Source organism: Bos grunniens, chromosome 18 (genome assembly GCF_055505025.1).
Source record: "Bos grunniens cultivar Pamir isolate PY7600 chromosome 18, Bosgru_T2T1.0, whole genome shotgun sequence".
Taxonomy (NCBI): Eukaryota; Metazoa; Chordata; class Mammalia; order Artiodactyla; family Bovidae; genus Bos; species Bos grunniens.
In genome coordinates, this window is record NC_141182.1 from 51139161 (window position 1) to 51410240 (window position 271080).

General features: G+C 54.6%; 9 protein-coding genes and 2 long non-coding RNA genes across 37 annotated transcripts; 7 read left to right on the forward strand and 4 right to left on the reverse strand.

Annotated features, from left to right (window-relative positions):
* Nucleotides 1-796: 796 nt before the first annotated feature.
* ERF (ETS2 repressor factor) lies at nucleotides 797-8395 on the forward strand. Its single transcript, XM_086352750.1, has 4 exons — nucleotides 797-950; nucleotides 5375-5609; nucleotides 5992-6107; nucleotides 6230-8395. The coding sequence occupies exons 1-4, from the start codon at nucleotides 929-931 to the stop codon at nucleotides 7513-7515; spliced, it is 1659 nt and encodes a 552-aa protein (XP_086208876.1). The 5' UTR covers nucleotides 797-928; the 3' UTR covers nucleotides 7516-8395.
* A 3929-nt stretch (nucleotides 8396-12324) lies between these two features.
* GSK3A (glycogen synthase kinase 3 alpha) lies at nucleotides 12325-21663 on the forward strand. The gene is made up of 11 exons (XM_086352751.1): nucleotides 12325-12736; nucleotides 14471-14658; nucleotides 15959-16042; nucleotides 16206-16316; nucleotides 17911-18041; nucleotides 18136-18242; nucleotides 19174-19271; nucleotides 19350-19445; nucleotides 19804-19990; nucleotides 20303-20395; nucleotides 20981-21663. The coding sequence occupies exons 1-11, from the start codon at nucleotides 12454-12456 to the stop codon at nucleotides 21052-21054; spliced, it is 1452 nt and encodes a 483-aa protein (XP_086208877.1). The 5' UTR covers nucleotides 12325-12453; the 3' UTR covers nucleotides 21055-21663.
* Nucleotides 21664-23725: 2062 nt separating this feature from the next.
* On the reverse strand, nucleotides 23726-28728 carry ZNF526 (zinc finger protein 526). Of its 2 annotated transcripts, XM_086352747.1 has the most exons (3): nucleotides 28650-28728; nucleotides 26491-26591; nucleotides 23726-26401 (listed from the first exon to the last, which is right to left on the reverse strand). In XM_086352747.1, exon 3 carries the CDS (start codon nucleotides 26382-26384, stop codon nucleotides 24351-24353), a length of 2034 nt encoding a protein of 677 aa, XP_086208873.1. In that variant the 5' UTR covers nucleotides 26385-26401; nucleotides 26491-26591; nucleotides 28650-28728; the 3' UTR covers nucleotides 23726-24350. The 2 variants fall into 2 exon arrangements, with proteins under 2 accessions (XP_086208873.1, XP_086208874.1); XM_086352748.1 differs by lacking the exon at nucleotides 26491-26591 and having other exon boundaries at nucleotides 28637-28727.
* Nucleotides 28729-30601: 1873 nt separating this feature from the next.
* On the forward strand, nucleotides 30602-45792 carry DEDD2 (death effector domain containing 2). 5 transcript variants are annotated; one of them, XR_015146118.1, is made up of 6 exons: nucleotides 30602-30686; nucleotides 31295-31661; nucleotides 33462-33581; nucleotides 36678-36818; nucleotides 42235-42317; nucleotides 44594-45792. XR_015146118.1 is itself a non-coding variant. In XM_086352752.1 (5 exons), exons 2-5 carry the CDS (start codon nucleotides 31334-31336, stop codon nucleotides 44983-44985), a joined length of 981 nt encoding a protein of 326 aa, XP_086208878.1. In that variant the 5' UTR covers nucleotides 30602-30686; nucleotides 31295-31333; the 3' UTR covers nucleotides 44986-45792. The 5 variants fall into 5 exon arrangements, 4 of the variants coding, with proteins under 4 accessions (XP_086208878.1, XP_086208879.1, XP_086208880.1 ...); XM_086352752.1 differs by lacking the exon at nucleotides 42235-42317; XM_086352753.1 differs by lacking the exon at nucleotides 44594-45792 and having other exon boundaries at nucleotides 42235-43359.
* A 21644-nt stretch (nucleotides 45793-67436) lies between these two features.
* POU2F2 (POU class 2 homeobox 2) lies at nucleotides 67437-143563 on the forward strand. 14 transcript variants are annotated; one of them, XM_086352767.1, is made up of 17 exons: nucleotides 67437-67570; nucleotides 86239-86299; nucleotides 121192-121257; nucleotides 121374-121408; nucleotides 121543-121599; nucleotides 124494-124610; nucleotides 124860-125138; nucleotides 136100-136205; nucleotides 136298-136389; nucleotides 138300-138461; nucleotides 138742-138883; nucleotides 138966-139114; nucleotides 139191-139367; nucleotides 139690-139756; nucleotides 141061-141262; nucleotides 141396-141469; nucleotides 141715-143563. In XM_086352767.1, the coding sequence occupies exons 3-17, from the start codon at nucleotides 121200-121202 to the stop codon at nucleotides 142047-142049; spliced, it is 2052 nt and encodes a 683-aa protein (XP_086208893.1). In that variant the 5' UTR covers nucleotides 67437-67570; nucleotides 86239-86299; nucleotides 121192-121199; the 3' UTR covers nucleotides 142050-143563. The 14 variants fall into 14 exon arrangements, with proteins under 14 accessions (XP_086208893.1, XP_086208895.1, XP_086208898.1 ...); XM_086352769.1 differs by having other exon boundaries at nucleotides 138348-138461; XM_086352781.1 differs by lacking the exons at nucleotides 67437-67570; nucleotides 86239-86299 and adding exons at nucleotides 112427-112519; nucleotides 140243-140371 and having other exon boundaries at nucleotides 141715-143548.
* On the reverse strand, nucleotides 136725-139294 carry LOC147353929 (uncharacterized). Its single transcript, XR_015146120.1, has 2 exons — nucleotides 139205-139294; nucleotides 136725-136873 (listed from the first exon to the last, which is right to left on the reverse strand). It is a non-coding gene; the product is annotated as an uncharacterized LOC147353929 (long non-coding RNA).
* On the reverse strand, nucleotides 143564-144302 carry LOC147353930 (uncharacterized). Its single transcript, XR_015146119.1, has 2 exons — nucleotides 144068-144302; nucleotides 143564-143882 (listed from the first exon to the last, which is right to left on the reverse strand). It is a non-coding gene; the product is annotated as an uncharacterized LOC147353930 (long non-coding RNA).
* A 6395-nt stretch (nucleotides 144303-150697) lies between these two features.
* On the reverse strand, nucleotides 150698-156290 carry ZNF574 (zinc finger protein 574). 2 transcript variants are annotated; one of them, XM_086352764.1, is made up of 2 exons: nucleotides 156114-156290; nucleotides 150698-153666 (listed from the first exon to the last, which is right to left on the reverse strand). In XM_086352764.1, exons 1-2 carry the CDS (start codon nucleotides 156217-156219, stop codon nucleotides 150956-150958), a joined length of 2817 nt encoding a protein of 938 aa, XP_086208890.1. In that variant the 5' UTR covers nucleotides 156220-156290; the 3' UTR covers nucleotides 150698-150955. The 2 variants fall into 2 exon arrangements, with proteins under 2 accessions (XP_086208890.1, XP_086208891.1); XM_086352765.1 differs by having other exon boundaries at nucleotides 156009-156151.
* Nucleotides 156291-156435: 145 nt separating this feature from the next.
* On the forward strand, nucleotides 156436-225151 carry GRIK5 (glutamate ionotropic receptor kainate type subunit 5). 7 transcript variants are annotated; one of them, XM_086352756.1, is made up of 20 exons: nucleotides 156436-156508; nucleotides 166235-166363; nucleotides 166673-166837; nucleotides 169366-169463; nucleotides 169560-169725; nucleotides 172417-172595; nucleotides 174377-174430; nucleotides 174510-174671; nucleotides 176390-176542; nucleotides 176836-176940; nucleotides 177069-177176; nucleotides 187604-187807; nucleotides 203871-203987; nucleotides 204154-204263; nucleotides 204652-204825; nucleotides 215812-215977; nucleotides 216517-216742; nucleotides 219391-219519; nucleotides 219623-219744; nucleotides 224170-225151. In XM_086352756.1, the coding sequence occupies exons 1-20, from the start codon at nucleotides 156451-156453 to the stop codon at nucleotides 224584-224586; spliced, it is 3042 nt and encodes a 1013-aa protein (XP_086208882.1). In that variant the 5' UTR covers nucleotides 156436-156450; the 3' UTR covers nucleotides 224587-225151. The 7 variants fall into 7 exon arrangements, with proteins under 7 accessions (XP_086208882.1, XP_086208883.1, XP_086208885.1 ...); XM_086352757.1 differs by having other exon boundaries at nucleotides 203874-203987; XM_086352759.1 differs by lacking the exon at nucleotides 156436-156508 and adding an exon at nucleotides 162376-162742.
* Nucleotides 225152-229285: 4134 nt separating this feature from the next.
* ATP1A3 (ATPase Na+/K+ transporting subunit alpha 3) lies at nucleotides 229286-249345 on the forward strand. Of its 2 annotated transcripts, none has more exons than XM_086352782.1 (23): nucleotides 229286-229450; nucleotides 233409-233537; nucleotides 233647-233706; nucleotides 233846-234049; nucleotides 235479-235592; nucleotides 235706-235840; nucleotides 236191-236308; nucleotides 236438-236706; nucleotides 238130-238328; nucleotides 238407-238516; nucleotides 238603-238737; nucleotides 240838-241030; nucleotides 241291-241466; nucleotides 241554-241690; nucleotides 242321-242471; nucleotides 242592-242760; nucleotides 245482-245636; nucleotides 245716-245839; nucleotides 246918-247063; nucleotides 247619-247749; nucleotides 248184-248285; nucleotides 248528-248619; nucleotides 248959-249345. In XM_086352782.1, the coding sequence occupies exons 1-23, from the start codon at nucleotides 229445-229447 to the stop codon at nucleotides 248985-248987; spliced, it is 3084 nt and encodes a 1027-aa protein (XP_086208908.1). In that variant the 5' UTR covers nucleotides 229286-229444; the 3' UTR covers nucleotides 248988-249345. The 2 variants fall into 2 exon arrangements, with proteins under 2 accessions (XP_086208908.1, XP_086208910.1); XM_086352784.1 differs by having other exon boundaries at nucleotides 229290-229450; nucleotides 233448-233537.
* Nucleotides 249346-253371: 4026 nt separating this feature from the next.
* On the forward strand, nucleotides 253372-256185 carry RABAC1 (Rab acceptor 1). The gene is made up of 5 exons (XM_086352785.1): nucleotides 253372-253449; nucleotides 253721-253933; nucleotides 254252-254349; nucleotides 255758-255859; nucleotides 255942-256185. Exons 1-5 carry the CDS (start codon nucleotides 253394-253396, stop codon nucleotides 256028-256030), a joined length of 558 nt encoding a protein of 185 aa, XP_086208911.1. The 5' UTR covers nucleotides 253372-253393; the 3' UTR covers nucleotides 256031-256185.
* Nucleotides 256186-271080: the final 14895 nt, after the last annotated feature.

A 271080-nucleotide genomic window follows, 5' to 3' on the forward strand; every position in this document is an offset into this window, starting at 1 on the left:
CTCTCTGGTCACTTCCTCCCCAGATGGGACTGGGGCTATCTGGAAGGCCAAGACCCTATCCCTGGAGGAGCGGAGGAGGCAGCCGCCTCCCCATTTCCGACGCAGGGAAATGCTTCCCACCCATTCCACCCCACCCCTGGACAGCTGCCCCTAGTCAGGCTCAGGGTTGGGGGGGGGGGCGGCGCATGGTAAGGCCAGCCTGGGAAATGTTGTGGTCTGGATCATCCTCCGACCCGACCCCCACCCCGCGCCCCCCGCTCCTGCAGAGAAAGTTCTGCCTCTTCCGAAAAGGTCCATACTCCTCACAGAAGTTTCTGACACTCATCATAAGGTATCCCTCAAACCCTCTTACAGGCTTCCAAAGAAAATGTGGACCCCGCAGTGGGCAGGAGAGGAGGAGGAGGGGCGGCAAGTCGCGGATCCTGAGGACTTAAAGTTATCTTCAGACTTGAAGCCTCAGAGAAAGGTCATGACCCCCAGGACCCCATCCTATCCCAGCCCCTCCTTCTCTCCTCCCCCGTCGCGCGGCCCCTTTAAGCCTAGTGCCGGCCGGTCCTCAGTGGCAGCGCGCCGGCGAGTGTGTGTGTGTGTGTGTGTGTGTGTGTGTGTGTGTGTGTGTGTGTGCGCGCGCGCGCGCGTGTGTGTATGTATGTGTGCCTGTGTGTGTCTGTGTGAGTGCGCGGGGAGGGGGCGGGCACAGTGTCTCCATGGCGACGCGGCGGTGACGTCGCCGGCCGGGGGGCGTGGGCGTCCCGGCCCCGGAGTGCGATATTAACCCGGGAGGCGGCGGCGGGGAGGGGAGAGGCTCTGAGAGGCGAGGCCGGGTGAATCGGCGAGGGCGGCCCGACGTGCTCGGGACGGGACGGGGCAGCGCGGGCGCCGGGAGCTGCGGCCCGGAGTCGGGGCGCCTCGCCCCGGGCCCCCCAGCATGAAGACCCCGGCGGACACAGGTGGGGGCGGGGGCAGCACGTGTGGGGGAGACTTGTTGCCCCGGGAAACCAGGCGGAGAAACTTTGGGGGGGCTGAAGGGTTCTGGGGGAGCCCGAGTGTTCCCCAGTTGCGGGGGACCCCCCAAGCACTCGAGACCTGTTGCTTCTTGTGGTGCGAGCGGGGGTGTGCACCGAGCCCCCAATTCCTGGTTCTGGGCGCAGTGGTTGGGTGCTGCGAGTCTTGGTTCTTTCCTTGCCTGGACCCCAAAACCTGGGCTCTCCCTGACACCCGGGATCACGGGGGTGGCTGGGTTCCTCCCAGCCGCTCTGTCACGTTGCACTCTGGGGGCCGGGACGTGTGCGGGGTGTGTGTGGGGGGGGCGCTGTCCACAGGGCCCGCTATTCCCGGTTCCGCGCTGCACGGTCCGGCCCGTGACCTTCACCGCGATGCGTGCCCCGCACCGGCTTAGAGGGGGATACGGGATGGCCTCTAGGAGGAGGGCGTGAGTGGGGAGCCCGGGAGTCGGGGTCCGGGCTGCGCCGCCCCTCCCCCGCCCGTCTCCGCCGGCTCCTCGCTCCCCCGCCCGCGCCGAGTCGCAAAGTTCCAAAGCGCAGCCCGAACGTTCGAAAAAGGAACTTTTTGTTTCCGACCTTAGAACGCGCGGCTTTAAGGTCGCTCCGGAGAGACCTGGGAACCCTCCTCCCTCGCCGCCGGGGACCTGGGGTTGAGGAGGGTGGGGAAGGTGGGGGAGACGCGGAGGCTCCCCCCCTCGTTCCCCCTCCCTCATCCAGCTCTTCTCTTTCAACCGGCCGTCTCTTCCCTCCGCCCCCCTCTTCCCCGCCAACTTGCTCCTCCTTAAGGGACCAAGGTTCCCCTCCCCCCCCTCGGTCGGCGGGCGGGGGGCAGCAGGATTAACCCCCCCTCCCACTCGGACTTTCCCCCTTCCCCTCCCCCGCCGCCCCCGGGCTCTCACAGGCTGGACTTTGCGCCCGGGCGCGCTGGGGGAGGGGTCCCAGCCGCCCCCTGCCCGTCTACCCCGTCGGAATCCGGCCCGGGGCGGGGACGGGGGAGGGGGAAGGGGGCCGGGCGCCGCTGTTCAAACTTGTTTCCTTCCCCCGGCGGCGGCCGCGGCTACGGCTCCTGTGTGCGGGTGTGTGCCCCGACCGGCCCACCCACCCCGCCCCCTCTCGCTGGGCGGGTGGGGGCGGCTCTTAAAGGGCTCCGAGCCGGGCTCCGTCGCCTGGGGATTGGGGGCCGAGGAGGGGGCTGGGTGTGGGCAGGGGCTCGGAGTGCTGTAGGGTCAGTCACGTGCGTCCCACATACTCTCTGGCTCCTAAAGGCTCCAGGGCCGCTGGGCCTCGGGGGCAGCCGGAGACTCCCCTCGCCGGAGGAGGGGGCCGAGGGACCCAGACAACCCCGCCTCGTCTTCGCTCCCTGCTATGGGCCTTCTCCTGGTGGGACCGGCTGGGCCGCTCCCCCATCCCAGTCTTGGGGCCGCGCCGTGTGTGGGTTCTCTGGCTGGGGGAAGGGGCGGGAGCCTTTTCTGGCCTCCCGATGGGTCCATGGGTCCATGGGTCCATCTGCCTCCTGGCTGGCCGCTGCGCGCCCCTCCATCCGATCCTCTATCCCGGCCCCACTCTCCTCTGCCGCGGCTGTTTCCCACTTCCTGTTTTCTTCCCGGCCCTGGCGCCACCGAGGGCTGCCTGGAGTGGGGGAGGTGGTGGGGCCCCCCAGGAGGCCGGCGTGTTCTTCCTCTACCACTGCCCCTCCCTTCCGACCCCCATAGTCCTTTTGAAATAAGTTTGGGCAGTTAAGGTGAATTTGAGGGGTGCCCGAGAATTCTGCACCCCCCCCTCCGCCCCAGGTTTCCATAGTCTGTCTGGGAGATTCCCTACCCCGCCTGTGTGGGATCCAGGTGTGTCTTCTGGGACCCCGCCATCCCAGCCCTTCCTGTCTGCTGCCTCTTCTCCACCCTGTCTGGCAATGTCCTCAGTTCTTCTCTCTGTCAGCTGCTCTGTCTCTGCCTCACTGTCCCCCCGCGCCCCCCCCCCCCCCCGTGCTCCAGAGGTCCAGCATCCCCAGGCTTTCTTGGTGTAGGCCGGGTGGTTCCCTGTTTTAAGCACGTGGACTCATACACAACACACACTCACACATGCTCCCCTTGCCCGTGCCTGGCTCCTGGCTCCAAAGCCTGGGGAACAGAGCCCCATTGAGACACCCTGACGTCACCCCCCATCTTCCTTCTCCCCCCAAAGCTGGGAACAGGCCCTCATGTATGCTGTGTCCGATGAGGAAAGCTGGCTTTGGGGTTGGCCTGGGAATGGGGAGGGTCCCTGCCATGAGTGGGAGCCAGGGTCCTGGCCCCGGAGCAAGGTTGTTCAGGGAGGGGGCTTAACTAAGGGGGCCTGGGTCAGCCCCCGAAATGCAGCTTGAGGCCTTTCCAGAGCCCCCCACCTCCATTCTGAGTTCCCTTTGTGTTGCATGTAGTCTCTCTCACTCCTTCTCTTCTGCAAAGTTTATTTTTAGCCTCCTGCTCCCCCGCTCCCAGGACTGTCGCTGCACACACGTTGCCTGGTTACCGGGACAAGGAGGCTGGGGCGGGTGGGCTGGGAAGGGTGGCTTTAATTTTGGGGGGAGGGTGAAAATCAGTACACCCTCCCAACCCTAGACTGATGTCTCAGGGGCTTCGGCCCCCACCCCGAGTCCAAGAGCCAAATTGGGGCTTGTTGGTGGGGGCGGGGTCTTGAAGCTTGGTGCCATGAAGGGAGACAGGAGTTTTTTGGAGAAGGTTGGCGGGTACATGAAGCGGGCGGTCTCTTGCGTTCCCAAGAGCCTCCGGGCCCTGAACAAGACTGTTGGACCTGGTTTTCTAGCAGGGTGAGGATCAAAGGGTGAACACCTGGATTCCCAAGAGAGGGATGGGGCTGTGGATGTTGGGGTCCGTGGAAGGTGTTGTCAGGGGCTGTCACTTGTGAATGGAGCAGGAACTGCTGGTACAGGACCCTGGGTCTGTGACCAGCTGAGGTCATATGGTCATATCCCTGGAGCCCTGAGGGACTGACTGAAGCTGGGATTTCTGAATGGGGCAGGGACCAGGTGGGGAATGCTGGCCATCCCAGTCTGCCCAAGGCCAGGGGTCAGGGATTAGAGTCAGCTCTGATTTAGAGGGAGTGGTCCCTTTGGGACCAGGAGCTGCTGATCCCCGGCATCCCCATGGGGAAGGCTCCCTGTTGGATTCCAGACTTGGGGCTTTCAGGGAGGTTCCATGTTGCCTCAGGTTGGGTTGGTACCTGCTTCAGCTTGAGCCAGGGCCATGGGAAGAAGGCTGACCCTTGCAGCCTGACTGGGACTTGGGACCCGCCCATCCTTAACTGTCCACCTTGGCCTTCTCCCTCTAGTGGCACCAGGGCTCCTGTCCTGCCTCCCCCCCCTTCTTCTCTTCCTCCCTTTTCCCTCCTCCCACCCCTCCATTACCGGCTGCCTTGTGCTGAATTATTGATGGTCCCTGATTACCCGGGGGTTTGGGAAATGACAACAACCGCAGCCCCCCCAACTCCCCTCCTCAGGCTGCCCACCCCCTCTAGGGACCAACCAGCCCACCACCAACCTCTACCCAAGGTTAATGCTGGGGGCGGGTAGGTAGGTGGGCAGGGAAGAAGCTGAAGATGAGAAGGCAGAAGGGGGAACGGGTTGCAGCGAGCGATGCCTGTTCAGTGTTGAGGCCCTCCAGCCAGGTTGGGTCCATGTGCCCGGGTCTGGGTAGGGCAGTGTAGCACAGAGGGTCCCTGGCTTGATGGGGGGGGGCGCTCTCTCAGACAGTCTGGGTTTCACTCTCCAGGGAAGACAGAAGCCTCTGTGTGTGCAAGCGCTGACCTCATCGTCAACCAGCCACCCCACCCCTCCTGGTCCTTTTAAGAAAAAAAAAAAAAAACCTTCTCTTGGGGGCCTAGGGTGGGAGTAAGGGCTCCGGTAGGTCTTGGGAGGGAGACAGTGTATGTTCCTAGGAGGGGAACAGAGGAGGTTGGGGGGGTAGGGGCGTGGTAATGACTAACCCTGAATGGGAGTGAGGGTGGGCTGGGGGTGGCTAGCCCCAACCCGTCTGGCCACGTGTGCCCCTTCCTGCCCCTCCCCCACTGGCAGCCCTGCCCGCCGGCCTGGCTTGGTGCCTGGCCCCCTGGCACTGGCCCCGGGACCCGCCGCCGTCGGTTTCCTGTTTCTCCCGGTGTCGCTGGAGCAGGCTCCGGCTTCCCCTCCCCCCAGCTCCTGTCTAGCCCCCCTCACACACACAGACACACTGTCTCCCTCTAACAGGTCTTGGCTTGGCAGAGGGGAGACGGGTTTCCCCATGGTAAGGGCGGGGCCAGGAGGTGGACCCTGGGATGGGCCCCAGGGCCCTGGACTTGGCGCCCTGACCCAGGGCAGCTCCCCTGCGTCCCGTCTCCAGGCTTTGCCTTCCCGGATTGGGCCTACAAGCCGGAGTCGTCCCCCGGCTCCAGGCAGATCCAGCTGTGGCACTTTATCCTGGAGCTGCTGCGGAAAGAGGAATACCAGGGTGTCATCGCCTGGCAGGGGGACTACGGGGAGTTCGTCATCAAGGACCCCGACGAGGTGGCTCGGCTCTGGGGAGTCCGCAAGTGCAAGCCCCAGATGAACTATGACAAGCTGAGCCGGGCTCTGCGGTGAGGAGGGCAGAGGCCCCGGGGCAGACTTGGACAGCCCCCCACACACACCGGTTGGGAGCCCCCTGGCCCGTGGGGGTAGACATTGGGTTTGACTTCTGGCTGTGCCACATGATGGCTGTGTGACCTCAGGCCAAGTTCTCACCCCTCTGAGCCCACGTGTCACACTGAGGCGAGAACGTGGTCATGGATGTGGCCTGTAGTCTGGCCCCAGAACTAAGGGGAGAACTGGTCCCCCACCCTCTGGACCTTGATTCCTCTCGTGTGGCCCACGTTTCTCAGTCACTCTTTGCGAGCAGCACTAATATGGGTCAAGGTTTGGGTTCTAGATTCGGGTCCCCTGTGACTGACCCTCTGGTGAAAGGTGTTTGTGCACCCCCAGCTATTACTACAACAAACGCATTCTGCACAAGACCAAGGGGAAACGGTTCACCTACAAGTTCAACTTCAACAAACTGGTGCTGGTTAATTACCCTTTCATCGATGTGGGCTTGGCTGGTGAGTACCAGGGCTGGTGGGTACGGCCTCAGAGGGAGAGCAGGGTCTACCTGAATGTCCAGGCGAGGCGGAGTGGTGGTGGGGGCGGGGGGCTTGACATCACGTCTTCCCTCTCCCTTCAGGGGGTGCGGTGCCCCAGAGCGCCCCGCCAGTGCCGACAGGTGGCAGCCACTTCCGCTTTCCTCCCTCGACACCCTCCGAGGTGCTGTCTCCCACCGAGGACCCCCGCTCACCGCCGGCCTGCTCTTCTTCATCGTCATCCCTCTTCTCGGCCGTGGTGGCCCGGCGCCTGGGCCGGGGCTCGGTCAGTGACTGTAGCGATGGCACGTCAGAGCTCGAAGAGCCCCTGGGAGAGGACCCCCGGGCCCGACCGCCTGGCCCCCCGGAGCTGGGTGCCTTCCGTGGGCCCCCGCTGGCCCGCCTGCCCCATGACCCTGGTGTCTTCCGTGTTTACCCCCGGCCCCGGGGTGGCCCTGAGCCCCTTAGCCCTTTCCCCGTGTCTCCTCTAGCTGGGCCTGGCTCCCTGCTGCCCCCGCAGCTCTCCCCGGCTCTGCCCATGACCCCGACCCACCTGGCCTACACCCCGTCCCCCACGCTGAGCCCCATGTACCCCGGTGGTGGCGGGGGCCCCAGCGGCTCGGGGGGAGGCTCCCACTTCTCCTTCAGCCCCGAGGACATGAAACGGTACCTGCAGGCCCACACCCAAAGCGTCTACAACTACCACCTCAGCCCCCGCGCCTTCCTGCACTACCCCGGGCTGGTGGTGCCACAGCCCCAGCGCCCCGACAAGTGCCCGCTGCCGCCCATGGCCCCCGAGACCCCACCGGTCCCCTCCTCGGCCTCGTCCTCCTCTTCCTCCTCTCCATTCAAGTTTAAGCTCCAGCCGCCCCCCCTGGGACGCCGGCAGCGGGCTGCTGGGGAGAAGGCCCTGGCGGGCGCTGACAAGGGCAGTGGCCTGGCCCTCAGTGGTGCAGGCGGGCTGGCCGAGGGTGCCGGGGCGCTGGCCCCGCCACCGCCACCGCCGCCACCACAGATCAAGGTGGAACCGATCTCCGAAGGCGAGTCGGAGGAGGTGGAGGTGACTGACATCAGCGACGAGGACGAAGAAGACGGGGAGGTGTTCAAGACGCCTCGTGTGCCTCCTGCACCCCCAAAGCCTGACCCAGGCGAGGCGCCCGGGGTCGCCCAGTGCATGCCTCTCAAGCTGCGCTTTAAACGCCGCTGGAGTGAAGACTGTCGCCTCGAAGGGGGTGGGGGCCCTGCTGGGGGCCTTGAGGATGAGGGTGAGGACAAGAAGGTGCGTGGGGAGGGGCCTGGGGAGGCTGGGGGGCCCCTCACCCCAAGGCGGGTGAGTTCTGACCTCCAGCACGCTACAGCCCAGCTCTCTCTGGAGCATCGAGATTCCTGAGGGCTGTGGGCAGGGGACCCCCATTCCCCCCACCCCCCATGCCTCTTTTGCTGCCTTAACCCCCCCCCAATTCCCTGGAGGCGAGGGCAGCTTTTTAGTCTCGCTTCGCCTCCTCCTCTTTCCCGTCCCCCATGTTTTGTATAAAACTTTTAATTTTTTTTTTTTTTAATGGTGAGGGTGGGTGGGTGCCCAGGGGTGGGGCCATCCCCTGTCCCTGTGGGTTTCTAAGCTCCAGGCAAAGTGGTGGGGGTGGGAGGGAGGGGGGAGTTAAGGGGGCCACCTCCATTCTGGGGAATTTATATTTGAACTGAGGCTCCGGCCTCAAAGCCCAGGAACTTTTTTTATTACAATCGTTTAGGAAGTAAAGCCTGTCTCCCTCCCTGTTCTCTGCCTCCTGTACCGCTTTCTCTGTCCGTCCCCGGCTGTCCTCAGCCCCAACTCTGCCTTCCCCGCCCCTCCAGGGGCCGTGAGTGCCTGGGTTTCTCATAGCCCCACAGGGTTGCAGCAGAGGGAGGGACATTTTATGATGAACCAAAAATTCCGTGTTGAGGGGGGTGTTGGGGGCGGAGGAGGGTGAGGGGTGCCGCCCATAGGCCACAAATCTCTACAAGTGCCTGCTATCCCTCTCCTGGTCCCCACCCCAGTGCCAGTCCAACCCCTTCACCCCCCAGCTGCTCCTAGGACTTGCCCCATAGGCAGGCGGGTGGGGAAGGGGGTGCCCTGAAACCAAACTGGAAGCCCCCTCTGCCTCCCAGCTGGGGCCCCTGGGGTGGGGGTCTGTGGTCAAGCCTTATTCTGTATTGGGGATGGAGGGTGGGTGGGGAGGGAAGTCGGGGGCTGCTGGAGAATGTATTCAAAACAATAAAAACTTTGGACCTTTGGATGCAGTGATTGAGTGTTGCATGCAGCCACCTCAGGGCCACATCCTTGGCTCTGAGTGGATCCATGGCCAGAGGGCCTAACCCCATCTCAATGGGTCAAGTCCAGTCCTGGAAAATGAACTCCTGGCCTCGGGGGGCACTAAACCTCTGGGCCTGGTGGTGAAGGTCTTGGGCATTCTCTGGCCCTCTGACTGCCCTCTCTCGTGGGGATCCACTCTTCCTGGGAGCACTTTTCGGCTCTTCAGTGCCAGGCCATGGCCCTTGTTCTGTCTGCAATGCCTCTCTTTGTGAATTACTGTTCAACCCTCCAGGCTCTGGTGAAGGCCTGGCGCTCCTTCTGCACTACCTTTGGTGTCCTCACACGTCAGCTCTTAGAGGTGCTTATGAGTTAATCTGGGAGTCCTTTGGTGACAGGCTTGCAGTGTCTTGCAATGTAGATCTTTCAAGGCACTTTAGTGATCCTCCCATCAACCCATGGGAGCACTCCACTAGTAAATTAAGAAGAGACTGGCTTAATCGAAGTTGCAGTTCACCTACTGTGTGCCAGGTACTTAGGAGCTGGAGTTCTTTATCTCCAAGGTGGGAGCTGGCAGCTCACTTAAATGACTTGCCTAAGGCCTTAAGCCCAGCTGGGACTTTAATGAAGTCTGTCTCTGAAATACATGTTCTTTCAACAAATCAATTCTCCTAAAGTCAGGATGGTTGGATCTAGACCAGGATCTCAAGTTCCTAAGATCTGATAGGAGAGGTCATAAAGCCGGAAGCCCAAGTTGGAGAGCTTGAATCAGAGATGAATCAGGAGGAGGTATCCAAGCTGGAGGTGCTTTTAGACAGCACAACCCATCCAGTGCAGGTGAGGTGCCTGAGGCCCAGAGAGGGAAAATTTTCCAAAGGCCACACAGCTGCTAAGAAAATTGAGGGCTCTGGGCCTGCATGGCTTCACCATGAAACCCCACCCTGTGCAACTCTGGGGGAAGGAACTGGAAACTCCTACCCACTCTCATTTCATCTTCATTTCCAGCCAGCCCCGGGTGGGTGGTCCCTCATGATGCCCGTTGGCAGTGAAGAAGATCCAGGGCTGGGGTACTGTGAGGCTCCTGTGGAGGCCTGCAGGCAACTGCTCCCTCTCCTGGGTGATGTAAGTCATTCCCTTGGGGTGGGGGCCACTGGGCTATTTCTGGAAGTAGGGATGAGGCATGTCTCCTGGCAACATAGATGCAGCTAAGTTGGTGGTGGTGTGATGGAGAGAGGGGGATGTCATTACTGAGGTAGGAGGGAGGACCCTGACTAGTAGTCTCAGCACCTGATTCTAGTGCCTTCAAAGCACCTCTAAACCGGATCTAACATGGAGTCAAAGGCGCTCAGCTCCAGAACCCCTCTCCAGGTCAGACCACAGCCCAGCCAGATTTCTTGCCCCAAATTCTGGCTAAGTGGGACGTCACAGGTGGCCTCTGGTCTTGAAAACTCCAGCAGCTCCTCTCATCTTTAAAGTGGCCCATCTAAATCTATTCCGTTTCTGCAAGGTCATACCCTTGCTCCCTTCCACATCCTCCAAGATCTCTGATACCAAGTAAAAGCTCAAGACACTTCCATCAATTAATTCATATCGTCAGAGACTCTCTCCTTACCTATAATCCCCAGCACTCCCTCAGTCCCCGGAAATTCCTTTCTTAGGCTTCTCAACCATCGCTCACTTCTTCAGGTCCCTCAAAGATACCATCAGTTTCTCACAGTCTCCCACAGACCTTTTACAGACACCTCAAGTCCTTTCTGACTCCACTCCTCTCCAGGAAGACCATTTTACCTCTGAGCACCTCTGAGCACCTCTAGACACCCAGAGGTCCCTCGTAGCCACTTACAAACCGCTCTAGCACCCCTCAACAAACGTTCTCATCTCGTACAGACATTCGGATAAGATTCCTTCAGACTGACTCCCTCAGGCTCCCAAGGACCCCAATATCCTCTGGCGGTTGCACACGTGCGGCCCAAGCCACACGTCCCACGGGTTCTGGCCGTTAAGTAACCGCCGCTATTCCGCCCTGTTCTCCTGCCCTTGTAAGCCTTCTTGGTCCAGGTTAGGATTCCCCAGGATTTGGGGCTTGAGTCAGATTTTTGCTTTTGGACTCCGAGCCGCCGTCAGAGGGCAGCAGGAACTGTTTGACTGAGGAACTACTACAACTCCCAGAAGCACCCGCTCTGGACTGTGCAGTGATGTAGCCGCATTCATTGCGAAGAGAGCGTTAGTGTGACTGTGCTTTGCCTTCTGGTTAATGTAGTACGAAAGGCTTCAGAGTTACTATCCGTCCTGCCCCAGGAGTTTGTGTCCGCTGGGAATTGCACTCAACTACAGCGTGGACGAGACTTTTTTCAAAGGGCAAGGCAATTAGAGTGATCACAGGATCTGATTAAAGTGAAGCCTAGAACTCCATTTCCCGTCATTCCACGAGACAGGAGAGGAGGGTGACTTCATTTCAGTTACAAATACTTCCGGAACACATAGACACATTCACATGAACTCTTATTTCCCAGCACACACTCGCACGAGCTCTGTACACACACACATACACACACACACACACACACACACACACACACACACACTCAAACGAACTCCGTTTCCCAGCGCGCTTTGGACTACCGTCCTTCCGGGTATTAATCGCTAAGTGGGGGCAACATAATGCGAGCACAAAACGCGAGGCTACGCCTAGCAGCTGGCTTCCTTCTTTTGGGCCTTCCAGGATCCTGTAATTTAGGAAGCCTGAGGATTCAAAGAGCTTAATGGGATCTTCAAAATAAATTGTGTTTTCATTTCTTTCAACCTTCAGTTCAGCCTCCAGGTGCAACGTACATTGTTAGGAAAAGCTAGACAGTATCCGAAGACTGTATTGTCTTGAAAATCCACCGGAAACTTTGTTTCCTAAATCGTTGGCGGAGAGGGTTTTCCTTCCGGATTTGTGGAAACTTGGGAGTGTTTGCACTCCATTTTCCAGTAGTCCCTAATCGACTTCGGCTCTTTCTTGGGACCTGGCGTCAGGAGAGGAGGCGTTGAAACTTTTTGCAGTCTATCTTAGGCGACTGTCTTTCCCTTTTCGCTCACGCTCTTTCCGGCAAACCTCAGCTGTTTTCTCACAAAGGGTCGGGATCCGGTCTGGACTATTCCCCAGCACGCTTCAGGATTACGGTAGACCCCGCCCCCTCAGTCAAAGGTAAGGCCGCCTTGAACTCCATTTCCCAGAAGACACAAGGCTCGCTGTAGCAACTACCCTGAAGCCTCGGTGTTGACTACATTTCCCAGCAGGGATTGCGGCCTAGCGAACGAGGGTGGAGGAATGCCCTGCCTCTCCATTTCCTAGCCTGTCTCCGGAACTGCAAAATCCACTTGGGGCTTAGGAATCACATGGGACTCCATTTCCCGGCGTGCTTTGGAAGTAGCTTTATACCTGCAATGCGGTGAGGGCGTGGCGACGACTACATTTCCCGGCTTGCCTCACAGCCCGATAGCGGCGGGTCCACCGGCTCCGACTCAATTTCCCAGAGTGCACTTGGCGCCAGTCGGCATACAACCAATAAATTAAGTGAGCGACTGGACTTCGTTTCCCGGAGTGCATCGGGCCTATACAGCTCACAGAGTTGCCTGAGACTACATTTCTGAGGCACACCTAGGGACGCGCGATTGCCGCAATGGAGTGAGTGTGCGACTCTGACTCTGCTTCAGAAAGTGCTTCAGAGTCCGTTTGGGGCAGTTGTCCAACTTATTGCCCGGGACTCTTTCCCGAGGTGCAGCGCGACTCATCATCGCCGCAGCCCTGAGGTCTTTGTGGACTCCATTTCCCGGCGTGCCACGCGGCTCTCTGTGAGGGCCTTGAGCGGCGACGGCGTCGCGTAGGGCCGGCGGACTGCATCTCCCAGCGTGCCCCGCGGCGGGCGCTGGGCCGGAGCCGGAGCCCGAGCGGCGCGGCCTGGAAGAGGCCGGAGCCCGGGGGAGGCGGCGGCGGCGGCAGCGGCGGGGGCAGCCCGGGCAGCCCGAGCCCCGCGGCCTGGGCCTGCGCTCGGCGCCATGAGCGGTGGCGCGCCTTCGGGGGGCGGCCCTGGGGGCTCGGGCCGGGCGCGGACCAGCTCGTTCGCGGAGCCAGGCGGCGGAGGAGGCGGCGGCGGCGGCGGCCCGGGGGGTTCGGCCTCTGGTCCAGGCGGCAGCGGCGGCGGGAAGACGTCAGTCGGAGCCATGGGCGGGGGCGTGGGGGCCTCAAGCTCCGGGGGTGGCCCCGGCGGCAGCGGCGGAGGAGGCAGCGGCGGCCCCGGCGCGGGCACCAGCTTCCCGCCGCCCGGAGTGAAGCTGGGCCGTGAGTACTAGCGGCGCCGGTGGCGGGTGGAGATCGGATCCCTGAAGCCACTCAGACGTCGATCAGGTTCTTCTTTATGCTCAGGGAGGAGCTCGAGGTCACTGTGCCTTCCCAAACTGGGATCTGAGATCTACGCCCTCCCGGAGAGAGGGATTCGGGGGGGTTACCATCACTTGGAGTTTAGAATTCGAATTAGTAATCCTCCAAAAGACAGGGTCACAGGTTCCTGTTCTTCCAGTCCCGAAGTCTTGGGTCCGTGAGCCTTAAAAACAGGAATCTGATGTTGCCATCCATTCGAGAACGGATCAGGGGTCATTGTCGCTTGCAAATGGGGCTCAAGGGTTATTGTTTCTCAAGAGAAAACGAATAAGATCACCACCACCCAGAGAAGGGATCTGAATTGCTCCCCTTTAGAGCATGGGGATTTGGAGTGAGTATCACTTAGAAGCAGGGATTTGGGGTTGCTGTGGCCCCAGAGAACAGAACAGGGCCAGGGCTTTCCAAATCTGATACCCAGTCATCTTCCCTTTTAAAACACTATCTGTCCATAATGTGTAGAATTGTACACCGAATGGTGGAAATTCATGATTGCTGCTTCTCTTGAGGACAGATTGGAAGTCAGCATACCTTTCAGACCAAGTTCATAGTCACTAATATTCAAGCAAAGATGTCTGTCTTGAAGGGTTTCCTTTCACAGAAAACGGAATGGGGGCAGGGGCGGTTACCAGTCCCTCCCCTAGAATAAGGATGTGAAGTTATACCCCTCTCATTATTCTGATGTATGATGTCATTGACAGTGGATAAATAGCTATATAGGATCCTCTCCCTCCCTCTCCCCTCTGAATGGATCTGATTCATCACTGACTTATTTTCTTTGGGGAACCTTTCACCAGTTACTCCAAGAAGAGGGATCCCTGTCCTCCAAGAATGCCAACTTTTGCTGCCATTCGCAGAATGCTTTGGGAATTTCCTTTAAAGGACTGAGGCCAGGATAAACCCTTGATGATAGAGATCAGGTTCACCATTCTCACTATTAAGTGTTCGTCCATTAGGGACCAGTTACGTACAGGATGGGGTCTGGGGCTCCGAACCTCACGGGTGAGGTCAGGCCAGTGCCTTTTTCTAGCCCCAGAGTATTTGGGTAAGAGCTAATTGTCTCAAAAGTGAGAGTTAGGGCGCCGGCACTCCCTACAGGAGGAGTCATTCTTTTCTGTCACCAGAAACCAGTGGTGAACTTAGGGAGGACTTAGAGATCACTGTCCCCCAAGCTGTGGGAAAGGTTAGGGCTTTACTGACATAGAAGTACCTCAGGATTCCTGCTCTCAAGTGGAAGAGGTTAGGTCAGGCTCTCCCTAGTGAGTAGGGAGCAGAAGGCAGTTAGCTCTCGTCATGGATGGATTCAACATCTGGGAGTGGTGGTGCCTCCTCACATCAGGAGGGACCAATAATTTGCTGCTCACCAGAAGTGGAAATTAGAGGTTACCAACCCTGGTACAGCAAGAGGTTTTATGTGCTAGTATTCTCCCCTATGGAGGAGTCAGGATTTGGGGTTCCCTGAAGGGAAGAGGGGAAAAGGCAGCATCTAGGAGCCACCTTTGAAGATGGGGGAGGGACAAAGACCGTCCCCCGCCCCATGAGCTTCCTGTAGAGACTCCCTGCCCTCTCACAGCCCCAGGATGGGGTGGTGGCCCGAGGGGAAAGGTCAGTAGATTGTGTGTTCCCTTTGCTCCCCAGGTGACAGTGGGAAGGTGACCACAGTGGTAGCCACTCTAGGCCAAGGCCCGGAGCGCTCCCAGGAGGTGGCTTACACAGACATCAAAGTGATTGGAAGTGGCTCATTTGGGGTCGTGTACCAGGCACGGCTGGCAGACACCAGGGAATTGGTGGCCATCAAGAAGGTTCTCCAGGACAAGAGGTTCAAGGTAGCTTGCGGGGAACGGGGATCAGGAGGTTTGACTGCACACGACTGGTGGGGGAACTCCAGCGAGAGTGCTGGACTTGGGTTTGTACAGGGGGTCTGAGCATGGGCCAGAGGAGAAGAGAGTGAGCTGTGTGGGGATGTGCATTCCAGGAGAACCCAGAGCTAACTTTTATTGGGCTCTTGTTCTTCGTAAGTGCTTTTGTAGGCGAGTTTAACTTAACGCAAAGATTCTCTGAGGGTAGGTACTGTTGTTACTCCCATTCTAAGTAAGCAGAAGCTGGAAACTGACACTCAGATAAGAGAATTGCACAAGGTCAAGTCTAGAATCTGATTCCCAAGCACTTCACCTTAACCACTGAGTTACTCTGCTACCCAGAAGAGAAAGGAAGCTGGTGGGGCTGATGATTCTGTCTGCGAAGGTCAGGCTTTGCCCCCAGGGTCTGGCACTTGCTGGGAGAAATCCTGCCCGTGCTATAGATGCCTGGGTGTGGGGCCCGGTCACCCCTGAGGAAGGGGTCCTTTACCTCATTCATATATAGTGCCCTGTGAGCTGGTAGAGGCCCTTTGGATCCTGTATAGTCGGGAGGTAGGAGAAATTGAGCCTGGGCTGAAGAAACCAGGTCAGAGTTTAGGTCTCGGGCAGTGAGGACTTCAGGGGCAGGTCTTCCTCCAGGGTGCCGGTCAGAATTTGATTATAGGTGAGTCCCGAAAGTGAGAGGAATCTGAGGATAGGGGCCTCTGAGGCCCCAGGGGGGAACAGAGGAGAGGGAAGAGTGCTAAGATAGGTCTTCTGGGAAGAGGTTGAGGCTGGATCTCTACTGGGAAGGTGAGGATGAGAAGCCTGGAGTCCAGGACTCAGGATCCAAGTGCCCAGATGCCTCCCGTGAAAGCAGTGGAGCGGCCTGGGGACTAGGGGCATCTGGATGACCTCTCCCTGTCTAGTGTTGCTCGTGCCAGGCAGGGAGGTGGGCCTCATGTGGCCACACCATGTGATTTTCAAGAGAAGCTGAAGAACTTAGATTTACATGTGAAGTCATTTGCTTTGTAAACCTGAGCAAAAAATCAAACATTGTTAAGAAGTAGGCTGCAGGAAGCACATGTAAGTGGTCTGAGTTTAGTTGTGAGGGGAGCTAGGGGTGAGGAATTAGGGGCTGCTTCATATGGGGCCTTGGAGCTAACCAGCGGAGTGGCTGCTTGGCCCTGCTGGCAGGAATTGGAGTAGAGCTGTGGCGAGGGGTGCTCTGGAGGGGAGGCAGGGAGAGTGGTTTGTCTTCTGAGGCTGTCTTCCCTTGCCCCCCAAGAACCGAGAGCTGCAGATTATGCGTAAGCTGGACCACTGCAATATCGTGAGGCTGAGATACTTTTTCTACTCCAGTGGGGAGAAGGTGAGACCTGGGTATGGGGATTCCTCCTCTGCGTGGGCTCCACCCGTCTGCTGCCTTTCTCATGGCTGCGCGTCCCTTCCCCCGTTATTCCCCACACACCTTCCTCCCCCTCTTCCTTGCTCATTTCTCATGACGCCTCACACCTCTCCTTTGCTCTCTGCAGAAAGACGAGCTTTACCTAAACCTGGTGCTGGAATATGTGCCCGAGACAGTGTACCGGGTGGCCCGCCATTTTACCAAGGCCAAGTTGAGCATCCCTATCATCTATGTCAAGGTAGGCAGGCTGGCGGGCTGCGGGGGTCCTGGCCCACCAAGTCAGGTGCTCCAGACAGACTCTCCCATCATTTCCAAGTTTACATTGGTCTCTAGAGGCCTCACATACCTTGCCCTTGTCCCTACATCCCCAGAGATGGAGCTCCCCAAAGGCAGCGCAGCCCAAGCTGAGGCCTGATGCAATCCGGGAGGCAGGCTGACCAGGGCTGGGGAGGCTGCACATTACCGGCTCGTGTCCACACCAGGAGCCCACCCACCAAGTGGTGTTGGTGCGGTCAGCTCAGAATCGAGGTGGGGACTTAGAATGCAGAGGCACAGTGAGGTCAGAGTCCTGGCCCGTGGAGCCCTGGCAGAGGGGGATGGGAAGGAGGCAGGGTTGGAGGAAACTTAGTGTCCATGGAACCAGGGACTCAGGCATCTTCATTCATGGCCTGCGGAGGCTCATTCTCCTGGTGCTGTGCCCTGTGTGTTACTGTCCCTAAGGACGTATTTGAGTGAGTGACTGAGTGAGTGGGCGGGCTTCGCGATGCTGTGGAGAACGGGACCCGAGCAGCCAGCTGCATGGCGGGAGGAGGGTGGGCTCACGTTTGCGGAGGTTGCATGGGCCGTTTTTCCTCCCGCTGGCTTTAAGCATCCCAGGCCTAGGGTGGTGCTGTGGGACCGCACCTTCTGGGGGGGGCGGGTGGTGGTGGTCTGGTTTGTGGACTGTGTCCCGGACCCAGCACTGAGCAGCTGTAGAGGTCCCACTGACTGAGACGCAGACTGCTCCTGAAGAGCTCTCAGTTTAGCAGGGTAGACAGGCATCATCACAGAGAACTCTAAAACTGCCAACAGTGGCCGACCCGGAAGCAGCACAGGGATTCTGCAAACAGGAGGCCCCTGGCCCTGCCTGCTTTGGGAGTGAGAAGGATTGAGGAAGGCTTCTGGGAGAAGACTGGGCACAGGACAAGAAGGTGGCATCTCTGGCCACAGGCACTGGGAACAGAGGAGGTGCTGCCCAGGAGGCAGGCCTGAGCAGTTACACATGCCGGGCTATGGACGAAGCCCTGGGGCTGCAGCAGCGATGGAAACACAGAGATCCCTGCTCTTAGCACTTAACATCCTAGTCAGTAGGAAAGAGAATAGCAGAAAAATCCAGGTGGAGAGGGGCTGGCGTGAGGGTGGTTTTGACTGCTGTGTGAAGGAGGCTGAGCCCTTCCTACAGCCAGTGGTTTTCTTGGTGAGGCTCCCCAGCCTGCTTTAAAACAAGGCCTTCCTGATGTGTCTGTCTTGTCCATCAGGCTTCTGCCAAAGTGTGTGTTTGAAGCAGTGGTTTCCAAAGTGTGGACCGGCACCAGCACTAGGGGGCTGGTTGCAGAGCCTCATCCTGATCTACCAAATCAGAACCTCTGGGAGTGGGCCCTGCAGTCCTTGTTTTACCATGGCCTCCACGTGATTCTGGTGCTCACCAAAGCTTGAGAACCAAGGGGCAGCGGAAGTGTTTTCAAGACAGGGAGAGTGGGCCTGGAAGGGCTCTGCAGGCCGAGATGGTGGAGCAGGGGTGTGCTCTGCGGGGAGAACTGGGCTGGAGTTCTGCTGTCCCCTGCCCACCCCAGGTGTACATGTACCAGCTCTTCCGGAGCTTGGCCTACATCCACTCCCAGGGTGTGTGTCACCGCGACATCAAGCCCCAGAACCTGCTGGTGGACCCCGACACTGCTGTCCTCAAGCTCTGCGATTTTGGCAGGTGGGCCTCACCTGGGGTGGGCTGGGTGGCTGAAGGGGCGAGGAGGGATCCCGACCCTTGGCCCGTGTTGACTCCTGCCCATATCTTCCCACAGTGCAAAACAGTTGGTCCGCGGGGAGCCCAATGTCTCCTACATCTGTTCTCGCTACTACCGGGCCCCAGAGCTGATCTTCGGAGCCACCGATTACACCTCATCCATCGGTCAGACTTGGGGGGGTAGCAGTTGTGGCAGTTTTTGAGGTCCTTCTGTGTGTCTGCCAGGCTCGGTGATAAAGCGTAACACCTGTTCTTTAGCCGGTCCTCACAAATTCAGGAAGGTGATGCTGTCATAGGTGTATTTTACAGTCTAAAGCTTAGAGTGGTGAGGTCACCTGCCCACAGTCAGGTGGGACTGGGCAGGGCTGGGCTTTGAAAGCAGACCTGACTCCAGAGTCCATAGAGCCCTGGAACCTCCCAGGAAGTCCTTTCTCCTCAGTCAGCAGGAGGGGCTGACAGTGACCTTGGGGGAATCCGGAGGTGAAAGGCTTTGCCACCATGAGGGTGTGACCTGTTCACAGGGCCTCGATGTCCTTCCCTATTGCTGGGGGTGAGAGTGCCAACTTCCAGGCATGAGGAGAGGGTGTGAAAGTGTTCGGAAGAGAAAGTTCATCAGCTTTGCGAGGAAACATCATGGTCCCTAGGTGTGAACTTGTGCTGTGGGGGTCAAGGTACAGGACTGGAAGGGGTGACTAACCAGGCCACAGCTATTTCCGAGAGCGAGAGAGAGGCCAGAAGTGAGTAAGGCAGCTCATTTAATGCTTTCCCTCCAGGCCTCCCTGAGGCCCGGAGAACATAGGTGTCTGTTCTGGGCCTGTTGATGTGTCCTCTGAGGCTGCAGAGAAAAGGCTTACTGGGATCAGAGTGGAGAGAAGCGATGGAAGCCTCTAGATTGGAGAGTACGGCATAGTCAGGCAGACTTGGAGGTTCAGAGTCAGGCTCTTGTGTTCCTATGCTGTGTGACCTTGTGCAAGGCCCTTTCTCTCTGAGCCAAGAAAATGGGGCTCTTGGCATTTCTCAGGGTGATCATGAAGGACAGAAATGCTTGCCTGGGGATGGGCATGGTAGCTCTGACCCTCCCCCCGTTCCTCTTCAGATGTGTGGTCGGCTGGCTGCGTACTGGCTGAGCTCCTCTTGGGCCAGCCCATCTTCCCTGGGGACAGTGGGGTGGACCAGCTGGTGGAGATCATCAAGGTGAGGGCAGGGCCAGGGCGGGCAGGGACTGGGCTCAGGGCCAAGGACCTTGGCTCAGACCCCTTCCTTTCCCTACAGGTGCTGGGAACACCGAGCCGGGAACAGATTCGCGAGATGAACCCCAACTACACGGAGTTCAAGTTCCCCCAGATTAAAGCTCATCCCTGGACAAAGGTGGGGGAGGGCTCAGGGTTCAGGCAGCGTGGCTGAGGTCCCCACCGGAGGCCAACTGGTCTGGGGACCTGGCTATAGTCACGGCTCAGTAGTGGGTCAGTTAACTTTGATCACATGGCAAAGTTTAAAGCTGAGGACCCCCAGTAAATCCCAGAGGCTTGCTTTCTGATGGGGAAATGGGCTCACAGCACAGCAGGGCCCAAACAGTCATGGGACCCGAGCGGGTTGCTCATCTGATACAAACTCACCTCCCCTCAAGAGGCTGTGCATCATTTTCCTCATCTGGAAAGCGGGGTTGTGGGGGCGAGCAGGAGCACACCAGTACCCAGGGCCTCAGCCATCTCTTCTGCACCCCCAGGTGTTCAAATCGCGAACGCCGCCCGAGGCCATTGCGCTCTGCTCCAGCCTGCTGGAGTACACCCCCTCCTCGAGGCTCTCGCCGCTGGAAGCCTGCGCCCACAGCTTCTTCGATGAACTGCGATGTCCTGGAACCCAGCTCCCCAACAACCGCCCACTCCCCCCGCTCTTCAATTTCAGTCCTGGCGGTGAGAGCCCAGCCTGGGATCTGGGGTGCTGGAGGGGCAGCCAGAGACGGCAAAGAGCTTGGTGTGGAAGACCGGAGTAGAGAGCTAAGTGTGGGCTGCAAGACAGTCCTGGGGCTCAGAAAATACACCCCTGATGCAGGGAGACCCCAACCCACCTCATCTGCACTCTGCGATCTCCCGTGTTAGGCTCCTTCCAGTTTTATTTAAAGCGTTCAGTGGCTACACATGTCTTTATCTGGTGCCCCTTTCTAACCGGGACTGGGTTGCCAGGTGCCCTGTCCCCTGACTAGACATGTCCATTCCTGTCTCTAGAACTCACCATCCAACCATCTCTCAATGCCATCCTCATCCCTCCTCACTTGAGGTCCCCGGCGGGCACTGCCTCCCTCACCCCGTCCTCACAAGGTAAGTTGGGGGCCATCTCCTGTGCAATAAAGCTGCATTTCTCAGTGTATGGGGGGGAGGGTTTGTTCTCACAGCCCCTGAGTTTACTGCAGATATGCAGAAATTGTTGACAGAAAGCCATGTTTCCCATGTGAATGGGCACCTTTGTAAGGCATTATTGCCTGTATTTTGTGTTCAGATGCAAACTGGAAGATGAAAGACATACATCTGGTCTGCACAAACAAATAGTTAAATTTGTTCCTCCCATTTAAAAATGAGAGCTATTTTATGTGCAAATCCAGATTTCCTGTTTCTCTTGGGGAAGAAAATCAGACTGGGCAGCAGTGGGCCTGCCTCTGCTCAGGGTGGTCCTGCCAGCTGGAGCTGAGGTCCAGCTGCCCCCTGTGCTAAGGGGCTTCGCTCCCTTGTGAGTCACTTGGTGACCAACTTGGCCCTTTGGCGTCTGAGTTTGAAACCCTCGACCTAAAGTGACAGCTTTCGGTTTCTAATGTAGCATCTCACACCAGCTTCCTGCCTTGGGGTGGCAGGGTGGCGGTGGGGGGCCAACAGGCCCAAGTTAACCATTTGCTCTTCCCCGCCCCTCAGCTTTAAGTGAGGCTCAGACCAGCTCGGACTGGCAGTCGACCGATAACACAGCCACCCTCACCAACTCTTCCTGAGGGCGCCACCAACTACCCTTCCATCTTGGAGCCCTGTGTGGGGCTGGGAAGGGGGGCCATAGCCCACCAAGTTCCTGCCCTGACTGGGCCCCTAGACTAGAGGGCAGAGGTAAACGAGTCCCCACCCCACCCCCTAGTCCCTCCCTCACCAGCCTCACCCCTGTGGTAGGCTTTTTAAGAGGATTTTAACTGGTTGTGGGGAGGGAAGAGAAGGAAGGACAGGGGATGGGGGGCATGAGGACCTTCCACCCCCTCAGCCCCCCACCCTCCCCCCAGGTCTCCACCTCCTCCAACCCCCTCACCTACTGTGTCCCTTGTAAATAGAACCAGACCAGCCCCTCTTCTCCTCTTCCCTCCCCTCGCCCCCGGGTGTAAATAGATTGTTATAATTTTTTTCTTAAAGAAAATGTCGATTCGCACCGTCCAACCTGGCCCCTTCCCCTCCTACAGCTGTGTCCCTGCTCCTGTCCTCTGCCCCTAAGGCCTCCTCCCTCCTCTCCCCACCCTGGAGGGCAGGGGCAGTGGGGGAGCTCCTGATGTCTTAGTTTTCACAGTAAGGTTTGCCTGTGTACAGACCTCCGTTCAATAAATTATTGGCATGAAAACCTGCTTCCTGTCTAGACACCTGTTTTCACAGAGGTGAGGGGGGGGCTTGCGAGGGGGCGGGGCGCTGGGACAGAGTGGGCTGCATCTCAGGCAGGGGAGCAGGTGCAGTGAACCCAGGCTGGCCCAGGCCTCCTGTGCCTCAGCTCTGTGCACGTGGTGAGCCGCGTCTGGCTTATCCACCACAGCACACATCATCTGCTTCTACTTAGGGAGGGAAGCACCGTCATTCCCAGGTGACTGGTGAAAGAGCTGGCCATCAGATAAGTCAGGGCCACAGAATGTAAGTGGCAGAGTCAAAGTTTGAATGAAGGGCTCCCTATATCATAGCCTGAGCTACCTGCCGCTTAAGGGGGACACAGGGTGATGAGGGGGGTCACTTGGGCCAAAACAACCTTGATACAGACTCTTGGTGGCCATGGATGGGGGCAGAGGAGCCGTTTCCAAACCCTAGCAGAGAGCCCCAAGCCTTCATTGCTGTCTTAAACAGGACCCTACTGTGCCCACCTCTAGGGATGGTGGGAAGTGACACCTTTGGGAAGGTTGTTGCAGAGGGCCTGATTTTTCTCCTTGCTTTGTAAACATGCTGGGGCCAGATGGTGGGGCTGTGGCAGAGTGAAATGGCATCTCCTCCACATGGTGCCAATGGTAGCAAAGGCAAGAGGCCCTAGAGAGGAGCAACTGAACTATCCAGTACTGGACTCCGTTTGTGAAATGGGAGAGTTCCGAACACACCCCTGAGGGTGTTCAGGGACTGTTCCTATGGTATCTGCGCTCTGCTATCTCGTGAGGTGAGCACCAGGGGCATCTGTATACTGACGGCCCAGAGCAAACCCTGCCCCTCCCTGCTCAGCACCATCAGCTGTCACCTTGTTCACAGGATGAACACCGAGAGCAGGTGGACTGGATGAGGGAAGGAAGGGTCTGGACAAGGGGCTGAACTTGGGTTCCTGGGGGCCCCTGCCTGCTGCTCACACCAGTGGGCCATGAGGTTCCCAAGGGTGTCCCTACACCCTCCGCCCACCTCCCTGGCCTCTGTCCAGGTCTGGCCCCATCCTCTCCTTCCCGGCCCATCTTCAGCTTCCTCCTTGCCCCACCCTGATGGATGCCAAAGAGCCCTAACCCCAGAGAGAACCCTCACCCCATCCCACCCCCTGCACTTCCCTAACTTCTAAGGCTGGTTTTCAAGGCCTTCCCAGGTCTAGACTTCCCCCAACCCCCACCTATCACCCCTCCTTCGCCCGGCCTCCCTCCCGGACACCTCAGCCACAGCCTGTCCTGCCGCACCTGTCCAAGCACCTCGGTCTAGAGGCCCGAGAGGAGCCTGCCCCAAGTGATCTGCTTTCTTCTGGACAGCAGAGCACTATCAGCCCCACATAACCTCGGAAAACGTTGGGGATTCCTTCCTGCTCCCAAGACCTTTTTATCTTTTGCGGCCCCTTAAGTCCAGTCACTTTCCCTGCAGTTACACTGACTCCTCTGAGCCGCCGCCCCCTGTACTGGTTTCAGGTCACAGGCACTCAACAGCACTGGTTACAGATGTGGGCTGAAAGCACCACCTGGATTCAAATCCCGGCTGACGCCTCTGCCCAGCTCTGAGACCTTGGATGAGTCTGTCCCTATTTCCTTGGGATAACATTGGGATGGCCTCACAGGCCTGCTGGGATCACATACACGCACAGTGCTAACTGCAGCGCCTACCCATGGCTGGGCAGCGGAATGCCTGCTGTCACTGTCATCAGTAACTGGACAACCTCCAAGTGCACCGAGAACTCAACGCCTCACGGTGGTGTCTGCCTGTAGTATTTCCTTCCTCTTCTACAAGCAGATGTTTGCCTTTTCAAGGACTATCTCCTCTAGAAGTCTCTGACCCCCGATCTACCATGGAGGTTTGTTTCCTGCTCCGGGCTCCTACTGTCCCTACACCTCCCCACTGCTGCCCTGGGGACCCTGGGGCTGAAGTGTGCCTGCCCCGCCTCAGGCACCGCAGACGCCTGACTCGTCTTTGGGCCCCAGCACACAGAGGGTGGGTCTTACGACACCCAGGCTCAATAAATCAACAAGACACTCAGGGAACAAGGCCATCTGTACTTGGGTGTGTTCCTCCAACCCCTGTGTATGGCTCTTGGGGCACAACCCCTGTCTTGACTCATGTCTGGGTCTCCAGTATCACCCATCTGCAGCTGAATACCCATCTTTCAGCTGGAAGTGAGATGAAAGAAGCCCAGAGAAGTCAAGTACCTTCTTCCACCAGGCAGAGCCAAATGCAGGGATCCCAGAGTCCAGGGAAGGCAAGGGTAGGGGCGGGCGGTGGAGAACAAGCAGAGGACCTGAAGAGGAATGTGACAGTGCCCAGCAGAGACCTGGCAGATGGTCGGGGCTCAGGAAAGGTTACCTGACATTCCTAGGCACCAGGGTGACACGGAGCGAAGAGTCTTGGAGAACCCCATTTTGCAACGCAGTAGGGTGGCTTAGGACACATTGTATGGTGTCTCAGAGCTTCAGTGTCCCCTCAGGCAGAGAAAGGTGACACCTGATGGGGCCGTTCTGAAAAGTCAGTAGGGAAGAGGCCAGGATGGATGCTGGCACCCAGTGGGCACCAAAGTGGCTTGTCAGGGGGTGATCCCCTTCTCCCCAGAGGTGCCCATACTTGTTTTGCAACCAAATTTTTTTATTGTTGATCTTTAACTGTGTCACATGAAGGCTGTGTCCAACTGCAACAGCCCACTTGCTTCAGAGGCCCCCAGGGCTGCCTGGCACAGCTGCAGCGTGTCTGCAAGGGCCAGTGGCTGGGACGTCTCAATGATGGCAATGGTCTCCCCGAGCTCGGTGCACATGATCGTCTGCTGAGGCTCGGGGGGTGGGGGCGGGGCAGGAGGGGGCGACCGGGGAGGCTGCAGTGTCAGGGTCCGTGCTTGGGCGTGGACCCGCTGATGCAGTCGCAGGCCCGCCATGGCACGGAACCAGCGGCCACAGGTCCCGCAGTAGTAGGGGCTCTTGTTGTAGAGTCCAGTGATGGGAAGGCGAGGCGCGCGGGCAAATGCCACTGGCCGCAGGTGCAGTCTCCGGTGCTGCTGCAGGTTAGAGCTCTGTGTGAAGCGCTTACCACAGTCCAGGCACTGGTAGGGACGCACGCCTGTATGGGTCAGCTGGTGGCGGCTGAGGTTGGCCAGAGAAGCGAAAGTCTTGCCACAGGCATGGCACTGGAAGGGCCTCTCGCCCGTGTGTGTCCGGAGATGGTTGCGCACGTGGACCAGCTTCTTGAAGCCCTTGCCACAGACGCCGCAACGGTGCCGCCGCTCAGGGGGCCCGTGGACGGCGCGCCGGTGCCGGGAGAGCCGGGAGGCCGAGGCAAAGGATTTGGGGCACTGAGGGCAAGGCAGCTGGGCAGGTGGGGTGGGAGGGGCTGGGGGGGGAGGTGTGGGCTCGGCTGGAGCCAGGGAGGCCACCGCAGATGCTACCGTGGGTGGTGCTGCTGAGGGGGGTGCCCCACTCTTGCCTGCGTGCGTGCGCCGGTGGTAGAGAAACTTGGTCATGTTGCTGAATGTTTTGCCACAGCGGCAGCGATGCAGTGGGTTGGCAGTATGGGCCCGCCGATGGGCCACCAAAGTGAGCTCCGTGCCAAAGCCACGGCCGCAGTCCACACAGAGGTAGCGGGCTTCACCTCGGTGCAGCCGCAGGTGCTGCTCCAGGGAGGCTGCTTTCTTGAAGACCTTGGAGCAGGTCGTACACTCATGGGTGCCACCCACGTGCGCCCGCCCATGAGCCAGAAGCCGGTTTGCAGAGCTGAAGCTTCGCTGGCACTGGCTGCAGTAGAAGGGGTGAGCCGCTGAGGCTGGGCCGTGGGATGCCCGCCGGTGTCGCCGGCGTGTCCCTGCTGAGGTACAGTGTGGGGGACCATCCCCACTGCCCTGGGCCTGGCCAGCTGCAGACTTGTCACCTCCCTTTGCATCGTCACCAACCTCGGCTGCTGCCTCTTCCTCTTCCTCTGTCTCTTCATTGTCGTCTTCATCATCTTCCTCCTCCTCCTCTAGCCCATTGTGCTCTTCTTTCTCTAGGGAGTCAAAGTGGGTGCCTTGATGCTCCAAGAACTCCTCGGGGGTGGTACAGAGGGTAGAACACTCGGGGCACTCGTAGGGCTCCATCTTGACTTCAAGTGGAGCAGGGGGTGGAGGTGGTGGTGTGACGGGAGGCAGAGGCGGCGGCACCGGAGGTTTAGCTGCTGCAGTGGAAAGGTGCTGGGCCTTGCGGTGAGCCACCCACAGCTCAGGTGAGGGAAACAGCTCCTGGCAGTCTCCACACTGGTACTGGATCTGGCTTGCAGACTCCCGCAGGTGGGCATCTTGGTGAGCAAGGAGCTCCCTGGGGGAGAGGATGAGCTGGCTGCACTCGCTGCACTGGAAAGGCCCTTCCTCAGTGCCTGGCACCAGCTCCGGCTCCAGGCCAGTGTCCTGGGTGGTCAGTGCCTCCTCCTCTGTGACAGTGGGCACGTGCTGCTCCTGGTGTGAGAGGACTTCTTCCAGCGTGTTGTAGAGGTTGCCACATTCAGAGCACATGAACTGGAAGAAGAGGGAGGAGGCAACGGCCTCCCCAGGTGTCATCTCAGTCAGCTCCGTTGACAGCTCCATCTTCTCCCCTAATATCGGTGCTGACATCTCCATTACCCTTGGTGACATTTGTGTCGGCATCTCAGCTACCTCAGCCACTTCAGCCACCACCTCTGCCATTGCGCGGAAGGTGGTGCCTGGAGAAAGGAGGGGGGCCTAATGAGACACCAGGAACTCAGGGGAGGGGGGATGTCTCAGGAGTTCCCTTGCCCACGTCATCACTCACCAGTCTCTACCAATCAGCAAGTCTGGATCCAATGTTTATACCTCAGTCTTCAGTGAGCCCATGACTCTGTAGTTGAACTGCACCCCATGGCGCCCAGGCATCTGCAAGAGGGAGACAGCCCTCCTCAGTCTGGCCTCTGAGGCCACCCTCCTTACCCAGAGAGCTGGTCACACCCTTTCCAAGAACATAATGTATCTTTAGGGGCCTGCTGGCTTTTGCCTGTGCATGTCCTCTCTTCGCAGCATCTTTCCTCCATCTATGTGTACACAAAGGGATGCAGCAAAGTTTAAGAGCACAGGCTCTGGAACCACACTGCCCTCGGCTTGAATCTGAGCTCCACCACTTACTTTGTCTCTCTGAGACTGTCTTCTCACCTGTGAAATGGGCTACAAGTACTAATGACCACAAAGTCCCTGGTACTTGATCAAGGTTAGATAGAATCATTACTTGTAATTCTCCAGAAATGTTTTCCTGTTCTAAGTCTTTGATGCTGCTATTCTTTCTGGCAAGAAAGTTTTCTCTTCTTGTCTAACAAACTCCCACCCAGCATTTCCTTTTGTGAAGTCTTTTTAAATAACATATCTATATCCACAGGGTGGTGGCCACTCCCTCTTCCTTGGGGTTCTTTTTTTTTTTTTTGGCTGCATCTCTCAGCATGTGGGATCTGCCCTAACCAGGGGTTGAACCTGTGCCCCCTACACTTATAACTACTGCAACACCAGGGAAGTCCCTCCTTGGGGTTCTTATAGTATTCTGTGCCACCTCCATCATAGCAAATATCATGAACTTGAGATAAACTCATCAGACTGAGAAGGCTGGCAAGGCAGATGTGATGCATTGTAGGGGCTGCTGTCATCAACAAAACCACTGATCAAGTGCAGGGATTTTAACTTTTGAACTTCCCTCTATGTGCCCCCTATCTCCCTCTATTGGTGTAGGCTCAACCCAACCCAGGCCCCTTCACACAATGGGGTACAGAGTCCTTCAGACTGCCCCCACGCACGCCTCAGTAGTAATTTTCCAAATATAATCCCCACCATCTCCATTTCTTCTTCAACTCATCTGTTAGTGCCAGAGTTCAGCTTTCAGGTGTGCACACAAAAGTTTCTGCACCTTTTAGCATGTGGGATCTGCCCCCGACCAGGGGTCGAACCTGCCCCCTCCACTAGAAGCACGGAGTTATAACCTGTATTGCCAGGGAAGTCCCTCCTTGGGGGTTTTTATGGTATCCTGTGCCACCTCCATTATCATAAATATCATAAACTTGGGACAGAGTTAAAAATGTTAAGCTCCCAGAGGTCTCATCACAATAGGCACTGAGTATATTTGCTGAATGAATAATGCTCCTTTCAGGAAGTGAGGCTCTGAGAATTTAAGGGTCTCTGTGCACATTCCACTTTTCCCACCAGACCAGCCCTCCTATTAAACTATGAATTCCCACAATAACAAGGCCCATCACTGGGCCCTGCTATCAGCTGGTGTCCAATATATCCTCCTTGCGTAAATGATTCATTAAAAGCCCAAGAGCTAACTTTTTGACTCCTTCCCTAATTTTGAGTTGCCCGGGGCCCTGGCACACAAAAGCCATTCAACAACGGATCTTCCCGGAAACCAGGGGCCTGAGAGTTCAACTTTTCATTGTTTACAGCTCTGGTGCCAAAAGAGAATTCCCCTTTAGCGAGGCCCAGCGCCTGGTGCAAGGCTTTTACACAGGAGGCACCCAGTAAATGTGTAAAAAGACCCGAAGTGTGGACTTTCCTAGTCAACATTTCCCATTTCCCAATCTTGGATTGTGAACTACTGAGGAGAAAGATGGGTTTATTTAGGGAATCAACAAAAGTCCTTCAAAAAAGAGCCCCCCAGGGGTCTGGAAGTTCAACTTTTCTGAGACACAACCCTTTTCTCTGACCAAACTTATCAACGCCGCAGCCTGAGAGAGCCCTGCAAACAGCGGGGGGCCTGCACGCCACAGGCGCTCAGTCAACACTACAGGGCACCGAGGAAGGAGCGCTCTTTCCACTCCGCGCCGCTCCCGCCCTAGCGCAGGCCCCAAAGCTCCTCGACCCTCGGTGTCCCCTTCGTTCTCCCTCCGCCCTCTCCGTATGCCCAGCGTTCTCTTCCCCGGCCCGCCCCGGGGCGCCCTCACCCGTCTCTCTCACCTCCTGCAGCCCCCGCCGCTCTTGACACAGACCCTCAGTTCCAGGCGTGCGGGACCCCTCACTATTCACACCTCCCATTGGGCGGCTCCCTTACCCCTGACAGCCAATCAGAGCCGAAAGCGGAGGGCACGCGCCCTTGCGCCTGCGCGTGGACGCTCAGGCGGGGCTCGGCGAGTTTCTCCACGCACGCAACTGTGCCCTGTGGGCGGGGCTCCGGGCTCGGAGAAGCGCCTGCGCAGTTCTCCTGGGTAGCTCTACCGCCAAGTCTGAAAGTTGAGTGGAAAGAAATGGCATCACGGGAAAGCAAGGGACCCTGGAGTGGACTGGGTGGCAAGAGACCTTAACAGAAGTGTAATTTTATAGCTGAAGAGACCGAACATGTCTGAGAGCACAACTTTGGAGTCAAACACACTTGGGGTATTTCCCATCTGTGGGCCTCACTTTTACTCCTGAATAAAATGGGCTTGAATCAAATCTACCTCAAAGGCTGTTGAGGGGGTTGGATGAAATCAATCAGGTAGAAGCACTCAACACAGGGCCTGATATAATGCGGATGCTCACTATAACCCATCTAACCTGGACATAGTCCTTCCCTGTTTGTAAAATTGCTTTCCCTTCCCTCCCACTCTTCGGTGAATTTAATGATATTCACTTATTGGACGCCTACTGTGTGTCTGGCCCAGGACTGGGTTTCGAGAGGTGACAATTGCCATAAGAGAAGGGATTCCCTGGTGACTCAGAGGGTAAAGAGTCTGCCTGCAATGCGGGAGACCTGAGTTAGATCCCTGGGGTGGGAAGATCCCCTGGAGAAGAAAATGGAACCCCCCCCCCAAAAAAAAAAAAAAAAAAGAAAGAAAATGGCAACCCACTCCAGTGTTCTTGCCTGGAAAATCCCATTGATGGAGAAGCCTGGCGGGTTACAGTCCGTAGGGTGGCAAAGAACCATAAAAGAGAGGGGAAGGAACTCTTCCGAGGTTACTGCTATAGCCAGTGCGAGGCAGGACCCAGGAGTCCCAAGGGGATGGGAACCGGTCCCAGAACCTGTCCCAAGACACTTGAGGGCCCTCACCTTGAGTCACCCAAGTGGGGAAGGGGCAGGATGGCCAAAACGTCCAGGGCTCTGCCGCAGGGTTGGTGGGGGTGGGGGGTGGTAGTACTTAGACATGCAGCCTTGACACCAACTCTCTTGATATAGACCTGCTTTTGTCAGAGTGAAATTGGTAGGTGCAGATTAGAGGCGTATTGAGAGTTCCCTGTGACCTTGGAGGTCAGAGATTTTAAAGGGTTTGGGGGGCAGGGCGTTAGAGTTCCTGGAGGGGATTCTGACTGTAACGGGGGAGTCATGACGGACACCATCCTGAAGTGCACAATCAAGATGTAGGGGCCTATTGCAATCAAGAAGGAGGTACTGGCTCCTTAAATGAGACGGAGAGTCCTAGCCTTGAGTGAGGAAGGAATTTATAGGGTGGGATGAGGTGGGATTCCAGTCAGGATCACGAGATGGCACAGATGGGGTATAGGTTGCCAGTAGAAGTAAGGGGCAGTCTAATGGAGGGAAGTCCAAGTCCTGATCATAAGGAGTCTTGGCACTACCCAGAGCCAGGACGATCGTGATTATGGTCCTTTGCCACGGGCAGGTGAAAACAGTGGTAACGTGGGCTTCTAGGTCGTGATTAGGAGGGGGTTGTAGTCCATGACATGAGTAGTTTCAGCAGGTCGGGATGTGGGGCAACAAGGACACTGTAGCTCGAGTCGACCCTGCAAAAGGGTACCACCAACTCCAGCCCAGTTGCGGCGCCACTTTCGCTCTGCGCAGGCGCAGCACAGGCCTGCCAGACACTACGGTTGGGGGCGGACCCAGGGGAGGGGCCTGGAAGCTCTGCGCTTGCGCTTAAGGGGCGTGGCGGTCGCACCTGCGCGAGTTGGGCGAAGGAGGAGGGGCGAGGTGACGCAGGCGTAATAATAGAGAAGGTGCCAGAAAGATCCAAAACAAGTGGCTGCGGCCGTCGCCTGGGAGTCGTGAGACGCCGGAATTCGGTAAGGCTATAGAGAGGCCTACAAGCGACTAGTGGCGGGTAGACGGGACCACCTGGGTGCTGGGGAGAGGGAGGTACCGCCCTTCCAGGGCAAGAGGGTCGGATTCGGACAGCGCCACCTGTGTGGGGCGAAGGGCGGCTTTGGTCGGTCTCATTGTAGGGGACAGAGGGTCACTTTCGGGCGGTACCACTTAGGCTGACCTGTATGGCCGATCGGACAGTACCTCTGGACGGAGCCAAGGAGCATGTCCGGACAGTATTGCTCACAAAGGGCGATTGGCGGGGTGCCCCGCGTCGGGCCCCCAGGCTTGTTCGGACCGAGTCACTTGCTGTGTTGGGAGGCTTGTTCGGAACATACCACCTAGGGAGGGGCCCTCGGGTCTGGCCAGTCCGAGTGGTAGGAGGATGAGCGGGGTCTGGAGTCTGGACCTGTTACTAGGGGACCTCGGGCGATACCATTCTCTTGTGGCAGAGAGGGGAGGCTCCAAGGGCTGGGACTGAGGGTGGCCCTGCCCGGCTGGACGCGGCTGGGGACACGCACTGGCAGGGGTTGAGGTCTGGGTCCCCGCGTCGCTGACCGCTGCCTCCTGCTCGCTGTGTGGGTTCTAGGCCCTGGTTCTGAGCTTGTTCTGCCCCGCTCCCCCGGGTATGGCGCTGACCGGGTCGACCCCGGCCCCGAGCTGGGAGGAGGATGAGTGTCTGGACTACTACGGGATGCTATCGCTTCACCGTATGTTCGAGGTGGTGGGCGGGCAGCTGACCGAGTGCGAGCTGGAGCTGCTAGCCTTCCTGCTGGACGAGGTCCCGGGTGCCCCCGGCGGCCTGGCCCGCGCCCGCAGTGGCCTGGAGCTGCTGCTGGAGCTGGAGCGCCGCGGGCAGTGCGACGAGAGCAACCTGAGGCTGCTGGGGCAACTCCTGCGCCTACTGTCCCGCCACGACTTGCTGCCGCACCTGGCGCGCAAGCGGCGTCGGCCAGGTATGGTGGAATGGGAGGGCGACCGACTTCCGCTGGGGAGAGGGCCTTGCTTTCGGGGGCCTCCCCAGTGCCTGATACGAAGAGAGCCATATCAGACAGTATGTGTCTCATCGCACTTTTCCTCCTCCCAGGGTATCAATGAGAAACACGAGAGGGAGGAGGCATGGCTTTGGGAGGGGTGAGCTTGTGAAATTTGGCCACGTCAGTAGTGATGTTTGTGGCCACTGTTTACGGAGGGCTTACTTCATGCCGGGCATAGCAGTAAGTCCTTCTTCATGTGTACTATCACCTTATGACTCCCCACCCCCACCCCAGTAATCCTAAGTGGAAGTCCCGTCAGTGTCCCCACTGTACAGGGAAAGCACAGTAGGTTCAGAGAAGTTAAGCAGCTTGCCCACATATAACAGTTGAATCCTGTGTGTCTCTGGGAAATAGGGAACAGGAGGTACAGCTTGATGAGACTGACAAAATGTTTGATCCCTGAGGTTTTCATTTAGTGGGGGTATCATACTATAGAGGGCTTCCCTAGTGGCTCTGTGATAAAGTATCCGCCTGCCAATGCAGGAGACACGGGTTCAATCCCTGGGTCAGGAATATCCTCTGAAGAAGGAAATGGCAACCCACTCCAGTATTCTTGCCTGGGGAATCCCATGGACAGAGAAGCCTGGAGGGCCACAGTCCATGGGGTCGCACAAGAGTTGGAGGTGAGCAGCTACTAAACGATATCAGACTATGAGACAGATGAATGACTTATTATTACTGTTATTTTAGTCTATGAAGATAATTTTATTTGAATGATTTACTTTTAGATGTGGTTATGGAAAGACTGAAGCAGAAGAGTGGAGCAGAGAGAGTAGGAACTGTGGAGTGTTTCAGAGTGAAACGCCGCCCCCTTAAGTTTTTATAACCAGTTAAGTCCTTTCCGAGAAGGTGACGTTTGAACTGAGGCTGCTGTACTGCCCGAGTGTCTAGATCTCAAGAGGAAAACATTCTAGGAATAGGGAAAGACAGACTGTCTAGTCCTGAGGTGGGACTGAGTTTGGCACTATCTGAGGCCAATGTGGCAGGAGCAGAGATGGAAATAAGGGCAGAGAGTAGTTGAGAAGCCGTGTAACACAGGAGCTTGCAGATAACACAGCTGGAATTCAGATCCTGCTAGTTTGTCTCCAGAGTTAATGCCCTTAACCCTTGTAAGGGAAGGACTCCTAGAGCAGTCCCGAGCAGGTGAGGAGCCCCTTGTGTGCTGAGGCTGTGAGCTGTTGAGCCCTTGGCTGGGTTACTGGAGGTGCTGTGGCTAGTTTGGGGAGGGCGTTTGTGAACTTCCCTGTCTAGGGTTTGGATAACCAGGAGAAGGGTAACCTTAAGGCAGAACTGACAGCATTTTGGGAAAAATGTGTCTGGAGGTCAGGCTCTGGAAGAGAAGATTTGGGGAGCTTGCAGGGGCCTGCCTACTCCTTAGGGCCTCAGGGAGACCCAGGGGTGGTTGGGAGCGCGTAGGCAGCGTTGCCTGAATCCTGACCATAACTCAGCTTACAGAATAGCTCTGACAGTTGGTGCTGCTATAGACATGGATTGGGTGGCCCCAGGAGGTGATGAGTCTGCTATCCTGGGAGGCACGGAGCAGTTACTGGGCTGGAGGTGTTTGAGGAGGAGTGACTGTCTGGGCTTTGACCTCTGGGGAACTCAGGCACCCTGTGGGGCAGGCTTTCATCTTTGGGGGGAGGGGTGAGAATTGGAGGCTGGGCCTGGGAGAGGCTGGAGGTTTCAAATACTTTTTTCCATCCCCTGCCCCATCCCTAGTGTCTCCAGAGCGCTACAGCTATGGCTTGTCCAGTTCTTCACGGAGGATGGAGGGCAGCTGCCGTCGCCGTCGCCAGTCAAGCAGTTCTTCAAATGCTGAGCAGGGTCAGTGGGAGACAGGTGCGTGTCCCTCACTGGCCCTTCTGAACCCTCATGAACCTACCTTATCCTGACCCATCAAGAAAGGAGCCTGAGGGGTGATTTTGCCTGTTTCTCTTTTAAATGTATATATTCATTTTATTTTTGGCTGTGCTTGGTCTTCATTGCTGTACTCGGGCCTTCTCTAGTTGTGGCAAGTGCAGACTGCTCTAATTGGGGTGTGCAGGCTTCTCACTGCAGTGGTTTCTTGTTGCAGAGCATGGACTCTAGGGTGCACGGGCTTCAGTAGTTGCGCAGATGGTCTCCGTAGTTGCAGCTTGTGGGCTCTAGAGCACAGTCTCAATAGTTGTGGTGCATGGGCTCAGTTGCCTCAAGGCCCATGGGATCGTCCCAGATCAGGGGTCGAAGCAGTGTCCCCTGCATTGTCAGGTGGATTGCTTGCCACCGGACCAACAGGGAAGTCCCAATTCTGTCTCATTTTCCTTTGTGTTTGTGTGTGGGTTTGTGTGTTTATTGCTGCAAAGACCTGGGTCCAAAAGTAACCTGTGCAGTTGTCTCTTACGGTTTTTTGTCGTTTAAATGGCATCACCTTGTAGGTGTTATCCTTCACATGGCTGTATTTATTGGATGTGTTCCTGAGATTTATTCACATTGGGTTTCTAACTGGTTTTGTTACATTGCCATGGCAGTGAATTTATCTATTCTCCTCCCCTCTCCCAAGTTTTTAATCATTCAAATGTAATTTCAAATACACAGAGAAGTTGAAAGATTAGTACAGTGAACTTGTTCATATCTTTCACCTTGATTCAGTAATTTTAATGTTTTGCCAGTTTTGTTTTGTGTGTGTGTGTGTATGTAACTCTGTGGTTTTTTATTGAACTCTTTGAAAGTAAATTATAGGCATCAGGACACTTTACCCCTAAATTAGCAGGCATCTCCTGAGAATCAGGAGATTGTCTGATACCACTTCAAGACCATTATCATACCTGAGAAAGGGCATGAGCACTAATCCTCTGGTATCCTAATGAGCCTGTCTCAGATCTTCTCCATACTGTCTGGACTTTCAGGATCCACTGACAGATGTGTTGTTGTGCACTCAGTTGTTAGTCACCTTAATCTCTACTATAGAACCCCCACCCCCTGCCACCGGGTAGCTTTTTCTTTATTTCCTCATGACATTGACCAGGCCACTTGTTTTTTAGTGTCCTGATTGTTTCTGGATGTGTCTGATAATTTCCTGAGAGTATCTTTTAACTTATACCTCTGTCCTCTGTATTTTGGGAATGGTGTTTAGAGAGTTGGTTAGATTCAGGTTATGTGGATTTGGCCAGGATGTTCCTTGGTTGATGCCGTCAGCTTCACGTTGGAGCACGTGAGGAGACCTGGTTTTCCTTTTGTGAGCGAGCAAGTTTGTTTACCTGGTTATCTGGTATATTTGCCCTTAGTACAGAGGTATTTTTCCCTTCGTGGTTAGTAGATAATCTGTGGGATGACATTTTTACCCATCCTGTTCCCCAGCAGCATCCCCAGTGGGTTTAGCAGCCGTTGGAAATCTTTGCCTGAACCAGTTGTTGTACTGGTGTTCTCACGGTGATGATTTTCTGATTCTCTCCTGTGTCTGTTATCTGGCATTTTCTCAAAAGGAGTTTTAACTTTTCTCTTTGCTTCCATCCATCCCTCCCTCTCTTTTTCAAGTGAGGAGTGTCACCATGGACTCATATATACTTGTGTGTTTAAAGTGTTAGAATCAGTTATTCTTCCTGATGTTCAAATTGGCTAGCTCCTGTGTCTTTTTGGTGTTTCTGCTTCGTTCTTTGAGTGCTTCTTGGTTTGTAGGTAGGACTGCAGGATGTCCTGGGTTCCCTTGTATTTTCCTTCCCCAGCCCTGGAATCAGCTGTTTCCAGAAGCCTGGTTTCTCTTAGAGGCAGTGGTATTTAGAGACCAAGATTCAGGGGCTGAGTAGGTGCATTGTTTCTAGGCTCTTACAGTGAACCAAACTAGAAACTGTGCCTTTAAATACAAATTCATGTTAGTATTTTCAGTTCAAAATTAACATTACAAGGACCTTTTTTTTTTAGTTTGTTTTCCTGACTGCACTGAGCTGGCTTGTGGGGATTTTAGTTCCCTGACTAGGAATTGAACCTGCATCATTGGCAGTGAAATCACAGAGTCCTAACCACTGGACTGCCAGGGAAGTCCTTACAAGGACATTTTTATCTTAGTCTGAAAGTCTTGGTAACATTAAGACATGGACTTATTTGCTTCATTTTACAACAATAATAAAACAATTTCAAACTTAAAAAGTGCTAACCATGTCTATTGAATGAAACATAAGATTTTTTTGTGTGATTTTTGTTTTCAGAGTATATCCTACTAAGAGTTTATGGTCACAATGTTCTTCCTAGTTACTTAAAATCCTTTTCTCCTGTTGTGTGTTACTTATTCTATATATGTGTAGATTCATTTGTTTCTGTTTAATTTTATGCTCTATTTTGCCTCCTTATTTTTTTGAGTATGTCATAAAACAGTTACAGGATTCCAAAGTCAAATCTAAAATATGCAGAAAATATGTTCTTAGAAGTATCATTTCTTTTGTTGTCTCTTTCCCTCCCAGTAGATAATCAATTTCATTTCCCCTATAGACTTATAGTGTTTCATCTTGCAGAAATAGCAAAAAATGTATACATCTTGTTTCCTCTCTTTTTTTATATAGAATGTAGCAAACTGTAGCTACTTGCTTTCTTTCACTCAGCAATCTATTTGGAAACTCCCCTGTGCACTTTTTGTCAGACATTTACATTGTTTTCAGGTTTGCATGGTTAGAAACTATAAACAGAGCTCCAGGCTCCCGCAGCTGTTGTCCTGCCTGTTTCCTGGTGTGAGTAGTCAGGGTTTCTCTAGAGTCACACCTGAGGGTGGAACTGCCAGGTGGGGTGTGCTCACCTGTCCTACATGATGCTTACTTGTCTGTACTCTCCATCTTCTGGCCCAGGAAGCAGAGGGGCTCACCCAGGGTCCCCCAGCCCAGAGTCCAGACTTGAGCGCTTCCTTGGGCTCCCATCTTGATGCTCCACCTGTCATCTGGTCCTCAGCCTACCTCATCTTTCTCTCCTCAGGTTCTCCCCCAACTAAGCGACAGCGGCGGAGTCGGGGCCGTCCCAGTGGTGGTGCCAGACGGCGGCGGAGGGGGGCTACCACCACTCCCCAGCAGCAGCAGGAGCCAGCCCGGCCCACCTCAGAAGGCAAAGTGACCTGTGGTAGGTGTTGGTGTGTGCCTCGGGGAGTGCATGTACAGTGTAGAACTGGAGGCGGGTGAAGCACCCCCCTGTCTGACACCCAGGGGGTGGGCAGCGGCTCGGGCACCTGTTCAGCACAGCAGAATTCTTGCCCTTTCTGTAGCCATCTTGGTGGTCTACCTCCCACCCATAGTTGAAGGATTATGTTGTGTGTAGCCTTCTCCAGGAGGCCTTTCCTGACAATCCCTTACCTTCATTTTCATTTTTTATTGGAAGAGCCAAGCAGAGCCTGAGAGGTTGGGCTTGGCAGGCCTCAGGGCAGATGGGAGTTAGATTTTATACTAGAAGTCAAGTCTTTCCAAGGGAGTTTTTCTTTTAGTGTGGCAGTAAGGTGAACTCTGATTCCATCTAGAAAATCAGTGAATGAGTTAGAATTTGCACAGTGTTTAGAACACTGCTGGACAGGCACATGCTCTGCCAGGTACCTGGGAAATACAGGCAACAAAGGGGAAGCAGGGACCTGAGTGGAGTGGCTTCAAGTCTAACACGGATGGGGCTGAGGTCTGGCCTGGGGTAGTGGCATTGGAGAGGCGAGAAGGAGGTGAACCTATGGAAATAAACCATAGAGCTGACTGGACCTGCAGACTTGTTGGGTTGGGTGGGGTAGGGGACTCCGCTGTGCAGACTCATGAAGACCTTCCCATGAGAAGTTCTCACTGGTTGTGAGGAGAGGACTCACTCTCTCACACTTCCACACGCTGCTCTGGTACCCCTTCTGAGTGGGACAAGGCTCGGTCACAGGGTATCAGCTAGTGAGAGGCTCAGGCTGGACTGGGTGGGGATGGGATCACAAGTGGGAAGATTGAGGGGGAGTGGCAGCACTCTGCATTCCCCAGGAGACCTCAGCCTCCAGTGGGGGCGGGAGGCCTTCCTCCTCACCTGCAGAGCCTCCACCCCTCAGGAGCGCATGCTCTGCCTCCTCTCGGTGCCCAGTTCGGCCCCCCAGGCCCTGGGCACCAAAGCCACCCCGTAGCCGAGGCTGCAGATACCTGTCCTGGGTGCTGTCAGGAGGAGCAGACCAGCAGAACCAGCCGTGACCCCAGAGGGCCCCCACGTGAGGGGGTGGCTGCTTGGTTGTGACTCTTCCCTAGTCAGGTGGTAATTAGGGCCACCCCGTGGCTGGGGGGCCCGGAGAGCCTCTGCCTCCCTGGGGAGCAGGCCAAGCTGAGGCCAGGGAGCGGTCTTGCTGGTGGAGGCTTCAGCGTCTTGACTGAGGGTGGGGAGGTGGTTAACCTGGGTGTGACCGGTTCCTGATGTAGGGGATGAGTGAGCAGGTCTGACTGCTGACTCACCAGGCAGGGTGGGGCCGGCGTGAGGCTCTCCCCTGTAGGGCCCAGGTTTTCTCCCCTGAAAATGGAGATGGCTTAGTCTTGGGGTTGGAAGGAGGCCCTCCAGACCTGAGGAAGGGGGGCCCCCCTCCTCACCTGTGCCACCCGTGGGGTTGGAGCCTCCAGTCAACGGCACTCCGCTGAGGGATAGAACCAAAGTGAACTCCTGAGGGCCCCAGAGTGTGAGGAATGGGCCCTGGGGGATCCTGGACTCAGCCACGGGACCTCTGAGTTTCCTCATCCCTCGTCCACTGTGCTCTGTGCTGAGCGTGCTACTCCAGACCTTGAGTCCTCAAGATGGCCCCTGAGGTAGAGATACCGTCCACCATCATGTGGAGCGGACAGGCTGGGCAAAAGCCTGGGTTTGTTCATTTGGTTGTCACACGCGTTTATAGAGCACTGACTATGTGCTCACATCCCATAGACGGGACGGGAGGCCCTGCCCTCACGGGGCTTGTATTCTGGTGGGAGGAGAAAGCTAAGAGAAGGAAGAGAGAGACTGACGATGTCAGCTGTGGAGAGAAACCAGCAGGGACAGGGCATAGAGAATGATGGGAAATGCAGTTCTAGATGGATTTTCAGGGTAGGGTGGTCTAGGAATGCCTCTCAGAAGACAGGGAGAGAGGCAGGTGGGTGTGGATGGCCGAGGAAGGGTGTTTCAGGTTGAAGAGACAGCGGGAGCTGAGACCTGAGCAGGGACATGTCAGTGGTGGAGCGGAAGCTGGCGAGCCTGGAGCAGGGGGAGTGCGGGGGCGGTAAGGAGGCCAGGGCAGGAGAGTGACCAGGGGCCTGTCCTGCAGAGCCAGTGAGCCTCAGGCCAGGCCTTTGCGTCTTTTAAATGATGGGAAGCAATCGGAGGGCTTGAATGACAGGCTGAGCTTTGCTTCCACTTCCCCCTGCCCCCAGTCTGTTTGCCCATCCCCTCATCTGTTTCTGGATAAGAAACAGAAGCAGACAGACTAGCATTAAGAACCTCGACCCTGGGCTCCCCAGCACCCAGCCTCTGCCACTGTCAGGCCATGGTTTCATTAGCCACGTTGTTTTGGAGTCAGTTCCAGGTGTCCTGTAGTTTCAGGGGTAGGTTTTTCACTGTGTATCTCGAGAAGATATGAATTGAGTTCCCTGGTGGTCCAGTGGTTAGGACTCAGACTTGGCGCTTTCCCTGCAGTGGCCCAGGTTCAATCCCTGGTCAGGAAACTAAGATCCTGCAACCTGCACAGCTCAGCATCTGCCCCCTGCCTTCCCCCCGGCCAAAAAAAAACTCACAAAGGAAAACCCAGTAACTTCTTACTCTTAAATGTCTTCTCAGTGCCTAAATGTTTAATTATTCTAAATATTGGTGCTCTTGAGTCTCTCCTAATCTATCGGATCCACCCTGCCCACGCACCACCACCACCCCCCACCCCCACCCCCTGTCTTGTTCCTCCCCCACCCGCCTTGCATTGTATTTGTTGAAGGTAGTTGTGTGGTTGTGTTTCCCAAAGATTGGATTTTGCCAACTACATTCTGCGATAGGATTGACTGACCATGTACCTCTGTTGTCTGTTTTTCCTAAAAATTGATAGTTGGGCCTGGAGAGGCCTGATCAGATTCTGGTTTGATTTTTTTTTTTTTTTTTAAATTTTGGCTGTGCTGTGCGGCTTGCAGGATCTTAGTTCCCTGACCAGGGATCAAACCCCCCGCCCTCAGTAGTGAACGCGTGGAGCCCTAACCACTGGACCGCCAGGAAAGTCTCTTTTTTTTTCCCAAGTTCACTTCAGTGGCCTGTGTCCCCACAGTTCCTCCCTGTCCATTAGTTCAGGAAAGTTGAAGGACTTCTGCCTATGCCTTGGGGAAGAACCTGGAGCCGGGGTAGGGCGGGCTGTTGTCCAGAGGAGGTGCTGGCATTGGGGGACAGAGTCTGTCCCGGCTGCTCTCCCCTGGGTACCCATCCTGTTGGTCCCCAGCTTTTCCTGTTACTAACTCCTGGAGGGGGGACCTGAGTGAGAGTCGTCTCTGGGCTCCAGCTATATGCAGCACACGGTCTGGCACGCACGGTGGCTTACCTGCTCTCCCGGGGCCTGTGTCCCTCAAATGTTCCCCGATTCCCCACTGGAAAGCCCCTCCCATTCCCTTCTGGGGCCCATTTTGCCCCTGAAGAGAGACTGATGCGGTGTGGGGTAGGGGAGCCAAGCGGGTGCTGGTGCCCAGTTGAGTGCAGGAGGCAGGAGCAGCTCTCTTCTCTAAGAAAACCTGGCCCCGCCCTCCACCCTGGGGGCAGGCAGCGTTTCCTACCTGTGGAGAGGGACCGCAGGCAAAAGCTCCATGTTCCTGGCCCGAGGAAACTATTCAGCTACCCTCTGGCCTTCCCCCAGTGCTCCCTGGCTCTGTTCCTGACCCCCCTGCTTCTTGGTGTCCTGAGGCCACTTCCTTCCTGCTGCTTGCAGAGGGCTCATTACCTGCCAGGCACTGACCTCAGTCTGCCCTTTACCTGCATCCAGCCTTGTCATCCTCACAGTGGCCCCATGAGAACAGGTGCTGGGGTGAGGTGGTTTTATGGAGGAGGCCACCAAGGTGCGGAGATGTGCGGTCAGCTCGGAAGACCCCAGACTTCCCGCCTCCCCAGCCTACCAGGGCGCAGTCAGCCCGGCCCCTCCAGGTGTCCCCTTGTACCCTTTTCCAGCGTGATCCGCCCGTTCTGTCCCCCGGCCTATGAATGCCCCAAGTTCATGCTCTGCCTCTGGGCTTTCACAAACACTGATCTCTCTTCTGGGAAAGCCGCTGTTCTCTTTTCACTGCTTGTTTGCCTCGACCTCCTTGTCCTCCTTCACGTTGCATTTCCAATGTCATTTCCTGGAGAGGTGGTCTCTGATCATTCTGATCTAAATTACAACTCGCACTCTATACTTTTCTCTCCTGACCCTTGGAATGTCTTTTAATTATAGACTTCTGTGTATGGTTGTGTGAGAGGCAGCACACAGTTTAGGGATAGTTGAGAGCTTGGGCTCTGGAGGCAAGCATCTAGGTTGGAATTCCAGCTCTGCCATTTCCTGCCTGTGTGGCCTGGGGCAGGTGACTCACCCTCTCTGCCTGAGTTTCCTCGTCTACAAAAGGGGACAGCAGCACAGCCTCATAAGGTTGCAGGCATCATCAAAAGGGTCAGCAGGTGTGAATGAGTACTTGGTGCAGTAAGTACTGAGTGTCACGTGTGTGCGGTGGGCTTCCCAGGTGGCACAGTGGTAAAGAATCCGCCAGGCAGTGCAGGAGATGCAAGAGATGCGGGTTTGATCCCTGGGTTGGGAAGATCCCTTGGAGTAGAAATGGCAATCTGCTGCAGTATTCTTGCCTGGAAAATTTCATGGACCGAGGAGGCTGGCGGGCTACAGTCCATGGGGTCGTGAAGAGTCAGACATGACTGACCAAAGCACAGCACGCAGAGTGTGACCCGCACAGAGTGCTCCTTGGTTGCGGCTCACAGGTCTTACAGTCCCACTTGTGTCTCCCCAGCGCTCCTGGCACTTAGTAAATGTCTGTTAAATGGAAGAATGAATGGGATGTGCGGGTCCCCCCTGGTCCAGTCCTCCTTCCACCCCAACCGTGCCCGTTGGGCTCTGTGTGAACAGATAGGCTTTCCCACATGTCTAGTAGCCAGCTGTGCTGAGGAGAAATGCCAGCTGGGGGGCGGTTCACCTGGGCGGCTGCAGGCCCCAGGCTGCCGGTGAGCCAGGCCTTGGTGGGTGACGGGCATTCTGGGCAGAGGAGATGGCCAGCTCATTCTGTGAGTAAGGCTTGTGCTGGGAGCACTTCCCTTGTGACTGGAGGGCAGGGTATGGAGGATGGAGCTGGGATTGCAGGAGGAGACAAGGGAGGACATTGGCTCGGGCCCAGGTGAGCAGGCACAGGGCTTAGGCAGGGGCCATGGGGGTAGAGGGGAGTGTCGAAATCACAGTTCCTGTTTTTGGGGTGCCTTCTGTGCCTAGGCTCTGGGTCGAATGCTTCATGCGTTGCCTTATTTGATCCTCATGACCCCGTCGTGCAGCAGGGACCTCTTGTTTGTTTATGTTTTTCAGATGGGGAAACAGGCTCAGAGAGGTGAGGTCACATGCCCAAGGCCCCACAGCTAGAGAGTGGCAGAGCCGGGACTCGCCTCAAGGTCTGTCATTCTCCGCCACCTGGCTCTGTGCCTCTGCTGCTGAGCACCCCCGTGTGGCCTTGGACAGGTGCTGCTCCGCCCACCCCACCCCGCCCCCTGGTCCCCTGCTTCCCAGCTCATGCCTGTTGAGGGCCTGGTCAGATACTCAGAGGCGTCAAGGATGTGGGCCCAGAGATCTTGTCTGATCCTAGGATGGAGGGAGCCAGGCCTGAGTGTCGTGGGAAGTCTTGGGGGTCCAGGCTGGACAGGTTTTCCTAGGCCTCGAGCAGAGAGGGTGAGTTTCCCCTCGAGGCAGAAAGAGGAAGCATTTGGGGTTTGGGGTGGGAGGAGGAAGTGGGTGGTGCTGAGAAGTTGCCTGGGGAAGCGGGGACCTGCCTGCTGCTTTCTGCTCTGCGGCTGACACAGTCTTTGAAAGGTGAAAGGAGTCAGGGGCCTGACACTCCCCTCCCAGAGCTTCAGCAGCCTCATCTGTCAAAGAGGGTGAACGTGCCCCTGCATCCGTGCTGCTGGTGCCTGCCGTTCTGTAGCACCCACTGATGGATGGTCGTCTGAACAACCCTCTCCAGGAGGGACTGTCCTCTGGTTTAGGCAAGACCCTGGGCTCAAGAGAGGTGGTGACTCATTCCAGGTCACATAGCTAGTGCCTGAAGGCTCTTGGGGCGGGATCAGCTCCACTGACCTGAAGCTGCTGTCTGGGCCTGGGAGGGTCCCTGCCCTCTGACCCTCGCACTGTCACGCGCTGCCATTCCCTGCCCGTGGGACCTTGGGCAGGTCACTTCTCCTTGCTTTCATTTGTTGTTCAGTCGCTAAGTCATGTCTGACTCTTTGCGACCCCATGAACTGCAGCAGGCCAGGCTTCCCTGTTCTCACCATTTCCTGGAGTTTACTCAAACTCATGTCCGTGAAGTAAGTGATGCTATCCAACCATCTCATCCTCTGTTATCCCCTTTTCCTCATCTGGCTTCATTTCCTTATCTGTAAATTGGGGGGATACTAGGGCCTGCCTCACAGGGTCCTTTGAAGATTAAATGAGTTCATATGACTCTGCTGCTTGTCATTTCCAGCTTACACCTGATCATCAGGGCAGCCTGTGTTGTGAGTAGGTATCAGTAGTCAGCAGTCAGATTCACAGGTGGGAGTTCAGTCATTCCACTGAACTGAGGGGAAGTGATACGCCTGAGGTCACATTTATAGGGATGGCCTTGGAAGTCCCACGTCCCACCCCCTGCCCAGAGCTGCCACCTCATTTGGGTGGATGTGGGCAGGGTTATAAGTGACAGACACACCTCAGACTGGCTTAAGCAGAAAGGAAATTGATCAGAGCTGAAAATCCAGGTGCTCCATGTACACATGATGAACTCAGGAGTCTTTTCCTGTCTGTCCCTGGCCTTGTATAGGTTTCCTTCTCCCCGCCCCTGGCAGAATAGCCCCCAGCAGGCCTGGGCTCAGAGCCCACCTTCTGGGCAGCCTTTGTGGAACTGAGAGCGCCTGCTTCTGTAGAGCCAGCCCAGTTTGGCCTTGAGTCTCCTGGGCCTGGTGACTGCCTGGTGGGTGGGGGGCTGGGGATATGGTTGGCCCCACATGAATCTCACTGTTTGGGGGCAGAAGAGGGGGACGGCTGGTTACCTAAAAGCCAGTCCATTCATTCATGCGTTGGTTCTGTCACAAATGTGTATTGAGTACCTACTACGTGCCACGGGGCTACCTATACAAGCGAACAAGAAACAAAATTCCCTTCAGGGAGCTCACATTGGGGGCAGATAGGTGATTAGCTTGACAGTGAATGAAAGCTCGGGGTGGGTTAGAAGATGCTAAGTGCCGGGGGAGGAAATGGAGCAGAAATGGAATGGGGTCTGGGAAGTGCAGAGGCCTGGGGGCGGTGGTAGATTGGATGGTCAGAGTAGGATCACTGGGAAGGCGGCGTTTGAACCTGAAGGAAATGAGAGAGTAAGTCCTGCAGACAGTGGGGAGAGACCATCCCTAGCTGGAGGACAGGAGGGCCAGAGCCAGGTGGAATCTGCGGGGTGTTGGGGGGAGGAGCACGGAGGTGGCGAGGCTGGAGTGGGGCACGTGAGGGGAAGCGCAGGGCCACCAGGTCAGGAGGTAGCAGGTCAGACCACAAGAGCAAAGCTGAGTGAGGGTGTCACCCACACTTGGGTGTGGTTACCAGGAGGAGGAAGGATGTGGGGCCGGGGCAGTGCAACTCACGCTGAGGCGCAGTGGGGAGGGGAGGGCGGGTGGCGGTCCCTCCCTGACCAGTCCCTCCTCCTCCACAGACATCCGGCTCAGGGTGCGAGCAGAGTACTGTGAGCACGGGCCAGCCTTGGAGCAGGGCGTGGCCTCGCGGCGGCCCCAGGCACTGGCACGGCAGTTGGACGTGTTTGGGCAGGCCACCGCGGTGCTACGCTCCCGGGACCTGGGCTCCGTGGTGTGCGACATCAAGTTCTCCGAGCTCTCCTACCTGGACGCCTTCTGGGGTGACTACCTGAGCGGTGCCCTGCTGCAGGCCCTGCGGGGCGTGTTCCTGACTGAGGCGCTGCGCGAGGCAGTGGGCCGGGAGGCCGTCCGCCTGCTGGTCAGCGTGGACGAGGCCGACTATGAGGCTGGCCGGCGCCGCCTGCTGCTGATGGAGGAGGAGGGGGGCCGGCGCTCGCCCGAGGCCTCCTGATCCTGGATGCGGCAGGACTGACCCCACCTCCTCGCCTCTGGGCCGCCTCCTCCCTGGAGGACGTCGACCATCTCTGCCCCTAGAGGACTGTCACTCCAGCGGCGCCGAGGACTGCGACAGACACCAGGCCCCTCGCCAGACCCTCCCACAGGATGTGGGCTCTGAGGCCTAAACCACTTCCAGCCGAGTTTCCTTCCCAGCCTCCCCTACCCCCCACTCCACCCTGAGGTGTGTTCCTTCAGCTTCAGGAGGCCAGGGGCTCAGGCATGCAGATCTGAAAGGAAGGGAGGCATAACCCCTCTCACCAAAGGCCCCTTGCACATTTTCTCCCAACCCTGGGCTGTGTGTGTGCACCCACACTACCCTCTCTGAAACCACCCCGGGGCGCCTGCCCTGGCCTGCTCCACTTACTTCTTTGGCCTTCGGGCTTCTCTCTCAGGATCTCTGATTATACAGTCCCTTAGCCCTGAGCTTCAGTCACACCAGTGGGCACTGGAGCTGGGGTACACCTGGGGCCTGCTCACCTTGCCCACACATCTCTACAGCTAGCTGGGGCTCCACCCACGAACCTGGCCTCCACTTTCTCCTGCTTCCTGAAGCTGGACACAGACTTGCACACAGATCTATGCCCAGGGTGTCAGGTGTGTGTCGCAGCCACATCAGACCAAATGTGTTATTTCCTAGGAGGCCAGGGCAAGGATCCAGCTTCCTTCTCAGAAAAGGGGGAGGCAAAGGCTTGGGGCTATTGGCCAAGGCCTTGTACCAATGGCACCAATAAAACTGCCCTGGCTGGGGCACAGGTGGGCAGCAGGGCTGTATTCTTTCTTCATGGGCTGGAGGAAGGAGCTGGCGAGAGCCAGGGCCAGGCATCAGTTCCAGAGTTCCTGGCCTGGTGTCGGGCTGGAGGGTGGGCAGGATGCTGGACGATCATGTGCTGGCTGCTGCCCCAGGCTTGCCCTCCTCCGCTTGGCTTCAGTTTCATCTATCGAAGGAGGAGATACTGCCTTGGAATCACAAAGGCTCTCCCAGGCTTACTCACACATGCTTTGCTCCTGTGTATTCTGGGGAGTGCTGGCATTTTTAACCCTCAGTGAGGTGGGCCAGCTTCTTATCTCCCAAGGCCAACAGAGTTCCAAGGGTTTGGAAACCAAAGGGCTCAGCAGCCAGTTCTCTGCCTAGAAAGCATCTCCAAGTGGCTCTCCACCCCTCACAACTTCTAGGCAGTTATCTTAAAACCTGGATCTCTGTTCCTCCTCCTGAGGGCAAGCATTTCTTCCTGGTATCCTGTGGCTACAGCTGAAGTTGTAGTTTCTTACTCTTTACCCACTCCTTGTTTAAGACTGTAGGAACTCAAGTTTCTTACACAATATCCAGGGTTTTACTTCCTGAGGGAGAAGGGGCCCAGGGCTGGGGATGGGGTGGGCAAGCGTTCCCAACTGCTGGCTTTTCTTGGGGGAAAGGATGTGCTTCCCATACCTGAGAGTCCCTTGGACTGCGGGGAGATCAAGTCCTAAAGGAAATCGGTCCTGAATATTTATTGGAAGGACTGATGCTGAAGCTCCAATACTTTGGCCACCTGATGCAAAGAACTGACTCATTAGAAAAGATCCTAATGCTGGGAAAGGTTCAAGGCAGGAGGAGAAGGGGATGGCAGAGGATGAGATGGTTGGATGGCATCACCAACTGGATGGACAGGAGTCTGAGCAAGCTCTGGGAGTTAGTGAAGGACAGGGAAGCCTGGCGTGCTGCAGTCCATGGGTGGGAAAGAGTTGGACACGACTGAAGAGACTGAACTGAACTGAAAACCTGCACATGGGAACCTGTCCTGGACTCCTTACCTGTGTTGATAGACAGGGATACAGTGGCAAGTCCAGGAGTTGAATCTTGCCCGGGAGTCAAGACCTGGTCCATCCCAGACTGTCTCCATTTATCTTCTCTGGGCTCCTAAATAAGATTTGTTTAATACTTTGCCACTCTGTGTAAGGTAGGGATTTTACCATTTTTGACAGGAAATGGGTTCAGAGAGTGAAAGTGACTTGCCTGAGGAGTAGGGAAGTACTGAGATGGAAAACAGCTCTCGCCGTTGCAGGCAGGTTGGGGAGGCAAGTTGGGGCTTCCATGAGCTTTCTCCTTCCCTCAGCTAGAGGGCTCGGCTGGGGTGGGAATAGGCTTTGTTTTCACGACCTTTCAAGATTTGGAACCCCTGCGGTAGTCGGGTGGGAGCTGCTGTTTGTCCTCGCCTCCCCCGCATTTCACCTCTCCCTCAGGCTCCCACCCTGAATTTAGGAATGGTGGGCCCCGCCCATTTACTGTACAAGATTCAGGCCCTGGCCCTGCCCCAACCTCCACACCTATGCCCACTTCAGTTCCCTGTTAAAGCTCAGCCCCGCCCCATTCCTTAGGCCTTCCCTACAGGCCCCGCCCCATTATTTAGGCCCCGCCCGCTCCACTTTTTTCAGGGGGGCCGTTGGGAGGGAAGTGTGTATTTTGTGGCACGTGCACACCGGAAGTAAGTGATCCTGACCTCGAGGCCAAGCGAGCCTGAGGCCTCCGGAGCCTGCACAGGCGCAGTGCATGCCGGGAATCCATGGTGGCGGGAACCTCGAGGCAGTGTCTCGCGCTTCCAGAATGTCCCGGAGCGTTGGCCTGGGCTTGCTGGAACCCGCGTCTGGTGTTTCCCAGAGTCCTGAGGCTGAGAAGTGGATAAAACTCAGGTTCTGAGAACAACCGGAGAGTTCAGAGAGCTTCGGAACTCTAGAAGGATTCTTTGGAGCAGGACGTAGACAGGCTGCAGCCAAGAGAAATAGGGGCCTGTGGGAGCTCAGAGGAAGGCGGACCATGATTTCACAGAGGAGATGAACCGGGAGCTGGCTCTTGAAGGACGAGTAGGAGTTCAGTAGACTGACAGAGAAGGGCCATTTCAGGCAGAGCGCGTTCCTCGAGGAGGCCTTGGGAACGTTCCTGAATGGGATGTGACAAGACAGAGTCAAAGGTAAGTTGCAATGCAGTCAGCCCCGCCCTCTCTCGGTCAGCAGTCATCTGCTACCACAGTAACGGCCGACACCCAGGGGCCCCCGACAGTGACCCCAACGGTGTGAGGTGGTTGGGGAGGCAGGCTTGGTGTGCCTGGAGCTGGGCCTCACATGTTCCCCTACTCCTAAGGGGGCCCCGGCCTGGGGCTGGCTGACCCCTGCTGGGGACACTGAGAGGACTCTAGCCTCAGGGTGCTGGTTCTGGACCGCTCCTTTTCTGGTGGGGGAGCCAGACAGGACGCCGTGGGTCACAGCCCAGAGTGGCCAGTGACTGAGATGACCCCCAGGAAGGCTTCATGGATTAGAAAGCTCCCTTTTCATTTGATGAAAAGTTACCAGGACTTCCCTAGTGGTCCGGTAGCTAAGATTTCAGGTTCCCAATGCAGGGGGCCCAAATTCCATCCCTGGTCAGGGAACTAGATCCCACATACCACAACTAAAGATCCCACATGCTACAACTAAAATCCAGTGCAGTCAAATAAATAAAATATTTTTTAAAAAATTACTGCCACCAGCACCAAGATACTTTTTAATTGTGAAATATAACATTCATAAAAGTGCATAAAAATAAATGTACAGTTGAAAAGCTGTTGTAAAACACCTGCCCCATGAGAAGACATCCATTAGTAGCACCCTAGTAGTCCCCACCCCCTTTCTGTCATGTGCTCCCTCCTGATCACATCCCTCCTGGTTCCCTAGCTAGAAATACTATCCTGGCTCTTAGAGTAATAATTCCCTGCTTTTCTTTTAAGTTTTTAGCTTTGTGTCACTCAATGAAATAGTTAATTTTCTCTTTTTTAACTTGATATAAATAGAATTGAACAATATGTGTCCTGTTGCCTTTGGTTTCTTTTGTTCAGTGTTGTGCTTGTGAGATTCTTCCACGTTTTGTTTATTTGTAGTTGACCCATCTTTATTGCTGCGTAGTATTCATCGTGAGCTTCGCAGGTGGCTCAGTGGTAAAGAATCTGCCTACCAATTCAGGGTTTGATCCCTGGGTCAGGAAGATCCCCTGGAGGAGGAAATGGCAACCCACTCCAGTATTCTTGCCTGGGAAATCCCGTGGACAGAGGAGCTGGGCGGACTATAGTCCATGGGGTCAAAAAGAGTTGGACCCAACTTAGTGACTAAATAGCTGCAGCAGTATTCACTGGATGATTATCCCACAGGTAGTTCATGCATTGCACTGGGGGTGAACATTGGGTTTTTAGCAGTTGGAGCTGTAATAAATAATGCTGCTGTGAACATCTGTACACTTTTTTTTGATGGACAAATGCTTACATTTCTGTTGGGATGTACTTAGAAGAATTGGAGAATTCCTGGGTATGGACAAGGGTTTTGGTTGACACTGCCTGATTAGTTTCCTATGACTGCTGTAACAAATTGTCACAAGCCTAGTGGACTAACTCAACGTAACTGTGTTCTCTCACTGTTAGGCAAGAGGTCTAACAGTCAAGGTGTTGGCAGGCCCGTATTCCCTCTGGAGTGTCTAGGTGAGAATTTGTTCCATGCTTCCTCCAGCTTCTGGTGGTTTGCAGCTGCTGGTGGTTTCCAGCATCCCTAGGTTTGTGGCTGCGTTACTGCAATTTCTGCTTCTGTAGTTACACTGCCTCCTGTTCTGTCAGTGTTAATCTCCCTTTGCCTCTCTTTTATAAGGCTACATGTGATTGCATTTAGGGCTCATGAGAATAATCCAGAATACCAGAATAGTCTTATTTCAAAATCTTTAATCACATCAACAAAGTCCTTTTTGCCACGTAAAATAACATTCACAGGCTCCAGGGATTAAGCCATGGACATTTTTTTTCTTTTTAAAATTTATTTTTATTTTGTGGCCCTGCTGAGAGACATGCAGGATCTTAGTTCCCTGACCAGGGTTCGAACCTGTTTCGCCTGCAGTGAAAGGGCAGAGTCCTGGGACTTTCCTGGTGGCCCAGTAGTTAAGAACCCACCTGCCAACACAGGGGACATGGGTTCAATCTTTGGTCTGGGAAAATTCTACATGTCTCACGGCAACTAAGCCTGTGTGCCATAGCTGCTTATCCCACACTCTTTGCCCAAGAACCGCGACTGCTGAAGCCCGGAAGCCTAGAGTCTGTGTTCCACAACAAGAGAAGCCACCGCACCGGAACTAGAGAGCAGCCCCCACTCGCTGCAACCAGAGAAAGCCCATGCACAGCAACGAAGACCCAACACAGCCAAAAAAAAAAGGGGGGCAGATTCCTAACCACTAAACCACAAAGGAATTCCCTTGAGGGATGTTTTTTGGCCTGCTACACTAAAAAACTTCTTTTCTAATGTGTTTATAGCAATTTACTATCCCACCAGCACAGAGTTAAAATTCTCTTTGCTTCACGTCCTTGCCAATACCTGGTGCTATCAGATAGTTTTTAAGTTTTTAAATTTTTAATTGGAGAATAATTGCTTTAAAATATTGTATCTGGAGAAGGAAATGGCACCCCACTCTAGTACTCTTGCCTGGAAAATCCCATGGACGGAGGAACCTGGTAGGCTACAGTCCATGGGGTTGAGAAGAGTCGGACACGACTGAGTGACTTCACTTTCACTTTTCACTTTCATGCATTGGAGAGGGAAATGGCAACCCACTCCAGTGCTCTTGCCTGGAGAATCCCAGGGACAGGGGAGCCTGGTGCGCTGCCGTCTGTGGGGTCACGCAGAGTCGGACACGACTGAAGCGACTTAGCTGCAGCAGCAGCAGCAGCACTGTATTGTATATACAGTATATCAACATGAATCAGTCGTAGGTATACATATGTCCCTTCCCTCTTGAACCTCCCTCCCACCCATCAGACACTTTTAATTTTGCTAATCTGATAGACATGTGGCAGTATATCATTGTGGTTATCTTTCTCCTCCCTGATAATTAATTTCTGCTTATTCTTGAATGAGGAATAGTAGATATTTGGGTGCATAGAATGGGCTATTATAGACAGGTGGAATAGCGTGTATGAAGGTCTCAGTAGTCATTTGCTTAAATTGAGTAAGAGGTTGCTTTTTTTTTAAGCATTAAGTTATTAAAAGCAAAAAAGTATGCAGAGAGATAAATGGAAAAAAATCAAAGATAAATAAGATGGTCCAGTATGAGGCTCTGGCTGGGCTGGTCAGAGAGAGGAACCAGGAAGGGGTCTGGCCAGCTGGCAGAAAACAGAGGGATCAAGGGAGTGAAGCTCTCTCTAAGAATTGATGCTATAGGTGTGATGACAGCAGAGGCCTGCCAGACTTGGAAGGCAGGTGCTGGGATCAGAGCCCAGGGTACAGGATTTTGAACATGGAAGACAATACTGTGGTTCAAACCAGGGATTTTTGAATTTATTTTTTAATTGAAGTGTAGTTGATTTACAGTTTCGTGTTAATTTCTGCTATATGCAAATGATTGTTATACATACATATACATTCTTTTTTTTATATTCTTTTCCATTATAGTGTAACATAGGATATTGAATAGAGTTCGCTGTGCTATACAGTAGGACCTTGTTGCTTATCTATTCTATACATAATAGTTTTCGTCTGCTAATCTCAAACTCCCAGTCCTCCCCATATGTCTTTGAGTCTTTTTCTGTAAAACCAGGGGCTTTTAATTTGGGATCCAGAGAGTCCTGTGTTACTATCGTGGCTCTGTCCCTTTATTAAATGTCACCCATGACTTTTCTCCTTCCCTCATCCCCCAAGTCATTCAACAGTCATTTACCAACATGTACTTCTCTTGTAGGGCAATGCCAAAGAATGTTCACACTACCGTACAATTGTGCTCATTTCACATGCTAGTAAGGTTATACTCAAAATCCTTCAAGCTAGGCTTCAACAGTGCATGAACTGAGAACTTCCAGATGTGTGAGCTGGCTTAGAAAAGGCAGAGGAAACATATCAAATTGTCAGCATTCGTTGGATCAAAGGGAAAGCAAGGGAATTCCAGAAAAACATCTACTTCTGCCTCATTGACTCTGCTAAAGCCTTTGTGTGGATCATAACAAACTGTGAAAAATTCTTAAAGAGATGGGAATACCAAACCACATTACCTGCCTCATGGGAAACTTGTATGCAGGTCAAGAAGCAACGGTTAGAACCTTATATGGAAAAACTGGTTCAAAACTGGGAAAGGAGTAAGACAAGGCTGTATATCGTTACCCTGCTTATTTAACTTCTATGCAGAGTACATCATGCGAAATGCCAGGCTGGATGAATCACAGGCTGGAATCAAGACTGCCAGGAAAAATATCAACAACTTCAGATATGCAGATGATATGACTCTAATGGCAGAAAGCGAAGAGGAACTAAAGAGTCTCTTGATGAAGGTGAAAGAGGACAGTGAAAAAACTGGCTTAAAACGAAGTCTTCAAAAAACTAAGATCATGGTATCGGGTCCCAAAACTTCATGGCAAATAGAAAGGGGAAAAGTGGAAACAGGGACAGGTTTTATTTTCTTGGGCTCCAAAATCACTGTGAATGGTGACTGCAGCCATGAAATTAAAAGATGCTTACCCATTGGAAGGAAAGCTGTGACAAACCTAGACAGCATATTAAAAATCAGACATCACTTTGCCAACAAAGGTACATATATTCAAAACTATGGTTTTTCCAGTAGTCATGTATGGATGTGAAAGTTGGATCATAAAGAAGGCTGAATGCAGAAGAATCGATGCCTTCGAACTGTGGTGTTGGAGAAGACTCTTGATAGTCCCTTGGACTACAAGGAGATCAAACTAGTCAATCCTAAAGGAAATCAACCATGAATATTCATTGGAAAGACTGAACGTTGAAGCTGAAGCGCCGATGCTACCTTATGTGAAGAGCCAATTCACTGTAAAAGACCTTGATGCTAGGAAAGATTGAGTGCAAAAGGAGAAGGAGGTGGCAGAGGATAAGATGGTTAGATAGCATCATTTACTCGATGTACATGAATGTGAGCAAGCTCTTGGAGATAGTGAAGGACAGGAAAGCCTAGCATGCTGCAGTTCATGGGGTCGCAAAGAGTTGGACACGACTGAGCAAATGAACAACAGCAACTTCTGTTGTAGCTACTACAGGATGGGTTAGATCCTGTCCCATTCTTGACATGCTCTGGCTTTGTGGGGAATGTGATCACTGTGGGCATTTCCTTGTCTTTTTAATGATTTAAAAAATATTTATTTATTTATTTGGTTGCATCAAGTCTTAGTTGGGTCTTGCAAGGTCTTTTGTGGAGGGGCACAGACTGTGATTGTGGCAGGCAGACGTCCATGGTCTCCAAGCCCGGGTTATGGAGCACAGGGACTCAGTGGTTGGATTATGCAGGCTTAGTTGCCCCATGACATGTGGGGTCTTAGTTCCCTGACCAGGGATCGAGCCCACGTCCCCTGCATTGCAAGAGGAATTCTTAACCACTGAGCCACCAGGGAAGTCCTGAGGGCATCTGAAAGGGACATTCAAGGGGCCATGGGAACTCAGATGAGGCAGACACTGACTCTAATCTGGCTTCACAGAACCCAGGCTTCCTTGAGCCTTATGTCCTCGGGTTCTACCACCCTCTGTTCCACCTCCTCATTGACATCTGTGGACTCCTCGGTTCCTTCTCCTTCCTGAAGACTCTAGCACATCGTCACAGACCTCCTTTCCACGCCAGCTCCTGCCATTCTGCTGGGATCCTTAACCTCTGTGTGATGACCCATCCTTCTAATTATCTGGTCTCTTGGTCTTTCCCACCTCATCCTCAGTGACCTTCTTCCCACGCCAGCCACCACTGCCATGACCACACCTTGGCCTTAGTCATTACCCGGAAGTACAGGGCACATAGTGAGCGTTTACCATGCACTTACACCACATGCCAGGCCCTGTGCCAAATGGTTTACATGTTTACTCCTCACAAAAACCTGTAGTGTTGGTATTTTAAAGATGAGGATACACACTCAGAAAGGTGAAGTCACTTCCCTGGGTGACACATTTAGTAAAGGGCTGAGCCAAGATTGTATTAATAACACAGAACTCTCTGGGTCCCAAATTAAAAATCCCTGGGTCTTAACCACAACCCTGTTCTGTCTTCCATGTTCAAAATCCAGTACTCTGGGCTCTGATCCCAACACCTGCCTTCCAGGTCTGGCAGGCCTCCACTGCCATCACACCTGTAGCACCAACTCACAGAGAGAGCTCCACTGCCTTGATCCCTCTGTTTCCTGCCAGTTGGCCAGATACCTCCTGGCTCCTCACCCTTCTCTGCTCAGCCAGGATCTCACGTTGGACCATCTGATCTCTCTGGCTAGCTCTCTAGCTGTCAGGGTCCCAGCGGGAAACAGAGGGCTCCTACAGCTGGGATTTTGAAGATAATTTAACGAAGGGACTTTTGCAGAGAGTGTGGGTCAGGTTGAGAGAACCAGCAAGGGAGGTGAAGGCAGTAGGATGTTGGGGCCCCTCCGTGGTCTGCAGGGGTGAGGAAGGGAAAGGGTGTTACTGGAGCATGGTGAGACCATGGAGCATACCTGAGCGGTGTGGAGGGTACGGTACTGATCCAGAGCTGGGAGCAGGAGATGAAAAATCCAGAACAATGCTTCCCCACCCCCTCACCCCACTCTCTAATGTCCTGCTGGTGCTGTCCCTGAAGGACCCAGTTAGAAGTCAGGGGGCAAGGGAGCCCGGATAATGCTGTCCATATGGGCTGAGAAGGGCGGAGGTGGGCCTGGAGGGGGCAAGGGGAAATGGCCAGCACGCTCTTGACTCCTGTGCGCCCTAGCCTCTGCCTCATCATCAGCACACCCCTACCCTTGCTTCGAGATTGGCTCAGAGGAGAATGCTGGCACGTCCAGTGGTTAAGAACCTGCCTTCTGATGCAGAGGACACTGGTTCAATCCCTTGTCTGAGAAGATTCCACATGCTGTGCAGCAATAAGCCCATGCGCCACCACCACTGAGCCCACGCTCTGGAGCTCATGCACCGCAGCTGGAGAGTAGCGCCTGCTCTGTATAACTAGAGAAAGCTCGGGCGCAGCAACAAAGACTCTGTGCAGCCAAAAAAACACAAATGGTGAGAAATGATACATACAGGTGCCACTCCGACTTCTTGGTCAGCCCTCTCTCTCTGTCACCACTCTCCCATGAGCATCCCCCAGCGCTCCCCTTTCAGTCTCAACACATAAAAGTAAGGCTAATCAGTCATGCATTTCCTTCAGCTTCCTATATACACCCACAGGAATTCACACCCAGATTTACTTCACTGCTCCATGCTCTGTGCGAGTGCAGCCTCTCCACCCATGCATCACCTGTCATCATAACTCCCAGAATATCACTCCATCGTTCTTCCCTTCTCAGCTTCAACAGTCCTTCCTTCCCTCTCCTCCTTCTTAGCTATAAATATGTGCAAATTTTTACCATTAAAAAAAAAAACGAACTGAAAACCTCTCCCTCCCTTTACTTTGTGCTCCCTCTAGTGCCTGTCCTTTGTGTTTCTCTTCATCCCACCCAGAATTATTCTTCTTTTTAAAAATATTTATTTGGCTGCACTGTGTCTTAGTTGCAGTATGAGGGAATCTTAGTTTCAGCATGTGAACTCTTAGTTGCGGCAGGTGGGATCTAGTTCCCTGACCAGGGATTGAACCTGGGCCCCCTGCAATGGGCGCCTTAACCACTGGACCACCAGGGAAGTCCCCCGCTAAATTTCTTAGAAGAACAAATGTGAGTTAGCGTTCTTTGGCTACAAACAATAGAGACTGACTTGCTAATTTAAGCAAACAAGGAATTTATTAGAAGGAAATGAAGGTGACACACACAGTGGAGGAAAGATGGAAAAAACAGGCTTTGGAAAAGGCTGGAACCAGGGCAGGGGCAGGAATCAAGAAAGGAGGAAAGAATAGCTGTATGATTCAGCTCCAGCCAGGTTCAGGCATCCTGTCACGTCAGCTCACAATTCAAATTCCAGGGAGAGCTTCTGATTGGTGTAGTTTGAGTCATGTGGCCCTCCCTTTGGCCTGTGGAGGGGCTGGGCACCCTGACGGACACAGCCTCATGAAATCCTATCCCGTAGGCCATGGGTGGTTGCTCAGAGAAAAATCAGGGAGCTGTTGTAGCCGATGGGGAAATGGACGCTGGGCGGGCAGAATTAACAGACGTCCACTGCTCGCCGGCCCCAGCTTTCACCTCCCATTTGAGTCTCCACTCACGGAAACCATTTGCACCGAGCGTGTTAATGACCTTCTCTTGCCAAACCCAAGGACATTTTTCAGTTTTTGTCTGCAGTTTTTAATTCCATTGACCAGTGCCCCTCTTTTGAAAATTTTTCCTCCCTTGGCTTCAGCATAAGAAATCAACCCAAAACTTAGCTTCTCAAAATAACAAACATTTGAGGACTTCCCTGGTGGTCCAGTGGTTAGGAATCTGCCTTGCAATGCAGGGGATGTGGGTGTGATCCTTGGTTGGGGATCCACATGTCGAGTGGTAGCTACTGAGCCCACATGCTCTAGAGCCGGTGCTCTGTAACAAGATAAGCCTGTGCACCACAACTGGAGAAGCCCGGGGCACTGCAAGGAAGGCCCAGCACAGCCCCACCCCCCAAAAAAAACCCTAACATTGACTGTCTCATAGTTTGAGCAGGTCAGAAATCCATGAACAACCTAGCTGAGGGGTTGTTGTCTCTTCTGAAGGCTTGGGTTGTGTGAGTGTGGATGGATAGCGTGGCCTAGGAGAGAAGGGGAAAAATAAAGACATGCACACATGCCAGGAAGCTGTGCACGTTAAGTCGCTTCAGTCATGTCCAACTCTTTGCAGGCCCTTGGACTGTAGCTTGCCAGGCTCTTCTGTCCATGGGATTCTCCAGGCAAGAGTACTGAAGTGGGTTGCCATGCTCTTCTCCAGGGGATCTTCCTGACCCAGAGATCAAACCTGCATTTCTTATGTCTTCTGCATTGGCAGGTGGGTTCTTTATCATTAGCTCCACGTGGGAAGCCCACAAGGCAGCTGTGGTCCTCTTTTCTTTTTTTTGGCTTGCAGGCTTTTAGTTCCCCAACCAGGGATTGAACCCCGGGCCCTCAGCAGTGAGAACAGGGAGTTCCTCACCAGGGATTTCCCAGTGTGATCTTTTTTAATAGCCTAATCTTGGAAGTGACACCCCATCACTTTTGCCATATTCTGTTTATTAGAAGTGAATCACGGGACTTCTCTGGTGGTCCAGTGGTTAAGACTCTGCACTCCCAATGCAAGGGGCCCAGGTCTAATTCCTGGTCAGGGAACTAGGTCCCACATAACACAAGTAAGAGTTCATATGCTGCAACTAAAGATCCTGCATCCCGCAACAAAGATCGAAGACCCTGCGTGCCACAACTAAGACCCAGAACAGCCATATAAACAAAGAAAAATAAATATTAAAGGAAAAGAAGTGGGTCATTAGGTCCAGCTCACACTCACAGGGAAGGGATCCCAGAAGTGCACGAACACCAGGAGGTGGGGGTCACGGGGCCTCTTAGGGGCTGCCTACCGTAGTTTCCCTGGTGCCTCAGATGGTAGAGAATCCACCTGTAGTGTGCGAGATGCAGGTTCGATCCCTGGGTCGGGAAGATCTCTGGAGAAGGGAATGGCTACCCACTCAGTATTCTTGCCTGGAGAATTCCATCCACAGAGAAGTCAGGCAGGCTACAGTCCAGGGGTGGGGGATGCAAAGAGACGGACACAACTTTCACTTTTCAGCATAGCTTCCATGATGTAGTGATTCTCCTTCCTTCCCAACAGCTTTTCTAGTCCAGGTAGGGGTTCCTCTTACTCTGCCCACCTTTGAAATATGGCTCTTCCCCTGGGCTCCTTCCTTGGTCCATAGCTCTCAGTCTACATATTCTTCCTGAGAGGCATCATCCATCCTCGTGAATTCAGCTATCACCTGTCTGCTGCTGATGCCCAAATCTTCAGTGCCGACCTGTCTCTGTGATACTGCACATAAATATATCCTAATGTTGGCTGCAAAGCCAACACAGACTCATATCCCATGAGCACCTCAGACATAAGAAGTTCCATAAAGAACTTCATTGGATAAGTTCTGTGCCACCTTTCATTTTCTCCCCAGTCAGCAGATGGGACCTCCACACACTCAGGCATCCAGCTGAAGAGTGAGGCCCTGACACCATCTCTCCCTCACACTCATATCAAACACGAAGCCTGGCTGATTTGGTTCACCTCAAGGTTTTTCCAGCCCACGCCCTCTTCTGTGTCCTTGGTACCATTGTCGTAATACCAGCTTTTAGCACCTCTAGCCTGGGCTATTGCAACAACTTCCAGATTTTTCAGGCTTCTTCCTCCTTATGCTTGCGCCCTCTCAAAAACGCAAAGCTGCCTTGAAACAAACTCCATGGCCTCCGAGATCAAAAGATGCGTAATGCCCGGGCCTCCTCCAGCCTTTCCAGAAGCATCTTTCCTTCACAGCTTGTGCTTTAGTGATAGCCCTGACTGCCCGCACCCAGCCTGCTCTGCTTCAAGTGTCTTTTTGTTGTTGTTGTTGTTCATACCGTCTCTCTGAGTTTCATGCCACCTCCAACTCAGGAGAATGAGTTCCCCTTGAAAACTGAGGAGAATTTGAGCTCTTTAAAAAAATATATTTATTTATTTGTCTGAGCTGGGTTTTAGTTGCAATGTGTGAACTCTTACTTGCATTACATGGGATCTGGTTCCCTGACCAGGGATCAAACCTGGGTCCCCTGCTTTGGAATCACGGAGTCTTAGCCACTGGACCACCAGGGAATTCCGAAGAATTTGAGTTCTTGAGGGCAGGAATTATATTCTCTCCTGCTTTGCATCCCTAGCAGCTTCCATGGAAGTCACACATATAGGTCACTCAGTTTGTGTATTGAGTGGAAGAATGTATAAACTGGAGATGGACAGTAGCATAGGATATGGGAGCTGGCTCTTCAGGTCTAATAGGTTAGCCAGTGGGCAGAAGAGTGGGAAGGACATCCTTTTTTAAAAAAAAATTGTTTATTTGACTGTCCCAGGTCATTTTTTTGTGTGTGTGTGTGTGTGTAATAAAGTTTTATTAAAGTATAAAGGAGATAGAGAAAGCTTCTGACATAGGCATCAGAAGGGGGCCCAGGTCATTTTTAATAGATTTTTTAAAATTACTTAGCTAATAAGTTGGTTTTGGCTGTGCTGGGTCTTCGTTGCTGCCTACAGTTTTTCTCTGGTTGCGGTGAGCGGGGGCTGCTCTCTGCTGCTCTCGAGTTGTGGTGCTCGGGCCTCTCACTGCAGGGGCTTCTGTTGAGGAGCACGGGCTCTAGAGCGCAGGCTCAGCAGTTGTGGTGCATGGGCTCAGTACTTGTGGCACTTGGGCTTAGTTGCTCCGAAGCATGTGGGAACTTAGTTCCACCGGGGATTGAACCTGTGTCCCTTGCACTGCAAGGTGGATTCTTAACTACTGGACTACCAGGGAATTTCTGGGAAGGGTATTCTAATTATAGGGAACTGCATGTACCAAGGCCAAGAGGTGAGAGGAGTCAGATTCAAGGAAGTGATGGTGGTCTGGTGTGGTTGATAGGATACGTGGTAGGAACTGGAGGGGACCAAAGCCAGATATTGCAAAGGTCGTGGAAAGCTGGCTAAGGGGTCTGGCTTTTGTTCTGTTTGCAACGGGGAGCCCTGGAAGAGTCTGACTCAGGGAGCGGTTTCATCAGAGCCATGTTGTAGAAAGATCACCCCAGGGGTCAGACTGGACACTGGGAGACCAAGTGGGAAGCGGTGCACCGGCCTGAGCAGGAGGTGTGGAGGCCTGAGCCAGGACACTAGGGGCAGGGGAGAGCAGAGGAGATGGACTTGAGAAATATCAGGTTGAAGTCTATGAAACTGCTCATTTGTAAGGAAAAGCTGATGAATGATTGGTAATTTTCGTATGGTTCATCGGGTTTTTTTTCTTTTTTAATTTATTTTTAATTGGAGGATAATTGCTTTACAATGTTGTGTTGGTTTCTTCTGTACAACAAGGTAAATCAGCCATAAGTATACATATGTCCCCTCCCTCTTGAGCCTCTCTCAACACCCATCTTTTTTTTTTAAGTTATTTTTTTCAGTTGGTTTTTACATTGTATTTATTTTATATTGGAGTCTAGTTGATTAACAATGTTGTGTTAGTTTCAGGTGTACAGGGAAGTGATTCAGTTATACATATCCGTGTATCTATTCTTTTTCAAATTCTTTCCCCATTTAGGTTATTGGAGACCATTAAGCAGTGTTCCCTGTGCTATACAGTAGGTCCCTGTTGGTTATCTGTTTTAAATATGGCTGTGTGTACATGTCAGTCCCAAACTCCCAATCTATCCCTCCCCTGCCCCCTCAGTTTATCTTAATATTAAGGAGGTAAGTGAACTGAATTGGATTTTGAGCCCAATTTGGATGTAAGCATGAGGAGGAGGCTGTCAGGCTTGAGGGACATTTTTCTTGAGTTGGTTGCCAGATCGAATGGAGCTGCTAACATGGGGAGAGGGAATCCAGGTGTGTGTGTGTGTGTGAGCATGTGTGTGGGGGGCATGATGGGGAAGAGGCATTTCAGTTTGGACTTGTTGATTTTGAGGTGCCTTTGGGACCCCCCATGAGGTGGCTGGATATCTGGCCTGAAGCTTAGGAGAGAGCAATAAGCTGGGGACAAATTTGGGGTTACCAGCAGAGAGAAGACAGTTTCTGGGAGAAGAGCCCAGACAGCAGGAAAACCAAAGGAGTGAACTTTCTTAGATGTGAAGAGGAGGATTTTTAAAAGATAGTTGTGTGCTGCAGAGAAGGAAAGTCCCGAAGGATTGAAAAGCGCCTGTTGGATTTAGCAAGGAGGAGGCCATTTGGAGGGGGGACACTAATGGGCGTGGCCTGGCCTGGGCTCTGGAGTGGCAGACTAGGGCCTGGCCTGGGCACTGTCCCTTCATCCTCAGTAATGCATGACTGTAGCCACCAGGGGGCAGTGGCCACACAGAATCCAGGTCGGAGGGATCCACTGGGACCTGCAAGCTTGCAGAGATGTGAGCTGTGGGCACAGACGGTGGGGGGTGTTGCTGGCCCACTGTGAGGGCTGTTGCCTGGTGGGGAGGGACGTTCCCACGTGAAGGGAGCAGGGAAGAAGTTCCAGAAGGGCAGGGGAAGGAACTGTTTTTTGTGGGGTGGCCATGGGCAGATTACTAATTCCCAGTTCTGTCTTGCATGCAATGGGTCTCTGGGGGTGCTAGTGGGGTTTATTCAACCTGGCACACCAGGGGTCACGGGATTTGCATTTTGGACTCTAATTTTCTCTGCCCTCATTACTTGATAGTCCTACTTTGCATTCTGTGTTTGAGACACAGTGAACTTTTCTCAGCTCACACCTGCTTTCATGTGAAAGTCCTGCTTCCGTGGAAATGTCTTACCCCCACCTCCATCCTTAAGGTCTTATCTCAGGCGTCACCTCTTTCTGGAAGCCCCCTTCACGGCCCCTTCTTCGACTTCTTGGTTCCTCCAGAGCACAGTTTTCACTATCTTCAGCCTTAATATTCTGCATAATATTTGTTTATTTATGCATTTTTGGTCAGTTTTATTGCAGTATAGTTTTTTTTTTTTGCCACAGTGCATGGCATGTGGAACTTCTCTGACCAGGGGTTGAACCCATGTCCCCTGCAATGGAAGCACAGAATTTTAACCACTGGACTGCCTGGGAAGTCTTATTGCAGTATAAATGCAATAAAGTGTTAGTCGCTCAGGTGTGTCCAACTCTTTGCAGCCCCATCGACTGGACTAGAGCCTATCAGATTCCTCTGTCCATGGAATTCTCCAGGCAAGAATACTGGGGTGGGCTGCCATTCCCTTTTCCAGGGAATCTTCCCTACCCAGGGATCAAACCCTGGTCTCCTGCATTTCAGGCAGATTCTTTACCGTCTGAGCCACCAGGGAAGCCCCAAGAATATGGGAGTGGGTGGCAATAACTTTTACCAATTTCAAGTTTACAGTGTGATGGGTCTTCACACACATAGGGCAGAGCCATGTAACTACCACCACAGTCAGGGTGCCAAACCTTCTCATGACCCCCAAGGTCCCCTCCTGTCCCTTTGCTACAGTCTCTCCTCCCAGTCCAAGCCCCTTTCCACCACGGAGCTGCTTTCCTGTCACTACAGTTTCGCTCTGTATAGAATTTTGTGTAAATGGAATCCTACCGCACGTAGTCTTCCATGACAAGCCTTGTTCACGTTGCTTTTCGGGTTCATCTGTGCTGCTGTGTGTCTCAGTAGCCACGTATTTCATTGTCTGTTTTTTATTGTCTGCCCCAGACCCGGGTCTCTATGAGCGTCATGTTGGTGCCTTCATGCTGCCCTCCAGCTGCTCCTCCACTTGCCTTGGCCATTTCAAGCCAGCAGGCTCTCTCTCCTTGCCGCTTTCTAAGCTTCTTCCCCCTGCCCGGTTCCTGGTTCCCCACACCTGCCTGCTGGTTGGGACGCCTCTGTACCACTGAGCCGGGGCCTCCTTGCGTCCGCCAGCCCCTCCTCCCATCATCTCCGGGACCTGCCTGCTGCAGCTGCCTCCCCACCTCAGGCTGGCTCTGGATACCTTTCTCTGTGCCCCAGGAGCCCTTCTCTCTGAGCTCCTCTGAGCTGCCCCATCCTGGAACACTGTGTTATTTAATTTCTCTTTCCTCCTGTCTTCTGCTGCCTGCCATCCCCTTTGTGCCCCAGTCAAACATTTTCCCATGGGAGGACCTTGGGGGAATCTCTAAATTTTGTACAGGCCAGAAAAACCTCTGTCTCTCTGGTTTCCTTCCTTCTCCTCCTTCCCTCCACCTCACATTTCCTTTCTCCTCTCGCCAGTCTGTGTCCCTCTTCTTGATGCCCTCAGCCTGCTCACTTTTCTCTGGTCTCCATTCACCCCACTCACCTCCTTTCTGCTCTGGCCTCCCCTCCATTCTCAGGCATCATCACCTGCTGTCCTTGTGTTCCCCTTTCCTCGTCCACTGTCTCCCGTCTCCTTCTGTCCTCAGGGCCTCCTTCCTTCCTTCCCTAGGGCCCATTCCACTTCCACTTCTCTTTTCCCTCCCTTCTTTTTTTGGCTATGTTGTGCAGCATGGGGGATCTTAGTTCCCCAGCCAGGAATTGAACCCATGCCCCTGCAGTGGAAGCATGGAGTCCTAACCACTAGACCGCTAGGGAAGCCCCCCACTGTCTGCTTCTTCTTGTACAACTTCCCTCCTCCTTCTCCCAGCTTTCTTCCCTTCTCCTGTGCTCCCATTTTCCATAAATTACCCCCTTTATCCTCAGGGGTATAAGGGAGATCCAAGACTTGTGACCCAGACACAAAGATACACACACACGCACACACACACAGGTGGCCGCATATGCATGAATAGATAGGTTGCATTAGTGAGCATGTGCCATACATTCAGATATGCAGACACAATGACAAGTGCCAACAGCTTACAACGTAGTGCGTTTAGTATACACCAGGTACTGTTATTTTTACACGTTTTTGTATATGAATGAGCAGGCCAAGGAGGGGTGAGAGCTAAGCATCCAAGTTGACTTACACAGGAAGGGCCACGTGCATGCACACCTGTACCCGGACATGGCCCTCACTCAGACCCACATGCACACACTCCTCAGGGGAATCCGGAACTTCTGGAACTGGGGCTGTTTCAGAAGCAGAGAGAGCACACACACACATTTTCCCAGCGTCATGTGCCATGTCCTGCATACATCTTTGCATGTGCCTCATGGCTGCCTCAACCCACCCGGAGTTATGACTCAGGACGGGGGGAGCCCTTGACAGCATTTAGGACCACCTGCACTCAAGGCTCTCCTCCTGGCTGAGGCGTGTCAGCTTCTGCTTAGGGTGGATATTCTGGATAATTAGGGGTTATGACTCAACTCACCATTCAGCACCCTGTCCAGTGAGCACCTAAAGGGTCTCCCACGTAACAAATCAATGTTTTTTTGGATCCTTAACCCTGGTCCTTGTGTCTTTAGTGTATATTCATCAGTTGTTTGTCTAGGGGATCTTCCCAACCCAGGGATAGAACCCAGATCTCCCGCCTTGCAGGCAGATTCTTCACCATCTGAGCCACCAGGGAAGCCCGTATCCATCACACACATAATTATCGCAGACTTGGTCATTCTTGGGAGGGATGAGCCCCCAGCACGTGCATCCTTTTAGGATGCTGGGGGCAAGGCAGAGCACAGCCCATCCTTGTCCTTGGCCCCACCCTGGCCCGGAACCTCCCTTCTAGCAGTCACGCTCTGTCTGTTACGCACACACCCGGGTCAGTTGGGTACGTTCATTGCAGGGTCCGTGTTCCTTCTTGCTCCTTCCAGGGTGGGCAGTTCCTGTGTTGTCACTGTCGTTGTTGTTGAGTTGCTCAGTTGTGTCCGACTCTTTTGCAACTCCATGGACTGTAGCCCTCCAGGTTCCTCCTCTGTCCATGGGATTTCCCAGGCAAGAATACTGGAGAAGGTTGCCGTTTCCTCCTCCAGGGGATCTTCCCAACCTAGGGCTGGAACCTGCATCTCCTGCATTGATCGGCAGGTGGATTCTTTAACACTGAGCCACCTGGGAAGCCCATGTAGCCATTACACACACCCTTTTTGGGTGTTTCCTTCTTACCAGTGGGACCCACGTACCTTGGTGTGCAAATAGAGTGGGGTTTCTTATAGTACCTTGTGATATACTTATGCTCTGGGGCTCCAGGCCCTGCTTGTGGGCGTCTGCCATGTTCACACTAGGGAGGCCTGCTTTACAGGCCGGGGCCATCAGTGCTCCTGCGTTCATCTGTGCTGTGCATAGCTGCGGGCTCGGACCAGCTGCTTGGTAGGTGGTTCCTTGTCCTTGTGTTCATGCCTTGTAGGTCTTGTGTGCCTAGTCTGTGTGCGGGTGCGGCCCGCAGTTTCCTGTATCTGTGTCCTGAACAGGTAGTGTGGGGCCTAGGGGCCTGTGCTGTGTAGTGGGTATTAAGTTTCTTGTGCAGGGGCTGCGAGAGTCCCTGTACCTACTTGGTATGCACAGGGGTGGCTGGGTGGGTGTTTCTTGCATTTATTTGTGTTGTACACACAGAGTGGGTCCCAGGAGACTGCTGCACACGGGGCAGGGGATTGGGGGGGCAATAGGTAGTTCCGTGCCTGTTAAGCGCGCTGCGCAGTCCCGTGTACTTACTTTGTACGCCCGCGGGGTAGGTGTTTCCTGTATTTAATTCTCCTACTCACTTGCAGTGTAGGTCCCGGGAGCCCTCTCGGTACACGTGGGCAGTTGGTGATTCTCATGTTTTTCTCACGCACCCAACGCGAGGGTCCTGTGTGCCCATTCGGTCCGCGCGGGACAGCCGGACGGGTAACAAAGCGTCGGGCGGCAGCTGAGCCCAGACCGCGCGGCGCGCGCCCGCGCCCACCTCCCCCAAACGCCTCCCGGCCTGGGTGCCGCTCGCAGCCCCGTCCTCCTCTCCACGCCGCAGCGCCCCCACCGGCCGGGGCCGGCAGACACGCGTCCTCCTCAGACTCTGCGCACGCTGGCGCAGGGCCCAGGGTGCCCTCCTCCTCAACCTCCCCAGCCTTACTGTGTCCCGCACAGCGGAGGTGTTCCGTGACCAGGCCCTGCCCTCCTTGCTCCCCTCCCCTCCCTGCAGCTCTCCCCCCACCTGCTCTCTCCCCTTGCTGCTCCCCTAGCCCCTCTTTTCACGCTCCTGGCCTCTGTTCTCACCCCAGCCTGCACCTTCCCGCTTTCCCTCGGCTCTGTCTCTTTGTCCCCACCCCCCCACCTTTTCCAGTTCCCATTCTCTATTTCGGACTCTCCATTTATCTCTTGGTGTCCCTGTCGTGGATCTCCCTATGGATCTCTGTCCACCAGGGAGCTTGTTCCAGTATCTGTTCCCATCCACCATCTCTCTCTGTCTCTTTAGATGTCACCTTTTCCATCTCTCGCAGTCTCTGTGTATGTCTCTGTCTGCATCTCTGTGTTTCTCTGCATCACCACTTTGACTCTCTCAATCTGTCTTTGCTTTCCGTCTCTCACTGCCTGTATTTCTTCTTGTTCCTTTTTCTGTCTTGGTCTCTGTGTCTCCTTTTGCACGTTTCTGTCTTTCTGTCTCTTAGGTTCCCTCTCAGAATCCTTGTTTTGTTTCTCTGTGTTTCTGTCTGCATCTCACTAGTCCCCTGCCCCTGTCTCTCTGCCCGCCTCTCTCTGTCTCTCTCCCCGTCTCTGTTTCTTTTGGTCTCTGTCAGTGTCTTTCTGGTATTGCCTCTCTCTGGCTCTTTCTTCATGTCTCTGACTCTGGATGTCTCTCTTATCTCTGTGTCCATCTCTCCATGCCTGTCTCTTTCTGTGTGTCTTCCTATCTCTGTATCTCTCCAACTCTGTCTTGCCTCTTCCTCTTTCTCTGAGTGTGGCTCTTCTATCTCTGATTCTTGCATGTCTCTCTCTCTTATCTGTGTCTCTGTCTCTGTATGACTATTCATATCTGCTGTCTGTGCGTCTGCTTCTTTGTGGCTGTTTTTCTGGCTCTTCATCTCGCTTTGTCTCTGCCTGGATCTCTTCTTATCTCTGTCTCTGAGTGTCTCTGTCCTTAGTGCCTCTCTCTGCTTTCATGTTCCCATCTGCTCTCCCCACTTCTGTCTCCACCCCTCCCCCCATGCCTATGTCTCCATGTTTCTCGTGTCTCTGACATCTCTCTGCCTCTGTTCGTCTCTCCCTGCCTCCATATCCCCTGTACTCCCATCCTCTCCCTTTCCTTCCTGTGTACTGTGTCTCTGGTGTCTCTTTGAGTCTCTGGCTCTTAGGGCCTCTCCCTGCCTTTTGAGTCCCGCTCTGCTTCCCACCCCTCTCTGTCTCTGTGTATATGTTTCTGTGTGTCTCTGTATATCTCTGTGTCTCTCTGACTCTATGACTGTCTCTGGGCATCTCTTTGTCTCTATGAGTCTTTCCCTGTCTCTATGAGCACAGTCCTCTGTGCTCCCTGCCTTATTCCCTCTCCCTACCCTCCCCCCTTCTCTGTCTCTGGATGTCTCTGTGTCTCAGGGTGTCTCTGTGGATCTCTGAGCCTCAGGGTGTCTTCCTGCTCTTGCATCCACCTCTCTTTCCCTGCCCCCCATTTCCCCTCTGTCTCTTTCTGTGTCTCTGTGTCTCTCTGTATGTCTCTGTAGATCTCTGTGGGCTTCTTGTCTCTGTGTCCCCCTCGACTCCCCACCCCACTCTCCTCTCTCTGTTACTGCATCTCTGTTTCAGCCTGTCTCTGCGTGTCTCTGTCTCTGCGTGTCTCTGTGTCTCTGAGTCTCGGGCCTCTCCCTGCCTCCGTGTCCCCTGCGCTCCCCGCCCTCTCCCTCTCCCTCTCTCCCCCCTCGCTCTCTCGCTCGCGCTCTCTCTCTGAGCATCCTTGGGCCCGGGGTTGCCATGGGGACAAGGTGGGAGCCGGGGATGGCGCGCGCCTGGGCTCGCGCCGGCAGCTCAGGCGAGGAGCAGCGGCCAGAGCAGCGCCAGCAGCAGGCAGCGAGCGGGCGCGGGAGCGGGAGCGGGAGCGGGGGTAGCGTTGGCGGCGGCGGCTCCTCCTCGGCCATCCCCTCGGAGCCGTGCAGCTGACGCGCATGGCGAAGACAGCGGCGCCTACCGATGGGAGCAGCGGTAAGGCAAGGCGGCGCGGCGCAGCCGGGCGGGCGGGCGGCGGGCAGCCTCCTCCTCTCCCCAGCTCGCCTGCGCGCCGCCCGCCCGCCCTCCCTTCCTCCCTCTCCCCTCGCAGCCCCTGCCTGCCCGCCCGCGCCGCGCTCGCCCTTCCATTTAAAAATCTTTAAAACTTTGCATATTAATATCTGCGCTTTGCATAATCTGACCCGCGCTTTATTGATTGCAAGAAGCTTAATGCAGCCGGCTCGGCCTATTGCAGAGAGCTCTCCGGGCGGGAGCCGGGCGGGCGCCGCTCGCTCCGCACCGCGCTCCGGCTGCCCGCCGCCGCTGCGGCCCCGGCCCTCTCGCCTCCCTCCCGGCGCCCGGCGTCGGGGCTTTGCCCCCTGGCTGGGTATCTTTATTATTTGGGGGCGAGGTGTGTGTGTGTGGTGGGGGTCGGCTTACTGTCTGTGGCAGCGAGGGAACCGAAGGAGAGATGTGCGTGGTGGGGGGGTGGGGAGGGATGGGAAGAAATGGGGACGAAGAGGTGAAGAGGGAGAGAAAAAAGGGGAGAAGGGGCAAGAAGGAAGGGGAAAGGAGAGGCGTGGAAGAGGCGGCCGTAGAGAGAGGAGAGAGCAGTCGGCTGAGGACGGAGCTGAAAGGACGGAGGAGCCGAGCGGAGACAGAGAAGAGAAAGGAGGGAGGCAGAGGAGCGCAGACTAGAGAAAGAGCGACCTGCCCGGAGCCGGTGGAGGGGACCGGGCGGTGAGCGCTTTCATCGCTGCCGTCCCCAGGCCAAAAAATAAAGAAAAAGAGGAGAAAAAATAACACCAATAAAAAGACGAAAATAAAACACACCGCGGCTGGGGCCATCATATACAAAAAGGAGAGAGCGCAGAGAGGAGAGACAAGGCGGCATGGGTGCCCGGCAGGCTTCGGCGCTTTGGAGAGGCTCCCCGGGCTGGGCGGGATCCCCATTTTGGACCCTGCATCTGGGGAAGGGGCGACTGTGGAGAAAATGAGACGAGAGGGGTCATGGATGGTGGCGGTGCCGCCTGTTGTTTTTTCCCTTTGCTAGGGGTGTGGGGGCCGCCGTAGTGTGATGGTGGTGAGGATGTCGGTTGGTGATGCTGTCGGAAGCTCGGAAGCAAGCAGGGCGCGTGGGGAGGGGGGGGCGAGGTAAGAGGGCACGGGGAAGCAGGGAGGGTTGGGGTGGGAATGAGGGCGAGAGAAAGAAACGGGGTGCCTCGGATTGCGGAAAGGGTGGGAGCTGAGATGGGGAGCAGCTGGGATGGGATTCTGAGAGGTGGGCGGTGGAGCTCCAGGGCCCGGGAGCGACGCCGGGGAGCCGGGTGCGCCCCTCAGCTCTCTGGGCAAAGTCTGTAACTTGGGGAGCCCCTTGGCTGTCTCCTCCTGCTCCTCAGCTCCCTGCTCTTTTCTTCCTCTTGTGTCCTTCCTCGGGCTTCTTTTTCTCCATCTCCTTTGCTGGTTTCTCTTTCTCCTGTTTTCCAGTTTCTCTGTCTCTTCCTTCTCTCCATAAAAACTACCCCCCACCCCCTCAGGTTTTCTTTTTTTTTTTTTTTTAGGTTTTCTTTTTTTTCTTTCAGCTTCCTTTTTTCCACCCCTCCTTTTCTTTTTCTGTCTTTCCCATTTCCCCCTTTCTCCTTTTCTCTCATTCCCCCTCCCTGCCACTCATTTCCCCTGTTGCCCTGTCCCTTCTGCCCCCTCCCTCAGTTTCATTTATTCTTCACTTTTGTATCATTTGTCCTGAACAGCATGCCAGGGAGAGGGTTTCCGTGCAGAGACAGGACTCCCCCAAGTTCCCAGCAGAGCATAACCCCTATTCCACATCCCTGTTTGTTCCTGCCCTCCTTTTTCCCAGCTGGGGGCCTGGATCTGCCCTGGGGAGGGGGGCTATAGCGCCACCCTCCTGTTTTCCCTGGCCTCATGGAGAAGTCCCGGAGGGTGCTCACTGGGGCCACGGGAGGGGGAGGGGAGGACTGTAAGTGAGGGCTCAGGGCTCTGGACTCAGCCCCACTGAGAGAGAAGGGTGTGGACGAAGGAGAGAATGACACGAATCGCTAGTGGGAAGTGGAAAGGGGAGGCAGTCGGGGTGGGGGGTCCATCTGAGAGGGTCCTCAGAGCTCCTGCACCCCAGGTAAAAGATCGGAAGAGAAAGCCTCTGGCCTGCCAACCACTCCCCGCTTTCTCCCTCCATCCTGGGGCCTGTGGAGTTGGGGAGTAGGTCTTGGATTTCAAAAAAAAAACCCAATGAGATGCTTAACTCAGTAGGTTTTAGTCTCTTACCATTCTGCCAGGCGAATTTGCCCCCTCCCTCAGGGCAGAAAGGGAGAGCGTGGCGTCAGTGGGTGGTGGTGGGGCTGGTGTGTACAGTCAGACCATGGTGGCTGTGTGCGTGTGTACATGGCCTGCGTGCATTGCAAGAGGCGTGCTGGACAGACTGACTGTGTGCAGAGCTTGGGAGCCTTGGCAGAGTGAAGAACCAAAGGGATAGAATCGTGACACGTGTGTCCAGCGGGGGGCCGGGTACAGGGGCTTCCCATTGTGGACGAGGCGTGTGCAGGAAGGAGTCGGCGCGAGTATTTATCCTGTGAGGTCCTTCCCTTGTCTCGATGTTCATGGAGCCCTGGCTGCGTGTGTACTCGGGAGGCACTCTCTGGCTCTGTGCGAGGCGGCCGTCGGCGTGTGTGCATGTCTGTGTGCCAAGTCCAGCATCAGCGATGGGTGCGTCCATCTGGACGTGCAGCGTGGTTGGCATAGAGACTCTGCATGCAGGTACTAGGTCTGACTGTGGTGTGTGCCCCGAGAGTACACGTGAAATAAAGTCCCATATGTGAAAGTATCATGTCGACACAACTGTTTGTACTGTTGTGGTGGTTATTCTCCTTAGGTGTCTCTGGGTCTCTGTGGCCTGGGTCAGAGGGAGGCTGGGTTTGTGAAGCCGAGCCCGGGTGCAGCGATGAGAAATGTGCGCAGAGGTTGCGGGCGTAGGGGTGAGCTTAACAGCATGCTTGCACAGCAACCTTGAAGCTGGGTTCAAGAAAACAAAACAAGAAAAGATCCCCCCTCCCTGAAGTCTGCCAGCCCACAGAAACCTTCCCTGGCTCCTCCGTGGTAACAAAGCATCGTCCCATGTCAGGGGGTGGCAGGCTGGCCAGGAGGGAAGCGAATCAAGGCCGCGGGCAGCGTCTCCAGTTGCTGGTAATGTGATTCCGCGTCTACTTCCTGATTCCTGGGTGTTGGTGGACAGAGGCCCACCCATGTCCATTGGGAAGGTCCAGATCCCCAGTCCTGTAGGCTGCTGGCCCACCCTCTGGCTGGCTGCCATCCTTGGGGGTCTTAGTCGCCCTCACTTCTGTCAGTCTTTGCAGGGAAAATGGAGGGTGTCTGTTTCAGGGATCACGATATGAAAAGAACGCAGCCACAGTGTGTGTGTGTGTGAATGTGTGTGTGTGCGTGTGCGCCCACACCCATGCTGAGTGTGTGAGGGAGGTTAGCTTGTACCTCCTTAACAGCATGCTAGCCAGATTTTTTTTTCCAGCGGATCCATCAGTGCTCACCCTAGGACACCTGCATTCTGGTTCACACACTCTTGCTCCTTGCATGCAGGGGCCACAGACCAGAGGCCCTTCCCCCACCAATGAGACAGCTACACCAAGGGCCCCAAGCTCAGCACCCCTTGGGTAGAGCCTGTCACTGCCCTGGTGGTATTCCTAGTGTGTAGGAACATGACCCTGGAGGGGGAGACAGATGGGCATGGCAGAGGCTACTTGGACTTCTATGCAGACCGGGAAGCAGTTTCCCCATCTAGCACATTCTCATTAATTTCCAGTATTTTTTTCAGGATCGAAATGGTTGAGAATCCTGGGTGTAGAGAATTGTTGGGAGGAGAGAGTAGGTGTGGGGGTCTCCTCAGACTGGGGTCTGTTCTTCTAAATATATAGCACTCATTGTTATTCCCATAGGCCCAGCACCTCTTGATCTGATTATAATAATAATAATATTGGCGATGATGACTCCCCTTCCATCCGCCTAGCTCTTAGGGCAGCCCTGATGGTGCCCCTTTCACTGATGAGGGTTTGAGGTCCATACGGTTCTCTCAGCCTATGAGTAACCAAGCAGCGCCAGGACTGAGGTCTTTGGCTCCTGGTCCCGAGCCTGGCCTGTCTCTGGAGGTTTGTCTGTCCATGTCCCCGTAGCTGTTCCAGCACCATTTGTTTTCTCTGGCTTCCCCCTTCCCCCTTCCTCCCTGCCCCCTGAGATGTCTGTCCGCAAGCCCGTCTCCCAGGGCCTGTCAGGTGGATGGATGCCTTATAGGGCTCAGCACGGGCTTGGAGGACCTGGGCTTCGCATTGTGTCCTGAAGAGAAAGCCAGCAAATGAGAGAGGTCGAGAGCCCACTCTGGCTGACAATTTGGTGCTGGGCCTCTTCAAAGGCAGGATTACTGATGAGCTTCCATCCCCTCCGCAACCTGTGCTGGTGAGCCCGGTGCTGCGTGGCCAACCGGGAAGCCGGCGGTGGGCTTGGGAGGCAGGACCCCCTTCCCTCACTCCCCACAGCCCCACCTTCTTTAGCTCCTCAGGACAGGCAGTTTCCCCACGTCCCAGGCCCCTGAATTCAATAGGCATTTATTGAGTGGTGTGTCACCCCCCGAATGAGGTACAGTTAGTTTCCTGAGGAAGTCAGGCGATGGTAGCATGATCACTCCTTACCTGAAAACGATTATCACGGGCTCTGAAGTGAAACCAGGCTTACAGAAGATTCCGGGGGGTGCCCGGAGCACAAAGGGAGCTTCTGGGTCCTGGGGAATCTGGAGGAGGGAGGTTCGGGTTTAAACGGGGAAGTGGGTCTTAAAGGGTCCTCAGGCGCTGAGGAAGGGGGCAGGAAGACGGGCGAGGGAGCGGGAAGAAGCGGCCTAGCTGGGGGTGCGGCCCTCAGAGCAGAGACGCACTTGGTGCCCTGGGCCCGTCCGTGGAGGTTCTGAGAAGTTTGGACTTGGTCTCTCTGCGGCCCTGGGGAGCTGGCACACCCATGTGCGTCTCGTGACAGTGTGCCTTGGACAACATGGACTAGTGTGTGAGTGTGAGTGAGTGCCCATGCACACACACACAGAGCCCTTCACCCTGGCGTCCATTCGGACACACTGTCCTTCAAAGAAACCGGAAGGCGGGACTTTAGTCGTCATCCCCAGGACCCTATACTGTTGAGGGCCGTGGCCCGCAAACATGAGTGTCAGCGCAGGCCGGGGACCCTCCCCCACTGGGGTGCAGACTCATGTGGCATTCACAGACTTAATCCGCCGCAGTGAGGCCAGGGAGGCAGCATCTGTCACTTTCACAAACACAGGCAACAGAGTCTGGGAGAGACACACTCCACTTGCTCACAACCGTCTGAAAAGCAGATGCCTGTACCGCGCCGACCCCCACGGCCAAGACAGAAACAGCCCTCATGGCCCCCCCGCCCCAAGGCCAGACCTGTACACCTAGTGCCCCCTGCATTCAAGCACACACACATGCGCACACACACGCACACACGTGTGAAGCATGTCCCAACATCCTAATTCCGCACAGGCACTATCACACTCAGATGCTCCTTGACTTTAAGCACAGCTGCTGACACTCTAACCCCTTATTCACACGTGTGCATGTGCACACACACACACACACACACACACACTCATGCACATATAGTCCTTTTGACTTAAAGCACAGCTGTAGCCACCCCACCAGCCATACACACATGCCTCCGAGCAGACTCACACACACACATGCTCAAACACACAGGCTCGAGACCCACCAGAACCACTGTGGGCAGCGGCCATTGAAGAATGACCGCCTGAGCGTTGTGCCGAGGGGAGGGGTCACTCTGAGGCCTGGGCTGGGGGCACACGACAGGGAGCCTCGGAATCCCTTGGGGAAGGGGTCAGGCAGACCCTGAAAGGGCTCTGTGGGTCTGGACGGTTCTGCCAGGTAAGGGAGACTCGACAAACACAGGCCAGAGGCGGGAGCCGAGTAATGGCCGAGGCCGCTGATGGCCGAGAGGGCTGGTCAGCAAGGAGGGAGGCTCGACAATTGATATGACTCAGGGCTGGACAAATGGTGGCGCATCTGGCTGGGGCTGGCTGGGGGGCCAGGGACCAGAGACTGGGGGGGCCCTTCTCGCCTCAGTGGGGAGAGGGCCGGAGCTGGCTGGATTGCAGCAGGGTGCGTTTCCCAGCCCGGCTTGGCCAGCATCCTGCCTGGTGTGGGTGTCTTGGGGTCTTTGTATGTGTGAATGTGCGCGTGTGCATTTGTGTGTGTGTATACGTCAGTGTGCACCTGCCTTCGTAGAACTTTGTGTCCTGGGGACTCTCGTGTGCATCTTTGTGTGTACTTACATCTGTGTATATATAAACACGCCCACCCACAAAGTGGATGGGGCCCTTCTTATTGCGCCCCGTGCACCTTTGTGCTCACGTGTGCATATGTGTTTTGAGTGTGTAAGAACGTTTCTTTTTGTGAGGTGCTATGCACTCTGGTGGGCTTGCGTTTTGTGGGGTTTTTTGGTGTTGTGTGAAGGTTGGGGCGAGGGAGAAGGGTGTCCTTGGACTCCGGCTGTCCAGCACCTGGTGGCCCGCAAGGCCGTCTTTGTGTGTCCATCAGAGCCTGTCGGGGCGTCAGCGGGTGTGGGCTTGTGTGCCTGCCTGCACCAGAGTCCGAATACTCGTGCGTCCACGACAGCAGCTCCCTCTGCGCATGGCTGCGGGTGGGGTGGGCCGGGCTGGACGAGGGGGACAGCCCCCTGAATCTGTGTCTCATCCCTCCGGAGCGGGTCACACGACCCCGCCGGGGCCTGGCTGGGACCCAGAGGCTCCGCGCGGTGCAGACCACCCCTCCTCCTCCCCGCCGTGACCTTTGAGCACAGCATCCCCAAATACATATTTATCAGAGGGGCTGTGGGGACCAGCCCCGCCCCCACCACTCCCCTCAGGGCCCAGCCTGCCTGGCTGCGGAGAAATTAACCTTGTGACACAGGAGCTCGCGGATACCCCGGCCCCCTCCCTTCCCGCCCGGTACATATGAGCACGGGTGGGTATGAGAGACAAGGCAGAGAAGAGAATAGGTCCTCGTCCAGGCCGGAAAGGCAGCCAGCCACAGCCGGGGGAAGGGAGATGCACAGGTGTACACATGTCCATGTCAGTCTTCACATACACACACACACACACTCAAAACTACAGAGTATAGTTGGAGACTTTGAGATTTTGAAACACATCTACATGCAGACACATGCAGTGGTTCTAAAATAGACACTCGCACAGATTCTCAAGTCCACGATAGATTCATGCGCCCGTGGGTCTCAAGACCCAGGTACAGATACCCTCAGTCAGAGATTCTCTTAGGAAATGCACAACTACTAATGCCTCCGGATTCACGCAGACATTTCTGTCCACGTCTCTGGACACATTGGAATGGACACACCAGGTACAGAAACAAGGATAGGCACACACTCACAAACAGGTGTGATAGTCCAGACAGCCACACGGGCACATGGGGACCGAGACATCACAGGGCAAGACAAATACTGAAACGCCAGGGTGCTCCTCGTGTGGAGAGTTTTTTCCAGCAGCAAAGGTACAAACACAGTAACTATGGCCGCACCCCAGTCCACACGCCCATGGGAGCACACAGGCCACATTCAGACATCCCGGGGGGAAGCCACATGCAGCGACCAGAAGGGACGTGGCCTGTTACTGCACACACACAGCCCCCCTGTAGACTTGTCCCCTTCCAGCAAAATGCACATAGGTAGATGCTCAGGTCTGAAAACATTCATGGGATGAATTTGTTCATCACATGGGAACTGGGCCCGACGTGAGCCAGGTCCGTCTTAGAAGTTGGAAAACTGACTTAAAAGACAGACCTGGGCTGTGTTCTTGGAGAGCTCTCGGGGCCGACAGGGTGACCACTGATTGGACCTCCGTGTGTAGTTAGTTATAAACAGAGATAACGTCTTGGAAGGAGAGGAACACGGGGCTGGGGAAGGGGATGTGAGAGAACCCGGTTTAGACTGGTGGGTCAGCTGTTCCACCTCTGCGGAAGTGACATTTAAGCTGAGCATCAGACGAAACACATCGATTCTAAATGCACGCTCACAACCCTCTCCAAACTATCTGAGGCGGCACAGGCATGGATCATGCAGGACCCAGAGGCCCCAGCCCACTCCTCCGTGCCTTAGTGACCCTCTAGAAAACTCCTCTGGTGGGAAATGGGGTCCCCCTGGCTGGGGTCCAGATGTCCAGGCTGACAGAGGTGCGCAGCGTGTACCAGAGCCGTGCTGCATGGGAGGGTCCAGGGGCTTCACTGAGGCAGTGACGTGGAGAATGGTGGGCAGGGTCTGGAGGAAAAGGGGAGGCGGAGAGCTGTTCAGGCATGGCACTTCCAAGGGCCTCCCCCGGCGGCCCAATGGTTAAGACTGCATCCCTGGTGGCTCAGATGATAAAGAATCTGCCTGCAGTGCAGAAGACCCGGATTCGATCCCTAGGTCGGGAGCATCCCCTGGAGAAGTGAACAGCTATCCGCTCCAGTATTCTTGCCTGGAAAATTCCATGGACTGAGGGGCCTCGTGGGCTACGGTCCATGGGGTTGCAAAGTCAGGCATGACTGAGCGACTAACACTAACACTTTCCACTGCAGGGGGCACAGGTTTGATCCCTGGTTGGGGAACTAAGATCTGACGTACTGCATGGCGCAGCCAAAAAAACAAATAAGTAAAAATAAAGAAACAGAGGCATTCTCTGTGCACAGGCATGGAGGTGTGAGCAAGTGTGAACATCACTGGACCCGCGGGTGTGTAGGGGCAAGAAACAAGGCTTGACACCACTGGGAAGGGCTAGGAGGCTAGGATTTATTCTGGGCGCACCGCACACACAGAAGGGACTTGACAGGATGTGAGCTGGGTACTAAGTCAGGGATCTCAGAGTCTGCTGCGGAGGAGGGACGGGAGGAGGACGGGGAGGCCCTGGAGGGAGTGAACTCCTGCCCTGCCAGTCCATGCTGGGAACCCCAGACAAGGCCTGGCCAGGGGAGGGGGCTGATGCATTTGCCTTCCCCTTGCTCCAGCCCCTTCTGTCTCCCACTGGACAGAGTTGAACAAGCTACACCTTGCTCCCACAGGGAGATGTGCTGAGTGGTAGAAGTCAGGGGTTACAGTTCCTCTTAGTAACCATTGACACCCTGCTGTTTTCTGAGGCCTCCTGTGGCTGGGCCTGAGCTGGGTGCCAAGGGGCGTGGATGAGCCAGTCCCTCCCGTGACCCACCCATTCCAGTGTTCTTGCCTGGAGAATCCCAGGGACGGAGGAGCCTGGTAGGCCGCCGTCTATGGGGTCGCACAGAGTTGGACTCAACTGAAGCGACTTAGCAGCAGCAGCAGCTCTCGTGACCCAGAGGAGTCCCCAGGTAGGGGAGGTCAACCCTTGAAGGCCTTATCTGGGACTAGGGGTTCACTGAAGGCAGACGCTTGTTCTTAGAGCTTGTTCTTAGAGAATGAATGGGTCACACATGGTTTGCAGGGAAGTGATGAAGATGGAGCTTGGTTTTTGAAGGTGAGACCAACTTTCAGAGAGGCCAAGTGACTTACCCAGGGTCACACAGCATTTTGACCACCATTATCTTCTGCTGTATAGAATCTCCCACAGTGAGGGAAAGCCTGTCATTCCCCCATCGCACTTCGAGCATCCTCTTTAGCCTGGAAGCCCTGCAGGAACAGGAACCCACCTGCTTGTTCAGTGTCCACTCCTTTCCTCCTGCCTCCAGAGGCTCAGGCCACTCTGGCCTTCCTCAAACTCATCGACCTTGTTCCTACCTCAGGGCCTTTGCATCTGCTGTTTCTTTTGCCAGGAAAGCTCTTGTCTCCAACACTTCATTCAGGCTACTACTCAAAACCCACCTTCTCTGACTGGTCTTTCCTGACTTCACAGTCTAAAGTGACATCATCTTGTAACCCACCCTTTCACCTGCTTTATTGTCTTTCCTAGCTCCGAAGTATATATTCTCATCTGTTGTGTCCCTTTCTCCACTGAGAGGTCAACACTGTGAGGGCGGGGACTTTGTCTTGTTCTTGGCTGTATCCCTGCCGCTTGGAACGATGCTCAGCACACTCAGTGCTCAGAGGACGTTTGTCAGGTGAATAGGAGCTGGGCCCTTGCCATCCTATTGCCCAGCATAATGGTGGAGCTGGATGTTGGAGGTGCTGAGCAAGGGTGGAGCGATCTCACCTTCTGGGGGAGAGGCGGGGGCACACCTACCAGTGTAGGGGCATCGGCAAGCCAGGCCACCTCCTCCTGCCTGAGCCTCGATGCAGCCGGACTCCAGACTCATCATCCGGGGCCCATCCACTGCACTCCATCTTCCTGACAGTGCTCCCCTCACCCTAGCCAGTGCATCCTTGCCACCCCGCCCCGCCCCCCGGCATCGCACCTCTGCTTCCCCCCTACTGTTTCCCTTCCCCCACTCCCAGGCCCTGACTCCTCCCCCGACAGCCCGCCACAGGAAAAGGCAGACCCCAGACTGTGGGGTCGCACACACCCCGCTTTGACTCCCAACCGCGACCGTGGGCAAATCACATCACTCCTTTTAAATCTCAACTTTCCTCGTCGGCAAAATAAGGTTTTTGTGGGGATCAAGAGTGATCTGGTGTGTGATGATGATGCTAATAATAGCTACTATTTATCGAGGACCCTGCCAGGTGTTAGGCATTGTGCTCGGTGCTTTGAACATTTCTTTTTTCATTTAAAAAAAAAAAAAAAACAGAGGGGAAAAAAAATGGAGCCCGGCTTGTCCCCAGAGTGTCAGGCTTGGTGCATGCGACTGTGAAACACAAAGATGGACACAGCCCATGTGCACAGAGCTTACTATCCCTCTGTGTGTGAACACACATCCCTGAAGTACACACTGGCCTCACGCTCCTGCTCAGCCCCTTTCAGCCGAAGCCTCAAGGGACAGTTGGGAGGCCTCTGAGGCAAGCAGCTCTCACAGATGAGAGAGCAGCCGGGCCACCCCCAATTCCTCTTCACTGTCTCAGCGGGAACTTCCATTGTTCACGTCCGGATCGCAAGGCTTGGCACAGGGTCTAACCTAGAACTGGCCTCAGGAGATGTTTACTGAATGAATGAATGAACAAAGGAATGTCTTTTTTTGGCCACGCCAGTTAGTATGTGGGAATCTCAGTTCCCTGACGGGATCGAACTCGCGCCCCCTGCAGTGGAAGCACAGAGTGTTAGCCACTGGACCGCCAGGGAAGTCGCCAGAGGAATATACTGAGCCAGGTGTCTTCACTGCATTTGTTCACCCCAAGTCAGGGTACCAGAACAGACCTTCCTTCTTCCTGCTTCCCACTGCATTCCTGCCCTCACCCTGCACAATCTACTCATACACATCACTTGTGGTGATAATCGTAATATCATTTCCACCATTCATTTGCTCCTCTGTCAGCTCTCTCCTAAGTTCATTATTAGCATGGTCTTGTTGACTTCTCTCACTGGGTCTGTGAGGCAGGGGTTATTATTATTCTCATTTTGTGTTTGAGTAAACTGAGGCTTCCCTGATAGCTCAGTTGGTAATGAATCCACCTGCAATGCAGGAGACCCCAGTTCGATTCCTGGGTCGGAAAGATCAACTGGAGAAGGGATAGGCTACCCATTCTAGTATTCTTGGGCTTCCCTTGTGGCTCAGCTGGTAAAAAATCTGCCTGTAATGTGGGAGACCTGGGTTCGATCCCTGGGTTGGGAAGATCCCCTGGAGAAGGGAAAGGCTATCCACTCCAGTATTCTTGCCTGGAGAATTCCATGGACTGTATAGTCCACAGGGTCACAGAGAGTCGGACATGACTGAGCGACTTTCACTTTCCCTTTCAAACTGAGGCTCAGACAGGTGAAGTGACTTGCGCAAGGTCACGCAGATTTTGGACCACCATGCTCTTCAGTTCTGTACAATTGCATACCCTTGCACTAGTCCCTGGCCTGCATGCACATTTAATCTTGCAGGTTTTTCTCATCTCAGAGATGAGATAGTGCAACCCAGGAGCCAGCTTGGGTCCTAGCTCTGTGACAAACAGCTGTGTGATGATTCGAAAATCTGTTCCCTCCCTCTGGACCTTGGCTTCCCCTCCAACAGTCCCCCCTGCCTGTGAGCCCTCAGTCAGATTCCTGAAGCACACGGAATTCGGCTTGGTCCTACCAAACGCTGGAGCAAGTATTTCTGCACTGGGCAGATTTCAGATTCATTCACGTTCTGAGGGGCTCTGGGCTTGGCTGGGCTTGGACACAGGGGGAGCTTATGCTGGGACATAAGCCAGCCAGCCAAGCCTGGCTGGGAGAGGGAAGGGGCTCAGAGAAACACCGCCCATTGTGTGTTTGCTGTGAACCTTGCCACAGTCCCGCCAATGCAGGATTCGTTAGCCCCACCTTTTGCAGTTGTAAGCGAATGTCAACTCATGTGAAGCATGTTCACTGTAAAAAAGTAGAAAATGCAGATACTCAAAGAGATGAAAGAAACCCCATCATGATCATCTAGTTACATGAAAAAAAAGTTTTTTGATGCCTATCTTTCTAGATAGCTTTTTCTCAAACGGGAGTATGTCTACGAGTTTACCCAAAGATGGCTCAGCCCTAAAGAATCTGCCTGCAATGCAGGAGACACAGGAGTCTCAGGTTCTATCCCTGGGTTAGGAAGATCCCCTGGAGAAGGGAGTGGCTACCCACTGCAGTATTCTTGCCTGGAGAATCCCCATGGACAGAGGAGCCTGGCGGGCTGCAGTCCATATGGGTCTCAAAGAGTCAGGTATGACAAGGCACGAGCACAGTTTCACCCAAAGAATAAATTAAGATTCAGAAACCTGGAACCAAATTCAGAATGTTGACTTCTGGGAATTCCCTGGCGGTCCAGTTGGTAGGACTCTGTGCCATCACTGCTGGGGCCCAGGAATAGGGCCCAGGTTCGAGCCCTGGTCAGGGAACTAAGATCCCGCAAGCTGTGTGGTACAGCCAAAAAAAAAAAAGAATTCTGACTTCTGCTCTAAACCTTTTTCTTTAGGATAAAAAAAGTGTGTGTGTGTCTTTCATAAAAAGGAAACCATCACCTACATACCAGTTTATAATCTGTCTTTTATTCCTTTCTAACAATGGATTATGAACGTCGCTCCCTTGTCAATGAATTTATTTCAAGCATATTTTCTACAACTCTGCAGCCCTCCTTTATCAGGCTGCTACACCATCACGTATTGTCCCAGTCCCCAGTCGTCAGGTATCTAGGTTGTCTCCTGGCATTTCCTGTTATAATTATCACCAGTTTGCAGAACAGGACGTTGAGATTCAGAGAAGTCCCTCCCATGTGTGAGAAGCTAAGGTACGAACCAAGAGGACCTGGGGGTGGCTTGGGCACTGGGGACAGTTCCCAGCCTCAGTCAGGACGAGCCTGAGGGGCCCTGACCAGAGGGAGAGACTTGCGTAGAAGCCCCCACATACGGGACTTCCCTGGTGGTCCAGTTGCCAGTGGTTAGGAATCCACCTTCCGATGTGGGGGACATGGGTTCAGTCCCTGGTTGGGGAACTATGATCCCACATACCACAGAGCAGCTAAGCCTGCATGCCGCAGTGAAGACCCAGCACAGCCAAGGGTAAATAAATTAATTTTTTTTTTTTTTTAAAAAGAAGCCCCCGCAGAGAAGACCCATGACTTATCAGAGGGGTGGCGGGTGGGGTTGCCTGAGGAGGAGACCGCCCTCTCTTAGGCCCCCAGACTCGGCACGCTGCCCATCCAGCTTCCCCTAGCCCTCTCCCTGCTTTCCTCCCTGAGCCCACTCACCGCCTGCTCCATCCTTGCCAGCTTATCAATAGGTTAAGTGGTCAGGTCAGCGATATTGACCATTTGATTAGGACCTTGTCAGATCAATCCCTGGCTCATCTCACGGGCCTCCTCACTGGCCCACACCCCCGCCCTGCTGCTGTGCTGGGAGCAAGTGGCTGCGGAAGGCTCCCCCTGCCCCCACGTGGCACCCCAGAACCTGGAGCCCTCAGGCATGTTCAGAGAAGCTGAGAGCCAGCCCTGGCCTCCCGGCCTCATGTCCTCGTCCTGCCAGGTCAGGAGCTCCCAGTGTGTCTCCAAGTCCCCTGCCCTGCCCGCCCCACCCCTACCTCCTGGGCCTGTGCCGAGCCTCTCCTGGTCCCCATCCAGGCGCTGGGTTCCTGTACCCCTATTTGTACGCACCCTCTTGCTTGCAGTCATTGGATCTTGCTTGCCCTGTGTCCTTCTCCCCTCAGAGACTGGTCAGACTGAGCTACCCACCCCCACTCTTGACTGTGTGACCCCGGGCAAGTGGCTTCACCTTTCTGAGTCTCCATTTCCTCATCTGTATCGTGAGAATGGTACTCACCAAACAGTTGAGACTGCAAGATCACACCCGCAGAGCAGCTAACCACACCTGACACGTAGCTAGCACCCAGGAAATCCCGGCTGCTCTCACTCAGGGCCGCTCTGCTGGACTAATCCGAGCTGATGTGTTTGTGGGGGACAGTGGTTCCACCGCATGTTCCTCAGCGAAAACGTATGTGGGCAGTCTTCTGTGCAGCCAGTGGACACTGTCATCCTCACTTGTCTAAGCTCAGGGTCATACTGTGGCCTGGGCAGTGCTGGGGACCCCCAGAGAAGCCAGACCCCAACCTGCCTGCAGGAGAGTCATCCTGGCTTCAAGGAATGCTGAGGGGACTTCCTTTCCTTCTCCTGTGAACATCAGACAGTTCCTTCCCTTGTCTGTGTTGCAGCTATAAGGAACAGAAACTCTGGAGTCAGAGAAGTCAGGGTTCTAGTCCTGGCTCCTTAAATTCCTCTGCCAGGTCACTACAGGCCACTTGCTTTCCCTCTCTGTTCCTCAGAGTTCCCGTCTGTGAAATGGGGAGAAGGCATCTTCTACACAGCTACCATTCCTATCTTCCAGGCTCAGGGCCCTGCTGGGAATATGGCTGCAGTTGCACAGGGTTGCCTGCCTCTCCCGAGGGGAGAGGCTGTTTACTTGGGAGAGGGGTGTGTCAGGCAGGGGAATGGGGGGTGCAGGGCCCAGAGAAATGCCACGAGGAGGAGAATTGGAGGCAGACAGGCTGGGGCGGTCCTGCCTGTGGGCATCGCCGTTGAGGGTGGCAGAGGGCAGAGACCGGGTGGGGAGAGGGGCACTGCTGGAGGGAAGTCCCAACTAGGGGCGCTGCCTTGAGGGAAGACCCCAGCCCGAAGGCGCCGTCTGACTCTGGGCCCCTGAGAGACCCGGGGAATCCCCCTCCCGCCCCGCCATCACTTACACCAATATTGACGGTTAATGCCGTGTCGCCGCCGTGTTCAACACTCAGCGCGGCTAATTGTTTTGACTGGGAATCGGCAAGGCGATTAAACGCCATCGATTTTGCCCTGCGCGCTGCATCGATTTTTAAATTTCCTATTGATCCTGGCCCTAAATCTCCTTAACCAAGACCTCACGGTGGAGATGACAGCCTCTGATTAGCTCTGGGGGCGGGGGCGGGGGTGGGGAGCAGACCCTGAGTCGGGGGAGAAACCCCAGCCCCTCCCTCCCCACAGGGACGGAGGGTCCTGGTCCCCTCTGCCCCGGAAAATGGGGGCCCAGACAGAGAGGGGGGAGGAGTTGGTTAGACCCCTTGTTCCTTTGACCCCCCCTTTATTCATTCCTATTTGGGCTTTCTGGTCTCTCTGCTTGTGTCTCCCTCCACTCCTCACCTCTGAATGTCTGGGTCTCCCCAACTCTTTCTCTTCTAACCAGCCATCTATCCATCTATCTCAGTTCATCTTTTTCTCTTTCTCTTTTCTCCGTCTGATCTCCAGTCCTGCCTTCACCAATCCCTTGTGTCCTTGGCTGGTCCTGGGCCTCAGTTTCCCCATCTGTACTGGCAGACTTGCCATGAGATAGCCAAGCACCTGCCAGACATCCAGGCCCGTGGCCATCCTTCCCATTCCCCTGAAGTTCCCCCTCTGGAGACACGCAGGTGTCAGGTGGATGTGAGCCTTCTGGCTCTGTGACCCCCCCCCTACCCAGAGCTCTCCCTCTCTGAGCCCCAGCTTCTGAAATTGCCCATTGTCCACTCATGGGGACCCGCCTGGGAGGAAGGTCTCCCTGAAACCCTGTCTCCTTCCCCCGTCCTACAGTCCCTGCCCCTTCTCTGACTGCCCGCGACAAGAGTGGTCTTTGTACACATTCAGGCAGCTTTTTCAAGACCACGTTCCCAGAAGGCAGGAAACGTGGGTTTCAGTAGGAGGCACGTAGGCCTGACCTTGATAACCAGCTCCGCCCCTTGCCAAGCTATACAGGACACTGGGAAAGTCATCTGCTCACAGCCTCGCCTGCCCATCTGTAAAGTGGGGATGACACCAGCCGTCGCTTTGCCTTCCTGTGGGTCTGCGGAGAGGCTCAGCCAACACTCCGTGGAGAGGGTCTCCCCATTTCTCGTCGACCTCTCTATTCTCCTGTCTCTTACACAGCAAGCAGCGGGACTTTACCTGAAGACAGACTGCATTGTCTCCTGGCTGTTTGGACTGGGTCCTGCCGGCTACAGCCCCAGTCATCTTTCCCAGCCCTCTCACTGAAGCCTGGGGGATCGAAGGCTTGACATTGTCTTTCCTCCCACCCGGTCCCTCCACCTGGCTAAAGTGGGTTTGTTTGCCAGGCTTGGCTCGGAGGCCACATCCCCCCTGAGTCTTCCCTGACCTCTTCTAGGATTCCCCCTGCATCCTCTGCTTACACCGGTGTGTGGGCATTGGCTTTTTTTTTTTCAAATTAGGGTATAATTGCTTTGGCTTCCCTGATGGCTCAGTGGTAAAGAACTTGCCTGCCAATGCAGGAGACGCAGGAGTTGTGAGTTCCATCCCTGGGTCGGGAAGATCCCCTGGAGGAGGAAATGGCAACCACCTCCAGTATTCTTGCCTGAGAAATCCCAGGGACAGAGGAGCCTGGTGGGCTACAGTCCAAAGGTTCGCAAGGAATTGGACACTAAAGTTGGACACTGAGCTACTAAACAACAGTTGTTGCTTTACAATTGTGTTAGTTTCTGCTGCACAGCAAAGTGAATCGGCTATATACATACATATATCCCCTCCCTCTTGGACGTCCCCCCGCATCCCACCCATCTAGGTCATCACAGAGCCCTGAGCTGAGCTCCCCGCGCTACACAGCAGCTTCCCACTAGCTGCTTTTGCATAGCAGCGTACACACGTCAGTCCGGGTCTCCCGGTTCATCCCACCCTTCTCCGTGTCCCTATGTCTGCATTCATTCCCTATGTCTACGTCTCTGTTCCTACCCTGAAGATAGGTTCATCTGTACCGTTTTTCTAGATTCCACGTACGTGTGTTAATATACGATATTTATTTTTCTCTTTCTGACTTCCATCTCTGGCATCAGCTGTTCATTTGGTCTCCCTAGCTCACCTTCAGGCCCCCAGTAGACAGGGCAACGACCTGGTTTGGTCCATCTCTGCATCTCCCACACTTGATCCAGAGCCCAGCTCAGACGAGCCTCAGTATCTGCTGCTTGTTGTTTGTTGTTTAGTTGCTCAGTCATGTCCGACTCTTTGCAACCCCATGGACTGTAGCCCGCCAGGCTCCTCTGTCCATGGGATTTTTTTTCCCAGGCAAGAATACCGGTGTGGGTTGCCATTTCCTTCTCTAGGGGATCTTCCCAACCCAGGGATTGTATCCGGGTCTCCTGCCTGACAGGTGGATTCTTTACCACTTAGCTACCTGGGAAGCCCATCTGCTGATTAACCACATGAATAAATGAGTGAACAAATATACCAGTCAGAAGCATCATTGTGGCTTTTATTTTCATCTCCCCACAGCACATAGGCATCTGATAATGAGTAACCCTTTCACATTCCTCATTTGTCTCTCCCTGCAGTTGTTGGGCTTTTTTATATATATATTTATTTACTATTTATTTTTGGCTGTGCTGGTCTTCGTTGCTGCTCGGGCTTTTCTTCAGTTGCAGTGAGCAAGGACTATTCTCTAGTTGGGTGCGTGGACTTCTCATTTCAGTGGCTCTCCTGTTGTAGAGCACGGGCTCTGGGGCGCAAGGGCTTCAGTAGCTGCAGACTTAATATTTGTGGCACATGGGCTTAGTTGCCCCACAGCAAGTGCGATCTTCCCGGACCAGGAAAAGAACCCATACCTCCTACACTAGGGGGTGGATTCTGTACCACGGAGCCACCAGGGAAGCTGCCCAGAGTCCTTTGAGACACATAGTTGGTCAATTAGTTACTCCCTCTCGCCATCCATCCATTCACTCAAATCATCCATCATGTCCTTCCTGAGTATCCCACGTTTGCCAGGCCCTCTGTCAAGGGCTGAAGGTGTAAGACAGAGTCCTTGCCCGTTAAGGAAGCTCCAGTCTGATGGAAAATACAGATGTTCAACAAGGGAAGGCATCAGAATGCCCATTCATGAGCTGGGGTCTCTGAGGCTCAGAACCCAGAAATGCAGGTAGCCAGTGGCTGTCAGGACCTGAGTCTACCGTCACCGACTTGTGACTCCCGATGGTGTGACAAGAGCAGGGTCCCTCTGCCTCAGGAGGGCCCCCTCCTGCTCGAGGCGGTGATGCCTCTCAAATTCCCCAGCATGCTGACTTCCTTCTCCTCTCTCTCTAGGTTCTCTACTGGACCGGGTTGGTGGCCTGAATGTATTAGCTTCGCTGCTTCTGCCCAAGAGGTAAGGGCTGCGGCTCCCCAAGCTCTGCTAATCGTGGAGTCTTGTCTCCTCTTGGAAGCCCTGGCTTTCCCATCCTTGTCCCCGGCCCATCCCCAGGGTGCTACCCTTCCTCTCCCTGCCTCCGTGCTCCACGTGGTCAGTCTGAGTGATGTGCGTTTTCATCCTCTGTGCATCCTGTGGCTTCCTGGCCAAACCTGTGGTTCTGGACATTGGTGACGGTGGGAATTTCAGCTGATGAGAGTAGGGGCTCAGGAGGAGAGGTGGGGGTAGCTTGGTGGCTCAGATCACAGCTTGGGGTCAGGCCCTCCTGTGTTGGAATCTCTTTTCTGCTCCTTCTTAACTGCAAGTGGCTTGGGACAGTCAGAGCCTCATCTGTAAAGGGGTGTAGTAACAGAACCCATCGGACATGCTGTCCTGAGGACGGAAGCCTAGGAAGGCCATTCAGGTTCCAGTTCTGGAGCCAGGGAGCACTTGCCCTGCCGGCGGCCAGCTGTGCGAGCCTCAGTTTCCCTGTCTTTCAAAAGAGGGTGATAACAGCACCCCCCTCCCCCACCCCACACACACATGAGGAAGTGAAGACAAAAGAAGTTAACTCGATGAAAGGAGGTTTCAGGAAGCAGGGACTTGAGATATGGCTGGAAGCTTCCCTGGACAAGTTGGGGTTTGTGAGGCACCTCCTTGGATACCACTGAGACCCTGAGCTGGAAGCAGGGGTTCTCCAGCCACTCAGCTTGCAGGAAGCAGAGGCTCTGGGCATCAGCTCTGGGGTTTGTTCCACCAGCTTGGTGAGGCCTCAGCAGTGTGCGTCTGGGGAGGGGTAGGGACAGGGCCTCTGAATTGGAACCCGCCCAGTGCTGCACCAACCAGAGCAGTTTAACTTACGCATCTCGGGACCCCAGGGAGGCCTCTGCTTGCTCTCATTGGCTTCTTGCTCTTGGGGGGTGGGGCGGGGTCACAGCCTGACTTTAAGAAACAGAGAAAGTTGTAGCCTAGGGTTGGTGATCTGGTGTGGTAGGACTGTACCAGACTGGAAAATGCATTGGCAGAAGTTGGGGTGCTGTTTTTCAGCCTCACTGACTGTCCCTCCGTAGAAACATGCCCCCCATTTGTCAGCTTTTTGGATTTCTCAAGAGAAGCCAGAAGTCCAGACTGTTATGTGAAATCTCTCAATTTTTAAATATTGGTAACTCTCCACAATTTCAAAAATCTCCTTGTGGTTCGAACCACATGTTTCAGGCAACCTTTGGTCCATGGATTTCCAGTTTCGCAACATTTAGTATAGACTTTCTCCCAGGAAAACGCATCCGTACATCTACTCAATTGTGCTCTAACCTCAGGATGCTCACAGACCCCCCAAAGCGCATCTATGGGCCCCATTCTAGCTGGTAAGGGATGTAGGAGTCTAAACTACTTTCTCCAAGAATCAGAAGTGTAGCTTTCCCAGGAACTGCTGTGTCTTCTGCTGCTCTTGATGTTGAAAAGAAGGTCAAGGAGCTTCCAGGCTGCAGAATTCATCTGGGGGCTAGAGGCTGGCTTTGAGGAATGCCCGGAAGTTGGGCTAAAGTAACAGAGATGTTTAAAAAGAATTATGTGTCAGAGTTGGTGGAGGTTATAGTCAGGGCTATGATTCTAGGTCTTTGTGTTCAAATAGATGTTTGTTAAATAGTCAAGGTTTTACGGACAGACACATGACAGATTGGATAACACATGCCAGAGAGCTGTTATAGTCTAATGGGGAAACTGATATTTATCTGGGGCCACCTCTATGCCAGAGCCTGTTCTGGGCACTGGCTGCCACCCTGTGAAGTGGATGTGAGTCACCTGTTGTAAAAGAAGGAAACTGAGCCAAAGACAAGAGATGCCTCTGGCCTCAGGTCACCTAAGGTTACCATGGTAACCGTGATAGAGTCTGAATGTCTACCTGAGCTTGACGCTCTCATTCTTCCATTTCACCAACACCCACCCCAGGTTTGGAATCTCCTCGAGGCGGCCAGTCTTTGTGCTTTGGGGATGAATTTGATTTGTGGGATGGGGTGCAGAGGCGGATACCTGAAGTCTTACTTGGAACCAACTCTGATCAATTTGGGGCTTCCCTGGTGGCTCAGATGGTAAAAAATCTGCCTTCAATGCCTGGGTTCAGTCCCTGGATCAGGAAGATTCCCTGGAGAAGGGAATGGCTACTCACTCCAGTATTCTTGCCTGGAGAATCCCATAGACAGAGGAGTCTGGCAGGCTACAGTCCATGTGGTCCCAGAGTCAGACACGACTGAGTGACTAATACTTTCACTTTTCACTTTTCTGATCAATTTAGCAGTGCTGATACTAGTAACGGATGATACTGTGACTGCTTGTCGGTGTTTTGACAGAAACTAGACACAATTATACAGTAGAGATGTTTTTGCTGATGGAGTCTGTAAACTAAAGCAGACTTAAAGGCTGTTGCCAAATTACCTGAGTGGTTTGAAGATAAGTTCAACCCCCCAGAAAGATGTTTGAAGGGAGCCACACCCTTTTAAGTCTGTAATTTTGTTATAAAACAATTACAGCAAATGGCGTTCCCATCCCCCATTGTTTCTTGGGAGGTGACTAGTTCCCCAAAGGTGTCCAGAGGCCTCCTCAACGCCCCAGAAGGAACTGGAGTGCCGGGTCAGCCTCTGGCGCCCGCGTAGCTCCCCCTCCTTCACTCCCTCTGGCCCTTCCTCTGGCTTGCCTCCTGTCCCAGCCCAGGGCCTTGGCTCCACTCTTGGTTGGGCTCACCTTTCCACCGTTCCATCTAGGGCTCCCCGAACCCCCTGGCCTGGCCAGGCCCCCCACCTTGTTCTTCCTTCTTGCCCATTGTCCCTGCATCTGATCATATATTCTGTGTAGTGTTTCCCCCCCTTAAACTTCACGGAGGGGACAAGAGAGATGTCTCTACTTATCCAACACGTCCACACCCAGCCCTTAGCATAGTGTAAGTGTTCAGTTAAGTATTCATTGAGGGGACTTCCCTGGTGGTCCAGCAGTTACATTCCATGCTTCCACTGCAGGGGGCATGAGTGCAATCCTTGGTCCGTAACTAAGATCCTGCATGCCTCATGGTGTGGCCAAAAAAAAAGGTATTTTTTGAATGAATAAATGAGTGAGCACATAGACATTTAAACCCACATCCATCCATTTATTCCTTCAGCCACCATCTCCTGGGGGTTCTTGTGTGCTGAGCCTTGTGCTGTGATCAGGTGACGATGCAGAGGGGAAGCAGCCCCGTGTGGCCTCTGGGGGGCTTCCTGGCTGGTGTGCAGAGGGGTGGAGATAGGCCCAAATGCTACTAACCTGAACCTGGGGCTCAGGGAGGGGCTGGACCCCGAAAGAAGGAGGAGTCTTTGGCAGGAGGAGGTGGGAAGGCGTCTTCTGAGGGTCTTGGAAGACAAAGGGGATGTTACAGCCCAGGTTGGAGGTGGTCACTCATGGAGACCGTGATTGCTGGCTTGACTTGAGTCCCTGTGGACGTCTGAGGCAGGAGCAGGGCTGTGGCCCTGCCTTGTCTCCCTCTCTCCTGTCCTTCCATCCTTCCACAAAAAGACACGATGGCCTTCGGTGTGGACCCAGGCCCTGGGGGCCCAGAGATGACTGTGGCCCAAGCGCCAGGGCCCACCTGGAGTGCCCGTACATCCCACAGGAGCCCAGAGTGCCCTGGAAGCTGGAGCTTAGCAGTGGGTGAAAGGCTTCTGGTGCTGGTCTGGTGGGGTGATGGGACGGAACCCAGGACTGCATCAGGAGGAAGACGTTGAGCTGCTTGGTGGGCAGGTCCTCTCTGGAGGGGGCGGGTGTGGCCTGGGACACTCCGGGATCAGAAATGCCAGCCTGTGTGGCCGCGCAGGTGTTCTGAGAGCCGAGGAACCAAAAAGTGGGGCCAGGAACTTGCTCTGATCCCTCAGGCCCGGCTAGCACCCAGGGAGGGGGCTCTGGCTCCAGGAATGGGGTGTGTGCTGTTGCAGATGTGGCCTGGGGGTTGGGGGCTGGGCCGGGCTGGAGCTTCTCGGCCCTGGCTGCCTGGATGCTACTACTTGGTCAGCCCCCGGCTGGTGTACAGGGCGCAGCTGGTCTGTGCTGGTGCAGGCAGGCAGGCCGGGCCATGGGTGATGGCACTCCTTGTCAAGTGTAGAGTTGGGTTCCCTGGGGGGCTGCTGTTTGTCACTGTGGGGTGCTGTGAAGCAGCAAGAGGTCCCTTTGGTGCCTCTGCCGTCCCTGGGTGGGTGGAGACGGCCGTCACCCACCCAGGACTGGGAGTATCTCAGGTGGGGCCTTACAGATGTGGAGGAGGTGAGAGTGGCTGGCCCTCTTAGCAGTTTCAGGGACCGATGAGTGCCTGGCATCCCTGACAGTCCCAGGGCAAACAGAAGCTGGAGTGCCTGCCATCCAGCAAGCGTGGAGCCCCTGGGGCTGAGGGCACACACCTGACCCTGATTGCACACCGAGGGAACCAGTGAGGGCGCGGTGGCAGCAGACGGGCCACAGCGTCTGAGCCCAGATGCTGCCGTGAGCGCCTGCCCCCACCGGGGCACCGTCCTGCTCCCGCTGCTCCATGGCCTCTGCTTGTCTCCGAGTTCCCTTCTCTCCTCTTCCTTGCCCTGGGGCTCCACCTCCGTCTTCCTCTTCTTTTTTCCTTGTCTTGGTCACCTTCAATGTCTGGTCTCTCCATCCCACCCTGGTGGTCTCCTTTTCCTTTGAGCCTGGATTGGCTTCCAGTCTTGAGTGCAGGGTGCGTGTGGGTCCCTGTATAGCTTTCTGTCTGCAGCGAGAACCACGGCGGGGATGTGGACCTGCTGCAGGTGGGGAGAGGGGCCAAGAAGAGAGAAGGAGAAAAGGTACATGAAGGAGAAGCAAGACAGGAGGGGCACCCCCAACTCCAGGACAGCTTCTGAGGCCCCTGAAGGGCCAGCAGCCCTCCTCCTCCTCCCCTTGGGGCACGTGTGGACAGGAGGGCAGGCAGGGGGGTCTTCTGAGAAAGGGGGGTCCAGGCATATGCCAGAGAAGAGTGGGAGAGAGAGACTCGGGGAGACTCAGAGTATACCCCACGACAGAGAAAGGCCTGGAGAGAAGGGGCAGTGAAGAGCAGGTAAAGAGCCACGGAAACAGCAGGAAAGTCAGCTGGACAGAAAGAAAGCTGAGCGTGCGCTGCTGAGGCTGCCAGGCTCGAGGGGAGGGGGCAGCAAGAAAGATGGGGCCTCGGGCCGCGGGAGAAGGTAGCAGAGCCGTGGGGCAGGAGGGACACGCTTCATGCCCACCCCCTGCTAGCCTGCTGAGCCCCAGGTGAAAGGTACCCACCTGAGGACCCTGTGTGCGTGAGGGCATAGTGGCCAGGAGCGGGCAGGCGGGATGTGCCGCCGCTACCGGCTCTGTGGTGCTGAGCCCAGTCCGCCCCATGCCCTCCCTGTCCATTCAGCCTGTCCCCTCCCCAGCTCCTCCATCCCTGGGGTTTTGGTTCTGTTGTGTTCTGGCCCACATGGAGCCCAGAGGGCCGTGACCACGGAGAGTGCTGGGGCACCGAGAACTTCTGACCTGGGGGAGGGGGAGAGGCGTGTGTGTGTGTGTGTGTGAGAGAGAGAGAGAGAGAGAGAGACAGAGAGCTGGAGTCACTCTGGGCTTGGCCCCCCTGGGCTCAGCTCCAGCTGTCTGTCGGTCGGTCTGTCTCTCCTGCGCGTCACCTGCCCCCACCTCTAGCTGCGTGTGTCTCTGGAGCCCCTCTCACCAGCCGTCTCTCACTCGCTGTCTCCCCTGCCTGTCCCTCTCTGTCTTCTCTCTCTGTCCCGGCCTCGTCTCGGGCTCTCACTGGCGTTCCGGTCACCTCTGGTTGGCTCCCGTTCCCCCGTCTCTGTCTCCCTGCTCTCTGGCTCTCTGCGTCCTCCTTGTGCCTCCGTCCCTGGCTCTTCAGTTCTGCTGTGCTCTGGCCCTCTTGTCTCTCTCTCCTGTCTCCCCACTCTCTGTTTCGGTGTGTCCCTCCATTGGGCCCTCCCGTCTGCCCTTCTCCTGCTCTTTCTCCCTGCTTTTGCCTCCCGTGTCTGCGTCTGTCTCTCCTGGTCCCTTTCATGTCCTGTCTCTCCCCGTCTGTCTCTCATGCGCTGTGGATCTCTCTCGTCCCTCATCTCTGCGGGCCTCTGGCCGTCCATCCCTGCCTCTGTGTGTCTCTCACTCCCCCTCCCTTCCCCCTTTTTTTTCTGTCTCTAACACCCACACTCACATCTACCTCAGGAGTAATTGCTTTTGTCTGGGTTGGACTGGACTTGTGGTGGGGGGAGGGTGGGGGGAGCGGTGGTGCTGGGGGGGTTGGGAGGGACGGAGGTCGCTTGGTGGAGTTGAGGTGGCCTCCGCCAGAGCAGGGGGTGCTGAGGGGCAGAGGTCCAGTCACCCAAGGGGGCTGGGGGAGGGGGCCCTGGGCCCATGCTGGCAGGGGTCTGGGGCTTCTGACAGGGAGGGGAAGAAGGCAGACAGGTCCTCACGTTCAGATTTGGAGACAATGTAGTGGCAAAACAGGCTAGCCAGCGTCACAGTGGCAGTCTCGGCCTCGACCCCGTTCAGATACCCACACTTCCCCCACCCCGAAACGCCATCGTGTGCCTCGAGTCACCGTGATACACATGAAGACACACCCAGAGCCTCCAGCCCACTCGTGGAAACACACGCGGCCATTGGCACGCAGGGACACGCCAAGTCACGTAGACACACAGGAAGCACACTGGGTCTCTGACACTCACTTTTAAGCCGCCAACACGCCAGAGACAAACACATCTACAGCCACCCCCGACACAGGCACAGAATCCACACACACATGGACACATGGGGACTCAGGTTCTGGTTCCCAGACGCTCACAGAACCATCCACGCCCAGACATACTCAGCAGGGGCTGGAGCACACACACCAACTCCCACGGGTTTCCTAGAACCCAGGAACATGAAGGCACCACGTTACTGGGCCCCAGGGGTCACTGAGATGCCCCTGGGCACACACCCACACTTCCGGTGGGGACAGGCAGATCCGCATACACACACTTACATATTCGGGGACACCCAGGTGGAGGGGACTCTGGCGGAAGCACACGCGCACAGAGCCACCGCGTCCCCTGGGACACACCCACCGCCTCGTGGTCGCACGGGGTGACTCAGTGGCTGAGACACGCGGGGACACACAGTCCTGGAGCCCCAGCACCGAGCCATAGGACTCACAGACTCGCCTCTCCAGGCGTGCCGGGGATGCACGCACGCCCTACACACATGGCCGCTCGGCCGCTGCAGCCTCCCCTGGAATCCCCTGTCAGATGCCTCACAAGCCCTCCCCCGCACCCCACGGTGCAGGCCAGGTCTTGGGGTGAAGCCAAAGTGGAGCTGCCCACAGAGGCCCCAGGAGGGAGCAGCCAGGACTCTGTGGGTGGGCACCAGGCTGCCCGGGGGCAGCCCCACTGTTCTTGGCATCCACTCACCCAAGCTTACCCCAGCACCCCCCACCCCATGGGCTCCGGACAGTGCCTCCCCAGCCTCCGGTGCCCGCTGCCCACCTCCCAGAGGTCCATCCCTCTTGTACTTTCAGAGGGTTCCATCTCCCTGAACCACTCCCAATTGAGCAGGGACCTGCTTTATCCCAGGAGCTCTGTTCCTCCATCTCTTCCAGCCCCCTGACCTGCCAGTGGGACCCCCATCCCCACCTGCTGCCCTGCCCACCCCCATACTCACCCCCTCTCCTGGCTGTCCAGGCTCTCCCCCTCCCGCTGTAGGGGGCTGGCACCAGGTGGGGGGCCTGGCCCCTCAGAGGCGTGGGTAAGGGGTCCATGGGGGTGGGGGGTCTGGGCGCGGCTCTGGGAAAGGGAAGCAAGGCAAGCGGGGGAGAGAGAGAGAGGCAGAGGCAGGCAGGCAGCCAGCCGGCTTTATATCCCTGCCGTATTGATCTACCATGTCACAGACCCGGTCGATAGCCAGCCGAGAAGGAGAGGGAGAGAAGGGAGGGGAGGTTTGGGGGAGGGCAGTGGGACCCCTATAGTCCTCGGCCCATCTTGGCCCTTCCTGGCAGGCTGCAGGGGGTCTGTTCCAGCTGCCCCCTCCCCAAAAGGGGCCGGTTGTGTCCTCCCCGTCTCCCTCTTGAGTGCGGCCCTCTTTCCCTGAAAGCCGCCTTGGTAGAAGACTTTCAGCACAGGAGATGGGCACATTTCTTTCTGTCTCTGGCGGCTCTCAGTCTCTCTCATGGGCACAGGGAATGGGGGTTTGGGAATGGGGAGCTCTGTGTTGTTCACTGTCTCAGCTCCCCTTGGCCCTGGGTCGGGCTGGGCAGGTGGGAGGCCCAGTGACAGGGTGGGCTTAGGACAAGGATGGGCGGGACTACAGATCTTCCTTCTTTGCTGTGTGACCTTGGGCACGCCAGAGAACCTCTCTGAACACCCTTTTCTGAAGCCATCTTTAGCACAGGAGGGTGCTAAAACCCTCCCACCTTTAGTACAGGGGGCTCCATCCTCATTGGTTTTCTGCCCTTTTTGACTTGAAGGTCCACCTCGAAGCTGTACTAGGCCAGCGCTAGAGACAGACGGTGTTTAGAATGTCTTTCTCCTGGTCCCCCCACCCCAGCGGCCTGAGAGGAGAAAACAGCCTCTTGCTCACCTCAGCCTCCTCTTCCCTCTGAAGAAACTGCTTCCACCTGCCCCCCACCCCATCTAGGTTTCCCCTGACAGGGCGGGAAGGGAGGGGTGTCTCCCTAGACAGGAAGCGGAGAAGAGTGGGGGCTCCATCTAACGGGACAGCGCTGAGAACCCTGGGCTGTGCCTCCCTTCCGGATCCAGCCCTGCCTCTGTCTCCTTTCCCGGCCTCAGTTTCCCCCCCAGCCCCAAGCTGGCTCTGGGATCCACAGGGGTTGGTGCTGCGGGGAGGCAGGGCCACCCGGAGAGTGAGACCAAGGCCGGAGGGGCGCCTGCCGCCCCGCCCTCCGCCAGGAGGGCCTGGGTCCCAGGTGCGGCCCCCTAGCCTCCAGCTCCCCGGGGCTCTGGCTCTTTGTCTGTCCAGACCCTCCTCCCCTCCCAGCCCAGCCTCCCGGAGAGGTTGAGGAATCACCTTAGCCTTGACCCGAGGGGGAGGGCAGTGGAGGGGCAGGCAGGCCCCACCCCGCCTCCTGCCCACGGCCATCCCCACAGCCTCCTTCCTGCTTCCCCGAGTTCCAGGCTGCCGCCCCCCCAAGCGACAGGCCGCTGCTCCCTTTGTTAGGGAGGGGGAGGGGAGAGAGCTGAGCTGAGGGGACGTGGCTTGACCCTCGACCTCTCCCCTTCCCTCCTCCCATCAGGGTCCCCAGGGGCTCAGAGCCCCCTTGACGGACAGTTCTGACCATCAGCCAAATGGCTCTGGGAGTGAGCAGGGAGCCAGGTAGGGGGGAGGGGAGGAAGGCCTGGCTTGGGCCCTGAGCCCCCCAGAGGGGGGTGTCATGTCATGGGTTGGGGGGAGGCCCTTAGGACGAGGGGCAGGGGACGACGGGCACCCATATCTTGAGGGGAGCCTGATTTGACTAAGGGCTGTGGAAGCAAAGCGAGGCTCAGCCCAGAGACAGCAGCTCTGGACACCCTATGGGTAGGGGCCTAGCCGGGCAGATGCCCCCACCCCACCCCCACCTGGCCTGGGGCTTTGGGAGTGCAGCAAGGTTTTTTTTAAAAAAAAAATTAAAAGAAAAAAAAATAACAGGAGCAAGAGAAGCTGGGGGAAAAAATATATAAGAAAAAATATAATAAGAACTAAGCGGTGGCTGCAGGAGAGAGAAAGGGCAGGAGGCGGGGAGGGGGGCGCAGGGGGGAGGGCGGCTCGGGCCCTGGTCGCTGCGGAGGCCCGGCCGCCGGCCTCCGCGCCGAGCCCTCCGCGTCCCCCCTGCCGGCCCCCTCCAGCCCCGATCGATCCAGTTTCTTGGCAATAAAGCATTTTTATTGTCAGCTGCCCTGAATGCCAAATGTGAGCCTGGTCCTGCTCCCCCCTCAACCCGCTTCCTCGCCACCCCTCCCCCAGCCCTCCTCCACCCCCTCTCCTGCCGGCCCCCACCGCAGAATCCGCCTAGTCCATCACCGCGACCCCCTCCTCTTCCTCCTGGTCCATGTCAGCCGCAGTTCTGTACATGCTCAATAATCCACCAAGCCCCCCCCCCCAGCTTGGCTGCTGGGCACCCCTCCCTGACCCCAAACCCAAAGGGGAGCGGAAAGGTGGGCTCCGGTGGAGTGGCCTGGGGGGCACAGAACGGACAGGAGGCTGTCGGGGCAGGCAGGCGGGAGCTTGTGGCCACAGGTTGAGGGAGCCGCAGGCAGAGGGAACAGGTGGGGGGCGCAGGCCCAGCCCCTCTGGCTCCTGCCCCTGTCTCATGGTCCCCCCAGGGTCAGCTCTGCTCCCTCCACACTGAACCCGGGCGGCCTGGTCCATCCGGCCCCTGCCGCTGTGGGCAGGGAGACAGGCTGGAGTTGGACACCCCTCGCACACACGGCCGCCTCAGCCCCTTCAGGTTCTGGGGACAACGGCACACACCCCACAGGACCACAGTGTGAGGGCCAGAGGAGCAGGTGTCGGTGAAGCAGTTTGCAGAAGGCCCCGGCGGCCCCACCGCAGCCGCCCTTCCTCCTGCTCTCCGTTCTTTGTCCCTCTCTCCACTTCCCCCATCTCTGTCTCTGTCTCTGCATCTCTCTGTCTCTGACTCTCTTTTCTGCCGCCTCTCGCCCCGGGGATATAAGCACACACACCTTCTCTGTTCTCCCCATCCACTCCGGCGGCTCCTCTCCGCATCCCTCTTATTCTGCCCGGCTCCCTGCTTTTGCCTTTCTCGTCCCACCCGACCCCTGCATCCCCCTCTCATTTCAGTCTCTCTTGGGCTACCTCCCCTCCCACGGCTGAGAAAATAAACAGAGGCCCAGGTCCTGGAGAGCCAGCAGAAGACGAGGGCAACAGGGCTCAGCCCTCTCTCTTTCTCTTTGCGTGGAGGCTGGCCCTGTCTACACAGGCTGGCCCTGTCTACACCTGCAGAGATGGAACTGGAGAACCCGGTTCTCCAGAGATGGGCTGCAGAGACGGCCTGTGTTCCAGCCACTTGCCTGCTCTGAACCTCGGTTTGCCCCTGAAAAACGCTGCTCAGAGGGCACTTATGGCCCCTCCCGTGGAAAACCCGTGCTGCAAAGGCCTGGAGTTCTCTGGGGAGGGCGCAGGGTGGGGGACCGAATCCTTCAACTCGGGGACATGGTCACCCCTCCACACAGGTGCCCCCAGACGGCATCTCAAGGCTGCAGGCCTGCTCTCTCCTTTCTCCTGGCAGCCGGGGATGGCGAGCTGAAGAGAACCCGGGTGCCAGGCTTTCCACTCTTGGTCTGGGCAGGGGGGTCGACTGCACCAGGGTGGCGCTTTAGGGAGCAGTGCAGGGCGTGACCTCAGCCCACCTCCCCTGTCAACTCTGGTGGTCAGGGGCTGCCTCACTTGGCCCCAGATCCGGGTCTTCCCACGGAAGGGTTCCGGAGATCTGTGTGGAGCCAGTGAGGAGGTGAGGAAGGACCTGCCCCATGTATAGACCAGAGGAGAGAGGGAGGGAGGGAGGGGAGATGGCCGGGAGGCGGAGCAGAGCGGGGGCCAGGGCTGCGGGTGGGGGGAAGGAGCAAAGGGGTTCAGACACCTGCAGGTTGAATCCAGGGGAAGGCGGGGGACTCTGGGGAGGAGGAAGACTCCAAGACAACACCCAGTCTCCTTGCCAAGCCGCCACCCTCCACTGAGCACTCGGTGCCCCGTCCTTCATCACATCCCTACGTTAGGGCATTCCCCCTCGCCCCCGACCCCGGGGTCTCGCAGCGACCCCGTTTGCCAAGGGGAGGAAGGAGCTCGCTGTCAGTCCCTCTGGCACGTGGCACCAGGCAGTGTGGTGTAAAGGGTGAAGTATGCGCACGTGCACCTCCTCACACGTCATGTGCTTACTTATGCCTGAAACACTTCTTACTTTTCACTGTGATGAGTTATTTGGTATTATCTTCAGATGCTAGTTTTCCGACTAGTAAAGAACCTCCCTAACAGGAGAGAGGAAGATCCCTGTGAGGGAGGCTGGGCCCCCCTGGCCTGGACCCTGAGATGGAAATGAGGCTTACAGGTGACTGCGGTGTGAAGGCCTGGAAAACCTGGAAGGAGTTGGGGGAGGTCTAGGGGGTGGAGGGTGGAGAGGGGCAGATCGAAAGGCTCTCTCCACCATTTCCTGGTTCCCGCCTCCACAGCCAGCGCAGACTTGGGAGTCCGGTTCCAGATGCCCCTCCTTTGAGAGGACCTTTCTGGTGATCTTGTCCCCACCGGCCTCTCATCATTTCCCAAATCTGCCCCCAGACTTTGCTCACGCGGTCCCCTCACGTGGAAGGCAACCAGGTAACAGCTGCTCATGGACCACGTACTGTGTGCTACACACCTGGGCTTCAGGCTCTTGCCGGATCCCCATCAGATGGTGGGGCATGACCATTATTCCCATTTTGCAGATGGGGACACCGAGGCTCAGGGAAGGGAAGTGGCTCCATCCAAGATCACCAGCCAGTGAGTGGCAGAGCCAGGACTGCCATTCAGACCCTCTGCATTGGTCCAATCCCACAAATGTTGGTTAAGAACTCACTGCAAGGACCTCCCTGCCCCAGTGGTTAGGATTTCATGCTTCCACGGCAGGGGCCATTGGTTCAATCCCTGGTCAGGGAACTAAGGTTCCACGTTCCCACATGCCCTGCAGTCCAGGCAAAAGAAGAAAAAAAAAAACAAACACTGTGAGGGGGTCAGGTTTTGTTGGACATGCGTGGTAAACGTAACGACCTTGATGTGAGGGGCTCAAGTCCCAGCTCTGCCATGGACTTGCTGTGACACCGTGGGAAGGTGGTTTCTCCTCTCTGAACTTGGATTTCCTCCTCTGGGTTGGAGCCACCATCTCGTAGGAGCCAGAGAACGAGGAGCTGTAAAATGCCTGGCAGATAAGGTTACTTGACAAATGGCCATGCCCTCCTCTCTTGTTCTTCTCCGATCGTGGCCCATCCTCTAGGTTCCAGCTCTTTCAAGCTTTTATATTTGAAGGGTATTTTCCCAGGTGGCTCAGTGATAAAGAATCCGCCTGCCAAACAGGAGACGTGGGTTTGATCCCTGGTTTGGGAAGATTCCCTGGAGAAGGAAATGGCAACCTACTCCAGTATTCTTGCCTGGGAAATCCCACAGACAGAGGAGTCTGGCGGGCCATAGTCCATGGGGTCGCAAAAGAGCCGGACACGACTTAGAGACTAAATAGCAACCACATCTCATGCCCAGTCTTGTCTCTTTTTTTTCCCCGAAACACTGTCAATATTTTTTGTCTCTTGGAATCCTCACCACTACCGTCTAAGGGAGGCATTATATATATTTGTATACACACATATATATATACACACAAAAGGTATATATAACTTTTCTTTTTGGCTACACTGCACAGCATGTGGGGGTCTTAGTTTCCTGACCAGGGACTGAGCCCTTGCGTCCTGTAGTAGAAGGACGGAGTCTTAACCGCTAAACTGCCAGGGAAGTCCTGAGAGGCATTATTGCATTGATTTGACAGAAGGAGAAACTGAGGCTCAGAAGACTCAAGTCTTCTGCCTCAGGTCCTCGTCCCCATAAAAGACTCATTTGTCTGAGCACTTGCTCTGTGCCAGGCCCTTGGAGATAAAGAAGTGAACAAAACTGGCACAGCTGACGTCCGTAGAGTCGACAAACCAAGAGAGGAGGCAGATCTTTAACTGTAAATATTGGTTAAGTGCAAAATCAGAAATTGTGATGAAGTCCCCCTAAAGGAGAGACAGAATAGGGAGCCCACATGGAGAGGGCAGGACGTTTAAGCTGAGCCTTGAAAGATGAATAGGATTTAACCAGGCAGAGCGCATTTGAGGAAGAGAGACCAGCACATGCAAAGGGCCTGGGGTCGGAAAGAGCTTGGTTTGAGGAGCACAGAGGAGGTGGTGAGGCTTAGAGCAGGACAGGAGAAGGGGAGAGTGGTGGGGGGAGAGGGGAGAGTGGTCGGCAGAGGTCAGATCACACAGGACTCCAGGCTGAACGAAGGGGCTTGTTTTCTGGTTTAGGTTTTCGTTTTTGTTTTGGCCGCCACGCATGGCTTGCAGGATCATAGTTCTCTGACCAGGGACTGAACTCGTGTCCTTGACAGTGAAAGCGCAGAGGCCTAACCCCTGGACCACCAGAGGATTCCTGGATTAAGGTGTTCGGGGTTTATTTCCCAAAGGAGAGAGGTTTCTGAAAAGCCTGACGCAAGGGGGCAACCCGGCCTGATTAAATTTCAGAAAGACCCTTTCTGGGTACAAGGGGGCAGATGAGACTATCAGGGTCCGGCGTGGACGCCCAGAGACCAGCAAGAAGGAGGCTGCTGACGTCACCAGGGCCAGAGATGGTGGCAGCCCAGGCAAGTGTAGCAATGGGGAGAACCTTTGAAACTGTGCCGATGGCAAGGCTCAGAGAAGTGGGGTTGCTGACCCAAGGTTACACAGCTGGTTGGGCAGAGCGAGGGTCTGACCCAGCACACACCTGAGATTTCCTCTCACCAGACAGGCGAGAGGCTGCTTTCCTCTGGGGAAGCCTCTCAGAGGCAGAGTGTATCCATTTGATGTTCTCCACACACACCTCAAAGTGCCTGGTGTCTTGGGCACTGATGGGGAGTCCAAGGTTAGAAAGAGGTCATCCATGGAAGTGAGTGAGAGGGCTTCCCTGGGGAGACTCCAGGAAGGAGGTGAGCAGGGAGTGAGCAGGTCTGAAGAAGTGTGAGCCTGGAGAATGGACCAGGGCCCAGAGACATGGTTCATTGTGCAGCCCAGACTTGCTGTGGCTCAAGGTGGGTCACCAGCGTGACAACTTTTAGGAAATGGTTCATATTGGCAAGAGCCCCCCCGGGCCAGGGATGGGAGGCATGTAGCTGTCTCAGGCGGCCAACCCAGGCCAAACCCAGTGTTTCCTGCCACACTAAAGGGAAGAGCCAGCAAGGGTCTGGGGAAGAAGGGGAATCCACCTGCCTGGATGCTGTTCCTGGTTCCATGTGGGGGACCCCAGGCACATGATTCAACCTGGCAGAGCATCAGTTCTTTCATCTGTAAAATGGGCATGGTGACAATGGTTTCTCCTTGGAGAGCATGGAGGAGATTCAATGAGAAGATGCATGGAAAGTGTTTCTAACGTAGTTCAGGGTTTCACCTTGAATCGTCTAAAACAGAACTCTTGATTCCCTGTCCCTGAGCTCTTCTAGGAGCTGTCCTCCACCTCAGTAAATGGTTGTTTTGTGTGTGTGTGTGCTCAGTCACTTCAGTTATGTCCAGCTCTTTGCGACCCCAAGGACTGTAGCCTGCCAGGCTTTTCTATCCATTGGGATTCTCCAGGCAAGAATACTGGAGTGGATTGCCATGCCCTTCTGCAGGGGATCTTCCCAACCAAGGGATCAAACTTGTGTCTCTCCGTCTTCTTATTGGCAGGCGAATTCTTTACCACTAGCACCACCTGGGAAGCCAGTAAACCGGTAAATGATTATCACAAAAAAAACCCTTCTCCCAAAAAAATAAAAAATTAAAAAAAAAAAAAAATAAAAACCCTTCTCCCAAGATCCTTCGCTTCCTTTCAAGTGTCCAGAGCTCGAAGTTTGCTTCCGTGATGGCAGGGAGTATGTCTCATAGGGTCTGAGTCAACCTGATTCCATCGAGTTAAAATGTTTGTGGAGCAGGGCCCTCTGCAGATGCTGCCCAGAGACCACAGTTCTGGAAGAGGCACAGAGAGGTTGAGTGGTTTGCATGGAGTCACACAGCAAGGACTCAGCAGGCTCCACAGTCTGAGAGGGGCCAGGCCACTTCTCATTTTTGAGCCTCCTAGGATGCTGAGAATGAAAGAAAGCCAAAAAGGAGTTACAGGCTGGGCTCCAAGCAACAACAACGAAGTGCCACACTAACTGATATTTACAAGGTCAGTACAGGATTTATTAGAACAAAATTCAGCGCGTCCTACGGCTCATGTGGTTTGGCAGTGGCATCCAACTATAAAATCAAAAATGCACATCTCGGTTAATGAGGCCCTTCGTGAATATAATACCTCGGCCGGGTGACACCCCCGCCCCCGCCCCCAATGCCTCCCTGAACTCTGCAGCTGGGACCTGACCACTTGTTACATGACTTCAAAGTTGACACCTTTTCCATCATCCTCAGTTGCTTTTGCAGAGATACAGGAGGCCTAGGACCTCCCGGATTTTCGAGGGGAGAAGTATGCACACAGGCAGCGTGCCTGGTGGTAAGGAGAGCCAGGCTGTGGGATTGACCTGCAGGCTACGGTCCACCTCAGGGTGTGCCTCTGAAAATCGGGGGGTAATAACAGCACCTGCTTTATTGGATCGCTGGGAAGATGCCAAGACAGGATGTACAGAGCCCGGGGCCTCCTGGAGCAGGCGCCTCCGGGTAGCTGCTCTTATAACTTACGATAATCGTGGGACCCTGGAGGGGTGGGATGGGTGGGGGGAGACAAGGGCACCGGGAGGTTTGAGAATGCTCAGGGGTGTGGCCAAGGCTGATTACCCCAGTGTCCTCAGCTCTTTCGAGCTTCCCTGGTGGCTTAGTAAAGAATCTGCGAATCTGCCCACAATGCGGGAGACCCAGGTTCGATCCCTGGGTCGAGAAGATCCCCTAGAGAAGGAAATGACAATCCACTTTGGTATCCTTGCCTGGTAAATCCCATGGACGGAGGAGCCTGGCAGGCTACAGTCCGTGGGATCACAAAGAGTCGGACACGACTGAGCAACTAAACCACCAACCAACTCTCTCTCTATCTTTTTAAAATATTTTTTTATTTGGCTGCACCAGGTCTTCGTTGTGGCATGCGGGATCTTTGATCTTTGTTGTAGCATGCAGAACTTTTAGTTGTGACATGCAGACTTCTTAGTTGTGGCATGTGGGATCTAGTTCCCTGACCAGGGATCGAACTTGGGTCCCCTGCATTGGGAACTGAGTCATAGTCACTGGACGACTAGGGAAGTCCCTCTGTGTCCCCAGTTCTTGGCACAGGGTCTGGCACAGTGGGCCGGCCATCCGTGACGGTGTAGGATTGAATTGTCTTGAAGAAACTTTGGCTAGGTTGAACTAGGGGGTGGGAGCGCCAGGGAGGAGGGGGGAGCTTATGGGAGGGCATGGCCTTTGGTTTCTTCTCCCCCTCCTTGTGAGGCCATGCGGGCGCTCCTGTGAGCTTCGTGTTGCGTGGTGCCCCTTAATTCCTGCAGCAAACAGATCCTCCTCGCTGGCAGGTACAAGGGACACAGCAGTGCACACGTCAGACACGAGTCAGTGTGACTTGTCACAGTTCTAATCTGTATGGTGAGTGGTGGCTTTACGTGAACACATAATAATGTGTCCACATAATTTATTAAATATAAATTAAATAAACAAGCAAATAAAGAATAGAAGAGGGCTCTGCCCATCCCAGTGATGGGAGAAAGCCATGAACCATGGGTTGTGATTAATGCCATTTTGTGCACCTGAGGCCCTTTTATATAGGAGGGTGAAACTGAACAGAGCAGACCTGCTCCCTGTCCTCCCAGCGTGAACATTCAAGTGGGCGGAGATGGATGATGAACAAGCACGTGAACACACAGAAACTCGAATGTCAGTGACAAGTGCTGGAAGAAAACGGTAGCCAGTGAAAGATGGAGAGTGATGAGGAGGGGAAAGGCTGTGTGGGTTGGGATGATCCCAAAGACTTCTCTGTGGAGAGGATGTGTCAGTGGACTCCTGGAACAAGTGAGGGCGTGCTCCACCGCCATACCTGGGCAAAGACGGCACCAGCCGGCAGGGAGAGAGAGCAAAGGTCCTGAGGCACATGGGAGCTTCAGCCTGGAGGACGTGAGCGAATGGCGAGGGGCAACAGGTGTGTGCACGAGCGTGCTCAGTCTCTTTGGTTGTATCTGACTCCTTGCAACCCCATGGACTGTAGCCCACCAGGCTCTGTTCCATGGGATTCTCCAGGCAAGAATACTGGAGTGGTTTGCCATGCCCTCCTTCAGGGGATCTTCGAAACCCAAGAATTGAACCCACGTCTCTTAAGTCCTTTGCATCGGCAGGCAGGTTTTTTACCACTAGCGCCACCCGGGAAGGCCTGGGGAGCAATGGAAGGTGATGTGTTAGAGGCGAGCAGGAGCCGGGTCGCAGAGTGGCCAATTAGGATATCGGGTCTGGAAGCTGTCTTCGTTGGCCAGCCTCCCTGAGGCTTCCCAGGCTTTGGACTTTAGTACCCTGGACAGCAGCCTTGGCCCCTTGGAGCTCTAGCAGCCTAGGGTGCACGCTACCCAATCTGGCCTTTTATTAACATCTGCTTCTGGGCAGTGAACTGGGGGTGCAGAGCAGATGATACCAAAATGAGTGGGAATTGGCCCTGCCTGCAGGAAGCACGCGTATGTGAGAGAGTTATCCATGCACAGTTGAGTCCATCTTTATCAAGTGGACGTCTGTGGGGTCGCCACCAAGGTTTGTATACAGGAGGCAGCCAGAGCCCAGGATCCGCCCCCGCCCTGTCCCTCCCTCCCTGCTGAAGGTGACCACTTTCCTCATTGTGGGGGATATCAGCCCTTTGTTTCACTTTGTAGTTTGCTACCTATAGCTCATAGTCTAATGTTAATTCAAAAATGAATGCAATCTCATTATAAAAACCAAAACCATAACAGAAAAGGTTAAAACCTCATTTGAGGGACTTACCTGGTGGTCCAGTGGTTAAGACTTCACCTTCCAATGCAGGGGACGGGGGTTCCATCCCTGGTTGGGGATCTAAAATCCCACATGCCTTGTGGCCAAAAAAAAAAACCCCAAAACATAAAACAGAAGCAATATTGTAACAAATTCAGTAAAAACTTTGAAAATGTTCTATATAAAAAAAAAATCTTTAAAAAATCCCATTTGAGTCCATTCTGCTTTCCCAGGGGGCTTCCCAGGTTGCTCAGTGGTAAAGAACCTATCTTCCAACACAGGAGACACAAAAGATGTGGGTTCAGTCCCTGGGTCAGGAAGATCCCCTGGAAGAGGAAATGGCAACCCACTCCAGTATTCTTGCCTGGAGAATCCCATGGACACAAGCACCTGGGGGCTGCGGTTCACAGGGCTGTAAAGAGTCAGACACGACTGAGCCTGCACACACACGGGGACACACTCGTGTGCTTTCCCACTGCTGGTCCACTCACCAGAGGTAGTTGTAATTAGCTGATTAGTTACCCTTTGGGCCTTTTCTCTGCATTTGTCAATACCTGCACACCCAAAGAAAATACATAGAGGTTTTGGTATGTGATTTATATCAGTAATGTTAAGTTGTGTCAATCATTCTGCACCTTGCCTTTGCATTCATTCATTGCCTTTGCATTTGAGTCTTGGAGAACTTTCTGTGTCCTATTCATAGATCAGTTCCATCATCTCTCATGATTACATACTGTTCCTGAGTATGAATATGCCACGCTTTATTTAGCCACTGTCCTATGGTGGCATTCTATGTTATTTCTGATTTTCTCTATTTCAAACTTTGGTGTGATAAACACTGAACTTTCTGAACTCCTTGTGCATGGTAATCAGTATTATATTTAAGATTAACGATAACAAGTCCTACTATATAGCACAAGGAACCGTTAAAAACAAAAGAAAAAAGATGAATGAAGTTCCTGTCAGCCCACGTTTCATGTGTGCTCAGTCTTGTCTGACTCTGCTGTCCCACGGACTGTAACCTGCCACGCTCCTCTGTCCATGGGATTTCCCAGGTAAGAATACTGGAGTGGTTTACCATTTCCTTCTCCAGGGGATCTTCCTGACCCAGGGATCCGAACTTGGGTCTCGTGCATCTCCTGCTTTGACAGGTGAATTCTTTACCACTGATCAGCCCATGTTACTGCCCCCTTTTCAAAGATGAGAATCCTCAGAGGCTCAGAGAGGTGAAATCACCTGCCCAGGGTCATACAGCAAGTGAATGGAAAGACCAGTTTCCAGGCTCTCAAATGTTTGACTCCCAGATCAGTGCTTGCATGCTAAGTTGCTTCAGTCGTGTCCAACTCTTTGCGACCCCATGGACTGTAACCCGCCAGGCTCCTCTGTCCCTGAGATTCTCCAGGCAAGAATGCTGGAGTGGGTTGCCATTTCCTAATCTATATCTCTGTGTCTCCTGCACTGGCAGCTGGGTTCTTTACCACTAGCGCCACCTGGGAAGCGCTAGTGCTCACATCCAGCTCTACAAAGTGTCACAGTCTACGGGGCAGGTGTCCTCATTCAACGGGGCTTATCTGCAGACCAGTGCTGGACTCCATTCTACAAAAATGAATGAAACCCCACCCTGCCCTCCAGCCCTGCCTGTGAGGGCAGCCTCATTGGGAAGTAATTTCAATGCAGTACGATTAGTGCCAAGCCCAAGATGCCTGAACTGTGGGAAGACTGAGGCCATCACTATTAAGCAGGCCTCCCTTGGAGTCAGAGACAGCTTCCAGAGAGGAGAGATTTGAGCTGAGGCTGTAGAGGCCAGTAGAATTTGCCCAGCGAACACAGGAAGTTCAGAGGATGGGTACATAGGGAACCCCAAGTTGCTGAACCCAGAGGAAGAAGGTGAGCTCTGAAGGCAATTTGCCCATGGAGATTGGCAGAGGCCCATGTCCACTTGAGCTTGGAAAGCCAGCCCTGGATTTCATTCTGTGGGCTCTGGGAGCCTGGAAGAATCCATTCATTCAACAAATAGCATCTAAGCCCATGGTGTGTCCCTTTCAGAAGGGAATACCGCAGAAAACAAGACAAAAAAAACCACCTGCTTTCAGAGAGCTTACATTTCATAGGGGGAAACAGTCAAGGTGACAGCGCCTGAGCTGCAGACAGCACTACAAAGAGAACACTGGCCACTGGCTCAAGGGGCATGAGCCCGAGCAGACGCCGGCCGACAGTGACGGACAGGGAAGCCTGGCGTGCTGCAGTCCATGGGGTCGCAGAGTCGGACACGACTTAGCAACTGAGCAATAGCTGGAGTGGAGAGTGGCTGAGGGAGGGCTTCTGGGAGGAGGCGGCCTTTGAGCTAAGTCCTGAAGGGTCAGAGGAAAGGGAAGAGATGGGGAACAGCATTCTAGGGGAGGGGTCGGCAAGGTCAGAGGCCCCAGGTGGGGACAGACTTGGCTTTCTCTGGTGTGGCAGGCACACAGTGCTCTCGTTAGGAGAAGTGAAGTCCCGCGGGTGCCTGGAGGCCATCCATGGTGAGCAGGCTGGGCTTTCCTGGAGACAGCAGCAGGGTTACTGGAGGGCTTCTGGACTACTACGAGGGCCCTTGCATTTCAGCCTTTGGACAGCTCCCTGGGCTGGGAGGAAGGAAAGCGCCATCAGCCTGCAGAGTCAGTGCTGGTGCTGGTGCTGGTGAGCGGGAAGTCTGGGCTGGAGCAGAGTCTGCAGCCTAGGGGTAGGCAGGGGCTCCTGTGCCCAGGGCAGAGCCTCCTCAGGGGAGGCCCAGGGCCCGGCACCTGCCTGTTTCGATGTCCTGGTGGGTCTGTTCTGGGACAGCCTACAGCCTGGGACATGTACAAGCCCAAGTAAGGAGCCGCAAGCCCAGGACAGCAGTCTTGGCGTGGGCTTTGGGGTCAGAGAGACTCAGGGTCCACCCAGGCCAGCTGTGTGAACGTGGCTGCTAATGGAGCCATCAGTCCATCTTGCCTCTTCCTGTCCCTTTCAAGCCACAGAATGTTAACAGCTTGAAGAAGTCTTAGAATGCTCCTCCAGCCCACCTCCCACTTTTAGGTGGGGAAATGGAGGCCCGGAGATTGTGGGGGGCTGGCCCTGTGCCACCAGATGGCCAAGTTCAGAATGGGGAGCTGTTGGTCTTCTGACTTTTATCTTCTTTGGGCCATGATGCTTCCTAATTTCTTTTTGTGTGTGGTGAATTCCTGGGATTTCTGGTGGGTCTGGGAAACTGGTGGTAGGCAGGAGCTGCATGAGGAGTGTTTGTGACAATGTGAATTTATTCAGCATCTGCTGCCTTCCTGGTCCATAGACCTTGCTGACCTCCCCCCAACCCCCAATCCCCGGCACTGACGTAAGCATCTTCCCCAAATCTGCTCCCCTTTCCAGTGTCCATCAGTGATGGCCTGAGCACCCACCCATCCACCCTGCTCAGCTGCCTGCTTGCAAATCCACCAAAGTCCTCAAGACTCTCACTCAAACTCATACTCTCATCTGCATCCTCATGGCCACATTCTCTGCTGTTGTCTAGACCACTGTCCCAGCCTCTCCTCTGGTCATCTCCAGCTTCTACCCACCAGCCTGCTCTCACACCAGTCCCCAGTGGACCTCTCTTATACAGACTCTTCCTGCTCAGAATCTTTCCACCTACAACATCAAATCCAACCTCAAGTCTATGTCTTGGGATTCATCTTTGACTAGCATTTATTGGATACTTTCTGAGTCACTTGTGGAATATCAGAAAACTCCCATCAAATCCAGTCTCCCCCTTGGACTGTGAGCTCCCTGAGGGCAGATTTCAGATCCAGTTCTCTTCTAAGTCCTCAGCACCCAGCTCACAGCTTGGCTGTAAGGGACACGCAGGAAAAGCTTGGGGGCTTCCCAGGTGGCACAGCGGTAAAGAATCTACCTGCCAATGCTTGAGACATGGGTTCCATTCCTGGGTCAGGAAGATCCCCTGGAGAAGGAAATGGCAACCCACTCCAGTAATCTTGCCTGGAAAATTTCATGGACAGAGGAACCTGGAGGGTTATAGTCCATGGGGTCGCAAAAAGACTTGGACATGACTTAGCAATTAAATACATTAAACAAATATCACTGATTATACTGCAGGTAAATGGTCTCAGCCTGGGGTTGGTAAACTATGGCCCACAGGCCAGATCTGACTTACTGTCTGTTTTTGTGCAGCTCTGAATGCAAGGCTGAGAATGAAGGAGGTGTGTAAACAGGAAACGAAGGCTTGAGCCCAGAAGTCAGGAAGAGGTGGACAGGCAGTGCCCGGGGTGAGGGGGCAGGCGGGGTTTGATTCCAGAGTATCGGGGGCCTTACTGGGAGGATTGTATGACCCTGCAGCAGGACCAGCCAGACATACTTCAGTCTATGTGTCTGTCTGCCACCCCTCATTCTGCTTTCCTCTGTGTCTGGGTCCCTAAGTCAGCTTTCCCTGACCGTCCCCCCCACCAACCCGCCTCACCATGCAGAGGCGGACCTCCTTGGGCTCTGCTGAAGGCAGAACGCTGAGATGCAAAGGAAGGTTAATATCGATGAATCTCAGACACGAGCTCATCTTCTGGCTCGGCTGTCAACTCATAGGCAACCCGGTCTCCTTGTCTCCTGCCAGCCTGGGTCCCTCTCTGAGCTCCTACATGCTACAGCCCCAGAGATGAGGCAGCACTTAAAGGAAACCCTGCTCGGGTCCCCATGCAGAGCAGGGACATGACTGGGGGTCCCCATGCGGAGCAGGGACATGGGCGGGGGCTGAGCGAAGAGGTCGCCAGACACAGCGGGATGCAGAAAGAGGCTGGGGAGCCAAGCCACAGAGAGGGTCCCCCGGGGCAGCTGAGAAGAAGAGGCCATGGTTGGGGCCCCTGAGGGGTAAAGAATCTCGCTCTGCTGTCCCCGGTGGGCTGGCTGCTCCCCCCACCACTCCCCGCCGGGCCCCCAGGGGACCTCGCTCTAATAATGTATTTGATCGACTCGCCGGCCGCGTACAAGCGATTATTGTCTTGTCGGGAGTCAAACGTATCGATCCAGTGAGAAATATGAGCGGAGCAATGGGGCCCGCGTGTCAGTTACCAGCCCCGCTGGCCCTGGGGAGCCCCCTACGTCTCCTTTAATTACCGCTCAGCCCTGAGCCCAGCCTGGTCTCCCCTGCGCCGCCTCCCTCCCAGGATCCCTGCACCCCCAGTGGCCCCCGCTGCTCCCCAGCTCCCAGGCCCTACCTGCCTGGCTCAACTTGGCCTGAGGCCTCGTCTCCAGCTAAACGGCCACCATCTCCCGTGCCTGGGCGTCCCCGTTCCTGGCTGCCAGGCCCTGCCCACCCAGTGTGCCCCTAACTCAGCCCCTCTGTCCTCTCCTGGGCAGGTGGAAGTCTCAGGCCCATCCTTCTTCAAGATGCCTCGACTCCAGCTCAGGGACTCAATTCTGGTCTGCCAGAGGTGATAATAGTGGAGTCAGCTTGAGAGGCAAGACGGGTGGGGTGATTTCACCCACCACAGGTAGGGGGGCCACGAAAGGCTGTCCCCAGCTCCACCTCTCAGCCGCAGGCCTGGGAGGGCAGCACCGGAAACAGAGGGTGCATCTCTCCCTTCTCTAAGTTACCACCGGGAGCTCCCTCCTGACAAGGATGCTGTTGACTGTGGAGCACGGGGCGGGGGGGTTTTGGTGGGGTTTTGCTCCCTCTATAAAGTCCTTATTACCCTTATTTCCAAGTCTTCCAAAACATAAATCCTAAATAAAAGAGTTTAGTGGGCAAATGCAGCTTCAAGACAAGGCTCCAGTGCCATCATCCACCAGATGCCTGACCCTCCCGTATAGAAATCCTGCCATCTGAGAGAGAGAGAGGCAAAGAGGTGGGCCCCGGAGGCAGGAGGTCTGAGGTGAAGCCAGCGGATGCTGCAGGGTCTCCGAATCTGCTCAGAGGAATGGCTTTCACAATACGGAATGTTATGAGTGTAGTTGGTGGGGCCACTGTCCCCTCTGTGCAGATGTAAGGACCACCATCATTCTCATGGTGTGGGCCTGCCTGCCTGGGCGTGCCTGGGCTGCACAGGGCCTGTGTACAGGCAGAAAGGCACTCTTGAAGGCACTCACACTAACCTGCGTGAGTGTGCATGGGTGTGAACGTGGGCACACATGGCCGGGAAGTATGCCTGGGTATACTTGTACAGCCGTGCCCGTGTGCCCGCATGACAGAGCAGAGGGTTCTGGGCACACGCGAGTAGTGTTAGTTGTTGTCAGGGCCTGGGCACCAAGGAGTGTTTCCATGTGTCTGGATGTGCACACGTGTGTGTGAAGTTCTGGGGTCCCTGTGTAAAAACACTTGAGCGTGTGTATAGGAGTCCAGCCGTCGTGTGCGCGCGCGTGCTCTGGGGGTCAGCCAGCGTAGGGTAGGGGCGCAGCGAGTCCTGCAGGGCCCGGAGCGAGCAGGTGGGCTGTTTGGAGGCACCAGGCGGCCCAGCAGCCTCGGACCGCGCGCGGGGAGACGGAAGAGGGCAGCGGGCTCGGCCGCGCCTTTGTCTGCGCCGCCGCGCGCGGGGAGTCCTGCGCCTTTGTGTGACCCTCGCAGGTGTGCGCGCGGGGGCGGGCGGGGGAAGGGGAGGGGCGGAGGGCGGGGCGCCTCCTCCGCAGCCGGCCCCGCCCTCTGGCCCATTGGCTGAGCGCTGCCGCCCTCTGGCGGCCACGGAGGGAAGCGTTGGGCCGCGAGCGCCGCAGCGCGAAGGGCTAGCCCGTGGCCCTGGGACCCGGTACTTCCCTCCACCCCAGCCACCTCCGGCGCCGGCTTTACCCTCTGGCGGACCTCCTGCCGCTCCAGGGCAAGGCCCGGCCCTACCACTGCCCATGGGTGCCTCTTCTCCCAGTGGTGGCCGCGGACGCCTCACCTGTGGGAAGAGGCGCGGCTGGGTTCCCCGTTGGCCACAGTCTGCGGAAGCCTCCTCCTGCCCTGCTTCTTGGCTTCAACGCTTCTTGCCTCTGAGCCCTTAGACAGGCCACCTCACTTCTCTGGTCCTCAGTCTTTGTCTGTAAAATGGGGGCAGATAGCACCTTCAGAGATGATGCCTGTCAGGTGTGACAGGCAGGGCCTAGCCTTGGGAAAGGCCCGCCCCAAACTCCTAGCCAGTGTTTTAGTGTCGTGTTCTGGGTCCACCTTCTCTCCCAGACCCACAAGCCCTGCTCCAGATGTGCCGGCCGGGTGGAGGCGGCGGAGGGCAGGGCGCACCTCCTGGGGGTACAGCTGCAGAGTCAGCTCTTCCAGCCTCCCTGCGCGCTACCTCCCCCCACCCCCACTTCCCCAACACACACACACACACAACATGATTTGGGGTCCGCTGCCGGCTGGGGTGGGCCTTCGGGCACGGGTATTTTCCCTTCCGAAGGGGGCGGACCCTGTGGTTTCCTCCCTGGGTGACTTCCGGCAGCGAGAGCTTGGCCCCCAGAGAGGGCGGGGAGATGACACAGTTGTTCCCCCAGCCCTGCGGGGCGGGCAGCATGGTTCACTCCAGCATGGGGGCTCCAGGTAAGGGGCCGGGGCGCACAGGCAGCACCCTGGGGTTCGTTCTGGCTCGGCCTGCCCTTTCTCTCTGGCTGCTCCTCTGCTCTCTGACTCTGTGCCTCAGCAGCTGCCCCTCTCCCCATCCTGTGTCCCCACCCCCAGCTCCTCTTTCCCCTCCCCTTTCGCATCAGCCCTGGGGGGCTTCAGCCCTCTTCTCTTCCCCTGCCGCTCCCTGTCCTGAGGGGTCCGGGGGAGGAGGATGGAGCCAGGTGTTAGTCTCCTGCTCTCATACATAGGACCGGCGGGTGGGCGACGTGCGTGATCCTGGGAGAGGACTGCCTGGGGGCTGGACCTCTGTGAACGTGCGTGTGAACAGTGGTTCTGCGTTTTCTATATATGACTGTCAGGTGTGCGTGTGCGAGGGGCTGTGTGTGCGGCACTGTGGGATAGCCTTGGCAAGGCTCTCTTGATTCACTTCCTCACTTCGTTCACCTCCGATGTCCCCTTCTTGGGTGGCCTCCCCTGCTTTCCCCATCTAAACGGGCAGCCAGTCCCGTCACTCTGGGGCCCCTCACCCTGTTCTGTCTTTTCTTCATGGTACTCATCACCCCTGAAAATTTATGATACGTTTGTGTGTTTATGAACCACCTCGCTCACCAAGTGTCAGCGGACTGAGCGAACATTGTCCGCCAAGGGCTGTACAAAGTGACTTGTACATGTTGACTCACTTGGCATAACGTGTCCATCTCTGCATAATGATGCTCTAGGCGGTGCGGATGGAAGAGTTAAGTGAGGTAATACAGTAATAGTGGGGCCTGGACCATGGCCAGTGTCCATACTTCAAGGGTGTTTTGTTTGTGGCCCTATAGTTCTGACCGTGGGGATGTGTCCCATTTGTGGGTGTCTGTGGGACTGAATCTTGGTTTGGCCTGCGTCTGTGTGCATCAGCTTTTGCGGGTGTCCTGTGATCCATCATCAACACGTATTTACGGAGCAGTTCTGTGCTGGATGTTGGAAATACTACTGAAGAAGGCAGTTCTGGGTCTGTCTTCCTGGAGTGCCTGGTTCAGGAACGGAGACAAACCTGTCACCAGATAAGGGAGGAAGCACAGGCAGACGGGTGAGAGCTGGGATGCAGGAGGCACAGGGCACTGGGCAAGCCCAGAAGACTTGCCCAATTCGGCTAATGGGGCATCAGAAAGGACTTCCTGGAGGAGGGCATGTCTGGTCTGAGATGAAGGATGAGTGGGTATGAGTAGGCAAGGGAGGCAAGGGGGGGCTGAGGTAGAAGGAAGGTTACTTGCAGGATGCTGTGTGATGTGATGATTTACTGAAGTGACTGTATGTGCAACTATGGATGTGTGTGCGTGTGCGCACATGTTCACATGTGTGCACAGCGCAGACACAGCGACCCAGGGTATCCGCACAGGATAACGTGTGCATACTGTCTCTTCCCTGTCTGGGGCAGTGGTGGCTTTATCAGGTGCTGGGTTAGCCCCTTTATTTGGCATTTCTCAGAGAATCGCCCAGCCTGCAAGGCCTGCCTGGGCGCCCCAGCCTGGACGTGAATTAACACATGTGTGGTCTTGAGCAGGTCATGCCTCCTGCTCGGTCTCGGGCTCCACATCTCTGGACTGGATTCTGGGTTGCACCCTGGCCATCTCCCAGGAGGAGGGGACTCTGGGAGTGTGAGTAGGTGCACGTGTGTTTGTGTGTCTGAGTGACCTGTGTGTGTGTACACATCTCTGTATGTCTGTCTAGTGACTGTGTGTATGTATACATTTGAGTCTGCCTTTATGTCTGAGTGACTCTGGGTGTATGTGTGTGTGCATATCTTGTGTGAGTACATCTTTGTCTATATGAGTGACTCGGATGTGTGTGTATATGCACATCTGCATCTATCTGTGCACAGCTTGTGTATGTACATCTTGGTGTGTCTATCTCAATGACCTGGGTGTGAGTGTGTACCTGTCTCTGTCACGCTGTGTGTGTGTACATCTGGTGTGTGTCTGAGTGACCTGGGTGTGTATGTGTGTATGCACGTCTGTGTCTATCTGTGCCTCTGTCTGTGAATGACTCTGGGATGTGCGTGTGTGTGTGTGTACTTCTCTGTGTGTCTGAGTGACTCTGGGTGTGTGAGTGTGTAGCTGTTTGTATGTGTGAGTGACTGTGTGTGTGAGTGTGTAGCTGTTTGTATGTGTGAGTGACTCTGTGTGTGTGTGTGTGTGTGTGTAGCTGTCTGTGAGTGACTCTGGGTGTGTGTATGTGTGTGTGTACTTCTCTGTGTGTCTGAATGACTCTGGGTGTGTGAGTGTGTAGCTGTCTGTGTGTCTGAATGAGTCTGAGTGAGTGTGCACAGCTTGTGTATGTACATCTTGGTGTGTCTATCTCAATGACCTGGGTGTGAGTGTGTACCTGTCTCTGTCACGCTATGTGTGTGTGTACATCTGGTGTGTGTCTATCTGAGTGACCTGGGTGTGTATGTTTGTATGCACGTCTGTGTCTATCTGTGCCTCTGTCTGTGAGTGACTCTGGGATGTGCGTGTGTACGTGTCTGGGGGTGACTCGGTGTGCAAGTGTGTGTACAGGCAGGTGTGCCCACACACGTCTGGGCGTGCGTTTTGCATATCTGCTGGTGTCGTTGTGTCTGGGCTTGCGTCTTCATCTGCACACATTCCCGTCTGGGATCCGCGCACCTGTCCCCTGTGCGTTTGCATGGGGCTCGGTCCGTGTCGGGGCCCCGCCTGGCTGAGGCTGTGGTGTGTACGCTCCGTGGCAGCTCCTGTCAGCACAGCTGCGGGGCCACCGCTCTTGTTGTGTCTGCATCCTCCTCCCTAACACCCAGGAGTGTTCGCTCCCTGGAGGCCGCCCCAGGGACAGCTGTGGGGTGTGGGTGTGAAACGCTGCTCCTGGGGAGGCCGGGCTGGGCCAGTGGGCGCGCAGAGGTTCCCGGCAGCGCCCACCCGGCCCACAGGGGCTCCCAGGCCCCAGCCTTGCTTGTGGGCTTTGGAGGCCGGGGACCCAAGGGACAGGCCAAGCGGGGCTGGGAGGGGTGAGGGGCAGCCCTTGGGCCCTCTATATTTAGCCCCGTTTTCGGTAAGTGCTAACGAGAAGCTGGCCCAAGTCTGCTAAAACCGGCTGGGGGAACTGCAGAGGAGAAGTGAAAGTCCGGGGAGGGAGGGGGGGCGGAGGGGACCCAGGGCCCCAGGCCTGGGGCAGTCGGGCAGAGCCCAGGGGCGGGGCAGCCCTGGGCGGGTCTGACCCGCGGCGGTGAGACCCAGGGGCCCCGCTGGGTCCTACAGGGCTTTTTCCTGACCATTCCTCTGAAAAGTCGCATGCTGCCTGTGATGGGAGGAGGGAGGGGTGACCCTAAGCAGCCACCCAGACTTTCTGTGCAGATGAATGAGGCTTTGAGGGGGCACTTCTGAAGGTGGGGGGGGGGACGTTAGAGCCAATTAGAGTCACCTGGAAGGAGGCTTGAAAAAATTAGGACACTTAGGTTTCACCTTGTGCCATAACACTATGCCAGAGTGTTATGGGGTGGCATTGGGCATGAGTCTTTGTCTAGAGTTGAGAGAGAGAGGGAACGAGAGAGCCTGCAGGATGGGGTCTCAGCGAGCCTCTTGCCAGGGTCACCATACCCTGAGTCCCCATGAAGACATCACTGAAGCTTTGGGTTCATGGTGGAAATGGAGTCCCCCCCAGTTCATCCCTGGTGGGGATGGTTTGATGAGACCCTCCTCTTGGGTTGGGCTCGATGAAGGAAGAGGAGAGGGGAGGGCAGAGGCCTGGGAATGGGCCGCTCTGGCCATTCTGCTGTCGCCCAGCCGATGCTGCAGGGGTGTGTGGGCTGTGTGGGAGCTGGAGGCGGGGGCAGGATTGGGGAAACAGTGGTAGAGAGTTCCCCTCAGACCATGTTTGCCTCTACAGCCACCGTTCCTCCAGAGGGGAGGTGACCTTAAAGGGTTAAGGTCAGGTGGGAGCCCCTGGGGGCCTGGGGCTGAGGGTCGAAGGTCAGGTAACCACAGAGAGAGGATCCTTTCCTGCATTCGTTCATTCCAAAGACAGAGTCCCAGACTGTGCAGTGGTGACTCCAGTCTGGGCCCTAAGGAGCCCACGGTCTAGAGTAGGGGTCACTGCCCAGGCAGTCAGGGTGTGTTGGGGCAAAGGGAGCCCAGACGAGAGAGGCACTGACCACCTGGGCAGTCCAGGAAGACCTCACAGAGGAGGTGATGTGGAGCTGGAGCCTTAAAGAGGAGCAGGAGTTTGCTAGTCAAGAAGGAAGGGGTCATCCCAGGTGGGAGGGGAGCAGAGGCAAAGGCCTGGAGGGGAGGGAGCAGGGCGGCCCTGCTCATCCCACCCACGCAGCCTGTTGAGGACCCCAGATGAGTCAGCCCTGCCCCGAGGGCTTCCTAGCCTGATGGGGGAGACATTCTGGGGCCCAGATGGCTGCAGCCCTTAGGACAGTGATGGGTAGGTGGTGCCAGGGTGGAGGGAAGAGGGCAGAGACCCCCCACCTGAAGTCATCACGGTGGTGACTTCAAGGAGGACGGAGCCTGTGCTGGGTCCTGAAGGATAAGTAGGAGGTTGCCAGGCAGACAGAGTGGGAAACAGCGTTCCAGGCCGAGGGACCAGCCCATGCCAAGGCTCTTTACGTGACAGAGAGAGAGCAGGACAGAGGCAGGAACAAGTAAGAGACAGAGGGAGCCGCAGAGAGGCACAGATGTTTATAACCTGGGCTTCCAAGCTGGGTGACGCCGGGGACCCAGCAGTGAGTCAGCCCAGGCCTGTCCTCTGATCAGTGGGGAAGGACAAGGGCACAGGTGACCACAGCCCTGCAGGCTCGGGGCTGGATTGGTGAGGAGAGGCTACCTTAGTTGGCTAGGGCTGCCACAGCAAAGTACCCCCAGACAGGATGGCTTACACGATAGAAATTATTTTTCTTAAAATTCTGGAGGCTGGAAGTCCAAGGTCAAGCTGTCAGCGGGGTTAGTTTCTTCCGAGGCCTCCCCGCTTGGCTTGGGGTGGCCGTCGGCTCCCTGGGTCCTCACCTGGTCTTCCCTCTGTGCCTGTCCGTGTCCCAGTCTTCTCGTCTTTTTAGGGACACCAGTCGACCTGGATCAGGGCCTAGCCTGAGGCCCTGATCTGTACGTGGGGCCTGATCTCATTTTGGCTTCATTACCTCTGTAAAGATCCTGTTTCCAAAGACGGTCACAGTCTGAGTTACTGGGGGTTAGGAATCCAAGAGAGGAATGTCGAGGGGTACAGCTCAGCACACAGCAGAGGCTGAGGATGAGCACGGGCCCTCTGGGGTGGAGGTGGGGCCCGAGGCCGCCCCGGTCCGTGAGCAGGAGGGGCATTCACTGGCGAGGTGGGGAGGAAAGAACCTGTACAGCCTGGAACCCTGCCCCCTGCCCCTCGTCAAGCAGAGGGCGATGCCAGCATGACTGAAGAGAAAGGTGCATGAGTGCTAAGAGATGGGCAGCGGAGGGTGACGAGGGTCACACCCTGATGGCCAAGATGGGAGCCTGGGCTTTTCTTAGGAGACGAGGAACCGTGGAAGGGGTCCCGGCTGGGGAAGGGGCTCCTGGTGGCAGCATGGTCACTGGCTGGAAGGAGGGGCTGCGGAGGTGGCCGGGGCATGGCTTTCCAGAATGCTGGCAGGGATGTAGGGCCACTCTCGGGTTTGTGGTTGCCTGAAGCAGAGCCAAGGGCTAAGAGATTTATGTGCTTGGCTTTAAAATGTCATTTATTCTTTATCTGGCTGTGCTGGGGCTTCGTCCCTGCACAGGTTTTCCCTAGTTTCGGTGAGCAGGGGCCGCTCTCCAGTTGCCATGTGCGGCTTCCCGTTGCCGTGGCCTCCCTTGTGGTGGAGTGCGGGCCCTAGGGGCCTCGGGCCTCGGTAGTTAGGGCTCCCAGGATCTAGAGCACAGGCTCCGTAGTTGTGGCACACGGGCTCAGCTGCCCCGCGGCATGTGGAATCTTCCCGGACCAGGGACTGAACTTGTGTCTCCTGCAGGTGACAAGAGGATTATTGGCAGGTGGATTCTTTACCACTGAGCCACCAAGGAAGCCGAGTCTGGGAATTTTAGAGCCAGGATCAGGCAGGACTCCTGCTTCTTGATGCCCCAGGGTCAGGAGGCGGGGGTACTCCTTCCTCGGCTCCCTTTGTGACCTCCTGGGTCTCGGGGTCCTTAACCACTCAATGCTCCTTCCCCAGTGGCTGGCAACAGGGCCTGAACTCCGGGAGCATCTGGGCACCTGCTCCCCACCCCCACCTCATAAGCTTATGCCTTAGTAGGACTATGTGCTGGCTTATTCTTAGCTTGTTCTATTTCTTTTTTGTGTATGAAAACATACATATAGTAAAATGCTCAGGTTTTAACTGTACAGTTTGATGAATTTTACATATGTACAGAACCGCCCCCCCCACCGCCAAACCACCAAACAGATCGCCTCCCAGGACATTTCTAACCCTCTGAAGGCTTCTTCACACCCTTTCCAGGTCAGCACCCCTCAAAAGGTGTCCACTAATCTGACCTTAATCACCTGAGGTCGTCCTGCCTGTTTCTGAGTTTCCCTTAATTGGGGTCCTGCTGTCTGTCCACTTCTGTTGTCTCATGTCTTTCCCTTGGCAGCAGGTTTGCGAGATTCAGTGTGTGTGATGCAGGAGCTGATTCTTTTCTGGGCTGTGGAGCATTTCGCTGTCCAGACATACCAGTGTGTTAACTCATCCCCGGTTAACGGGCCCCGGAGCCGTTTCCAGTGGCGGGGGAGGGGGGCGGTTAGAAAAGGGCTGCTTCCCGGAACACATGTGCCCGGGGCGGTGGTGGGCTGGACGCTGCGTCCTCTGGGGTGGATGCCAGGAGAGGATGTGCTGGGAAGCGGCACCTCTAACTTTCCTGGACTGTGCTTGGATGGGTTTACAGCCCCGTCAGCAGTGTGCGCCCTGGCTTTTTCCCCTTTTTCCCCTCTGTTGGCGCCCGGCCTTCGTTGCTGCGCGGGCTGCTCCCTAGTTGCGGTGCACAGGCTTCTCTGCTTGCGGAGCGCGGGCTCGAGAGCCCAGGCGTCAGTAGTTGTGGTGCCTGGGCTTAGTTGCTCCGAGGCATGTGGGATCTTCCTGGATCAGGGATCAAACCCGTGTCCCCTGCACTGGCAGGCGGATTCTTTACCACTGAGCCACAAGGGAAGCCCTGAGCTGGTTTTTTAATCAGGAGTTTCAAATCAGAGTGGCATTCCTTGTCAAGTGACCCTCAGTTGCAAAATATCTGGACTTCTTTTTCAGTTGCAGAGGCTCTTTCAGGTCTCTTTTCTAGCTGGCCTGCTTTAACTGTCTTGGACACGGAGCATGTTAGCGTTGGATGGCTCCTTTGATAGAACCGGGTCTTGGTGGGGATTTGGAGTGAGTTGTGAAATGTTAGGATCAGAGTCAGGGTCGGGAGTAAGGTCTGAGGCCGAGCTGGGAGTCGAGGTCAGATGAAGGACTCGGGCCGTCTGGACAAGGGCTGGGGATCAGCGCGGGTAAGAAAATTGCAAATGCGTCGGTCAGAAACCCAGACTAGGAGTCTAGGACCAGGAAGGGCTGGGTTTGAATGGCTCTCAGGGTGATCCTGGGTTGGAGTCACTGTGGAAATGAGGTGGAGGGGATTAGAACGGGTTCATCAGACCGTAGCGATACTGATTAGAAGCAGGAGCCCCGGAGTCACGAGGACCCCAGTCCAACCTGGGTGCCTCTGCTGTCTCATGGGGCTCTTGGGGAGGTGCCATCTGCCTGGAACCTCAGTTTTCTCCCCTGTAAAATGGGGGTAATATTGGCACCAGCTGCCAACGTGAGCTCTGAGTCATATCTCGCACTGTGCTGGTAGCACTCACCTTCCCGTGACCAGAATCGGAGCGTTGTGAGCATGGGGTTGTTTCCCTTGCTCCGGGTCCCCTGTTTGCCACCTCCTTCCATTTCCTGGGCCTGCGGGACTGTAGGGTGGGATGGGGTTGGTAGGGTGGGGGCTCCAGGTTGGATTAAGGGCTGCAGTCCCAGGTAAGGCTGTAGTCTAGCGTTAGGTCTGAGGACAAGGTCAGGGCAGAAGCGGATGGGGTTGGAGTTGGAGTCACAGAGATGAGAACGGGGCCGCCCAGCCTGAAAGGGAGGCGGAGGGGGGAGTGGACGGGAAAGTGGTGGGCCGGGGAGGGGGCCTGGGGCGCTGAATCACACCCAGAGATCTGAGGACTCGCTCCTGGGGGATGCTGCCGTCCCTCACACCTCCCAGGCCCTACTCAGAGTGGAAAACACGCCTCACCGAAACCTGGTGGGGCAGGACGGGCGCCTGGGCGGCCGCTGTGAGGAGGCCCAAGGCTGACTCGCTCCTTCAGAGCATCACCAGCCTCCCCCAAACCTGGGCGGCCAGAGCCGCGCCAGGACCAAGGGCCAACCTCACCTCCCGCCCTGCCCCAGGTCTCTCGGGGGGTTGGAGGTGACCCTCCCTGTGCCACCTTCCGAGGGACCAAGAGGCTTCTCTCCTGTCCTACCGGTGGAGGGCAGGGGCCTGGAGCAGAGGGCATGTCTCCAGGAAAGAGACACTTGCAAGGTGGCAGGGGGCGTGGGGGTATGGGGGAAAGGCTGGGTGGTGCTGGGGGAGCGGCCCCAGAGCCCTACTGGCTTCCGCACCCTCACCTCACTGGCATCCCTCCTTTGTCCTCAGAAATAAGAATGTCTAAGCCCCTGGAGGCCGAGAAGCAAGGTCTGGACTCCCCGTCAGAGCACCCAGGTAAGTGGGGAACGGGGCAGGGAGGGCAGAGGTCACCACGGGCATAGGGCAGGGGTGCTCGGGGGTTTTAGGGTCAGGGGCTAGTGACAGCTCACCCCTCGTCCCTCTCTTTGCAGACACTGAAAGAAATGGACCAGACACTAACCATCAGGTCAGGAGGCAGGGGATGGGTATCGGGGAGAGGGGCAGAAGAGAGCAGAGCAGAGCTCTGTGGGACAGGGCCAGGGCATCAGAAGTTGCTTCATCTCACTGTTCCCATCGCCCACCCCCACTTGCTCTTTGCAGAACCCCCAGAATAAGACCTCCCCGTTCTCGGTGTCCCCGACTGGCCCCAGCACCAAGGTAAGCCCCGGTCAGAGCAGCCAGGGTGACCGCTCAGGTATGACATTTGATGGAGGGTCCCGGATGCCTGCTGTGGGCCCAGGGCCTGGCACCTTGGTGACAGGACTCCTCCCGCCCCTTCTCACCCTCAGGCTCCCGCCCCAGGCCTGTGACTCACCAGGGCTCCTTCCCCTTCCCTGGGGGGGTGGGGGTGGCCAGGGAAATCCCCCCCAGAGCCCCAGTGCGATGAACAACAGGAAGCTGAGGGCCCCGCCCCCATCCCAACTTCCCTGACTGAACAGGGGCCCGCCCCACCCCCACCCCCCCAAAGCACACACTCGGGGCCAGGCCAGGAGTGGGAGCAGGTGGGGGCGGGCAGGTCCAGTGAGGATGCTGCAGGAGAGGACAGCGGGCAGGCCGGAAGGGGCCAGATGGAGCGCATCCAGACGGGCCCTGCTGCAGGGCACAGCTGGGCTTCAGCGGGTATCTGGTGCCCGGGTCTCCACCCTCCAGTCTGGTGGGGGTGGCTGGCCAATCCAGAGGCCTGAAGATGGCGCAGGGGCAGAGGGGGCCCGGGCAGGACTCCTGACCCTGACCCGTGGTGGCCGGAGGCCGGGGTAGGGGGCCAGGAGGTGCTCTGAGACCATGGGAAAGTCACCCTCCCACTCTGGGCTCCTCAGTCTTCTCCAGCCTGGGAGTGGGGACGGGCAGATTAGATGACCCCTTGACAGGTGTCCCGTTCAGAGTGCGTGGACATGACCCCGAGGAGAAGGCCCCTGACTCTGACCAGCTTCACTCTGATCTCAAGCTGGGCTCTGGCCTCTGCCCTCAGAGCCAAGAGCATCCATTGCCCCCCTCCCCGCCCCCAGCCCCACCCCCGCCCCCAAATCTTTGCCGCCCGTCCTGCCCCCCAGCAGCCCTGCTTCTCCCCTAGGACACCAGTGGGGCCCAGGGCAGCAAAGGTCCCGCTCCCTTCCCCACCAGGCCTCTGTCCACGTCTGGTCTGCGCTCCCTGCCCTTGCTGCCCCATCCCACCGCCTCTCTTCTGGGTCAGTCTTTCCCTCAGGGCAGTCCTTCATGGGCTTCCATCAGGATGTCAGACAGATGCACACACCACCCTGTATAATTATTTACATCACAATTTTGTTAAATTGGTTCAATTTAAAAAAATTTTATTATGGAAAATGTGAAACAGATACAAAAGTAGAAGGAAGACCATAGCGAAAACAAACCTCCAGGTACCTGTCACTCAGCTTCAACAATAATCAGTTCATGAACTGGCTTGCTTTCTCAACAGCTAAAATAAAACTTTTTTTTTTAATGGAAATTTTATGAATGGAAAACCAGAATCACTTGCCATGGAAATAAAGACAATGATTATTAAAATTACCCAGAGACTCTTGCCTGTTGTAGGGTCTAAGCCTGAGACCAGTTCTCTATTTGTTAGAAGGGAAGGGGAGCCAGGGTTGGAAGGTATTAGAGACATCCTTGCACCTAATGAAGACTTTTCTTAAAAGACCCAGAGAGAAGGAAAGAGCCCCGAGAAGCCTCAGACTCTCACCATGACACACAGTGTTAGTTTTTTAAAAACCTTTCATTAAAATATGACACACACTTAGATCCTTGGCATACAACTCTGGATTTTCACAAATTGAACACCTGTGTCGTCAGCATCAGATCGAAAAACAGAACACGACCAGACTTCCAGAAGGCCCATGATTTCCCCAGGAGGGCGGCCATGGCCCTGACCTCTAGTTCCACTGTTTCACACTGCATCCCCACACCCCTCAGACTTTCTGACCCTTGGATCCCACCCCCTGGGGCGTGCCACTCACTCTCTGTTATTTGCCCTTTCCCGGGCCTCTGTCTGTGAGTCTCAGTCTGTGTTGCAAACGCCATGCTCGCTCCTGCCAAGTTGCTGTGTTGCCTTGCACAAGTCGTTTTCCCTCTATGGACCTCCTTTTGCAAGATGTTGGGATAGTGGGCTGAAGGATGATGCTTAACATTCCCCTCTGGGCCCGAGAGTGGGACCCATCAAGCCGCACACCACACCCCCACCCCATGTGTCTTTTACCAACAGACCTCTCAGGCCAGCCCACCATTGTCTGGCTTTTTGTTCAGGAGGGGAAGAAGGCAGGGACCTAGGGACCACTGTAAGCTGGTCTGTCGTACGTGGTGGATGCAGATGCACCTGTATACTCCACGGAGAGATGAGGAGGGGCTCAGCAGACTTGGGTGGAAGCTGACAAAAGACCTGAGCCACATCTGGCCTGCGGACACCTTATGCTGACCTTGCTGCGTTTCTGCCTTAGATTTTTACTGGCAGGGAGCAGAGTGGGGGCTGGTCAGGCCCCCTTCAGGCAGGCGGGCACGCTCTTTCCAGCCCACTCCGTCCACACCTGCCCAAATCACCCATTTGCGCCATCAGCCTGTTTCCTTCGGCTTTGACTTCATGACCCATATTCTAAGGCGGTGATTTTTCTTTAATACCTTAAGACCCTTTGTTCCAACAAAATGTTGTTCCACTGGACAGACAAGAGATGTACTTTGGGCTGAAGTGGATGAGGGATGTGGTACCCAGAATCCTCGGGTCCCCCAGGCATCATTTCCCATTTGGCACATGGGGAACTGACCCCCAAGAGGGTAAAAGCACTCTCCGAAGGCGACCCTCTTGTGTCGGGAGTTTGGGTGCAGAGGGTGTGTTAACCTTTCTGACCAATGTGGAAACTGAGGCTAAACTGAGCGGCTAGCCGGCCCCTGCAGACCTTGCCTTCGCCCCCCAGTCTGCTCCTTCGCGTGCGAGCGCGGGGCTGGCGTAGCCACACACGTGCCCTCTCTTTGGTTCGCAGGTGGGCATTCTCTCTGGCCTCCACTTAACATTCTGGGGTCCCGGACCCTGCCTCTCTCCCCCCCAGATCAAGGCTGAAGACCCCAGCGGCGACTCAGCCCCAGCAGCACCCCCGCCCCCGCAGCCGGCTCAGCCACACCTGCCCCAGGCCCAACTCATGTTGACTGGCAGCCAGCTAGCCGGGGTAAGTACCGGGGCACAGGGACGGGGACGGTGCGGGGGCGGGGGGGAACACGCCAGCCGCCTTCCGTCTGTTACAGGACCCACGGTGGCCTGGGGTACCCCTCCAGTCCCACGGCCACTCTGTCCGCGCCTGCCTCTTCTGCCCGGTAACCCGCTTGGCTCGAGGCGCTAACTAACCCATCTCTGCCTTCTCCGCTCCTCCCACGCTCCTCCTGCGGCCCCGCTCCGGCCCCGCCCCCACCCCCCGCAGCTCACGGCGCTGATGCCGGCTCAGCAGCAGCTCCTCCTGCAGCAAGCGCAGGCCCAGCTCCTGGCCGCCGCCGTGCAGCAGTCCAGCGCCGTCGCCGCCGCCGCCGCCTCCACCTCCTCTTCTTCTTCCTCCTCCTCCTCCTCCGCCTCCTCCTCGACCTCGCAGGCCCCAGCCTCCTCCTCCTCCGGGGGAGGCGACCTGCCACCACCACAGTCTGCCAGCCAGCCCCCGGGGACCCCACAGCTTACCCTGTCCCAGCCCATCCAGCTCACAGCACAGGTAAGGGCGGCCCCCGGGGGAGCACACTCCCCCAGCCGAGGACCCGAGACAGTGCAGGAGGCTGGCTGGTCCCGGGGTACCATTTACCATTCTGACCACCAGCCACCAGCCACCGGCCGGGCAGTCCCCTGGCAACCCTAGGAAGCCTTGGGACACGCCGCCACCCATCACTGGGGGACTAGAGCGAGGCTCGGAGGGAGCACATCCTCCAGGTGAAGGGAGCACCTGACTCCCCAATTTCTGTGCACCTCGCTGCGGGGGCCCAGCCACCTGGGAGGCTGACATGTCATCCTCAGTTTAGAGCAGAGGAAACCGGGGGTCACCTCAGTGGGCAGGATCTGTGTGTGGGCCCCGAATGAAAGAGTGAGAATTAGAATCAGTGTCCCCACATCATGTCCCCTGGCTCATCCAGTGAGACCCTCTTTCAGAAAGAGGCCCATGACCTATGGGTCAGGAAATGCCACGTTCTCTCTCTCCCCATTCTACAGACTTCCGGTCTACTTGGAATCATGCATATGAGGGGCCATATTAGCTTCTAGGCCTGCCACAACAAAGTATCACAAATGGGGTGGCTTAAAACAACCAAAATGCATCATGTTAGACCAGAAGTCCAAAATCAAGGTGTCAGCAGAGCTGGGCTCTCTGTGAAGGCTCTCGGGGGAATCCCTCTTTGCTTCTTCCAGCTTCTGGTAGTGTGGGAAATCACTGGCTTTCTCATAGATGGATGAATCCAATCTCTGCCCCTCTCATCTCATGGCCATCTTCTCTGTGCATATCGGTCTCTGTCTCCACATTTCCCCTCCTTGTAAAAGGACAGCAGTCATTGAATTAGGGCCCACCCTAATGACCTCGTTTTAACTTGATCATATCTGCAAAGACCTCGTTTCCAGACCAGGTCATAGTTACAGGCACCAGGGGTTAGAATTCCCACCATATCTTTTTAGGGAACACAATCCAACCATGGCAGTGGCCAATTCAACTATTGGCAGTGGCCCACAGACTTCCCATAAGGATCCCTGACAGGAGCTGAGCAGAAGCTGGGCAGGCCTCCTCTTCTGACAGGCTGCTCTCTCCGGCGCACCCCTTCCTTCCACACCTGCCCATGTCACCCATCTGTGCTGTTCACCTGGTTTCCATATAGCATTTGAGTCTGTGACCGGTGTTGCAGGACAGTGAAGGGCCTAGGAAGCCTTAGGACAAGGGACCCTGTTGAACTCCACACAGCCCTGAGTTTCTCACAGAGACTGTTCCTAGGACCCTCCTCTTTCCCCGCCCCTTCCCTAGGAATCCCCTGGCGGCCTGTGCTGTCTGCACCAGGGAGCTGTCCAGCGCCTGCGAGGCTGTTCCCTTGGCAGCCATTAGCCTCTGATGGACCGGCTCCACTGCTGGCCAGCACTCTCATTTGGGGCTTAACACTGAGCGCATCTCTGCCTTCTTAGCGCTTCCTGCCACGAGGTCTGGTTCCTCAGCAACACAGAGCAATCTGGCCTCGTTGCTCTATAGTGACTTTCCCAAACAGAGCCTCCCGATGCCTGGCTCGCCACTGTTGCCCCATGTAGTCTGTTGGACGCGGCCTTGGTACCAGGCACTATGCTAACGTGACCACCTGAATCCAGAGACCCTCATCATGCCTGAGGCTCCAGGAGAGTGAAGTGACTTCGCCTGCCTCAGGTCATACCGTGAGCTCAAGGGGCATTGCCAGCCCAGGAGGAGTCCAGAGCTGTAACCACATGATCTGGGGCTTCTGCCCCTCTCTGGCACCCCTCCCTCCCTGGCCACCAGAGACCCCTGCGATTTGCCTCGCAGCACACACCTCTCTTCACTAGGCAGTGCTGAGGCTCAGGGCTCCTCACTAGGCTCCTCCAATCTCTGTCCTCTTTTCTACCTGGAGGTCAGCCCCCTGTTTTTATCTGGTCAGCTCCTCCTCTTCCTTTAAGTCCCAGCCCAGGAGTCTGTGCCTCCAGGAAGTCTTCCATGACTTCTCTTTCTCTCGCTGGTTTGATTTTCTGCTTTCTGATCACCAGAGGCTGTGTGAAAATAGGCCCTCGAAAATCTCTGTTGAAGGAACACAGACTACAGGGAGGGTGGAGGGACAGGGCAGCCCAGTGCAGACCCAACCAGGCCATCAGCCCCAGGAGCAGCAGACGCTCCTGTTCAGCCAGCGCCTCCAGGCTCCCCACAGACCCCGGGAACAGCAGGCTGACCCTCTGCCGCCCACTGTCCTGCCCGCACCCTGACTCTCCAGGCCGCCTCCTGCCCAGCCCTCTCCTCTCGCTCTGCCTGCCCCAGCTTCCCCCAGCTCTGATCTTCATCTGTCCCCTGTGAGTGCCAAGCTAGGCTGAGGTGGTTTCCTGGGAGTTCCGTCACCCCATGATCTCACTTCCCCAGCAGATAAATGTTTATCCCGGGCAGCCCAGGACCAGGGAAACGAGCTGCCTGTGCTCAGGCCACGGTGGGCACCACGTCCTCCAGTGCTCACTGCTCTGCTGCAGTCACTGCCGGCCTGGCCCTGGCTTGACTCTCTTCCCAGCCTGTGTCTTGTATATGCCGGGTCTATTTAACTTCTCGCGCCTGCTCAGCTCCGTCCCTCCCTCACTTCACAGATATGTCCCTCTGTTGAGCCCTGGCAAGAAGCGGGCATGACTCACACAGAGCCTTGTCCCTGGAGGGGCTCCCAGTCTCATAGGGAAACAGACACACCAATAAGCCACCAAGAAATGTTTGAGAAGTTCTAAGAAAGTTAGAGGGCTTCCCAGGTGGCACTAGTGGTAAAGAACCCGCCTGCCAGTGCAGGAGACCTAAGAGACGCGGGTTCAATCCCTGGGTCGTCAAGACCCCATAGAGGAGGGCATGGCAACCCACTTCAGTATTCTTGCCTGGAGAATCCCATGGACAGAGGAGCCTTGTGGGCTATGGTCCATAGGGTCGCACAGAGTTGGACACAACTGAAGTGACTTAGCACACATGCAGGCAAGAAAGTCAAAAGCATTCATAGTCCTATCACTTTGAAATTGTACATAAAGTACAAAGAGAAAGTCCAACTTCTGTCCCTGTAATGCCAGCTTCCAAAGAGTAACGTCGGTCAGCTTGGCAGGAACCTTCCTTGCATTTTCCTATCTTGAACAGATGAAGAGGTGATTATAATACCATTTTATCACTGACTCTTTTTTTTGCTGCACCGCATGTGTTGTGGAATCTCAGTTCCCTGACCAGGCATTGAACCCGAGTGCTTGGCGGTGAAAGCAGAGTCCTAACCACAGGGCCACCACAGAACTCCCTCTAATTTTTACACTCTGTGCGGCCAGCACTGGGCACGGTGCCTTCTACCAAGGTGGCTTCACAGATATTTACTGAATCAATGAGAGATGTTTTGCTGCAGCTTTTCAATCAAGGGTAGGGAAGACATCTCTCCAGGGGAGTCATTCAGAATGTCTGGGGTAGGAGAGGCATTGATTGAACATTTATATTCACTGCTCAAACATCATTTTGTCTCTGGAGAGCCCGGGGAGTTGGGGGGATGTCCCCATTCCATCTTACAGCCTCAGCAAATAGAGCTCGAGAAGATCTTTAGGCAGGCAGGACCTAGTGAAGAAAGGTGACTGGGAGAAACCTGCTGGGAGTGGTGGCGACAGAGGAAAAGGAGAGCGGCGTGTCTGAGGGAGTCAGGGCAGGCTTCCCGGAGAGAGTGACATCCACACCGAGGAGGGACAGGCGGGAGTTTGCCAGGTGGATGAGTGGAGAAGGCGTTCCAGGCATGGGAATGGCAAATGCAAAGAGAGAGAGCAGGGCAGGCTTAGGGAGGCAGTGGGTGGGCACGAAGAAAGGATGAGGTGGGAGGAAGTGTCAGTGCGGCCACAGCCCCTGCTCTAGGCAGTTAAAGAGTAAGAGGGAGTATTTGGCTCAGGCCACTGAAAAGGCCCAGCCTAGAACATCAGACCTGGCCCCAGGGATCTGTCTTCCTTTTCATTCTGGGACGGGCACAGTGGATACCAGCACTTCTAGCCTTGCAGCCACCGTGCCCAGCGACATAAAACACACCCACTGCCAAGAGTCATTGTCTCCTGACCCCTGAGAAGGTGGGCTCCTGGAGAAGGGAATGGCAACCCACTCCAGTATTGTTGCCTGGAGAATCTCATGGACAGAGAAGCCTGGCGGGCTACAGGATCACAAAGAGTCCAACGCAACTTGGTGACTAACAGCAGCACGGGATATTATATGCAACTGGCATGTAGGTGTTTTTCCTCCCTGTTGACTGGTGCTCTGTCCACGGTGTTCTGCCCCAGTTGCTGCTCCACGTGGCAGGGTCAGCCTCTGGGGGATGGGGGTATACATAGAAGATCTTGTGCTAGAGACAGCCACCTCTGTCCACCTGCAACCCCAACCTTTAGAGCTTCCCCCAGTGGAGGGGACTGGAAGAATCATAGTCATTTATTCATTCAACTAACACTTACTGAGCACCTCGTGTGTGTCAGGCTGTCATTCGTGGCCCCGAGGGGACAGCTGGGAACAAGGCAGAGGGGGCTGCCCTTGAGGGCGTTATTATGTACTAGTGGAGAGACAGATGGTAAACGAGTCAACAAACCAGCCAAACGACGGTTTTAGCATAAGTGTGATGAAGAGAATGAAACAGGGTGCTGCCCTAGAGGGAGAAAGCCACTTTTTTTTTTTAAGGCAGCGCTGCACAACATGCTGGGTTGGGGATCGAACCCTTATTTATTTATTTTAACACCAAAAGCATTTTGTATCGGGGTATGGCCGGTTAACAATGTTGTGATGGTTTCAGGTGGACAGCGAAGGGACTCAGCCGCACATACACATGCATCCATTCTTCCCCACACTGCGGGAGGAAGTCACTTTCAATGGGTAGTCAGGAAAAGTTTCACTGACAAGGTGGCCTTTGTTCTCTCACCAGTCAAGGCCTGACTGAGTCAGGCATGAAGGCAGTGGGAGAGCTTGGGAAAGGGCAACAGCAGGTTCAAGGGTCCTGAGGCAGAAACCACCCTGACTTGTTCAGGGCACAGAGGACGGTGCAGTGTGTGAAACAGAGTGAGTGGGGGGCAGGTGGGAGGTGAGGAGCCGTGGCAGAGGCCGGAAGGACTGGCTTTTGCAGCGTCTCGTAGGCAAGATCAAGGAGTTGGGAAGCTGTGCTGGGTATGATGGGAGGCAGTGGGGGGTGCTAACCAGGTTAGGAGTGTGCCCCAACTGACCCTTTACAAAGCTCCTTCCAGCTGCTGTGGGTAGAATGGACTAGAAGCAAGGAGCCGAGTGGGAAGCCCTCGTAGGCATCCCTGAAGGCGATGAGGGTGGAGGTGGGGTCCAGCATGCTATTTTGTATGGATCCTGTAGGTCAAGGGTGACTCCTGGGACTCTGGCTTCAGCGACTGGGTGGTGGCGAGGTGGTTTCCTGAGCTGGGGAAGGCAGGGGAGGAACAGGGTGTTTTGGAGGGCGGGGCTGAGGAACCAGGAGTTTCACTTTGGACATGGTAGGGTTCAGAGAGTCTGTTAATCACCCAAAAGTAGAGACAGCAAATAGGCAGATGGATATTGGAGGCTGAAGCTCGGTGGAAGGTCTGGGCAGGAGCTGAAAGTTGTCAGTTTGCAGGAAGAGGAGGGACCCATGGGGCTCCTGCCCTCGAGAGCTCATGGGGTGACATGAGGCGGGTGATGGGAGGGTGCAGTGCCAGCGAATGCTTGTGTTGGGGCAGTATGTTCTGGTTTTCGAGATGCTTTGAGAATAATAATATTACTCAGGCCTCAAAACAACCCAGTGAAGAGTTAGACATTATTACTCTTGTTTTATAGATGAAAGAGCAATCCAGGTGGTGCTAGTGGTAAAGAACCGACCTGCCAGTGCAGGAGACGTAAGAGACACGAGTTCGATCCCTGAGTCAGAAAGATTCCCTGGAGAAGGAAATGGCAACCCACTCCAGTATTCTTACCTGAAGAATCCCGTGGACAGAGGAGCCTGGTGGGCTACAGTCCATAGGGTCTCAAAGAGTCAGATACGACTGAAGTGACTTAGCATGTATGTACACACAGGTGAAAACCTGAGGCTCCAAGAGAAATGACTCAGTAAAAATGACTGCTGTTTAAGGAGAACCCCTTGAGTGAATCAGGGATCAGGTTAAATGTTCTACATGCATTGTCTCATTTAATTCTTTAACAGCCCCATGAGATAAGAATTACTGAGGTGTCATTTGAAGAAATTGAGGCTTAAAGAGGGTAAAGAACTGCCCGTGGTCTCAGGTGTGTAAAGGACAGTCAGGTGTCTGGCTAGCTCCAGAGCCCAGGTATTCCAGGACACCATGTATTGTTACCCTAGTCAGTACAGCCCAGAGATAGAGCTGGCTTACCCCCAAGTCACTCAGAAATTCGCTGGTGGTGCAGTGGTTAAGGGGCTTTCCTGGTTGCTCAGTGGTAAAAGAATCTTCCTGCCAATGTAGGAGATACAGGTTCGATCCCTGGGTTGGGAAGATCCCCTGGAGAAGGAAATGGCAACCCACTCTAGTATTCTTGCCAGGAAAATTCCATGGACAGAGGAACCTTGGGGTCTCAGAGTTGGACATGACTGAGCCGCTGTGCATGGACACACACCAGTGATTAGGACTATGTGCTCTCACTGCCAAGGGCCCCGAGTTTGAACCCTGGCTGGAGAACTAACATCCCACAAGCTGTGAAGTGTGCCCCCACCCTAAAAAAGGGGGAAGCAGGCACAACATCCAAGACTCAAATCGCCACGGTTCTCAGATGAAAGGGCCCTTGCACGCCCAGGTGACCTTCCCACCCGTTGTGGGAACTCCCTCCATACTGTTCTGAGCAGGTGGGGGTGCATTGTCACCCAGGTGGCCCCAGGATGGATGCTTCCTGCCCCCCAAGTGGTCCCTTCCACTGCTGGGCTTTCGCACAGTCACTGCAGTGTACTCCACACGGTTCCCAGCCCCCGTCCCTTCCTGTCCTCTGCACTCTGGACCTCACTTCCGGCTCTTCATGCCCTGGCAGCACAGTGTCCAGAACAGGTCTTAATTTGCCCTATCAGGGAGGGCAAGCCAGTGTAGACGTGCGCACTGACACCTTCCCCTTGGGGTGGCTGTCGGTGTGTGTGGAGGCCAGTCTTGGGGGGCAGGGAAGTCGGCCTGTGCGGTGGAGTGAGGCGCTGCACCTGCTGGGCTCGGCCTGGTGCCTCTAGTTCCTTCTCAAGGCTGCCTCCTCCCCACCAGGTGGAACCGGCCCAGTGGGCGATTACATTGCAGTTCACCCATAGGTCATATAACCGCCCTGTCTCAGTCTTCTTGCCCCCAGTCTGCTGCCAAGATCCTACCAGTGGCAAAACCTAGCTGGTTGGCACCCAGACACCATCAGTCCTAAGATTTATCCTATGCATTCTCTGAAAATTCGTGTATCACCTGTACCGCCCTGCTCTGGGGCAGGGGAGTGATCAGATAACAGCGATGAGCAAGAATGTGGCCCTTTCCTTCTCAGCTTTGATAGGCTGTACTAGCCCTCTGGTTTTTCTCGAAGGTTAGGGACAGAGCAGATGATCCACTAATATCCCAGCGAGGGTCCAGCAGACATGCCTCCGCTTACTCTAACTTTTCCACGGCCTGTTTCGGTTCTAACACGTCCTTAAGTGGCTTCAGATGGCGAGCCGGTTCAGATGGTGCTAGGTTGTGGAGAAATGGCGCCCCCTACTGGCTAACCCTTGGTCTTGCGGCAGCTCACTGCTCTTCCCAGAATCTCCTCTCTCGTTCTTTTTTCCCATATATTGATGTATGTATGTATGTATTTCTTTGGCTGTGCCAGGTCTTAATTGCAGCGGCCAGGATCTTTAGTTGCCTCATGTGAACTCCCTGGTCAGGGAACGAAGATCCCAAAAACTGTGTGACAGCTAAAATAAATAAATCCGATGGAAAGTTGTGGAGGCTTTATTTTTTTGTTTGTTTTGGCTGCCACGCAGCTTGCAAGTTCTTCGGTCCTGACCAGAGATCGAACCCAGGCCCCAGCAGTGAAAGCGCAGAAATCTGACCACCAGATTGCCAGGGAATTCCCTCTATTAATATTTAAGAACAAGAACCTGGGTTCCACAGACCATCCCAACAGGGGTCTGTGGATGGAATTCAAGGGTGAGAGTCCATGAACTTGGATTGGGAAAAAATTTATGTCTCGGTTTTCACTATCCTCTCACTGAAAATGCTTCCGGTGTGCATAAAGGCAGCGGAGCACAGTAGTATTGGGAGGGCTTGGACTTTGTCACCTATAGAATGCACAGATATTTCTATATTCTATTACAGTTGTTGCAGATCTTTTAAAATATAATTTTCAATCCTTGTTTTGAAATTACAGTAGTCATTCAACTTGTTGCTTGCTCCTATTTAATGGGTTAACAAAGAAGCCCATTGATTACTGTTCATCACAGTCAAAAATATATTTGATGATTGTATTTTAATATAAGTGATTTGCTTTGAAGTTCTATATATTTTACGTTGCACATTTTTTTTATTCTGAGAAGGGGGGTAGGTTTTGGCAGATGTTGAAGCTTCAAAGCACGAAAGTGTGTAGAAAAGAAGTTGGTAGGGGCTTCGCTGGCAGCCTAGTGGGTAGGACTCTGCGCTTCCATTGCAGGGGTCATCAGTTCCATCCCTGGTCGGGGAATTAAGAACCTGCAAGCTGTGACACTCGGCCAAAAAAAAGATACGACAAAATTTTTGGTAGGACTTATGGATAGACTGGGTGGATAAAGGAGGGAGAAATCAGAGCTGATCCCCCAGTTTGTGGTCTGAGTAATGGTGGGTGGGGGACTGGTTAAGGTTCTCATACAAGTCCTCACTGTGAGACCCACGCAAATTGCGATGCATTTCCCCATCTTTTCCCTCTCCCTGCTGATTCAGAAAGAAATCTGCAGACCTCTTTTTCAGCCTTCTGGAGATAAAGGGGGATTTCTCCTGAGAGTCACACTCCCAGAGAGATAGGAGTTAGCAAATATTTTTATTCTTATTCTTATTTATTTATTTTAATCAATAAGCTGAGAGTTATACGAAATCAGAACAGTACTACTAACAAGATTATTTCTGGCCTTACTTTGTGGATTCAATTCCGTGGGCACTTAACGGGGGCTTTCCAGGCTCTCCTAAGGGTGAGGTGTTGCTTAGTTGCTCAGTCATGTCCAACTCTTTGGGAGCCCATGGACTGTAGTCCGCCAGGTTCCTCTGTCCCAGGGATTTCCCAGGCAAGAATACTGGAGTAGGTTGCCATTTCCTTCTCCAGCAGATCTTCCTGAACCAGGGATCGAATCCAGGTCTCCTACATTCCAGGCGGATTCTTTACTGCTGAGCCACCGGGCCTTTTAAGGAAAAGAGGACAGGGAGTTCTCTGGTGTCCCAGTGTCTAGGATTCCAGGCTTTCACTTCCTTGAGCCTGGGTTTGTTCCCTGGTTGGGGAACTGAGATCCCATGAGCCACATAGCGTGTCCAAAACAATAATAAATAAATATAAAATGAAAACTACTGAAAAGTACACGGATCGTAAGTATACAGCTCAGTGAGACTCACAAACCGAGTACACCCATTTAACAGGCACCCAGATCAAGAAACTGAATATGGCCAGGCCTCTAGAAGCCCTTAAGGATCGCTTTTGGTCTGTGAAAGTGTTAGTGGCTCAGTTGTGTTCAACTCTTTGCGATCCCATGGACTGTAGCCTGTCAGGCTCCTCTGTCCATCAGATTCTCCAGGCAAGAATACTGGAGTTGGGTGCTATTCCCTTCTCCAGGGGATCTTCCTGACCCAGGGATCGAACCTGGGTCTCCTGCACTGCAGGCAGATTCTATATGCTCTGAGCCACCCATGCAATTAGAACTTAAAAATCCAGGTATAGCCAAGGTTGGTTCCTCCTGAGGGCTGGAGAAAAGGATCTGTTCCAGGCCTCTCTGCTTGGCTTGCAGATGACCGCCTTCTCCCTGCATCTCTTCATGTCATCTTCCCTCTATCCATGTTTGTCTCTGTCTGCAAATTTCCCCAGATTATATGGATACTGTCATATTGGATCAGTACCCACCCTAATGACCTCACATTAACGTGATCATCTGCAAAGACTCTATTTCCAAATAACATCACCCTCTGGGGTTCTGGGGAGGTTAGGATTCCAACCTATCTTTTTTTCAGGGGGTAAGGGGGGAATGACACAGTTCAACTCATAACAATGCCAAAGGGTTTTCCTAAGTGATTATGCCAATTTAATCAGCCACTTGTTCAGTCGCTAGGTTGTGTCCAGCTCTTTGCAACTCCATGGACTACATGCAGCACGCCAGGCTTCCCTGTCCTTCTCTATCTCCTGGAGCTTGCTCAAACTCCTGTCTACTGAGTTGGTGATGCCATCCAACCAATCCAACTATCTCATCCTCTGTTGACCCCCCTTCTCCTCGTGCCTTCACACTTTCCCAGCATCAGGGTCTTTTCTAATGAGTCAACTCTTCACATCAGGTGGCCAAAGCTTCAGCTTCAGCACCAGTCCTTCCAATGAATATTCAGGGTTGATTTCCTTTAGAATTGATTGGTTTGATCTCCTTGGAGTCCAAGGGACTCTCAAGAGTCTGGTCACTAAGGGCTGGAGTATTTTAAAGCTAATTCCAGACATGATATCATATGCTCTGGGAGTGTTTTAAAAGGAAGGAAGACTCGGTCTGATTTACATTTTTAAGCAATTCTATCTGTTCTGTGGGAATATAAGACAAGGCAAATATCCTATCAAGAAAGAAAAGGTAAATAGTGAGCTCTCCTGTGATGACACATGTAGGATGCTCAGGCATCCCGGGTGCCCTCAGCTCAGGGATGTGTCCAGCGACCCGCGCTCTGTCCTTGATGAATGGTGCCAGCCTGCCCTGTGGAGCACCACTTGGGGTTTGGGGGATGCTGAGGGAGGAACTGGGCCAGGACTCAGGCTGTCTTTCTGTCCGCCCTCCTCCCTGCCAGGACATCCAGCAGCTCCTCCAGCTCCAGCAGCTGGTGCTTGTGCCAGGCCACCACCTCCAGCCACCTGCTCAGTTCCTGCTGCCGCAGGCCCAGCAGAGTCAGCCAGGTAAGACCCCCTACCCTGGATGGCCTCCCCCGATGCCTCCACATGACTCCCGCTGCCCCCCTCACCCCGTGTGGTCCCTCTTGTGTCCTCAGGCCTGCTACCGACGCCAAATCTATTCCAGCTACCTCAGCAAACCCAGGGAGCTCTTCTGACCTCCCAGCCCCGGGCAGGGCTGCCCACACAGGTAAGCGGTCTACTGAGTACTTCAGGGTGTGGGTGAAAGGTGTGAAGTTGGAGGAGTGAGGGTCTGCTTCCCATTTGGCCCACTCGAAGCCACAGGGGCCAAGATGGGGGTCGGGAGCCGCAGGGCCCAGCACTGTTCTGCCACTGATTTGCTGTGGGACCCTAGGCGAGCTGCTGTCTCTGCCTGAGTTGGTTTGCTCCTCCACAGAATGAGGGAAGTCAGCCAGACCAGTGGCTCTTAACCCTTGCAGGCACATGGGTTCCTTGGAGAATCTGATGGAAGATTTGAGTCTGACCTCCCACTGCCCCCAAAAGGCACAAGTGCACAAAACAAAATTTCAGGGGTTCACAAGCCTTTAGATCACAAATGCTTCAGATCTCCTCCAGCACTCCAAATAGGGTAGGTGGGGGATTCCCTGAGGAAGGTGTCTGTTGGTTCATGTCCCCTTTCCAGACGAGAGACTGCAAACGGTGGCCCACACTCACTGAAAAATTGAGTTAGTTGTCAACAAGATTCCCAGATTCCCAGCTTCTTTTGACAAAGCAGAAGCTGTGAGCTCTCCAGGCTGTCTTGTCCCCATGGCCTTTCTTTTTGCTGCCTGCGTTCTAAACTTTGATCATGCGTACGTGCTTAGTTGCTCCCGCCATGTCTGACTCTGTGCGACGGTATGAACTATAGCCTGCCAGGCTCCTCCATCCATGGGTTCTCCAGGCAAGAATACTGGAGTAGACTGCCATGCCCTCCTCCAGGGGATCTTCCCCACCCAGGGATAGAACTCTCTTCGTCTCCTGTGTCTTCTGCATCACAGGCAGATTCTTTGATGCTGAGCCACCCGGGAAGCCCCCAGCTTTGATAATACTTTCATAATTACAATTTCAAAGTTTCTTCCTACCTATTTTTCATAACAGCCCTTTCAAAAAATATATAAACTATTTCAGAAAATCTGAAAAGTTTAAATGCTAATACAGGGCTTGGCTACAATACTAGAATGCAAAATGCTCAGAAAATCAAGTTGGTTTTGTAACGTGGGGACCGGAAGTCATTTGGCTGCAAAACCTGTCTTAACCTGAATTGAGGCAGTGTGTGACTTCTTTATCCTTCTTGTGTGATGTTCACCCTTAACTGACAGCTGTTGATATGCCTGAATATAGGATAATGCCTTGACCCTAATTAGAGGAGAGTTTACATTATCTGTGATATATGCCCCATGCAGGCTTTCTAAAACCTGAAAAATTTCTGAATTCTAAAACACATCTGGCCCTGAGGTTTTTGGATAATGCATCAAGGGCTTGTGTATCCAACATCCCTGCACCCATCACCTGTTTAGATGTTTCATTTTTAGGGAAATGAAGCATTCCAGAGAGAACTGCTGCTTCCCTGTAAATTTCCCTAGTATCCCTCCCTATTTTGTTTTTTTAAAATTTTACTTTATTTTCAGCCTAGTCATTTTTAACCTGATTCTCCCAACAACCCCGTGAGGTAGGTAGAGTAGCCATGATTGTTCCCATTCCGCGGAGGGAGAAACTGAGGCCCAGGGAGATTAAGAAATTTCCCTGAATCCCCAGCAACTGGATAGCAGAGCCAGTCCTTGATTTCCTGCCTGAAAGGAGGCTAAAACCGTGAACCCCCGTGGAAAGAGCCTTTGGTGGAAGGAGGTGGCTGCTCCTTATGGGAGTCTGCAGGCCAGGAGGGAATGTGCAGAGAATTTTGGGCAGTGAGAGCGCCCTTGTGGGGCAGCAGAGGTCAGCTTGATTAGCCATGAGTGGGGAGGAGCCACCTGGGGGCGGGTGGAGGGGAGTCTGCAGGGAGAGTCTGGATGGCAGGGAGGGAGGGAGGGGGACCGAGCAGCCAAGGTTGAGCCCCATCCTGGTCCTCGGGCCTGCATCCCACCCACCTGCCCACCCCACCAGGCCGTGACCCGCCCCACGCTGCCCGATCCGCACCTCTCACACCCGCAGCCCCCCAAATGCTTGGAGCCACCATCCCATCCCGAGGAGCCCAGTGATCTGGAGGAGCTGGAGCAGTTCGCTCGCACCTTCAAGCAACGCCGCATCAAGCTGGGTTTCACACAGGTCTGAGGCCGCCCGCCAGGACAGGCGGTGGGCGTGGGGTGACAGGGCGGCGGGACCCTCTGGTGGCGGGAGGGGTGGGGCCTCGTTATCTGGTGGGCGGGGTAGAGGGTGTGGCCAGATGGTGGGCAGGGTGAGGGGCGGGGAGCATAGGCGTCTAGTAGGCGGGGTGAAGGGGGTAGAATCATCTAATGGGCGGGGTTGGGGCGGGGTTAGATGCTGGGCGGGGCTGAGCCTTCTGCCCAGCCCTGACCACGGTCCCTTCTCCGCCCCACCGGCCCAGGGTGACGTGGGCCTGGCCATGGGCAAGCTCTATGGCAACGACTTCAGCCAGACGACCATTTCCCGCTTCGAGGCCCTCAACCTGAGCTTCAAGAACATGTGCAAACTCAAGCCCCTCCTGGAGAAGTGGCTCAATGACGCAGGTGGGACTTGGGCTGGGGTTCCCGCACGGGCGGCGGGCCGGGGGAGGCGCCCTCTCACGCCCCCATCTCCTCCCGGACACAGAGACTATGTCTGTGGACTCAAGCCTGCCCAGCCCCAACCAGCTGAGCAGCCCCAGCCTGGGTTTCGATGGGCTCCCCGGCCGGAGACGCAAGAAGAGGACCAGCATCGAGACAAACGTCCGCTTCGCCTTAGAGAAGAGTTTTCTAGCGGTGAGGTCCCACCCCGGGGCGGCCCCGAGGGCTGGCGGGAGGGTGCGCCCGGGGCTGACGAGCCCTCTGTCCGCAGAACCAGAAGCCTACCTCAGAGGAGATCCTGCTGATCGCAGAGCAGCTGCACATGGAGAAGGAAGTAATCCGCGTCTGGTTCTGCAACCGGCGCCAGAAGGAGAAACGCATCAACCCCTGCAGCGCGGCCCCCATGCTGCCCAGCCCGGGCAAGCCGGCCAGCTACAGCCCCCACCTGGTACCAAGAGCCCCGCGCGGGGAGGAGGGGTCTCCAAGCTCAGGCACACCCTCACCCCTTGGCTGGCACCTCGTGTGAAGCACAACCTACCTGGTTGTCCACAGTGTTCCTAGAATGGGTGGAGGCAGGGAGAGCCACCCTTGGGGACAGGCTGTCACATGGGTGGAGCAGAGTCACACAGCACACACTGTTCTGACGGAGATCCAGGCACCACCGGCGCACACTGGCGTGGCCACACACACAACTGCCCCAAGGTGCAGCCACAGGGGGATGACCCAAGGGGAGCTGCTGGAAGACAGCACCTTCTCTCCTCTCTCCCCAGGTCACACCACAAGGGGGCGCCGGGACCCTGCCGTTGTCCCAAGCTTCCAGCAGTCTGAGCACAACAGGTCAGAGCGGGCAGTGGGCAGTGACAGGGTGCTGGGAGAACGCAGGCCAGGCTCGAGCCTGAGGTCCTCAAGGCCACGGTGTCTCAGGGCATTTATGGGCCTCGAGACTGATCCTGGAGGTGGGGGATGGGGAAGAGGACAGACTCACCCCTACCTGCCAGAGCAGCTCAGGCTTCATCTGCTCCATAATTTCATATGAGAAAAGCAGGAGGCTGATAAAGGTGATGTGTCTGGATTCTGTTTCTGGCATTTATAAACTGTGAACTCCAGAAGTAACTTTACCTCTCTGAGTCTCAGGTATAAAATGATTGTGAATGTATCATATATACCGAAGCTACATCCATGAATATAGACATACAAAAGTGTGTATGCACATATGCACATACACACTTTTGTACCCAAAGCCCTCCTTTGTTCCTTCCTGGGGCGCGTGCGTACTAAGTTGCTTCAGTCGTGTCCAACTCTGTGTGACCTCATGGACTGTAGCCCGCCAGGTTCCTCTGTCCATGGGATTTCCCAGGCAAGAATACTGGAGTGGGTTGCCCTGCCCTCCTCCAAGGGATCTTCCCGACCCAGAGAACGAACCGGCATCTCTTAGGTCTCCTGCATTGGCAGGTGGGTTCCTCACCGCTAGCGCCACCTGGGAAGCCCCCTTCCTGGGGGTAGGGCATGTTTAACACCATATATAAAAATAATATAAAAACAAACACCAAATTGCCCCCCCTCAGGTTAAGAAATAGTAAGTGGAAGTTTGTAAAGTAGTAAGGGTGTGCCTGGTTCTAGGTCTAAACTCTTTATAATGAGTGTTGACTTCACACCCATTTTATTAGACTCTGTTATCTTCCCCATTTTCCAGATGAGGGAACTGAAGGCCAGAGAGGTGAAGGTACTCACCCAAGGGCACAGCTGCGATGTTACAAAGCTGGGAATTGTTGTCCCGGGTGTCTGACCTGAGTCTGCGCTCTGCGCTCTCAGCCTCAGCTGCAACCCCCTTCCTGGCCCCTAGAGGGAGCCATAGGGGTCTGTCCTCTGGGCACCCCTGGTTCTTTGTACAAAGGGGCCCAGAGGTGAGATTCAGGGCTGGATAAGCAGGGTGTGAGCGCACTCTGGGCTCAGGGCAGAGGCCCAGTGGGTGGCTGCCGCTTGTGATGGGATTACTGTCATTGCGGCAGAGGCTGTGGGACAAAAGGGCAGGAGGCCTAAATGTGTTCTGACTGAGGAGAGGTTGAGGACTGGGCAGGCATCGACCTCGGTGGAGGACGAGTGAAAGCTGAAGTCTCCATCTCTTTGTCTCTCTCTGGCAGTTACTACCTTATCCTCAGCTGTGGGGACACTCCACCCCAGCCGGACAGCTGGAGGGGGTGGGGCCGGGGGCGGGGCCGCGCCCCCCCTCAATTCCATCCCCTCTGTCACCCCCCCACCCCCGGCCACCACCAACAGCACAAATCCCAGCCCTCAAGGCAGCCACTCGGCCATCGGTTTGTCGGGCCTGAGCCCCAGCACGGGGTAAGTGGGCAGCAGCAGGTAGGAGGCTGTGGGGGAGAAGCAGGGTCGCTGCTGCTTCCAGGGTGGGGAGCTGCGCCCCTGGTCCTGCGGGAGGGTCTCTGCCCCGCTAACGCCTCTGCTTTGCCTCTTGCAGAAGCACAATGGTGGGGTTGAGCTCCGGGCTGAGTCCAGCCCTCATGAGCAACAACCCTTTGGCCACTATCCAAGGTGCGTGCTGCCTTAGGTCACTCCCACTGTCACCAGCCCTGTCCCCCGGGGCCTGGAGCCCCCCTTTGCTGCTCCAGCCATGCCATCCTGCCCTCGCTCACTGCATCGCTCATCTCTTCATACCCATCTCACCTCTGGGGAAGGTGTGAGGGGTGCTGACGGGGTCCGTGGGTCAGATGGGAGGACAGAGGGCACCGCGGGCCGGATGCTGGAAGGCCAGCTCAGCCTCTCTCTCTCCCTCCCAGCCCTGGCCTCTGGTGGAACCCTGCCCCTTACCAGCCTTGACAGCAGCGGGAACCTGGTGCTGGGGGCGGCTGGCGCAGCCCCAGGGAGCCCGGGCCTGGTGACCTCACCACTCTTCTTGAACCACGCTGGGCTGCCCCTGCTCAGCGCCCCGCCTGGCGTGGGCCTGGTCTCAGCAGCCGCTGCAGCCGTGGCGGCCTCCATCTCCAGCAAGTCTCCTGGCCTCTCCTCGTCCTCCTCCTCGTCCTCCTCCTCGTCCTCCTCTACCTGCAGTGAGACGGCAGCACAGACCCCTGGAGGCCCAGGGGGACCCGAGGTAGGGTCCAAGCCCGAGTGAGGGCCCGCCATGCCTCCCCTCCGACTCCTCAGACCCCCCGCCCCCGGCTCCACCCCCCGCCTGGGAAGCAGGTGAGGAGGCCGGCGGTGGGGGCACCGAGGGTCCTCGGAGCAGGAGTGACAAGGGAGGAAAGACCAAAAAATAAAAAACAAAAGACCAACCAACAAACCAAAAAGAAAAAAAAAAAGAAATCAACCAACAGAAAAAAGAAAACCAAAAATAATCACAAAGAAACCAGCTGCCCCAAAGGAACCAGAGGTGAAAAACAAACATTCAAACAAAAAACAAACAAAAAATTCCTCACCAAACCGAACAAACCAAATACCAGTCTGGAGCCAGACCTCAACGTGCTCACCCTCACTGCTATGACACCAAATAAGCACCCAGCCAGGGGCAGAGCGGCCTCAGTAGGGCGGACCTTACACGACCCCTGGCTGTAGGGCCAGGGCTCCCCCCTGGGGGGGGCGGTGGCCAGAAAAGGAAGAAGAGAATGTGCCAGCCTCCCAGCCTGTACCCCCGGCCCTGGGCCAGCCAAGACAGGGCACGGCCTGCGGTGGGGGGTGGGGGGGTGGGCTCAGAACCACCCACCAAATACTCTTTTCCAGAAGGTGAAAGAGAAAGGGCGTGAACAAACTTACACCAAATATTCAGTAGCTTCATCCAAAGGATGTACAGAATTTTTAGCGTTGTGCTCGACAGAATGTGTCCCTGTCATGTGTCCCCCCTTCCCCGGGACTCCCACTTTAACCTCCTCCCTCCCCCACCCAGGGGAGAGTTCCAGGCAAGGCCTGGGATGACTTTTCAGCCCTTTTACCTCCCCCGCCCTTTCCCTTTGAAGGGTGGGCTGGGCCATTTTGCCAAGCTCTAGCTCTCACATGTTCCCCCTACCCCACCCCACCCTGCCCACCCGTCACCCTCCTCAGTTCTGGAACCTCCCACTATCCCTGGTCCAAGGGAAGGAGGAAGTTTCAGGCAAGAGAGGAGAAGGTGAGGGCGTAGAAGTTGTCTTTTTTTCCATCCTCGTCTGTCAGTTTCCCTTAAAGAAAAAAAAAAATTCATATTCCAGTGCCTATCCATGGGATCCTTCACGTTCTTTGACATTTTTGACCAGAAACCAAAAAGAGAACTCACCTCGCTCTTCCCCGCCCTGTGCCCCTCTGATCCTGGCAGATGCCTCTCCCTCCCCTCTCCACCCCACACGCACACACACGCACGCACACACCCCAGTGGTGGGGTTCCTCCAGATGGCGTCCCCATCAGGGTCGGTGTGGCAGGGACAGTGCCATGGCCCGTGGTCCCCATCCGAGTGGGCGCTGTGGTGACCACCACTCCCATGAGACCTCCCTCGAGTCTTGGCTGGACCCCATGTTTGCCCAGCCCCGGACGCATCTCTACGGAAGAGGAGAGACGCTGCTGGGAGCCACTTTGCCCTCCTGCTACTGGGGAGGCCAACAAAGTTTTGAACCAAAAAAAAAAACAAACCAAACAATAAATTAAAACTAGGAAAAAAGAAAGAATTTATAGATATATATATATTTAAGGGAAAGAAGACGAGGACTCTTCAACGAATAAGAAGGAGCCGCGAGGTGGAGCCAGGCCCCTGCACCACTGGTCCAGGCCTTTGGTCCCCGAGGCGGATGGAAGGATGGATGCTTCTTTCTCTTCACAAATACCTCATGGACGTCGTCTTCGGGAAAGCTGGAGGGGCGGCTGGGGCCGGGCCTGTCCCTCAGCCAGGGCGGATGGAAGCGGGTGGGCAGGGCTGAGAGAGGGTGTCAGGGACGGGGGTGAAGAGCCCCAAGCTCCCCGCCCCCCCCCAATCAACTGAAGAAGCTTTAAAAAAACAAAACAGGAAAAAAGAAATGAGAAAGCAAAAAAGAATGGACGAAGGAAAACTAACAAACTTTCGGGTGGTTTGATTCCTCCTCTTGAGTTCTTCTGTTCTCTTCGGTCTGTCGTCTCCCCCCTCTCCTCCTTTCTCTCGGCTGTCCCTCCCTCTTCCTCTCCTCCTCTCTCACCTCTCTCCATCTCCTTGTTTCTCTGTGTCACTCCTCAAACCAAAGTGTTGCTGTGAAGGACGCGAGCCATTGAAATCAGAGTGGCCCCCGCCCCTGGCTGGGCAGGCGCAGAGGGAGGGGAGAGCCCCAGGAGACTGGCGGGGCTGCCGGACACTCCCAGGAGAGGCAGACGGAGCCTCGGATGCCACCCTGGGCCCCGAGGCCTCAGCATTCTCACTTTCTTTGTTGTCTCCCTTCTCCCACCTGGGAAATGAAACTTTCAGGCTGGGCCACGGAGGCAGCAGAGACTCGGCTGTTTCAGGGGTCTCGGGGTGCCTTGTCTGGGAAGTGGTGGAGCGGTTGCCCCTCCCACCCTGGCACCGATGGGGCCTGGCATGCCGTCGACCCATCCTCGCCAGAATGTAAGCATCTCCGCTGAACCGACTCCCCGCCCTTACCCTACTTCTGATTTTGTCCGTTTTTATTTCCTGAAGAGAAAGGACTGGCTAGCGGGCCTGGGCCCTAGCCCAAGGGTTGAGACGGGGCCAAGGGCTCCTGAACGGATAGGAAGGACGTTTGAGCAGAGCCAAGTGAAAGGAATTGCAACCAAAAACCCCTCCGAGAAGACAGGCAGCATGGAAGGCATGGTGGAGATGACTCAATAAACTATGATTCTAGACCAAAAAATAGAAAAAAAAAAAAAAAAGAAAAAGGAAAAAAAAAGGGGAAAAAAAAAAGGAAAGAAAATCCAGGACTCACCACCACCCACTTCATCCTGCTTCCTCCCCATCAAGTCCTGCCTCCCAGACTGCTCCTTCACCCCAGTAGGAAGCAGGCAGAGAGGAGAGGAGGAAGCAGGGGGCAGGGATGGGCCGATGCCCTGACACTGGTGGAGGGACCCCCATGCAGCCAGGGTGGTGGGGACCCTCCCCATCCAACCCCCATTATCTGGGAAAAAAAAAAAAAACGAGAAAAAGAAAATTCCTGGGAGGGGGAAAAAATAACCAAATCCCAAGCTTTAACTACAGCTGTGAAACCAAATATTGGGAAGGGGGTGGGAGGGAGGGAGGGGCAAGTGTGCCCCAGGTCTCCCCCCTGGGCCCCCTCCCCCCGAGGACTCGAGATAAGGCACCAAATACCTCATAGAACTTTAATGTTAAAAAATGGAAACCAAATATCGTTGGCTGGGGGCCAGCCAGGGCAAGGGGCTGGGGGCGCTGAGGGAGCCAGGGTTAGGAAGGTGATGGGGGAATTCATGCCCCCCACCTCCCTCTGCCCCTTCCACTCCAGCCACCCCCGTCTCGACTCCGGGAAACAAAACTATCTCATCGTTTTTATTTTGTGGTCTGTACAGAGCCTGTGTCCGTGTGTCTGTGTGTGAGTGAGAGAGTTGGGGGGCTGGGGAACTTTATGTGGGGTTGGGGAAGGAGAGCCCAGGCCAGGTTCTGGGCTAGGGGAGATGTCTGAGATGGGGGGCCAGGGGCCTGGGCTAGGAAGAAGGATGAGTGGACTGGAGAAAGTGGGAGCCCTCTGAATTTCTCCTCCCCAACCTGACCTCCTTACTCAAGGGAGGGACAGAGACTGGGTCTACCTAACAGTGGGCCTTTTAATTGTGCCAAAAAAAAAAGAAAAAAAAACTTGCCAGTAACTAAAACACCTCTCTCTGGCCTCTCCTGGGAGGGCGGGGGCTGGGAGTGGGAGGAAAGACTGGGGGAGGGGAGGCAGGGTCAGTGGCGCTGAAGAACCAAGGCTCTGTATGACCTGGGGCTACGACCAGGAGGAGGGTTAAGGCTCTGAGTTTCCTGCAGGTCTCCTCCCTGGGAAGGCCAAGAGAGGCTCTCCAAGCCCTGCACCCTGGGAAGATGGGGTAAGGGACTAGCCATGTGGTGAGGGCACCTCTTGACCTGGCTAGATCTCGCCCCCCCCACCCCCACCCAAACCCCAGGGTGCCTCTCTCCCTTTAGCCCAGGGTAGGGAGAACTGAGTGAGAGAGAGAGTGAAACAGACTGAGCAAGACTGAGACACGCGGGCCCCCACTGGCCTCTGAGTGGGAAAGGCAAGTGCGAGAGACAAAGGCCTCCAAGAGAAAAAAGAAACAAACCAAAGATTTAACCATTAAAAAAAAAAAAACCCACAGACAACTCCGCTACCTTTTTATACGTTGGAAAAAAAAGTGAAAAAAATTAAAAAATAAAAATAAAAAAAAAATACACAAAAACTCCAAGCCGCAGTTCCTTCATGCGGTTTGAACTTTGACCTCAGCAGTCTCCAAAGCAAGATGACGATGAGAAAGGGGAACAAAACAAAGAAAAAATAATGTATATTTTTAAGTATTTGTCTTTGAGATGTTAGCTCCTTGTTAAACAAACACAAAAAGGAGAGAAAAATCCAGAGAGAAGCGTTGCTGGGACGGAGACAACTATTTACTATGTCTGTGACCCCTCCCCTCTGCCTCCCCTTCCTCTCCTTTCCTCTGTCCCCGCTGTCCTTCCCCCGACCTGTCCCCCCAAGCCCAGGGGCTCAGTATTTATTTATTTATATGATTGCAGGGTGACTGGGGGCCTCTCTCAGCAACTTGTGGAGAGGCCCTTTGGATCATGGTAGGGTGGGGAGCGGGCGAGGAGCCTGGAGAAAAGCAGGAGCCTGCTCTGTGGTCAGTCCCTGTCTGCCGGCTCCCTTCTGGCTTCTCGTGTCACTGCTGCCACCCTCACCTCCCAAATCCAAGGCTATTTCACGAGGGCAAGGTGACCACCCACCTTGTGAAGATGAAACTGGTTCAGCCCTTTCTGGGGTGGGTGTCTCTCCCCTTTGAAAGACCAGGTTCGAATGGAGAGGGGAAGAGTGGCTAGTAGTGGGCAAGGGAGACCGAGGAGTCTCACCCAGGCAGACACGGAGCAGGCCCTGGAGGAGGTCTGCCTCTCCTCCGTCCTCACCAAGTTAGCCCCCCTTTCAGTTCTGTTGGTCCCACGTAGCCCCTCCCCTTCCACCCTGGACCCCCCTCCCTGTCTCTTCTCGTGGTAGCGGGTTAGCGTTTCAGTGTTCTTAACTCCAATCTGCTTGTTCATTGTACAATGTGCTTCTTTTAAGGCCCCATTTTTGTAACTTGAGTGTGTCATTCATCTGAACAACATCAAAAAATAAAAAATGAAAAACTGTACAGAGAGAAACACTGCCTGCTCTCCTTGGTCTCCTATCTTGGGAAAGGTGGTGGGGAAGTCAGGGTGTGGGGTGGGCGTGTGTGTGCCTGGGAGGGGAAGGCTTTACTTCTGTTGAATGTTCAGAAGTAAGGCCTGAGCAACTTTTTTTTCACCAATTAAAAAAACAAGTCTAGAATCTTAGAATGAATTCAAATTCCTGAATTTAAATCTCATTTCTTGGAGAAGGAAATGGCAACCCACTCCAGTATTCTTGCCTGGAAAATCCCATGGATGGAGGAGCCTGGTAGGCTACAGTCCATGGGGTCGCGAAGAATCGGACACGACTGAGTGAATTCACTCACTCAATTATCTTTCAATAAACTAAGCTTTTAAAAAAAAAAAATCTCATTTCTGGGGACCTCCCTTGCAATCCAGTGGTTAAGACTCCGTGTTTCGACTGCAGGATGCTTGGGTTCGATCCCTCATTGGGGAACTAAGATCCCATATGCCCGTGTGACACAAAAAGAAATAAATCTCTTATGCCATTTTATAGATATGTGACCTTCAGTGTGTGAGCTTCAATGTCGGCGTCTATTACACGGGGACAATATGTAGCCTGTGGTGGTGGTAAGGATTCAAGATGATCTCCAGCAGACAGATGTCGATAAATGAGTACTATGAGCAAATCAGGAAGCCAGAGAGCAGTTCCCTACTTCCATCCACAGAGGACTTAAGAGACCATTTAAAAAGAGTTGACTTTGAAGTTGTCTGGTGATACAAGATACACATCTGACTTCTTTTTCAGAATGACATCAGTGCGCTCAAATTTCCGTGCTTGTCATTCGGCAGGAACGACTTGTTTCACACACCAGACCATGGGCTGATCCCTAAGATCTCACCGCTGAAAATCATCAGTGGGTCATCTCACTGTCGTCAGGTCTTCCTGTCATCACTCTACCCTCTGATGTATGCCTGACACAGAGGTGCTGGGATTCTGCAAAATTCAATAGCGAGGGATAGGGGAACAGGAGAAAGGAAAAGAGTAGGAGAGGGTTTGATCATTTTGAAAGAGAGAAAGTATTAACACTTTGGGAATTCCCTGATGGTCCAGTGGTTAGGACTCTGTGCTCTGTGCTCCCACTGCAGGGAGGCACAGGTCCCATCCCTGGTAAGGGAACTAGAATCCCACAGATAACATGGTGCAGCCAAAAAATTAAGAATTACCAGCACTGCATTGTTTTGGCAAGACAGAAAAGTGCTTCTCCAACTCTCAAGCCAAGTCAGTAGGGATGGGAGAGTGGCATGTTGGGCTGGAAAACAGGTCTTTTGTTCCAGTCCTCTGCCTGTAGGGGGATGCAGTCAGAGCCATATAGACCCGAACGGACTCAGTCTCCCAGGCCAGTCTGTGACAGTCAGAGATGGCACATGCAAGAGCACTCCAGAGCTGAACTTGGTGGCATCCACTTGCAGCCCCGTAAATGTGCTCAACTGTTCCAAGCAGCGCCCTGCACAGCCACACTTGGCCTCACACACCCTGAAGAACGTGTTGTCACTGGAGGACCACCATTCCGTTCCCTTGAGTGCTCCGCTGAAGCAGCTTCTCTATCTGAAAAATCGCTTGGCAACGCAAGGTTCTTTGTGGGGTCAAGTCACCACCACCAAAATTGCTGTGTTCAAAATGCAGATTCCTCGGTCTCAAGACAAGCTGCTGGATCCAAATCTCTGGGGAAATTCCCAAACATAAAGTTCAAGAGCCTTTGCCTGTCCAACTCAAACTCCAGCATCCAACAAGGGTTTGATTAGTGCATCTTCTTTAGGACCATGGTCCAACTGAAGACTCTGGAAGTTTCAGTGGGGTGGACAATGATTCTTGTTCATAAACACGTTTGTGCACATAAACTTTTCTCAAGGGAGTCTTGAAAAGTTCTCACTAGGAGGCTCTAGAAAGGAACCACAATAGAGGTGACCCCTGCCCCTGGCACTGTCATAGAGCTTGCTTCTCTGCTGAAAGCATCTTTATTGTGGAGTCAACCAGAACCCTCAGGGTTTTTCCCTCCATTCCTGTCCCTTGATTCAGCCTGATTTTTATCTGGTTTTGCAAAGAGAAATCCTCTAACTGTTCTATTTATTTGACATGACTTTCTCGATGTTACAGCTCTTCTTAAAAGCAAGCAGTTTGAGAATGAATCTTTACTTGTGGATTAAGGGGCTCTGGAATGCTCAGCTAAGATGGTTCTAGCCCTTTCTGTAGGGTATGAGGTTACTAAAAGATGGAACCCACGATCAACACGCTCTGGTCAAAAACCACGGCTTAACAGATAAGTGCTGTTCTTCATTAGGAGCTTTCAAGATATCAAAGGGTTGAGAGCTTTACCTTTTTAAACAATGAAGCCTAAGCCTAAGCCCCAGTGCCCACAGAGGGCTACAGGATTGCTAACGGGAGTCAATCAAGAGCAATGGAGAGGCTGAGGGGGCAACTCTTAGGCCTCCCTTTCCACTGGTCTCAATGCAAAGAGCTCCCTTTACCTCTCATTCCCTAGGGTTCCAGTAAGAATCCTAACAAAAAGACTGGGGTAACCCTGCGGCGGGGTGTGGGGGGGGGCAGGGGGCTGTTAGAGACAAAGACTAGCATAGAAGCCAGGCACTTCCAGTCACACAGTCACCATCTCTTCTCCACCGCCCTCCCCCTCAAGGATGTAGAAGACAGCAGAATGTAGAGGGAAGCACACAGGGGATTAAGTCAAATGAAACTACGCTGAAATTCAAGCTCTGCCCTGTGCGGGTTGAATGACCTTGGGTAAGTCTCCTCACTACTTTTGACTTCAGATTCCTTTCCTACAAAATGTTCTTGTCACAGGACCAGGGTGAAGATTCCAAAAAATGTAGGCAAACACTTGAGACAAATTAGGCATTCAAATATCAGCCAGCCACCCCAACCACCTCTCCCGCCACAACAAGCAACTGTTGGCTAACTCCAGGTGGGTGTCAGAGCACCTTCCTACCCCCAGAAACTGTTCATCTTCTGCAGCCCCACAGCTGGATCTTGTCCCAGAAGCCACCTCCTCCACTGCCCCGGAGATCATACCTTTTCGAGACGTGCATTTGCCCTCAGGGGTCCATGATGAGAACACCAGATGGCCTTGGAGGAGACCGCTCACATCAGGCCAGAGCAGGGGCAACACGGTAGTAAGAACAACCTGAAGACTTTCCTAAAGGTTCCTGCCCCCAAGCAGAAACAGCTTCAAGTTTTTCCATGGGGCTTTGGGGACCTCTAGTGGTCAGAGAACCACACTGCCCCGACCTATGACCAGAGGGAAGTCACTGCTCAGAGAGCCCACGGACTCCAAGTCCTCCTCTTAGGTTCTGGGTTCCCGTTTACTGAGCTCCACCGCTTGCCAGGCTCTGCTCTAGGCACTGGGGATGCAGCCATGACAAGTCAGACCCAAGAACCTGGGGGCTCACAGTTAGTTAACAAGTTCCACCATCCCACACAGTCAGGCCAGACAAAAGCATGTCCATGTCCAAGTCAGTCTTTATTGACTGTTTTACCTTGGGGCCACCAGTGCTAACAGGTGTGGGGGGGCCCAGCTTTATTCATGTCATGTCAAGGACCCTACAGCACCCCCCTCAGAAGACAATAAATCCAGTTACAGAACTTACATGGCAGTTGGGAGCAGTGGAAAGGGGCACAGTATGTACAGAGACCTAAGGGGGCGGTGGAGGTTCTTCAGCAACCGGGCCTGGTAGTGCTGAAGAGGGAAACGAGCTGCAGTCAGCCACTGATCTGGACCCCCTCGGCCTCAGCCAGAGGGTAGATCTCAATGGCCTCCACCAGGGGCAGAGCCTCCACTGCAGTCTCCATCACAGCCAGGCCCACGGCGGCTTCGGCCTCTGCCAGCTGCTGCCGCACAGCTGCCTGGTGCTGCTGCTGGTGGGTCTTGCGGTGCTTCCACAGGTTGGAGAAGGAGCGGTAGCTCTTGCCACAGTCGGGGCACGAGTAGGGCCGTTCGCCTGTGTGGATGCGGCGATGTTCTGCCAAGCGCATGGAGATGGCAAAGGCCTTACCACACACTTCACAGGCAAACGGCCGCTCACCGGTGTGCAGGCGGCGGTGGTCCTTCAGGTGGGTACTCTGACGAAAGGCCTTGCCACAGTCAGGGCACGGGTACGGCCGCTCGCCGGTGTGGATGCGCCGGTGCACCTGCAGCGACGTCTCCGTGCTGAACAGCTTCTTACACTCGCTGCACTCCAGGCCGCGACGTCGGGCGGGGGCCGCAGGGGCAGCGGGGGCCGCGCTCCCGAGGGTTGTCGGGGAGGCGATGGGTGTGCGCGCAGCCCGCGGGGCCCGAGGGGCCGGGGGCTCCTTAGCCAGGACCTCCCCTGGCCCAGCCGCCGCGTGAGCGGCCTCGTGCGCCTGCAGCCGAGCGGCTGAGCCCACTTTCTTGCCACACGTGCCGCACTCGAAGCGCCGCGGGGCCTGGGCGGCTGCAGCTGCACAACGGTGCTCCCGCAGCCGCAGCGAGGAGGGGAAGGCAGCGCCACAGGACGAGCAGCGGTGGGGCTGGCGCCCGGCGTGGGCCACCAGCTGGTGCACCTCCAGCAGCCGGCGCAGCAGGAAGGAGCGGGGGCACTCGCGACACTTGTAGGGGTACTCGCCCGTGTGGTGGTAGCGGTGCATGAGCAGGCGGTAGGGCCGGTGAAAGCGCACCCCGCACTCCTGGCAGCGGTACGGGAAGTGCTGGGCATGCACCAGACGGTGCTGCCTCAGCGTGGAGCTCTGGGTGAAGGCCTTGCCGCAGTCCCCGCAGCGGTAGGGCCGCTCTCCTGTGTGTGTGAGGCGGTGGCGGGCCAGGTTGGCGGGCGAGTTGAAGGGCTTGGAGCAGTCCGGGCAGGGGAAGGGCCGCTCGCCCGTGTGCGTGCGCAGGTGGTTACGCACGTGCGACTTCTTCTTGAACATCTTGCCACAGATGCTGCACTTATGGCGCCGTTCCAGCCGGTGCACAAAACGCTGGTGCCGGGTCAGCTGCAGCGCCTTGCCAAACTCGCGACTGCAGAGGAGGCAGCGGTAGGTGCCTGGGGCGGCAGGCTCGGCAGAGCTCTCCTCGGCCACGGGGGGCTCCGGGGCCTCTGGCTCTCCAGTCTCTGCTGGGGCTGGCTCAGGAAAGCCAAGGACGGGCTCCTCCGGGGGGACTGGTGTTGTGGGCAGAGGGACACCCCCAACCCCGTGGGTACGCCGGTGATAAAGGAATTTGGTGAGGTTGACAAAGGTCTTTCCACATGGACACGAATGCAGAGGATTGGGGGTGTGGGCTCGCCGGTGGGCCAGGAGGAGGGCCTCCGTGCCAAAGGCCAGGCCACAGTCCACGCATAGGAAATGAGACTCACTGCTGTGGTCTCCAAGGTGCTGGTCCAGACTGGATGGGCTGGGGAAGACACGACTGCACAGGGGGCACTTGAAGACACCCTCCCGGTGACTCCGCAGGTGCTGCTGTAGCTGGTGAGGTGAGAGAAAGAGCTGGTCACAGGCTGAGCAAAAGAGCTCCTGGGTGGCTGCCCCGCCTGGCTCTCCGCTGTTGTTCCTCCGTGCCCTGCGCCCCCGGCGATCGCGCCCGAGGGCTTCCCCGTTGCGCAGCTCATAACTGTGGTCAGAGGAGGGCACGGGCTCAGGCTGAGACACAGGCACCTCCACCGGCGCTGGGGTCAGAGTCTCCTGCTGCAAGACGGGCTCCTCAGACTCTGGGGCGGGAGCAGGGAAGTGGGTGGCCTGATGCTCCAGGAAGTCGGCTGGCAGCTGGAAGAGCTGAGAGCACTCCGAACACTTGTAGAGGAGCAGCTCCACCTCGGTCACCACCTCAGTGGTGGTGGCAGCGGCAGACGGGACAGCTGCCCCTTCCCCGCCCTCTTCTGCTTTGCGGTACGAGTGCTCCACAGCCACGCGGGTCTGGCCCACGGGGGACCCCACGACAACTGGGGACCCCAGGACAACTGGAGTCGGAGGCTTGGTGGGAGTGGCCCGGAGGTGCGTCTGCCGGTGGTTCAGCCAGAGCTCCTGGCTGGCAAAGAGAGCCTTGCAATCCACACACTCATAGTGGATGGTACTGGAGCTCAGGGCAGGCGCCTTGGGTGGTGGCTCAGCTGGCACTGCCTCCTGGGGTGCCATCATCTTCAGGTGCAGCTCCTGGTGCTCCAGGAGCTGGCTGGGTGACATGAGCAGCTGCCCACACTCCAAGCACTGGTACTGGCTCTCCTGGACGAGGGTCTGATAGAGGCCGGTGCCAGAAGCTGCCTCTGCAGCCACAGTGACTCCGGGGTCAGCCACACCCACCAGCTCAAAGTGCTGCTGGGGCACATGGGAGTTCTGATGCATGAGCACCTCCTCCAGGGATCCATAGAGCTGGTTGCACTCAGAGCAGACATAGCGGTGCTCAATGTACAGGACCGTTTCCTCTGACTCTTCAGTCATGACGGTGGCAACACCCTGGGCTGGGAGATGTGGGGACAAATCATATCTAAGTCACTGATTCTTCAGGCCTTCCCAGAGACAGTTCTTTCCCTTTATCATTGCTCTACCAAAACCCTAGATCAATTTCCCCCTCTAACTTTTTGCTTCCATATTTCTACCTGCACCCCACTCCCTTCCTCTCCTGAACACACAAGAACACCAAGCACAAAACCTTTCCCCCAGTCCCTTCCCAGTCAATCTACCCAAATCTCATCTCTGAATCTTAAATTCCCACCACCAGATCCTTGCAACCTGTTGACTCTCTCATCCTCCTGCCCCACAGCTGGCCCAAGGCGCCAACCTACCACACAGGAACCTCTTCAGTCAATACTTCCTCTACTGACTCCTTACCAACACACTACCCATCCCTACCCCAGATGCCCAGGAGAGTCCTCACAGGCTTGGACCACCCATTTCTCACAGCTCGCTCCTCCTCTGCTTCCACCCCCAGGGTCTCTCTCTCTCTTCACACCCCAACCACTCAAACTGTCCCAATGCCCGACCGCTTTCAGCACCTTTTCATGGTTCAACCTCCCTCCTCTGCACATAGCCCATCACCCACTAACCTTCTCCCTTTGGTGCCCAGGTTCCTCACATCAATAAACTTTTCTCACATTGGCCTAACCCATCTCCACACCCAGACCTTGCCCACCTTAACCACTTTCCCACGATTCCCAGGTCCCTCTGTTCAAATTACTTAACTCCCTCTACACACTAAGGCCCTTTCCCACAATCCTAATAGCCTACGCAGAACTTCTAGACTCATCGTCACAAAAGACAGCCAGAACTTTCTTCACACTTAGACCCCTCCCACCACCCTAACGCATGTCTCCAGAGCACCCAGACACTCTTCCCATTAATCCTCTACCTCTTCTGTGCACTGAGACCTCATCCACAATTCTAAGTCCCTCTGGGGTACCCAGCCCCCTCTTCGTACTGACTTAAGCCCCACTTCTTCATAGACAACCACCCTGGACAATTGAGGGATTCCCAGAACCTCTCTCCACATATTCTTCTTCGCAAAAAAGACCATTCCCATCCTAACTTATTCTTGGGATACCCAGATCCTTCTTTAAAAAAGACCCACCCTCACCCTAATCCATTCCAGGGACAGACCTCGGCACCACCCCCCCCCCCGCCCCGCCCACACACACACACACACACATTACTAATCTAACCTTTTCTTCCTTGCAGAAAGACCCAACCCCACCCTAACCCACTCCAGGGATGCTCAGATCCCCTCTTGATACCCAAATTCCTCTTTTCTGCAAAAAGATCCCACACATAATCTATCCAATCCAAGAATATCCAGACTACCCCTCATAATGGCTTAGATTCCTTTCCCACATACTCCTCCCACTGTCCAAACCTCATTAAGAATACCTAAACCCTGCATCAGCACCCTAACCCTGACAGCCAGCCAGATCCTCCTTCCTAACAACCCAAGCCCGTCTCATCAGCCTATTATCCCTGGGGCTACCCAGACCCCCTGTCCCACCCTAGACACACAGATCGCTCTCATCACCCTAAAATCCTCAAGGGACCCCCAATTCCTACTCTTCACCTTGACCTAATTCCTGGTACTTTCCAAAAAGACTACTTCTCAAGTTATTCGATAAACACGAAGACCACAGTTTCATATAACATAAAACTTCTTTACACAGAGACCCATTCTCAGGTCTCTCAACCCATTCCAAGAGTGCCCAACGCTCCCTGCTCGCTCTCCCTCCCCACATACTTTGGTTTAACTCTTCACATTAATGTAACTCATCCTCATCCTTCACACTGGGACCTCCACCTCGCCCTAAGATACCAGGCATATCCATTTCCTGGTATCTTTTCACACTGAAGACCTAACTCATGAGCTTAACTCTCCAGGCATAACTAGATTTTCGCTTTACGTCAACTTAACCACCTCCGTTCTCACGGCCGGAACCCCTCCCCGGGTACCCAGCTGTCCTCTAACCGTCCAGCCTTCGTCCTGGGTTGTCCCACAGCCAAGCCCCTAGCCGCGTACTCCCTGGAGCCTTAGAGACCCTCCCGGGGACACTCGAACGCCTCCCTTCCCACCCAAGTACCCGATAGCGCCCAGCCCGAGCCCCGTCCCTCCTCAATCAGCCCTTCCCACGACTCTCGCCCCCTTCCGACCCGCCGCCCCGGCCCGGTCTCCCGCGCACCCCGCGGGCCGTTGGTACCGCTCCGCCCCACCTCCCGGCGCGCGCCCCCCCCTCCGGTCCTCAGTGCGCAGGCGAGGTGGCGAGAGAAGGCCGCACCGGCAGGGTGGGGAGCCCGGCCGGCCCTTCACACGCCAGCTCGCACGTACCCGCCTCCGCCGTCTCGCACGCCCCGGGGCCAGACTCGGACCCGGGCCGCAGCTCCCCTTGCGCGGCAACCCTAGCGCTGTGCCCTCTCTAGCTCCCGCCGTCACCTCTCGCCTGCTCCGCAGCCTCGCTCTCGCCCCCGATCGCCCGCAGCAACGCCCCTCCCACCTTCCTCCTTGGCCGCCGCGCGGATGGCCGAGTGCGCCCAATCATCGTCCGTCTGGCCTCTGCCGTTGGGCCAATCGACGCTCACGTCTCCGAGCCCTGGACCAATAGTATCGGGCGTTGGGCTCCCTCCGCAGCACCCAACCAATCCTCCAGCGACGTTTTCTCACTGGCCCGCCTCCGACTGATAGGGCCCGCCTCCTTACGCCCTCTGAAGGATGTTCCTCCTCCACCTCCTCCTCGACCCCTCTTGACGGCTCGAGAAGGGAGGACGGCGCGATGACGTCAGGCGGCGGAGCGACGTTTCTGGCGCCATCTTGGGGCCGCTGGGCGGGAGGTGGGTCGTTCTCCAAGGGGAAAGTAGGGGAAATTGAGGCACAAACACCAGGAGGGCGGCGGAGGTGGGGATGCTGAAGCTTAGGAATCCCTGAAGAGCGAAGGGAGAGAGCGAAGCTCTGGTCAGCGGGAAGGGAAGGAGAAAAAGGGGAAATCAGGGCTCTAGACTTTGTTAGAGAAGAATAAAGGCAGAAAGAAAGAAGGGAAGAAAAACCGAGGGACCCTTGAGGGAAGGGGGAGGAAGAAATGTTGGAGGAAAAGCACGGATAGGGAATCTGAGCGAGCAAGGAAGATCTGAAGGGTAAGGGAGGAAATGGAAGTTGGAAGGAGAAACAGTAAAATCCAGGAGGGGCATTTGTTTGGTTTCCTATCGTGAATATTTAATAAGCGGCTGCAATATGCCAAGTCAAGGTTAATCTTTGTAGGGATAGAGAAGGAACAGGAAAAGTCTGTGCCCTCCTGGATTTTAATTTCTGAGAATATAAAAGTATCAGGTTCAGGGCTTCCCTGGTGGCTCAACCAGTGGTTAAGAATCGCCTACCAGTGCAGGAGGCACCCGTTGCATTCCTGATCTGAGAATGTCCCACATGCATCGGGTCAGGTAGGCCAGAGGACAACTACAGAGCCTGTGTTCTGCCCCAAGGGAAGCTAACACAAAGAGACACCTGTGTACTGCAAATAGAGAGTAGCCCCTGCTCCCTACAACTAGAGAAAGCCCACATATAGTAAAGCCAAGTGCAGCCAAAAATAAATACTGTAAGAAAATAAAACATCAGGGTACACAAGTAGCTGTAGACAGCCAGTGACAGTAGTTGTAAAGAAAATAAAGCAGGGGGACGGAGGACATGGACTGATCTTGGGTGGCAGGGGGGCCTCTTTCTGAGGTCACTGAGGGATGACAGGAAGGAGCCAGGAAGGAAACTGCTGTCGGGGTGGGGAAGGTACCCAGATGGATCCTCATTTTTCCCCAGACTCCTTTCAACTCAGGCTCTGGTCCAGGAGAATTTCAAAGTAAACCAAGTCCAGGACAGTGATGTTCCTGCCTTCATTATCAAGGCTTTCAGAGCCAGGAGAGAGGAGATGGCAGTGGGAATCTCCTGGGCCCCCTTCTCTCCCTGCCATGATACCCCTAGGCTTCCTCTAGCCCAGGCCAGAGGTCTGAATTCCTACCTTTTGGGAAATCTGGCCCCTACTCCACCTCCCATACTGAAGAGTCACTAAGGTCTCAGGCCAGGCCAGCTAGCTCTGGCAATTCCATTTGAAGAAACAAGATGTGTAGGGGGTTGCTGCTGCTGCTGCTGCTGCTAAGTCACTTCAGTCGTGTCGGACTCTGTGTGACTCCAGAGACGGCAGCCCACCAGGCTTCCCCGTCCCTGGGATTCTCCAGGCAAGAACACTGGAGTGGGTTGCCATTTCCTTCTCCAATGCATGAAAGTGAAAAGTGAAAGTCAAGTCGCTCAGTCGTGTCCGACTCTCAGCAGACTCTCAGGTGCCATTGCCTTCTCCGTGTGTAGAGGGTAGATGACCTGAAAGACAACCAGGGTGAGAACCTGAAGGTGGTGACCCTGTAGTGTCTGGACTGTATTCCACTTTCTTCTAGGGTGCTCTTTTTCCAGGCTGATGGCTCAGAAGCTCAGGAAGGCTGGAATCCCCATATGTTTGAGGAGCTCTGGACTACTCACATCCCCTTATGGATGGCCCTCAGGGCCTTGGAAGCAAGTTGCCTCCCACCCAGCACTGCAGTTGCCAGAGCTGCTCTACTCCCCAAGGACAGGAGGGGACCTGCAAGAGATTCTATTGTTCTAATTGCTTCCCCTCCCTCCATTGCTAAATGTCCACCAACAGATGAATGGATAAAGAAGATGGGGTATATATACATAATGGAATACTACTCAGCCATAAAAAAATGAAATAATGTCAGTTTGCAGCAATATGTATGGAATTAGAGTTTATCATAGTAAGTCAACTAAGAGGAAGACAAATTCCATATGATATAACTTATACATACAATCTAAAACATGACACAACAGAAGATATCCATGAAGCAAACAGGCTCACAGATACGGAGAACAGACCTGTGGTTGCCAAGAATGTGGGGTGGGAGAATGAAATATTGGGAGCCTGGAATTAGCAGATAAAAACCATTAATATAGGATGGATAAGCAACAAGGACCTACTGTATAGCACAGGGAATTCCATTCAATATCCTGTGATAAACCATAATGGAAAAGAATATGAGGGGACTTCTCTGGTGGTCCAGTAGTTAAGAATCTGCCTTCCAATGCAGGGCATGCAGGTTCAATCCCTGGTCAGGGAGTTAAGATCCCACACACCTTGGGGCATCTAAGCCCATGCACCACAACTATAGAGTCCATACGCTGCAAACGAAAGATCCTGCATGCTGCAACTAAAACCCAACATAGCCAGATATATAATAATAAATACTAAGAATGTTAAAGCATATATATGTGTATCTGAATCACTTTGCTGTACAGCAAAAATTAACAACATTGTAAATCAACTATAATAAAAATTTTAAAAAATTTTAAAAAAGTTGTGTAAGAGTTATTTTTATTAGGATCTCAAGTGCTTCCTTTTTAAAACAATTTATTTTGGCTGTGCAGCATGCAGGACCTTAGTTTCCAACCTAGGGATAGAACTCATACCCCATGCATTGGAAGCGTTGAGTCTTAACCACTAGACCACCAGGGAAGTCCCTATGTCTCATCATTAGGAAGAGACACAACCAGGATACTAACACAGGAGTGCACTCCAAGATCTACACTCTTAGGTCCCACTCAGGTGGGACATCCAGAGCCTCATACCAAATGGATGCATGCACTGCATGCGTGCTAAGTCACTTCAGTTGTGTCTGACTCTGCCACCCTATGGAGACGGCTCTCAATGGCCTAGTTTGAGCGCGTCCCCATCTCTGAACTGATCCCTGTGGCCAGGACGATGTGGTTCTTTGATCCTGAGTCAGGAATCAATCAGTTCTGGGAACCATGTGGTTCCCTGAGGGAAAGTTCAAGTTCTGCCATGGGGATGGGCACTGGGCAGGTAAAAACAAGACTCTGCCCGCCTCCCAGCCTGGAGATACATGCATGTATAAGGAGAAAGAAAAGGGAAGAAAGAGAGCCAGTAAATGCAACAGAGGAACAGTATTTGGGGTGTAGAACATAGAGGGAACTTTCGCTGTGGATTCAGGGTAGAAGGGATGTTGGATGAACCCTAGATGGTTATTGTTTAGTCATTAAGTCATATCGGACTCTTTTGTGATCCTATGGACTGTAGCCCACCAGGCTCCTCTGTCCATGTGATTTCCCAGGCAAGATACTGGAGTGGGTTGCCATGCACCTCCTCCAGGGGATCTTCCCGAACCAGGAATCGAACCAATGTCTCTTACATCTCCTGAATTGGCAGGAGAGTTCTTTACCACTAGCACCATCTGGGAAGTCCGGATGAATGCATTATTGCTTTCAGGGTGAAAGCACCAGGGGCAGGAACCAGATAACCTAGAAGCTAGACTCAGCCTTTGGGGTTCCATGCTCTTGGGCAGATTCTCACTCTTCAGCGGCCTCCTTTCCCCACTTGAAAACGGAAGGGTCCAGCTTGACTTATCTTTTTGCTTATACCTTCAGCTTGGAATTCCCAGTTTATCTGGATTGACTAGGTCGCTTCACTTCAGATGATGCAGGAGTAAGCTGAGGCCTGCATCAGTTTTTCTGGAGGTGGTGGCACGGGACTAGGGCATCTGGGACAGGATCAGCTTAGAGAGAATATCATTCTATGCTGGGGTCCCTGCATAAGCAATGGCCTGGAGGCCACTGTAAATCTGGGCTTTCAGACCTAGCTGGAGCTGAGAGTGGGTGTTGGGGGTTCCTTAAATCACGTGAGGAGGGGTATGCAAAGTCAGAGGTCCTTCAGGGTCAAATATATGTGGCAGATGTATGTTGGGGCCACCCCACATGCCAGCTGCAGAGGGACTTCTGTGCCAGGCCGATGTGAGAGTTGCCACGTGCCGACTGTGTGCCTTCTCGCGAGGCATGCAGTCACGTGTGCTGGGGGCTGCACGTGAGTGAGTGCATTAGTGTCTCCTCCCCATCACGAGCATTGGGGGTGGTGGTGAGTCACGGACTCAGCCTTCAGCACCAACTGTCATGTTCCTTCCCCCCAAATTTCACCCCCCACCCAGCCGTGCACCACCCACCCCCACTCCTGCTTCTCTCTGCCATACCCCTGCCCTGCTCAGCTCTCTCCCAGAGGGAGGGGGTCTCCCACTTCTGTGGGCTCTGCCCTCCAGCTCCCTGACCTTTCCCACTGCCTCTATGCTCTGGTGGGTGACTCTCCTCCCCACCCACTCAGGTCCCCAGGATTTCTCTGCTTCATGGAGAATTCCCCTACTCACCACCCATCCCTGCCTCTCCTTGGGGGCTATTCCTGTTTCTAGGGGCTACTCCCTCTTTCCCCCAGGCCCGCTGTGCCTGCCTCAGCGGGTCTTTTGGGTCCTCATTCTGCCTTTCTGGATTTTCTGGCCCCTGTGGGCCTCCCTCCAGGTCCATGACCCGCTCCCCCTTTCCCTGGCCCTCCTCCCAGTCTCCGTGATGTGCGCCCTTGTTCCAGTTTCTATGGGCCTCTTCTCCCGTCACCCCAGACCACTCCCCATGTCTTCTGTGCCCGAGGGCCTCAGTCCACCAGCTTCCCTCTGTCCCCCTCTTCACGAGGGGCTCTCTGGGTCCACCAGCTGTCCTTGCCTCCGAGGTCCTTAGTTTGTCTCTGTGGTCTGCTCCCTTGTCTCGATGGCCCTTTCTTTGCGCTGGGCTTCTTCCTGTCCTTGTCCTTGTGGGCTTTGTGGACCCTGGTCCACCTCTGTGGCTCTTGATGGCTGTCTTGCCGTTTCTCTGCATTTTTCTTCATCTCGGTAGCCCTCTCCCCCAGCTGCATGGCCTTCTCCCCAGGTCTCCCTGTCTCTCAGTCTCTGTCTCCTGTGGGCGCCTGTGCCCAAGGGCTGCCCGGGCAGGGCGGTGGCATGGTGTGGTGGAGGAGGTGGCCCGAGGGGTGGGCCCTCTGTCCAATGCAGCGCCTTGCCCTCATCAGCATTCTCCTCGCGGGGGCCCCCCAGCCGGACCAACGGGCTCCCCCTCCCCCGACTCCCCTCCCTCCGATCTCTCCCTCTCTCTCCGTCTTCCTCTCTCTCTATCTCCGCCTGCCTCCCTCCCTTCCTCCTGCCCGCTCTCCTCCCTGTCTCCCTCCCTCTCTCCCTCCTCTCTCCCCCCGCCCCCCTGCGCTCCAGGACCCAGCGCGGGCGGCAGGCGGGCAGGCAGGCGGCGGCCTCGGAGGGGAGAAGTGGCGGCGGCGGCGGCGGCGGCGGCGGGGAGGGAGGCCCAGCTGGGAGCCCGGAGCCGGCGGCTGCTCCTCGCAAGGGACCAGGAGTCCGTGGCCAGGCCCTCCCGCCGAGGCCCTGCGCTGGGCGCCCCGGGACACCCCACCCTCCTCCGCCTTCCTCTTCCACCTGCTCCTCTCCATCCTCCCCTCCCTCCTCTTCTCCATCTCTCCACCTCTCCGGCCCGGCTCGTCGGCGGCGGCTCTTCTCGGGGTCTCCCAACACCCCCTCCACCCCGGCCCCGCCACTCGTCCGCCTCTCCCCGCCCCCAGCATGCCTTCCCGGCGCGGGCTGAGGGCTTGAGGACTCCAGGCCCCAGCCTCCTCATCCAGGGCCGGCCCGGGCTCCAGGGGGGAGGGGGGAAGGGGTGGCCCCCTCCCCCCCCAGCCAGCCCTCCCCTCCCCCACCTCTCCTGATGGCCGGCTTCCCTGTCGCCACCCAGGCCTCGCCCCCCGTGGCCCCCCCAGGCCGGCCCGGCTAGGGGAGGGGGCGGGGGCCCTTGCCTGGGCCGGCTTCCCCCTCCCCCGGCTCTGCCTGTGCCCCCTCCCTTGCGTTTTCACCTTCCTGCCTCCTTCCCCTCTCCTCTCTCCCCTTCCCTCCTCCATTTTCTCCTTTCCCCTTCCTCCCCTCCCTGCCCGCCCTCTTCTCTTCCACCTGTCCTTCCTCCTTGCCCCCCCGGGGAGCCCCCTGTTTGGGATTAGTTGGGGGCCACCGCAAGAGGCGGGGGAGGGGGCCCTGTGGACTGCCCTCTCCCCCCGCCCCAGCCACGCCGCCCAGCGCCGGAGCATCTCCCCCTTGTCGATCCGATCCTCGGGCCTCGAGGGAGCCCAGCCCTCCGTCCCACCAGGATCCGTGAGTGTCTGCAGGGTGCGGGTTGGGCCTGGGCCTGGAAGGCTGGGCTCACTGCCGGCGGCTGGTGGGGGGCCCACATCCCCTTGATCCCCCCGACCGGCAGACACCCTCCCCCACCAAGGGCCTGCCCTGCACTCTCCATCTCCCCACCTCCTTTCCCCTAGCCTCTCCTTACCCCTTCTTCTCATTGCCCAGCTCAGCCGTGCCCCTCAGCCCCCCAGCTGCTGGGCTCCTGAGGGGCTGATTTGGCTTTGACTCGCGGCCTCACTCCGCCTCCGGGACTCCTGGCTGGTCTCCGCCCCTGCTAGCTCCAGCCTCTGTCCGCGGTGGCCGGCTGTGCTCTCTCACTCTGCTCCCGTCTCTCTCTCCTTTCCCCTGAACCTCATCCTCTCCACCTACCGTGGGCCCCATCCCAGCTGGTCTCTGTCTCCTGGAAGTGTCTTTTCTCCGTTTTTGAATCTCCCATTTCATGTGTCTGTTGGACCTCTCTCTGACTCTGTCCAACTTCTTTCTCTTTGCGGTGAGCCCAGCCTTTTCTTGGTGTGTCTCTATGGACCTCCCGGTCTCCCTCCCCTCCCTCCCGTCTCTCAAAACTCTCCTGTCTCCTCTCTGTCTGGGAGGATCCTCTGCCTGGTCTCACCCTCTCTCCACTGCCCTCTGTCCACTGTTCACTTTGCCGGGGCCTCTGCTCACCTGTCTGCCTCTGTCTCCACCTCTGGGCTTGGAGGCCGTCTTCCTTCTCTTACTTTCTGCTTTCTTCCCCCAGATCCACTCCTCATCCTGTCTCCTCCATCCCTCACTCCTTAGCCCCTGCCCTGCTTTGCGGTCCACTTTGTCTCTTCCGTGATGATCTCCCGGGCCCCCTATTCTCTCTTCCCCTTCTGAGTCCTCCCCTTGCCTTGGGGCTTGCAGTCTCTAGGGTTGACCTGCTTCCAGGATGCTCCTCTGTGCAGATGGATGGATGTGTCGGTGCTTGTCCCCTGCCTGTGCCCCTCCAGGTCACTCACTCTTCTTCCCTCCCTCCGTTTCCCTCCTTGACTCTCCTTTCTCCTCTCTCCATGTTGGGGAGTCTGTCTCTCAATCTTGTGTCTGTCTCTCCCGCTTGGTCTTTCCTCTTCTCTAGAGAAGCTGTGTGGCTCATAGACCTTTTCTCTCCATCTCTCTCTTTCCGACTAGCCCTCCTTGTCAGAGTTTGGTGATTTCTCTCCTCCCCTCTGTTCCTGTACCTGTTCATCTTTTTTCTCTATCCCTCACCCCATTTGCCCTCTCTCCTTTGCTATATTTCTCACTTGCCCACTTGTCTGTCTTCCTCTCCTGGCAGGGCCCATTCCGCTCACTCAGCTGCTGTGTTTCCATCTTTATCTGGCTCTGCTTAAGTCTCTGGGCCTGATTCCCTGCCCTCCTCTCTCTCTGCGCTCTCCCTCTTGTCTCTGTCCCCTTTGGTGTCTCACTTCTAGGTGATGTCTGTGTGTCCTTCTCCCTCATTGAGCCCCACTCACTTCCCTTTGGTTTGTCTGTCTTTCTGTCTGTGCCTCTTTGTCCATCTGCTGCCCCAGCCAAGTCCCTTGACTGTCTCTTTCAGCTCCCACCGGTGTCTGCCACCTGCGGGTCCCTGCCCTTCTGGCCCCTGTCTCTTTCTTGGTCTTTATGTTTCTAGTCTCCTCCCTGATTTGTCCCCAGAAGCCCCTGGAGCTCAGGATGACCCCTCACTCGCACCACTCTCCTAGCCCCGCCCTGCACACCCCTGTCCCTGTGAGTTCTTCTGGGTTCGCCCTGCCTCTTTCGGTTCTGCACCCTTGACAGGCCTTCACCTTCGATGCAGATTACAGTCCAGAGGCCCCAGGTGGTCCAGCAGGCCCTCCTACCCCCAGCCTGTCTTTCCCAGAGGTCCTGAGAGAGAGGGACCTGTTCAAGGTCACCTGGGAGGTGGCGGCAGAGCAGGGACCCAGGGAGTCTCTGGCGGCCCTGGCCTAGGTTTTTCTGGCTACAAGGGATGATGTGAAGTGTTGCCGTGTGCTTCTGCCTCCTCCATCGGTGGGTCTCATTCTGCCATCTCCCCAGCCTAAAATCCAAGTGTCCCTTCCCATGGGGCCCGGCCCTTGACCAGGGGAGCCATGCAATTGGCCAGACTCATCCCTGCCCAGTGGTCCCCCTACAGAAGGCAAGGGCACTGGAGCAATTGTGGGAAGCAGAGACTCACTGGCTCCCACTAGTCTTCAGCTCCCTAGAGCAGGGGGGTGCCATAGTTTGGCACGCGATTCAGCAGATAGTGCCCACCGCCCCCCCTGCTTTATTCACTCCTTCCATCCAGCTTACTGGTGGCATCTCGAGTAGATTTGTGTCTTCTCTCCATTCTGTGTCCCTCCTGTGTCTTTTTTGTGTGTGTCACACTGCTTGGCATGTGGAATCTTAGTTCCCCTACCAGGGAGTGAACCTGCGCCCCTTACACTGGGAGCCTGGAGTCCTAACCACTGGACCACCAGGGAAGTCCCCTCCTGTGTCTTGATTTCCCTCTCTTCTACCTGCCCACTCTCTTCCTCTCCCTGCCCTGCCTGTTCTCACTCTGTCTCCATGTCTCCCTGTTTTCTGTCTTCTCCTTCTTTTTCCTAGTCCTGTCCTCTTCTTCCTACAACTCTCCTTCTCTGTTTCTCCCCATTACGAGAGAAATGTTTCTCTCCATTGTTTCTCCCAATTCTCTTGTCTTCGCATCATCTTTCTGTTCCCTTATATCTTGGCCTATTTTCCCTTTTTCCTTTCTTGAGTTTCTTCATATCTCTGCCACCCCCAGCCTCTCTTCTTTCTCTCTGTCTGTTTTTGTCTTTCTCCCTCATTACTCTTTTTTTTTCCCCTTTTTTCTTTTTTAGCCCCTTAGGTGCCTTGGATCTTCCCATCTGTCTCCATCTGTGTGTCTCCATGTGTCTTTCTCTTCCCAAGTTTCTTAACTCCCGGATACTTTCCCCTCCAGACCCCGGATGTCCAGGCTCCTCTCCCCGTGGGATTGTGGGAACCAGGGACGTCAGGAAGGTGGCAAGTGAGGCCTGGGATGGGGTTGCCTAGCAACCACTGCATCCTCTCCAGCCGGTTTCTGTTGCCTAGTAACGGCTGCCTGCCCAGAGACAGGGGCGGAACTGGGTGGGGGGTGGCACTTCCTGGTTTCCTATTGGGGTGGAGATAGTCCCTGGAATCTGCTCTTACCTGAGATCCTCTTCATATCTCCCTCCCATTTGGGTAGCTGTGAACATCCTCCATCAGTGCTTCTCCCCCTTGGTGCTGGGGTGCTGTGAGCCTCGGCCCCCACCACTGCTAGTCTCCGGAGTCTTGGCGCCCCCAGCGATGGCTTCAGTACTGTCAGCTCTAATGAGGGCAGGGCCCTTCGGAGCTCAGCAACTGCGTCCCAGGCTCTGTGGTCACCACCCCATCCGGCAGTCCACAGAGGGGCTCAGAAGCCCCTGTTTTGGCAATCTCCCCGTGGGCGGGGGGGTCTCCCTGCAGGTGGCGAGTGGGGGCCGCGGCAGCTGCGTCCCCATGAGGAGGGGAGGAAGATGCCGGCTGAGCTGCTGCTGCTGCTGATTGTCGCCTTCGCCAGCCCCAGCCGCCAGGTGCTCTCATCACTGCGCATGGGTGAGGCCCTGAAGCCCCCCTCCATCCTGCCTCCCCACAGACCCTCCCACTGGGCACTGGGGCTCTTCTCTGATCATGCCGGTCCCTCAGGAACCCAGGGATCCGGGCCGCAGTCTGGCAGCCCCTGCCCAGCTTCTTCCTCCCCCTGAGCCTAGGAGTCAGCATCCCAGGTCTCTCCAGGCTCAGATGCAGGCGTCTGGACCCCTTCACCCCACCTCCAGCCCTACCTCAGAGCCAAGGAGTCCAGGAGCCCAGCCCCTCCTCCCTCAGGACCCAAGAGTATGGTCCCCAACTCTTGTGTTGCCTCAGCTGCCATCCTGGACGACCAGACCGTGTGTGGCCGCGGCGAACGTCTGGCCCTGGCCCTGGCCCGGGAGCAGATCAACGGGATCATCGAGGTCCCAGCCAAGGCCCGCGTGGAAGTGGACATCTTTGAGCTGCAGCGGGACAGCCAGTACGAGACCACGGACACCAGTGAGCAGGGCCACGGGGGGGCGGGGGTGAGGCAGGCCGGGCTGCTGCCTCCATCCCTCCCTCAGCCTGCCCTATTCTGGGTGCTGCCCTGGAGGACCCGAGGGCCTCATTTGAAAGACAAGCTTCATGACTGGCTGGGGATGCTTAGCCCCCAGAGCTAAGTAACGAGGGGCCCAGGCAGTGGGGCTGGAGGCCTCAGGGGCAGGGACAGCAAAGGTGTTCTGGAGAAGACTAACCTGAAGCTGAGCTCTGAAACATGAGCAGGATCTAGAAAGAGAGGCATTGCTCAAGATCCAGCCTGTGAAACACAACCAGCCCTCTAATAGGGGTTCATGAGTCTATTGAGTTCTCACAGAGTGAGTGAATATCCCTTGAACAGACGTGCTGGGACACAGACTAGTGGACCTTCAAACGAGTTTTAGATTTCTTCCCTGCAGACCTTATCAGAACCTTTATTTTGTTGACGTTTGTTTCAGATCTTTGAAGGGCCAAATGGGCTCCAGTGACTCCTGGACTTTTTTGGCTGGAGTAGCACAGAACACAAATTGAGAGACTGGGTTGGAGGGTGTGGAGGCAGATGGTGTTCCAGGCATGTGCCTGTAGTCTGGAGCTGGGGCAGAGGGGAGGACTGAGTGTTTGGAGGCAAGGAACATGATGTGGGGTTGCACTCAGCCTGACCACCTGGGCTCAGTACCTGTTTGCAGGGATCGTGAGAGACTAGAGTATAGCTGGGTGATGGGAGGTGAGGCTGGGCAGGTTGACAGGTCAGCTCGAGGAGGCTGAAAGATGCCATCTTCACCTGCAGGCAGCGGGGAGTCATTGATGGGTTTGGAGCAGGGAGCTGGTGAAAGTAGAACTTGGAGGCTAGACTTGGGTGGCTGATGAGGAGGCTGGTGACTGCCTGAGTTGACAGCCCTGAGATAGGACAGGGGAGGAGGAGTTGAAGAGAGGGAGAAAGATGTGAGAAAATCTGAGGACAAAAAAGAGACAGGACTTGGTGACTTGACCATTAGGAGAAAGATCAAAGCTGAGGATCATTTCCAGGGATGTGGTGTGTGTGAATGATCACCCCGGCCCCCTCACCAACACGGAAGGCGTACAGGGAGTACATTTGGAGGAAAATGAGATGTTTAGTTACGATGCTCTTTGTTGGGTGGCAGAAACCCAACTCAGGCTGACTTAAGAAAAACAACTTATCAGGCCATGTCACTAGAGGCCCTGATGCTGGGAAAGATTTTAGGCAAAAGGAGAATGGGGCAGCAGAGGATGAGATGGTCGGATAGCATCACCAACTCAATGGGCATGAATCTGAGCAAACCTCCTGGAGATAGTGGAGGACAAGGGAGCCTGGCATGGTGCAGTCCATGGGGTTGCAAAGAGTCAGACATGACTTGGTGACTGAACAACAGCAAAATAACCTAAAGATTAATTTGGGGCTTGCTTGGATCCAGGTACTCGAATGATATCCCTGGATTGTTTCTGGCATGGCTTAATACAGATACTCAAGTGGTGTTCCAGGGAGCTCTGTGTCTTCATCTCTGGGCCCTACTTTCCTCTCAGTTGGTTTTGTTTTCAGGAGTGCCCTCCCCAGCTGGTGTCAGGATGGCCACAACAGGTCAAAACTTTACATCTCTCCAGTTTAGCAAAGCCAGGGATAATTTTAGCAGGGGACCTGGGGAAGGCTCTCAATGGCCTAGTTTGAGCCCGTCCCCATCTCTGAACCGATCCCTGTGGCCAGGACGATGTGGTTCTTTGATCCTGGGTCAGGAATCAATCAGTTCTGGGAACCATGTGGTTCCCTGAGGGAAAGTTCAAGTTCTGCCATGAGGATGGGCACTGGGCAGGTGAAAACAAGACTCTGCCCGCCTCCCAGCCTAGAGACGCACACGTGTATAAGAAGAAAGAAAAGGGGAGAAAGAGCCAGTAAATGCAACAGAGGAACGGTGTTTGGGGTGTAGAACATAGAGGGAACCCTGGCTGTTGCCACCATGTGCTGCAGCCCACCAGCGTCCTCTCCATGGGATTCTCCAGGCAAGAATACTAGAGCAGGTTACCATTTCCTCCTCCAGGGGATCTTCCTGACCCGGGGCTGCAACGTGCCTCTCCTGTGTCTCCTGCATTGGCAGGTGGATTCTTTTACCACTGAGTCACCTGGGAAGCCCCATACCCTAGGTTTTATGTGGTTAAAAAGGTTGAGAAAGACAAAGGCTGAGAAACCAGACACTGGATTTGCAGCCAGAAGGAGGTCTTTGGTGTCTCCTCTTCCCCTCTTTGTTTCTCTCTTGCTCTGACCTGGCTCTCTGTTGCCGTGTCTCCCTGTCCACCTCTGTCTCGTGGCCCCTCTGTTTTTCCCCCAGCGATGGCCAGGTCAGGGATCGGGCCTCCGGGTGCCTGGCACGGGGAGGAGGATCAGGCAGCCCTGTGTGGAGTGTGGGGTTCTCTCCTGGGCCAGGGAAGGGTCCCCAAGGGTGGGGACAGAGAGGAGGAAGCAGGCGCCTGAATCTGCGATCTCCTCCTGCCCCTCACAGTGTGTCAGATCCTGCCCAAGGGGGTTGTGTCTGTCCTGGGACCCTCCTCCAGCCCCGCGTCTGCCTCCACGGTGAGCCATATCTGTGGAGAGAAGGAGGTGAGAGGCGAGCCTGGGGGGTGGGAGGGCGGGTCCCTGGAGGCTGAGGGCCGGGGAAGGGGAGCAGGATGGGAGCACAAGCTCTTCTCTCTTTAGATCCCCCACATCAAGGTGGGTCCCGAGGAGACGCCCCGCCTTCAGTACCTCCGCTTCGCGTCCGTCAGCTTGTACCCCAGTAACGAGGACGTCAGCCTGGCCGTCTCCCGGATCCTCAAGTCCTTCAACTACCCCTCGGCCAGCCTCATCTGCGCCAAGGCCGAGTGTGAGGGAGAACGGGTTTTTTTTTTATCTCATTTTCACTTATTTGATTTTGTTGGCCACACCTTGCAGCTTGAGGGATCTTAGTTCCCCGACCAGGGGTCAAACCTAGGCCCTTGGCGGTGAGAATGCAGAGCCCTAGCCACTGGACTGCCAGGGAATTCCGAGGGAGGAGGATGGGAGGCTTTGTTTTCTGTTTCCCCAAACTCCTCTTCCCAAGAGATCTAGTCTCTCACAGTCATTGGTGCCCCTGGTTGTAAGGTCTGGGGGAGTCAGACACAGTCTCTCCTTCTCCCCGCATCCCTTTCCCTTTAGGAACCCAGATCTCTGGTTCTGTAGAGCTTCTCATTCCCCCACCCCCAAGGAGACCATTTAATGTGCAGATCATCACTAGGCATGGCTCAGAGCAGGGCCCTGTAGGTCCCAGCGTGTCTTCAGTGAGTAGTGCTAGGCTGGGTCCCTGACTTCCAGGAGCTCCGGGGCCACTGGGTCGCACAGTGGTCGAGCGGTTGTGATTCAGTGATGCGAGCTCTCAGGAGTTGAGCGGGTGGTGATCCTACCCTGGTCTGAGAGCCTCAGAGGCCGCCTCCCAGAGAAAGTGACCTCTGTGCTGGACCTGAAGGGTGGGGATGAGTTGAGGTGGGAGAGGAGGGAAGGCGTGGGTACTGAGTAGAAAGCAAGGCAGAGGCAAGACCCAGAGAGGCTCAAAGATGCCCCCTGTGTGGAAGTAATGAAGCAGGACCCAGAGATGGGGCTCTGTTGCTCCGGGCCTGTGTTTTATCCTGAAGGTGATGTGCTAAATCACTCAGTCGTGTCTGACTCTTGTGACCCCGTGGACTGTAGCCCGCCAGACTCCTCTGTCCATGGGATTTCCCAGGCAAAAATACTGGAGTGGGTTGCCATTTCCTCCTCCAGGAGATCTTCCCCACCCAGGGATGGAACACAGATGTGTCTCCTGTGTCTTCTGCATTGCAGGTGGATTCTTTACCCGTTGAGACATCAGGGAAGCCCAGTGATGGAGGGTGGGGAAAGGACCTGCGCTAGGCAGGGGAGTGTGTCACAAGAAGAGCTCTCTGGGCCCTTTGGCTGCAGTGTAGAGAGCAGACTTGGAGAGTGACAGGAGACGTGGCAGGGAGAGCCCCCAGAGGTGGGGAGGGATGGTCTTGGTTAGAGCTCAGGTGGTGGCTCCTCAGGTGGATCTGAGGAGCATCGTGAGGAAGGCCAGAGGGGTCATGGACGGTGACCAGGTCCTGCCCGAGGAGGAAGGGATGGTCAGTTCTGGGGTACGCAGTGGGTTTGAGGTGTCCTTGAGACAGTCAAGTGGGGACGTCTATGGGGCTGGTGGGCCTGTGGGTGTGCAGCTGGAGAGAGAGAGGACCACGCTCAGTCACCTCCAGGAAGAAGTCCCCTTTCGTAAGGTATTTCCTGCACTTGGCGTGGTCCAGACATTCTTCTTGGTCTTAGGTATCAGGCTGTGCGTGAGCCAGGCCAGGGGTCCCTGCCCTTGTTAGAGCTAATGAGAGGAGCCAGGTGGTAAACATAGAGAAGATGTGGTCCAGTCAGCAGTGTTGAGTCCTGTGGACAGGAACTTCCCTGGCAGTCCAGTGGTTAAGACTCGACTTTCCAATACAGGGGCTGTGGGTTTGATCCCTGGTTGGGGAACTGGGATCCCATGTTGCACAACACAGCCAAAAAAAAAAAGTATATATATATGTGTATGTTTGTGTGTGTGTGTGTATGTATATCTATATCTATATCTATCTATCTATATATATATATAAAGTTCTGTGGATAAATAGAGGAAGATGACAGGAACTTGGAGAGCTGGGGCAGTGGATGGTATTTGAAATGGGCTGGTGGGCTTGGGCCTTGTTGAGGAGGTGACATTTGAGTAGAGATCTGAAGGTGGTGAGGGAGGGAGCTGAGTGGGGATCTGGAGAAGAGTGTTCCAGGCAGAAGGGACAGCAAACGCCGAGGCCACTGGGGGTGTGTGTGTGTGTGTGAACGAGGAGGCTAGCATGGCTGAGAGTGAGTGAGAGGAGCTGAGGTCAGGGAGATGAGGCGCGTGGGCAGATGGAGTGGGGCCTTGGGGGCGGTGAGGACTTTGGCCTTCACTCTGAACAAATGAGAAGGCGTCGGAGGGTTTGGAACAGACAGGGACATGCCTGCTTACAGCAGTTCTGGCTGCTGCCCGGGGAACAGGCTCTCCTGGGGGTGCGGGGCGGGTGCGGCAGTTGTAACAGGCAGGAGATGGCAGCGGCCTGGGCCAGGGCGGTGATGGTGGCTCAGTGCCACGGGGTATGCTTTGAAACTCGAGCCTGGGTGGATTGGGCGCTGATGTGAGACGGAGAGGAAGCCAGGCTGCCATCAAAGGTTTTGGCCTGAGCGCCTGGCCGGCTGGAGTTTGTGCACTGACCCCGAGAGACTGCCGGTTTGGCGAGAAGAGAAGATTGTGGCTCCACACGTGCAAAGTGTGCGTGCCTGTGACGCAGCCCATTGGGGGCAGAAAGGTGGCAGAAGACGGGTGTGTGGAGGTCAGGGGAGGTCCTGGCCCAGCGCCCCAAGAGAGCCAGCTGCGCTCTGGACAGCTGCCCCGCGTCCTCTCCCCAGCTACCCTGTGTTAGGGAGGAGGGAGCAGCCGCTCCCATCCGGGCACACGGAGGGGCTCTAACTCAGGGCCTCTTCCCTCCCTCAGGCCTGCTGCGATTGGAGGAGCTGGTGCGTGGCTTCCTCATCTCCAAGGAGACGCTGTCTGTGAGGATGCTGGATGACAGCCGGGACCCCACGCCCCTGCTCAAGGAGATCCGTGACGACAAAGTGTCCACCATCATCATCGACGCCAACGCATCCATCTCCCACCTCATTCTCCGTAAGGTGGGTCCCTCCCTGCCCCGTCTCTGATGCCCTGCAGGGTCAGGAGCAGAAACGTGGGGTGACAGAGCAAGTCAGCCGAGGCCCTCAGTGGTCGCGGGGCGGTCCGGAGCCCCGCTCCCCACGTGCAAGCACTAACCAGGAAGTTCTGTCTCTTCCCGCTTGCACCCCTGGTTGGATCCTGGACAGTTGCCTCCCCTTTTTGAGAATACGTCCTACCTCAGTGGGTTGCCCGAGGGTTAATGAGGGAATGGTGGGGAAGCACCCGGATGGCCCCTGGCCCAGGGTGGATGTTGGCATACTGGGAGTGCCCTGTGGTCTTTACTGAGTGCTCGTCCTGGTCTGTGTTGGGGTGTTTGCGTGTCTTCTTTAATTTGGCTCTTGGGAATTAGCTGGTGGTCCAGTGGTTAAGGTTCCACACTCTCACCGTAGGGAACATGGGTTCGATCCCTGGTCGGAGAATTAGTATTCCACAAGCTGCACGGCTCAGCCAAAAAAAAAAATTATATAGGCTTCCCAGGTGGCACTAGTGGTAAAGAACCCCCCTGGCAATGCAGGAGATGTAAGAAATGCGGGTTTAATCCCTGGGTCAGGAAGATCCCCTGGAGGAGGGCATGGCAACCCAGTCTAGGATTCTTGCCTGGAGAATCCCATGAACAGAGGAGCCTGATGGGCTACAGTCCATGGGGTCACAAGGAGATGAACATGACTGAAGGGACTTAGCGTAGCACAGCATATATATGTATTTGGCTCTCATCCCACCCTGCAGGGCAAGTATGACAGCATTTTGTGAATGAAGAAGCAGGCGTTCGGGGGCAGAGGTAGACTGGCTCAAGGCCACCCAGGACGGGCCGGCCCCAGGACCTTCCCCTCCCACCCCAGGGCCCTCCAAGTTCCACCCACCAGTGACCCACGTTCATTAATCATTCATTGTTCCCTGCTCTTAATTTTCCTGATAATCTAATCTGTATTATTTATTTTTCTCCAGCTTTTAAAAAATTAAAACCATATGTCATTGCTGAGTGTAGCTTCTAGGAAAGAAGTGTGACAGCATCCATGGGGCTCTTGAGGCAGGCGTCTGAGAGAAAAGATTTTGGGTTCTCAAGGCAGGCAGGGCAGGCCTGGGCCGGGGTCCCAGCCCCTCCTGTGTGAGCCGGGTGACCAGTGATCACCTTCCTCTCTGGCCCGCACGTTCCTGTCCTGGAAGGGGCTGTAACCACGCGCTAACAGCTCCGGCCACGCAGGAAATGCGGGCTGATGCCATTTCCTGTTCTAATGATCAGAGCGGGACAGAACTGGGCACTGCTGGCCTGAGATGTCTTCCAACTTTGTTGTCCTTGAGGACTGTGAGAAAGGGGGCTCACAACGTGAATCTTGAAAGTTATTTATTTATTTTCTAAAATTTTTTCTTTTTTGGCCATGCTGCGAGGCAGGTGGGCTCCTAGATTCCCTATTGAACCTGTGCCCCCTGCAGTGGAAGCGCAGAGTCCTGACCACGGGACCTCCAGGGAATTCCCCCAAATCTTGAGATTTAAATGGGCATCTTTTCATGGCAAAGTGCTTTTAAAGATGGCAAGGCGTAGTCTTTCCGACCTGTGACCAGGCTGAGCCCTACACGTTAGCAGCCCCACACTTGGCTTTGGGGCAACCTGGGGGTTAAAGTTAAGGTTACCTATCCTGCCTCCACCCTTTTTCCCTGTCTCTCTCTGTGCCTGGGTGTCTCTTACTGTTTCCCACGGGGTGTCTCTCAGCTTCTTCCCATTTCTGCCTCCTCTGTTCTCCAGGCCTCAGAGCTGGGAATGACCTCAGCATTTTACAAGTACATCCTCACCACCATGGTGCGTACCACCTGCAGCCCCTACCCGCCTCTGCCCCAGGCGGGCCCGCCCCAGCCTCACGCCCTCTTCTCGGTCCCAGGACTTCCCTATCCTGCACTTGGACGGGGTCGTGGAGGACTCCTCCAACATCCTGGGCTTCTCCATGTTCAACACCTCGCACCCCTTCTATCCTGAGTTCGTGCGCAGCCTCAACATGTCCTGGAGGGAGAACTGTGAAGCCAGCACCTACCCCGGCCCTGCGGTGAGCTCGCGCCCTCCTCCCAGCACACAGACACTCATGGGGCCCCTTCAGGCTTTGGCCGATCGTGCTCAGAACCCCCAGTAGCCCTCTTGCTTTCTGAGTTCATCCAGGAGGCCTCACGGTGCAGCCCCGGGGTTAAGTCTGGCCCATTTCTTCCTCTCCACTGGCTCCAGCCACACCTCCAGGTGCCCCAGCACACGCACACCCCAGGGCCTTTGCACTTGCTCTTCCTGCTGCTCTGCATGCACATCCCCAGGGAGCTAGCAATTCGCTCCCTCATCACCAAGTTACTGCTTAAATGCCCCCCTATTTTAAAAATGGCCAACTACCCGCTATTTGCAATGTGAGAGACCCGGGTTCCATCTCTGGGTCGGGAAGATCCCCTGGAGAAGGAAATGGCAACCCACTCCAGTATTCTTGCCTGGAGAATCCCATGGACAGAAGAGCCTGGAGGGCTACAGTCCATGGGGTCACAGAGAGTCGGACACGACTGAGTGACTAACACACACCCACTGTTTAGCCCCCTTCCCTGCTGGGTTCTTCTCCATAGCACCTGTCTTTGCTTGTCTAATCACCCCGTGGCTTGCTGTATGTTGTGCTTAGATGTATTTATAGGGATTTAGGTTGTAAGTTCCATGAGGGCAGGGGTTTCTGTCTGTTTTGTTCATTATTGTATCCCCACACCTAAAACCAGCTGGCTCAGGGTAGATGTCCGAAAACGTGTGTTGAATAAATGCAGACATACAAAAGATGCATACTTAACGTGTATTTGTTCACAGACATCTAGTCAGACACCAGGGTACCGAGAAGACACACCTTTGTGCCCAGAAACTTAAACAGACACCGAGCCACGCGTTCAGATGTGTGCGTGCAGAGCCCTCACGCACATACATGGACAGACACGCATCCGTCCGCACCCTGCACCTACCAACACCACACGGCTACTCAGGCTGTCACACCCAGCTCGCTGAGACACGTTCTCCCAGGACACGCCCCGAATTCACGGACACAGCCCAGCGGCCTGTGTGTGTCGAGCCCTCACTGGGTGCCAGGCGCTGTTTTGAGTTCTTTGCATGTGTTCTCCCCCTGGAACCCCACATAAGCACTCAGAGGCAGAGTTAACTGTTACCTTTACTTTTACCAGGGAGGAAGTGGAGATTTGGGGAGGGGTGTGGACTCAGCTCTCTGCAGGAAATATTAGTAGCAGAGCCAGGCCTCTAGCTCAGAGTCGCCTGCCACCCAGCGCCGGGCTCATAACCCTCATGATGCTCTCCTGTTTCCTGCACATGGCGCCCCTCCCCCAATGGATAGACAAATATGCATGTTTGTCCAGCCCCGCCCACATAAGTGTGTCCCTGGGCACACTCAGACAGGGGCTCTGGCTGTCTCCCTTCGCCTCCTCCATGACCCCATGTCAGCCACACAGACGCATGGATTCCTGTGCCCACGAACCTCCCCGCTATGGGGGTGACAGCTGGCCGTCCAAGCAAACCCTCTTGGATGTGCTCTTCCCAAGACTCATGCCACACAGGACAAGCCGCCCTGATGACGGGAGAAACCCTTCCTCGCTCCTGACCTCATGATTTTACATTCCTGGAGAGAGCAATGTCTGAGGGCTTGGGGGTAAACACCACGGAGCTTCGGGCCTCCCTTGGCTGAACTCCGTCTTTCCCACCCGTTCCCCGTCTCTGCCCCCCACCCCACCGTCCACCCCCCAGCTGTCGGCTGCCCTGATGTTTGACGCCGTGCATGTGGTGGTGAGTGCCGTCCGGGAGCTGAACCGCAGCCAGGAGATCGGTGTGAAGCCGCTGGCCTGTACGTCGGCCAACATTTGGCCCCACGGGACCAGCCTCATGAACTACCTGCGCATGGTGAGCCGGGAGCGGGGCGGGCCGAGGGGGCGCGGCAGCCTGCCTCGGGCGCGGGGGCACTCACTGTGTCCCCCCGCGCCCCGCTCCCTGTGCCTCCGACCCCGCGCCCCGCCTCCGTGCTCCCTCTGGCCCCGGCCTTCCTCCGTCTGTGCTGTTCTCTCCCCGTTTCTCTGTCCCGCCTCCTCTCCGTTCCCCTGTGGTCCTTCCTGGTCCCTCTCCCTCTCTCTCTCATTGTCGTCTCCTCCCTCTGGGCCCCTGCCACCCCTCCCTCTGCCCTCCTCCCGCCCTGCTAGGTAGAGTATGACGGGCTGACCGGGCGGGTTGAGTTCAACAGCAAAGGGCAGAGGACCAACTACACGCTGCGCATCTTGGAGAAGTCTCGGCAGGGCCACCGGGAGGTGAGCTTCCCCAGGGTGAGGCCGGGGGGCCTTGATGGGGTTGGGGGGCAAGGGTAGGGCAGGGCCCGAGGGCTGAGGCATCTTCTGGTGGGGTGGTGCCCGTGCTGACAGCACCCTCTCTGCCTCAGATTGGGGTGTGGTACTCTAACCGGACGCTGGCCATGAACGCCACCACCCTGGACATCAACCTGTCGCAGACGCTGGCCAACAAGACGCTGGTGGTTACGACCATCCTGGTGAGTGGCCCTCGTGGGGGTGGGCCGTGGATGCAGCGGCCTCTGCTGAGCGGTGCCCCTGCCTGGTCCTAGTGAGGAGGCGGGATGCATTGCCAGGGCTGGCCCAGCACCCGGAACAGGGGAGATGTCACCCGGGCACCCAACGACCCCTGATTGTGGACAAGATGTCACAGACTCTGACGTTAGAGCACAGACTCTGACGTTAGAGCCAGGTCCAGCCCCGGGAGCTGCCAGCCTGCCAATGCCTGGCAGAGACGGGAACCGCTGTCAGCATGAGCATTCCACTGGCACCGCAGGCAGGGGCCTCGCACAGTGCCCGGCCCAGGGTGGGCCCCCGTGAATCACCATCGCGGGAAAGGTCATTTTGTCACATTTGCCCTCCAAGCCTATTGACACACACCAGCTTACTTAATATCCATCTTGAAGAGGCTCAGAGAGGTGAAGCGACTGGGCCAGGTCACACAGCAAGTGTAAGGCATGGCCGAGATGGATGCCACGTCTCTGCATCTCCGCAGCTTGGGTCTTAAGCACTGTGCTCTAAAGGCCAGTCCTCCCCTTCCTGAGCCCTGGCACGATCATGGTCCTGTGGCCCCTGGGGTGCCAGTCCTACGTTTCGCCAGGTCGGAGACCAAGGAGCCGTTGTGTGTCAGCGAGGATTTATGAACCTGCTTTTACATCAGGCAGCGTGCTAGGCCCTGGCAGGCATCACTCTTTAAACCTCTCAGCTGCTCGGTGAGGTCTGTCCTGTCTTTCTCCTTTTGATGGTCAGGTAGCAGTTTACAAGCTGGGTCCTGGCTGGAGCTGAGGGACATACTTGCAACCCCTGCCCTGTCCCCTGAACCCTCTGCCTCCTGCCAGGAGGTCGGGGAGGGGAGATGCTCAGGACCTGGGGAGCAGGAAGGTGCCCCGAGCCGCTGGGCTTCGGAGCAGCCGGGTCCCTGGCCGGGTGGTATCTGTTGTCTGGGGGAACCCCCTGGTCACTGTGAGCTGGGCTGGCCGATAGCTGTGGACGCTGAGCTTGGGAGGATTACACAGGTTCCGCAGGATGGCAGAGGCCCCTAAAGCAGTGTGTTGCACGCTGAGCCATTCCCTTGGTCCCTGGGGAACTCCTGACCTAGTGTGGGCCTCGCCTCCCTCTGGAGAAGGGCCAGCGAGCCTGCTGGGGAGGGACAGATGGCCTGTAGACGGGAAACCAGACGCTTCCTAACAGCCTCACCGAGGGGCCCTGAGGGCCAGGCCAGGCTGACTGGGAGAAGGAGCACCTCCTTGCACACATGGAGGTGGAGTGCACCCCAGAGGCTTCCTGGGGTTCTGGGTAGGGAGCAGGGGCAGACCTCAGGGCGGGGATGTCAGGAGAGCACAGCCATGACCTGGGGGACTTCCAGCCTCTTCCCGCACTTGTCTCCCCTTTTCCCCAGGGCCCCTGAGCCCGTGTTGCCCTCCTCCTAACCTTCATTTTTCTTGTGATGGAGTCATTTATTTGCTCATTCATTCTACAAATATTTACTGAAGCTGCACCAGATCTGATACAAATCCCAGAGTATCACCGGGATGAGTCACAGGTGGTCTCGTGGTCTCTCTGTCCTCCAGTGGCCCCGGGGAGGGGATCCCAGTCTGATGAAGGAGGCGGACCTGGACACAATCATTCCAAGCCAGGGTTATAAGGGGGCCCCACAGAAAGGAGGGGCTGCCTGAACTTTTAAAAGCCTGAGGAAGGAAGGCTTCACAGAGGAGGTGGCATTAGATGGGGCTTTAGAAGCTGTGTAGGAGTTGGGTGCACAGAGGAGGGGGCCTGGCCTCCCAGGCAGGAGGAACTCCCAGGAGGAGGGGCCTCAGGAAGTGTTTGCCAGGTTGAATGTGGAAGCAGCAGCCTCAGTGTGCCTCTCTGTTCATGAACTTTCTCAGACTCATGTTTCTGGGCAGGGCCTGTGCCAGGCACTTGGCAACACAGATGTGAGTCAGCCTGGGCACCGGCGGGAGGGGCACGAAGTTGTTAGGACCTGTCTTATTTCCCGCTCTGGTCCCCAGGGCTTGGGATGGTGCCTGGCACCCAGCGAACATGGAGGAGCAGTGAACACTGTGACAGGTGGGGAGGGGCCTCTGAAGAGCTTAGTCATGCTCATTCTGTACCTTGGAGGGGTTGCCCTGGTGGCTCAGCAGTCAAGAATCCGCCTGTAATGCAGGAGATGCAGGTTTGATCCCTGGGTTGGGAAGATCCCCTTGAGGAGGGCACAGCAACCCACTCCAGGATTCTTGCTTGGAGAATCCCATGGACAGAGGAGCCTGGCAGTCTACAAAGAGTCCAGCGTGACTGAAGTGGCTGGCATGTACCTTGGAGACTGTTAAACCGGAAGGGATGGGGCCAGATCTGGATGTTTGGAAAAGCTGGGCCCTGAGGGAGACTGCAGGAGAGAGATGCTCCAGGTCAGATGGGAGGATGAGGCTTGAGCTGGGCTGGGGGTGTGGGGAGGGAGGGACCTGATGTGGGGTGCTGATGGGCTGGCCTGAGGGAAGGAGCAGGAGGAGGTCCTCGATGGCGTGGAGGCTGGGGTTATCCCCAGGGTGGGGTCCACATGTCTGGAGCTGAGAGATCAGGCTGGTGCCAAGATTGAAGGAGGTCCCACAGGGAAGCTGTGGGTGTGGGACAGGTCCCAGGGGATGATGCCATGCTGGGCCATCCCAGAGAGTTTACTCCTTTCCTGGCATTCCTTTTCATTAAGGCATGACATCTTATCTTGCTCTTTGGTTTTCTGGGATCAGACAGACCTCACTTGCATTCCTGACTTCACCTGGACCTTAGTGTCCGACTCTCTAGGTTCCATACTTTATCTGTAAATGGGTCTAATAGTCCCACCTTGAAAGGCTGTGGGAGGATTGCATGAGATCAGAGGACCCCCTGGCAATGTCCTGCTGGCAAAACATGCTGAGCACATGGGAATCCCTTTTTTCTCTTTTTTCTGACCTGGTATCCTCAATAAGAATAGCAACTGAGACTTCCCTGGCAGTTCCGTGGTTACGACTCCAGACTTCCATTGCAGGAGGCATGGGTTCAATCCCTAGTGAGGGAACTAAGATCCCAGCACAAACAAGCCACATGGCATGGCTCCCCCACAAAAGAGTAGCAATCATCATGCCCAGCGTCTTTGAGCTGTGTGCCGAGTCCTTTGCTGGTGTTACTCAGTGTTCATGGCAGTCCTGAGGCTGGTACCATGGTGACTCCCAATTTTCAAACAAAAATAAGGCACAGGAGGGTTAGGGGACATGAGTGGCCCAACTGGAAGATGGCAGGGCCCACGTGTCTCTACCTTGAACCACAACACGTCAATTTCTGCTTCTTTCCAAGCCTTCACTTCCATTCTAGACCTGGCCCAGCTGTCTGTACACTTGGTCACCAGGTGGGTCTCTTCTCTCTGTTCTCAGCTTCCTCCTGTAAAATGAGGGAATTAAAATATTCATGACAGAGTGAAGGGTGGTGGACTAGATCAAGGTTCTTTAAACTGAGCTCCAGGAAGTCATGGATATGGAGTTGGGTCCTGGCTTCATGAAAGGGTCGAGGCAAGCAGCTTGTGAAGAATTTTCCAGAACCCATCCTACTTTAACATTTTTGGTTTTAGTTTCAAGGGATTTTTTTTTTTTCCCTAGCAGTGTAACATGCATACAGAAACTTTCACGAATCATGAGTGTACTGATCACTGAATTTTCGGTAACTGAGCACACTTGTGGGACCAGCCGTCCACATGCCCCTTCAGGTCTCTTAACTCCTGCCACGGTCTCAACTTTTATCACCACAGAGTAGATTTGCCTGCTTTGAACTTCACGTAAATGGCATCATATTCTGTATTCTCTCTTGTGCATACATTTGTGAGATTCACCAACTTTGTTGCAAATGGTTTAGTCTCATTGTGGTCCAGTCGCAAAGTCACGTCCGACTCATTGCGACCCCATCAACTGTAGCCCGCCAGGCTCCTCTGTCCATGGGATTCTCCAGGCAAGAATACTGGAGTGGGTTGCCATTTCCTTCTCCAGGGGATCTTCCTGGACCAGGGATTGAGCAATGTCTCCCGCTTGGCAGGCAGATTCTTTACCGCTGAACCACCAGGGAAGCCTTTAGTGTTGTTACCTGTTGTGTTACATGAACGAACCTCGATTTATTTACCCACCAAATTGACGGGTGTTGGAGCTGTTTCTAGTTCTTTTGCTGTCGTGAATAGTCTTGCTGTGGATACTCTGCCACATGCCCTTTGGTGAACGGATACACAATTCTGTCAAGTGTATAGGCAAGAGAAGAATCGCTGGGGTTTTCAGCTTCTACAGATACTAACAAAGCATCTTCCTAAGCCATGGTACCCATCTCCATTCCCACCCATGGTGTATGAAGGAGGATTCCAGTCGCTACTCACTTCTGCTGGTGCTGAGTGCAGAAAGCCGCCGACCCTATTGTGATTTTCATGTACGTTTCCTTAATGGTCAGGGAAGTTGACCACTTTTCACTTATTGCCTACCTGGAATCTCCTTTTGGGAGGTCCCTGCTCAAAGCTTTCTGTATATTCAGAAATTTGGGATATCTGACCTTTTTATTGATTTGTAATATATTTGTGTATTCTGGATATAAGTTCTTTGTCGGAATATGCATTGCAGAGATCTTCTCCCACTTTGTGACTTTCCTTTTCACTCTCGGAGGTTTGTTTTTTCTTTTTTTCCAGCCGCACTTGTGTGGCTTTTGGAATCTTAGTTCCCTGACCAGAGATCAAACCCGGGCCCTTGGCAGTGAAAGCGTGGAGTCCTAACCACTCAACCACCAGGGAATTCCCCTCAGTGGTATCTTTTGAGGAAAAGATTTTTAATTTTCCTAAAGTCCATTTTCCCCCCTTTCTGCTTAATGCTTTTAGAATTTAACAATTCTTGGGACTTCCCTGGTGGTCCAGTGGTTAAGACCCTGCATTTCCACTGTAGGGGGCATGGGTTTGATTGGTGGTTGGGGAACTAAGATCTAACATGTGGTAAGGCATGGACAAAAAAAAAAAAAAAGAATTCTCTGCCTACCCCAAAATCATAAACATACTATTTTCCTGTATGTTTCTTTGTAATAATTTTGTCTTTTACATTTAGATCTACAGTCCACCTAGAATTGCTTTTTATGTATCATGTGAGGAGGAGTGGTCAGAATACTTTCTTCCCATATGGATGTTTTATTGAAAGGCATCATTTATCAAAATGTTCATTCTTTCTCTTTTCGCTACAGTCTTACTCTTGTCATAAATCATGCATGCTTGCATGCTAAGTTGCTTCAGTTGTGTCTGACTCTGTGTGACCCTATGGATTGTAACCCGCCAGGCTCCTCTGTCCATGAGATTCTCCAGGCAAGAATAGGGGAGTGGGTTGCCATGCCCTCCTCCAGGGCATCTTCCCAACCCGGGGATTGAACCCACGACTCTTATGTCTCCTGCATTGGCAGGCAGGTTACCACTAGCGCCACCTAAATCAAGTATACATTTACCTGTGGATGTACAGATTCTTCATTCTACTGTCTGTCTGTCTGTCTTTGCTCTACTACCACATTGTCTTAAAACACCACGGCTTTAAGTTGTGTTAAAGCTATGGTAAACCCTTCAGTTCTCATATTCTACTTTAGGATTGCTTTGGTTCTTTTGATCTTTTGCATTTTCATATACATTTACATATCATCTTTAAGATGTTTTAAATATTTTAAAATTAAAAATGTTAAACTGGGGGCGGGACAGAAGTAATTAAATAGAATTAAATAGCATTCAATTTAATTCTCCATTAAATTGAATTCAAGGCTTGCAGGGTGGGTAAGGAGTGAAAAAGATCTGTCTCTTTCCCTCTCCAGTCCCCCATTTTTTCCCCATCCTCCCAGAAATATCTGAGCATATACAAGCACATCCCCACTCTTGCCTTCACAAAGAAGAGCATATTGTACACGTTGTTCTGTAGCTTGTTTTTTTCCTCAATATATCTTATAGAACTTGTTATTTCAGTAGTTGCCTGGGATTCTTTGATGACATCAATAATCTTTTTAACCTGTTCCAAATTAGGCTGTTTCAGTCTTTGTTCCCGCTACGAGTGGCGCTGCCGTGACTCCCCTCAACCTGCATTCTTGTGCGCAGGTGCATAGCCACTCGGATGAATTCTTAGAATCAGACTTAGCAACATCCCACTGTCTGCAATGCTGGGTTTTCTGCAGAAGATTCTTTTTTGAAGGAGTCTGAAAACCTTGGATTAGAGGCTCCTTCAGGCCCCCAGCTCTGATGGTCTGGGACTGCAGGTTGAACGCTAGATCACTGTTTTCCGACCTTGAGTTCTGTTCCCAGGCCTCAGCCCTTATTTTTGGCTCTGTCAGTTCCCACCCTGATCCTGAGGCTTTGAACCCAAATCTACAGCCCAGATGCCTCAGTCTTGAATTGGGAGAGCGGCCTGATGGAAGGAATGAGGGCTCTGGCGAGTACAGCAATGGGTTTCAAATCCAGCCTCTGCTCCATCTCCCCTTCCCACTGCCCTGCTTCGGCTGTGTGACCTTGGGCAAGGCACTTGACTTCCTCCTCTGTATGTCAAGAGGTCTGTACCAGAGCCTTCCAGCTCCAACACTGGCTTGTCTAGAGAATTCCTAATTTCTGATTCTCTGGCTTTGATACCTGGCCTTCCCTTCCCTCACCCCCATCTCTGTATCTGGCTACTCACAGATATGCCCTCTGATTCTGTCCACTTGAGTTCAGTCTGGCGCAGAGCTTAAGAGCAGAGCTGTGGACTCAGCCTGACTTGTCCATCTCAACCACTTACTACTTCACTTCTAGGGACCTGTGTCCTCATCTCTCAAATAGAGGTAATAATACCGACCTCCTACGCTGACAGGATAGCTGTCATACAGCAAGCCCACAAGAAATGCTAGCTGCCGCTGCTATTATTAGCATCATCTCATCCCTACTCTCAGTTCCACAAGTTTGGATTTAGAAATGTGGCTTTGGAGAGAGAGAAAAGTACTGACTTCCCTCTGCCCCATCTCCCCTCAGCTCAGGGGCTTTGCTGGGGTCCAGGAATCCAGTCTGCAGTATCTTATAGGTACCTTCTAGTACCTATCAGGCTTCCCTGGTGGTTCAGATGGTAAAGAGTCCACCTGCAATGCAGAAGACCCAGGTTCGATCCCTGGGTAGGGAAGATTCCCTGGAAAAGGGAATGGCTACCCACTCCAGTATTCTTGCCTGGAGAATCCCATGGAGAGAGGAGCCTGGTGGGCTACAGGCCTTGGGGTCAAGAAGAGTCAGACATGACTGAGCGACTAACACCATAGTACCTACCACTGTATAACAAACTGCCCCCAAACCTGGAGGCTTCCAACAATAATGATTATTTCTCATGATGCTATGGGTCAACTGAACAGTTTTGTTTTGTTTTTCTAATGTGGCCGCAGCATGCAGCTTGTGGGATATTAGTTCCCCGACCAGGAATTGAGCCAACACCCTCGGTGGTGAAAACACAGAATCCTAAGCACTTGACCCCCAGGGGAGTCCCTAAAACTGATGTATTGATTTACTTAATTATTTTTGACTGCATCTTGACGCTTGTGGCATTTTTGTTCCCCAACCAGGGATCGAACCCAGACCCTTGGCAGGGAGAGTGCAGAGCCCTAACCACTGGACCACCAGGGAATTCCCTGAGCAGTTCTGCTGCGTTCACTGCGGTTGTGTGCAGCTGGTGTCTAGGCTGGGCTGTTGGCCAGCATACCTCGGTCCATTCAACCTTACTCATCCTTCAGCAGGCTGGCCCAGGCTTCCTTACGCTGAGGTCCCAAGAGGTCTGCCTGAGGACCCAGGCGCTGAAAGTCACACAGCGCTACTTCCACCACACTCCGTTGGCCAAAGCAAGTCTTGAGGCCAGCTCAGACCCAAGAAGTGAGGAAATCCACTCTACCTCTTGATGGGAGGAGCTGCAAAATACTGTGCGTCTACCCCAGAGCTCAGTAATTCTGTATTGAATGAGAGGCAGCAGGATGACCTCTGTGAACCTCAGTTTTTTTTTTTTAATTAATTCATTCATTCATTTTTGGCTGTGCTGTGCCTTCATTGCTGCACACACATGGGCTTTCTCTAGCTGCAGCAAGCCGGGGCTGCTCTCTGGTTGCAGTGCACAGGCTTCTCATTGTGGCGGCTTTTCTTGTTACAGAGCATGGCTCTAGAGTGCGGGCTCAGCAGTTGCAGAGCACAGGCTTAGTTGCCCCAGGGCATGTGGGATCTTCCTGGACCAGGGATCGAACCCTACACCACTGCATTGGCAGGTGGATTCCTGACCATTACACCACCAGGGAAGTCCAAGCCCTAGTTTCCACATATGTAAAGTGAGTCTAAGAATACCACCCATGTGAGGTCGCTGTGAGGAAATAAAGTGATAAGATCCAAAGAACACACTCAGTGCAGGAGCTGGTACTCAGCAGGTGTTCAGTCCATATGGTAACCATTGTGGATATTATTGGCCCAGGTTCTTCTGGCTGCTTCCTAAGTCATAACACCTTTTATTCCTAAGTCCAAGGGGACACTGTACAACCATTTAGACAATAACTGCACAGATAAATTTCCCTTTTGTTACCATCATCTTCCTATACCTCATCTTAGTAACACTTGGAATATTCTCTCTGCTTTTGTCTCATTTGGCACAATAAAAGTCAGTAAAGTCTGCTCAAACCCCTCAGAAATAAGCATCAGCGTAGCAAAACGGCTGTAGGCCAGAGGCTGCAAAGTGTTAGGTGTTTGTTTAGCCTGCAAAGCACTAAAAAAAAGATGGTATTAGAATTTGAGTTCTTGCTAACCTTTATAATCAGGAGATTTTACGAAACAACCTGGGTTTCCAGATTCTCTTAACATTGGACCATCTGGCATCTCAGGCCTGCTACTCTCATGACAGCGTTGGGCTGGAGCTAAATCCTGGTGGGGCAGATCCTCTTGGATCCCTTGGTGGCTCATGAAGTCAGTTGAGTGGGTTGCTATCGATTGTGTAGGAAAATGAGACAGAGCAGGACAGAAAATACCAGGATATTCTGCCACAGTTGTAAGAAGGACTGCTTTGTGGAACTAAGTGTAGTGACGCACACGCAGCTGCAGTCACACAGGCATATGTGTGTGACTTGGATTACAAGTAATACATCTCAAGGGGCTTACCATGTGGTACTAGTGGCAAAGAACCTAGGGGACGCAAGAAACATGGGTTCCATCCCTGGGTCGGGACGATACCCAGAGGAGGGCATGGCAACCCACTCCAGTATTCTTGCCTGGAGAATCCCATGAACAGAGGAGCCTGGTGGGCTACAATCCATGAGGTCGCAATGACTGAGCACCCATGCATGCCGTGCAGACTGATTCACTCGGGTTACCTACCTTGCTCATAGCCATTTGAGCTTTTTTTTTTTTTTATTTGGCTGCGCTGCTTGGCTCGTGGAATCTTATTTTCCTGACCAGAGATTGAACCCAGGGCTATAGCAGTGAAGGTGCGGAGTCCTAACCACCAGACTGCAAGGGAAGTTCCCATTTGAACTTGAGATAAGTGAATGTTAACTTGGCTGGTGGAGATCAAACCAGCTCCCTGGGATCTGCTAGGGGCTGGCAGGTTCCCTGTGCTTTTTCCTTGGCTCTGAGTATTTATGTTTTTTAGTAGTTATTGATATTTTTTTGAGGTATAGTTGATCTACAGTGTTGTTAGTTTCAGGTCTATAATATGGTGATCACCTCTTACACACACACACATATATATTCTTTTTTTCAGCTTCTTCTCCCTTACAGGTTATTACAAAATATGAGTATAGTTCCCTGGGCTGCACAGTAGGTCCTTGTTGATTATCGATTTGTGGTGCTGGAGAAGACTCTTCAGAGTCCCTTGGACTGCAAGGAAATCAAATCAGTCAATCCTAAAGGAAATCAACCCTGAATATTTATTGGACGGACTGATGCTGAAGCTGAAACTCCAATACTTGGGTCACCTGATGGGAAGGGCTGACTCACTGGAAAAGACCCTGCCTGCCCTGATGCTGGGAAAGACTGAAGGCCAAAGGAGAAGGGGGCGACAGAGGATGAGACGGTTGGATGGCATTACCGACTCAGTAACACTGAGTTTGAGCAAACTCCAGGAGACGGTGAAGGACATAGGAGCCTGGAGTACTACAGTCCATGGGGTGGCAAAGAGTTGGACACCACTTAGCGACTAAACAACAATATGTTAATCCCAACCTCCTAATTTATCCCTCCTCTCCCAACCCTGCCCTGGCTCTGAGCATTAGTAAACAGGGGCTGTAGGTAGGCCAGGACTCCGTCACCCCTGCTCTGCGAGCAGGTTCCGGAGCTAGCTGCTGGCGTGGACTCTGGGCCCCAGACTCCCCTCGATGCTCCGTCTCTGACCCCACCCCCTCTTCTCGCCTGCTTCCCCAGGAGAACCCGTACGTCATGCGCCGGCCCAACTTCCAGGCTCTGTCCGGGAACGAGCGCTTCGAGGGCTTCTGCGTGGACATGCTGCGGGAGCTGGCCGAGCTGCTGCGCTTCCGGTACCGCCTGCGCCTGGTGGAGGACGGGCTGTACGGGGCGCCCGAGCCCAATGGCTCCTGGACAGGCATGGTGGGCGAGCTCATCAACCGGGTACGGCGGGGCTGGGGCTGCGGAAGGGGCGAGGGCCGGGTGAGGAGGGAGGGAGGGCAGCCAGTGGGGCCTCAGGGCCAGCCTGGCATGTACACTAGGCACCAGCCCATGGTGTGCTGTGCCCCTGTGGCTGGTGAGCACCACGGAGCCAGCACAGACGGGAAGAGGACAGTGCATCACTTCCGGTGTCAAAGGCCATGCACATCACTTCTTGTGTCTGGCTTCCAGATGCTTCCTTCTTGCCGCCTCGGCTTTGTCTTTGCTCAAAGCTCAGAAGGCAAAGAATCTACCCGCGATGTGGGAGTTCCCCTGGAGAAGGGAATGGCTATCCACTCCAATATTCTTGCCTGGAAAATCCCATGGACAGAGGCTACAGTCCATGGGGTTGCAAAGAGTCGGACATGATTGAGCGACTAACAAAGACTTGAGTGAATGAAGGAGACGAGGAGTCGGAACTGGAGGGACTGGACAACTGGAGGAGGTGGAGAAAGCTTCCTGTGGGAGGCGAAGCTAGGAGGGGCAGCCAGGGAGTGCACCTCAGGTGTGCTGTGCCCCGGCACTTGCCAGCAGGTGGACTTCGAGGTTGCCCACTGCTCTCGCAAGTCCACTCTTCCCGTAGATGTGTATTGAATGTCTAGTGTGTGCCTGGAGAAGGCAATGGCACCCCACTCCAGTACTCTTGCCTGGAAAATCCCATGGACGGAGGAGCCTGGTAGGCTGCAGTCCATAGGAGTCAGACACGAGAGCGACTTCCCTTTCACTTTTCACTTTCATGCACTGGAGAAGAAAATGGCAACCCAATCCAGTATTCTTGTCTGGAGAATCCCAGGGGAGGGGGCAGCCTGATGGGCTGCCCTCTATGGGGTCGCACAGACTCGGACATGACTGAAGCGACTTAGCAGCAGCAGCAGCAGTGTGTGCCTTGCACCTTGCTAGGCCTAGGGTATAGTGATGAGCCTAGGGGACCTGGACCCTGCTTCCAAGAGCTCAGGGCCCCATTGAGATGTAGAAAAACAAATGACCACAAGACAGAACCTTCCGGACTTCGAGGGGGGAAACTCAGAGGAGGGACCTAGAGGCTCCTGACCCAGCCGGGGATCCAGGGAGGGCTTCCTGGAAGAGGTGACACCCCAGCAGATTCCCAAAGAGTGTGAAATAGTCAGCTGGGTGAAGTGGGGTTTGGGAGGAGGAGAACTTATGTGAAGGAGAAGAAATGGCATTTACAAACAGCTGGGTGGGGTGTGTGTAAGAGAGAGGGGGATGTATCAGGGGAGCAGCTGGGCCCTGAGTGTGGGCAGGATGTGAGGGTAGGTGAGGAGGGGAGAGGAAAGGCAGGTGGGAGGTGGTAGGCGAGGGTGCAGTGCAAAGAGTATTTTGGAGTCAGGCCCACCCTGGTATGAGTGCTGTGGTGAGTCATTTCTCTCCTCCCAGCCTCAGTTTCCCCTTCCTAGATGGGGGCTAATGATAGCTGACAGGTCTGTAATGAGGGTTACAGACACACCACACGTGTTGCTGGTCATATGTAGTGCCTGAGTTCCTCTTTGTTTCTGGTTGCCCTGCAAGGCTTGAAAGATCTTGGTTCCTCAACCAGGGATTGAACCCAGGGCCCCAGCAGTGAAGGTGTGGATTCCTAATCACTGAACCACCAGGGAACTACTGGAACCACCCTGTAGTTCCTTTTCCTTCCAGACACTAGAAGCTGCATGGGCAAATGCCCAGAAAAGACAAACAGGCCCCTGGCTTAGGGCATGCCCGGGGCAGGTGTGTGGAGCAGGGACCTTTGGCCATAAACAGTCAAGGTGGCCTTGACATTGGACTTGGCAGAGGGCATTGGAGACTGTCACTTTCCTGTCTCTCTCATCCAGAATTCACTGCATGTGAGCCCCTGAATATCACCAGGGTAAACTCAAAAAGGCCACTTCGCTTGACAAGGACGTTGATCCCTTAGGGCACTGATTTTCAAAAGTTGTTTTGACTGCAGAACCTTTTTTCCAGTTGAAAGGGCCCTCAGAACCCTGGACAAAACAGCTGCTCTGGTGGAGAAGGAGGTGGGAGTGTCCCCAGGGGTCCTGGTGACTCAGTCTTCCCCCCGACCCCGGCCAATTCCAACTGGCAGGCCTGAGGCACTGTTCTGCAGGCACCAGCTGGTTGAAAGCTTCAGCCCTGGGTGGGTTTAAGAGTCTGAAGCCAGGACCTGAGGAGCCCAGAGGCAGAAGCTGGTGCCTTAATGCCCACCTCACTGGCAGCCTTACCTGCGACCTCATCGCCATAGCCTGGTCCCCAGTCATGTAAAGTCAGAACTTTGTGTTCATCGGGGCCCCCAGAAATAAGATTCCAGGAGAGTAACAACCACCTCCTCCCCAACCAAAGTCACCGTCAACTGGACCCCTGTCCATTCATCAAGGAAGAAGTCCTATTTATAAATGTATGACCTTGGGCAAGAGTTTAACTCCCTGTGCCTTAGAACTTGGTGTGAAGGTGCCTGGGGTGAGGATTGGGAACTTTGCTGGTTGGTGGCTGCTAATTAGAAAAGTTTATGCTCCTGGGTCCTGGGTCTTGTCTGAATCTCTGCAGAGCATTTGTTGTGTGACATTGGGCAAGTTATTTAACCTCCCTGTAAAACTGAAGAAATAACAGATGCTGACACATAGGGTCGTTGAGAGTGTAAAATGAGTTAATCTGTGTAGGGGCTTGGAACAGGGCCCTGCAAGTAGTGGGTGCTGTGTGCCTGAACTCTCTTTCTGTCGTTGTTAATGTTATTCCTGCCAGCATGGACATCCATTCATGCATTCATCTGCCCTCCAGCCAGCTAGCATTTACTGAGTGCCTGCTGTATACCAGTAGGAAAAATCCCCTGATGCTGGCAAAGATTGAAGGCAAAAGGAAAAGAGGGCGGCAGAGGATGAGATGCTTAGATAGCATCATTGACTCTATGGACGTGAACTTGAGTGGGAGATAGTGGGGGACAGGGAAGCCTGGTGGGCTGGAGTCCATGGGGTCGCAAAGAGTCGGACACGACTTAGCAACTGTATACCAGATGCTGTGGTACACCCTGGGGATTCAGTGGCCTGGGTTTGCTCTTAGGGTTAAAGACTTTGGTCCTCAGCTGGCGGCCCATGGGATGCACCCCCTGCACACAAAGGGTTGAGCTGGCTCAAATGAGGAGACAGTCGTGGGGTGGGGAGTGGCAGGGGCTGCCAGAGGGTCTGTAGGGATGGAAGGGGAGGCTGGAGAGGGCCTGGACTTGGTGACTGCCTGGGGTGAGGGACGGAGGAGAGAGGACGTGAGCGCGCCTCCTGTTTCTGATTTGGGCAACTGGGCACCAGCGATGACATTTAGGGGAAGAACACTGGAGGAGGAGCAGGCTGACTGCAAAGGATGGGCATGGTTTGGCCTCGCCGAGGCTCATCTGCCTGCTGTGGAAGGCCAGGCACACTGAGCTTCACACAGACACTCCCCACTGTTTTCCCGACGGTGGCAGCTGACGTTAGTGAACTTCACGCCACGTGCCAGAACTTTGCAAGTGTCACTTACTTCTGACAATCCTTCCTGGACCAGACGATCACTGCTTTCCTGCCAAAGTGAGATCAGGGGCTCAGCAGTGAAGGGACCAGCCCCCAGCACGCAAGGCTGCAGATGGGTGTGTCTGACCCGAGGCCTTTGCAGACACTCGGCAGGTCCTTAGGAAGCCTGGAGTGGTCAGGGTGATGCTCACGCCGTGCCAGGCCCTTGTCCGAACTTTATGAACTTAACACAACTCCTTGACTCCTCACGGCCATCCCTTTGAGGATGGCCTGGTGTTAGCTCAGATTTCTGTAATGGACAGAGTGAGGCACTCAGATACCATGTCCAGGGCACATGGCTGGTAACAGGCAGAGCCAGGGCTGGCATCCCGGCAGGCTGGCCCAGACCTGATGACTGACTTCCAGAGGGAAAACAGCCCGGGGCACCAGCAGCCCCCCAACCACCCCAGGGCCAGGTGCAGGGCTCAGACGCCAGGCTCCAATTATGGTCCATTTATTTCACCCAGTGGCCACTGCTGGAATTGGCTTTATCCCTGCTGTCACTGCCGCGCTGTGAACTCAGCCCCGCCCCTCTCACCCGCCTCCTCTGGGCCTCCCATCTCTCTCCATTCCAGTTTGTCCTCTAGATTCGGACACGACTGAGTGAGTAACACACTTTAGTTGTCACCTCCCCAGGCCTGCAGGCTAAACTCTGTGCACTTTGGTCTGGCACTTAAGAGATCAGGAAGCGAATTTCCAGGTGAAAATCAGCAGGCAGGAGGTGTGTGGGGGCGCCCTTAGAAACCTGCCTTGTGAGGTGGTGTGCAGGAAAGAACCCATCTGCCAATGCAGGAGATGCAGGAGACCCAGGTTCCATCCCTGGGTGGGGAAGATCCCTTGAAGGAAGGCATGGCAACCCACTCCAGTATTCTTGCCTGGAGAGTCGCATGGACAGAGGAGCCTGGTGGGCTACAGTCCATGGGGTCGCAAAGAGTCAGACGTGACTGAAGTGACTTAGCATGAGGGAGGGGAGGAGCAGGCTTGGGCAGAGAGGGAGGAGTTGAGCTGTGAGGCAGTCGTGACCATCCTGCGGGCAGCTCTGGAGCTGGGGTGGCCATTAAAGATGTCCCCCTGAGGGAAGGGGCCAGGCTTTTATGCCCCCCACCAACAAATCATTGGAGAGGGGCTGTCCTCAGGGGACGTCAAGGGGCTTCTTCCACCTACAGAGCAAACAGCCACCAAAACCTGGGCCCGTGAGTGTCCCGTCCTGAAGAAGGGTCCAGGCGGCCACCGCGGTGTCCACAGCTGTGAGCTGGTCAGACGCCAGATGGAGCCGGCCTCAGGTTGGAAGTGTTCCCACGTGATCTCTGACAAGCCACTTCACCTCTCTGATCTCAGTTTCCCCTCTTGAAATGGGAATGATGTTCCCTCTGTCACAGATTTGCAGGGAGTGGGCAAGAGGGGATTCAAGGCCCCAGGACAGAGCCTGGGTCACTGGGGTCTTGCAGGTACGGAATTTGGGTGTGTTTGTTTTTTGTTTTCCTTTTTGACCTCGCTACGTGGCTTGAGGATCCTAGTTCCTCAGACAGGGATGGAACCCGGGCCTCGTGAGTGAAAACACTTGATTCCCAACCACTGGACCACCGGGAATTCCTTCTTTTTTTCTCTCTTTTTGGATTGTATTTTTATTGTGTTGTGCAGCCACGGGAAGGTTTTAAGCAGGGAAGGTGCCATGATCTAATTTCTTTATTCTTTTTTTATTGAGGTGAAGTTCATATAAAAGTAACCATTTTAAAGCATACAATTCAGTGGCATTTAGTATATTCACAATATTGTATAACCATTGCCTCTCTCTAGTTTTAAGACATTTTCATGAGCCCCAAAGAAAACCCAAACCCAACAGCAGTCACTGCCATTTGCCCCTTTCCCCAACACCTGGCAATTACCACTCTGCTCTCTGTCTCCATGATTTACTTATTCTAGACATTTTGTATAAATGGAACCAGCCAATATGTGGCCTTTTGAGTCTGGCTTCTTTCACACAGCACAGTGTGCTTGAGGTTCATCCACATTATAGCGTGATGAGTACTGCCTTCCTTTTTAAAAAAGTATTATTATTATTCTGGAGGAGGGCATGGCAACCCACTCCAGTATTCTTGCCTGGAAAATCCCATGGACGGAGGAGCCTGGCTGGCTACAGTCCATGGGGTCACAAAGAGTCTGACACCACTGAGCTACTGAGCGCACGTGCGCACGCGCACACACACACACACACACACACGTTATTACTATTATTATTATTATTAGGCTACCCCGTGCAGCACGTGGGATCTTAGTTCCCTGACCAGGGATGCAACCTGCACCCCCTGCATTGCAAGTGTGGAGTCTTAACTGCTGCACCACCAGGGAAGTCCCCTGCCTTCCTTTTTGAGGCTGAATAATATTCCATTACATGGATATAGGGCCTTGATTTAATTTCAAAAACATGTAAAAATGATTACTCTGGGCAGGGCTTCCCTGCTGTCACTAGTGGTAAAGAACCCACCTGCTGATGCAGGAGACAAAAAAGATGCAGGTTCAATCCCTGGATCAGGAATATCCCCTGGAGGAGGGCATGGCAACCCATTTCAGTATTCCTGCCTGGAGAATCCCCTGGACAGAGGAACCTGGCAGGCTACAGTCCACAGGGTGGCAAAGAATCGGACGTGACTGAATGACTGAGCGTGCATGCAGTGGTGGCTGAGAAATAACCGTAGTGGTCCAAGAGTAGAGACAGGATGGTCCATTTCAGAGGTTGTTGGAAGGTGTGGAAGAGGGAAGATGCTGCCTGGTGCTGGGGTGGTAGCTATGTCAGGTGTACCACCAGGTAGGGTGTGTGCCAGAGGCCAAGAGGAGTCAAGTAACTGCAGGGTTTGGCTAAACAGCTGGGCAAAACCGGTAAAGCCAGTTTCCATGGTGGGGAGGATACAGGGAGTGGGGAGGATGAGAGTTATCTCTGGGCGTGGATCATTGGAGATACCTACTTGAAATTCAAGTGGAGACAAAAGGATTTCCTTGTGCGACTGGGCATGAATTATTTAACTCATCCCCTATTGATGGATATTTGGATGGTTTCCAGTTTTTGCAGGCATAGACAATGCTACCACCAACTGGGCCTGTGGATTGGTGGGGGTGTTCCTGAGGGATAAATTCCAAGCAGTGGAAGCATTGGGTCAAAGGGTATGAATATTTTTTAAGTACATACTGCCAAATGGCCCTTCAAAAAGGTTCCACCAATTTATATTCCCACTCAAAGTGCACGAGAATGTCAAATTTCCCACACTCTTGCCAACAATGGGTATTATCAATCTTTTAAAAAAATCTTTGCCAACCCGAAAGGCTAAAAATAATCTTAGCGTTTTAACCTAAACACAATGTCACGCGGCTGCACATTAACCCCCATGTGGATGTACTGTAATTTATTGAAACGCTTTTTAGTTGTTTCCAGGTATTTTTATCCGTCTGTTTGTGCTGTTATAAACAACCACAAGCAAACATCTTCATGCAGAAAAGCTTAACCTGCATTGTAGCTGACTAGAATTGACTCTCAGTAGAATTACCAGGTGAAAGAGGAAAACCCTTTGTATGGCTTTTGTTATATATTGTGGAACTGCTTTCTGGAAAGACTGTACCAGGTTCTTCTTTCTTTTCTTTTTTTTTTCCACCTGTGCCACATGGCATAAAATGTCTTAGTTCCCTGCGTGCACGCATGGTCAGTCACTAAGTTGTGTCTGACTCTTTGCGACTCCATGGACTGTAGCCCACCAGGCTCCTTTGTCCCTAGGATTTCCCTGGCAAGAATACTGGAGTGGGTTGCCATTTCCTTCTCCAGTGGACCAGGGATGGAACCCGAATCTCCTGCATTGGCAGGCAGGTTCTTTACCACTGAGCCACTTGGAAAGCCCCTTAATACCCTGACCAGGGATCAAACCCATGACTCTTGCGGTGCAAGCTCGAAGTCTGAAACACTGGACCACCAAGGAAATCCCTTCTTTTCTCTTTTTTCAAGCCCAGTTTCTTTTAACACCAGCTTTGTCTCAGCGCTGAGGAATTGATGGGTTTTTAGATTTTCAGACAACCTCCTATCATTTTCATAGATGGCAAGGCATTTTGGGTTTTCCTGCTTTTACTGGTGGACCACCATAAGGGTTCTGTGGCTGTGTGATCGATGCAGTCTGAGCCCAGGTTCCACTCAGGAGGGGCCCGATGGATCTGTGGACTCCCTCTGTGTTTCCCCAGGTCTGGGTTGTATAATTGGGACATCCGTATATGGCAGCTGGCAGAATCCCACGTTGGTTTTCTGACCCGTGGAGTCAGGATCATTGTTGTAGAAAGTGCCAGTGGAAGCCCCCAGAACGCCCCACATTTCCCAGGATGGAAATCCAAAAGCAATTCTACTGCCTTTGGAGGAACTGCAGATTAGTGCCGCCATTAATGGCTCAAAAGAAGCTGGGGTGGTGATCTCATCTTTGTTCCACTGACCTGTGTGGGGATTCCCCTAGCGGTCCAGTGGCTAAGACTGTGCTTCCAATGCAGGGGGCTTGGGTTTGATCCCTGGTCAGGGAACTAAGATCCTGCATGCCACAAGGCACAGCCAAAAAAACAAATAGACAAAAAACGACTGACCTGTTTGGCTTGTGTGGAAGGCAGATGGATCTTGGAGAATGACTGTGGATTACTGTAAATGCAATCAGGTGGTGATTGCAATTGCAGTTGCTGGCCCAAATGAAGTGTCTTTACTGGAGCACGTCAGCACAGCCCTTGGCAGCTGTTGTGAGCTACTGACTGACCTGGCAAATGCTTTTGTCTCCATACCACTTTCCAAGGACCACCAGAAGCCAGGAGTACAAACCTTGAGTCTTGCTGAAGGCTGACATCAACTCTCTTGCTTCTCGCCATCACCTAGACCACTGAGATACAGTGTTGCCCTTGTCCATCACACTGGAAACATTCTGCTGATCCGATCTTAAGAGGAGGAAACAGCATTTAGTAAGGAGGTTGGCAGTAAACCCACTGCTGATATCAGTCAGTTATGGTCCAATCTGGAGACAAAACACCAGTTACTTGAACAGAATCATGTTACTCAGTTGTGTCTGACTCTTTGCAACCCTACGGACTGCAGCACGCCAGGCTCCTCTGTCCTCCACTATCTCCCACAGTTTATTCAAAGTCATGTCCATTGAGTCGGTGATGCTATCTAACCATCTCATCCTCTCCCGCCCTCTTCTCCTTTTGCCTTCAGTCTTTCCCAGCATCAGGGTCTTCTCTAATGAGTTGTCTCTTCGCATCAGGTGGCCAAAGGTATTGGCGCTTCAGCTTCAGTCCTTCCAATAAATACTCGGAGTTGGTTTCCTTTAAGATTGACTAGTTTGATCTCCTTGCAGAATCATATCAGCTATTTTTGTATGTTTGTTTTTATTTTATTTTTGGTCGCAGTGTGCATGCAGGATCTTAGTTCCCTGACCAGGGTTGGACCTGTGCCCCCTGCAGTGGAAGCTCTGAGTGCTGAAACTGTGCACCTCTGATGAACCCATGTGTGAGGATTCAAAGCCAACCAAAACACAGATTGGGACTTGAACCCACGGTCCTTTTTATTTTATTTTTTAATATTTATGTATTTGGCTGCGTCGGGTCTTAGCTGTGGCTTGAAGCATCTTCACTGCATCATATGGGATCTTTTGGTGCAGCACGCGGACTCTCTAGTTGCGGTGCACTGGCTCCAGAGCTGGCAGGCAGGCTCAGTGTTGCAGCACATGGGCATCGTTGCTCTGCAGCTTGTAGAATCTCAGCTCCCCGACCAGGGATCGAACCTGAGTTCTCTGCACTGCAAGGTGGATTCGTAACCACTGGACCACCAGGAAATTTCTGAATCAACTGTCTCTTAATTAGAATCACTCACCTGGTGTCCAAACTTGGGTTCTTTGAGTCTCAGCACAGAAGGAATTCAGGGAGAGGCAAAGTGATAGGCAAGAAGTAGAATTACTAATATTCCACTTGCTTGTGTGGGATGCAAGTGGGCAGGTGCGGGGGCTGTGTCCCAAAAACTACATTTTGGGCTTAACTGGTAGCTCAGAAGGGAAAGAATCTGCCTGCAATGCAGGAGACCTAGGTTTGATCCCTGGGTTGGGAAGATTCCCTGGAAGGGGAAATGGCTACCCACTCCAGTATTTTTGGCTGGGAAATCCCATGGACAGAGGAACCTGGTGGGCTACAGTCTATGGGGTTACAAAGGGGACACAACTGAGCAACTTATACCCTTATAAGTTGACTGAACACTAACACTTATAATCAACGGAAAGTGGAGAAGGGGGGAAAGGACCGCCTTCTTCCTCTTTCTTCCAGTTGATGTCAGGCTTACATCACTAGCTTCTTTAGAGTGTTTGACCCTATGAGGTCAAACTAGGACTGTCACAGAGCTTATTGAAATCAGCAGAATGGTGGTAACATGTCCTAAAATATGTTGAATCATCTCAGTTTCCATGTAACGACAGTCTCTTGCTTTGAAATGTTAACCTTTCCCTTAAATCTGTCCTTAATCCTAAGGATCATTATTTTGCTGATCTCGACCAGCACAATGCAAGCTTCATTTTTTTTTTTTTCTTTCACTTAATGACCTGGGGCATATCGCATGCTTTTACTCATGGCTTTGTAGTTAAGCAAACCTGCTGCATCCCAGGATGTTGTAATAGCTTTCTTGAGTGACCCTTACCTTAGAGTAGAGCTTCCCTGGTGGCTCAGATGGTAAAGAGGCTGCCTGCAGTGCAGGAGACCTGGGTTTGATCCCTGGGATGGGAAGATCACCTGGAGAAGGAAATGGCAACCCACTCCAGTGTTCTTGCCTGGAAAACACCATGGACAGAGGAGCCTTGTGGGCTACAGTCCATGGGATCACAAAGAGTTGGGCATGACTAAGCGATTTCACTTTCGCTTTACCTTAGAATGGTCTCTTGAAGTTCCCTAGGTTTTCCTGTCTGTCTACAATCCCCTACTGGGACTTCTACAGCCATCTATGTAACTATCTATTTTTATCCCTATCAGTTTTTAAAATTTTATTTTAAAATATTTCTTTATTTGGCCGTATCCGGTCCTAGTTAGAACGTGTGATATCTTCACTGAATCTTGTGGGATCCTTCCTTGTGGTGCCTGGACTTTCTCATTGTTAGGTGCGGGCTTAGTTGCCCCAAGGTATGTGGGATCTTAGTTCCTCGACAAGGGATCGAACCCACGTCCCCTGCATTGCAGGGTGGATTTTTAACCCCTGGGGCCATCAGGGAAGTCCCATCCATATCAGTCTTAACCACTGGACCACCAGGGATTTTTCCTCCTATCAGCTATTGGAATAGAGAGAATTTAATATAGCTATTTGTTGCGCTTCCCTGGTAGTCCAGTGGTTAAGAATCCGCCTGCCAAAGCAGGGGACATGGATTCGATCCCTCTTCTGGGAAGATCCTATGTGCTGTGAAGCAACCGAGCTTGTGCCACAACTACTGAGCCCCTGCTCTGGAGCCTGTGAGCCACAACTAGAGAGGTGCCCTGGCTTGCCACAACTACAGAAAGTCCTTGTGCAGCAACAAAGACCCAGCATAACCAAAAATAGACAAATCTCTTCTAAAAAGAATTGTTAGCTTGGGAAATCCCTGGCAGTCCAGCGGTTAAGACTCTGCTTTCTCTGCTCAGTGTCCGGGCAGATCCTGCAGGCTTCACAGTGTAGCCAAAAAAAAAAAAAGAATTGTTAACTAGATGTAAAGTTGTTAGAGGGCTTTCCTGTTGTCTCAGTGGGAAAGAATCCACCTGCCAATGCAGAGACGGGGATTCTATCCCTGGGTTGGGAAGATCCCCTGGAGAAGGGAATGGCAACCCACTCCGGTATTCCTGCCTGGAGAATCCCACGAACAAAGGAGCCTGGCAGGCTACAGTCCATGGGGCTGCAAAAAAGTTGGGACACAATTTAGCAACAAAATGAAAATTGTGAACTTGCTAACCAAAAGAGTAAAAAGGAAACTAAGGGATCCTGAGGGTAGCAGCTGCAGGAAGCACCCACCACCCTGAGGGCTAAGGGGAAAGGAGAAGAAGTTAGAAAGACTGAAACTTAGAAACTCGAGAGAGGCCCAGTAGAGCTGAGACTCAGACCTTTGAGGCAGAGATGCTGTTGGTCTGGTTTTGCGGATGTTTGGTGGGACTTTGGATTTGAGCAGCAACTTACCCCTGGGTCTCACTGCGTGTGCTGCTTCCGTCCTTTTACCAAACAATTTGTAAGACTTTTCATTTTGAGGGAGGCTCAGAGTACAAAGACTGCAGCAGGTGCTGGCTTCATGTAATCTGACCTGACTGACGCCCGGACCTGATGACCCGGCAGATCCAGGGATGTGCAGAGTGCTGGTGGCAAATAGGGATCAGGCAGCAGGAGGTCACTCACTGCAGACCGCGAGGGCTTTGAAGCAAATCAGGCTCTTTTCTGTAGATACTATTTTTTTCAGTTTGAGAAACTGCTCATTACTGGGCCCCCATAGAGATCGAACACCTCCCCATGGATAGTGACCATGTGACCTGAGGACTCGTGTGATCTGAGTATTGTCATCGGTGCTCCAGTCAGGGTCCTACCGGGAAACAGGTCACTCCAAATATCTGAATGAAGAGAAGTATTCACTAGGAATGAAGTTGCTAACTAGGTGACTGGGAGGGTAAAAGTTGAAGTCCGAGGCCAACTTTTTCTGCAAGGGGCCGGATGTAAATAGTCCCGGCTTCCAGGTCATCCTGTCGCTACTCAACTCTTTTGTCTGGAAAGCAGTTGCAGACGATAGCTAAACGAGTGAGGCTGGCTGGGTTCCAGTAAGACTTCATTTACAAAATTGGGCAGATGCACTAGACCTGGCCGTGGTTCACACACCCTTGCTCTCAGGCACGGAGGTAGCAAGTCAGGAAGCCCCTCTGTCTCAAGTTCCGAAGGAACAGAGAGGAGCTGACGCTGTTGGAAACTGAGGAAGGGCTCTTTGAGGCTCGTTCTGCAAGCGCTTGTTGTCCTTCTTAGTCGCGAAGTCATGTCAGACTTTTTTGTGACCCCATGGACTGTAGCCTGCCAGGCTCCTCTGTCCATGGGATTTTCCAGGCAAGAATGCTGGAGTGGGTTGCCATTTCCTTACAGGGGATCTTCCCGACCCAGGGATCGAATCCCTGTCTCCTGCATTGGCAGGCGGATTCTTTACCACTGAGCTATCAGGGAAGCCCACTGCAAGTGCTAGGAGGCTGCAGACTGGATTTGTCTGCTGTCCTGGGAAGAACCGCAGCTACCTTTGGTGCAGAAAGGAAGGCTGGGGACCCGAGAGCCCACTGGAAAGTGCAGGTCACTCTCATTCCTCCAGCCCTGCAGCCTTCCTCTGGCGCCCCCTACAGGGAGCCGATGGCACAGCCCAGGTGGTTTGCACAGAGCTGGTGCACAGGGCAGGCTGGGGGCAGCAGGACAGTCACAAGTGGTTGGTTTTTGGACATTTAGACAACCCCTCACCCCCCATCATTTCTACAGGTGGCTAGTCATTTGGCTTCTTCCCAATTTCATCCCAGAGATGAAACTGTCAGGGTCCCCTTGGGGAAGGGAAGTCTTCTCAAAGGAATGGGTGTCTCTTTTGGGAAATGAAGAGGCGGGGAGGAGGAGGTGGAAAGGGAGGGGGAGTTTTAAGTCTCTGAGAGGAGTCTAGAAGGAACTTTCAGCCTTTAAGGATCTGTCTGTCCTCTGTTCAGAATGAAATCTGAATCTGACCACCACCACTTTGCCCGCCCCCAGCATCTCCATGGACACCTTTAGTCAGCTTTCTCCCTGCCCATCTCACCCCTATGCCCGCTTCCACTCTTGCCCCTGTGGTCTGTTCTCAAGGCAACCAGATCAGTCACCTCCTGCTCACACCCTCTGATGTGATGTCTTCCACTGTCCTTGGAGCAGAATTGGCCACCTCACCCTGGCCTGCAGGGCCCTGAAGGGCCCTGGTCCCCACTCCACTGAATTTCCCACCCCTTACTTTCTTTTTCTTTTTTTAATATTTATTTATTTGGCTGCACCAGCTCTCAGTTGAAGCACACAGGATCTTCAATCTCAGTTGTGGCAAGACCAGGGGTCGAACCCGGGTCCCTGCTTTGGGAACACAGAGTCTTAGCCACTGGACCACCAGGGAAGTCCTCTACCCCTCCCTTTCTGCTCCAGCCACCCTGGACACTGTCTTGGGTGCAGTGGGGAAGCCACCCCTGGGTTTTAAACAGGTGATTATCACTTTGGATTGGGGGTGTTATTAGCGGAGGTGGGGTTGTGTGGCAGTGAGGAGGCTGACGGGTTATCATGGAGGACCTTTGTCAAGACAGACCTCCTGGGGTGCATAAAATATAATAAGATTCCTGTATTTGCTGGCATTGTTCCTGACAGTTCACATATTAGTCATAAGAGGGGCAAGTGCACAACAAAGGAGAAAACCGGAATTCCCTGGTGGTCCAGTGGTTAGGACTTGGTGCTTTCACTGCTGGGGGCACAGGTTCGATTCCTGGTCACAGAACCCAGAATCTGCAAGTTGTGGGCCAAAAACAAAAACAAAAAACAAAAAAAACAGAGGGAACCACTCCTTACTCTCAACATGCAGAAATCCCCAAGGGTGGGCTGTGAACCCAGTGTGTTCTGGGCCCTTGCCACACGTCGAAGCCTCTGGCTTCACCATCGCTGCTCCCAAGTCTCACTGGGGCCATGTCGTCTGACCCCCACCTAGCAGGAATCGTTTCACCTGCATATCTCCCTCTGCTCTTGGTTTGTCTTTCGGGTCTGTCCTCTTTCCCTGACATCGAGTTATCTTTCAGATGGGTCTCTTCTCCCCCGGTCGCGGATTTCATTTGGGCCCCACGTGATCTCTCTGTGACCCTGGTTCTGATGCAGCCTGTGGCACCCCTCTCTCCTTCGAGGCCTGAGCCCTCTCTCCCTTCCCCCAGTTCTGCCCCAGCCTCTGTTACCTCCCATGCTGCCAGTCTCAGTGCCTTGGGGAGGTGAGCACGTCCCTCCTCCCAGACCAGTGATCCAGGACCTTGACTCTTCTGTTTCAGCCCCAGGGTTTAAGGTCTGTGCTTGAATTGGGAGTCAGTGCTGGGCCCAGTTGAGGCCGTGGGGGCGGAGCCGGTGTTCATGGAAGAGGCACCCTGGGAGCCGGGTCCCAACCCAGGAGACGTCTTGCCTACATGTATTGCCCCCATTTTACAGAGAAACAAACTGAGGCTCAGAGACACGGAAGCCCCTGTCCCAGGTCACCCAGCGAGCTTGGGTCAGAGCCAGGGCTCCCTCCTCCCACACCCGGCCTGTACCAGCTCCCTGCCTCCTCTGTCATGTATGTGTGCGTGTGAGGCCACGTGTTCACATGTGTGCACTGTGCCTCCAGAGGATGACCCCCCCACACCACATCACCTGCTCTCGTGTACTGGGCACGTGTCTGTCTGCCTGAGTCCACGTGGGTAGCCTGTGTCTGGACACTCATGTGTGGATTTGGCGTGGTGCGCATATGTTGCTAGTGTAGACTTGACCGTGTACAGTGCTCACATGTGCAGTGTGTGTGTGTGTCTCCAGGGTATGTATATGTGTGTGTGAAGTGCCGTGTTTTTTCCCAGCCTGGGTCCTGCCCACAGCTAATGACTGACTGATGTCCACTTGAGCAAGATGGCCTCTTTGGGTCAGGCATCCCGGTGCGCCAGCCAGACCTCCCCAACACACCCTTTTCTCCCTCCCTTCACCACGTCAGACGTGGACCCCAGCCACCCACCCTTCCCTGACTCAAGACTATGTGCAGCTCCTCTCGAGGTCATTCTCTCAAAGGAGCTGGGCGTAGTCCTGGGTCTCAGGATGCCTGGGTGCACACACCTGGGTCCCTAGCACCTGTCAGGGGCAGGAGCGTGGAGGTCACACGTCTGTGTTATGATCCCCAGCTGTTGTGCCTTTATTCCTCAGTGCCTTGGCCTCTCTGAGACTCAGTCTCCCCAGCTGTAAAATGGGGCTAGTACTGGCCCCCAGGGAGCTGTTGAGAAGATTATACAAGATAAACCCTATAAAGTGGCATCTAGCTCGGAGCCTGGCACGAAGTAAGCTTGATAAATGTTACCTGTTGTTAACTGTTCATACCGAAGAGAAACCAAGGCTCCCGGAGGGTCCTGAGTGGGTCAGCATCCGGGCATCTTGACTCCAATCTCAGGACCCTGGCGTGGTGGGAGTGGCGGGGGGTCTGTGGTAGATTTTATAAAGCAGGGCCTTAAATGATGAGCTTGACGTCGGGGGAGGGGAGCGGGAGAGATTGGATGAGGCGGGGCAGCTGGGAGGAAGGAGGACGTGAGATGACGGGTCCAATACGGGCCCAGGGTGCCAGGACCCCTGGCTCCACCTGCCGTCCTGCTCTCTGGGTGTCTCTCTCTTGGCTTCTGATACTCCAAATCGTTCCCTCGGTACAGCTCTCTCTAACTGCGCGTCTGTCTCCCTGGCCCACCCCTCTGCCCCCGCCCCGCCTCCCCTCCAGCAGAAGGCAGACCTGGCTGTGGCTGCGTTCACCATCACAGCTGAGCGGGAGAAGGTCATCGACTTCTCCAAGCCCTTCATGACCCTGGGGATCAGCATCCTCTATCGGGTGCATATGGTATGGTTCCCCTGGAGACGTGGCCGGGGGTGGGGCGGGGGTGGCATTGAGGCCCGAGGGAGACAGAGGCTGCAGGCTGGACCTTGCCTGCCGTAGTGGGGCCTGTGGACCCCGGGGCTTTGGGAGGGCCTGGGGGGGACTCTGTTCACACTCCCTCCCCCACCAGGGCCGCAAGCCCGGCTACTTTTCCTTCCTGGACCCCTTCTCTCCGGCCGTTTGGCTCTTCATGCTTCTTGCCTATCTGGCCGTCAGTTGCGTCCTGTTCCTGGCCGCCAGGTGAGCCCACTACCTGCTGCCTGGGAGGGAGGGGGCAGGGCGGACGCAGGAGCTGGGCTCTCTGCAGCTGACCTTCCTGTCTGTCCTGATTGTCTCGGCTCCACTTGGAGTCTTGGGTTCCCTGCACCCGCCCTCCCTTCTCCCTTTCCGGCCCGTCTCTGTGTTTCCTCCCTGTGTCTCTGGCTTCTGCTCCTTGGTCCTCTCCAGGGCTCTCCCCTTCTCGTTCTTCTGTCCTCTTCCTCTTTTGCCCCCACTGTCTGTGTGTGTGTGCCTCTCCCTGCTCGTCTGTGTCTCTCTTCCTCTCCACGTGTCTTCCCGTCTCTTCTCATCATGGTGGCTCTCTCTCTCTCCTGTTCTCTTTCTTCCCACCCGCTGTGTCTCTCCACAGGCTGAGCCCCTACGAGTGGTACAACCCGCACCCGTGCCTGCGGGCGCGCCCCCACATCCTGGAGAACCAGTACACGCTGGGCAACAGCCTCTGGTTCCCCGTGGGGGGCTTCATGCAGCAGGGCTCGGAGATCATGCCCCGGGCGCTGTCCACGCGCTGCGTCAGCGGAGTCTGGTGAGAGGCTGTCTGCCCGCCCCAACTGGGGTGGGTGGGGTGTTTTGGGGGTCCCTCCTGAGACCTGGGCCCATTCCTGTTCCCCATGCCAGCCAGGTGATGGGACACGGGGTAGGGCGAGCTAAGCCCCAGCTCTGCAGCTCACTGGCTGTACAACCCTCTCCATGCCTCAGTCTCCTCATCCGAGAAATGGGAGTAAAAATGCCCACGTCTCATGTAATCAGGACAGCATGAGTGTGGTAGTCACTGTCTGGGACATTGCCCCAGGCAATCACAGAGACTAGAATCCTTGAGCCACGACAGGCTTCACTATCCAGAGGCCAAGGCTGAGGCCCAGTCAGACACCTGCTCCCTCAGAGCCCCACAGGGACCCAGTACCTTGAACAGAGCTTATTTTGACTCTGAGACAAGCTCTGAGAAGCTTCATACCAGAGAGCAGACACTGACAACCGGTGGTGTCTGGTTCATAGCTTTACATTTTTTGGATTAGTTGTCATTTAAAAATTGGGCAAATTCACTTACAAATTCAGACTTCTTTCTTCTTAAAAGAAAAATAATTAAATTAGTTTATCTGTTGGCCACGTGGCATGTAGAAGCTTAGTTCCCCAGATCCTATAGGGATCGAAGCCACGCCCCCTGCACTGGGAGCTCGGCTGTTCTTAACCACTGGACTACCAGGGAAGCCCCAGGCTTCTTTCTTTTTCTGTTTTGTTTTGGCTACGCCACACGGCTTGCAGAAATCTGTTTCCCAGCCAGGGATTGAACCCCGGGCCTCGGCAGTGAGAGCCTGCTGCCCTAACCATGAGGCCACCAGGGAACTCCCCACATTCAGATTTCTCACTTCTGAAAGCTTTGGGAGCTCTGGTGTTGCACAGCTGGCACTCCCACCTGGTGTCGATGCTGCTCCATTGGCCCCAGGCCCTCTGCCTCCCCCCGTCACTTTCTGGCCTCGCTTCCGTAAGCGCTCATGTCTGCCACCCTGTCTTTGATTTATTTAGCCCCATGATATGTGGGTGGAGAAGGCAATGGCACCCCACTCCAGTACTCTTGCCTGGAAAATCCCATGGACGGAGGAGCCTGGTAGGCTGCAGTCCATGGGGTCACGAAGAGTTGGACACGACTGAGCAACTTCCCTTTCACTTTTCACTTTCATGCATTGGAGAAGGAGATGGCAACCCACTCAGGTGTTCTTGCCTGGAAAATCCCATGGACAGGGGAGCCTGGTGGGCTGCCATCTCTGGGGTCGCACAGAATCGGACACGACTGAAGTGACAGCAGGGGGATGGTATGTGGGATCTTAGTTCTCCAACCAGGGATGGCACCTGTGCCCCCTGCATCAGGAGTGCAGAGTCTTAACCACTGGACCACCAGGGAAGTCCCCATCCTGTCTTTTAAATAGCAGGTGGGCTTGGTTGCAGCTCATGTGACTCTTCTCAGCTCCTTTTCCTCCTTCAGTTCAGTTCAGTTCAGTCGCTCAGTCATGTCCGACTCTTTGAGACCCCATGAATCGCAGCACGCCAGGCCTCCCTGTCCATCACCAACACTCAGAGTTCACTCAGACTCATGTCCATCGAGTCGGTGATGCCATCCAGCCATCTCATCCTCTGTTGTCCCCTTCTCCTCCTGCCCCCAATCCCTCCCAGCATCAGAGTCTTTTCCAATGAGTCAACTCTTCGCATGAGGTGGCCAAAGTACTGGAGTTTCAGCTTTAGCATCATTCCTTCCAAAGAAATCCCAGGGCTGATCTCCTTCAGAATGGACTGGTTGGATCTCCTTGCAGTCCAAGGGACTCTCGAGAGTCTTCTCCAACACCACAGTTCAAAAGCATCAATTCTTCGGCGCTCAGCCTTCTTCACAGTTCAACTCTCACATCCATACATGACCACAGGAAAAACCATAGCCTTGACTAGACGGACCTTTGTTGGCAAAGTAATGTCTCTGCTTTTGAATATGCTATCTAGGTTGGTCATGACTTTTCCTCCTTAGAACCACAGAAAGCCGAGGAGCACGCCTAGAACAAGGAACATTCTCCAAGTTTTATGGATTAGAAGGCCGAGACCTAGAGAGAGGAAGTGGTTCCCTAGAGAGCGCGTTAGGCTAGAGGCAGGGTGAGGCTGAGCCAGCTTCCCGCCCCGGTGCCGCCCACCCCCCAGTCCCTGGGTGCTGCCTGAGCCTGGCTCTGCTCCCTAGGCCCTTGGTGACCTCTCCAGGGGCACCCAGGACGTTGGGCCTGGTCCGCGTCTGTTACAGTCAGTGTGTCAATAGTCATTCAGCACAAAGTGCTTCTGAGCCCTTTCTATGTGCCACTTACTCAGGTGGAAAATTAAGAGGCAAAGGAGCTGAGAATAAATAAGTAAAGAGATAAATAAACACAAGGACGTCATATTTTATGCCAGGATTGTATCCCAATGATACTGTCTGATTCAAAACTTGTTCATTCAAGACCAGCCATAACGGTGGCAGGTCTTTCTCTCAACTAAGTGGGACTGTCTACTACCGTCTGGCAGTTGTTTGCAATTTGCTTGGCCCACTAGCTTTGAAACTTTTGAATCTCAATGATTTCTTTTAAATGTCTTGGAATTGGCATCACTTCAGGAGTTACACCCTGCCTTCAGTTTTCTGTTGCTGTTGCAACAAATTACCACAAACTTAGTGGTTTTAAAAACAATGTAAATTTATTCTCTTACAGCTCTGGAGGTCAGAAGTGCAAGATAGATATCACTGGGCTAAAGTCAAGGTGTTGGGAGGGCCAATTCTGAAGGCTCTAGGGGAGAATCCATTTCCTTGCCTTTTCCAGCTTTTAGAAGCTGCCTGCATTCCTGGGCTTGTGGCCTCTTCCTCTAGCTTCAAAGCCAGCAGCACAGCATCCTCAAATCTCTCTCTGACTCTGACCTCCTTCTTCCCCTTATAAGGACCCCTGTGATTCCATGGGCCCACCTGGATACTCCAGGTCAATCTCCCAAACTCAGGATGCTTAACTTAATTCTATCTTCAAAGACCCTTTTTAACAAAAAAATTATTTATTTGGATGCACTGGGTCTCAGTTCTGGCACTCAGAATCTTTGATCTTCATTATGACATGCCGGGTCTTCAGTTGCAGCATGCTAACTCCTAGTTACGGCATATGGAATCGAGCTTCCTGACCAAGGATCGAATCTGGGCCCCCTGCACTGGAAGTACAGAGTCTTAGCCACTGGACCACCAGGGAAGTCCCCTGTAAAGAGCCTCTTACTCTGTGAAGGAACATACAAGTTCCAGGGATGTGCATATAGACGTCTTAGGGGCAAGGATTTCTTCTGCCTACCACACATCCTAAGTGAATTTTATTAGCATTTTAAATGTAACGATGTATCAGATGCACATAAGCTGAGCTACTGAAGAAGCCAACAGGGTGCAGTGAAGAAGAATGAAGATGCTTAGGAAGGGCACCTCTGAGGGAGGTGACATCTAGGCTGAGTCCTAACGGTGCAAACAGAGGCAGACCTGCCAAGGAGAGGGAGGCACATTCACCCAGGCGGGAGAGGGCTGCCTGTGTGAGGAGGTGGCTGCAAGGGCAGGGAGGGACCTGCCGTGACAAATCTGGCTGAGTCCCCAGGTCAGATGGGGGACCAGTGACCACCTCTCTATAGCCCATCCCTTCTGCTCCTCAGTCAGGGACCCTCTTCCCCAGCTGGGTGTTCTATGCCCCAGGGATGTGGTTGCCACAGGAACAGTAGCAGCCCCCCAGAGCCCGCTTCTTGGGCCCCTCATCTCGTGTCCATCCAGGCCACAGCCTCCTGCAGCCACACCCAAGGGCGCATCATCATTTGGGACAGTTCTGCCTTGATTCTTGATTATTTTTGGCCATGCCCCATGGCCTGTGGGATCTTAGTTCCCCAAACAGGGGTTGAACTCGCACCCCCTGCACTGGAAGCCCCGAGTCTTAACCACTGGACTGCCAGGGAGGCCCCAGTTCTGCCTTGAAAATCAGTATTTCCGAGTTCACGCTCTGACCCCAGCCCTGTCCCTCCTGGGCTCCCCCATCACTCCCTTGAAGTTGGTCCTTACACCTCCTTTGCCCTTGTCAACTTCTCAGGCCAGGTCACCCTCTCCTCACGCCCTCCTGGTAAAGAAAGCCCCCAAACCTCAGGTCTCACTCTGTTCCCTTCCCCACGTCCACCAGGGTCACATGTGCCCCCTTTATTGATATGGCCAGCACACCCTGTTAGCCATCCTCTTTCTAGAAACTCTTTGCTCCTAGGCTGCTGTGTCTTCCTGGTTCCCTGCGACCTCTGGATCCTCTGTTCCATTTCACCATGGGCTCCTTTGGCCCTTGCTCTCTCTCACTCCACACCAGTGATTCTTCAGTGCTCACAGACTCAATGCCCTCTTTAAAAAACAAACAAAACACTATTTACTTGTTTATTTTGACCACTCCACACTGCGTGTGGGATCTCAATCCCTGACCAGGGCTTGAATGCAGGCCACAGCAGTGAAAATGCAGACTCCTAACCACTAGCCTGTGCACATGCTAAGTTACTTCAGTTGTGTCTGAGTCTCTGTGACCCCTGGACTGTAGCCCACCAGGCTCCTCTGTCCATGGGATTCTCCAGGCAAGAATACTGGAGTGGGTTGCCATGCCCTCCTCCAGGGGATCTTCCCAACCCAGGGATCGAACCCATGTCTCTTAAGTCTCCTGCATTGGCAGGTGGGTTCTTTACCACTAGCGCCACCTGGGAAGCCCCCCTTAACCACTAGACCACTAGGGAACTCCTTCAATGCCTTCTTTTTTAAAAAAATAAATTTATTTGTTTGTGGCTGTGCTGGGTCTTCGTTGCTGCATGGCCTTTCCTCTAGTGGCGAGTGGAGGCTACCCTCTAGCTGAAGTGCACAGGCTTCGCAGTGCCGTGGCCTCTCTTGTGGCGGAGCACGGGCCCTAGGGCGCTTGGGCTCCAGTAGTTGCAGTTCATAGGCTCTGGAGCACAGGATCAATAGTTCTGGTACATGGGCTCAATTACTCTGTAGCATGTGGGATCTTCCTGGATCAGGGATCAAACATGTGTCTTCTGCATTGGCAGGCAGATTCTTTACCACTTAGCCACCAAGGAACCCAATGCCCTGTTTTTATAACAAATATTTGGTAACATCTCTTTTCCACCCTAATGAAATTCAAAGGTAATACATCAACCTACACACATGATTCAGAACAAGTCAATATAATGCCCTGATTTCAATACAAAGGAGAAAAGGGGAAGTGATTGATGATAAAACAGTAGGAAAGCAATACCTAAATGCTTGGGCGGGACTGTGCTCCAAGACAGATTGCAGTGGTCAGGTGGCCGAACCTACAGGTAGTGGATACCTTTGCAATTATGAGAAGACAGACTGTTTAATAGAATGATGTCAATACCTGAGGCGTTAAGCTTTGAAATCATTGGCAGATAAGTGTATCTGTACAAATACAAATCACCATGAATGTGAGACTCATCAACGCAGCTGGTCCAAGTGTCCACACCGTGACTCAAATACCACAGACAGGGCTGCTGTCAGAGACACGATTTCCCCAAATTGTGAACAGTTCTTGGCAAGGTTTCAAATAAAACAACATCCAGCTTTGTTCCTCAATCTAAACAATAGGTAAACATTTCTAAACATTTCTAGAAATGTTGGTTTCTATTCTAGCCATGCCAAAAATATTTTTGTTTTTATGTCCGTGCATGCTCAGTCATGTCCGACTCTTTGCAACCCCATGGACGGTCTCCCACCAGGCTCCTCTGTCCATAGGATTCTCCAGGTGGGAACACTGGGGTGGATTGCCATTTCCTTCTCCAGGGGATCTTCCTGACCCAGAGATCGAACCTGAGTCTCCTGTGTTGGCAAGCAGATTCTTTACCAATAGTGCCACCTGGGAAGCCCTGGTTTTTATGTACCAGGGAGTTAAGAGTCAGATAATCATGTACAGGATTTTCCATGTTTAGACTAGGCTGTCTGGTCGACACCTGTCCCCACCCACTGACATCAGGACGCCACACAATCACTGGTCACCAGAGTGCCCCGCACCTCACCAAGCACTTTCTGCAAACAACCCTGGGGCCACTCCCTGCCCGGGAACCACCACTCTATACCCCCAGCTTCCCTTCCCAAGTCCTCAACTGCAGATCCCTCCATGAGGCACCCTCAAACTCAGCTTGCCCAAAATGGAGCTCACGTCCTTACTCCAAAATTGGTCCCCAGGTTCTGTCTTGGTGAACGGCCCCATCACCCCCACCACCGCCACCACCCGTCTGCAGTGCTGTCCCTGGGGTTTCAGGGTGCCTGGGTTGTATCAGGCACTGAATCGTTTTGTCTTGAGTGAATGACAGCATTGACCCGTGGGGTAGATTTGAAGAGACTTGGCTTCCAGAGAGATTATGGTGGACCCTGGATCTTTGTGTGAGTCGAGTTTGGGTTGCTTTTGGAAAAGGCGTATTATTCATCCGTTTATCCTACACTCCACCCGCATCCCAGCACCTAGCACAGGAGTGAGCATGCGTGCTCAGCAGAGGACAGCTGCTCTTCTCATCATTATCCGCTGGAGGAGGGGGTGGTCTGGAAGGACCTCTCAGCATCTTTCCTGTCTTCAGGCCCCACAGATCTGTATCTGTACTTTGGCAGGGAGCCTAGCCCCTCTCATCTGCCTGGTGGGAGGATAGAGGGCCAGGCCAAGGCAGGTGATCGCCTTTGGGTCTAGAGCCAGGCCAGTGGGTACTTCTTTTCCCAAGTCCGTCCTGAGTCACAGGACCACGAAAGCACACACATGCATGGCACTTGGTCTGTGTCGTAACTCACTCTTAGAACAGCCCTGTGAGGAGCGACCTACAATTATTATCATTATTAATATTATTATAAATACTGTTATTTGGGCCACACTCTGAGGCTTATGGGATCTTAGTCCCTCCACCAGGGATTGAACCCACCCACTTAACACTGAAAGCATGGAGTCCTAACCACTGGCCTGTGAGGGAATTCCTGTGGGGGCCTATGCTTATACTTAACCTCATGGGTGAATCCATGGTTTCACAGCTCATCAGTGATGGAGCCAGGATTTGGGGATTTTCCAGGGACCTTGATTTCTACTTTATTTCCACTGTGGTCAGTGAATATTCTCTGTAGGATTTTAATCCTTTGTCATTTGTTGAGACTTGTTTTATGACTCAGCATAGAGTCTATCCTGGTAAATGTTCTACATGCACATGCATAGAATGTGTGTTTTGCTGTTGGTGGGTGCAATGTTTTGTAAATGGGAATTAGGACCAGTAGGTTACTCTTGTCTTCATGTCTTCTATATGCTTACTGACTTTCTGTTTACTGATTCTGTCAATTACTGAGAGAAGAGTGTTGAGATCACTACTTGTGGAGAAATTTTATGTTTCTCTTTTCAGTTCTATCAGGTTTTGCTTTATGAATTTTGAAGCTGTGTAATTAGGTGCATCCATGTTTGGGACTGTTGTGTCTTTTTGATAAATTGACCCTTTTGCTATTATGTAGCTCAGTTGGTAAAGAATCCGCCTGCAACGCAGGAGACCCTGGTTCGATTCCTGGGTCGGGAAGATCCCCTGGAGAAGGGAAAGGCTACCCACTCGAGTATTCTTGGGCTTCCCTTGTGGCTCAGCTGGTAAAGAACCCACCCAATGCAGGAGACCTGGGTTCAATTTCTGGGTTGGGAAGATCCCCTGGAGAAAGGAAAGGCTACCCACTACAGTATTCTGGCCTAGAGAATTGGCCAGAATTGACTATATAGTCCATGGGGTCTCAGAGTCAGACACGACTAAGTGACTTTCACTTTCACTTCCTCTTTATTCCTGATAAATTCCTTGTTTTGGGGTTACCTTTTTTGATATTCATATAGCCATCCCAGCTTTTTTTAAGAAGTATTTATTTGGCTGCACTGCATCTTAGTTGCAGCATGTGGGATCTAGTTCCCTGACCAGAGATCGAACCAGGGCCCCCTGTTCAATCACTGTAGCCTTAGTGATTGGAGTCTTAGCCACTGGACCAACCAGGGCCATCCCCAACATTTTTAGTGCAGTGTTCCATATTATATCTTTCCCCCGTCCTTTCGTTGTCAGCTTACCTACACTGTTATATTTAAAGTGGTTTTCTTATAGACAGCACGTACTTAGGCCTAGGACCAGGGATTGGCAAACTTTTTTTGAGTATTGGGCCAAATTATAAATATTTCAGGCTTTGCTGGTCATATGGTATCTGTTGCATCTATCTAACCCTGATTATGGTACAAAAGCAGCCTTGATTGAATGAGTGTGGTTGTGTTCCAATTAAACTTTTTTTTTTTGGCTGCACAGCAGGGCATGTGGGATCTTAGTTCCCCAACCAGGGATCCAACGCATGCCCCATGCCCCCTACATTGGAAGCTCAGAGTCCTAACCGCTGGATCGCCAGGGAATTCCCCCAACAAAACTTTATGAACACTGACAGTGAAATTTGAATTTTATGTGTCACATGTCATGAGCTGTTACTCTTCCTTCAGTTTGTTCTTAAGCATTTTAAAATGTGAAAGCCATTCTTAGCCTATGGGCTGCACAGAAACATTAAGTCAGATCTTGCCTGTGGGCCGTAGTTTGCCAACCCCAGGCCGAGACCATTTACCTGCAGTATAATTATTGGTATTTGTTTGATGTTGTTTAATTGTTAGGTCGTGTATTTTTTCAATCCCATGGACTGTAGCCCGCCAGGCTTCTCTGTCCGTGGGATTTCCCAGGCAGGAATACTAGAGTGGGTTGCCATTTCCTTCTCTAGGAGATCTTCCTGACCCAGGGATCAAACCTGGGTCTCCATGTCTCCTGCATTGCAGGTGGATTCTTCACCACTGAGTCACCTGGAAAGCTCATAAAACCCAGCATTTACTTATAAAAATTAGTTGCATTCATTCAGAAAAAATTCAGACTTTATAAACTTGGTGTAAAATGTTACTAGCTGTTTCTAAAACAAGAAATAACTAATAATGTGTGTATGTGTGTTGTCTTACTTGGGGCTTATTGAGATTCTTGGATCTGCAAGTTTATAATTTTCACTAAATTTGAGAAATTTTGGACATTACTTTTTCCAATATTTTTTTCTGTTACCCCCTTACTCTCTTCTGTCTCTGGGACTCCCGTCATGGATGTGAGACCACTTGGTGTTATTCCTCAGGCCACTAAGGCTCTGTGTTCATTGTCGGTCATTTTTTTCCCTCTTTGTGTTTCATTTTTTGTGTATGTGTTTCTTTTGAATAGATTCTTTTGCTGTCTTCAAAATCTGTTTTCTGTGCAGTGTCTAATCTGTGTAGATCCTTCCAGTAAAAATTTCCTTTTAGATGTTGTATATTTCATATAGAGATCTCTGTTCTTTTCTTCCATTTCCCTCTGCAACACGTTCATGTTTTTCTTTACATCCTCGATCATTCTGAATGTCTTTGTAATAGCTGTTTAATGTCCTTGCTGCTAATTCCATCTTCTCTGCCAATTCTAGTTCGGCTTCCGTTGAGCAACTTTTTCCTAGTTGTGAGTCAGTTTCCTGCACTTTTGTTTATCTGGTATTTTTTTTTTATTGGATGACAGACATTGTGGATTTTATATTGTTTACATTGTTGCATGTATTAAAGAATCTTTGGGTTTGTTGGGTTTTTTTTTTTTTCCCTGCAAGACAGTTACTTGTGGATTCTTTTGAGTCTTTCCAGGCCTGTTTTTAAGCTCTTTTAGGGTAGGTCTAGCTGTCTATGGGCGCATAGAGTCGGACACGACTAAAGCGACTTAGCAGTAGCAGTAGCAGCATAACAACTAATTCTAATGTGTTATCCTTTATCTCTATTGAATGTCTTATGCATTCAAAGAAATCTCTCTACTCTGGTTAGGAGCTCAAAAGATTCCCATCCCTGTATGAGCCCTGGAAATTGTTCTCCCTTTGAACGTTCTTATCTGACCCCTTGGAGTTTTATCCAGTGCATACACAACTGACATTCAGCCAAAGATTCAAAAGAGAAGCTTTGCAGATTACTAGAACACTGAGCATTCTGCTGCTTCCTCTTGGGCATTCTGTCTCATGCATGCCAGCCATCTCTCGGCCTTCTTGATCTCTGATCTCCATCTCTGCAGCTCAGTGAGTTTGCCAGACTCGGGGTTTTCCTTCCTGGCACGGCCGTCTATAAATTAAGTCCAGCTGGGTAATGGCAAGCAAGTCTTACTTCATTGTTTCTCTTCCCTCAGGGATCCTGGTCCTGTAATGCCTGTTGTCCTTTGTCTAAGGTCATTTCCTATACCCTGTCCAGTTTTCTATTAATAGTTCACAGTAAGAGGGTATTTCCAGACCATCTCATTCTCTTGTGTTTCTGACAGTGGAAGTCTCTGGAAAGAAAGTGTTAGTTGCTCAGTTGTGTCCAACTCTTTGTGACACCATGGACTGTAGCCCGCCAGGCTCCTCTGTCCATGGGATTCTCCAGGAAAGAATACTGGAGTGGGTTGCCATGCCCTCCTCCAGGGGATCTTCCCAACCCTGGGGTCAGATCCTGGTCTTCTGCATTGCAGAAGTCTTTACTGTCTGAGCTACCAGGAAGTCTCTGGAAGTAATACTTAAACCCAGGGAAGGGACTTCCCTGGTGGTCCAATGGCTTCAACTCTGCGCTCCCAATGGAGGGGGACCTTTGTTCAATCCCTGCTCAGGGAACTATATCCCACATGCTCAGCTAAGACCTGGTGCAGCCAAATAAATAAATAAAAATCTTTTTAAAAATGTAAACCCAGGGATCTGGCTCCAGATTCTATGATCCCAGCCCCTCCCAACTCTTTGTGATGCCATGTACTGTAGCCCACCAGGCTGCTCTGTCCATGGGATTCTGTGATCCCAGTCAGCAATCAGCCTTCTAGCCTTCTAGATGCTGGGGTCACTGAGGGGGGCACCACCAAGGGGTGCATGGCCACAGGGGCAAAGTGGCAGGGGGGCTCCAGCCCGTGGCTCACCCCTCCCACCCCTCAGGTGGGCCTTCACCTTGATCATCATCTCCTCCTACACGGCCAACCTGGCCGCCTTCCTCACCGTGCAGCGCATGGAGGTGCCCGTGGAGTCGGCCGACGACCTGGCAGACCAGACCAACATCGAGTACGGCACCATCCACGCCGGCTCCACCATGACCTTCTTTCAGGTGGGGCCCCCGGGGCCGCCCTGGCTTGGTGTTGGGGTCACCGCCACGCACAGCAGCTTAGGGTAGGGCAGGGCATTCCTCATAAGGTCCCCACAGGGCCTGGAGGAGGAAAGCTGTCCTGTTTGGCCTGGATGGAGGTCTCCCTGAAGCAGGCTGGGCCCTGGAGAGAGAATGGGGTGGAGCTTCTGCTTCTCTGGATATACCCTGGGAACACTGGGAAGACAGGGCTGGGTGTTAAGCTGCGCCAAGACCCAAGGGTGGGAGAGAGAAAAAGGGTTGGAAAACAGGTCACGCCCCCTCCTTCCCAAGCCTTCAGTCCTCGGGTTCCTCGCTGGGCTGGTGGGTGTGGGGATGGTTTGGACCTGGCCTTGAGTAGTCTGTCTGTCTGTCTTGTCTCTCTCTGTCCTTGGCTCTGTCTTCCTCTGGTCTCCTCACTCTCTCCGCTTGAGGGAGACCTCCTGGAGGGCAGAGCGCTCGGGGAAAGGCAGGAGTGGAAAGACCCTCACCTGTGCTCCCCTCCCCGTGCTCCCCTTGCCCAGAATTCACGATACCAGACGTACCAGCGGATGTGGAACTACATGCAGTCGAAGCAGCCCAGCGTGTTTGTCAAGAGCACAGAGGAGGGCATCGCCCGCGTCCTCAACTCCCGCTACGCCTTCCTGCTCGAGTCCACCATGAACGAGTACCACCGGCGCCTCAACTGCAACCTCACCCAGATCGGGGGCCTCCTCGACACCAAGGGCTACGGCATCGGCATGCCGCTGGGTATGGCAGCCCTGGGTCCCCGGGCGGCCGGAGCCAAGCCGCAAGTGTGAGCAGGCCACAGGGAGGGCCAGACCCTCCCTGAGTGGCAGCCCTGGGGCCCTGGGCGGCTGGAGCCAAGCCACAAGTATGAGCAGGCCACAGGGTGGGCCAGACCCTCCCTGAGCAGGCTGGGTGTGCTCTGTGTAGCCTCCTGCCTGTGTGGCCTTGGGCAGGTGTCGCCACCTTCCTGAGCCTCTGTGCCCTCCACCAGGATAAACAGGCCTAGGAGCCATCCACTCCAGCCCTGCAGAGCAGCTGGGAGAACCCTGTGAGGCTCGCCACCTTCTCCCATTGCCCCAGGGCCCCTCCAGGGGGGAGGGTATGGTTTTGCTGACTTCACATTCTCTGCACCAAACCCACAGCCTGGCCCAGCGCAGGTGCTCAGGAAATGACAATGGATGTTGTTGGATGGGTGGAAGGGAGGGAGGAAGAATGATGGATGGATCTGCCAGGGAGACCTGGACGAGTTTTTCCAGGGCTGGTGTTGGAAACTCACCACTGATTCTGTCACCCAATTTTGGCTTTTAAACCTACCTATATTCTGATGATTGCTGCATTACTCACCTGTGACTACATAACAAATGAGCCCAAATTTTAGCAGCTTTGCAGTAGCGTCAGTGCTGTTATCGGGGAAACTGTGGTGCCTGGTGCTCTGAGAGACAGGATCCGGAGTCACACCAACCTGGATTACAATCCCAGCTTCCTCCCTGACTCAGGCGACAATGTCATCTGCCTCCTTCAGATAACGAGGGTGGTAATACCTACCTCGGGCTTCCCTGGTGGCTCAGCGGTAAAGAATCCACCTGCCAATGCAGGAGATGTGGGTTCAGTCCCTGAGTGGGGAAGATGCCCTGGAGAAGGAAATGGCAACCCACTCCAGTATTCTTGCCGGGAAAATCCCTTGGACAGGGGAGCCTGGGGGGTTACAGTCCATGGGGTCGCAAAGGGTCAGACACAACTTAGGGACTGAACAGCAACAGTACGTGCCTCACAGGATCACTGTGAGACCTGAATACATTTCTGTAGACCAAGGGTCTAGCACATAGTAGGTGTCTGCTAAATACCCATCACCACACTTGCCCTAGTTTCTGGCACCTGGAATCATCACAGTGGGGACTCCCCTGGTGGTCCAGTGGTTAAGACTTCACCTTCCAATGCAGGGGGCGCAGGTTTGATCCCTGGTCGGGAAGCTAAGATGCCTTACAGTCCAAAAACCAAAACATAAAACAGAAGCAATATTGTAACAAATTCAATAGAGACCTTAAAAGTGGTCCACAGAAAAAAAATATTTTTTTTAAAAAGAATTACCATAATTAGTTCAGGGTAGGATGTGGGTGGGACCCAAGGATAGTTTAAGGGAAGGATCTGAGGGCAGGGAGGAGAGAGGTGGTTCAGGTCTGGGGCCATGCAGAGGAGAGGTGTGACTGGGCATGTGGCAGGTCTGATGCCCTACTGTGTGCCAGGACTGTGCTGGGTACTCAGAGGCCACAGCAGGGAGCTAGCTGCTGAGCCCCCACCTCAGCTGTCTACTGGGGCGAAGATGGCAGACAGACAGTTAACACATAGCCTTATAAGGTGACATCATGTGGTCACTACTGCTCTGAAGTAAATTAGCGGAAGAGATGGACAGGGAGTGGGGTGCTTGTTGTCATCTTTTTTTAATCTGGCTGCACCACATAGCTTGCCGTATCTTAGTTCACCAACCAGGGATTGAACCCAGGCCCCCCATAGTGAAAGCACAGAGCCCTAACCACCGGACTGCTGGGGAAGTCCTTGGCATTTTAAACAGAGTTAGAGAAGACCTTTCTGAGGCACCATGTGAGCTGCACCTTGAGTGAAGTAAGGAAACGAACATTCCAGGCAGAAGCAAAAGTCCTAAGGGAGCCCCAGGTGGCAGGACCGGTGAATGCAGGATCTTGTTGAACCTGTGAACATCTTTTTTTTTCTAGCTGCAAACAGAAGTCATTGGAGAGTTTTAAGCACCAGAGAGGTGTGATCTATGACTGTGTTTCTGAAATTGTCTCTCTGGCTGCTGTGTTGAGAAGAGCTTCAGTGAGGAGTGAGGGAGGGGGCCACAAGGAAGGGAGTGGTGTTGTTCAGTCGCTCAGTTGTGTCTGACTCTTTGTAATCCCACGGACTGCAGCATGCCAGGCTTCACTGTCCTTCACTATCTCCCAGAGTCTACTCAAACTTATGTCCATTGAGTTGATGATGCCATCCAACCATCTCATCCTCTGTCCCCCGCTTCTCCTCCTCCCTTCAGTCTTTCTCAGCATCAGGGTCTTTTCCAATGAGTCAGCTCTTTGCATCAGGTGGCCAAAGTATTGGAGCTGCAGCTTCAGCATCAGTTTTTCCAATTCAGGGTTGATTTCCTTTAGGATTGACTGGTTTGATCTCCTTGCTGTCCTGGGAGGGGGAAATGGTGACAAATGTGACAGGTCGGGGGCTTGGCCCAGAGGTGGTTAAGGGGAGATGGTGAGCAGTAGTCAGATAGAGGGTGGACAGGGAAGATGCTGGGCACACGGCAGAGCCGGGAGGAGAGGAGCTGGGCCTTGGGGGGCAGGGCTCCAGTGTCCCAATGACCTGCCCCTGCCATGTGCCTGGTCCAGGCTCCCCGTTCCGGGATGAGATCACGCTGGCCATCCTTCAGCTTCAGGAGAACAACCGGCTGGAGATCCTGAAGCGCAAGTGGTGGGAGGGGGGCCGCTGCCCCAAGGAGGAGGACCACCGAGCCAAAGGTCAGCTGCCCCCGCGCACCCTGCCCTTCCTGGAGGCCCCTCACTGGCCCCTTCCTCCCCCGCCCACAAGGCCCGACCCCTGGCTCTCCCCTTCCACCCCCAGGCTTGGGCATGGAGAACATCGGGGGCATTTTTGTCGTGCTCATCTGTGGCCTCATCATCGCTGTCTTCGTGGCGGTCATGGAGTTCATATGGTCCACACGGAGGTCGGCAGAGTCAGAAGAGGTAAGGAGGCTAATGAAGGGTATGCGGGGAAAAGCGGGACCTCGGGGGTGGTGGGGGGTCGTGAAGACTGTGGCATTGGGAGCCATTCCTGGAAGAATGCGGGGGAAGGGGTGGGAGCCAGGGAGGGGAGAGATGATCCTCCAGGGGTCCCAGAGCTCCAGAAAGAGGTGAGAGCAGGGACTTCGCTGGTGGTCCAGTGGTTAGGACTTGGTGGTCTCAAGGCAGAGGGTCCCGGTTCAATCCCTGGTCGGGGAACTAAGATCCCACAAGCTGCAGGGCAGCGAAACTTTAAAAAAAAGAGGAGAGGGCAGAAGGAAGACGAGAGAGAGGGTCCACGGACATGAGGAAAGGTAGAGCGGGAAGAGGGCGCCGGCAGCCGTGAGGATGCGGGGGAAGGAGTGAGAAGGGGCACCGAGAGAAGGCTGGGGAGAGAACGAGGTGGTGGATAAGGAAGAAATAGCAGGAGAGACAACGGGGCAAGGAGAATGCAGCTGTATGCGGCAGCAAGGAAGCCGGCGTGCTGGCCGCTCTCACGCCCTGTGCCGGCGCGGGCTGCCCACCCACACTCCACCGCTGACCCGGCGGCCCGCCCCCTCGCTCCTCCTCCGCGATTCCCGCCTTGCGCGCCCTCTGCCAGCCTCCAGCCTCGCCTCCCCCTCCCGCTGTGAGCCCTTGACCTTGCTTCTGCTCGCCTGAGAAAAGCAGAGGAGTCCGAGAGCCTGCCAGCCCTCACCTCCACATCCCGCCACCCGTCTGCCCTCTCCACTCGCCCCATTAGTTATTCCAAATGAGCATCCACCTCCTCGCTAACACTCCCTCCACCTGTGCCCGGTACCCTCTCGCCTTCCCAAGGACATGCCTCAGCTTTCCTTCCCTCCAGCATCATCAGTTTTCCTCTCTCTATCGGATCAAGCCAGGTGTCAGACAGATACACTATCGTTTCTCCCATCTTCAAGGAATCCTCTCTCTCGACTCAGATTCCCCTCCTGGTCACCAGCCCATTCCTCCCCTTCTGTGGTAGCCTTGACAGGGTGTTTCCAGTTTCTGTCCTTCCATTCATTCTTGGACACACTCCCATCCACCTTCTGTCCCCGCCCCTCTGCTGAAGCCAGTCTTGCCATCCACAACCTTCACATCTGAAATCCGGTGCCTGAGTCTCCGGCCTCATCACTGTGAGGTAGCCCAGGGCTCCCACACAGCTGGTCACCACCTCCTCAGCCCTCTCTGGTCCTGCTCCTGTCTCATCTTCCTCCTACCTCTCTGACATTCTCGTTGGGGGGCCCTAGGGCTCGGGCCTTGGACTTCTCTTCCTCACCTCCCTCGGTGATCTCTTCCAGCCAAATGGTTTGCAAGACCGAATGCTGATGACTCCTGCATTATTCATCCGTTGCCACGTAACAAGCTATCCCCCGTTTTAGCAACTTCCAACAACAAACTGATACCAGTTCATAGTTTCCATAGGTCAGGAATCTGGAGCAGCTTAGCTGGGTGGTCCTGGCAGCTCAGTGTCTCTGCTAAGGTCACGTGCATGATTTCATGGGGAGTTGCTGTTGTCTGGGGGCTTCCCAGGTGCTGCTAGTGGTAAAGAACCTGCCTGCCAATCCAGGATATGTAAGAGATGCAGGTTCGCTTCCTGGGTCAGGAAGATCCCCTGGAGGAGGGGGCATGGCAATCCACTCCAGTATTCTTGCCTGGAGAATCCCATGAACAGAGGAGCCTGGCGGCTACAGTCCATAGGGTCGCACAGAGTCGGACACAACTGAAGTGACTTAGCACGCACGCACAGAGGCCCCAATGGGGCTAGAGGATCTGTTTCTAGGATGGCTCCCTGTCTCACAGTGTACTTGGGGTTTTAATTTATGGGAGTGACTGGGTGATGATTTGGAGACGCCAGTGCCAGGGAAAGAATAATTTAGTACTTATATCACCTAACAGAAGCCCGTGCTCCCCCCACCACCAACGCCACTGGGGCCACAAGGAAAGCGCCACCTTTAGTCAGGAAGCAGAAGAAGGGAAAGAGAAGCCTAGGGCAGAGGCTTTATTGGGAAAGGCAAGGCAAGTGGGGAAATGGCTTAGTACTCGGCCATGTGAACGCTGTTAGCAGGCTCTGGGCTAGAGGGGTGGTCTCTACTTGTCTGGTACCTGCCCTGGGTTGTTTTAGGGTTTGGTGTGTGAGTCAAATAAAGGGGGAGTATAGATTCAGAACTGGTTGGGTTTTCGTATGAAAGGCAGGTTCCCAACTCTTTGCTGTCCCTAAGAATTGGCTAGCTCTGGGAGGGTGGTCTCTCCCTGGCTAGCAAGATGTTTAAGATGTCAAAACATCCTGAGATAGAATAAAAATACACTCATTCACATGGCAGTGGGCAGGAGGCCTCAGTTCCTCACTCAGAGACTTCTCCATAGGGCTGTTTGAGTGTCCTCAGGCTGTGGCAGCCGACTTGTCCCAGAGCGAGGGATCCAAGAGAGAGCCAAAATGTCAGCCGACCTAGCCTTATTCTGTGGATCACACAGTGGCCTTCCTACAAAGGCAAAGGGGATTACACAAAGGTGTGAACACCCCAGGGGCAGGATCTTGGAGGCTGACTGCCATAACCTCCAGGTGTGTATCCCTTCCAGGGACCTCTCCCTGAACCCACAGTTTGTAAATTCAGCTCCCTGTACTCTGCACCTCCACGAGGATGTCCACCCGGCGGTGCGTGATGTCATGTGGCCAGCACGGAGCTCCTGCCCACCCACCAGGCAACACTGTCATTGCTGGGACCAAAACATGTAGAGTCACCCTTCACCCCTCCCTCTTCCTCACACCCTCTACCTGATCTCAGCAAAAACTGTGGGCTCTACCTTTGAAACACACCCAGAATTCAAACTCTTCTCACCTCCTTGGCCACCACCACACTGGTCCAGTCACTGCCATCTTTTGCCTGGTGATCAGAGTGGTTTCTTAGGGGCCTCCCTGCTCTTGCCCTTGGTGTCCCTACAGTCTTCTCAGCACAGCTTCAGAGTGATCTGCTGAAAGCACAGCAGTCCTGTATCTAAAACTCTTCTGACTCAGTTGTTCAGTCACTCAGTTGTGTCTGACTCTTTGGGACCCCATGGACTGCACCACGCCAGGGTTGCCTGTCCTTCACCATCTCCTGGAGCTTGCTCAAACTCATTCCGTTGAGTCAATGATGCCATCCAACCATCTCGTCCTCTGTCATCCCCTTCTCCTATCTTCAATCTTTCCCAGCATCAGGGTCTTTTCCAGTGAGTCAGCTCATCTGACTCAGAGTAAAAGCCAAATGCTTACTGTGGACTCTGGGCCTTAAACGAGCCAGCCCCCATTGCTCCTCTGACCTCATCTCCTGCCATGCCCCCTTGCCCACCCCACCCCAACCACCCTGACCTGCTCCAGGTTCTTCCAGCACCTCCTCACCTGTATCCAGCTGAACTGTCTGCCCTCCCTCCTACCGGGTCCCATGCAGCTCATCCCCGCCCTGCCTTTGTCTACTTGCAAGTCCTCTTCTCAACGAGTCTCCCCTAAAGTCTCATCTCAACGTTCCACCTTGCTCCCCACCCACGCCCCTATCTCTCTTCCGAATTTAATTTTTCTCCAAAACACTCATCACCGTCGAACATACTGTGTCTTTAGGTTTTGTCTCTGCATGCTGGAATATAACCTCCAGGAGGGCAGGGGCTTCCACCTGTTCTCTGCTGTGGCCCTAATGCTCCCAGACGGTGCCTGGGACACTGTAGGTGGTCTGCCTGTACGTTGTGAAAGTGTTAGTCACTCAGTTGTGTCTGACTCTTTGCGACCCCATGGGCTGCAGCTCTCCAGGTTCCTCTGTCTGTGGGATTTTCTAGGCAAGAGTACTGGAGTAAATAGCCATTGCCTTCTCCAGGGGATCTTCCCCACCCAGGGATCAAACCTGGGTCTCCTGCTATGCAGGCAGATTCTTTACCATCTGAGCCACCAGTAGGTGGTCAGTACCGAGCACAGGAATCGGTGACAGAGGATGGAGAACAAGTAGGAGGGAAGGACTAGAAGCAGTTAGAAACTTTCGAGTGAAAAGACAAGAGGCGAGATAGTAGGAGGAGAGGAGCATGGCTCAGAGGTGAAGGGCCGATTTAAGAACAAATCCAGAGAATAAGGGAGACGGGAGAGAGAAGTGGAGGACAGACAGGAGTTGAGAGGCGAGAAGGAAGAGCACGGGGAGAGAAGGGACCTGCGAGGGAAGAGCCTAGGAAGAGAGGAGAGGATGGAAGGAAGGGAGAGGACGAGAGCGCAGGTGGGAAAGAGGAAGAGAGGTGAACACAGCGGTGGGTGGGGCGGGGAGAGCAGGAGGATGTGAAGAGCGTGGCCTGGAGGACCAGAGGCGTGGAGAGGGAGGAGGCGCGGCGGCAGGGAGGGCGCAGACCATGACCGCCGCCCCGCGCCGCCCCCAGGTGTCGGTGTGCCAGGAGATGCTGCAGGAGCTGCGGCACGCCGTGTCCTGCCGCAAGACGTCGCGTTCCCGCCGGCGCCGGCGGCCCGGCGGCCCCAGCCGGGCCCTGCTGTCGCTGCGCGCCGTCCGCGAGATGCGCCTTAGCAACGGCAAGCTCTACTCTGCTGGCGCGGATGCGGGCAGCGCGCACGGGGGCCCCCAGCGCCTCCTGGACGATCCGGGGCCGCCAGGCGGGGCTCGGCCCCCCGCCCCCACGCCCTGCACCCACGTGCGCGTCTGCCAGGAGTGCCGGCGCATCCAGGCACTGCGGGCGTCCGGGGCCGGCGCGCCCCCGCGTGGCCTGGGCGCCCCCGCCGAAGCCACCAGCCCGCCCCGGCCCCGCCCCGCCGGCCCCCGCGAGCTGGCCGAGCACGAGTGACCACGGGAGGGCGCCCGGACTGATGCAGGGGCCGGGCTCGCCCCAGGCCCCGGTCGCCCTCGCTTCCCCAGTGGGCGAGGGACGAGACTTGCGCCCGCCGCGCGCCGGACGCCGCGATTTTGCCTTCGGTTCCCGGTGAAGTCCGAGGCTCGGTTCCAGAGCCTGCCTGCGCCCCCTAGTGGACTCGCCGGAGGGAGCCGCGGACGCCCGCACTCCGCCCCCGACTGCGGACAAAGACGAGCACAGGGACCGAGAACTCCGGGGGCCGGGACTGCAGGGGTCGTTCCCGGAAGCAGAAAGCAGTCCGCGGGGAGAACCCCATCCTGGGACTTCTCAGGCTCCCCAAGACTTGACGCAGCCCTCCCCACTTCTGGAGAAGTGGGAAGCCTCTGGGCAGATGGGTGTCCCCTGGCGCCCCTCGACTCTTCTCTTTCTCTCTTTTTTTTGGGGAGAAACCTCCGAATTTCTATGAGACCCCCACAGGGAGGGGGTCAGTTGGGCCTCCATCCCTCCCCCTGCCACAGCCCAGTCCCTGTTGGAATAAAAAAAAGAACAAAACCCCAAAGCTGGGGATACGCAGGTCTCATTTCCTGGGGGTGTGAGGGCACCGAAGGCTTGGGCTTCCTCTCCCCACCCCCAGGGAGTCTGCTTAGAACCGCAGACTGGATGGTCACCCCTTCACTCTCTCGATTCTCCGCCCTGCCCGCAGACAGCAGGTCAGCGCAGGTCTGGGCAGCTGGCCCTTCTCCACTGACCTTCTCCCAGGACAGAAGGAGGCAGCTCTCCCTGAGACAGATGGAGAGATGGAGGGATCTGGAGAGGCGGAGATACCAGGAAAAGGAGACATAGAATGACAGAAACCAGATGGGGCTGGGGGAGGGGAGGGCGAGTGAACAGTTCAGTGTGGTGGTGCCCCGGCTAGCCCGGACGGTGACAGGTGTGTGCCTGGGCCAGGGTGATCTGTTGGCTTTGTAATCGTGTGCATGTGTGAACCTCCCTGAGACCACCTTCAGTTGTCTGTGCCCCCGATCCTGTGTTTCTGCTGAAAACGTAACTCCCCAGCCCCCAAGAGAGGAAGTGAGAAATCCCAGTGGAGGGGGAGGTGGCGGGGCGGGAGGCCGAAGGGCCGGTGGAGCAGGGAAAAGGGTAGGTCTGCTTTCTGTCCCCGCCCTCCCCCGCCCCGCTGGAGGTTTCTGTGGAAACTGCCGCTGAGAAAGGACGAGTGAAGGTCACACAGCCAGAGCCAAAACGAGGCCGAGTGGAAGGGGGAGATATGGAGAGGTGGAGAGAAAGAGATGGGACAGGAATGAGCAAGAGACAGAAAGGGAAGAGACAGAAATGGAGTAGCGATGGGGAGAGACCACGGAGGTGGGGGAGAGACCACGGAGGTAGGGGAGAGACCACGGAGGGGAGCAGAGAGGGATGGGGAAATAAGCCAAAGAGGGAACAGGGGGACAAGCCATAATGAGGTGGGAAAACGGTGAGACAGAATGGGAGAGAGGAGGGGTAGACAGAGAAAACAGGTTAAGAGACCGGGGGTTGTTGGGGCTGAGAGAAGCAGAGACTGAAGTGGAGCAGAGATAGGTGAGAAACAAGAAGCCTTGGAAAACTAGATGTAGACGTTAGGGGGCCCCGAGTCGTGGAAATGCTAGAGATCAAGCGAGGGAAAGGAGAGAGGCTGGGCCCCGCCCCTCGGGCAGGCGGCCCAGAGCTCGGGAGCTGTCCGTTCAGCACCGGCCTGGCGCGCAGCATCGCCCTGTCTCCCCGACAGGACCTGCCAGCCTTCGCACGGCTTGGGCACGCCACATCCGGGGGACCCCGCCTGTCACACAGCACCCCATCTCAACCTGGCCTCTTCCGTGTCTCAGACACTTGCCAGATGTGTGCCCTTCAGAGGCAGGTGTGGGGGCGAGCTTGTGTCTCAGGATGTTTCTTGTTTCCACATCTCTTAGAGACTAATCAATGTCTCTGCCCTTGAGCGGGAATGTCAGTCCGTCAAGGTGATAGAATATGGCTGCAGACATTTGTGGTCTCTTCCATTCTCTGTCCCAATACCAAGCATCAGGTCTCCCATTTCTGAGTCTCCCCCACCCCCATTTCTGCTCTATCTCTTCAGTCTTTATCTCTGTCTCCCCAGTTTGCCAAACATGTCTGCCTGGCTCTCTATGTCCCGTGTCTCTCTGTCATCTTCACTAAGTAATGCAGTTGATCTGTCTCCTCCATCTGTTTCCTCATTTCTGTCTTTGCCAGTCTCTGTCTTTGTCGGTCTTTCTGTTTTTCCTTTCCTATTTGCATCTCTCTGGTTTTGAACTCTGTGTCCATTCCTCCCCTTAGTCTCTCCTTCCATCTCTCTTGCCGAGTTCCCTTGTCCCCATCCATCCCTGTGACCTTCGTAAATCTTCCTCCTCCCCCACCCAACTTCCGCAAAGCCTCACATTGGGAACACTGTGCACAGTCATCAATCTCCCCAAACTGAGGAGGGAGTGCATGAGGGGGGACAGGAGCCTGTCTGGGGTGCAGTCTCCCCCAGCCCAGCTGGTGAGCAGAAGGAGAGAAGGCCAAGAATCTCCTGGGATCCTGAAACCCCCCAGGCTTCTCCATCCCCCCAATCTCTCTGCCATGGTCCAAGCTCATCCCTGTAGGATAAGGTAGAGAGGAAAAAGATAAAGGTGGGACAGAGCCTCCCCCCTTCCCTCCCATCCCCCTCTTGGAAGGGGACAGAGTTCCGCAGAGGGGCCAACTACCAGGGCTAGAAGATGTGGCTCCCCCCCCTCCCCAGTCTCCATGGAGACAGGCCAGATCTGTAAGCCCAGCCTCCTTTGCTGCATACGCTGCCTCCCTGTTACTATGGCAACAAAGGACAGCAGGGAAGGATGGGGACGGGTCAGAGTACAGGATTGGGCTGAGGCTCTGGGTGCTGGAGGAAGGAAGGAACCCACCTGCCTGCCCCCTTTTGCTCTCTGGCCCAGTCTCCCTGTCCTTGTGGTTCTGTGGTTTTGAATCTCCCATTTTTTGTGTCTCACTCCAGCCTTCAGCCTTTCACACAAATCAGTGACCTGGTCCTTAACCTTCACGCCCCTTGCCTGTCCCCCACATCTCGACTTCCATAGGTGGGAGGATACCCACATTCTGAAAAAGCTACAGAGACAGGCTCTTGCCTGCCCTTTCTGCCATCCCCACAGAGTCTGGGAGTGTTCCTCATAGAGCAGAGAGGTGTGGGTGGGAGGCTGTAACTCCTCAGGCTCCAGTGGGTGGCCGATGGGATGTCGTGTGTATTGTGGCAGGCCTGGGGTGTGGGTGCCAGCTGTGCATCTGTGTGTGTGTATCAATATATGCCGAGCTGGGATGTGCACAGCGTGGGGGTGTGGGCATTGGGGGTGTTTGAAGCTACAATGCAAGTGTATAAGACAGCATTGCAATACATGATGAGTGTAGAGTGTGAGGTGTGTAGGATGGTGTTGCATGATCTGTGTCTGTGAATTATTGTGCCGTGCATAAGTCCGAGTGCACCCTTTGTCTGTCATTCACAATTAGCAATACTTTGGCAGTTTGGCATGGAAGGTCTTTGCGTGTGCCCAGATATATTGAGAAGGAGTGTGTGTGATGTTGTGTGACCACACAGCAGAGCCCACAAAGGTTCAAATGGTGTCTGGGGCAGTGTGAGGCCTGTGTCTGTGTGACGGTGCTGAGTGTGGATGTGTACTGGTTCATGGGCCCATGGGTGAAATGTTTACTGGTCTCTGTGTGAGATGGTTTAAGGCCAGCTATGATGGAGCATGTGACATGTGTGTCTGTGAGGTGGTGTTTTAAGGGTGTGTGTTCCTCTGCATGGCATTTTATGCCTGTGTGATTCTGTTGTGGTGTGCTGGGGTGTGCAGTGTGCTGTGTGTTCGTGAGTCTCTGGGCTTGTTTTGATGGGGTACTGTGAGATGTGTGGGAAGTGATAAGCTGGTGTGTGACAGAATGTGACTGTGAAACTGGTGGTGTTGGTGGGTGTCCCCAGCGTCTATGCTCTCTGGGTGATGGTTGGGTGTGAGTCCCATGCTTGGTGGGATTCTCTGGCTGTGATGTGTCTCCTGTGTACCTGTGCAGTTGTGTCTCGTTGGATAACTGCAGTGCCATAGTGTGTGGGGGGAGGTCACACACTGAGGGGGCCTCAGGGCTCCGCCCCCCTCTGCAGCGTCCCTGCTCATCGCGGGGTATCTTTCTCGCCTCTTGGGTTCCCTCCATCTCCGCCTCCTGAACAGCACCCCACAGTCTCCAGGGCTCCCCCTGCCTCACTGCAGAGAAGGGTGCTCTGGCCCTCCTGCCTTATTGCAGTGGCTTACGGGGCTTACCCCCACCCGGTGTGCACCTTCCACAGCGCACCCCTCCCTCTGGTGGCACACAATGAGGGGGGATTCCGGGGCTCTCCCACCCTCAGCGCCCCCTCCTAGGAGGCGACACCCCACACTGCAGGGGCTTCCAGGTCCCTCATTGGCGGGGGGTGGGGGTGGGCTCCGGGTTCTCCGCTTCCCGCAGCGCTCCCCCTTCGCCACCGAGCCGCCACTTTGCGGAGGCTGGGGGGCGGGGAGAACAGCTGCAGTACCGGGGGCGGGGCCGCGGGCCATCCATCAGGGCGGCGGCGCCCCTGATTGGCCGGCGCCGGCCCCCCCGCGGGCACGGGCATATGAGGAGGCGGAGGCGGCGGCGGGCGCCGCAGACTCTGTGCGGTAGGGCTGACCGCCGGACCCACGCGCCGACAGAGGCGCGGGCGCTGCAGAGGCCCCCAGCCCGAGCCCGCGCCTAAGCCCACCCTGAGGCCCCCTGCCTCGGCCCCTGCCCCGCCTGCGTGCCCCTGTCCCCCGGAGCCGCCAAGATGGGGGTAGGTGTTCGGGCCAGCCAGGAGATGCCTGTATGCGAGTGTGTGTGTGTGTGTATGTGTGTGCATGCCTGTGTGTGTGACATTGTGGGTCCAGTGACATTGGGTGTCTGCGGAGAGCGGGGGACGAGGACTCTGGGACCTCTGCTCTCTGGGACCCGGGTGCAGGCCCCTGGGAGCCAGCTGACCCTGCCCATCCGTGTGGTTGTGTCGCTGGCTGAGTGTGTGCCCGGGGCCGCCTGGGTCGGTGGGAGTCTGTGGCGCATGTTGGCGTGTCCTTTGTGTGCGGGGTCCGCGGGGCGCGGACCAGCCTTCGGCCTCTCTGTCTGACCCGGTGTGGTTCTCTGCTCAGCCGAAGATGTGCGTGTGCGTGTGCGCGTTCCTGGTTCTGTCAGGCCTGGCAGCACCGTTCGCCTGCGATTGTGTGGCTCGGGTCGTGTCTGAATGCCTGCACCCGTGTCTGGGTGTGTCTGAACGCCGGTGTTTGTGTCTGGGGGTGTTGAAGCCCGTCTGCTTCCGTGGCCAGGCAGGGATAGGTCCAGACTATGAGATGCACACCCGATGACCTCCCTTTCTCCTTCCAGGCCCTCATGGGGTTGCTCCGCAGTGCGGAGCAGCCTGGGTCTGCAGCGTGTGTCTACCTCCTAATCTGGGGGAGCAGACCTGGGGGCTGCGGGGAGCAGGAGAGCCACGGCAGGGAGACTGAGTGCCTTGCTGAGGGCTATGTGTGCAAATGCGTGTTGTGGGGGTATTGTGCATGCCCGGCTATGCCCTTTCCTCTGTGTCCGTGTGTCCTTGTCTGTGAGTTTCTCCAGCAGATGCCGCCTCTTTCCCTGGCTGACCACCTGACCCCCCAGCTGCAGCCCTGGATCCCTCCCTGAGTGTCTGGGGCGGGGCCAGAGGGAGGGGGTGGGGGGAAGGAGGCTGGTAGGCTGGGCTGGGTGGGATGAAGAGAGAGGGGGTTGGGATGGGAGAGCGAATATGAGGGATGGGGAGAAAGATGGCGGAGGAAGGCTGTTGGGTCCAGGAACGGAGGTGGGGGATGGGGCTGCAGGTCGGTGGATGGGGGTGGGCGAGGCTGAAGGGGAAGAAGAATTGGATGGGGAGAGGACTGGGAGAGAGAAGGTGCAGGTGGAAGTCAGTGATGGCTTCCAGGTAAGTGGAAATGGAAGGGAAGCCATGGGCAGATTGGAAGACAGGGCTGAGGCTAAATGCCTTAGATAAGAAATTGGGGGCGGGTCTTAGGAAAAGACGTGGGACAGGAGAAGTGAGCGCTTTAGACATGGGAGACAGAGACATGGGAAGACAGAGAGAAATGGGCAGACACAGAGAGAGATGCTCTGAAAGAGACAAAGAGATAGAGAAACAAAGAGAGAAAAAGAGACATAGAGACAAAGAAAGAGACAGACACGGGCAGGAGGATATGGAAAGACAGAGAGATATAGACAAAGAGAGACATGGAGAGACAAAGAGAGAAACTGAGGCTGAGATGAGGAGACCCGAGGACAGACATATCCCATCCAGAGACAGCCAGAGGCAGCCTGGATGACAGGAAAAGGGGACAAAGGGCACAAGGGGAGGTCGACTGAGATGCCGGGATGAGGCCTCAGACACCTTGAAAGGGGGAGGGACGGGCGGGCCAAGGGGCAGAGCCTGCCTGAGCTCGGCTGGCGTGGAAAATGGCGAGGAACTGCAGAGGCGGCTGCAGCGGCCAGACACGCGTGTCCCCCACCCTCTGAGGTGCTCCCGCCCCGCAGTGCGCCCATCTGGGCCTCCTGCCTTGACTGGGAAAGCCTCGGCTCCCCCTCCAACAGATGGAAGCCCGCCCCCAAGGGAGTCTGGTCATGACAAGGGCAACCAGCAACCAAGGCTCACCTGCCAGGGACTGGGGTACCCCAGTCCCTCCTCCCTCAGACCCAGGAGTCCAGGCCCCCAGCCCCTCCTCCCCCAGCCCCAGGATCCAGACCCCCAGCCCCTCCTCCCCCAGACCCAGGAGTCCAGACCCCCAGCCTCTCCTCTCTCAGATGGAGGAGTCTGGGACTCCACCCCTGGGTCTCACAGGGACCCAAGCATCAGCTCCTGGCCTTCCCTAAGTCTTCAGGGGTGGGCAGCTAGTTTTCTTCCCACCTCCCTCCAGGCCCCTCTCTCTCCTCTCTTGCCTGCCCCTGATTTCTCTAACTTGTGCCCACGACCTTGTATCTCCACTCTCTCCGTCTGTGGGTCTGCCCCTTGTGGAGGCTGAGACACCTCCTGAAGCGGAGGTGGAGGAGGGTCCTCCCTGCCTGCCTGAATCTCCATGCTCAGTGTCAGACACAGCACTGCTGCAGGGCTGGCCCAGCGCCAAGCCACCCTCGTGCCCCCTGAAACCCAGGCTCCCAGGCCTTTAGGATGCAGTAGCCCCCCGGGCTCAGCCTCCGGGTCTGGGGGCAGACAGCAGGCAGCTCAACCCTCTACAAGGTCACGAGGGGATTAGCGCTGAGCCGTGCTGAGCCTGGGATCCCAGCTTGGCTCTGGGCCTGTAAGATCTGTCAGCGGGCCTCTATCAGCACCCAGCCTCACCCCACCCCTCCTGCCAGCCTTCAAGGACGCTGGCTTCCCCATGAGCCCAAGCCCCCAAACTAGAACTTCCACCGCTCGCCCTACACTACATCCAGTTCACGCCAGGCCTGGAGGACTTGTGCCTCTTGCTCTTCTGTACCCTGAATCCCAGCCAGCAGCTAGTCTGTCCTTCAGAGACCTAAACATGCCCACCCCCACCCAAACGTATTCATGGCTCCCGCCATCCCCCAGAAGAGAGGCTAGGCCACAGCTTGTCAGTCAAGCCCCTCGGGACCGACTGCACGTCCAGCCAGGCCACCATCCCTGGGCCCAACGGGCGACCTCCTGGGCATTTGTCCCAACTGGTCCTCTGAAAGAGACATCCATGGAGTTGGGAGAAGAGACCCAAGAAAAGAGCCAGGAAGAAAAGACAGGGAGAGACCTGGGGGAGTTATATGGGGGAGGCCTGGAGCTGGAAGCACAGAGATGCCAAGATGGATGAGAGAGAGAGAGTGAAAGATACGGGGGTAGAGAGGAAGACAGCAGAACAAGACCGTGAGACACAGACAGACAAGATGGTTGAAACAGTAGAAACAGGGAGAGACACACCGAGCATTACAGAAAAGCAGGTACCTTGAGAGATGAAGACAGAAAGAAGTAGAGATAAGGATGGACAGAAAATACTGACACTCAGGGATAATCTAAGATCCCCACACACCAACTTGGAAAGAGATAGAAACCCAGGGAGAACACAGAGAGACTGACTCAGCCACACTCAGGGAGAGAGTTCAAGAGATGGTGACAGATATTATATGAGATGGAAAACATAAAGAGCCGGAGATCAGAGAGACAAAAGTCTCAGAGAGACACGCGTAAAGATGCAGAGACAGAGAATGTGAGTGATGAGAGAGTGAGATTAGAGAAAGAACTGCAGAGAGATGGAGATAGCCACAGATGGAGAGGTAAAGCGGCAGAAGGAGACAGAGAGACAAAAGGGAATAAGACAGGCACAAGCAGAGACCTGGAGAGGCAGATCAAGAGAGACAGACCAACAGACATAGCAAGAGACAGACACTTGGGGGGGTGGGGGGGCTTGGGCAAGCCCAGGGAGAGGAAGTAAGAGACAGAAAGAGACACACAGAGCAAAAAAGGACATATGGAGACTGAAGGGGAGAGACCTAGAGACAGAGAGAGAGAGACAGAGGCATAGACAGACCCAGATGGAGACTCGCTGGCGCAGAGATCCAAGGAGCCAGAGATGGGGGGTGGGGGTGGGAAGCAATAGGAGGAGACAAGCTTCGGGACTTCTGCGAGACACCCAGGCCGAAGGGCAGGGACAGAGCCCCCAGAGCAGGCCCTGCCCGGAGACGCAGCTGCACAGCCGCAGGGCCGGTGCCCCCCTGTAACCCCTTCTCGCCCGCAGTCTGGTGGTTCTGACAGCTATCGTGTCGCCACCTCGCAGGACAAGAAAGATGACAAGGGCTCGCCCAAGAAGAGCAAGGGCACCAAAGACCGCCGGGACCTGGATGACCTCAAGAAGGAAGTGGCTATGGTGAGTCCCACCCTCTGCGCCCACCCGCAGCAGACCCCTCCCCAAACGACCCCCCCTACCGCCAGGCCTCCACGCTCACCCAATGTCTCCCCAAACTCCTGTTCCTCAGACAGAGCACAAGATGTCCGTGGAAGAGGTCTGCCGGAAATATAACACCGACTGTGTACAGGTGCGGCCGGGCTGGAGGGACAGGGGTCCCAGGGGTGGGAGTGGGGGAGGCATGATCCCCACAATGCCTGAGGGTGCTCTGTAATGTTGGGGTGCCAGGTTTCTCCGAGAGGGTCCTATGTGGGTCCTGTGTCCCCCAGGGTCTGACCCACAGCAAAGCCCAGGAGATCCTGGCCCGAGATGGGCCCAACGCGCTCACACCGCCGCCGACCACCCCGGAGTGGGTCAAGTTCTGCCGCCAGCTCTTCGGGGGCTTCTCGATCCTGCTGTGGATTGGGGCCATCCTCTGCTTCCTGGCCTACGGCATCCAGGCGGGCACAGAGGACGACCCTTCTGGCGACAACGTGAGTGCCCTCCACCCGCCCCGCCCCACCCAGGAGGTCCTCCGCATAGAGACATGCGTGTCTCACTTCTCCCCTTGGACTTTTCAAAGCCCCGCCTCCGACTTCTTCTCATCTAACTTTCACAATCACTCAGTGAGAAAACCAGAGATGCAAGGAGGAAAACGGGCTCAGAAAGGACAAGTATGGGATCCTGGCGATCCAGTGGTTAGGGCTTGGCGCTTCCACTGCAGGGGGCCTGGGTTCGATTCCTGGTTGGGAACTAAGATCCTGCAAGCCACATGGTACAGTCAAAAATAAATAAATAAATAAAAAAGACCAAGTTGCTTGTTCAAGGTCACACAGTAGGAAGTATGAGCTGGGGCTCCATCCCAAAGCTGTGTTGTAACATCACTGGCCTTGAGGGTAGACACGAGCAGGTGGTCATGGCCTAAAAGATGCTCAGTGAATGGGCTCACGTAGAGACCCAGACACACCCACGTGCTGATTTATCAGGGCCTGTTCACTCAGCACAGGGGACACACACACACACACAGTCTCAACAGACACAACACTCTTAAACATAGACCTGTATTCTGACTACACGGAGATCCTTGCATGCACACACCCATGCATGCGCATGTACACACTAGTGCAGAGTCAGTGCAGGCAGTCACACTAACATGTAGATTCAAGCACGGCCACCTAGTTTAGACACAGGCACAGACACAGACATGGACTGAGAGACAGACAGACGGACACAAGCACCCAAACACACAGAGTCGCAGGCATAACCTGGTGGCGGACAGAGCGGTGTGAGAGTCAAGCGCAGACAGGATTCTCAGAAATGAAAACCTGAACAGGTGAACAGACCCAGAGTCTCAGACCTAGGCAGACCAACAGAGGGAGACAGACAGAGACCCACCTAGAGAGAGTCAAACACAAACAGTCTCCTACATTTAAAGTCAGGCTTTCAGTCAGACAGGCACGTTGATCTTAACACAGACAGACACATGGACAACAGCATACACACCGATTCTCTGACATAGGCTGAGAGACCCACAAAATAGAGAGATGGACAGACCAGAGGCTCAGGCACACTTTTGTTCAGGAAGAGAGATTCAAGGGAATTCCCTGGTGGTCCAGTGGTTAGGACTCCATGCTTTGACTGCTGAGGGCCTGGGTTTGATCCCTGGTCAGGGAACTAAGATCCCATAAGCTGTATGGCAAGCCAATAAACAAACAAAACAAACATTTTTTAAAAAAGAGAAAGAGAGACTCAAACATGGACAGCCAGAGAGACACAGACCCTCAAATAGATACAACCTGAGGTCAGACATACAATTGCAGAAGCCCACTTACTCAAAGCTCTCTCCCCAGACTGCACACATCTCAGGGTAGGGCTGGTGGGGAGTTGCTGTGGGGCGGGCTGTGACCTTGAGTCTGCCCACAGCTGTACCTGGGCATCGTGCTGGCGGCTGTGGTCATCATTACTGGCTGCTTCTCCTACTACCAGGAAGCCAAGAGCTCCAAGATCATGGAATCCTTCAAGAACATGGTTCCCCAGGTGAGGGGTGCCCAGGAAGGGGCCAGGTGGGGTGTGGACAGCTGCCGAGGCTGTGCCCAGAGACCTCAGGCAGAGAGCATCAGGGAGGTGACGCCTCTCTATCCCACCCGCAGCAAGCCCTGGTCATCCGGGAAGGTGAGAAGATGCAGGTGAACGCTGAGGAGGTGGTGGTCGGGGACCTGGTGGAGATCAAGGGTGGAGACCGAGTTCCAGCCGACCTGCGCATCATCTCAGCCCACGGCTGCAAGGTGGGCGTGGGGCCTAGCTCTGCCCTTCCTGGAGCGGCCCAGGAGTCCAGACCCCCAGCCCCTCCTCCTCAGACCCAGGAGTCCAGGCCCCCCCTCCTTCCCTAGACCTGCAAGTGCCTTTGACCTTGCCTAGAAGTTGCACCCTCTCCACCTTCAAGAGCCCAACTCTGACACCCAGACTTCTAGGTCTCTAGCTGTGACCTCCACAGACACAGGTTTCCTTAATTAATGAGATTTCCGCCTCATTAACAAAACAAAGGAACAAACAAAAATCTTGAAATCTCCTCTGAGCAAATGCCAGTTGACCCCAGGCCCAGGGTTGAGCCCTGTCCCCTGTGCCCTCACCCCAGGTGGACAACTCTTCCTTGACCGGCGAATCAGAGCCCCAGACCCGCTCCCCCGACTGCACGCACGACAACCCCCTGGAGACCCGAAACATCACCTTCTTTTCCACCAACTGCGTGGAAGGTGAGACGGTTGGGGTGGCGCGGGCACCTGGGTGGGGCCAAGCTGGTCCAGACAGACAGACGCACCTCAGGGGCTTGGGGTCTCTCTGCACCTCGCTGAGCCTCAGCCCTGTCCCCTCTGGCCACATAGGCACGGCTCGGGGCGTGGTGGTGGCCACGGGTGACCGCACCGTCATGGGCCGCATCGCCACTCTGGCTTCGGGGCTGGAGGTGGGCAAGACGCCCATCGCCATCGAGATCGAACACTTCATCCAGCTCATCACTGGTGTGGCCGTCTTCCTGGGCGTCTCCTTCTTCATCCTGTCCCTCATTCTTGGATACACCTGGCTTGAGGCTGTCATCTTCCTCATCGGCATCATCGTGGCCAATGTCCCAGAGGGCCTGCTGGCCACTGTCACCGTAAGGCCCAGACCCCTGGGTCTGAGGGAGGAGGGGGCTGGGGGCCTGATGGCAAAGATCTTTTCTTTTAAAAAGTTTTTTTTATTTGGCTTCACTGGGTCTTAGTTGCCACATGCAGAACCCTTAGGCAATGATATTATTTTATTTACTTATTTATTTTTTTTGGCTGCAGCACACAGCATGTGGGATCTTAGTGCTCTGACCAGGAGTCGAAACTGTGCCCCCTGCATTAGAAGGCGAATTCTTAACCACTGAAGTCCAATGGCAATGATCTTGATTGCAACTTGGGGGGCTGAATTGCAATCAAGACATCGAGGGCCAAATCCTCCCAGACATTGAAGAAGGAGGGTCCTGGGACTCAGCGGGCCTCGTGAACAAAACAAACCAACAGGGATTTCCTGGCTGTCCAGTGGTTAGGACTCCGTGCTCTCACTGCCGAGGGCCTGGGTTTGATCCCTGGTCGGGGAACTAAGATCCCGCAAGCTAACCACCCTATCATTTTTGAAGTTAACTTACAAAATTAAGAAGCACACCCTCATGGTAAAAATCAAAAGAATACATTAAAATAGTTAAAGAGTAAAATAACAGTCTGGACCCACTGCCTAGCCTAGCCATCACCCCCACTTCAGAAGCAGGCTCACTGTACTGTTCCCAGCAGAGGTGGGCACATTCCCACATATGTAGTAACTGTTTTCAGTGTACACAGAAGGGACCATCCTAGGAATACTGTTCTGCTCCTTGATTCTTTTAGAATCAATAGATCCTGCAAACTTTTCCATATTAGCAAATTCAAAGCTACTCTAGGTCAAAGTCTTTTATTGACCTACACTGTACACACAAGAGTTGCACATATGAACATACAACCTGATGAGCTGGAGTCAGTTGAACACACCCTAGGTCAGCTGCACCCAGATGGAGTTCCCTAGAAGCCCTCTCAAGACCTTGTTCAGCCCTTCTCCTGCAACCCCAGGATTACCCCTAGGATAGCCTGGTTTCAAACAGTAGTTTTTTTACTTCAAATCAGTGGAATCATTCAGCAGCAACTCTTGTTTCTGGCTCTTCTTTGCTGAACATTGTTTTTGAGCTTCACCCATGAGGTTGTAGGCACTGATCTCTTATCCTTTTTCATCTCTGTATAGTATTCCCATCTTTTATTTCTCCAATTTTCTCTTCTGCTGTTAGAGAACATTTTGGTTGTTTCAGTTTGGGACTATTATGTTGCTGCTGTGAACATTCTAGTATATTTTGGGGGGTGCATCTGAGCCCATTTCTGTGAGTCTGTGCCTTGGGTGGAGTCTCTGGGTGATTCTTTGCCCAGGATTCTCTTTGGGCTAAGCAGTCAGGTTGTTGGACAGTCGTGTTGCCGGCCCAGCCCTGCCACCTGACTCTACCTGTAACTCACCTGTCCTTGCACGTGCCCCAGGTCTGTCTGACACTGACTGCCAAGCGCATGGCTCGGAAGAACTGCCTTGTGAAGAACCTAGAGGCTGTAGAGACCCTGGGCTCCACGTCCACCATCTGCTCAGACAAGACAGGGACCCTCACCCAGAACCGCATGACAGTCGCCCACATGTGGTTTGACAACCAGATCCACGAGGCCGACACCACTGAGGACCAGTCAGGTGAGGGTAGAGCCCAGACAGGAGGGTGCTTGGCCCCCCGCCCCAGCTGCCCCTTGCCCTGATTGGTGGCTTTTTCAGGGACTTCATTCGACAAGAGCTCGCACACCTGGGTGGCCCTGTCCCACATCGCTGGACTCTGCAACCGTGCTGTCTTCAAGGGGGGTCAGGACAATGTCCCCGTGCTCAAGGTGGGTCCCCCCTCTCACTGGCCTCAGCCTGGCTCTTGCCCACCCCGTGCTTCTCTGCTCTGCCAGCCCTCTCTCCCGCCCTACAGAGGGATGTGGCCGGGGATGCCTCCGAATCTGCTCTGCTCAAGTGCATCGAATTGTCCTCTGGCTCCGTGAAGCTGATGCGTGAACGCAATAAGAAAGTGGCCGAGATCCCCTTCAACTCCACTAACAAATACCAGGTACCCTGGGGCTCTCCACTTTCTCTGTGATGCCCCCAAAAGCAGTGCTCTGCCCCACTGCCCTCCTGCTTTGGGCAAGCTATTAACTTTCCCGGAGCCTCAGTTTCCCCATCTGTAAAATGGGACTGATAGTGGAGAGAGGAACAGAGATGGGAGTGAGAGCGAGGTCTCTGTGGGAGTAGGAGGCAGAGGAGTAAAGATTTCCTGCAGCAGAGTGGGAACCAGCCAGAGATCTCATTCATTCATTCAGCAGATATATTTTTAAGCAGCCACCATATGTCTGGGATGCTTCTGTTAGGTGCTGGGGAGACATAACAGCAGTGAGTGAAACAGTGAAGTTCCTCCTCTTGTGGAACTTATGCTCCTGTGCCAGGAGACAGATGATAACAGAGGCATGAGGACTTGAGGAAATTTGGAATATGTCAGGAAGTCACCGTGCTGAGGGAGGAAGCCCTACAGGTATTTTGGGGCAGTGGGCATAGTATGTGCAAAGGTCCTAAGGCAGGAATGTGTTGAGGTGTCTGAACAAGGGGTTGTGGAGCCAGGAAGCATGGTGGGAGATGAGGGCTGTGTGTGCTGGGCCAGGTCCCGTCAGGCCTCATGGGCTGTGGACACAACTTAGGTGTGACTCCATGAGCCAAGGAGTAAGGTAGAGATGGGACCTGACTCACATTTTTAAAAACTACTTTATTGAGGTCTAGTTCATACACCATCGTAGATCACCCACGTAGTACATAATTCAAGAGTCTTAGTATAGTCACACATAGTATATAGTATAGTATATACAATGTAACATAGCTAGCGTCTACTCAGTCAGCTTTAGAGAATTTCCATCGTCTCAAAAAACACCCTCACACTCTCTGGCTTTGTTCCCCTACCTCCCCCGTCTCCCCAAGCCCTAAGCAACTACTAATCCACGTCCTGTCTCTATGCCCTTGCTTATTCTCGACACTTCATGTCAACAGAATCCTACAATATGTGTTTTTGAGCATCTGAGTCCTCTCACTCAGCATCATGTTTTCCAGGCTCCTCAGGGCTCCCCTGGTAGCTCAGACAGTAAAGAATCCGCCTGCAATGCGGGAGACCTGGTGTCGATCCCTGGGTTGGGAAGATCCCCGGGAGAAGGGAACGGCTACCCACTCCAGTATTCTGGCCTGGAGAATCCCATGGCCTGTAGAGTCCATGGGGCCACAGAGTCGGACACGGCTGAGCGACTCTCACTTCCCTTCCCTTCCGTGTTGTAGCACGCGTCAGTACTCCATTCCTTTTTATGGCTGAATGACTTCGCGTTGTATAGCGAGATCACATTTTGTTGATCCATTCATCTATCAATGGACATTTGGGTTATTTGCACCCTTTGGCTACTATGAATAATCCTGCTGTGAACATCCGCCTACAAGTTTCTGTGTGGACATCGTCTGCACACCTCTTGGGTGTATACCCGGGGATGGCCGCCTTACGTCGTAACCCTATGTTTAAGCTTTGTGGGGATAGCTAGGCTGTTTTCCAAAGTGGCTGCACCAGTTTTCACTGACTCTCATATTTTAAAGTCTCCTTCTGCCTACCGTGGGGAGAAAATAAAATACAATGGGGAGGGGAGGACAGACACAGAGACTCGATGTGGGGTGCTGCTGTGACATTTCATGTGAGAGATGCTGGTGGGTGAATGGGAAGGCAGGGGAGGTGAGAGAGGTCAGAATCTGGGTACTTCAGAGGTGAGCTGAACAGATTTGGTGATGGGGTCTAATGTGAGATGAGAGATCGTCGGGCGAGGCAGAGAGAAATGCCGGTATCCTCAGGACCCTTGAGATTTCTGTGAGAGAGACACAGAGGAGAAGAAATATCTGTCAGACAAAGAGACAGAAATGGGCAGGGATGAGCAGAGATCTCTGTGAGAGGGTCCGAGAAACAGATGACAATCTATCAGGTAGAGAGATTCAGGCAGTGCCCTCTGGGGAGCCCGGCTGTGGTCCGTCCTGGCATCCGTGGCATCCTGGCACCCGAGGGGGTGGCAGGGAGTCCTCTTCCCCCCGGCTGGGCGCAGGGAGCCTCCAGGTCCCTGGGAGGCTCAGGCACGGCCACCCTCTGCTCTGTTTGCAGCTCTCCATTCACGAAACTGAAGACCCCAATGACAACCGGTACCTGCTGGTGATGAAGGGCGCCCCCGAGCGCATCCTGGACCGTTGCTCCACCATTCTGCTACACGGCAAGGAGCAGCCGCTGGATGAAGAGATGAAGGAGGCCTTCCAGAATGCCTACCTCGAGCTCGGTGGCCTGGGCGAGCGTGTGCTTGGTGGGCACCAGGGGTGGGGCCAAGTTGGGGCAGGGGCCGGAGGGTAAAGAGGGATGTGGTGCTGCCCAGAGCCTGGCTCAGAATAGGATCTCTCAGAATGCACCGTGATTGACTGAATGAATGACGGGGGAAGCCATCTTTCGGAAATGAGTGTGGACTGACTCTGGCCAGCTGGGGAGTTTGATTGCTGCCACGGGAGCTGTGGGCAGGAGGCAGGGGGGACTGAGGCTGGAGCCCCTCTTCCTTTCTCCCCACACCAGGTTTCTGCCACTACTACCTGCCCGAGGAGCAGTTCCCCAAGGGCTTTGCCTTCGACTGTGACGACGTGAACTTCACCACCGACAACCTCTGCTTCGTGGGCCTCATGTCCATGATCGACCCTCCCCGAGCGGCTGTCCCCGACGCGGTGGGCAAGTGCCGCAGTGCAGGCATCAAGGTGTGGCCCGGGGGGCATCGGGGGAGGCAGGACCAGGGCTCCAGGGGCCAGCAGTGAGGCTGGACCATTTGCACACAATGCCCGCAGGTCATCATGGTCACCGGCGATCACCCCATCACGGCCAAGGCCATTGCCAAGGGCGTGGGCATCATCTCCGAGGGCAACGAGACTGTGGAGGACATCGCTGCCCGGCTCAACATTCCCGTCAGCCAGGTCAACCCCCGGTGAGCCCCGCCCAGCCCGACTCAGGTCCCTCTGGGACAGTGGGTCCCATTCCTCCAGGGTCTCCTCTGTTGACTCAGCATCTGGGCCCCATTCCTCTTCTGTCTTAATGATGGGGAGCCTGGTGTTCCAGCTTCATGAGGCTGGCAAGGGGTGGGCTCACATCCCAGCTTGGCCACACGTGAGCTGTGTGACCTTGGGTGAGTCATTTAGCCTCTCTGAGCCCCGGTTTCCTCCTCTCTAAAATGGGCTGCTAGTAATTCCCATCTGGGAGGATTCTATGATGTCTCTCATTGCTGTGTCCATCAGTTTCTTCCTGCCTGTCTTTTATGTCGTTGTCTCTCTCATCTCTGTTCTGACTCCCTCAGCTTTCCCATCCTCATGTCTCTCTCTGTGTCTGTTTCCATTTCCTGCTTGTCTGCATATCTCTGTTCCTCTGAGTCCAGGGTCCCAAAGTTCTTCCTGAGGTCTGCCCTCCATCCCTCCTGCAGCCCCTCTGCCCCCATTTCCCTTCATCTCTGATCCCCCCACCCCACCCCCGCAAAGCCCTTTGTCCCTCTCTCAGAGCCTGGTCCGTCCCCCCCTGTCTGTGGGTCTGTCTGCCTGTCCTGACCACTCTCTGCTCTCCCCAGGGACGCCAAGGCCTGCGTGATCCACGGCACTGACCTCAAGGACTTCACCTCCGAACAAATCGATGAGATCCTGCAGAACCACACCGAGATCGTCTTCGCCCGCACCTCCCCCCAGCAGAAGCTCATTATTGTGGAGGGTTGTCAGAGACAGGTGGGCTGGGGCTGGGGTCCCTCGGGGGAAAGGGGCTGGGGGCCAGGACTCCGGGGTCCATGATGAGAAGACGGTTAGTGCCAGGCCTCCAGGCACTGTGCTCACCCTCTCTCCCTCCAGGGAGCCATCGTGGCTGTGACCGGGGATGGCGTGAACGACTCCCCCGCCCTGAAGAAGGCCGACATCGGGGTGGCCATGGGCATCGCCGGCTCTGACGTCTCCAAACAGGCAGCTGACATGATTCTTCTGGACGACAACTTTGCCTCCATTGTCACGGGTGTGGAGGAGGGTGAGTGAGTCAGCCCAGGTGGCCCTGGAGACTGGGGTCCCTGCGTGAAGCCCAGGAAGGGCGAGGGGAACAGGCCAGGGCTGCAGCGGGTGCACGATGGGGAGATGGCGGAATCCTACCAGGCCCCCAGTACAGCCTGAGCTTGTTCTTTTCAATTTCTTCCCCCCACAGTGTCGGGGGCTCCCTGGGGTCAGGACCGAGCTGATACACTTCAGGGTCCCTGTGTTGCCCAGCGAGGACCCAGTCTGTTGGGCAAGGCAGAGGTGGAAGTATTTAAAAGATACTCAGAAGTCCAACCTCAGGGAGGCAGAGGGTCAAGCAGAGGGGCCCTGAGGAGGCCTCTCCCCCAGCCTGCATTCGGGGGCCAAGGAAGCTTCCCCGAATGGGCAGGAGTCACTGTGCCAAGTCCCCAGGGCAGTTGGGAATTTTCACACAGAGAAATGCCAACGAAGGGAGTTGCAGGCAGAGGCACGGCCATGTGGGGGCGCTGGCGGGTGAGGCTGGGCCGCCAAGAGCCCAGACCTCAGGGTCCCCTGGGCACCACTTCCTGACGGGCCTGGATGCGGCCGCAGATGGGGCTTGTTCATGTTCGATTTTATTCTGATCATCCAAGTAATTCATGATAATTACAGAAAATGCAAAAAAGCATTAAGAAGCACATTGGCATCGCCCACAACCTCACCATCCAGAAATATTCACGGTTCACACTGTGGTTGCATTTTCTCCCAGTCTCTCTCTTACATTTCAAATGACCCAGTGTGAAAAATAACTCGTGATGAGGGAGAATTCAAACAGTAGAGCTGAGCCTACAGCCTCAGGTTAAATGCCCTGAGCCCTTGTCTCCTATGGCCCAGAGGACACATGGTTAACCCTTTCTCACCGCCCCCCAAAACATGTTACACGCATGTGCAGAGCACACACTTACGGATGCTCTAGTTCACACCTCCCAGACATTTCTTGGGCTCCTACCTTGTGCATCACACCAGGGGCTGGGGAATCAGCTATGAGCAAAGCAGACATGGTCCCTGCCCTCCAGGAACTGGGGGGCCTTCCCCAAGTTAACAAATTATAACATAACAAATGAAATTACAGGGACTTGCCTGGAAGTCCGGTAGTTAAGACTGTGCTTCCAATGCAGGAGGCACGGGTTCTATTCCTGGTCAGAGAGCTAAGATACCACATTTCATGCAGCACAGCCAAAACAAAAATAAAACAAAAAACTAATTACTTATGGTGACAAGTGCTAAGAAGAAAACCAGCAGGGGCTATGATAGATGATAACAGGAGTCCTACCTTAAAAAAAATTTTTTTTGGCTGCACTGCATGGAGTTGGGGATCCTAGTTCCCCAACCAGGGATTGAACTCGCGCCTCCTGCGTTGGAACCACAGAGTCCTAACCACTGGACCTCCAGGGAAGCCCCAGCAGGGGTCCTACCTAGATAAGGAGGGGCAAAGAAGGCCTCTCTGAAGTAAAAGAAGCAGCACAGTTTAACCTTCAGTAGGGGGAAGTCCGGACACACCCACAAGCAGAGCAAGTGGCACAGCAAACCCCGTCACATCGCCCGGCTCAGTACACACACTGGGCTATGCTGAAGTACACTTAAATCATCACCCATAAGTACTTAGGGTGAGACCCCGGTAGTTTGTGGAGCGCCACACCTTGAGGGGACAGGCAACAGCAGGTGTGAGCAACTAGGTGCCTTATTTTTTACACAAAGGGGATCATACCATCTATGCCACCCCCCGCAGAACAGCCTGCCTGTCTGTCCCTTTTTAAAAATAAGTATGGCAATTCCCCCCCCCCTTTTTTTTTTTTGCTGTGCCATTTGGCTTGTGGAATCTTAGTTCTCTGACCAGGGATCAAACTTATGCCCCTGCAGTGGAAGCTGGGAGTCTTAACCAACAGGCCACCAGGGAAGTCCTTCTTTTTTGGCTATTATAATGCTATGGTGGGGCCTTCCTGATAAAGATAAAGATAAAGTTGGTAAAGAATCCACCTGCAATGCAGGAAACTCTGGTTTGAGTCCTGGGTTGGGAAGATCCGCTGGAGAAGGGATAGGCTACCCACTCCAGTATTCTTGTGCTTCCCTTGTGGCTCAGCTAGTAAAGAATCCTCCTGCAATGCAGGAGACTTGGGTTTGATCTCTGGGTTGGGAAGATCTCCTGGAAAAGGGAGAGGCTACCCACTCCAGTATTCTGCCTGGAAAATTCCATGAACTATGTAGTCCATGAGGTCACAAAGAGTCGGACACAACTGAGCGACTTTGACTTTCAATGCTATGATGAACATTCTTGTACTTGCTTTTTGGTGGACATAAACACTCATCCTATAAACCTATGATGAGGATTGCTGGGTCAACAAGGCAGGGATGCTTAACTTTAACAAAAAATTCTGGGCACTCCCTGGCAGTCTAGTGGTTAAGATTGCACTTTCACTGCTGGGGGCACAGGTTCAATCGCTGGTCGGGGCAACTAAGATCCCACAAGCCATGCTGCATGGCCAAAAAAGGGGAAAAGAAAAAAGAAAAACTGCTACGCAGTCTTCCTAAATGGTTGTATTTTGAGAATGTTTGAACAGAGGCAACCTGATTGGATGTCTGAATGGAAAGGCGGGTGGTGAGGGGATGGATTAGGAAGGACGCCTGGACTGGGTAGGGAAGGGGCAGCAGGACTAGGGTGCCCTGGCATGGGTGCTGAGGTCTGAGCCCACCCTGCCAACAGGCCGCCTGATCTTCGACAACCTGAAGAAGTCCATTGCCTACACCCTGACCAGCAACATCCCGGAGATCACACCCTTCCTGCTGTTCATCATGGCCAACATCCCACTGCCTCTGGGCACCATCACCATCCTCTGCATCGACCTGGGCACCGACATGGTGAGCCCCGGCCACCCCCAGGCTCTGGGAGGGCAGGGTCCCCCAACACCACCCCGATTCACCGGCTTCTCCTGCCCAGGTCCCTGCCATCTCATTGGCGTACGAGGCTGCCGAGAGTGACATCATGAAGAGACAGCCCAGGAACCCACGCACTGACAAGCTGGTCAACGAGAGACTCATCAGCATGGCCTACGGACAGATCGGTGAGGACCTGGGGCCCCCGCCTGGCTTACGGCTGAATGCCCAGCGCCTGGCCCACCCTGGGCACTCGGGAACCTCGTGTTGAATGAGTGGAGTGAAAAGCAGGACATGCTGCCATAGGTCTAGTTGTGGCAGTCCAAACGTGGGCTGGAGAAGAATTTCCAGACACAGAGCATTTCAGAAAGGAGTGAGTGTATTAAGAGCAAGGAGCAGAGATAATGAAGATCCTGCAAATGTAGTGGGTGGGGGAGAGTCAATGCTTTTTATGGGTTAGCAGCCAGTTTTTTAGCCTCATGATGAAGAAAACTCCTGCTAGAAGGGTGGCATTAAGTGACCGGTTAGGGTGCTAGAGGGTGAGTACCGGGGTGGGCATTTTTACCTAATATGGGGTCAGGAAGCTGGCCAGGAAGGATCGCAGTGTGGGCGGGGTTGGCAACAGTTACAATGGGGTTCAGTCAGTTCCAGAGGTGACCTTGATTCTGGGCTCCCTTTCTGTGGTCTGGATGCCAGGTCTCATGCCTGTGACCTTGGTGCGGGACTCCACAAGTTTGGAAGGAGTGACTTAGAGATGAGGGGTGGAGGAAAGGCCTCCCCGGGGTGCGTGTGGGATACTGAGTGGCCCAGGAGGGCCACGCCACTGCTCCACCACCCACCATGCTGGGAAGGACCAGTCAGCCTGTGAGCTCTCTGAGAGCAGGGGCGAGCCCCCCCGTTCCTGCCTCCTCCTCCGTCTGCTGCTGGAGGGGAGAGTGCAGAGCTTTACAGGTGTCCCAGTCAGAGGCCTGGGAAAGTCATTCCTGCACGGTGGCCCTCAGGGACTTCCTGATGTCCATGTGGCCCGGGTCAAGTGGGAGGGACTCTAGGTTCTCCATCTCTGGGGAGCCCCCTCCCCAAGTCTGCTGCTCCAGAGAGCCCATTCCAGATGCTCACCACCAGGTGGCGCCCTCAGGTCGTCTTCTGGGAGCCCAGCCAGGAGGATGCTAACGCAGAGCACCGAGTCTCAAGGGGCCCCAGAGGTGCCCTGGGCTGGCTGCCCGCCCCACCTCAGCCTCTCCTCATCTCCCTACTCTCCTCCCCCAGGAATGATCCAGGCTCTTGGTGGCTTCTTCTCCTACTTTGTGATCCTGGCAGAAAATGGCTTCTTACCTGGCAACCTGGTGGGCATCCGGCTGAACTGGGATGACCGCACGGTTAACGACCTGGAGGACAGTTATGGACAGCAGTGGGTGCGTAGGGGTGGGTTCCACAGTGTGGCCGTGGGCCTCCCAGGAGGGGTCTCTGCCCACAGCATCCTGGGCCACGGTGAGCTGTCCTGTCCATGCGGGTGGCTTGCTGTGATGGCCCCTCTGCCCTGGGAGTCATCAAGACCCTCCTTCAGACACAAGGGGTCTCTTGGCACTCTTGCCCCACCCCATCGTGGTCCTGTCCACTGGCCAGGCTCTCTGCCCCGCCAGGCAGGAAGCCTTTGTGACCCCCTTCCCAGTCTGTCTTCCCTTCACAGCCCAGCCAGTGTCCCCCGAGGAGGCCCCCAGGTTCTCCGGTCCACAACTAAGGTCACCAGCATGCTCTATCCTTCCTTGTCCATTTCCTGACTCTTCCTGAGGGGCTCTGAGCTACAGAGGGCAGACATGTCCTCCCAGGGGACCCCATCTGGACAGAGTCCCCGCTTTGCCCTGGGGACCTACGCAGGGGTGCACACAAGGAGCACGTGGGCAAGGAGAGGGGGCCGGGGCTGCGGCCACACTGACCACTGGCTGACACGTGCATCGTCACCCTCGCAGACCTACGAGCAGAGGAAGGTGGTGGAGTTCACGTGCCACACGGCTTTCTTCGTGAGCATAGTGGTCGTGCAGTGGGCTGACCTGATCATCTGCAAGACCCGGAGGAACTCTGTCTTCCAGCAGGGCATGAAGTGAGGGTCGTGGTTGCTGTGGCTGCTTTCCGTCCCGCCCCACGTCTGTCTGTTCTGGTTTTGCCTCTGAGCTGATTTTCTCTCCAGTGGTCACATCTATCTTGGATTCCCTGTCTGCCTGTGTGTGTGTGTGTACGCGCGTGTGTGTGTGTGCACACGCGTGTGTGCGTGCGCGCGCGCTGCTGGGATGTTCCTGTGTCCCTCTCCAGATCTGTCTTATCTTTTTATACCCCGGCCTGTCTGTGTGTCTCTGTCTTCATATTTCACCGTCGCCATCTCCCTGGACCCATCTGTGCCTCGCTGCCTCTTTCTGTTTCCATCCCTCTGTGTCTCCTTGTCTGTCTCTCTCCATTTGCCCGGGGGAGTGCCTCTGTGTCTATGGGGTGGGGATGCCGGGTGGGCTTCTCTGGGTCCAGCCCTGACTGTGCCTGCAGGAACAAGATCCTGATCTTTGGCTTGTTTGAGGAGACGGCCCTGGCGGCCTTCCTGTCCTACTGCCCAGGCATGGATGTGGCCCTTCGCATGTACCCTCTCAAGTGAGTGCCTTTCCCCCTTCCAGGTACCACCTGCTCCAGGGCCCTCCCAGGAGCCTTTGCAGTGGAACACCGTCATGGGTGGGGGGTGGGGTGGGGCTCTGTAGACCCCGGCCCAGAGCCATGTCCAGGGCACCCGTCACCTTGGGCACGAAGGATCAGGGGGCAGTGCGCTGGGCGTGGCCCTTCCTTTCCTCCGTGTTGCCCGGTGGCACTGACTCGCTCCTCCTCTCGCTTCTCCGCAGGCCCAGCTGGTGGTTCTGTGCCTTCCCCTACAGTTTCCTCATCTTCGTCTACGACGAAATCCGCAAACTCATCCTGCGCAGGAACCCCGGGGGTGAGGGGCTAACGGGGGTAAAGGTGGGAGGCTGGGGGGAATGGGACCGGGCAGCTGGAGGGGGAGGCTGGAGAGCGCCGCCTGGTGACGATGCTAACCTCACTGTCTTCCCCCTCCTCCCGCCCCTCCCATACCCCCTCCTCCCTTCCGCGCTGTCTCTCCATCCCCTTGGCACCTCTTCCCTCTCCCCTTCTCTCCGGGCCTCCTCCTCTCTGTGTCTGTCCCCGTGTCTCTGCCCCTTTGGACTTCTTTCTGTGTCGCTGCCTCTCTGTCTCTGCTTGTGCGTCTCTCCGTGCCCGTCTCTCCCGTCTCTGTCTCTTTCCTCCTTTGTCTCTCCAGGTTGGGTGGAGAAGGAAACCTACTACTGACCTCAGCCCCACCACGTCTCGCGTCTCTTTCCTGCCCCCGCGAGCCCAGGACCGCCCACTCCAGTGCCCCTCATTTTGTATTCTGGGGGGAGGGGCCCTCTCTCCCCGTGGCCCCGCCCCCTCAAGTGATCTCCCGCCTCCCTCCCCACGCCCCGCCCCCTGGCTGGCTTCTCTCCCCGCCCCCACCCCCGCCCCCTGCCTCTCTCCCCTCCCTCTCTTTTGTGTGTGTCTGTTCCTCTCCTCCTCACCCCTGCCTCCTAGACCCCTCCCTGGACTCTTTTTTACTCCTCGTCGCCCCCTGGCTGATGCCGTCTCTGGTTCTGGACAATTATCAAATATATCAGTGGGGAGAAGAGAAGCCGTGTGTGTCGTGCTTTGCTTTGTTGAGCGGGTTCAGTGCAGGGGGGATGTGGGCGGGACAGCGTTCCCCGTGCTGGCACCCATGACTGGGTGATTCACAGAAGCCCAGAAATTTAGCCTGGCATGAACGTGGGAGTCATGGAATTTCAAAGTCATCAAATCACAGGGTTTTAGACCCAACAAGGATTAGTATGAGAACACTGTGAATTTGCCAGGTGATGGGATCCTAGGATCAGAACACGGGAGAGGGGGTCAGACTCTGGATCCTCTCATATTGGAGAAGACCCTGGGGGGCCATGATGTACAATGGTTCACTGAGCTCCCACTCTGTGCTCTGCCCTCTTCTAAACATTCTACCTGTATTAGTTCACTTAATCCTCACAAGGCACAGAGAGGGAAAGTAACCTGCTCGAGGTCACACAGCTGCGAGGGGACAAATCTGGATAACAAACCTAGGATGTCCAAGCTCTAAGTCATCATGTTCTTCTCTTGTTGAGATAAGCTTCCATCTGTAACTTGCACAGATCTCAAAGGCATAGCTCAATGGTTTAAATAATTATATCCACATAGCCACCATCCATATTGAGCTGTAGAACATTTACATCTACCCAGAAAGTCCCTTCATTGCCCCTTCCCAGTCAGCAGCCCCTCCACAGGCAACCATTGATCTGCTTTCTGTTACCACCTTTTGGTTGTGCCTGTTCTTGGACTCTGTAGAATGAAATCTTCTGGTGTGCTGCTGTCGCAGGTCCTTCTTATCCTCAGCATCAGGTCTATGAGGGTCATCCATCGTGTCTAAGGTATTGGTAGCCAACACTTTTTCATCGCAGGGTTTCCCACTATGTGACTGTTATGCTATTTGTCAACCCACTCTCCTGTTGATGGAGTTGTTGTTTCCCTTTTGGGAGCCTCTAGGAACATTCTAGTAACATCCTCTGATGACACATGTGGGCATCTCTGTTGAGCACATGCCTAGAAATGGAATTGCTGATTGGGGATAGACTGTGTTTACCTTTCATAGAAATAGCCAGGCCCTTTCCAAAGCTCTTGTGTCATTGGCATTGCCACAATGTATCACATTTCCAGTTGCTCCACATCCTTGTCAACACTTGCTATTGTCAGTCTTTTGAATTTTAGCCCTTCTGGTTGGGCAGCCCTACCACTTCCCTTGAGGCAGCCTTTCTAACAGAGATGGCAGTGAGAGGAAGGCCTGGGGCTGGTCCTTGGCCTACCTGCCTCCCAGCTCAAATGTCTGGGATGCTGAGAGTCCACATGAGTGTGAGTGTGTGCGCGTGCCCACCACACAAGACAGTGCTGAGGAAGAGTGCCTTAATCTGCAGGGGAAGACAGTCAGAGGGCAGGGGTCATGATGCCAGACACTGCCTGTGGTGCCCAGGGCAGAGCCTGGTCCTGGTAAGTGTTGTGAGCCTGGACCTCCCCTAGGGAGGCCAGAGAACCTACTTTATTCACCGGATACAGGGAAAGGAATACTCCCATAGACAGGTGGGCAATCTGAAGTCCAGAGAGGGCAGGGACTTCCTTGAGGTCACACAGCAGATACATAACCCAGGTTTCCAATTGTCTATCTTCCTATCCTCCCAGCTCCATTTCTTCCAGGGATCCAAGAGGCAGGAAGGTGGCCTCAGGCTGGAGGGACCCCCTTATCTCCAGCCATCCCCCTAATTCATGGCTCGCTTGCCATAGGCCCCTTTTCCCTGGTCTCCCCTCACCCCCCTGTCTCAGGAATCTTCCCATCTCTCACAGTATCTCCGCCTTAGGGCTTCCTCCCACAATCCCTGTTTCAAGGGGCTCCTCCCTCCCATTGCCCTTATGTCAAGTCCCCCCCTGCCACACTCAGAGGGTCCCTCCCCATAATGTCCTTGCCTCTCGACCCCACCGTCCACAGCCCATGCTTTTTGACACCTCCAGGCCTTTGCTTATTATGTCCTCTGCTCAGAGCAAGTACTCACAGAACACAAACATGAGTTATGAGTGAAATGACTTTTATTTGTGTTGTATGAGGAAGCCCCAGAGCTCTCATAACAAAAGTCAAATCCCATTTCCCCAAAGTTGGCCCTGGAAGAAGGCAGCTGGGTCTCTGCCTCCTACCCTCTGCTCTTCAAGACTCATGTTTCGCTTGGGGGCTCTTCCAGTTACCTCCACTGCTCCCATTACTTTGAAATTAGGTGGCTGCTCCCCTATTAATGCTTTGGACTAACTGTGGACTCACAGGAAACCTCCTACCCCAATTTCCTGAAGCCCAGCTCGGCCCAAGTGGGAAACCTGAACAAGCTTCTACTAAAAGCCTGGGGCTGTCAAAGAGGAAAAGTGAAAATGTCATTTGCTCACTCGACCCCATGGACTGTAGCCTGTAAGGATCCTCTGTCCATGGAATTCTCCAGGCAAGAAAACTAGAGTGGGTAGCCATTCCCATCTCCAGGAGATCTTCCCGACCCAGGGATCAAACCTGGGTCTCCCGTATTGCAGGCAGATTCTTTACCGTCTGAGCCACCAAATATTTCATTGGGTGTTCTCCTTTAGCCGCACCCAGCCTCGGAAAATGAGGTTCTCAGTCTGTGTAAGAAGAAGTTTTGGCTTCCCGAAACTTCTATACACTTCTTGAGGCCATTCTGGTGCACCTGCTTAGAATGCCGGCTGGTTTTCTACAACTCACCCTGCGGCAGGGGAGAAGACTGAGAGAGCTAAGATTCTGGGAACCAGGGGAAAGAAAGGCCCATGTCTCAGACACCAGCCACTCTTTGGGACATCCAAGGGGCCAGTGAGAAGGCTGGGACTTCCCTGGTGATATAGTGCTTAAGAATCCACCTTGCAATGCAGGGGACCTGGGTTCGATCCCTGGTCTGGGAACCAAGATCCCACATGCCACAAACCAACTAAGCACCATGTGTTGTAACTAAGACTTGATGTAGCCAAAAATAAACAAAAAAAATTTTTTTTTAATTTTTTGAGAAGGCTGAACTCTAGAAATAATTATAACAGCCATGATAATGTAGTGGCAATGGACTACTGTTTATCAAAGTTATGGAATATCAAGACTCTTTCAAGCACTTTACATGGATCATTCAACCCAATCTCAATCCCATGAGTGTGGTACTCCCAGGATCTTCACTGTCCAGATGAAGACACTGAGGTTCAGGGAGGTGATGAGCTCAACACAGCTTGAAGTTTGACCTCTGACCCCAGAATCCCAGCTCTTAGTTATGACATCTACATCTTTAAAAAATTCTCACCCCTTCGATAAAACTGGACAAAAAAATGATAATTGAAAAAATAAAATCTCAACCTTTCCCTCCACTTCCCTTCACCCTAACCAAGGTCCCTAATCCTAACCCATTCATCCTTGGGAGCCCAAGGGTGGGGCTGGAGCTTTGCTCCCCACCTTAGACACCCCCTCCAGCAACCATGGCCCCATCACTAGCCTGTTAAGGAAGGAAGGAATAGACTCCCACGAATTCTTTACAGTCTCGCTTTTCAAAATGTGGGCCATGGACCAGAAGCATCAACATCACCTAGAAAATTGTTAGAAACGCAGATGAAGGGTCTCGCCCTAGATCTGCTGAATCAGAACATCTGAGTGTTTTATCAAGTGTTTTTTTTATACCTCCTAGAGACAGAACGACAGCTCTACACGGTCCCAATTGTAGCCTGCACGGGGGAGTACACAGCGTCTTCTTGCCTTTAGAGCTTGCCTAACGCCCTGACTCCTGACAACTCACCTTCCCCGACTCCACGCGTCCTAATTCGGAAACTACAATTCCCACAATGCCCAGAGGGGCTCTGGGTTATTTTACACGACTACAACTCCCAAAGTGCTTCGCGAGTCATGCCACCATCATGGTGCCCATTCACCCGGCACCATCAGGACTACAACTCCCACAATGCTCGGCAGCAGAACTACAGTTCCCCAGCGGCTCCAGAACGGCTACACGTCCGCTATAGCTCTGCTGGGTGAGGCCGGGCTCGGGCGGGGCCCGCGGGGTCTGCAGAGCCCTGGGCTCCTCAGTTCTTTCCCAGACAACATAGACATGGCGGTCGAGAAGGACCAGCAGAAGGATGCCGAGGCGGAAGGACTGAGCGCCGCGTGAGCAACCGAGACCCGGGAGTCCTGGTCCCCCGACCCCTTCCCCCTGGGGGTCCTAGGAATCCTGGCCTCTAGACCTAAGAGCTTGGGCCTCTGTTGTCGTCTTCGAGGAGTCTGGGCCCTCAGCCCCTTTCTCCCCTGAGATCCAGGAGCCTGGGACCATTATCCACCCCAGAACCCCGGAGTCCGGCCCCCCTCGGTCCTCTTCTTGCTGGAGGGTCCGGACTCCATCCCGGTCGGTCGATCGCTGACGTGACCCCTCACCCATCAGGACCCTGCTGCCGAAACTGATTCCATCTGGCGCGGGCCGCGAGTGGCTGGAGCGGCGCCGTGCGACCATCCGGTCCTGGGGCTCCTTCGTGGACCAGCGGCGCTTCTCGCGGCCCCGCAACCTGGGCGAGCTGTGCCAGCGCCTCGTACGCAACGTGGAGTACTACCAGAGCAACTATGTGTTCGTGTTTCTGGGCCTCATCCTGTACTGTGTGTGAGTGCCTCTTCGGCCAGTCCGCGCCCCGTCCCCACCCCCACCAGGCTGCGTGGCCCGCGCTGGCCTACCCCACCCTCAGCATCCGGCCGCACCTCTCACTGCCCGGGCCCCATTCCCATGGGATAGTTCTGCCGGAAGTTTTCACCGAAGGGCCAGGTCCCTAGTCCCCCCATCAACCTGGCCAGGATTCAGTGTGACCAAATGTGACTTACTCGGCCCCAAGCAGATCGCTTGCCATCCGCCGATGGGAAGGTCAGGGCCTCCTTGTCTGGCCTAGCCCCAGCTCCCTGACGCATGGCTCCCTGCCCCTTCCAGGGCGACGTCTCCCATGCTGCTGGTGGCTCTGGCTGTCTTCTTTGGCGCCTGCTACATCCTCTATCTGCGCACGTTGCAGTCCAAGTTTGTGCTGTTTGGTGAGAAATCCCTTGCCCAGACTGTTCACATCCTGGTCTCTTGGAACGCAAACCTTTTGACATCAAACCCAAGTCCTTTTGAACCCACGTCTGCCCAAGCCTCTATCTACACTAGATTTCCCCAAACTCGGTCCCTTAAAGTCTCAGACACACGTGATGCTCCCACCCACTCACAGCCCCGCAAGTTGCTATCCCCCAAGTCCAGAAGATACCCCAGAACCCACCTCCTCCTGACTCCTTAAACCTATTCTTTCCCTCTCCCTCCTGCCTGACCTCCTGCCAAAAACGTCAGCTGCACGTACCCACATCGGCCACCAGGTGGCGACTTCTCACTGGCCTATATCCGTGCTCCCCCTTTCCTGCTTCCTGGGGTGGAAGTGGAAATCTTGGGATTTCTCAGAGAGGGAAGCTGAGCCCTGTGGCTCACGTGGTCCCAGACTGACACCGGGAACACCACTGAGAAGAAAGACAGGCCTGAGGACTTCCCTGGTGGTTCAGTGGTTAAGACCATGCTTCCAACGCAGGGGGCATGGGTTCCATCCCCCATCAGGGAACTAAGTCACACATTATGTAAGGTGCTGGCAGAAGATTTAAAAATAAAACAGAGGGCCCTGAGTTCCCAGCTAGGGGATGCTCAAGGGCTTTGGACTGGGGATAAGGGGGAATTGGGCTCAGATGAACAGGTAGACCTAAGACAGAATGCTTCAGAAGCCTACCGGTCCTATACATGACAAAGGTGGGCTGGGTGGAGGGCGCATCGGGCTAGCCCAGGGTATGGAGGGAGCGCTTGGAGTATAGACACGACTTGGCTTCAGCCACTGCTGCCACCAGTACCTGCAGATCCGACCTTCCAATCCACCACGAGAAGCCAGACATCTGTACAGCTGCCCCTTGGTGTCCATAGGGGATTGTTCCAGGAGCCCCCATGGATGGCAAAGTCCACCGATGCTCAAGTCCTTTATGAAAAATGATGTAGTACAATGATCCACGGGTTTCCATCCGTGGATGCAGAGGGCCGGCCTATTGTTACATGAAATTATCCAGTTTTTCCAGCAGCCACAAACCAAATTCTGATGGAATAATGTGCAGACTCAAAAGACACATCCCCACGTCAGATTTGGCTCTTAGGCTGCCAGTTGGAGGTTCCAGATCTGCGCGAGTGCAGGTTGGAGCAGGAGAACTAGTCAGGAGAGGGAGGCTGGGAGCTTCCTAGCAGAAGTGGGGTTGAAGGGCAGAGGGCAGGGGGCTGAGGAAGGCACTCTGTGTTCCCACGGTCAGTGGGTGGGGCCAAGGGCTGGAGGGCCTTGGCACAAGTTTAGATTAGACCCTGAGGCTCCCAGAGCTTGTGAGTTTTGGGGGAGCATCAGGGGTTACTCTGGGAGGAGGCACAATGCCCTCTGCCCCACAGGCCGTGAGGTGAGCCCTGCCCATCAGTATGCTCTGGCTGGGGGCGTCTCCTTTCCCTTCTTCTGGCTGGCTGGCGCAGGCTCCGCTGTCTTCTGGGTCCTGGGTGAGTACAGGGTCTGGGCAGCGCTGTGGGCAGTGGGGGCCAGGTGAGGCCACCAGGCCCTGAACTGCCCATTTTCCTGCAGGAGCCACTCTCGTAGTCATCGGCTCCCACGCCGCCTTCCACCAGATAGAGGCTGTGGACGGGGAGGAGCTGCAGATGGAACCCGTGTGATGTGGCTTCGTGGGCCCACCAGCCTCCCGAGCTAGCTGCCCCTGTTCACCTGGTCCCACTCAGCTCTGCAGCTCTGGCCAAAGGCCCCCTTCCCACATCAAGACCAGGGAGGGACCCCACCTTTGGAAATAAAACTGTTATAGTTGTTCAGCAAATATTCTCCCTCTTCTGTGGGTCTGTGTCAGTGATGCTGGGCTCCTGCAGAGACCAAGAAGGTGGGGGTGGGCCGTGGGTGGAGGTGGGGGTGGGGAGTGGACAATAAGCAAGATAAATAGCAAATATGATAGGATGGTCAGTGGCAACAAGTTCTAAGGAGGAGAAAAGAGTATGTCAGGGCCCCTGAGATCACCCCCATGTTTCAGGATTTGCTAGGAGGACTCAGGACTCAGGCACCAGCCGTATTCATCTGGCACCAGCTGCAATTTATTATCATGAAAGGTTATGAAGCAAAATGTCGCATAGTCGTGTCCGACACTTTGTGACCCCATGGACTGTAGCCCACCAGGCTCCTCTGTCCATGGAATTCTCCAGACAAGATCACTGCAGTGGGTTGCCATGCCCTTCTCCAGGGAATCTTCCCGATAAAGGGATTGAACCCAGTTCTCCCGCATTGCAGGCACTGTCACCTATGAAGCAAAATCAACAAAGGAAAAAGGCATGTGGGGCTAAGTCCAGAAGAAACCAGACACAAGCTTCCCAGAGCCCTCTCCCAGTGGGGCCACCAGGCTGGGTGCAGTCACGCAACAGTGAAATGCTGTCTGCAGAGTTCACCACAGACTCAGTACCCAGAAAGAAAGCAGGTCTTCAGCATAAACAATGTGGTTTCCACAGTGCAGACGCAAGAGCCATTCTTTCGGGGAGCAGCAAGAACCCTGCTGAAATCCAGGTTCCCAGAGGCAGACAAGGGCCACTGCACAAGCACGCCTCTCGAAGGGTGGCCAGCGCCATGTCAACTCCTCACAGAGAAAGTTCTGGAAATGAGTGATAGGTGAAAGAAGCTTCCCTGAGGTGATGTTCAGTGAAGACTTAAATTGAGTGAGGCAGACTTCCCTGGTGGTTCCAGTGATTAAGAATCTGCCTGCCAATCCAGGGAGCACAGGTTTGATCCCTACACCAGGAAGATTCCACATTGCGGGCCAGCTAAGCCCATGCGCCACAACTACTGAGCCCGCGTACCTAGAGCCCCCACCCTGAAACAAGAGAAGCCCCCCGCCCCTGCCCCTGCACAGCAAGGAAGACCCAGTACAGCCAAACAATTTTAAAAAATTGAGTGAGGGAGGGAATTCCCCGGGTGGCCCGGTGGTTAGGACTCCATGCTCTCACTGCCAGGGACCAAGGGTCAATCCCTGGTCAGGGAATTAAGATCGCATAAGCCATGTGGTATGGAAAATAAATTTTTTTTTGAACAAAGACCTACTAGCTTTCACACTTAGATATTAATTGGTAGCTAATCACCTTTAGTTTGTGAAGCGAGTGAAAGTCGCTCAGTCGTGTCCGACTCTTTGCGACCCCATGGACTATATAGGCCATGGAATTCTCCAGGCCAGAATACTGGAGTGGGTAGCCTTTCCCTTCTCCAGGAGGTCTTCCCAACCCAGGGATCCACCCCAGGTCTCCTGCATTGCAGGTGGGTTCTTTACCAACTGAGCTATCAGAGAAGCCCCGAAATAATCATAAAGTGAGAGCAGGAGCAGCCACAGACCCCTCCCTCCCAGAGGGAGAACGTTCTTGTGAGAGGAAAGAGTAGGTGAAATGCCGGGAGACAGCAGCGGGCCTGGCGGCAGGAACAGTGAGGAGGCCTGTATGGCTGGAGCAGATGGGGAGGGCAGGTGGGTGAACTGACCCCCCTTTGGCGGGGAAGGGGCGTTGGTTCTCCTGAGTGAGGTGAGAGAGGCACCCTCGGCTCTTCGCTGTGGCGTGAAGGCCACTGTGTGGTACAACCACCGACTAAACAGAAAGGCAGGCGGTAGGGAAAGCAGGTGGCAGGTGTGACGACAAGTGAGGTGGCAGATAGGGCCCGAAGAGCCACTTCAGAGGGGGCTCGCTGAGGAGGCGACGTTGCCGTGAGCTCGGAGGGACACAGAGCGGCCACAGGAAGAGCCGTGGGCGAAGTGGCCTAGCAGGGGCACGGTGCCCCACACAGCCAGTTGAGGCTGGCCTCCCCACCCTCCGGTCTCATCAAAATCCACTAGTTCACTGTTCTTTTCAGTAGGTGTTTATTGAGGGCTCACTGAGCGTCCAGTATTGTTCTGGAATTCTGTCACATATGGTGGCCATCAGCCACGTACGGCGGGTTTCCCCGGTGGCTCAGACGGTAAGGAGTCTGCCCACAATGCGGGAGACCTGGGTTCCATTCCTGGGTCGGGAAGATCCCCTGGAGAAGGAAATGGCAACCACTCCAGTATCCTTGCCTGGGAAATCCCATGGACGGAGGAGCCTGGCGGACTATAGTCCATGGGGCTGCAAGAGAGTCGGACAAGACTGAGCGACTTCATAGCCATATATGGCTACTAGCTACTTGAAACATGGCTGATCCGGATTGAGACGCGCTGTAAGTATAAAATACACACCAGATTTCAAAGACTTAGTAGGAAAAGAGTGTAAAATATCTCATTAATAATTTTTATATTGGTTATGTGCTGGAAGGATAATCTATCAGATGTTGTTGTTTAGTCACTAAATCATGTCCAACTCTTGCGATCCCTATGGACTGTGGCCCACCAGGCTCTTCTACCTATGGGATTCTCCAGGTAAGAATACTAGAGTGAGTTGCCATTTCCTTCTCCAGGGGATCTTCCCAACCCAGGATTCGAACTGGAGTCTCCTGCACTACAGGCAGATTCTTTACCACTAAGCCACCTGGGAAGCTGATGGATATGTTGGCTATCTGTTGGATATGCTAGGGTTGGATATGTTAGGGTAAATTAGTATTTTCACTTTTTTCTTTACTTTTTAAAATGTGAGGGAATTCCCTGGTGGTCCAGTGGTTAGGACTTGGCACTCTCACTGCGGAGGCTGGGGTTTGATCCCTGGTCAAGGAACTAAGATCCCCCATACCACACAGACAGCACGGCCAAAAAATATATATATATATGATTAGGTAAATAATGCAACATTACATCTGTAGCTCCTATCCTGTTTCTACTAGACATGCTGGCTTAAATGCTGAAGAAACAACAGCATCACAGTTGAGGCCCTGCCTTCTTGGGACTCATATTCATGAACCAAACAACCAACCATTAGGAAGCTCTCAGACAGCCAAGACTATGAAACAGGAGATTGGATGTGACTAGAGGGTAATTGTGGAAGGCAGGGCTCGATTAGAGTGGAGGGGCAGGGACTTGCTGGGCAATGAGGAGGAGCTTGCCCTTCAGAGGTCTGGGGAAAAGAGTATTCTGGCCAGAGGGAATTACAAGTGCAAAGGCCCTGAGGTAGGACTTGCTCAATGACGAGGCACAGCTGTGGCTGGGGAGAGGGGAGAGACAAAGGAGATGACGGTGGGGAGGATGGCAGGGGCCGGATCAGGCAGGACCTGGGAGCCAAGCGGAGGTTTTGAACTATAGCTTAAGGCAGTGTGAAACTATGGAAGGCTCTTGAGCAAGGGAGGGAGAAGGTCAGGTATGAATGTCAGGAATATCCCCAAGCGACTTCCCTTGGAGGTCTAGTGGTTAAGACTCTATGCTTCCTCTGCAGGGGGCACAGGTTCGATCCCTAGTTGGGAACTAAGATCCCACAAGCCACACTGTGTGGCAAAACAAAACAAAACAAAACAAAACTATCATTTGGGGTCCTGAGGTTGAGCTAAGCTGGGGAAGATGAGGCAGGGACTGTGAAATGGAAAGGACAGACAGGAAAAGCAGATTCAGGAAGATGAAGGTGGGGACTTGGTGACTGGCCTGTGTGGGAGGGAGCAGGCAAGGGGAACACCCAGGCTTTCGGCAAAATGGGGAGACCAGGGGGCTTGTGTGTCCGGGTTCACGGTGTTCCCGGTCACCGGGGGCGCAGTTCCAGTGGTTGCCGCTAGAGGGCGGAAAAGCGCTTCGTCCAGCCCTTCTACCCGGAGGGCGCCAGGGACGGGCTTGTTCTGGCAGAGGAGACCTGGAGTGTCTTCGGCTGCGGGTTAGGCTCCTGGGTCTAATCAGAGGCCAAGTTCCCAATTTGAGGATGGCTGCAGGTGTTCAGTTTTTTTAATCCAGATGCCAGTATTCGCAGGGGAGACTGCCATCAGGGTGGGTGATCACTCTGCCCAGTTTCCGTTGCTGGGCCTGGAGTGAATGTGGTCAGACTGCCTCGCTTGAAGGTGACTGAGGCCCGAGGCCCGAAGACTGGGGACTGAGCTCACTGGGGCAAGGGATTAAAGCCCAGGTCTGGGAGTGGGAGGCTGGGACTCGGGCCAGAGGCCTAATGTGGAGGTGACTGACTCCAGGTCCCTAACTCTGATATTGAGACCAGAAGCTTCCACGGGGTTGTTCATGAGTAGGGGGTCACTTCCCCATCTATCCCTTCCTGACTTGGCATTGAAAAGTTTGTTTTGGGGTAACAGAAACTGGGGGACTTGGTGTCTCACCAAGAACCACAAGTCTGGTTGTCTATTTTGGTGATGGAGGTTGGGGGTCCAGCTGGCTGGTCGGGGTGACAGACTGAGGATCTGACTGTCAGTTTCATGACTGAAGAGCCCGTGGGCTCAGGTTTGGGGTGACAGGCACAGTGGACCTGCTTGTCCAGTCAGAGTGACAGAACCAGGGAGTGCTTGCCCTTCCCCTGGGGTGTCAGACTGAGCATCTGATTGTCTTGTTTGGGGTGACAGCTTGGAGTCCAGTCCCTGATTTGGGGTAATAGAAATTGGGGTGCTCAGTCCCTCAGTCGTGTCTGACTCTTTGTGACCCCATGGACTGTAGCCCACCAGGCTCCTCTGTCCATGGGATTCTCCAGGCAAGAACACTGGAGTGGGTAGTGAGTTGCCCCCTCCTTCTCCAGGGGATCTTCCTGACCCAGGGATCAAACCCAGGTCTCTTGCATTACCAGGAGGATTCCTTAGCACTAGCACTACCTGAAAAGCCCCAGAAACTGAGGATCTGTTGTCAACTTTTAGGTGATTTATCTGGCTTGGGGTGACAGACCGTCCTGAGGACACTGGGAGTCCAGGGCCCTAGTTTGGGATGACAAGGTAGGGGGCCCCGTGCACTGGGGGCATCCTGATGGGGGCTGGTTGTTTCCTTGAGGTGGCAGAGACAGGCAATACTGTCTGGCTGGTGGTGACAGAGCCTGGGGGTGCCATTTAGGACACCAGGGGTTGGGGGCTCTCTGCCCAGTGTGAAGTGGACAGCAAATGAGAGATTTTTTTTTTTTAACATTTGCCCTTTTTTTTTTTGGCTCTGCTGCATGGCTTGCAGAATATCAGTTCCCCAATCAGGCATTGAACCCCCAGGCCATGGCAGTGAACACGCTGAATCCTAACCACTAGATTACCAGGGAACTCCCCAGGATTTTTTTTTTTTTTTTTTAGTTTGAAGAATGTCTGCTTGTCTAGTTTGAGATTAAAACACTGGATCTAGTTCTCAAATTTTTCTCTTTTTTCACACGCTGCTAGCTGCATGCAGGATCTTAGTTCCCCAACCAGGGATCCAACCTGCGCCCATTGCAGTGGAGGCATGGAGTCTTAACCACTGGACTTCCAGAGAAGTCCCTAGTTCTCAAAGTTTAAGTGACAGATAAGGGACTCTTCTATCTGGTTGGGAGTGATAGAGACCAGAGTTGTGGGAGGTGTTAGGCACTGGGGTTCTTATCAAAGTTGGGGTGATGGGGACTAGTCTAGTCTGGGGTGACAGACTGAGGGTCTTATTGTCTACTTTTTGGTGACCAAGACTGGACTCTGGAGTTTCTTTAGGGGTGTCAGAGTTGGGGTCTGGTCTTTTTGAGGGTGACAGAATGGTAGTCTAGTTTTTAGGCTGAGATGCCAAAATTCTAAGGTTTGGGATGCCAGATTGAAGATTCAGCTTCTAGTTTGGAGCTCTAGAAACTGGGGGTCTGGTGGGCCCCATTGGGGTGTCTGAGACTCGTAGTCTGATCATTCCTTTTGGGGTTCAGAGACACAAGGCTGGTTGTCTGACTCGGGATTATAGAGGCCAAAGGTCTGGTTATTTAGTTTAGGTTGATGACACTGGGCATAGGGTGTTAGTTTGGGTGAAAGACATTGGGGTGACCACCTGGATGGTATGAAGAGGCAGACACTGCAGGTCTGGTTGCCTCACTGGGGTGACAGGCCAACTGGACTCCTCCTGTCTGTCTTGAGAGGCAGAGACCTGGATGACCGTCATCATGAGATTTCAGAGGGCTGTGGGGTTTCTTTGTCTAGTGTGAAGTGCCAGAGCCTGGGGGTCCAGATGTCTGGCTTGGGAACTCAGAAGTGGGGGTTCGGGGACTTCCCTGGTGGTCCAGTGGCTAAGATGCCATGGTTCCATTGCAGGGGGCCTGGGTCCAGTTGCTGGTCAGGAAATTACATCCTTCGCAATTAAAAAAAACAAACAAACAAAGATCCTGCATGCTAGAACTAAGACCTGACACAGCCAGATAAATTTTTAAAATATATAAAAAAAAAAGAAGAAGAAGTGGCAATTCAGGACTTCCCTGGTGGCCCAGTGGCTGAGAATCCGCCTGCCAATGCAGGGGAGGTGGGTCGGATCCCTGGTCTGGGAAAATCCCACAGGTTGCAGGGCAACTAAGCCAGTGCGCCACAGTTATTGAGCCTGTGCGCTCAGGAGCCTGTGCGCTCAGGAGCCTGTGCGCTCAGGAACCTGTGCTCCACAACAAGAGAAACCACTGCAGTGGGAAGCCTGTGCATCGCAACTAGAGAAAGTCCCTGCTCACCAAAACTAGAGAAAGCCCCTGCTCACCAAAACTAGAGAAAGCCCGCGCGGTGCGAGCAATGAAGACCCAGGGTAGCCAAAAAAGAAAAAAAAAGAAACAAGGATCCATGTGTCTAGACTGAGGTGTCAGAGACCAAAGGTTCTGGGATTCAGAACCAGATTTAGGGCGATGGAGACTAGGAGGTTGGTTGCCTAGTTTGGAGATTAGGGATCAGTTGTTCATTTGGGGATGAAATTATTGTGACTTAAGAGTTGCATTTAAGGTGATGTAGAATGGAAGTGTGCTTGTCTAGTTTGGCAGAAGGGAGACCAGGGTTCTGGTTGTCCAGTTTAGGACGCCAGACTGGAGTTTGACTGATATGATGAAGGCTGCAGGGGCTGGGGGCCAGGTCTCTAGTTGGAGATGACATTTATGTATCCAGATGCCCAGTGTGGAGTGACAGAGCCTGGAGGTACCATTGTCTTGTTTAGAGGGGACAGAGACTGAGTCCTGGGGCATATTTGGGGTGTCAGAGACTGAGGGTTAAACTGGATTCCAGGGACATTCAGTTGTCAGAATCTGGAGGTCTGCTTGCCTACTTTTGTGGGACAGAGCTTAGGGTCCTGGTTGTGTATGGAGTGACCGATGGAATCTGGCTGTTAAGGGTCAAATTGGGGGTGCCAAGGAATATTTGGGGGTTTGGCTGTGGGTCTGTTATCTAGTTTGGGGGATCATAATGTTGAGTTCCAAGGTATATTTGGGGTGAGAGACCAAGGGCATGGCTGTGTGGCTTTGGGGAGACAGAGTCCATAGTCCCAGGGTATACTGGGGGTGATAGGTTGTCTCGTTTGGGGGATCAGAGACTGGGGTCCCAGGGTATATTTGAGGAGACAGAGAATGGGGTCTGGCTGTCTCGTTTGTTAGGACAGTGACTGGGATCTCAGAGTGTATTTGGGGTGGCAGAGGTTGAAGTCTGTCCAGTCCTGTGGAATAAACACTCAAGCCCCAGAGCATATTTGGGGTGACAGAGGTTGGGGTATGGGTTTAATTTCACATGACAGAGACTGAGCATCTGGGGTAACAAAGCCTGGGATGTGGTTGTCTGTGTTGTGGGACTGAGAGACTGGCATCCAGGGTATTTGGGGGGTACCTGTCTTGTTTTCTAATCTGGGATGATGACTGGCATCTTTTGCCTCGTTTTGTTGACAGTGATCAGAGTTCAGTTGTCCGTTTGGGGGTGACAGGTACTGGGATCAACTGTCTAGTTTGAGGTGATGAGACCAGGTGTCTAAGGTAGCACACGTGGGGGACAGCGTCTCTCCCTTCCAGGTGACAGACCGCTTGTCCCTGGATCTGGAGCCAATTCATGTGAACAATGGCGCTAGCAGTAAAGAACCCACCTGCCAACGCAGCAGACATAAGAGACGCAAGGTCGATCCCTGGGTCAGGAAGATCCCCTGGAGGAAGGTATGGCAACCCACTCCAGTATCCTTGCCTGGAGAATCCTATGGACAGAGGAGCCTGGTGGGCTGCAGTCCATAGGGTTGCAAAGAGTCAGACACGACTGAAGCAACTTAGCATGCACGTACGTTGTGAACAATGGTTCAGTTGAGGGTGAAATTGTGAAGTCAATCATTTACTTTGGAACGCTAGAACTGGGGTTCTCAAAATATATTTGGGGTGATGGATGGGGTGACTGAGAGTGGGGTGCCAGTGGAGAGTTGGGGGGAACTGAGATGGGGGGCTAGCTTGCTTCCTGTGGGTTACAGAGACCAAGTACCCTGTTGGGGTGTCAGAGACTGGGGTTCTGCTGATCGACTTTGGAGTGACAGATGAGCACTCAATTGCCTGGCTTGGGGAGACGCAACCTGGGGATCCAATGACCCTATTCAAGATGACACATGGCATTGTGGAGACAGGTTATGTTTCCTTACCAAGGGTCTGGCGCTCCATTTAGAGTGGCGTGACAGTCGGTGGGGGGACCTAGTTTCTTATGACAGAGATTAAAGTTCAGGGTCTAGTTTGGAACATTAGACCAGGAGTCCGGACTGTGTACTGGGTGTTAGGGGGAGGCCAGCTGCCTAGCTTGGGGCACAGAGACTGGGGGTGTGGTTGTGCAGTTGGTCAGACTGAGGACCATCAGTTTTAGTCCGAGGAGGCAGAAACTGCCACTTGAGTCCTCTGGTTTGGGGTGCAGAGCTGGGGACCCGGTGCCTTCCAAATGCTGAATCTGAGAATGCTGGTGCCTGAATATCCCTGGGGTGGACTGAGTCAGGGGTCTCCTGCACCCAGGGACGGGGTCCCTGAGTAAGCGTGGCCTAGGTGCGGAGTCCTGTTTGGGGGTTACCAAAGCTGAAGAGTCTGGGCTGTTGAAACCAGAGAAGAAATTCTCTGGCAGACCAGGGAATTTTTTTGCTTCCACTGCCAAGGGCTCAGGTACAATCCCCAGTTGAGGAACTAAGATCCCGCAAGTCATGTGATGAGGCCAAAAAAAAAAAAAAAAAAAGTGGAACAGGAGAGATTGGGACCCCAGGGCCCAGGATCCACTTGAGGGGTTATCGATTGGGTCTGGGGATGTCTGCAACACGAAAGTCCAGGGGCTTTCAAGGTAGGGACACGTCCGCACATGAATGTGGAGGTGATGGGCACGGCAGAGATACCCAGCATGGGGAGGATCAAGGACAAGACCCAGACGCAGGCCTTGAGGGAGGAGATGGCCTCTGAGGCGGGGGCACTGTGGGCTGTGGAGATTTCTGGCTCAGGAATCAGGCTGGTTCAACTGCCTTCATCAAACACAACGGCGTCCTGAAGGTCAAAGTCAAGTCTGGGGGCACGTGGCTGTGGTGGTTGCAGTGCATTGTCGCAGGTGATGAAAACCGGGGACTCAGATCCCTACTTTGGGAAGATGCTGAATTTGGGGTGACTGGAGTCCCTCCTGCCAAGTTTTGCTGCTCATGAGCCCACGTTCCTGGTTTGGGTACCTAGGTTCTAAATCTGTGCAGACTTACATGAGGACTGGAGGGGGCCGCTGAGCCTTGCGTTAGTGCTGGAGACAGCCTGGATGGTAAGACTGGAGGGGCCTCCTGGGCTGCTTCCCCTGTCAAGACTGGGTGAGCCTGGGGACTCCACTGTCCAGTTGAGACTGACTGGCTTGGGGCTTAGTGATGACCACATTTGGCAGCCCCTTTGCTCATCTGGGGGCTTCCCAGATGGCCCAGTGGCAAAGAACCCACCTGCCAATGCAGGAGACACGAGTTCGATCCCTGGGTCGGGAAGATCCCTGGGAAAAGAAAATGGCAACCCACTCCAGTATTCTTGCCTGGGAAATCCCATGGACAGAGGAGCCTGATGGGCTACAGTCCACAGGTCACAAAAGAGTCGGACACGACCTAGCGACTAAACAAAAACATGTTCATTTGGGGGTCCTATTGATTACTTTAGGACTGACTGAAGTTAGGGGCTCGCTAAGCCTGGGTGTCTTGCACCCTGGTTTAGGGGTTATCTGACCGTGGGAGCCCAGATGCCAAGCTGTGGGTGACCTGCTATATGGGTTTCAGTTACGTATTCTGAGAGGGGCTTGCTGTGACTTTACTTGACTGTGGGGCCCTGAAGTCAGGTAAATTTAGGGGTGAGTGAGACTGTGGTCTGCATTCTAACTTTATTTTATTTTTAATTGGAAGATAAGTACAATATTGTGATGGTGTCTGCCATACACCAACATGAATCAGCCATAAGTATACATATGTCCCCTCCCTCTTGAACCTCATTCCCACCTCCCTCCCCACCCCACCCCACCCCTCTACGTTGTCACATAGCACCGGTTTGGGGTTCCCAGTGTCATATAGCAAATCCCCACTAGCGATCTATCTTACAACTGCCCTGGTGGCTCAGATGGTAAAGCATCTGCCTGCAACGTGGGAGACCCAGGTTCGATCCCTGGGTTGAGAAGACCCCCTAGAGAAGGAAATGGCAACCCACTCCAGTACTCTTGCCTGGAAAATCCCATGGACGGAGGGACCTGGTAGGCTACAGTCTTACCATATGTTACCTGTCTTACATGGTAATGTGTAATGTTGCCTGTCTTAGATGAGTGATGTGTATGTGCCCTGTGTTACATGGGTAATGTGTAATGTTGCCTCTCTTACATGGGTGATGTGTGTGTTGCCTGTCTTACATGGTGATGTCTAATGTTGCCTGTCTTACATGGTGATGTGTAGTTGCCTGTCTTACCTGGGTGATGTGTGTGTTGCCTGTCTTACATGGTGATGTGTAGTTGCCTGTCTTACCTGGGTGATGTGTGTGTTGCCTGTCTTACATGGTGATGTCTAAGGTTGCCTGTCTTACATGGGTGATGTGTATGTTGCCTGTGTTACATGCGTGATGTGTAGTTGCCTGTCTTACACGGGTGATGTGTAGTTGCCTGTCTTACACGGGTGATGTGTAGTTGCCTGTCTTACATGGTGATGTCTAAGGTTGCCTGTCTTACATGGGTGATGTGTATGTTGCCTGTCTTACATGGTGATGTGTAGTTGCCTGTTACATGGGTGATGCATATGTTGCCTGTCTTACATGGGTGATGTGTAGGTTGCCTGTCTTACATGGGTGATGTGTAGTTGACTGTCTTACATGGGTGATGTGTGTGTTGCCTGTCTTACATGGTGATGTGTAGTTGCCTGTCTTACATGGTGATGTGTAGTTGCCTGTCTTACATGGATGATGTGTAGTTGCCTGTCTTACATGGGTGATGTGTAGTTCCCTGTCTTACATGGTGATGTGTGTGTTGCCTGTCTTACATGGTGATGTGTAGTTGCCTGTCTTACATGGGTGATGTGTAGTTGACTATCTTACATGGGTGATGTGTGTGTTGCCTGTCTTACATGGTGATGTGTAGTTGCCTGTCTTACATGGGTGATGTGTAGTTGACTGTCTTACATGGGTGATGTGTGTGTTGCCTGTCTTACATGGTGATGTGTGTGTTGCCTGTCTTACATGGTGATGTGTAGTTGCCTGTCTTACATGGGTGATGTATGTGTTGCCTGTCTTACATGGTGATGTGTAGTTGCCTGTCTTACATGGTGACGTGTAGTTGCCTGTCTTACATGGATGATGTGTAGTTGCCTGTCTTACATGGGTGATGTATGTGTTGCCTGTCTTACATGGTGACGTGTAGTTGCCTGTCTTACATGGTGACGTGTAGTTGCCTGTCTTACATGGATGATGTGTAGTTGCCTGTCTTACATGGGTGATGTGTAGTTCCCTGTCTTACATGGATGATGCGTATGTTGCCTGCCTTACATGGTGATGTGTATGTTGCCTGTCTTACATGGTGATGTGTAGTTGCCTGTCTTACCTGGGTGATGTGTGTGTTGCCTGTCTTACATGGCGATGTCTAAGGTTGCCTGTCTTACATGGGTGATGTGTATGTTGCCTGTGTTACATGCGTGATGTGTAGTTGCTTGTCTTACACGGGTGATGTGTAGTTGCCTGTCTTACATGGTGATGTGTAGTTGCCTGTCTTACATGGGTGATGCGTAGGTTGCCTGTCTTAAATAGTGATGTGTAGTTGCCTGTCTTACATGGTGATGTGTAGTTGCCTGTCTTACATGGGTGATGTGTAGTTGCCTGTCTTACATGGGTGATGTGTGTGTTGCCTGTCTTACATGGTGACGTGTAGTTGCCTGTCTTACATGGTGACGTGTAGTTGCCTGTCTTACATGGGTGATGTGTAGTTGCCTGTCTTACATGGGTGATGTGTGTGTTGCCTGTCTTACATGGTGACGTGTAGTTGCCTGTCTTACATGGTGACGTGTAGTTGCCTGTCTTACATGGGTGATGTGTAGTTCCCTGTCTTACATGGATGATGCGTATGTTGCCTGCCTTACATGGTGATGTGTATGTTGCCTGTCTTACCTGGGTGATGTGTGTGTTGCCTGTCTTACATGGTGATGTTTAAGGTTGTCTGTCTTACATGGGTGATGTGTATGTTGCCTGTCTTACGTGGTGATGTCTAATGTTGCCTGTGTTACATGGGTGATGTGTATGTTGCCTGTGTTACATGTGTGATGTGTAGTTGCCTGTCTTACACGGGTGATGTGTAGTTGCCTGCTTACATGGTGATGTGTGTGTTGCCTGTCTTACATGGGTGATGTGTATGTTGCCTATCTTACATGGGTTATGTGTAGCTGCCTGTCTTACATGGTCATGTGTAGTTGCCTGTCACATGGGTGATGTGTAATGTTGCCTGTCTCACATGGGTGATGTGTAGTTGCCTGTCTTACATGGGTGATGTGTAGTTGCCTGTCTTACATGGGTTATGTGTAGCTGCCTGTCTTACATGGTCATGTGTAGTTGCCTGTCACATGGGTGATGTGTAATGTTGCCTGTCTTACATGGGTGATGTGTATGTTCCCTTACATGGGTGATACGTATGTTGCCTGTCTTACATGGGTGATGTGTATGTTGCCTGTCTTACATGGTGATGTGTAGTTGCCTGTCTTACATGGGTGATGTGTATGTTGCCTGTCTTTCATGGGTCATGTGTATGTTGCCTGTCTTTCATGGGTGATGTGTAGTTGCCTGTCTTACATGGTGATGTGTAGTTGCCTGTCTTACATGGTGATGTGTAGTTGCCTGTCTTACATGGGTGATGTGTAGTTGCCTGTCACATGGGTGATGCGTATATTGCCTGTCACATGGGTGATGCGTATGTTGCCTGTCTTACATGGGTGATACGTGTGTTGCCTGTCTTTCATGGGTGATGCGTATGTTGCCTGTCTTACATGGTGATGTGTATGTTGCCTGTCTTTCATGGGTGATGCGTATGTTGCCTGTCTTACATGGTGATGCGTATGTTGCCTGTCTTTCATGGGTGATGCGTATGTTGCCTGTCTTACATGGTGATGTGTATGTTGCCTGTCTCACATGGGTCATGTGTATGTTGCCTGTCTTTCATGGGTCATGTGTAGTTGCCTGTCTTCCACGGTGATGTGTAGTTGCCTGTCTTACATGGTGATGCGTGTGTTGCCTATCTTACATGGGTGATGCGTATATTTTGATGCTACTCCCAGATCACCCTAACTTCTCTCTCCCTCACTGTGTCCACAAGTCTCTTCTCTGTGGCTGTGTCTACATCGCTGCCCTGCAAACAGATTCATCAGTCCCATCTTTTCATTCTAATTTGTGGACTAACGCTGGGGCCCTAAATGCTGAAACAGAGGTTACTTACCCTGGCATCCAGATGGGAGGTTTTGGGACCCCAGAGCCCCAGTTCGGGGATAGCTGAGGCAAACTGCTCAGATGTCTAGTTTTGCTGTGCAACTAAGCACAGTTGTGTGTCCAACTCTTTGCAACCCCATGGACTGTAGCCTGCCAGGCTCCTCTGTCCATGGAATTGTCCAGGCAAAAATATTTGAGTGGGTTTCTGTGCCCTCCTCCAGGGTATCTTCCCAACCCAGGGATCATACCAGAGTCTCTTGCATTGCAGGCAGATTCTTTACCAGCTGAGCTACCAGGGAAGCCCCAATGTCTAGTTTTGGGAGGCCGAATATGGGCTTTCCAGATGCTGAGGTTGAGATGACCAACAGAGTGTCCAAGTGCCAGTCCAGGATGACAGCTGGGGCCTAGATGTCAAGTTTGGCAGTGACCCCATTTGTTACCTGCAGTTGACTCTGTCTTCAAATGCCTCCTTGGGGGGTGTCATTCTTGTGTATCAGAAGACTAGTTTCGGAGGGCATTTGAGAAGGGGAATGCTTGACTAGCTGGGGATTACCAATTAATACATACAATTTGGGGCTCACTGAGCCTTGAGGCCTAGTAGCCAAAGTTTGAAGTGACTCTCACTGGGCTTCCTTATATCCGGTTTAGGGGTGATGGAGTTTGGAGTTGCCTATTGTGGGGGTTGGAGGACATAGCAACCCACTCCAGTATTCTTGCCTGGAGAATCCCCATGGACAGAGGAGCCTGGTGGGCTACAGTTCATGGGGTTGCAAAGAGTTGGACAGGCCTGAGCGACTGAGCACAGCCCACGGTGGTGTCTGAAGTTAAGCACCCAGGTACCTAGTTAAGGGGTGACTGACATGGAGGCTTAGACCTTGGAGGGCCTAGATGCCTGGTTTAGGAGTGGCTTAATGTGGGGGTCTTAATACCTAGTTTGGGGTGAGCCAACCTCGGAGCCCAGATGCTGAGTCTAAGTTTGCCGACTAGTG

Excerpts from the sequence above, each read along its gene's own strand:
- DEDD2 (XM_086352752.1), top strand. The coding sequence starts at position 31,334 with ATGGCGCTGACCGGGTCGACCCCGGCCCCGAGCTGGGAGGAGGATGAG. Across the intron at positions 31,662-33,461 it reads GCGCAAGCGGCGTCGGCCAG|TGTCTCCAGAGCGCTACAGC; the intron begins GTATGGTGGAAT and ends CCCCATCCCTAG. Across the intron at positions 36,819-44,593 it reads AGAAGGCAAAGTGACCTGTG|ACATCCGGCTCAGGGTGCGA; the intron begins GTAGGTGTTGGT and ends CCTCCTCCACAG.
- ZNF574 (XM_086352764.1), bottom strand. The coding sequence starts at position 156,219 with ATGATTGGGCGCACTCGGCCATCCGCGCGGCGGCCAAGGAGGAAGGTG. Across the intron at positions 153,667-156,113 it reads GGCTGCGGAGCAGGCGAGAG|CCCAGGGTGTTGCCACCGTC; the intron begins GTGACGGCGGGA and ends CACATCTCCCAG.
- GRIK5 (XM_086352756.1), top strand. The coding sequence starts at position 156,451 with ATGACGTCAGGCGGCGGAGCGACGTTTCTGGCGCCATCTTGGGGCCGC. Across the intron at positions 166,838-169,365 it reads GTACGAGACCACGGACACCA|TGTGTCAGATCCTGCCCAAG; the intron begins GTGAGCAGGGCC and ends TGCCCCTCACAG. Across the intron at positions 219,520-219,622 it reads GGAGGACCACCGAGCCAAAG|GCTTGGGCATGGAGAACATC; the intron begins GTCAGCTGCCCC and ends TTCCACCCCCAG.
- ERF (XM_086352750.1), top strand. The coding sequence starts at position 929 with ATGAAGACCCCGGCGGACACAG. Across the intron at positions 951-5,374 it reads GAAGACCCCGGCGGACACAG|GCTTTGCCTTCCCGGATTGG; the intron begins GTGGGGGCGGGG and ends TCCCGTCTCCAG. Across the intron at positions 5,610-5,991 it reads AAGCTGAGCCGGGCTCTGCG|CTATTACTACAACAAACGCA; the intron begins GTGAGGAGGGCA and ends GTGCACCCCCAG.
- ZNF526 (XM_086352748.1), bottom strand. The coding sequence starts at position 28,727 with ATGGGAGGTGTGAATAGTGAGGGGTCCCGCACGCCTGGAACTGAGGGT. Across the intron at positions 26,402-28,636 it reads GCAGGAGGTGAGAGAGACGG|GCACCACCTTCCGCGCAATG; the intron begins GTGAGGGCGCCC and ends TCCTTTCTCCAG.
- GSK3A (XM_086352751.1), top strand. The coding sequence starts at position 12,454 with ATGAGCGGTGGCGCGCCTTCGGGGGGCGGCCCTGGGGGCTCGGGCCGG. Across the intron at positions 16,043-16,205 it reads TCTACTCCAGTGGGGAGAAG|AAAGACGAGCTTTACCTAAA; the intron begins GTGAGACCTGGG and ends TGCTCTCTGCAG. Across the intron at positions 19,991-20,302 it reads CTTCAATTTCAGTCCTGGCG|AACTCACCATCCAACCATCT; the intron begins GTGAGAGCCCAG and ends TCCTGTCTCTAG.
- POU2F2 (XM_086352781.1), top strand. The coding sequence starts at position 112,453 with ATGACACAGTTGTTCCCCCAGCCCTGCGGGGCGGGCAGCATGGTTCAC. Across the intron at positions 121,409-121,542 it reads GACCAGACACTAACCATCAG|AACCCCCAGAATAAGACCTC; the intron begins GTCAGGAGGCAG and ends TGCTCTTTGCAG. Across the intron at positions 139,368-139,689 it reads CCAGCTACAGCCCCCACCTG|GTCACACCACAAGGGGGCGC; the intron begins GTACCAAGAGCC and ends CTCTCTCCCCAG.
- ATP1A3 (XM_086352782.1), top strand. Across the intron at positions 245,637-245,715 it reads TCGACCTGGGCACCGACATG|GTCCCTGCCATCTCATTGGC; the intron begins GTGAGCCCCGGC and ends TCTCCTGCCCAG. Across the intron at positions 247,064-247,618 it reads ACAGTTATGGACAGCAGTGG|ACCTACGAGCAGAGGAAGGT; the intron begins GTGCGTAGGGGT and ends TCACCCTCGCAG.
- RABAC1 (XM_086352785.1), top strand. The coding sequence starts at position 253,394 with ATGGCGGTCGAGAAGGACCAGCAGAAGGATGCCGAGGCGGAAGGACTG. Across the intron at positions 254,350-255,757 it reads GTCCAAGTTTGTGCTGTTTG|GCCGTGAGGTGAGCCCTGCC; the intron begins GTGAGAAATCCC and ends TCTGCCCCACAG. Across the intron at positions 255,860-255,941 it reads CGCTGTCTTCTGGGTCCTGG|GAGCCACTCTCGTAGTCATC; the intron begins GTGAGTACAGGG and ends ATTTTCCTGCAG.